This window comes from Pyricularia grisea, assembly GCF_004355905.1.
Source record: "Pyricularia grisea strain NI907 chromosome Unknown Pyricularia_grisea_NI907_Scaffold_1, whole genome shotgun sequence".
NCBI classification, from domain to species: Eukaryota; Fungi; Ascomycota; class Sordariomycetes; order Magnaporthales; family Pyriculariaceae; genus Pyricularia; species Pyricularia grisea.
This window is the reverse complement of record NW_022156716.1, coordinates 5,560,364-5,815,217: the sequence shown is the minus strand read 5'-3', so window position 1 is coordinate 5,815,217 and position 254,854 is coordinate 5,560,364. Positions and strand designations below refer to the sequence as shown.

Here is a 254,854-nt window from a genome sequence, read left to right as displayed (position 1 = left end):
TGCACACAAACAAAACTCCGTTGGAACCGTGGTCCAACCGACTTTGTTTTGCCTTGTGGGAAAGATCCACAACTCTCCCCCAGACTCCTACCGAGATTGTCAAGGTTAATTGCTTACCAGTCAGGCTAGTTCTATTCTTGAGTAGGTAGGTAGGTAAGGTCCCTGATATGAAATTGTTTAGCTTTTTTTTTTCGTTTCTTTTTTCTTTCTTCATCTTTTGCTACTCAAGCATTGAAACCCAGGTACCGTTCATCCCAGGGTCCAATGATGCACCACTTCTGGTTGATGTAGTCGCGTGCGGCACGTTGAGCAACACAACTGTCTGATCTTTCCTCTCGGCTAATATTGGAGTGATTTGCGACGAGATTGCCATGAGTTGATTTCTTACTATAGTGGTTTGGACGCGTGTCGGACGCTTGATTCTCATACTCTGGGATACTCCCTGTAGTAACCTGGATGATAATCTACTGTATTCACCGGCTACTCCATCCGGCCTTGATTCTAGAGTTAATTCGGATGGACCCTCCAAGACTGCCCTGATGTTTATACAGTAATTATATCATGCAAGAATTATTTCCCTGGGGATTGGGGATAGAGTCAAGTAAACAGTGTTTAATCAGCGTGCGACACGAGCTCCAGTTTGATGCTCTCGTTTCTATTATCATTCTCCCCCTTCTCAAATGACACGACACATAATGAGAAGAGAAAAAAAAAAGGAGGCTTGATTCAAGGCCAAAGCTCAACCGTCTCCCAGTCTCCATCCACCTTCTCGCTTCCACCATCCCGGTTCTTCTGCTCATCCCCTACATAACGATAAAGAAACCTTTGAGGATCCTTTGTCAGTATAACCCTGTCGACCTCGTCCGGCACGATAACGCAAACCAAAAAGTTCCCCCGAGCTACGTCGTCCTCCAGATCCTCCACCTTCTGCCCCAAACCCAACCCCGACCCCTCGCCGGGCTCCACCGCCCGAGGCGTCCCGGGCGGCGGGTTCTTGAACGTGCCCCTCATCATCGGGCTCAGGTTCCCAAAGTGGCCCGTGACCTCTCTCTCCCAACTCCACCCTTGCTGCTGCTGCTGCTGCTGCTGTCCCGTCGGGTCCCTCATCCTCCGCTCCAGGGCCGCTCTGGCCTCGTCGCCGACGCGCCGGCCGAGCTGCCACACGACGCCGCGCATCCGCCACTGGGTCTGCGTCTCCTCGACCCACCAGACCGCCTCGGCGCGCCTATCCGCCTCGATCTGCCCCGTCTTTTGCATGCGCGCGTCCGTCGTGAACACGGGCATATCGCTCTCGTAGATGCCCTCCGGGTTGCGCTCCGCTGGGTTGCGGTCGTTGGCGGGCAGCGCACCCCACATGCCGCGGAAGATGCACGTCCGCGCCCGCGGCCCGCCGCCCTCCGCGTCAAGCGTACTCAGGACGAACGACGCCTGCGGCATCTTGGCCACGTGGGACGTGAAGTCGGCGCGCCATGGCGCAGCCGTCGCCTTGCTTGTTGCCGTCGTCGAAGAGGCCATTGTGGTCAGGTGCTGTGCGGTTGCCCGGAGCCGGTTGATCATGTGGTGTATAGCTCCGGGGAGTTGATGTTTTTTTTTTTTTTTTTTTTTTTTGCCCAAAATTGAATGCTTTATATGTGAACGTGTATGGAGTCTCAGTCGGTTTTGTATACGAAAAGGATTGCACGGTAAACTCGGCCTAGGAAAAATTTCCAAAGTTTATAAACCGTTCAGATGTAAATATGCACCATCAACTCGTGGCGTCATTGGTTAGAAACGAGGATCGAGTTAATAATCTTGTCCGATCCGATCTTGCATGAAAGCTTGGACCCTTGCCCTACATTTAATCTTTTCTAGGGGAATATACATACAGATCGCGTACAGGGTAGGTGGGAAGCTGCACCTGGCATTTTACTCGAGGCTTTGCGGTACAAAAGGCGTCATTAATAACCAGTATATCTTTCAGATGTTATTTGTTTTTCTGCGTTCTAACCTTGAAAATAAAATCTCCTTCCGCAAGTAAGCCGAACGCCTCCGTGGTATTCATTCAAAAATCCCCCCCAGAAAAAAACGCCACGCCAAACGCTGATCAACATTAATCCCATGCTATAGGTATTCGCTCAGGACCTGGATTCTTGTCCTGGCAACCTCTGATCCATTCTCGCCATCCCCCATAATCTTCATAATTTCAATCATTCGATCTGTTGTCGCGTCAGTTTTAACGTTACCAGCCAGTCAAGACCTCAGGCTCCTAATGAAGCGTAAAGTTGAAGGGAAAAGAAAAATAACGAAAAAGAAAATATAGAGCAAAACTCACTAATGTCATCTTTGGCCCTTGTGTATATTGGATCCTTGATGCTCCCGTTGTTCGTCCTCCCATCTTCATGCTCGCCGGCCTCAATATTTCGTTCCGCGTCCCGTAAAATCCCTCCGATGCACAGCGCCTCGAGGAACGCCCGATGGTTAAACACCCACCACACCCTGGCGTCGAGCTCAAACACCTGAAAAAGGATGAAAAAAGCCGATATTGCCTGGTGCGCAGCATCCAGTGCACCCTTGGCATTGATGGGTACATCGGGGCTCTCCGAGGCGTGCACCAGCATCAGGTTGTGGAAGTAGTTACTGTTGAGGAACAGAGCCTGTCGCACCACACGCTGGGGCCCATTGACGGCCCCTTGCGCCATTTGAGACAGGACGTCCGCATCCAGGCTGCGGAAGGTGTCTGGAAACGACCGGTAAACGGCCTTGAAGTCCGCGACGAGCTTGCTCTTGTGCCGCGCCGTAGCACATATCGGTATGTCGAGCGAACGCGGACTGCAAATGGCCTCCTGCACCAAGTTGGCCAGTGACCAGGAACTCCTAATGTATGCGTTGTCGAGTGGGTTCGAAGATGCTATGGAAGAATCATCTTCCAAAAAGTCTTCCACATTAACATCCGTGTGGGTAGCTGTCGGTGGCAGCGACAGAAGGACGGTGAGAAACGTGTCCTGCAGCAATACGGCCTGCCAAACTTTCCTCCTTTGCTGCTTTTCAAAAACGGTGGCCTCTGGTGCCACCAGGTTGGGGTCGCGGTGAAGCCCCATCGCATATGCTTGGCGCATGAGCACACCAGCAAAGGCCCATCCGTCAGACGCATGGTTGTCGTTGATGAGAAAGTAAGTTATCAGAACCATGGCTTGAACGGATCTTATTGAGGCCCTGCTGAGGTAGCTGCCTACCCTGAGAGCCTGATTACTGGCAGATGCTAGATACTCTGCCGAGTTCTTCCTCTCGGCCGGCGAGAAAAGATCAGGTAGGAACTGGTTGGCCAGCGCCAGCATGACGCACACAAGGGCCACAAAATCGGCATCGGTCTTGTCTCTATCTTCCTTGCTGAGTGAGAAGAAATGTTCATAGTCGGCGTAAAAGGTCTGCCGGTGGATCATAGGATAGACGGGATCCACGCGGTCAAAGTAGGTCGTCAGCAGTATGTCACACTGAACCTTTTCCGGTATGCAAAAGATGACCTCGGGAAGGCCGCCGTGATAGCTCCATGTGTTCTCAAATGGATGCCTGGTTCCGACCCCAAAAATGTTGGAAGCAGTTGGGTGAGAGTGCGGAATATGGGAAAGTAGTCCAGTCGACAGCGCAACTGATCCGTGGAGAGGGCTTTGACCGGCCGCTGCGAGACGCAAGTCCGATTTTGCAGCCACGGGTGATACAAGGGGCTCTGGCTTCTTCTTTCGAGGAGCCTTCAACATGCGAAGACCATTGCTGCTACTTCGCGTCTCTCTGTCGTTCATAATGTGAGTGAGTCAACCTGAACACAGTTGGGTAGTTGCTTGCATGACAGGGGCGCAATGTATGCTGGGCTTGCTTACTCTATCAAGTTGGCAACATAGGCATACTGACAATCGGTCTGTCGTTTGATGCCTGTCTGGTGATTAGCGCCATGACTAGTCTGGGATATGATGCTCTTGCTTTTATGGACGAGAAGGCTATCGTGGATGTTTGGCAGTGGAGGTGCAACTTACATGCCAAACAAGGTCTGCCTCTGTCGCACTGAGATCGGCGTCAGCAGTCAAGTTTAAACTTTTTCCCCACTCACCAGGCTGGCAACTCTCACGAACCTTTGTTTTCCTCTCGACACATTGCGAACACGAAAGGGTGGGCTTGTTCCGCTTCTGTTTCTTCCTGAGCGGCTCCCCAAGCGCCACAGAGCTATCACTGCTCACCGGGTCCGGCTTGATATCGTCGGCCGGCACCGGAATACCGGAGCCAACCACAGGCAAGCCATAGGCGGTAGAGGTGGCAAGGCCAGAGCCCGAAATGTCCGGGAGGCCTATGCGCTGTGGCAGGCTTGGCGATGGAGACGCGTACACGGTCCCAGAGCCAGAGCTTGGCGTGGCAACAAACAGGGCTGTTGGCCCAGGAGCAGGCTGATGCTGCAGTGGATGGTTGCTCTGATGTTGATGTTGATGCTGGAGCTGAAGTTGGTGCTGCTGTTGTGGGCGAACCGACATGGTCACGTCGGAAGTGGCGGCAATGACCCAAGGCAAGGAGTCCAGGCGCAAAACACAAGCTTTTGGTTTGCCCAGGACGAGCTTTCCCCAGCCCAGTACGAACTGACTAGGTAGGTAGGTACAACGCCCAGCCCAGCAAATGGATGTATCAATCAATCAATCAACGAATCGGCACAACCTGGGGCTCAAAACAGCACGCACCCCTGGGCTGTTAGCCGCGCGGCTCTGGCTGCCCGGCTGCAGGGGATGCGACGAAAAGAAGAAAAAAAAAAAAAGCGATACACGAGTAATATAAAGTTATTTAGTATTAGTGCAACTCGCAATCGCAAAACGAACGTCGTAGGCGATTGTGGTGTCTCGGGAATAACGATGATCGCTTTTGGCGGTAATTGGCAATGGAAATAACGGATGATCCCACAGTTGTTGCCATTTGGGGCGGTATTTCTGGGCCTGGGGAAAACCAAGAAATTCGGGGTTTATGATCGGGAAATAGGAAAAAGGGGGGGTAAAAAAGCAAGAAAGAGAAAAAAAAGGCCCAAAACAGGTTGGTCCAAGACTATGGGTCTAGAACATTGGCCAGACCGGGATTGATCAAGGTACTTCAGGTGCTTTTGTATGGTAGGCAACCGATGACTGAACTAGGGAAAGCGCGCTTAACTCCCCAAAAATTTAGGTAGGTACCTAGGGTAAGGTACACCTATCCTAGGCAGGTAAGCAGCCTCTAGCTTGAAAGCATTGTCAGCTTGAAGTGTATACCCGATGACCTAGACTAGTGAGGTACGGATAGCTAGGAAGCTGAGTTGAAATAAACAAATACCGACAGACCGGGTTGTTCCATCACATCACTACTCTGGGCTGTTACCCAAAAGTCTCATGGCTTCAACCGGTTCGATTGCCGCTGTCAAGACTTGTGGGCTAGGAATCGGGACCATCCCACTAGAGCGGCACTTTCTTTTTTTTTCGAACCAACCTAAGGCCAGGAGCTGGGTCGGCCCGTCCAATCCCTGGCCGACAATGATAACCCTGCAAGCCTGCTAGTCGTACGGAGTACTAGAACTAGAACTAGCATTTGTTGGTGACGGCTAGGTTTCTTTCCCCATTTCGTTCACTTCAGAATACGTTAACCAGCAACTTTTTTCACCATGGCTGATCGGCAAATCGTGGCTGACCGGGCTTCTTTTATCATTGTAAATTACCTCCCTATTCCCACAATGCCTGCCTTAGAACAGCAAATTCAAGTCAGGGGCTGGTGGTATAATTTACTTGAACATCTTAGGTCAAACATTCGCTCTGAAATCCTGCAAAGTTATCGTATATATACAACAACCATCGTCACAATCACATATAGCCTTGCACTCATTCAACAAAGCTGCGACAGACGTTACTCTAGGTCATACGGGCTACAGTTACGGCTTGCATTTCTTTGCTCCATGATTGCAGATTGAGCGCAGTCTTTCCGGTCCCTATAGTCAAAAGAACATTCCCATCGTGGCAACTTACCATCATTTGGTCATGAAATCAGCGAAAGTCAGCTCGTCTTTGTGTGGAGTTGAAGTCAAGGGGGGAAAGAAGGGAGAAGAGAATAGAAAAAAAGAAAAAAGAAAGAAAAACTGGCTAGCAAACACGTATGAACCTGGTATCCTCTTTAACCTTAATCTATACAAATAAATCAGGTATTCGACAATCCTAAAAGCTCATGTACATCCCTCCTCGTGATGTCGCACCATCGTATCGAAATCCCTTGTGGTCTGTTACCAAGGAAAAAACGAGAAATCTGACGGTTAGAACCAATAGGTGCAACGTGTGTCGGCGTCCACCGTATTGACGAGACCTTTGGCGGGACATGGACTTGTACCGCGAACACTTGCGCTTGGAATCTCTGGACTTCCTCTCAGTAAGGTTTCAGCTCCGTCGATGACTGTCTCCTGACGAGTTGCCACCTCCGGGAAGTCTATCTCTTATCCAGCTGAATGGGTCGAATGTACTTCCGCTGCTTGGCTGATTGTTGTCACCACGCCGGCTCCCGTTGCCATCACTGCGGTCCTGATCTCGCTGTTCACGGCTGGATTGTTGGCTTGATTCGTGTGCCTGTTGACGGTATCGCTCACGGTCCCTGTGACCGTCCTGGTCACGGTTTGTGCTAGTGAACCGAGAGCTACTCTGCGAATTGCTCCGATCGCCGTCACGTTCCCGAGTCCGATCCCTAGAAGCACTGGTAAAATCGTGGACAGGGTCGTAAGACAAATTCCAGGGAGCTTGCATGCTTGGGCTAGGTGGAGACAGAGAATTGCGCCGCCGACCTGCAAATGGTGGCGTCGTGGGCCGATCAGAACCTCCATGGCGGTCGCTGTTTGCAAGGTCTCTAATCGCCCGGAGGCGCTCCTCGTTGGTTGATGGACTGCGAAAAAGCTCCCGGCGGTGACTGGTATGACCACTGTCGTTTTGCTGAATGTCTATAGGTGACTGCTGAGAGTTTTGGTTTGAACGTTGTGGCGAGCTATTCGCAAAGGAGCCAGTTCCGCTTCCGGATGACTGGAAAGCCCATGGAAATAGGCCCCTTGGGGGCTCGGGCCTTGCGGCACGAGGCCCTGAATAAGATTGGTTTGGTGGTGCTTGAGTTCTTTCGGCTGAACTCCTCTGCTCAATCGGGGTTCGGCATATGGGGCACGTGTTGTGCTCTTTGAGCCAGATTGTCACGCATTCCCCGTGGAAAAAGTGCTTGCAGGGCAGGACAGTGGCTTCATCCCCAAGACTCAGGTCATCCATGCAAATCGTGCACTCAACCTTGTCGTCAGTGCCCAACATCTTCTCGTCCAGTTTCTTTCGCTCCAGTTTCTCTATGGCAGCATCTGAAGCCGGCGGCGCAGCATTAGACATTGGGTTTGCTTCCATCATTTGGGAGATTATTCTGTCAAACTCCTCCTGTGAAGTCACAACATCACCCCAGTTGCGAGTACCTCCGTATCCCGTCACCAAGGCACCCAGAAGCTGTTGAAAAGCAATTGGAAACCCGTGGGGAGGAAGATCGCTGCCTTCGGCGTTGCTGCTTGTGTCGCCGCCTCTGTGAGGACTGTTGCCAACTGGATTGGTGATATTGCCCATAATGGCACTCAAGATGCTAGCATTACTGTTAGCGCCTCCCGAGTCAAGCATCACTATCACGATGCGGCGCCTGGTCCGGGGATGGGGGTCTGCGTACGCGTCGAACTCGCCTATTGGCGGATTGTTCCCGTCCCTTTGCAATGGGGCGGTCGTGATGGTGAAACTTGAAGACCCCCCTGGGAACATTGTGGTACGAGTGGTGTAGTGGCGTGTACCAGTGTTCTCGCTGGCTCCTTGTCCAGTTGCAGACCTTGTCTCGTCCGAGTTGGAAGCACCAGGAGCAGCCGATGGTCCCATGTCACGATTCATCATTTCATAAAACCGCTCCATGACGGCGTTGCCATCTGAGGGATGGACACGTGAGGCTTCTGTCCCTCCGCCGTGATTGACAGGCATCCGGAAGACTCTCGAGGTGAAGTATACTCCCCCAGGAGCGCGGTGGCTATGCTCTTCAATGTCCTCTTCCTCCGGGTCAGAATCATCGTATCGATCTCGGTGACCTTGCTGCTCCGTGTTGCTACCGTGTGTGTTGGTAGGGCGTGGGTCATTTTCGGGCGTCACCTATGATCAAGTCAGCATCGGCAGTTCAGACATGGCCTTCAGCTCGAGCTTACTATCTCGGTAGCCTCGGAATGGCATTGCGGGCAGACCAGGCCGTGCTGATCCTGGAACCACTCATTTTCGCACGCATGACAATAGACAACATCACGGCCGGCAGAGGCATCCAGGTGTTGCCTGGGTCCAGTACCCGACATCGTTCCCGCTGAGGACCTGCGCCGGACTTGACTACTCTGTGAATCGAGGGCGGCGAGGGCAGCAAGCCCCAGGCCTGCGAGGAGGCCTGCAGTACGGATCGCGCGGAACGCCAGAGTGTCTAGTCTTGGTGGTTCGCGGTGATAGCGGTTGGTCACACTTCAAGCTCCCTGCCCAAAGCGGATGCGGAGGAATTAACCAGATAGCCTTGAGTATAATTTCTTGGCGCGATTCGGTCGATCGGTCAGTCGGGTATACGCAGGAATAGATGGTATATCCGATGTCGTGGCTGGTTGTGAGTAAGCTAGTACTTGGGGTTCCTTTCGGCTCGGTATGTCGATAGATGGAAAAGTGGCCGGAAGATCCGAATTTCTTTCGTATGTTGTTGAGTGTTGGGCTGAGGTAAGGAAGGGATAAAATAACAATCACTTTGACTATGTCAGGCTGAAAATATTAGGTTGCAAAGGGGAGAGTTTAGTAGTAGCAAAGTGGTTGACAGGCAAACTACCTTACCCATGGGAGGTAGGTAAGGTACCGCAGGCAAGGTGTGAAACGAATGTTGAAAGTGGCCTGCCCCAGAAAAAAAAAGAGTAATGACGATTTAGGTTGTTTGTCTTTGGGAACAATCTTTAGAACAAAATGAAGTGACGCGTGCTATACCAGACGCGATTCTGTAAAGATCATGTGAAAGCTGAGTTTGATGGCATCCCTACTCAGTGCTTGAGCATGGCGAGCATGGATCGTCTTTTCGATAACTCCCCTTGTAGTTGAGGTGACACCTTGGAAGCAAGTTTAGGGGGACAAGACCAAAGATGGCGATAAATTATGTAGTTCTGTTGCGTCACAGGTTTGTCGTCGGTGCCTTACTGCGTAAGTAGTAAAAAGAGCGAGGATCTGAGATGCTAACCATCTGATCCCTGCGCTGAGCCCCGCTGCCAAGTTGGGGCGGGGGGTGCTGTACTGCTTTAATTGGCACGTGCACTAGCGTGGCAGGCGATTCACTGTACTGTACAGTACCAAGTATGGCGTTCTGTCTTGCAAATAGATTGCGGGATAAATCGGTTTTTCTTCAACGTATCCGTTATGTAGACCGGACGCCACTTCAAGTCATGGTGTTCGGTACATACATACCATGGTTATGTTTACTATTGGTAATGCATTTTTGACATGCGACTGGTGGTTGATTTCGAGACTGAAATTGAGCGGTAATGTCAAAACTGGCTAGCAAGTCTCAAACTTGCATAGTGTCAAAGAACCTTCCTTTCTCGAGCCTTCCGGATCGATCTTTTGGTTTCCTTTTTGCGCAGCCCACACGCAACCTGTTCTCAATAAATCATGGCGTCCCAGGCCAAATTTTTCCTCACGCAATGTGACACGGCATATCTGGTTGTCAGCGCCAAATACACCTATTGACTTACTTATTGGTACCAGGTGGCTCATTCTGTACAGTATTGTCAACCTCGATCAAAGAAGTGCTTACGTCATAGGCTTTTAGGTACCAGACTGATTCTAGGAGTACAGTACCTGAACAAAAGCAAGTGCAAACATCACTCGCACAAAACGAATCAACTCCACTTCAAAAGCTCACTGATAAGGCCCGCATACATGCAACTACCGCACCTACCTACCCTAGGTAACAAGTTACGTACGTATGGTCCCTACGGTAGGTAGATAGTTATGTTTTGTTAGGCAGACTTTAATAAGGCAAGGTTGCATGCAAAATTTGCACCCTTCGTCACGTATTTTCATGCATTCAGAACACCTCGTTGTCGGGGATACCACCCACCCTTAGCTCACTTCCTCAACCTCGCTATAATTATGTCTCCGGGATTATGTCTCCGCGCGGCTAACGCAGCCGTTGTCACATTCCCCACATGCAACCTGCCGCCCTTGGCGTCGCCGGTATGTTACTCACAGGGCGTGCTTTTTACTATTGTATCAGTCCGTCTTATCCCCCAGGGAAAAGGAGGCTGCCGATTGGTACATCGAGATATTAAGTCTGCCTGGACCGTCACCGTGCAGATTTTGGTATCGGACATGCCAGACCGGGAGCTGAGAATAAATAGGTGCGTAGTGATGTGGTTATTTAATGTAAAGGTCTCTTGTTATTTTAGTGACATCTCAGCTTTTTTTTTACTTTATTTTTTTATATATATTTTGAAAAAAAAAAAAAAAAAATTCACTCATATTCTCACATTACGAATTCAATCTACTTCACACTCTACTCAGCATCAAAACGATGGCCGAGGAAAAAAAGACCTACAGGGGCAACTGCCGCTGTGCTGCTTTCATCTTCGAGGTGACGATCCCAGAGATTAAGGAGGTCGAGATTTGCAAATGCAGCATCTGCTACAAGAAGAACTATGCCTTCCTCTTTGTCGACAAGAAAGATTTTCGTGTCATCAAAGGTAGCATGGACGACTTTACGACCTACACCTTTGGTGATGGCATTATGAAGCACATGTTTTGCCCAAAGTGTTCGATCATGACGGCCTGCACCCATGATAAATTCCCCGATCAATATGTCGTCAATGTAAGCTATCGTCACGGCTTCAGCGTAATATTGTTCAGAATTGCTGATCCAGAGACCGTGCGATGAATAGGCTAGATCACTTCAAGGACCGGTTGATATCTGGAACATGCCCAAGAAAGTGTGCGTAATATGTCAGCTTTCATAATTTTCGCAAAGGCCTCAAGTTACCAATCATTTATCACATTTGTTGGTATTTATTAACACTAAAAAAAACACACAGTGACCCGGGCAAGGAACACAAGCCTGACTATATCCCACCTGACGACTCGGACCTGCCAGAGCCCAAGGCGGAGATAGAAGGCGAAAGCAAAACCTACCATGGCAGCTGTCACTGTGGCGACATTCGGGTCAAGCTCAAGATGGGGCCGGTCGAGAAGTACAAAGGCATGATCGGCGAGTGCAACTGCTCCTTGTGTCACCGCAGTGGCGTCACTTGGATCTATTCGATGCGGCCGCAGCTCACCATCAGCCCGGAGTGGTCCAGCGACAAGTTCTCGATGTACGGAGAGGCCGGAGCGAAGCTTGGAGAACAGTACTTTTGCAAGCGCTGCGGCGTCTACGTGGCCAACAGGGTCAGGGCCGTCGAGTCGGACGAGGAGTTTGCCAAGCTGTCTGAGGAGATACAGGCATTCCTGGCGGATAAGAGGCAGTGGCAGCCGCTCAACCTCAGGATTTTTGATGGCATTGATGTTGATAGCGATCAGGTCGATGTTAAGAGGATAGATGGGTACAACTTGATCAAGCCGGCATATGTCAACCCTTGATAAAAGGGTTGGAGATTACCGCTTTTACATGGGGAACCAAGTAACAGAGGGCTTAGTTGCTTTGGGGTGATGGTGATTAATTAGCATCACTTAAGCCTTTTTCAACGTGACCAAGCTCTGAGAAAACGCGGAATGTTTTGATCTAATTTTATCTATTTAATAACATAACCCGTCTCTCCTCCCCTGATTATGGGCTCGAGCTTTTGGTACCGTACCCTCACAGCTTCCTCTCGCTCTCCCATCTGCGTCCAGCTCTTATTGCTCCTCCAACTCATCCCTCCATGGGATAGAATCCTGTGCACCCTTCCTCTCCACCGTCTTGGCAGCAGCCTTGTTGGCCGTCCTGACGGCAGCCTCGGCATCGAATTCGACGCCCGCCTTGGACGCAGCGACGGCAGCCAACGCATACATGCCAACAAACGTATCCCCCGCCGCGGTGGTATCCACGACGGTGGCCTTGAGCGCCGGCACCAGCGCCGCCTTGCCCGTCCGCCCTTGGAGGAAGTAAACGCCCCTGCCGCCGAGGGTGATGACGACGTTTCGCACGCCCGCCTTGATGAACCCATCCGCCACCGACCGCAGCCCCTCCTCCGTGTCCAAGACCGACTCGGCCACGCGGCCCAGCACCGCGGCCTCGGTCTCGTTGACGACGAGGTGCTCGAGACCCTCAAACGCCGAGGCCGGCAGCTCGACCGCGGGGGCCGGGTTCAGCAGCACGGGGACGCCTGCGGACCGGGCGGCCTGCATGGCCTCGAGGACCACGGGGATGGGAACCTCGAGCTGCATGATGAGCAGGTCGGGCTTGTCCTTGAGCCCGGCCTCGATGGCGACGGCCTTGTCCAGGTCGTGGTTGCTCTCGGGGCTGAGGATGATGCGGTTCTGGCCCGTCGGCTCGTCCACCACGATGATGGCCAGACCCGTCTTTGCCGGATCCGCCCGCACCGCCACGCCCGAGACGTCGACGCCGTGGCCCTCGAGGTTGTTGCGCAGCAGGCTGCCGTACGAGTCGGCGCCGACCGCGCCCACCATGCGCACCTTGGCCGTCGCCGCCGTCTTGTCGCTCTGCGGCCTCGAGAGCTTTGCACATGCGATGGCTTGGTTCGCTCCCTTGCCGCCCGGGGAGACGGCGAAAGAGTTCGCCGTGAGGGTCTCTCCTGGGAGGGGGTGGTGGGGAACATACGACACCAGGTCGATGTTTAGGGAGCCCAGGACGGTGATTAGTGGTGTTTGGGCCATTGTTTTGATGAGGGGCGGTGGTTGGTATTAATTGTTTGTTTTGTTGATTTTCTTGTTGTTTGGGCGGGGTACGTTCGCCCAATGCTGAGTTTAGGTTATATATAACCTAACCTATTAGCCAACCGATAGGTGTTGGTAGGAGATCCAATGGATGCGGGAAGCGACTTTTCCACGCCGATGACAAGGTGAATTTCAACACAACAGATAATTAAACTTGATGATGTTGTATACGTACTGTTTTGGTCAGGTGTGACGAAGAATTTGTTTGATTGTTTCCATGACATCCTCTATTTGCCCCACATGGGCGGCTGATATTCCCCTATCCAGATTCTCAAGTCAAGACTCAGGACAACATCATTTATCCACTATTGACTTGGCTACATAGTTTGTCTCCTGCTACAAGATCCGAGGTAGGATAGCAATGGTTCTACCAAAGGTGTGGTGGGTGCATTAATATTATATCTGAGAGGCTGGATCTCGCTGTTTTTTTTTTTTAAAAAAAAAAAAAAAAAAAAAAAAAAGAAAAGCTCTAATTTCTGTCTTAAGTTTTGTTTTGATATTCAGCAAATATATTCAACTGCTTAATCAATACATTTCTCGTCCCAATACACTCCAGGGTATCCTCTATAATTAAACGACCACCTTACCCACAAAACTGTACCCATATGATAAGCCTTCGTCTCTCGATATCCAACTTCGTCAATATATTAAGCGTGACAACTCTCGGGGTAAGTTTGGAAATGAAAAGGATACACATCCACCCTGATCCTATGAACCAACTCACGCCTGCGTGAAACCCTCAAAACCCAGCAATATGCATATGCGCGAAGCCTGCCGCCTGGGCCTTGATTCACTCAGACATCTTCTTTCTCTTGCTCGGCCTGCGGTTTGGCTCTTCACCCTCGACAAAGTGTCCCTTTTCGATCTGGTGCTGTCTCAAGTTGTCTGGTCGATTCTTGTATGCGCTGTTGCAACCAGGATAGGGGCACTTGTATATCTTAGGGGGTTGCGCCGAATGTTGCAGTTTCATGTGCTTGGCCATGCTCCCTTTGAACCATTGTGGATCCCCCTTGGGCCTATATCCGCACAGCTCGCAACAGCTGTTTGCCTCCGTTTTGCCCTGTGCCGTAGTGCTTCCAGAACTCGATGTCGATGAAGAAGGGGTCGTGGAGCCAGAAAACGATCCGCCAGGTTGAACTGACAATGCCTCCGAGGTCAATGTGAGAGATTTCTCGCAACCGACTGAACCTACGGCCGCCACGTTTGAGGCTTCCCCTGTTAAACTGCTGTAGGGTGGCCCAAGTTCGAGCTTTGAGCTATCCGTAATCACCATTTCCGGGTTGAGCTGCACTGCAATGTTCTCGTCCTCCATCGTTCCCGTCAAACATGGGGTCATGGCGTTTATAAAGTCGTCAAACAAGGCGTCTCCTTCATTGTCGTCACTCAGCGGCGATGTGGGTAGAACGGCATGCGCACCATTACATCCACCTAGTTCACCTATTTTGAGCCCCTCGACTGTCATCTCGAGGAAACCGATATCTAGACCATGGTAGACGGTCCTATTCGCACTGCTTCCGATAAATTGATGATACATTAGGTCGCATGCTTGTCCTGTTGCATTTGTGTACTTTCCAAAATAGGTTCTCGAAGGCAAGCAGTTCTTTCCAGTGTAGAGGAGCTCGATTTCAAGTCTCCGAATACTCGAGATCGAGCCAGAACTGAGTCGTTTGTGTATATCCTGAAGTCCTAGTAGGAGATCTCCATGGCCAGTAAAATTCTTGGCTAGTTGAACAATGACTGTGCGGGCGGCTGTCACAAATGATGTGCTTGATGTCCCTTGGAAGTCAAGCTCCAGTTGCTTAGAATAAATAGTAGAGGTCAGGAGATGAGATGGCTTAGGCGATGGCCTGAGTATTGCCGAGCATTCGAGTTCTGTATACTTGATGATTAACACAACCGCACACGAGGAACAGGGGTGCGACACAATGACCAAACTCACCATCTAAAAAGTCCCTAGCAGTACATAGAAGCGGGTCTTGGTTGTAGGCGACATGGCGCTTTAGATCAATAGGGTACTCCTTGCCCTTTTGACTAGGACTTCTGTGCAATGACTTGTACTTCCTGCGAAGGCCTTGGCTGATCTCGGCAATGGAAAATTTGACTGGCTGCCAGATAGCGGTCATAAGCGCTTCCATTTGCATGTCTTGTAGCATACGAGCGTAGACGAGAGACTCAACATATAGCTCTCGAGAGCGTTGTGAAAGGTGGTCATCGCCATAGACGACTAGAGAAAAAGCGTAGACCACGTGAACAAGACAGAGAACCTTGATTGGACTTGTGGGTGGACAGCCGTCAAGAAGGCTTCTGAGTGCACTAAGCCCATCCCTTGCGATAGTCATTGGGGCCAACGAGCGAAGCTTGTCGGCCAAGGGGTTGTCATTTATGTCTTGAACCTTGGCCTTTGAGCTCGCAATATGCTCCAACAATGTGTCCCAGGTCGGACCTACAAATGCTTCTGTTGCTGACTGGGGCATCTTGACATCTGCCTCGACCGACACGGGGCTGCTGTGAGCTTTGGATTGAGAAGCCATGTCTAGGGGTGGGTCAAAGTTGGCATCTTGCGTTAGAAGTAAGTCTTTGGTACAAGTCGTGTCGACAGGATAGGCGGTAGTATCGAAGCCAAAAAGTAGAGAGTTCGTCGGCAGGTTGATCGAGTCCACGTTTGGTGGTGGGAAATCAGCAGGGAGTTCTGTGAACATGCCATGGAGTAGCTCTGCCGGCGGGCAGATCGAATCAAATATTGATGCCGGTACATCGTGTTGATCAAACTGGCGCTGGTCCAGCACCCGGTCATCCTGGCCCATTAGAACATCCTCAGGGGATGTCAGGTGCTTCGCAAATTCACCATCGGCGAAGGAGGAGTGACTAAATGCCGATATTGGCGACACCAGCGAGCTAACATTACTCGCAGCACTTGTGCAGCTCGTATGACTGACATCGCTGGCGGTACTAGTAGTGCTGTTTGTGGATCGAACGGAAGAGCTTGGCGAAAGGTCCTTGCTTCTACTCGCCGGTGCCGGATTGGGTCTGGGTTTGGGCCGGAACCTGATTGACTGAAGATATTGCTCGATACTGAAGGTGTTGTTGACCTGTAGTGGCGGACGCTCCTCAGGCGACGGAACCTGCTCGGCAAAAATGGGCTGAGGAGCACATGCAATGTTATGTTGCCATTGCATCGATGGATCGGGGGCGACCAACATCCTAGTGTCAACCTCTGGAAGTAAAAGGACTTGAGGGTCGACGACGGCAGGAGTTGGTGGGGATGGCGGCAACGGGGGTGCCACCTCGGTCGAGTCGATCTCGACGATGGCGTTTCCTGAGAGCTCGTAGCCGAACGTCTGGTCTACTTCCAGCATATTGTATCTCGAGGGAGCGGCTGGAAACATGAGGGACTCATCGTCGTCGTCGCCAAAGTCAGTGGGAAGGCCAGTCGCACCATGCTTTCTCCCTTTGTGTCCCAGCGATGAGAAGAAGTTCTTAGCCTTGCAGAGCATGCGGCGACGTTTGGACTTTTGCGTCAAACATCGCTGGCACTTCTTGTCGTCAAACCGCTCAACACGCATGTGACTGTAGCACCAATATTCGCAAGTTCCAAGCTGATCACATCCTGCGAGGTGCCTAAGCATTTCCTCGTGACTCCCGCATCGCCGACGACATCGCAGCAACGGACACTCGAGTTTTTCGCTTGGTGTCATGCCTTGACAAGCATTACGTTTGACGGCCGCCCAGGCAATGAATCTATATCTGCCACAATCTCCGTCTGAAGTATCACGGGACCTGTCGAATGTGTTCAGCAGCTATCCTGTAGCATATCATGGCATAAAAATTTGTCTTGACGGTTTGTATTTGGTTGGACGCTACTAATGAGGAGTAGGAGCACAACATATGAAAACTCAGGAAGTTGTAACTCAAGACAGACATGTCGTAAAAAGGTGATTCTTACACGCATGAGTTTTCTGGGCTCAAGCTGGTATCTTTTGAGCCACATGTCGAGGCACAAGTGCTCGACGCCACTGAAGAAGACGACGATGAAGAAGGCGAGAGTGAAACCCGGTGTAAGCTGAAGCGGCCACTGGGTGCCGGCGACAGAGCCCGAGCGGCGCCGCCCGAGACCTGACGATGATCGTAGCCCGGGTCACCCAGCAGGGAGGGGAACCGTTTTTTGCCGTCCATGGTCTGAAGCTTGTTTGCAAGAACAAAAACAAATAAGAAACTTTCTTGACGTGTCTTTGTTTCTCGTAGATTGGTTGCGGTTGCAGGTGACAAATGCACGCAACAAACGATTAGACTAGACCTAGTCTAAACAGCGGCAGGGAGTGGCGATAGTCGAATGCACTCCATCATCGTTTACCGAATATAGTAGCCATTGAGGAACAGGATATGGTTTTGTTATTTTTGTTATTTTAATCACATGGAATAAGTCCTGGAGGATTGGCGACGAACCGATCGCCGCCAGGAACAGTGGGCAGGTAGGCAAGTAGGTGGCTGTGGTCCCTTTGGTACAGTGCCTGTGAAGTAGGTCAGGTAGGTAGGTTGTAGGCTAGCAATGAGGCTCAGCTCAAGAAATGGACAAAATGTCAGCAGGCGATGAACCCATCTTCGCCCTGCTTCGAACGTCAGCCCCGACCACTGTGGGTAGGACTTTGGAACTCGAAGGTTTGTGTGTGGTAGGACTTTGAGCAAAATGGGAGCTGATAGGCTGGTTGGCTGCCTCTTGGGAAAATGTGGCTGGGCGCGGGCTATTTCCTGTAGAACACTTCGAATGAAGTACGTAAGACCAGGGTTTAGATGCGAACCCCCAGTAGCCTCCACACCCAACAAGCCCGCTCAGGATACCTACGGCGCCCATATTTTTCTGATGTTCTCTAAATTATGCACTGAGGTCGCGACAATGGTTTAATAAAAAAAATGTGTACGAGGTATGGGAATTGATCAACCAATTTGAACACTTATTTATTCATATAAACATTCCATCGTCCTTGATTTAATTGATTGCTCGCCGTCAATACGGTCCTGCAGGGATCTGTCTGTTGAGAGCCCAAGAGGCGTCTGAAGGGACTTGCTATCATACCTACCTACCTTACCTATTCGGAAATCTCCCCATAATCCTTAGGTCAGCCGACCAACCCCGCGCCAAGTGCCGACGAGCAAATCCGGGCCCGGTAGGGGCGCATTGTCCTTGGTCAAAGTGCATAAGTCCTGTCCCCGAATTTTCGGAAACACTGCCACCAATCGAACGGCGCGGGAACCAACGGGTTATCTTTGAATCCCCAACCTGTGTGATTACCACTCACCACCTTTCAATTCCCCTTTCAATTCCAGCCCTACAGTAACAAGAGTGATTGACTAGCTTATCTCCTGGGCGCTCTCGCTGCCAAGAAGTCGCAGGTAAAATAGAGGAAACAATGTCAGAAACCCAAGAAGAGACAAGACAAGTCATGACGATAGTTGTATAGGCCCGAGGTCAGGTTCGATCATTTCTACATTTGTACGATATACCAAACATCTTGTTACATGCCGCCTCTCCAAACATGAAACTTACCTTACCTGGGTGGGTGGATCTTCTACTTTTTATTGGCTGAGCGTGGCTAGTTGCGGACGAAAACATTTTTGAAGGCGCCAACCACTGACGATCGATGGAATTGAATCATGAGGTACCTTGGTGCTTGCATCTATCTGTGACCAGCAGGAGTGCAAGTAGCGGTGCATGCAGTCTTCCAAAGCAGTTTCGCAAACGCTTATCATTGCGCACATCTTCCATGTGCATAGATCGAAAGCTACAATGTACAATGCACTGTGACTTTCAATGAATAGAGAAAAACGATACATGCTGATCGTCAACTCGCCAGTTCAAGTCGGGTTCGCATATTCTGTGTACCAAAAGGCTGTACTGTGGTAGGGTAGCCTGTAGTACAAAGGTCCCGTCGCTTTGTGCTAAGGGCGAACACGTTAACGTCCCATAATCACCTCTCCGTTGCTTTGAATAAACCTTGGCATGACTTGCTTGGCCCACGCGACTTCATGCCCGAAATTAAGATAGGTAATGAAGCAATTTTCCATGACGATTCTTTTCAATTAATTGTTATATGCACCAGTCATTGTGCAATTTGGACGCTTGTGCAACTACAGTACCGACCTAGGTAGGGACCGTGTTCGGCTACTTGCCTGCACATGATATACAGATTAAACCAACCATACATACCTACCTACCTTACCTTACCTTAGGTACTGTAGTAAAGGAACATATACAGTAAGTAAGTACCTTCCTTGCCTACCTACGTAACAACTCCGTAAGCTACCTGCAGGATTTGCATGTTTCAGGATTCCTTTTCCTGGTGGCCAGACTCTCTCTCCTCTCTGTCCGATACCCCCACCCCCATATTCCGACAATCGTTTCTTCTAATGTGGTGCCGTCCCAAAACAGCCTTTACGTGTCTTACGGACGGGTCCAGATGCGGACTATTGTAAATCAGCATTAACATGTTGTCAGAACTAACAGAGTCGCTTGAATAAAGCAGGAAAAAAAAAAATTGCAAAAAAAAAAAAAAACCACGGCTTTATTCTTTGTTGAGGGAAAATGACGTTAATGGTCTCATGAACACCACACCCCTCTCTGGTACATGGAACGTACTGTTATCAGGTTTAGAACTTTACCATGCATCCATCCCGTCTACCTTCAGATAGTCTCGTTCATTCGAGCTGCTTTAGTTTGGTACTTAGGTAGTACGGTAGACGTGATGATACCGGCAGTCTATCAAACCCCGCGAACCACCCACTCATCAGCTGGTGCTGCTTATCTTTGGCAGGTTGTGTTCTTGGATAGGTAGGTAGGTACCTATGTTCAACCTTTTTTTTTTCGACCCGTTCAATGTCCTTCATTCGTCGGTGGCTGGCTCACTTGCATCTTTTCAAACAATGGGGGCAAAGGTTGAAAACGCTAAGCAGCCAATCCTAGGTAGATTTCCATGGACCCCGGGCCCCACACAACCTATCCTACGGAGTAAATACCGTTGCAGCAAGTAATACCCTGCCAGCAAAACGAACAATCTGAAATCACCAACAACGACCGTGCGTGGTACTGATACCTAACCCCCATTTATTAACGGCCTATGGTTGGTTATCCTTGCATCTGTGGGAGGCATGTGGGTGGTCCCTTTAACAGTCCATTTCAACCGTTCAAACGAAAACCTTCTTTTCTGATTGGGGCTTGACGCGTGGGATGATGGACAGACAGACAGTTCCGTGGTGTGTGATCGGTCCAGATCCAATGGTAGGTTGTTTTTTTTTTATCTTTTTCTTTTGTCCTTACCCCCCTCCGTCCTGTTGGCACGTCAGATAGAATGCCAGGCCATCCATGTCACACATGCGAGCTGGCAACCCAGGTATAAACACAAAACTTATCGGAACCTTGAAATTTGCTCATGGCTCACCTGTGTTTTCTATTCTGTTTTTTCAACACGGGAAATATCTAATTCATGGAAACCCCTTCCTGTCATTCCCCGTATTGCCTTGCCACTTGTCAGCTTTATTCGGGGTTTCTTCTGTTTCCCTTCCATTACTTTTCAAAGCGTGTTGCTGCCTTGGTTGTCCAGGATACCACTTCATCCCGTGGTGTGGATTCCCTTCCACATCAAGCATTGTTCTCCATAGGGCCGGTCATTATTACTGTACTACGGCTCGCACACCCCTAGACCCTAGGCCAATATCATAAGAAAAACAACCCTTTGTGCGCCTCTCCCGGGGAACGAAAACTTTTTCCAGAGTTTTTTTTTTTCCTTGCCTTTTATATCATCTTTGATGTCTGCCCACAGGATTCGGTTGCCTGTGTGAAGCATACTTGACCAAGAAATAACCATACTTTGCCGACAAAAATACCTTTGTCCTGGCACAAACACAAGCTTTGGACAACCAAAAAAGCTTGGGACCGGCAAATTTTGTACAAACCCGCAGCAGGTGCATAAGCCCTTCACAACCCCACGTCGCCTGCGACCACCGAATATGGCAACCGTGACTTTCACAGTCACCGAATTCGACTTGTCCAACTGTCGCCCAAAGCCAATAACGGACAGAATTAACGATGTCCCGGGCCTCAAGACCAGCACTGGTAAGAATACTGTTCATTTATATTATGCTTGTAAAAGAAACGAAAACTACCTGAAGGTTTCTACCGTCCCAACGGCTTGGGTACTGTCCCATCCTGCAAATGTGTCTGGTGTCAGTCGCGAGTCAATCGACGCGACCAAATGAGCGTGCTCGACTTACTCCACGCAAATTTCGAATCTTCAAAAAAAAAAAAAAAAAAAAAAAAAAAAAAAGCTAGAGCGCAAAAAGTCCAAGAAGATTGACATGCGCATCCCTATGACCAACAACTAACACATCCCTCTCAACCCCATCAGCTTTCTTCTCCTTCCTCCGCGCGAACCTCGTGCAGACACCTTCGACCATGTCATCCGTGAACACACCCCTCGTCGAGCCGACGGACACGGCACCAGTGCCGCACAACCTGCGCCGCAGCGGCGCCGCAGCCGTTTCCCCAGCGGCCTTGGACGACGACGACGCCATCCCCCCTCTGTCCCTCGAGCTGTTGACGGAGCGCGTCGACCGCGTCCAGGCACTGAAGCTCGTCGCCGACAGCGTCGCCCAGCAGCGCCAGCGGGCCGCCTACTCGCTCATCTTTCACCCGCTGCCGCTCGCCCTGCTGGCTGCGGGACTAGCCCTCGCCTACAAGCAGGCCAGCCACGACCTGGGCACGCTCCTGGCCCTGTCGTCGGGCGTCGTCATGACGTACCTCTTGGCGATCCGGTATGTCACGGCGCCGTACATCCGCCACGCCGAGGAGATGGGCTGGCCGTTCCTGTCGCGCATGGGCGATCCCGAGGCGGACGGCACGGACCTCGCCACGGAGGACATGGTCATCGGGACAAAGTTTGGCGACGAGCTCATCGGCGCGTTGGTCTTGCGCCTGGAGCCGACGAGCCGGCCAGGCTCGTCCGAGGGTGGCAGGCGGCGCAACCGCACGCTCAGCCTCAAGGGTGGCAGGGGAGTCATACGCGCGTGGACCACCAAGCTGCGGTTCAGGTCCAAGGGCGTGGGCGGAGATATGCTCCACGAGGCTGTCCGTCTCACGCGGGAGAGATGCGGACGCGACGCCGAGGTGGGCTTTGCGCTGGAACATGCCAACAGCCTGCGCGTCTTGCCCGACTTGTTCAACGGGCCGTTCAGAAGGGACGAGGTGAGGGCCGCCAAGGCCCTCAAGGCCGTGCTCGCAGAGTGGGAGGGTGGTCGGCGCAAGAGGTGATGGTGCTTGAGAGCACCTTGGCAGCGGTTATTTTTAGTTCTTCTGGTTGTGTTTCGGGGTTACAGGTTTTGAAATAGAGAGAAGGCTAGGTTTGTCAAATGGTTTTATCGGAAGTTCGGTTGGGAAAAATAGTGATACCAAGATACCATTCTTTTATTATAGTGTGTTCCGCAATATCAAATTGTGTTCCACTCAGCCTAGTCACATTATCAATCGCAGATTAATGACTATTTACCATGTTTTTGCCCGCGATGGCATATTTGCCCAGAAACGACGGTCCCGTACATATTCCCGACCTTCATCGTCATGAGAAAAACAAAAAAAAAAAAAAAAAAAGACAGAAACAAAAGGCCAGCCCGCCCTTGCTGTGACGTCCCAAAAGTTGGCCAAGTACAATAACAAATGAACAGTCCCGCAAATGACCAAGACAAAGACACTGTGTAAACTCCCAACGCCATCGCAACCGTCAATCCCAAGCACATCATTCATGATAGGTCAGAAGAACTTGGGCATGGCCGTAGCATTCTGAACCGAATGTTGATCAAGAGTTGGGTGCCGGCGCCTTCTTTGGCGCGGGAAGTGGCGAATCAAATCCATAGACTGGTCTACCAATTCTTTTCAGAGAATGGAGGACCTGGACACGGCCGGCCTGTTAGCACATCCGCACAAACAGAAGCCAAGGGCTCATCGCAGCTAGCAAACGTCGAATATGAAAGATTCATCTCACATCGTGTACGGTTACTGTCTTGGCGCGACAATAATCGCAATAGGCCACACAGTCCCTGAGGATCTATAGTAAAGTTGATTTCAGTCTGATGGCCCTCTCGGGGGAAGATAGAGTCTGGCACCATCGCTTACCCTTTCGAGATATTTCTTCATGGCCTCTCGGGTTTCATCATATATCATCCCCGCCAGGCGCTTCACTCCGCCACGACGGGCAAGACGTCTTTGCAAATAAAACATCAGCCACATAGATCTATTGGTCGCGATATGATAGGAAAAACTCACCTGATATCACCTTTTGCTGTGGGTCATAATTCCAATCGGGTCAGACGTTTTTGCTCGTACACTAGCCGATGAAGGTTTCATGCAGCAAAAGAGGGATATGGAGGTGATCGTACTGATGCCCTGGATTGTGTCTCGCTGAATTTTGCTATTGATGACATGCTTGCTTAGTATTGACGATTCCTTGATGAAGTGAGACTGAAGTGAGAAAAAGCAGATAACATATAAAGTCGAGTACTTACCGATGACGCTTCCCACCTGCACCATGCAGCAGCTTCTTACCACTGACCTTTCCAGCAGTTCCAATGCGAGGGCCCATGTTTGCAGTGGGAGCGGGACCACCCATTGACGACCGCGGGCCGCCACGAGCTGTCGCGGTTGGCATTTTCGCAACTGGTCGATAGTCAAGTCAAATTCAAGGTGATGAGTGGCCGTGGATGAATCGATTCCCCGGATACAAATTCGAAAGATCCAAGTCAATTTCGTACTGAAATCTTAGGGTAAATAGTACAGAAAACAAGCATCCAGTGGTTATGCTTCCCAAAACAGGAAGCTGTTGAGGAAGAAGTTGCGGGGGTGGGTGCTTGAGATCATCCTGGTAAGAACCGTATTCGGGAATTTTTAGACGCGAGGTCACGTGCCGACGCAAAACCTACAGTACACTGTTTGCGGAGTAAGCTTGAACCTGTAACACAAGGTGCAGGGTGTACTGATAGCTGCCACAATCACAATCGACGAGGGAGGGAGAAACATCTGGAACTCAAAGTTAGAATATACATACATGCAAACCAAAGGAAAAGCAACACTTCTTTGACAGTTGCTGCAGTACAAATAATTACCTGTACCTAGGTATGCTGTAGCAGCATATCTGAATTCCTTTCACTTTACGCCTCACCACCAGAAATTAAATCAATCACTGCCATCACTGCCATCACTGCCAAACCCAGGTTTTGAAGAGAGAAAAAAAAGAAAAGAAAAAAAAAAAAAAAAAACATACGCGCACCACTTGGCAGGTCCCAAGTTTGTGCGCTTGCAACCCCAGGATTTCAATTGTCAATTGTCTCAACACATGACGGCTGTCCGTCAGCGAATCTATCACCATGGGTCCTAGTCGAAAACGGTCTCATTCGGCCATTATAGATTTAACTGGCGACGACGACTCGACAACCCCAAATAAACACCCTCGTAACAGACCATCCTCAAGCACAAGCAAGTCTCGTTCTGGCCAGACATCCTCGCAAAATTCATTAGCCACGTCCAGCCAAGCGCCTTCATCAACTCAATTCTATGAGGTTGATGACCCGAACTCACGGGCGCTGAATCAATCCGATAACTCTCCTGAGCTGGAGTTGTATGGCTCACTTGGTAAGTCAAATGCCTTCAATCGTTTGATGAAGTAGTAGAGTGTTTATAAGTACCGCAAACGCTAACTTGCAGGTTTCGGGATTCCAAGACGTCAGAATTGTCGGCTGTAGATACTACAATGGCATAGTGTCGCCCGGTGAGCTTACTATTTGTCGTCGCGAACCGACCAATCCGGTTTGTCAATCCACCTCACTTGAGAGCTAGATGTATAGGGTACCTACTTAGGTAGGTATATATATCCCCGGCCAATAGCTAACAACTCGCAAGTACGATGTAAACGCTATCCGAGTGGACAATGTCCAAGGGGCCCAGATTGGTCATTTCCCCCGCAAGATTGTAGAGAAGCTGGCCCCTTACATCGTAAGTTCAGACCATTTACCACCATCCCCGAGGTAAACCGGCTCCCAAGATTTTAATTTTGAACTGTGTCAATACCACTGACACTGATATCAGGACGCCAATGACATTGTCATTGAAGCCAAAATCATGGGCGAGAAAACCGCTTTCGATTGCCCTGCAAAGATATTCGTTTTCGGGACCAGCGAGCCGCTGGCGAGGGCACAACTTGAAGCCAGACTTAAGAACGACAAACTTATCAAGGCTACGCAGCTCAAGCAGACCAAGCGCGAGTCTGAGCTTCGTCGTCTTCCATTAAAGATCACCGGTACCTCAACCCAGTCACTAAAGAACATGCGACCGGGACAGCAAAATCCTCTTGAAACCATGGAGAACCTTATCGAACAAAGTAAAGTCGTAAAGGCAAGATCCGGTGACGATCTCGTGAAGAGCTTCGCAATGGACGAGGAGGCATTGTCCGCTTTGCCCTGTGCAGATCAACCGCAGGAGCTCAAGTCTCAACTTCTACCTTACCAGCTACAAGGTCTTGCTTGGTTAACCAAGAAAGAGAACCCCGAATTTCCCGATCGTGGCTCAGACAACAACACGCAACTTTGGAAAGTTGATGCTCGAGGTCGCTACAGGAACCTTGCCACTGAATTTACGACTGCTAAGGCCCCTAAGCTCCTAAGCGGCGGCATACTCGCAGACGATATGGGCCTCGGCAAAACGCTACAGATCATCAGTCTTATTCTGACAGGAGGCCCCGGCCCGACCCTTATTGGTAGGATGGCCTATTGTTCTAAATCGGCAAATTGCGACGCATCAAGCTGACTCATTCATATTTTGATAATTATTAGTGGCGCCTATGACAGTGATGTCAAACTGGAGCCAGCAAATCGAGAACCACGTATACGAAGATGAACGACCTAGCGTCTATATTCACCACGGTACTTCTCGAAGCAAGGATCCTGAGGAGGTGGGAAGTTATGGTGTGGTCATCACAACGTATGGCACAATGACCAGTGAGCGTTCTAGCGGCCCTCTGTCCAAGATCCAATGGCGAAGAGTAGTACTGGACGAAGGTCACACGATCCGAAATTCCGCCACACACACTGCGGAAGCTGCTTGCGAGCTCAAAGCCACGTCGAGATGGATCCTCTCAGGCACCCCTATCGTCAACAATATCCGTGACCTTTATTCATCGCTCAAATTTTTGAAAATCACCGGTGGCTTGGAGTCATTGGAAATCTTTCGTTCAGTTATTGAGAGAGGTCTTTCCTTCGGAGACCCCCGGGCAGAGAGCCTTCTTCAAGCTTTGATGGGAGATCTGTGCCTGAGGCGCAACAAGACTATGAAATTCGTAGACCTCAAGCTGCCGCCAAAGACTCACTACGTGCATCGCATTGCCTTCACAGAGGCCGAGAAAAAGAAGTACGATGCACTCTTGTCCGAGGCCAAGGGTGTATTGGACGACATCCGCAATAATCCACAGACTAGTCAGAACGGCGGATTCACCAATGTGCTGGAACGACTTCTACGACTGAGGCAAATGTGTTGCCACTGGACCCTGTGCAAAGAGCGTGTCAAAGACGTCTTGTCATTACTCAAAGAACACGAAGTGGTTGACCTTACACCAGAAAATCGTCAGATCCTCGAGGAGGCCCTCCGTCTACTTGTGGAGAGCCAAGATGACTGTGCAGTATGCCTAGATACGCTTGATGATCCAGTCATTACTCATTGTAAACACGCGTTTTGCAGAAAATGCATTATGCAAGTCGTCGAGGTTCAGCACAAGTGCCCACTGTGCAGGACAGAGCTCAGCGAAGACAAGCTCGTCGAGCCAGCCAAGGAAGATGGCGGCAACTCTGTCCAGGTGGATGAGTTTGATGAGTCTGCCGGCTCATCGAAAACAGATGCACTGCTCAAAATTCTTGATGGGACGCTACTGAAGAATTCTTCATCGAAAGTAATCATATTTTCACAATGGACTTCTTTCCTGAACGTCATACAGCGGCAGCTGGAGCATACCACCTATGGATATACTCGGATTGATGGCACCATGAAGCCAGCAACCCGCGATGATGCCATGAAGAAGCTGGAGACAGATCCGGACACACGTATCCTACTGGCAAGCTTGGGAGTCTGCAGTGTCGGGCTAAACCTCGTGGCGGCAGACACGGTTATTTTGGCAGACTCTTGGTGGGCTCCTGCTATCGAGGACCAAGCTATCGATCGAGTCCACAGACTAGGGCAGACCAGACCGACAACAGTATGGCGACTAGTCATGGAGGGCACTGTGGAGGAGCGTGTGCTTGATATCCAAGGCGAGAAGCGAGACCTCGTCAGCAAAGCCTTTCGGGAAAAAGGGAAGAAGGCCCAAGCCAAGGAAACACGTATGGCGGACATCATGAAGCTTCTCGGCTGAGTGATGGCGTAATGTCATATTTGTGACTATCATTGTGTTTTGACTTACTCGCCTAGTGGACATATACGGAGTATATGGAGGTTGTCAGATATTGCCATGTTAGCTTTCACATGTTGCATATAATTTTGGACCACAGGGTTTGAATTCCGAGGGTAAGGACCAACAACACACGCAAGAGCTGTTTTTCAAAATGTGAGATGGGGGAAGGGTGTGCATATATAAATTGGTGCTACCTCAGTATATTTTGTCTTATTGCTCTTGCCTGAAATGGCAGGGATGACTGAAAAGTCATGAGAAACAAACAAATATTTGCTGCAGGTAACTGACACTCATTGGGAAAGCTAATCTAATTTTATGTGTTTCTTAGGCTTCCTCGTACAAATGAACACCCTGCCAGCCCGATTTGTAGGAGCTGGGAGAGATCGAGAACACATATGCATATCTACTGGGGCATACAAAGCTATGGGTGAATTTTAGTGGGGATCGAAAGTTCTACGTCCGAAGACGGAAGAGATCGAGAACACATACGCATGCATATCTACTTTGGGACCTACAAAGCTGTGGAAGATTTTTTTTAGTGCGGATTGGAAAGTTCTACGTCCAAAGATTGAAGAGACTTTAACCCTAATACCAGTCTAGTCTCTTCAGGGATCGAAGAGTACCCCTGAGCTTATTACCTGCATCTACTGGCTTGAACCCCGAGGACGCGCAAGATAGGGCCGTACCCAATATGGAGTGAAGGATTATACGGGAAAGGCTCCGCGTAGAACATACCCTTTTAGAGGGGGGGGACTGAGATTATAGGGCAACCTTACTGATTCCCGATATGGAACAAAGACATCCGACGACTACGCGTGGGGTTTCAGTAGCTTTTGCATCTTGAGAGACTTTTATTGGAACCAATCCTACGGTGACCTATGGGGTAAAACAAGTAGCAACAGACAATTAGCTTTTGCTGCGAGTCAGGTTCAAAGAAAGTTAAGACGACAGATGAAGTACATGCCTACCTTACCTGACTGGGTAGGGCCATTGTGCTTTCTTTCATCAAATCAATGACACTCTTGGCGACTTCATGTGCCCCGAGATAACTCGAGGGGCTAAATACCTGGCAACATCGTGGCAATGGAGTCAGAGCGGAGGCAGCAGCTTAGGGCAATCGACTTTGCATTTCTTGGCATTGTATGGGTCGTCGTGCCCTTACGGCTCTTTGTTCGACGATTTTTAGTCCACAACGTGGGAATCGATGACTGGCTGATGGCAGCTCTACTTGTGAGGCCTGCGTATACGCATCGAGCCTGGCTTAAGAGCTTTTTTGAGGACCCAATAAAGGAGTTTTGCTGCTAACAAAAAGTCACGCAGATTATATACTCGGGCTACATCATCAACACGGAAATTGACATAGACCTCGGGATTGGACTCCATCGAGCCGAGTTGACCGACTGGCAATGGCACGCAGGCTTAAAGGTAGGTTGTAAGCTCCCAACCCTCAACAAGAACCATACGGCATCAGCCGAGGTGGGAATCGACTCTGGAAGTGGGTTGGCCTGAACCTATGTTGCATCATAGAGGCTGAGATAACCAGAGAATCTGCTGACGCGCGAGCCGAACCACCAGTCTTACTACGCTGGCGAGCTCTTCTATGTTGTTTGCACGTGCTTGGTAAAGATATCTTTCGGCTTCTTCCTCCTGCGTATCGCCACTGAGCCGAAAATCATAGCAGCGATCAAGTTTCTCATGAGCGGGACAGTCTCTTTCAGTTTCGTCTACTTCTGCATGGCCGTCTTTCAGTGTCACCCGGTCAACGCGTGGTGGGACGATAATCCACGCTCCGAGGGACGCTGCTTGACCCCAGACGCCATTGTAAAGACGTCGTACCTGGCCACGGCCATCAACTGCCTTGCTGACTTTACTTATGCCTTTCTGCCCGTGGTGATCGTCTGGCCACTTTCGATGAGCATGACGAGAAAATGTCTCATCGTATTGTTGATGGGGATGGGTGCCGTGTAAGTGGCAACTGTGTTCACGTGGGAAGGAAAAAAAGTATAAAATTTGTAGCAAACAGGGGTTCTCAGATGATTCTGACAGCGTTATTCTGGGGTTGCAGTGGGAGCTCGGTGACCATTGCGCGTGCGAGGTTGGTGCCTGGCCTTTTGGATGGTGATGACTTTCTCTGTATGAAACTCCATCCCCTACCCGCCTCTCACCACTACCGTCCTGACACTGGCCAAAGACACAAACATGGACTTTGCAACATGGAGCACCGTCGAAGTTGGCACGGGGATGACAGCCTCTTCCTTGGCATGCCTCCGGCCGCTCTTCCAAAACATGCGATACGTATGGCGTGGCAGCGGACAAGGACCGTCTAATCGCTGGTGGCAGTTGCGAGCAAACCGCCGCCGCCAGCGCACCCCCCGGGACGTACTGCCTGCTGCTCGGGATGGTATCGAAGCTGGCACGTGGGACTACAACCACGACCCCACGATCAACCCGGCGTCCGCAGGCTCTGCGGAAGCCAGGGGCAGGGGCTCCCGAGGCAACGCCCGTGGGAGCCATGGAGCAGAAAGAGTGTGGTTCCAGAACCTGTTGCAACTTTCAGCGAAAACCACGTCGACAATCTTGACTCTTACACGCCGCGGCAGGGACGGGCAGAATGACGGAAGGGACAGCATGTCACTGGCGGAAAACGGACTAGCTACCACTGCCGGTGTCGAGGAGGATGCTCGTGCTGTCCTGGATGAGGATCCAGGGGTTCGGTCATTGCCTCACATATCCCGACAAGACTCTGGTATCCAAATCCCAATGGAATATTCGGTAAGCCTGCCTTTTTATTCTCAGGGCCTTCAGTGAAACAAGACAACAACAACAAAAAAAAAAGCTGACCCGATGCTTTTGCATGCGGTATGCACATAGGGACTGTACGAGCGTATCGAAAGAAGACCGTCTCAACCGACATCTAGATCTTCAGTCTCGACAAGGGCCAGCACACGGGAAGTGACAAGTGAATATTTGCCGGTCATGGACCCGAGAGCGTTGATAAGTGTCTGGCAAAGCGAATGGCAATGGTGGTGGTGCTTGCTTTTGCCCAGCTTGGGACAGAGGGAGGGGAGTCTGGTTGCACCTAGAGCAAGATAGGCATAGTGGAGGACCTCAGGATGTCGTAGCTCAGCTCAGCGCAGCGAATTTTTGATAATATTGATTGATTAATGATATGTAATACTTCAAACTAAGAATTCATTCCACTCGTGAAGTCAAGGGCTTTGTCACAGCTGCAAGCAAGTGCATCCATATTAACTCATGATCACTGCAGGGTAGGTAGGGTAGGGAAGTGGGTATTTGATGATTTTGATGAAGCCAACTTGATCAAAGCTGAACAGAAAGCGCTCAAAGAGAAGAGAAAGAAAAAGAATCGAAAACTAACTGGTCCATGCCATTTTTGTTTAGTTCAGTTCATACTTTTGTGTTTCCGGAAAACTTTAGAGCAAATTGAATCGGAAAATGCATTCTACAATGTCATTTGTAGATAGTAAAGTAATGTGTTAAATGTCGCAAATCATATTTGGGTGCTGGCAAGCTGTGTCGATTGCAACATCACAACTTCCGCACGCAATTGGTTGCGGCGGCTGTCGGGGGCCGACACCCACACACGTGCAATCACGCAATGGCGCCAGGTGCAATTGCTTCATTATTGGACATGAAACTCTTCGACGTGGACACAACTTTGACTACACTTCATCTTTTCAGTGTCATTTTGATCTTCAGAGACGATTTCATCATCCAAAATCAATTTACGCTACCTATGGCTGTGTTGAAGCCCGACGACTCTTCCGAAATGCACGCTCTGGGTATCAAGACTCGCTTTCACCAGATAGCATACATCTAACCTATATACATTTCATAACGATCATTTCCCACATCCAGCCTCCAGGGCCTCTTCCATACACACCGCCAACCGAAAGTCCGGGTTCGCGACACTGACCCCGAATGCTTTGGTTATTCACTCCAACACAGATCTCTACCTACTCAAGGCGTTTACCATACTCGGAAAAGTTTGGACATTTCTTGATATGGCTACTCTTGCCCGTCGACTCGCTAAAGATGTTGCAGCCGCCCTTGGCGACGTTGGGTGGTGTGTACACTATCTCAAGAGTCAACATCAGAACCGCAAAGAAACCGATTCAAGAGCGAAGTGGTTTCAATCGCCTACGAAAGCAACAAACAGACAATACTTACGGTGCAAGGACACGGCGAAGTCGCTACCCTTGTTCCAGACACGGTGGACGCCAAGCTCGTCTGCCATGTACGCCACCGCGTTCTCCTTATATGTCTTTTCAGATATGACCTTCATCGGCTGCTCGACATTTGGCTCCGGGAATGCATATCGGGTCTCAGTTAATTCGCCCCGGAGGATCTTCATTAGGCAATGAGCATTGCCGTGGTCGTGGATTGGGCTTCCTTTGCCAGGACTCCAGACAAGAACGAGCTGTTCAATGGAGAAGGCGGGGAGACTTATCAGCTCTAGGGCACCATTACATGTGGAAAGACTTGCCAGTTCAACTTACCAAGTTACTTTTCCCATTACCCTCATCGACGAGGTTACGAGTGTAGCCTCTGGATTTATCTCCCATCGCATATTTTTGCCAACCGCACTCATCGGCCTTGTACTCTTCCATCAGCCACTTCAAGTAGTCGACATCGACATCATCGGAAGTCAAGCCAGAGCAAGGTCCAAGACCATCCTTCAGGTCCAATACGAGATTTGCGAATGTGTTAGGTGGGTTGAGTGGTGGGCTGAGTATTGCCTGCGGCACTGTCGCGAGGGCAGGAGCGTGGATAGTTTGGACAGAAGACATTTCGTTGGTTATTCTCGAGTGAGAAACTAGGCGGATGGGTATGCTATGGAACCAAAATGGTACTCAAGATTGATAAAAGGTGCACAAGAGGGTTGGTACGGATAGAGCGGGAGAGGATTATTGACGAGAAATTGGGACCGACTGTTTCTACTAACAATTTGCAATCAGCTCTGTACAGATAGGTTGCAACAAAGTTGCGGTGTCTCGCCTGGACTCGCATGACCTCCCATCGGTCCGTGTTTTGTCAAGTGCGGTGCGAACACGGCGGAACCAGTTTTGGCGGTGGGGCAGGTCCCGTGCAGAGTACAAGGCCTACCTACCTACATACGACGTCTTTCGAAGACACATCCTTGCGACCCAACAAAGGCAGTTTCGCAGCAATCAAAACGCACAACCCGATGCATTTACTCCGGTTTTCGCTTGAAGAACTCAAGCTCTAAGGCATGAACCTGCTCAAGCTTCGTTTGGCACTCTCGAAGAGTTGAATAGCATGCGCATTCTTTCGATTGGGGAATACAGTGTGGAAATACACAAGCAACCTGACAGAACTTGCGACAAAAAAACCCAAATGTCAAAACTGGCAGCATACCTAATGCAAGAGGCTTATCGTCGGCTGCTCGCGGTTACAGACTTCTCATCCCTACGTCTCCCGAGACGTGTCACCAACTAGGTATGCAAATCACCAGGATCAGTACATATGTGTGCAGCTTGAGTCGCAGCGTGCCACGCAGTTTTTTTTCTTTCTTTTAAACCCTTTTCTCCTCAAAAATTCTATTTATGGTGGCTATTGGCATAATCGTTCCTAGGCCTGTACTTGTCAGGTATCTCTTCTCCGACTCTGTCTAAATTGCTGATAACAATCAGCACCCACACTGGTCATAATTCTGCACACGTTGTGCATATGTCAAGAGATAGCTGACTGGCACTGTGGAAACTTGCGCAATAACCGATCATTCGGAGGGCTCAATTGCCAAGTCCACAATCGTTTGATTTAGCGGCAAGCCGTTTGTTTCTTGCATCATCCCAGGCCGCCATTGCAAGTAATTACCTAATATAAATGAGATCCGAGGGCGTATTTTACCGAGATACTTTGGCGTTCAATTATGTATGTTTGGTAGACAATGGGGGCCTAATGGGTTATAGAGGTTCTCGTAATCTTTTTTGGTCCGGGGCGTTGCTTGGTTTTGCCAAATAGGTCGAGTCAGTGCACAATATATAATGTTCAATCTAACCCATAACGTCACTAAACTGTCATGCTCGGGATGCTACAGGTGGATAGCGTCTCAAGGAAACAATGGTCCCAGCACAGTCGTTATCGTGTCATCAAAGTTGCACTTTATTAACCTAGCTAGAGGTTTCTGCGCACCATCTACACATGCAGGATTTTATCCAAGGCATCAATGGGAGAATGAGGTATCCATCCAGACTTGCTTTACTTCGTCTACGTTGAGAAACTGCCAAGTATTTCATTGTCCTCTAAACTAGGTAGAACTATAATATCAACGTGACCATACAAGCCATAGTTCGAACCCAGTCGCAGTACTAACCCCCTCTGTGGACCCCTCTGCGCGGTGCAAAAGCTTACCTACAGACCACAGTACGTATTGCGTGCGGTGCAAAATTGGCCGCGCGATTCAGTGCGGGGTCACAAGTAGTAGCAAGCTCCAACCGGAGTTAAGAAAAGAAAAGAAAAATTAAAAAAAATTATTACAGTTCTTAGTCACATAGGTACTAAGAGTTACCTTGGGTTTGCACATCCTCGTATTATAATCGTTATCTCGAGAGGACTACTGTGCAAGAGGAAATCACGCAGTCAAAAATCTGCTGCGAGATTTTGGCCCCGCCCATTATGTCGCACCCGTTAGGGACGACGAGCTCGCTGGGAGATCTCCCGTCGCGTAAGTGCTCAAGAACCATTGATCATAGGCTTTTCACATTGCTAATCCAATAAAACATACTGTATATGTCTGTATTCGCTCGAGAACAGTTGCCGTTGAGATATGGCATAGTTACAGGATCCAAATCATACTCTCGATCTTTACAACATTGATTCTCCTCCGGTTCTATCTCGAGCACACACAGGGTCGAGACCAAAGCTCTGTGGCATTTGCGAAGAAGTTTGGGGAACAGACTGTTAAGGAAGAACCAACCCCTACGCCAGTCGAAACCCCCAAGACATCTACGACACTCGGAAAAACCAAGCCTAGCGGGCCGCGACGGATCAAAGGCGACGTAAACAAGACCGGCAGGAACGGGACCGCGCAAGCAGATATAACCGCGACTGGACGAGAGATCCTGCCGCTCGTCTTCTTCTCCTCCGTCACAGGCAGGACCGACAAGGTTGCCCGTGAGTATGCAGCAAGATTAGACGAATCCCTGGGCGGCTTGCCTGCTGTGGTAGGATGTTCGTTCCGGGAGTCCAGGATTCTGGATCTGTCCGAGATTGACTACGACGAGTATTTCATCTCGGTGCCCAATATTGAGGCCCAGAAAGAAGGCTCGCGTGTGGAGCTGCTGTACCTCCTGCTTCTACCCAGCTTCAACATCGACACCATCAACGATACTTTCCTCGAGCATCTCCAGGAGACGCACCATGATTTCAGGATAGACACCGCGCCCTTAGCCCCGATTCTGGGCTACTCTGTGTTTGGGTTTGGCGATCGGGAGGGGTGGCCAACTGAGGAGGAAGGCTTCTGCTTCCAGGCCAAGGAGGTTGACAAATGGATGGCAAAGTTGACAGGGCGCAAGCGGGCCTGCCCACTTGGTATGGGAGACTCCAAAACCGATGCATCAGAGCGGCTTTCAGAGTGGCACGACGGTGTCGTTGACGTGCTGAGCCTTCTCGCACAGACGGGGTCGCTGGGTGAAGGTGTGCGCGGTTCAGGTGATGCTGTTGAGAGTGAGGATGAAGGCGGTTCCGACGAGGAAGACGACGAGGTGCTCATCGAGGACAACGAATCGATGGAGAAAAAACCCAAAAAGTCAAAATCGAAAGCACTCGACGACGTGGAAGACATTGGGCGCATGCTAGACACGTCTCGCGCGAATGGTACAGCACCGCCGGTGGCTGTAGATTTCACGACATATGACAAGCCCAAGGGCGGCAGCAAAAAGCAGCCAGCCATCCAGACCGTCAAAGAGATGGTGCCTAAAAGCTCCCCAACCTATGCGGCGCTTACCAAACAAGGCTACGCAATCGTTGGCTCACATTCAGGTGTCAAGATTTGCCGTTGGACAAAGTCGGCTCTGAGAGGACGGGGCAGCTGCTACAAATACTCATTCTACGGCATCAACTCTCACCAGTGCATGGAAGCCACACCTTCACTTTCATGTTCCAACAAATGCGTTTTCTGCTGGCGCCACGGGACTAACCCCGTCGGCACAACCTGGCGTTGGGTTGCTGATCCACCCGACATGATATTCGACGGGATCAGGGCAGGGCACTACCAAAAGATCAAGATGATGCGAGGAGTGCCTGGAGTTAGGGCAGAGCGGTTCGCCGAGGCGATGCGCATTCGTCATTGTGCTCTTTCGCTCGTGGGCGAGCCCATATTTTACCCACATATCAACGAGTTCCTTCGACTCCTGCACGCCGAGCACATATCTTCCTTCTTGGTCTGTAACGCGCAGCATCCTGACCAACTTGCTGCCCTTGGACACGTGACACAGCTCTACGTGTCCATCGACGCCTCGAACAAGGATTCGCTGCGTCGCATCGACAGGCCGCTACATCGCGACTTTTGGGAGCGCCTGCAGCGTTGCTTGGATATCCTACGGGAGAAGAGGTTCCGACAACGCACTGTCTTCAGACTCACTCTCGTCAAGGGCTTCAACGTCGAGGACGAAGTCGAGGGCTATGCCGACATGGTTGAAAAGGCCATGCCGTGCTTTGTGGAGGTCAAGGGCGTCACATACTGTGGCACATCAACTTCTGCAGGCGCCGGTTTGAGCATGTCCAACGTACCCTTCTACCACGAAGTGACGGAATTCGTCACTGCGCTTGAAAAGTCACTACGCAAGAGGGGTCTGGCGTACGGTCTCGCGGCAGAGCACGCACACAGCTGCTGCGTGCTTCTGGCTAGCGAGCGTTTCTTGGTGGATGGCAAATGGCACACCCGTATCGATTACGAAAAGTTTTTCCAGCTTCTGGAGGAGAAGGGACCACATGGAGACTTCAGCCCTGAGGACTACATGGGACCCGAGACGCCTGAGTGGGCTACCTGGGGCAACGGAGGCTTCGATCCCCGTGACCAGAGGGTGGATAGAAAGGGAAGGCCTATAGAAGCCTAGTGCATATGATGACTCTAGTTCTAGTCTATAACACTCTGGACATCTGTGCTTGTCACAAAGTGCAATAAAAAAAAAAGAAAGAAAGAAATTAGCATCATGCCGTTGATCATTAGAGAATTCTGCGCAATATCGCCCCTGATCGCCCAGGGCGATGATGTCTACAGTATATACAAAGTGTTCTACAGAATATGGGAGGGCCCCCCAGGCTAAACGACCTCCTTTTGTTTTTTTTCGGGGGATTCCCTGTATTGTTACAAAAAATTTCAACCCGATCGAGAAACGACTGGGTAAATAGATGGGTGGACACTATAGGTGCCTTTTTCTTTTCTTGCTGTTCGTAACACGCGGTTGCTGGATGGATGTCGAATCGAGGTTTCATCATTTCTTTGGCTGGATCGAGGGTGCAAATGTTCATTTCGGATCGTAAAGACTAGGATGGGTGCCGATGAGATGTCTCGAGTTTGCATCGACATTCGAGCTGTCTCAAGTCTAGTCAAGACCGGCGGCGGGAGGCATGTCATCGACATCGACGTCGACGACGTCATCTAACGGTCCAGCCTTGCCGGCGGCAGCGGCCGGTGCCGAGGCAGCCGTCAACTTCAGCTCCTTGTCGTATGCAATCATCTCGGCCAGGACATCAAGAGTGGGCTATAATGATCACATGTTAGTACAGAAAAAAAAAAAAAAAAAAAAAAAAAAAAAAAAAGAAATGCCTTCAGGCCAACAGTCCCCCGGGGAAATTATGGCTCCGACTCACCTTGGCCACGATGCTGTTGTAAATAGGAATCAGGTCTCCCGGGCTCGGGTAGACCTTGAGGGCGCAGTAGAAGTGCAGCGCACACTCGATGGTTTTTGTGGCTGTTTCCCGGGTCATGCAAAGTCAGCGTCCATCAACGACAAAATGGACATGGGGGAACAGAAAGACACAAAGAGGCTTGTGCAGGGTCACACTCACGATCGTTGGCGAGGGCCTCGCCGATGGTGACCTGCTCGTTGAAGAATTGTTCCTTCTCCTCAACGCCGGTTGGGAAGCCGGCCAGCTTGATCTCGTCGACAGCTTGCCTAATCAACTCGAGGCGTTGGCCCTCGGCAGCCTCGGCGCCGTCCTTCTCAACGCGCGCCTGCTTGCGCTCGTTGCGGCGCAGCTGACGACGGAACTCGGAGGATGTGCGGCGCTGGTGGTCAAAGTACACAGCGTATGCTTAAGGTACGAGAGCGAGCTGAAAGTCAGTTCATATACGGAGAACCAAGCTGTGCTGGAGATCGGAGCTCACCCAAAAGACCAGTCGCGAGAGCTGCGGCCGAGGCCGTCCATATCATGGTGTTTTGCTGCATGTCGAAAGGTAAACGGGAAGACTGCTGGAGAGAGACTGCTGGCGGTCGGGCAAAGATAACCAGATGATCGCGTGGGTACACTGAGTCTGGTAGTTGAGCTGATATCGTACTTGCAGATGGGCTGGTGTGAATGGTTGGATGCAACGGCAGTGTTTGCTTTCAGTCGTTTTTGGTAATCTCCAACCTTTGACCTGGTAGGTACGCAAGCCAAATTTTTACAATCTTATCAGTTAGTTCGCGCTACAAGGTACACACTCTTATGAATTGGGGGCTACAAACTAAGGTACCTACCAGCTATTGGTAGCTCCTCGCGCAGCCCCCGAGCTTTTGCACTCTGGGTGGAGTACATGGGTGCAACCAAAGCCCCACCTGGTCGTGTCAAGCTCCATTGAGTGGTGGACGGCAAGACGGGTTACCGTTAGGTCGCTACACGGTTTGGCATCATCCGAACGTTCGTTAACATTTTGTCACGCATCAATCAAGCCACGGCCTAGAAGGCAGTTTCTAACGAGCTTACTTGTTTCTTGTTGTTCTTTATTCCACGATTTTCTGAGGCATCTCATTCTTGTGACTAGGAAAATCTACACAAAATGAGCGACGAACGGGGCTTGAAGTCCCTCCGGGCAGGGGCTAAGAGGAAAACTGTCCGACCGACTATCAGCAACCCGCGACCCGTCAATGAGCCCAACAAGAACGTCGATGTCCCCAGAGGCAGGGCCGGTCCCCCGGATGGACATATGGCGGCTCGTCAGCGTCCACCTTTGGCAAGTGGGAAAGTAAGTGCCATTGGCCATTACATGTCGATTGACGTGATTGCCTCTGGTCTTGGCCAATACTGACGCGGGTTCCCGATAGACTTCGGATCTCGTAAAACGTCGGTTCTCTACGCGCTTCAATGACCTACCTACCGACGGCTTTGCGCCGCCCATGCCGGCTCTCCCATCATTTGACTCATATGAAGCAGCCAGTAGCAGAGATCGGGAGATGAGAGGTGCACCACCCTCACGAGGTGCCGGCGCTCCCCTCACCATTGACCGTAGGGTTTTGGGTGATCCAAACCTGAGTGCCGAACAGTACGTGGCCAAGATCTTGAGTGATGCCACCGAAGATGAGATTCGTGAGTTTGAAGAGTCGCTGCGAGGGCTGAAGGACGGTACGTCTCAGCGTCTCCAGGCCAACGTGCTCCAAAACCGGACTCAGTTCATCAAGATCAGCAAGGAGGCCGAGAAGCTCAAGGGTGAAATGCGTGCGCTGAAGAGTCTGATGTCGGAGCTCAAGGCTAATACCACCGCGCTCCGATCTGCTTCTTCCGGCAACGGACCCAACGGCGACTCGTCGGACCCCAGTGGTGGCTTCTCTACTGGCCTTAGCAAGCGTGATAAGAGAAGCTCTGTGGCAGACCGTACGGCCCTTTGGAACTCGCAGATGCAGGCATTGTACAAGAACGTTGAGGGATCACAGAAGTTTTTGCCACATTCCTCCACCCGTCATGTATTGCAGAACGCCGGGCCATGGATTGAGCTGGACAATGCAACTTACAAGTCCAGACGGTCCATTCAGATATTTCTTCTGAACGATCACCTTCTGGTTGCATCCAGAAAGAAGCGCAAGGCCGATGTGTCTGGCGACTTTAGGGGTCCCGAGATGAAGCTTGTTGCGGATAGGTGCTGGCCGCTGCTTGATATCGAAGTTGTGGATATGGCTGGGTCAGGTGAGACCTCGAGCGGCCGTAACAAGCTCGCCGAGGCAATCATGGTTAGGGGAGTCGGGCAAGAGACTCTCATCTATCGCACCGAAAAGCCAGATGGACCTGAGAAGGCGTCACTGCTCATGAACATCCGAAAAGCAGTTGAAGAACTGCGAAGGGGGCTTCAGTCGGAAATGGACGCCAACAACAAGGCCAAAGATACCATCAACTACTTTGCATCGCGAGACCCTGGCCTTCTCCAGAAGACTGCTCTCCTGGAGACATTGTCTGACATCAAAGACATGCTCATCGAGGTGGATGGCAAGCAGCAGAATTTACGTTGGGTTGAGAGTCAGATGGATGAGCTCGACATCGACATAGCACTGCAGCGTTTCGACCCAGCCGTGCAGCGTGTGGAGAAGCTCAAGGGTCTTGCTCGAGGGTTGAAGAACAATGCGATCGCACAAGACTTTATTGAGTTCAAGGTGGAGGAAAGGACGGCAAAGCTGGCGGCTATAATCTCGCGGGAGCTGGTTGACTCGCACGATAGCCCGCGCAAGACCAAGCGCAATGTTGCTTGGCTGACGAAACTGGGATTCGAAGACCGCGCCCGCGAAGCGTACTTGGAGGCGCGAAGCAACATCATCCAAAAGCGATCAAGGTGAGTTCAGTAAATCCTTTTCTTGGTACATGTTCCTGGCACCAAGCTCAAAGTCTGACTTGTGATTTTTTTTCCCGGTTACGCGCAGGCAATGTATTTTCCAAGGTGATCTGTGGATGTATATTTGGGAGATATCATTTGTCTACTTCACCGTCATCAAGAATACGGTGGCATGCTTCCAGAGCTGCTTTCCGCCCCCGATGATGAGTGTATGCGTCAAGTGGGCTAAGGAAAAGGTGGACGCCTTCAACGCAATCCTCGCACGGCAGCTCAGCAGCACGGACCGAGACGGCGAGATATGGAGGAAATGCGTGGATCAGGCCAAGAGTCATGCCGACATGTTGTCTGAAGTTGGACTCGACTTTCGAAACCTGGTCGGACGGGTACCAGAACCCGGGGCGACGAAGAAGGCAGCGTCGCAGGCACCGGCGCTTGGCCTCGGCCTCTCTTAGGAGGAAGGAAAAGAGGAGATTGCTTTGGCCATGGATTGCTGGGTCATTTTGGGAAGAATATGACGACGAGAAGAGCATTTGTCGTAGGAAGTTGGTTATTTACACATGGGGAGACCAGCCTAAACGTAAAAGAAAATAATAAAAAAGAGACAAAAAAGAGACAAAAAAGATACATGAGTGTGGCGTTTCTCTGTTCAGAAGTACTGTTAAATTGCAATACGGTGATATCCAAGGCGGTGTTTTCCACTATTTTAATACACCACTTTACAGCAATTTCTAATGCAGATTATCGTCATAGGTACGTATGTTTGGTTATGTCCGGGGTCAAGACACAAGGCATACATGCTGAAGCAGGAGCTACTTAGCATGTTCATGAGCAACAAGCGTGAAGCGGGGCAGCTCATCCCTGACTGACTGACTGACTGGCTGGCTAACTGACTGAATTCTGCCCCTCTTAAGCAAGTAGATCGTTGGTAGGAAGCGATTGACCGCCCTCATAATGCAAAGAAGGTGGCCAAGCACCGAATAAAAACAATGCACTTGCCTGTCTGTTTTTTTTTTTTTTTTGAACCAAGCCAGTCCCCAGATTGATAAGAGGCTGCCCGTTGCAGCTACCCACCCGATTGTACCAGATTCGGTGGTTAACATGTCCATCTATCTACCTTAACCTTAAGTACCTACCTCTTTAGGGGGGACAAGATCACTTCAAAGAAACGCCTACTGAATCCGTCTTATTGTCATTCCTGTATTAAATTATGCCGGAACTCTGAAAGTTGTGATTTGTGCCATAGCAAAATGAGAAAGGAAAATCCAAAACACCCTAGAAATAGTTCCAAAACCTTTGTATGCACCCGAGAATCATTGAAAATTACAAAACAAGCCAATCCATTCCATTCACCAAAAGCCGGGTCAGCTCAGGTCCCCTTTCTTGGGGTCCTCCACTCAAAGAAACCCGCTTTTTAATTACAGGCGCGCACGCACGCACCAGATTAGACAAGACTAGCCCACAGTAAGGTGGGTAGAGTAGAAACCGACCTCCTCCTACCTACGTACTCTACCTACCGCCTAGGTAAGGTAGCTTATTAGACCCCGCAGCAACTGAAAGCAACAATCTGCAAGAGCAGGCAGAGAGCTAGCTCGGAGAACGACTCGCCTCCAGCTGAGTGAAGTGCCTCCCGCCCTCCGACCTGCCAACCAACAAAGTGCCGCCACCCCCCCCCCCCCCCCCCCCCCCCCCCGTTTCGCGCGACGCAAAAACCGCCCGCCCACACTCGACGCAGCAAGCAAAGCAGGTCAAGCATTTCAGCCCAAACCCGACGTCACATTCATTTATCTGCCCGCCCGTAAACGACGACATTGATTGATTGAGACCACAAAAACCTCATCTCACCACGACGCCCTCCCACCGCCCTTGCCTTGGTTAATTTTAGACAAAACCAACCCTGTTCCAACATCACCAACAGGAGACGCAACTCAATCGGTAAAATAGGATTTTCGATCGAGCACCCGACCCTCACCGCCGCAGCAGAGCTAGCCTCTGATAAACCATTCCCAGCGTCAGACGACGACCATCGCACCAAGATGGACACCAACATGGAGGACGTCGGGCGCGTGCCTTCGGAACTTGCCCCTCAACCCTCCTCGGAGCCCACTACGATTCCGACATTGGATGGATGGATTGAGAGCTTGATGGCATGCAAGCAACTGGTTGAGGCCGATGTCCAGAGGTTGTGCGAGAAGGTCCGTCGACGCGTTTGATTCAGCATGATCCAGATGGGAAACCCCCCCACCTCCCTGGGGCGCTCATGTGCACCCTAGTCTTCGACCATGACAAGAGAAAGCGTACAAAGAGATGATGACTGACGCGCTTCATTTGAACCCCTCCCACAGGCGCGCGAAGTCTTGCAGGATGAGTCCAACGTTCAGCCAGTTGTATGTTCTTAATTCTTACCCTCCCCCCTTTTCTGGTGGATGCAGCTGCATACATTTCCAGACGGTGTGAGAGAGACTCACGCTCTCCATGTAGAAATGTCCTGTCACAGTCTGCGGTGATATACACGGCCAGTTCCACGACCTCATGGAGCTTTTCAAGATTGGTGGACCGAACCCCGATACGAACTATCTTTTCATGGGTATGTCTTCTCGCCGCTGGCTTGCCCGATCAACCAACTTACTTCAGCTGCCTGTCGCCAAACGACCCGGTCACAACAAGCTTGACCTAGATTTTTTCTGGTTGGAATACTCCCGCGCCTGCACCACCGCATTGCTGACCGGTCACCCCACACAACAGGCGACTATGTAGACAGAGGCTACTACTCAGTGGAGACGGTCACTCTTCTTGTCGCGCTCAAGATTCGTTACCCGCAACGCATCACCATCCTCCGCGGAAACCACGAGTCGCGCCAGATCACACAGGTGTACGGCTTCTACGACGAGTGTCTTCGCAAATACGGCAACGCCAATGTTTGGAAGTACTTTACCGACTTGTTCGACTACCTGCCTCTCACAGCCCTCATCGACAACCAAATCTTCTGTCTGCACGGAGGTCTGTCGCCCAGCATCGACACCCTCGACAACATCCGTGCTCTCGACAGGATCCAGGAGGTTCCCCATGAGGGACCCATGTGCGACCTGCTCTGGTCGGACCCCGACGATCGCTGCGGTTGGGGAATCTCGCCCCGTGGTGCTGGCTACACGTTCGGCCAGGACATTTCCGAGGCGTTCAACCACAACAATGGCCTAACGCTCATTGCCAGGGCCCATCAGCTGGTTATGGAGGGATATAACTGGTCGCAGGACCGTAATGTGGTTACGATCTTTTCAGGTAAGACCCGTGACATATGAACGTGCTCCTTCTGTCTGCACTTACCCGGTCACTAACGTTGAGGCATTGTAGCCCCGAATTACTGCTACCGCTGTGGTAACCAAGCTGCCATCATGGAGATTGATGAGCACCTCAAATACACATTGTGAGTTGAAAGTCCACTGTTCATCCCCACGGCTTTGAACCTGGCCGTCTCGCATCCGACATTTTCAGGACTAACGACACCAAAAATAGCCTTCAGTTCGACCCCTGCCCACGCGCTGGCGAGCCGCTGGTTTCGAGAAGTAAGTGTCTCCACGAAACCTTTAGCCTCAATTGTAGCTACTGATCTGACATTTTCCCAGGGACACCCGACTACTTCCTATAATGAACTCGCAAGCAAAAAGTCAAAACCTCGTCATCTCGCTTTTAGCAGGATGAGTTTCGGTTCATGCCGTGACTTTGCGCCGGATCAGCCTCCTACAATCAGCATGCTTAAAATTGCTTGAGAGCAAGGGAGTCCATTTGACCGACACGTCCAGGGTTGAACCACGAGATGAGAAACGGAGGGGGAATCTATTGCGATCACTACCAACATCATCCTGAGTAGGGCTTTGGGGCCCTTTTTCTGTCTGTGATTATTGGGTTAGAGCAACGAGTTTCCTCCACGTAGAGGCCGGCAAAAAGCTTTCAGTAATTCTAGATGCCGGGTTGATATGGACCCCTTTTGTCGTCAACAACAGTAGACATTGTCTAGTAAACGCTCTAGAGTGAACACGCCGAATCAAAGAATAGACACCGATGTTTTTGATGACAAATGTGGGCGTTAGATACAAGGATCTGTGTGACTCTGACAGCGTGTTGATGTGATCATATCGACTTTCAAACTTTTAAAACCCTCATTGCTACCTATCTATCCACATCCAACTACCAATTGTTCCCTTGCTAGTATAATCCTAACCCTGCTGGGAACGGAGCGCCATGCAGTGTTACTGGAACACAAAAACGACCCCCATCCGGTCCACGGACACGGTCATGGTGTATGGACTCTCGATGACAGCAACGTCGAGAACGGCATCCAGATGACTCCTCAACAATTGTTGCTGCTGGATCGAGACGACGGTAGACCGCGCCGTCTTGGCCCGACCCTTGCCCTTGCCGCCATCGTCGCCGCCAGCACCGACGCTCTGCCGTGGCAGCCTCTCCGTGTTGAGCGTAAGCGCCGTGGTAGGATGGCTGGCCGTGAAGCTCGGCCGCGGCTCCTCGGGTCCGATGCCGCTGAACACGGTGCTGTTCTCGATGCGAGACAAGTCCCAGAACCGGAGCTTCTTGTCGGAGCCGGCCGTGAGGATGTAGGCATAACGCACGTCACGGCCGCCGCTGCCACCACCGCCGCCATTGTCGACCTCGACGCTGGCACTGCTGCTTCCGACGACCATGGCGCGCACCCCGCGGTCTGAGCCGCCCGTGACGTGGGCCGCCTCCCCTGTCTCGATATCGGTCGCGAACCGGCCCAGCATGCCCTCGGGTTTATCCTCGTCCACCTCCCAGGCGCTGTAGCCGCGCGGGGCTTCCTTGTTACCGCCCACTCGGTAGACCTCGCGGCACGTGGTCTTTTCCAAGTCCCAAACGGTCACCTCGCCCTGTCCGGTGCCCCCCGCGACGCAGACCCACCTCCCGCGGCCCTTAGTAGGGTGCACTGCGAGACGGTAGACGGCACCCTTGCCAGGAACACCCCATGCCTTGAGGCGGACTTTGAAGCGCAGATCCCAGAGGTCGAGCACGCCATGCGAGGTTCCGAGACACAGCCAGTTGCGCTTGCGGTCCAGGCAGAAACACGTTGGTGTTCCATGGTGTACAGGGTTTTCGAGCGCCCAAAGTAGTGTTGTATTGCGCAGGTCAATGGCTTCTACCCGTGACATGTTGGTTGCCAGGATCAACGTCGAGGTCGTCGAGTTGAACCCTGTCGAGCCACCCTCAGTGCTGCCTGGCGAGCCGTTCCCTTGCTGCTTGTAGTGCTCGCACCACACGGCAAATTCACCAGGCCGACTGAGTTGGTACCGACGGATCATCCGCGGCTGTTTGTTGTACCGCGTCACATCTCCAGACATGGAACATTCAACCTTGACTATATGTACACTTCCATCACTTCCGCAACTCACAAAGCAGTGGGTATCCTGGATAAAACACAGAGACAGCACTCTGACACCTGGTGCATGCGAGTAGACTGCTCTTGAGCGGTGCGCAATGTTACGCTCGAGCCGTGCGGTATCCCAAACTCTGACTGTCCCGTCGTCACCACCCGTGATGAAGAAGACGTGATCTGGCGATGGCACTACTCTATTGATGGCTCCGGTATGTTCCGAGAAGGTGGCCACCAGCTTACCCGCCGGCCTCCATCCTTGTTCGGAACCATCGGCCGTAGCTGGTCTGCTGACTCTTCGTCGAGCTATTGGCGCTACCAGCGGTCCAAACTCGGCGACGTCGTGTGGGTAGTTGTCCACGTACATCGAGTCCAGCATCCTGAGGATGTTGGGATCGTTACCTTCATAGCTGTGATTAGCCCTCGACCTGTTCTTCGCAAGCGGATCCTCAGCGGCGTCGGCCGCCAGTGGTTTGGCCTTGGAAGTCTGCGAGGATGGGCCTCCGACCTGGCCAAAGGCGTTTGCTTCAGTCATGCCAGTTTCTGCCCCCGACTTGGCACTGTCCTTGCGGTTGAGGAGGCTAAGCGCACTCGATTGGTGACGCAATGTCCTCTTGGGCCCTTGCCCATTGAACCTGTGCTTTTCCCCGTCCCCAGGTGGTGAAAGAAGCCCTGGCGAGGTGCTCGACGGGGCACCTGCCAGCTCATCGTCCAACGACATGCGCCCTTCGATAGACATTGGTGACAAGCTGTTGCGGCTGCTCAGACGGGTCCTGTGGCTATTGAGTGCTGCACGCCGGCGCCTAGCCACCGGGTCGTCAATACTCATCGATGCGTCCCGCAGTGCGTCCGTGATGGTGCGTGGGGCGCCGTCCAGTTCGCCGCCTCCTTGAGACATGCCCTTTGGCTCCTCGTCGAAGAACACCATTTGTGGCGTCACTCCAAGAGTGCGAAGGGGGATGATATTATTTAGCTGCTTTGAGGTTTTGTCCTCGTCCCTGGTAGCTGCCGAGTCCCGCGTCTTCATCTGGCTCAACCTCCAGATGAACTCCCTCAAGCTCAGAAGCTTGAATTCATCCTCCTGCGACAAGCCCAGATTGCGCAGCCTTGACAACCACTGCTCATCCTCCTCATTGCGTGCAACCTTGCCCAGGTTGGCTGGGTTGTGCTCACTTGAGCCGCGGCCGTTGCCCTTTGCGGCAGAAGAGTTTCCGAGCATGAGCGCCCGTGCCTTTTGTAAAGGCTTCCAAAACAGCCCTCGGTCTGATTTGAGAGCCCACAATAGTGCCTGATCAAACACTGGTCTTGTGAGCGGTCTCCTGAGTGTCCCAAGTAACGCCAGCTCGGAGAACTGCGGCGTGATGCCAGGCTTCAGGTACGGGGCTACTATTGGATACACCATACACCTAATGTCGGCCGCGGTTAAGTACTTGGTGGCCATGGCGATGAACTCAGTCGCAGACTCGCGTATCCATATGTTCGGGTGCATGGTGAAGCGCGCCACAACCTCAACAAGCTCACAAACCCTCGACTTGGACAGTAACCCAAGCTCTGCCAGCTCGGCAAGTGAGTGGAGCGCACCTTGCACCACGTTTTCCTCCGTGTCCATTAGAGCCTGCACCATAAGTGGCAGTATGAACTCGTCCAGACTGGTACTTCCTATAAAGGCAGCGATGCCAACGATGGTGTCGAAAAGAGCACACTTGAGGGTCCAGTCACGGTCGTTCAGATACGTGTTGAGGTGTGCCAGTATGATGTCATTCGAATCTGCTGTTCCGAAGAACATGCAGAGTTCCGGGACTGAGCTGAGGAAAGCTCTCCGGACAAAGGGATCCGGGTCCTCGATCAACAGCTTGACGTGCAACTCAAACTGAATCACCAGTTCATGGCGAGTATGCTCGAACATGCCATCAAATGCAGTGGTGCTCCCTGGCTCGACCTCGGGGTCAGCAACCGTGATTGCCCCCTCGGCTCTTAGAGCACCTGCTATGTCGAGATATCGGCCAGCGGTAGTAGCCAGTGTCCCGAGACAAGATGCATATGTCATTCTCACCAGCGGACTAGGATTCGCCTGTGCACTAGTCAGGGCTACCTGCATCCGTGGCAGAATATACTCGAGGAAGATGGGTGAGTTCACAGGTGTCACAACCTTGACGAGGGCCAGAACCTGCGTGATTGTCCTGATTGCCGTGATCACGACCATGTCGGCTTTGTCATTGAGCAGAGACATTAGATATGGCACAACCCGATCCAACTTTGCTTCATCCGTTATTCTCTCCGAGAAGGCGAGTAGAACATCACAAGCTCGAATCTTGGACGCTGCCCTCGCAGTGTTTCGTATCGACGAACATATCAAAGCCAAAAAAATCAGAGTACCATCGTCTGATGGCGGTTGCCCCTGGCTCGATACATAGTGTTCGTGGTTTGGTATATTAAGCCTGACCGGGAAGTGCCCCAGACCGAGGCGAGGAGGTTTGGGCACAAGGACACCACTGCCTGAGCTCGGGTTATGCTGGTAGCCCAGCGAGTAAGAGATCTTATCGAAATCATAAAAAACTCTATCGATCCTTTCGTCAGCCTCACCAAGGTTCCGTGTTGCCCCTGATATCGGATACTGGCCCGATGACGGATCTGTAATAACCTCCATGTACTGGTGGAGAAAGTCATAGAAGTAATCTGGGAAGACGGTTTTGCGCCAGAAGCGCAGATAATCATCGGCAGAGTATCTCTTTTGAGGATCCAACTGTATCATGTGAATTATCATTTCGCGCAAGTCCTTGTCTGGAATGTGGGAGAGGTGCGAGATAGCAGGGTCGTATTTCCCACTCCGATAGTTGTACAGTTGGCTGAGACTGAATATGGGCGCTTCAGTGAACAGCTCAGCAATGACGCAGCCGGCGCTGAATATATCCATAGCCCAGTTCAGCTTTGTGGGAGAATTCATGGCGTCCCCGGCGGACTGGAACCGTTCGGGCGCAATGTAGCAGGTCCTCCGCCCTGACGTATCAAAAAAGTAAGAGAAGTCGGCCGGGTTGTCATCTGGCAGGATGACGGGCTTGAAGGAGGAGGAAAAGTCTGACAGATACAGCCAGTTCCACGAGGTCACCAGGGTGTTCTCCGTCTTGATGTCGCCATGGTAGATGTCCCTGCTGTGGCAGTCGCGCAGGGCGCAGAGCAACTGGAAGGCAAGCCATTTCTTCTCAATGTCCTCCAAGAACGGCCGAGTGCTGAATCGATCGTAGAGAGAGTTGTAGAGGTACTGTCGCACGAGATATCCGTTGGTGTCGGTCTCGATGACCCGCTGGTAGGCCAAGGCGTTCGGTACGTCGGCTAGGGCTTTGCTTTCACCTACAAGTTTGAGAAGTAGAAAATCTTTGTCAAGAGCTGTTCGGTCCTGGCTTCGGTTCCGCATGCACAGCACAAATAGAGCAGGATCTTACGAATTATCTCTTGCCTATAGTCGTCAAGAGGCATGGGAGTGTACGGCTTGGTAAGAACCTTGACCAGAACAACGCCATCGTGATGTCTAGCGCGGATGCACTTGAGAAAGCGCGCCGTGCCGACCGACTTTTCGTACACAAGATCGCCCAGTTCTGGTATGTCGATACCGGCAGAGCCGGCTGGTGGCGACGTGAGAGAGAATCCCTGACCCATGGTGGAAGCTGGAGCGCGAGGGCGTTTCCGCTAGATGGAAGCTACCGCGGTCCTTTACCAGCTCTACCCGTTAATCATGTTGAAGACATCAATCAAGACGATGACAACACTGGGAAGAAAGTCGTCCGATATCCAGTTGACTTCAATTAGTATAAGGATATATGGTGATCGCCGGCTCGTTATGCTACAGTTTATCGCGGTGTTGTGTTGTACGATTTTCCCCCTTCACCATGTGATGATGATATCTGTGTGTGGGAAGAGTATGTCACGACCGAAGTTAACGTGTGAGCCATCATGCATGGACGTCCAGAATGACGAGCCATGTGGAGCTCTGACCAAGCAAGCCAAGATGGGCTGCTCCCCGCCACAGCTGCCAGTGGTGCTGGGGGGTTATGGCGGCCCCGCAGTAAATGACATACCCCAGATCATAAGATAAGATAGATACCTACAAGACAGGTAGGTAAGGTGTGTGTGTGTATCTTAGTGCAGATGAGGACCCTGCCATTTATCTATCACCTGACCATCTATGATGAACGAAGAAGGTTTTGCGAGCGATTTCAACTACTTACTTGATGGTAGAGACTATACAAGAATATCTAATGAACCTAAAACTAGTCTAGTGTTATTCGCTTTAAAGGTACTTGCAATCTCCCCACCGTATAACGTATTCAGTGCCTTTTAGTTTTTAGAATCACATCACGCACAGTCCATCCCATTTCCCGACTTGCAGCACACTAGGCTGGATAGATCCATCTCACAAAAAGTCTCCGTGCGTGGGCGGGGATCACCTGAAACAGCCACACTCGACGGCGGCCCTGACGACAAAGGCTCTTTTTACAACACCAGAGCTCAGCTGCTTTCCTTCTATACTGCTTGTCGACAAGTGAACAAGGTGACTTGTTTAGACGGAGTTGCCAGCTTGTCAATTTGGTGACAGGTCGGCTCGAAACAACCTAGAACGAAATGGAAATAAACCAGACCTCGTAGCATTGCGCTGGTCTAGTCAGCTCTCGTCACCATTTTTGCGTGGCGTGCCCTCGTCATACTATCCCAATACTCACTTGTTAGAGCCCACTTTAAGATTTCTCAGTCACCTTTGGCAGACAAGATTTGATTCGTATCCACGCTGTTTAGAACTAGACTATTCTGGAATTAGACCTATTACTTTGTCTAATCCGAATCTTGCCCTAGAACAGGCTTTCAAAATTGGATCATGCCCAGAAGCGGACTGGCAAGACCAACGGAGAGAATAATCAGCCAAAGTACATGTGACACATTCAATTGGCGTACATTAACAATAGTGGAGATAATATGCTGACGACGACCAGGTGATCAAGAAAAGGGTACGCAAAATTTTGTCTTGATAGCATTGCCAAATCCAACCCGTCACAGCTGCACAAGATTTATCTGGCTCGACGAGTCGGGCTTTTCTCATCCATTAGACTATACCACCGTGGAAAGCTGCCAACCCCTGATGCGCGCAATGAGATAAAGATTAGATAGCAAAGTACCCTCCCCGACCGCACACTCTTAAAGATAGCAGTTAAAAAGAAGAAGAAGAAAAACCACCGATGGCCTGAAGACCGGGTATAAGTAAGCATCAACAATCGAAACGAAAGGGGAGGGTTTATGCACAGTATTCTGGTGGTTGTTTATTATATTCGGCAATGCCTCACAATAAGTATGAGTGCCTGCAACAGGCGGAATAAATAGATCCCCTGGACAAACGCAAGAACGATGAGGCTGAACAGGTAGCATGGACGAAAAGGAGGTCTATGTCGGTAACTGAGACCATTAAGCGTAACGTCGCAAAAAGAAATATGCATCAGATGATGTCTATGTGCAGGGAAGACGTATGAGGCGCTGAAACTGTTGAACTCGGTGACTGAATACTGAAATATCAAATCTTGCAGGATATCTGCAGATGCTTTTGAGGAGGGAAAAAGGCGCCAAACTCCGGAAATCGAGGAATGATGGGCATAAGAATTCGTAATATCAGACGTTGCAAACGTGTCTTGTTCAGACCGGGTAGCCGCTGGAGCCTGCTTCCGTCGAGCCGTCGCTATCGATCGTCTTCCTCCAGTGCTCAGGTAGGCATACGCAGACGAGCGGGAATGCCTTGATCTCACCACTGGCTGGTGGTGATGATACATCTCGTGACGGCCCTGAGGTGTGGGACACGCCACTATCGCGCTGTTTGTGTCGTCGTGCCTCCCACTCTTCGGCACGATCATCCAGAAGAACACCCGTGGCCCAGCCATCGTCCCAAATACCGACAATCTTGAGCATATCACCTCTCTCCAATGTGAATTCGTCGGCAGCGCGAGGCTGGTAAGCCCAGAGAACAGAGACTTTGTCGCCCGGGTGTATGTCATCTTGGGAGTAGTAATCTTTGAAGAACGGCAATTGCTCCGACTGCTGACTGGCCATACCTGGAGGAGACGAAGACATGCCGCCTGCACTACCTGGAGAATTAGGATCACCTTCCAGAGCCGAACTACTCGACAGTGAGCCGTGCCTCCTAAGCGCTGCAGGCGGCGGTCGAAGTACGCCAATTCGGGGTTCTGGTTCAGGGCTTTCGGCAAAATCGTCAGAAGAACTCTGATTGTCCCCTCCCCTGCTCCTGCCCGCGCCATAGCCGGCTGCCGCGCCAACCGCGGCGGCTCCGAGCGGTAGACCCCGGCCATCATGGCCGCCATACCCGTGGCGGGCTGGGGAGTCACCTGTATGACCTTCGAGTGCTGACATCCTTGCTATCCTACCGCCTGGCAGAACTTCGTAGCCCTGCGGGTTTGGTCCCGAGGGCACGGTGTGCACTTGCGAGGTGGAGGTACCTCCTCTGCGAGCAGGAGATGGCTGGTTAAAGATGCTCCCACTTTGGCTGCCCCGTCGTCTTCTCCTGAGAAGAATGCACACGAAAATCAGAGCTGCGATGAGGGCAAAGCCAATGATGGATCCAATGACAATTCCAGCTATAGCGCCCCCTGAAAGACCGTTTCGTTCGGATGAGGGAGCCGGAGTACTAGTGCTCGTGGGTGTCACAGTCGGAAGTGACACGCTGGGAATGACAGTCGGGAGAACAACGCCAACGCATCTACTCTGAGTATTGGACGTGTAGCAGCATGTGTCGGTGGAATTAATACCGCCTGACGCACAGTACGAGCACAAGCCGATTGTGCTGTTGCCATAGCCACAGTTGTCGGGCTCGTTGGTAATGCCTTGAATGCAGGTTTGAGAAGACAGAGAATTGGCTGGCAGGGCGCAGTTAGTGAAGTCGGCCCTTATCTGCTTCTGAGCATTGCTCCCAGCATTCGAACACAACCTGCTGTCGGACGCGATCAATGCCTCGCTCTGGGCAAATTGGGCCTGTGATTATTTATCAGCATTCGCGTCCAACACAACCTGGTCTTCAAACTCATAAAGCTGGGTCGTCAAAGAACATACGCAAGTCTCGGCGCAGACAGGACGGGATTGGTCTGAACCAAGGCTGCACTTGTCAATCGAGTTTTGCACCAGTGAATTGCATATCGTTGTCGTAGTAAAACGCGCATATTGCTCTGTCGTGTTTGAAAGATTAATTCCGCCACAACCAAGTAGCGTTTGATACCTATCGGGTTACCGTTAGCTAGTTGATCGTGGACCTGGGTCTATTAATTATCAAGCGCGTACTTTTCTTGAACGTAGCTCGTACGGACGTATTCCTTTAACCGGTCGTCAAAATTTTGTGTGTTTGAAACAAACCGCATGAAGGAGCTAAAAGATTAAGTTAGAAAAGCTGTTCAGCTATAACCTACAACCTCGGGTGAAAGGTTACTCACAAGAGCCCGACAATGTAGTCGTCATTTGAGACAGAGGCTGACTGGAATGCAGGACAAGCAGTAGACCCTTGCATCGAAATACACGCAGCCATCGTCACAGGGGCAGACGACAGAAACGTGGAGAGCACCAGGCTTCGTATGCTGGAGACAGGCCGTCCTCTTCTTCGACGTATCCTTTCCTGGCTAGAAGGCTTAGCCATGATGTTCTGCTGGATCGCGTTCCGAGCGCGTACCGACCAGGTCGTCGGGTGGAAGGTGTTGAGTAACCGCGCAAATCGCTGAACTAAATTTCCGATTACTGCTGCGTCATAATCTTCTGGTTACGCGATGACTTTGTATGCGTCTCCAAGAACCGGTCGCAAGAAGCGTCGCGACACCACCTCTTGATGAAGTGTTCTTTTTTATTAAGGTGCCGTCGTGGTGACTGATGCTACTCGATTCAAGTTGCCAATACCCAAAAAGAAAGATGCCGAGCTAAGCGACTGAATACTCGGGTTCCGTAGTGAGTGAGAGGAGTCTGAAGATATGGTCGGAGTCGGGCAGACCAAGGACGGTGTTTTTGCCGAAATGGTGGCTGGGAGGTGCGTAACTTCGGTCCGCCGAGGGCTATCTTCAATAACGATTGACGACAGTTGGAGTGAAGGTACGACGGCGGCGGCTGCGGCAGGAACGTTGCCGAAAACCTAATTCAGGTCGTTGTGCCGAAGGTGGGAAGCTGCTCGCGGTGCTTTACGTCGTTCCTGGAGTTGATGGCAAACGAAGGTGTGTGGAACAAATGTATGCAGATCACTGCAGGCTGTCTGAGAATCGACCTCTGGCGAGCTGTTTTAGTGCCGCGCGGGTCAATGCAAAGCTAGGCGCCGCGGTGCTGCTTTTTCTGAACCAAAAGGGACCGAGGAAAGACTGAATAAGAAACGAATGTGTAGGAAGCCTTGTGAGACCTCACAAAAATAGGCAAGTAAAAAACAATAATAAAAAAAGACAAGTAAGATAAAGAAGCAAACAAACAAGTTAGATGATGAAGACAACAACTGGGGGTCAGATGGTAAAGGTTTATTAAAGCGCAACGAATGAAACACAAAAGAGAGGACGAGATGGGTAGTTTCAAGATCTCGTAGGGACCAGACTGGTTTTGCAGCCTCCCATGAATGATACCTTGAGCAAGCTTTAGGTACCTATCTAGGTGATTGACTGACTGGCTGCACAGAGAGGTCTTTCGCGCGAGTGCGATGCCTTTGCCGACGTGGCGAGCAGAAGTGGTGACAATGTTTCGTTACCCAAAAGACGAGAGATTGTGAGGGTGACTGACTGACTGCGAAAACGACGACCAGCCAGTCAGCTGCGTGGAGCAGCCGGCGGGTCGCCAAACAGCGGGCAACCAGGCACACATTCTGTGGCCGCCAGGGACCCATGGGTGGAGTCCAAGACCCAGTCACGATACAGCAACGGGCGGGGCTCAAATCAAAACGTTGCGGATTCCTCCCGCTTGCTCCTCTCTGCTTTGCTTGTTGCGTGGAGCATTTAGACTAGGATTGAAGGGGCCATACCCAGCTCTTACAGGGGTTGCACAGAGGCTTTGACCCAGAAGGGCAACGGGTAATCTCATTGATTAGCAAGGGTCTCGCTGAAGTTTCCGTGCCCAGGAGATTTTCCCCCTCAAGCTCGGACCAGATAGGCAAACAAAAAAAAAAAAAAAAAACAAGTGGCAGTGGTGCAGGAGCCAGGCCGAGCGCATTGATGGGTGTGAGGGATAGCTTGCGAATCATGAGGAAGCGAGTAAAGGTGCGCCTCTCTTCAACGCCGGTGCCCCTGGCGAAATCAAGGTTTGGCATAGGGTGCATGGCTGAGACGGCTTGACGGCAATAAGATCACCCACTTTCTCAATCACCACAGCCTTATGCGAGGGATCGTGGCTTTAATTTGCATCTCAAAGGGGCGCATAAAGCAGTTTTTGTACCGATAAATCTGCAGACAGTTTACTGTACCGGTAAGTTGTTTTCAGGCTCTAAAACAACGTCCCAGAAGCAAAGGGGTCCACGAGAAAATGAGATGTTATCAAATTATCAAACAAAGTTACCTTGGTATTAGACGACAGGACAGACAGGCTCATCCAATTAAACTAGCGTCGGTGTAAGTGGGGGTTTTCCTTGACATTCTGTCAGATTATCGGTGCTGGGTCAATAAGAAAGGGCCTAACAACAGGCGACGAACCTGACCGTTTGAAGTTCGTCTGTTCTTTCTCTTCCTTCGTACCTTGCCTAGCCGGGCGGTTGGCTCACCCATAGTTCCGTCTCCACCTAAAAACACAGCTTTCAAAATCCTTAAACATCAAATTGAATTGCGCTGCAGGGGTGCAAACAGATGGCACTATCGGTCTCGCCCTTACCAAAGGTACCTACCTAGGTGTGTGTATATCCAGGCTAGTCAGGTACCTAGGAACTTCGCAGGTAGATAAATAAATAACCAAGGTAGGTATCCTGTTAATTAGGTCAACACCAAAAAAAGCTTTTTTTTTCTCTCTTTTTTCTGAGATAGATCTTGTGAAATGATTGACGTCTAGACCATTCTCGAAAAATGGTAATGCAAAATGAAAGAGAGAAAGAAAAAAAAAAATAACGGTTACTTTTAGGGTATGGGATGTGCATCAGATAAACCCGGTCATGTCGCGTGTGTGCAACGCCAAGGTTCAGGGCATTCAGAGAACGCACGTGCTTAAAAGGGAGGGATGTCAATTTTCAGTAACATCCATCGTACCTACTGTACTATTATTACCGAGTACAAATGAGTCTGGCTTTTTACCCCCCTTTGTGTACTATCGAGCCATCCTTGACCACCAGTACCTGTCACTGTCAGCCCGGCGCGGTCACTCAGGCGGGCTGGAAGCTCGAGCACAGCTATCGTCGTCTCCCGTTACGTTGCGTAGCTGCGAGGTGAACAGGCTCGGGGTCTTGGCAACAAACCAATTCTCTCTCCCTTGTTTGTCTGCTTCGCATCAGCCGCATAATCATCACACTGGGAACGAAAAGAAGAGAGAAAAAAGAAAAGAAAAAAAACCCGTCGCGGCACTACGTACATTAGTTACACTACCTGAGGCACACTGCTCCTGCGGCATTCATGGCTCGAAACAAATTGACCATGAGCCCCTCCTACGTTTGGCCTCGCGCGGTACATGTACGGCAGTTATCATTAATCAAATGACCCACGATCTTGATGGCGAGCCGGGGCTTGTAAAAGTTTCCGATGGTCTTTATGCCGCATGATATTTTATCTTCATTGGCTCCGTGTTTAGGATTACGAACATATGTGGCCGTGTGGTTACATGCTGGGTGGCCAGCGAGGAAGTATGGCTCGCAGGAGGCATCAGAAGTCGAGTCTGAAACGGGAAAGCCTCAGCTAACGAAGTACTTGCCAAAGACAGCGCCTTGAGCTATCATCAAAGCTCTTCGAGGGGTTTGGTCATGTATGTATCTGATCATACTAGATAGGAAAGGTATTCCGGAACGATATAGAACAAGTATGCAAAGCATGTCCGAAAGTTTTTGCACCAAACATGCATCGCAGGTACCGAACCACAATCGTCATGTACCGGGTTGATGGCATCTGACCTGACCAATAAATGAAGATCGGGAAGTTAAGAATAAGACCTTGCGGGTTTCTGCCGAGGGGCTTCACACTGTAGGTGGGGAGGACGAAGTAAAATATATTTACTTGTAGATTGAGTGTCACCATTGGAGAGGTTAGCGCCTGGCGAATCGCGCAGGGGTTTTTTTTTCTGGACCATTTCTACAGTACCTACTGCGTACCTACATACGTATGCTGGCAGGGTGCCCAATTGGGGGCCTTTCGATGCAATGCCTGCACTACAACCTGCAAGGAATAGGATGACAGCTTAAGCGCTCGGATGCGCACGATGCCAGACCGCCGGAAAACTCAATTTCAAAAATAAAACGAAAAAGTAATAAATAACAAACACATTCGAATCCTCCTGGGTCCATTGCGGTGGTCAGCGGCTTCTGTGCTTGGTTCCAACCGGACATAAAATCGGCCTATCCGAATATTTTCAAGCACATACCTTACCTAGAGTACAGCGTACCTACGGAGTATCAACGGAGTCCCCAGATACTGTGAGGCTGCACAATATGTACGGAGTCGGGATCTTCCCCGTCAGGAAAATCAGGCCACCTGGCCAAGGCGGGATGGGATGTTCCTTCCATTTGGTGCTTGCGGTGCTACTTAACTTTTGTACACAAAAGGCATCAAATTTCTGGCTCTGAGTCTGCGTCGTAAAACTGACGTGCTCCATACCTACCTTAGGTACCTACCTTACCTAAATATGTAATACAAGGCGAAAGTTTTTCTCTCAGGCGCCGTTTCAGCCTCCAGCTTTCGTTCATCGAATGAATTGAAATTTACCTTTCCATTTCTTAATTGTTCCTTGGGCATATCACCACAGCCACCCTGCTCGAGGCCATCTTACCTACCCGACTCGAGGTCCCTAATGCGGTGATACAGGCTACGCCAGTCTACAAAGTCGAATCAATCTAGCCAGTCGCTACGATTCCCTGTGTGGGAAACATCGAAACATGCATGGTATGGGTATGCTATTCAATCAACAATCTCTCTCACCTACCTACCTAGGTACCTACCGGCCTATTCGAATAACCGGGCTTCCTCACTGGGGTCTCGGCCCTTGGATTGGATACTCGCAACAATGTGCGGCAGGTTAATATCCCTTGTGATTTGTTCTCATTTGCCCTTTGTTTGTTTACTATGGTGTAAATCCCATCTGCTCTGTATGTTTTCCCGAGATATGCCCTTGCGAACCTGGATGCAAGAAAAAAAATTAAATTTTACTTGGTAATTACACCGCCTCGACGACACGGCATTTCCCTTGGTAGTCATTTCACGGATACCTTGCTTCCCTTACATCCGGGGCTGCATGCCGCTGATCGACATACGATTTGGGTCAGCCGCAGATTCCTTGCTGATAGCTGAGAAGCAAATATTATTCGGAGAAAACTTCGCATGATGCTTTTGCAATCTCCACAGCAATTTGGCTGAAGACTCTTTACGCACCACCAGTAAACAGAGGTATCTCCAGATGTACCCCCGCCTTGCCGCCGGCTTTTCGACTGTCTCTCCTGACTAAAAGTTGGGTGTAAAACACCAACCGGAGTGTTCACGGCGACTCGGACTGCCTTTTGCGATGTTGACATCCTGACATCGGGTGTTAGCACCATCAAGACCGACGAGTTGGAGGTAAATTCTCCGTATCTACGGTCCCGTACCTTACCTAGCCCGTATTACTTCGTACTTTAAGCGGTCGGTACCTTGGTAAGCGTGGGGACTTACTTCTAGCAAAAAGCAACCAACCTACTTGGCAGGCACGCACTTGGACATTCGACCAATCGGAGGTTGGTATGGTAACCATCATAATCATCACATCATCTTGTCATCTCAACCACAATCGTCCATTTTCATTGGCGGGTTCGTCGTTTAATTAACATGGCTTCAAAGTGTAAAGGGAGCTCCCTGCATACCCAGGCACACGCAGCTCCAACTTTGAATTGACAGCGGATTGCGCCGTTGTCTCTCAAGACAAGCAAGTGACTTTCTTTGTTTTGCTTTGTTTTGTTTTGTTTCTCTCCAAATACTCCCTCACGTCATCACTTAAAAAAAAAAAAAAAAAAAAATACACATCCGTGGAGAAGAGGGAGAAATTAACTTGGTCGCTTCTACGTCTAGGCAGAACCAGTATGACAATCAAAGCCTACACCTGCTGTTTCTCACCCATCGGCGGTTCTAAGTGCGATCTCTCCGACGCATCCTCCGGACCTCCGGTTATCAGACGCTAGCGCATGCACATGTATATCCGTACAGACATGGGGACGCGAAGTCTATGTCCGTGCATAACGTAACCCAGGTATACGGATAGGCCCAACATCGGGACGGGTATACAGTGCCTTGCATTTCATGTCGGACCAAAGTTTGTGTGGCGCGTTTGTCAAAAAAGCCTGCAAGATTCGCCATGTCCAGGCAAGCGCACAAAGCAACCACACAGACATGTTTTGCTCAAAGAAGAAAGAAGAACGGGAGAAAAAAAAGAGAATTCAACCTGGCATCAAAGCTTCGGTTGGCGAAGTCTAGATGCGTTCAAGGACCGGCAACAGGTGAAAGAGCGGCAATTGACTGGAACGGCTCATGCTCGTGACGAGCCGCTGGAGCGAATTTGATAATCGCCAAAAAAAAAAAAAAAAAAAAAAAAAAAAAAACGTCCTCAACGGCAAGTGGGCTCTCGGCCTCCTTTAACTCGCCGCTATTGTCTGCATACTTTTTCTTCTCTGCCGTCCCTGGTAGCACAAGCCCCTAGTATATGGGGTTCCGATGATCGTTCTCGATTCTGATGTCTCATCCGACTGATTGTGTTAACCATCTGTTCGCCGCTCGACTGTCGTCCTTTATTTTACATCCGTCCCAGCGCTCCTTGGCTGTACAATTCTTCATTCCTCGGACCGTCGCTGTCTTATGCTGTCAGATTCCCTCGGGCTCGTTCGCTAAAGTCCCGGCTACATTCGTGGCCAGCCTCTCTTTCTTGTTGGTTACGCTGTGCCCTCGTACCAGAATACGACAACAGCTAAGAGGGCGGGTGCGAGTGCATTTTTTTCTGCTATTAGTGTTTAATTTTCCATTCCTCTCGCTTGTCCCTCTTTTCTTTGTTTCATCATCAGCCTCTACCACTGCGGTATCAGGGAGCACCACGCCGCGAAAGATATCACCAACATGTCAGACTCACCACCGTCGGGAGGCCCTGGTGGCCCAGGAGGCCCTGGATCCGGCGGTCCACAGGTATGCCCACCTTATGCCGCCCAAGGATCTTCTGCGAGTAGGAATCAGAATGATCGGTTGTTGTTTTGTTTTGGACCAACATATCGGCAGCAGTTGCCAAGTTCGTGGAGATGCTAGGGAGTTCAGGCTACTGACCAAGACTCGGGACACAGCAACCTTCATCGCCGCCGTACCTCCCATCATATGCCATTCTGGGTGGTAACCCTACAGTTCCGGTGGATGTGCCTATATCAACAGTTTTCATGGCAATATTCATTGCTGCAGCAGCTGTTCATATGGGTGTTTTCCGAGCAAATATCAAACGCGACCACAAATTCGTCTTTTCCGCCCTTCTCTTCGTATTCTGTCTCGCCCGAGTTTTCGCCCTCATCACTCGAATTCTGTGGGCCGTATACCCCAACAACTTGAACGTCGCCGTAGCTTCGAACGTGCTCGTGGCGGCCGGCGTTGTTCTCTTGTTCTTGGTGAACCTCATCTTCACCCAGCGAATCGTCCGATCGTACCATCCGTCATTCGGCTGGCACAAGATTACTAACGGAGCCTTCATCGCCACTTTCTCTCTGGTCATTGCGCTCCTGATCATGCTCATCACGGCGACTGTTCACTCATTCTTCACCCTCGATTCCGAAGTTCGAGCTAATGATCGCATCGTGCAACTGGTCGGCGCGACACTGCTAGCTCTGCTGGCATTCTTGCCTTTCCCCATCGTTGTCCTGGCCATCATGTGGCCGTACCGAGAGTCGGGTCCCGAGAAATTCGGTTACGGCAGCCTGCGAGCACAGGTCTTCCTCGTGTTGACCACTTCGTTGTTGTTGACAGTCGGCGCCGGCTTCCGCACGGGCGTTGCCTTCGACCCACGCCCATTAAGGGAGCCCACATGGTTTCTCAGCAAACCGTGCTTCTATGTATTCAATTTTGGCATTGAAGTTATCGTCGTCATAATCTATGCTGCGGCCAGGGTCGACCGCCGTTTCTGGGTTGGAGACGGCAGCAAGGCACCCGGTGACTACATCGCTTCGCGCCGTGCCAGTATGCTCCCGGTCTACCGGGAACAGAACAGGCGCGAGAGCATGCTTCCTGGCATGATGCAGCCGCCACCCGGTATTGCATCGGGACGGGCATCTCGTGCACGGTCTACGTTCGCCGACCACATCCCGGAGCTGGAGGGAATAGGATCGGGGTCGGATGCGCCATTCACCTCGGCTTCGGACGGCCCGTCTGTCCGTTCGCGTGAAATCGAGGTATGTTCATGGTGGCGACGTGAATACCCGCCCCCATCGCTCAGTGGATCCTTCAAAGCCGGGTCCCGATCGTGGTGGGCTTGATGGCTCCGGCAGGTAGCTGTCCGTCCAGTGATTGCGTAACAGGATGAGAAACGCTGACTTTTTTTTTTTTTGCGCGGCATTTTAGTGGGAGAAACGTGCTCAGACTGAGATGGAGAAACGCATCAGCGATGGAGACCTCCAAGCCTCCGGGAGACGTAGCACAGGCGACACTGGGGACGATCTCCCGGAGCGCACGCCAGAGAAAGTACCACGAGACGAGTAGGACAACCCATCTAACCACATACGGCTTAAGGGCTTCAGGGATCCTTGAAGTCCGTGTTGCACTTGGCTAGCTGAGGCGGCCCGGAAAAGTGATATACCTACGTCTAGGTTTTGGTTTTTGTTTCCTTTTTATACCTTTTCTTTTGTCGCATTAAAAAAAAAATCCATAGCGTTGCCTCACAGGGCGAGCGTCAGGGAAGCTCAGGTAGTTGACGCTCGACTTCTCCCTTCTACTTTTTGTAATAGAAAGTCCAGAAGCCAGGCTGAACAGGGGAAAGACCAGTTGTGTCTTGTTCTTTTGCTCTCGGCTCTGGCCTGCTTCATTTTTCGCTGTGTCGTGGACTCAGAAGTAGCTTATAATTAGCCGCCAGTCTCTTGTTATATGAAATTTTCTTTTTGTTCGACTTGTTGTCATTGCACCATCGAAAACCTTCACTTGACCTATGATGACAGAAGCTTTCACCGGCAGTGATGCATATTGAGGGAACCTTGGGGCATATTCTCTGCGATCGGAGGTTATAAAAGTCTGCCGCTACATTCATTATAGCGTCATAACCTGACGAGTTCCGAAAAAGAAACGTCTATGCCTGAACTCATCCTGGTATAAATTACCACCCGTTGTGGCGCCCGTGTACTTCCGTATTCGTAGCATGAGGCCTGTAAGCTTCGATTGGTATCTGAAAGCAAGTACAAATTTCGTCCAAATTATCTATACTCCATCTCAACACCTCCCACCTCGTCACCCATCTCATCCTCCGTTCCGTCAAGAATCTGATCTGTAGAACCCCTGGAATTCCCGCCATATCCGGGCCGTTGAGTAGATCTACTTATCCGGCCTGTTTCGTCAAAATTACTGTTCAATCTTATGCGTCCTCCAGAAGCGAGGGATACCTTGTCCCCCAACCACCACGCTGCGCGCTGTATCAAGGCCCAGATTTTCTCCTGGAATTCATCGTCATCGGTGCGAGATGACGGCCCATGCTCTGCCGCCTCAGCCTTGAATTGATACTTGAGACAGTCCTTGACGGTCACGAGACCGAGGAGTCTGCCGCGGTGCTCAATCAAAATCACCCGTGGCCCGATCTTGCGGAACAGCTCCATCACCGTCTCGAGCGGCAAGCGTGGATGCACCGTAACTGGCGTGGGGTCCACGAATCTGCTGAAGTCGACAGTAAACGCGTCGCCTATAAAGCTTGGCCTCCTGCTCTGCCCTGCAGGCGTGATTGGCGTCACTGCGTTGACATCGCTCGGCATGAAGTTGCATTTGGCCGAGGGGCTTATTTGTCGCTCGCGCCGCGCTCGGTCGACGGCGTATCGCAACTCAGTCCTCCCAATAAATCCTACCAAATTGCGACCGCGACGAGCGTTATTACTGCTCTCCGCTGCGCTGCTGTTCTCTTCGACAATTGGGAAGCCTTGATAGTTATCCTTGGCTAGTAATCGCTCGACCGACTCCATGGTCATGCCCGCGACGGGTATGGTATCCAAATCAGCGGTCATGGCAGCCGATACAGGCAGGCCAAGATTGTGCTCCTCCTTGTTGTCCAAGTAAGGGAAGCCGTTGAACCAGATCATACGGTCGGCAATGCCTCCATGGCCAAGTCGGTCGCTCACCATTTTCGTGATTCCCACAACAATCATTGTGGGCAAGATGTAATCCAGAGCTCCCGTTAGCTCGAACATAATCACCACGACCGAAACCGTAATGTGCATGATGCCGCTGAGCGCAGCGGCAGCACCAAGAAATGCGTATGTTCCGGGGGTGATGCAAGGTACGTCGGGTGCACAACTCGCGAAGAACGAACTGCTCGGGAAGGACTCCTGAAGTGCCTGCACCACGATGCCAATGGTGCGGCCAAACAAGGCACCAATGGCCATTGATGGCACGAAAATACCTGCCGGTACCTTGCATCCATATGAAATGATGACCAGACCGGTGCGTAAGATCAAGGCGATTAACAGTGACGTGATGTTCCACGCTCTGTTCTTTGCCTCGCAAAGGCCATGGTAATCCTCGGCGCCCTCACACTCGAGAAACAAAATCTCCATGCTCTCCGTCATCTCTATCCGTAGAAACGCATTTGGAAAACACAATATGGCTGTGATAAACGCCAACAAGGATGCCTCGGTGATGGGATACTCCTTGAGATACTTCTTGCGGAACGCTGCCACCTTGAGGTTCCACTTGATGACAAAGGCACCATACAAGCCGCCAAAGATACCAAGGATGGCAAAGAAGGCAATCTCGAAGAAGTGCCATGTACGATCGTAATGGACCTGGAACATGACCAACTGCCCAGTGCGAAAGGGGTTCATGGCAGCCAACACTGAAGTGGCCACGAGCGCACAGAAATAGCTGCGCCACAGAGTCTTCAGAGGAAAATAGCTAGACATCTCCTCTAGGGAGAAGAGCACACCGCCGATCGGGCTTCCAAAAGCAACAGCCACGCCAGCTGCTGCACAAGCGCTGAGGATCTCCCGCGTCTTGGATGCGTTGCTCCTGTACTTGGCGAAAAGCCGCGATATAACATTTCCTGTACACACAGCGTAGTGCACGCTAGGTCCTTCCTTGCCGACCGAGAGGCCAGACCCGATAGTCAGGGGCAAGCCGACAGACTTGATCAGAAGCGTCCAGGAACCTAAGAAGCCCTTCATGACAAACCCAGCAATGATGCACTTGATTTCTGAAATTCCAGAACCGGCGGCATATGGAGCGTAAGATTTGACCAGCGTCGCTGCTGTGCAAGCAAAAATGGTCTGGCGCGTAGGACAAAGGATGTGATTAGTACATGACAGCGCAAGCAGCTGCTTGCCGGCTTCAGGTAGCATGGCATGCTGCTGCCCGTGACAGGACGGAAGAAGCGGGCACATACCGCAAATATGATATAAATGATGTAGTTGATGGGACCGAAGCCTGTCCATGGCTGCCAGTCATTGCATCCTGTGCGGCCAAGTTCTAGATCAGTACCATTACTCGTCAAAGCAGTATGTGCGTATATGTCCGATAGAACCCACCGTTATCCTCTCCCCAGCAGCAAAAGTTCTCGTTCAAGTAAAATGCTGTCTTGCAGCGACCCAGCTTTATGTCCGACAGCCACTCGGAGACGATGTTGAGAAAAGCGGCATTCAACCCGATAACAATGCCAATAATTGTCACCACAATCCAGCCCTGGGCAGCCTCATATGACTCAGCGGCCCAGCTCCTCCATCCGACGTAGCTGTTGTCGTACACACTGGCTTGTCGACGCTTCCGTCGTGCCTTTCGCCGTAGCCGCTCCTGAGCGGCATCTTGGACCCAATCTATCGGTCACGCAGCGGTCAGTGAGCTGGGTTCGCTACAGAAATTCGCAGAGGCCAGTAAATTACCTATTGTTGTGAAGTCCTAGGGCGGAGAAGTTAGTTAGTCGGTCAAGTTCGGAGAATGGTGGATGGGGGCAGGGATCGCAGGTGGAGTTGGATAAAGCACACCTCATATCTCTTGATCTCGGCGATCTCCTGCTCAATTTGACTGTCGACAGCAGCGCCTTGTACATCGGCATCTTCGGCTTGATCAGGATTTGAGAGAGACGTCGATAATGTGGCATTTAGGGTAGGACGGCGCGAGGGTTGGCGAGGTACTTGGGACGAGTAAGAAGACGTTCTCGAGGTCATGTTTGCTGCGATATCGTGGGCATGGCAGCCGCAAGCCTGCGCTCGGCCTTTCAATCGAGGTGAGTCGCAAAAATGGGCGGTGTTATCGCATAAACCCACTCAAGAGCCCAGGTCAGTGTTACTTGCCGCGAAGGGGTTGGTATCGACGTTTATTAAATGGAAGATGCGTCTCGATTGAGACCCGTGATGCTACCCCAGAATGTTGCGAGCCAACCGGGTGTCACCTCACTCTAGGTACGTGTCGTTGACAATGATAACGGGGTTAGGGTTATCACATCCCCACTCAAGGATATAGCGTCTTGATCAGGTCTGAGTCGAAAATCTAATAATACTACAGCTGGGTTTCAAATAAAAGCCCTGGAATGGATGTTACTCTAACATCTGGTATCGTATTGGCCCGAGCCATAGATTTAACTTAAATCGTCTGGACTTGATGCCGCCGTCGCTGGCATGAGAGTTTGGCCAAGGGGTATAACATAACCTGAGGGCCGGACATATGTACGTGGTAGGCAAATTGATCGGTGGGGCTAATGGCTTAACACATTGTCGCGTCGAGCGCGTTGTTTCTACACTCTAATTACTGACGTTCTACCTCAGTCCCCACTTGCACCCTCGACTCCTCGAGAGCCCCCGTCGTCTTGACAAACTACCACGTATAGAATCTGAGCCGAAGTTAGACCATTATCAAGAGCAATCAACCATCTTAATAACTGAACCAGGTTTCTTCATCACTGCTAATCTCAACTTGAGGAGGCTTGCTTGTACTCTGACTGCTTGTTCTACTTGACGCGGTAACAGTCCTGGCCGTGAGCCTGATCCACGACCACAAGTGATCAGCCCCTTCAAAATGCCTTACAACACAACAGCGATACCTCCTCGGCGGGACCCAACCGGCCAGACTCAGCTGCCTTGTAAGCTTGAACCGTGGCTCACCAAATAATTCCGAGCCATCATAATCTTATTAATATTCTATACTGACCACGTGACCATCTAGTGACGAGGGTAAAGAAGATCATAGCACAGGACCAAGATGTACAGATGTGCTCAAACAATGCAGCTTTCATCATCACCCTTGCTGCGGTTCGTTTTACCTTACCTCAACAGTCATTAATGAGGCCGCACCTTGCTAAATTACGTATGTAGGAACTGTTTGTTCAGCACCTCGCCACGGAGGCTCACAACATGGCCAAGATGGACCGCAAGCCCAGGCGGAATATCCAGTACAAGGATTTTGGTAAGTTGGAACGAATAGGAATACCCCCTGCATCTTTGGATCGTCTACTAAAACGTCAAATACATCAACAGCCAACGCGGTAGCGCATCAAGAAAGCCTCGAGTTCTTGACAGACGTTGTGCCCAAGACGGTCGCGTTCAAAGACATCAAAGAGCGCGCATCTCACACTCAGGCCCGACTCAGAGGCGAGAAGCCAGCTGCTGATGCCGAGCCGCCTGCGCTGCTTCCCAATGGCAAGAGGCAAAAATCGCTACTGAACGGAGATGAATCGGTCATTAGCAACGGTTTCAGTCACGGAAGGCACAGCATCCTATCCGAAGACGACCCAAGCAGGCAGTTAGAGCTGGAGATGAGGCAGGCTGGTGGTGGCAGGGATCAGGACCAGGACGTCGACATGACTGGCTAGTGACAAGTCCGGTAGATGAGTTCCGGAATGGACTACTTGTAGTTTTGAAGGCAACCAAGATATGAGACACGGAGAGAAATGGAACTCCAGTCAATTCAGTATTGAAGTCAACCAGATGATGTACTTCAACATTGGCTTGATATCAGGCCTTTGATCAAAACCCCACAGCAAAACTTTTGGAAGCTGTATGTGAAAGACACATAGCATTGGCAAGATAAGCCAGTAACTCCTTGTCGATGCGGCAACCGTCGGGTAATATGCAGTTTTCTTCGGAAATATAATTGGGGTTAATTCCATAGTCAGAACTCATTCCTCCATCATGTCGCTCGCGTGGATGCCGGCTGGTAACCTCCCTTCGTTCAGCTCCTTCTCCAACCTCAAAATCTCGTCCAAACTCTTTGCATTCTTGATGCGCTCCTGCAGCCTCTGGCGCTCTTCGTCGGTAAGCTTGATGCGGGAGAGTTTCGAGCCAGCTGTTGACGCGGCGTTGGCCGTCTTGGCAGCTTTGTCCAAGGAGTTGGATTTCGTTCCAATAATCTTGAGAGACGAACTCGTTAGACCGCGACTTGTGGGCATAAAGGTCATGCAAGACCCGGGGGCTATATCGCTGCCTACCTTGAGGGCAAGCTCTGTAGGCTCAGCTTCGGTGCCAAAGATTTCTTTGGCGTGTTCCCGTTCCGCCTGCTTGACTTTTTGAAAGTCTAGAAACCTGACACTAGGGCACCTCCAAAGAACCCAGTAGCGGTAGTTCTATAGCGACAGCAAAAGTTAGAAAACACACGGCGATATCCGCAGCAAACGGAGCACAAAACCCAAGGGCAGCAACAAACCTCCTTCTTCGCTACGGGGTTGTCCATCAGCACCAAGTGCGTCAGCTTCTTGAAACCCTTGAGCGGATCCAGGTCTGCCAGCTCGCTCAAGTTGTTCGAAGTCAGCTGCAGATTCGTCAGGTTCGGTATCGCATTGGCCAGCGTGGGCTGTATGCTGACGATGCGGTTCCTAGCGAGGAGCAGAGTCCGTATGCGGGGCGACAGCGGAAAGTTGCCGAGGGTCAGTATGTCGTTGTCGGTAAAGTCGATGGCATCTTGCGGACCGGCGACACCCAGGTTCTCAATGGCGGGTATTCGATGTCCTAAAGGTTCGGCGGCGGCGCGGAAAGAGAGAAAGAGGCCGAGATATCAATTCTGCCCTCGCACTCGTCAAAGTGTAGCATCTGCTCTTTTCGGGACGCACATACCTCGAAGGTCGAGCTCTCGCTCCTTCAGAGGGTTAAGGTAGGAGAGGGAATGGTTGATGAGGTCTGCATTGAGCCTCATGATGGGCGGTTTTTTTTTTTTTTTTTTTTTTTTATCTTTCTTTCTCCGTCTTTACCTGTGTGAAAAGACTTGAACAGGATGCCTTTTTGCTATCTTTACAAAAAGGTCAATATTCGCCGTTGCCGCCGTTGACGCATGGATTGTCGCGTCCAGGTTTATCTTTAGTACGTCGCGGTGTAATGCGCCGGGCGGTTCAAATGGCGGCGGGATGAAAGCAACTGTCCCGCTCACAAGCCCTGGAAGTAGCGTGGAGAAAGTTGTGGGCGATAAGGCTGCTAGGCACACGATAAGCTGCCCTGTGTAACAAGTCCAGGGTACCTTGGAAAGCTACAAGCATGACTCGGCTCGATTTGAAAATCCAGTGGAGCGACAGTTGGTGATGCAGGGTAAGACTTCTTCCCAATTAATTTGAAATTAGAGATTCAAAGTAGAAGTTCGGACTGGTTTTCGGCAAATATAAATATATGAAGTATCAGTCCGTGTATTCTTCTGAACAGTCGCTTGAACTCTATGATATCAGTGCTTGGGATGAGAGATGAAAACAAAATAGGGCCCTTCCCTTCCCAGTAAACTGCTTCATCTCCAAGCCGGCCTACCTAGGTAGCTTCTTCTCTCGCACCCAAGTCACCAAGCTCTGGGACATCCTCATCCTCTTTATCCTCTGCGGGAACCACCCCGTCGACCTGCGGAACTGCTTCGTACTCAGTCCCAGGACTTGATGCCACAGCTTCTCGCGGGGAACTCTCGTCCTTGCGTCCAATGATGACATTGCCAGCAACTAGCATTGAAGCGCCAAGCCACCAGAGAGGCGGAAGCGATTCGGAAAATATGACCAAACCTAGCAGTGCAGTCAAAACAAAGTTGGACGAGGTGTTCATGATGGACACCTGGGTTGTTGAATTCCCTTTGGCAAGTGCCTGGGTGAAGAGTGTCCACATCTGTCATGATGGAGCAATGTCAGCAGCTTTTTAGTCGATGCCAAGTGAGGTCTCGCATGCTCAGGACTCTAGGAGCGGAAGTTGGCACACCGTTTTCCGAGTGAAACCGTGAACCTTCCTCTTCCAGTACCACTAAGCCCGAGGGGAAGCTCAAAAGCTGTAGAAGATATATAAGAGGGCAAGGTAGCTTACCACACCGTTAAAGACCAGATTCAGGCCAAAGAAGCCCTTGATTGAAAGGTCAGCTTAAGCACACATGCCCATCAATAGTTTTAATCTTGGGCTCGGGCTCATAACCTACCGCTCGTACAACAGCTTCAACTGTGCCTTCAATTGCGGACATGCCAAGCACTCGTGCTATACTTTGAGAGAAGCTCGAAGTGAGTTCGGTTGTAGTTCTGGTCATCGATGTGAGTAAAGCATGCCACGTAAACATTAACACAGATAGACCAAAGCCGGATGGTGATAGTCCGCTGGCCTAACGAGTGCATTTCACACGACGATACCAACAGCAACAGATTCTTTCATTGCCGGACCCACTACATATAAGCAACTATTCAGCAAGAGCAAAAGCCTGTACTCACAACTTGGCCATGACTCCATTCAGTGCAGCGCAAGCGCCGCTCGCGATGGCATAGAGAATCCACTTGTTTCGGCGACTCCATGTCATGGTGGTTGGATGCTGCTCGCCCGACGCGTTGGACTCTGGTCCGCCGCTCGCGAGCAACGGACTTTGTTCCGTAGCAGCAGATTCCATCGCTCTTGTATGGGAGTCGATAAGATCTGCAGCGGCTGTCGTCGCAGCCTGTTGGCGACGACGGAGCATGGGGCTTGGATGTGTGGTATGCGGCAAAGGTCCCAATCAGAAGTCTGAATCTGCCAACGTGCTCCAGCGAATGCGGCTGTGCCTGGTTGAGGTTTGAGCAAGGCGTCACCCACAGAGTGAGTGGGGAAAATCAGGCCCCTGTAACAGCGCTCTGAGAGGTTGTAAACATGGAGGAGAAAAAAAAGGCGCTATAAGCTTTAGTATACTATGTAGTATAACATAGATATCTGGGCTATTTTGCCTGACCTGCCAGCTGGGCTACTACTGTACATGTTTCGAAGCAAGCTCGCCCCTGGAAATCGTGCAAGATCCGGCCGGCTAGTGTACATACGGGATCCCCACTAGGCTGAGTTGCAAGGATCAGCGCTTGTCATTTCAATGGTTCCTGGCATGGAACCATAACACGTCACCGCCGTAAACAGTCAAGCTGGGATCCGTATTCAACGGATATCGCTTTCATAGTCTCAGTGGTGATGAAGGCCCTACAGACACTATGTAGAGGCCTATACCGAAATGATGAGCAGGCTTTTTAAAGTTTCGCAAAACAAATCGAAGCTGATTCATCCCAACTGCACAATTATTTAGCAGGTAACTAGGGAAATGAATTTGAGTCCTTGGAAGTACTTAAAACGCTGTTCTGTGGATTATGACTGGTCACAAACTGGTCATCCAGCCTGTTGATTCTGTAAGTAAATAGGTACGTATGCAAATATCAAGTCCCTAAGGAAAAAAAAAAAAAAGAAAAGGTGAGGTCTGCCCAACTAACGCCATCCTACCGAGCGCCTTCAAAGTGTATGATCCAGAACGCCGTTCGACCCCCCTAGCGGGATCGCAAAATGATGAGCCCAAAAGATAAGCAACCATGTACAGGAACTGCAGAAGCTTTGTAAAAAGCCGCAAGTCCCTTTTCATCCTCCGATCTCTGTATACTGCCGCGGGCGACGTGGTCATTTCACTGGCCAACCTTCGCCGTTCAAGTCTTTAGCGTCGGGAGACTCCTCACGCTTCAAGTGAGCATTGTGATGCAGCGTCGAGGTGGCAGAGTAGGAGCGACGTTCAATCTTGAGGTCAGGCACCTCCTTCTTCACCTTTGCACTACTCTCCGACTTCGATACTCTCTTCGATCTCGCTTCTCGCTTACGTGGCGATTTGACTTGTGGAACAGACGTGTTCTAAGCATCTGTTCCAGGACGTTTGGCATTGCAGCTAACAATCTTGACTTTGTCGGCTTGGATGGTCTGGTTGCCGCCATCCAGCTTAAAGTTGATATTCTTGATCACAAAGGTCCATACGTCGTCGCAAAAGCGGTAGTTGTCGAGAGCTCCCTGTAATTTTGAAAAAAAGGGTTGATGAGTTGACGTGGACGTTGAGACCGGCGCGGCGCATAACAGATTTGCATATATTAGATGAACTGACCTTAAACTGAAGCCTGGCTTTGACTTTCTCTTGTAAAGTCTCGGCCACGACACGATCAAAATTCGCCAAAATTCTCATGGCGAGTTGAGGATTGATACGATCATTCGTGATGAGATCGTCCAGAGCATCTGTGAGACATATGCCCAGACTGTATTCGGAAACGGTCAGGTCAGCAGACTTCTTCAATGTGTAGCATACCCATAGCTGGAAGTTCAGCAGATGGTCTGTCAAATGTACCTAGTACGGCGGTAGAGCTCATAGAAGGTCTCTTCTTTCTTGGTAGCCATGATTGCTGCTATAATCTCAACCGCCGCCGATGTGCTGAGTTTATTTGATAAAGGTGATGATTGTGAGGCGAGCGGTATTTATAGGAATCATGAGGCGAAGCTCGCACCTCACAGCAGGCAGACGTGACAAATATTGATGCCTGAGGCCTAGACTTATGCGATAAGCCTTATCGGGATAGTTTCGAAGGGTGTGATTACAGCATCAGGTATCCACCTTGCCAAACCAAGTGCCTCGAGCCCCAGCCTGGACAAGCGACCGAATCCCGAGATGCAAGCGATGACGGCGTCGCCTTGTTCATACAACAGACTTGCAACGCGAACAACAAAACCGTCAAAATGAGCTTAACTTATGGACTCGGGGGCACTGGGTCTGCCCTCGCTGTGGTAGGAGCATGTAAGTGGATAATTATCCCAAGGGCTCCACGTTGCAGTTGATGCGCATTTGCTAACAGATTCTCACCTGGGCTTCTAGACATGCTCTTCACTGGCAGTGGTGAATCCTTCGACGTACGCGAAACCAACTCGACCCTTCCATCATACACGACGTAACAAACGCTTACTTTGTACCAATTCAAAATAGATCGGGGCTTTCATTGAGGATATATCGCCTTTCGCGTGGGCCAGCTTAGGCATTTCGCTATGCATCGGCTTGTCCGTTGTGGGAGCTGCTTGGTATGTAGCTACTCTTGCTCTCAAAACAAACATTCTGTTAAGCCATGCGCTCCCGCAAGAGAATCACGCATATGAGAGCTTCCCGCTTGGATTAATCCATAACCACAAATAGCGTTCAAAGCTTCCAAACATTAGCTAACAAGAGCTGCGTCGTGACAGGGGCATCTTCATTACAGGCTCCTCCATCCTTGGCGGTGGTGTTAAGGCTCCCCGAATCAGGACCAAGAACTTGATCTCCATTATCTTCTGTGAAGTCGTCGCCATCTACGGAGTGATCATGGCCATTGTCTTCCAGGCCAAGATTAACTCCCTCGACCGTACCGGGTATTATTCTGCCAATGCGTACTATACCGGCTATGCTCTCTTCTGGTCAGGCCTGACCGTTGGCATGTGCAACCTTATTTGCGGCGTTGCTGTTGGAATCAACGGCAGTGGTGCTGCCTTGGCCGATGCCGCGGACCCTACTCTGTATGCATGCCCTTATCAACAGACCTCTCAAGCTTCAAGGACCTTTTGACTGATTATTGATAATTTTGATCATTAGATTCGTCAAAATTCTCGTCATTGAGATTTTCAGCTCTATTCTCGGCCTGTTTGGACTGATTGTTGGTCTGCTCACATCGGGCAAGGCTCTTGACTTTGGAAGCAGCGGATGAACAACACGGATCTCCGTCGAACTACTCGCTGAACCCGCCGTGTCGCTTCTGCAACCTCATGGGCGGGTTTCTCGCAGAGGTGTGTGGCACAGGTGCGTTTATACAACTAGTATCTGCCTTTATGTAAAATAGCAGAATATCATCACATTGAGCGAGCCGCATGATTGTCGGCTTCTGCCTTCAAAGTGGCGCAGGGGAGAAATTGGGTTTTTGCATCAGGATACCTTGCCGGCATAGGAAACACATGGGAAGACATGTTAAAAGTAGACACGATATAGTCTGCACCTGTACAAAATGACGTTATCTATTAGCCGGGCTTCCAGCCGCTTCAGGCGATGATTCATGTGTTTCCGTGAATGGCGCCCATTAACAAGGCAATTACCTGTTCGCCCTTCTTCATCGATCCAGCCCCTTTCGGGAGACACAGGAGCGCGTTGGCGCCCTTCAAGCTTCCGACCTTGGAACTCCTTTGGCCACCAGTACTATTCGCAGAGAGTAAGCCATCAGTCCCGACAGAGACGACAGCACGGTGGTACTCTGAGCGTGCCTTGTCGAGCGGGAAATCGTGCGCCAAGGTCACGGGGATCTTGGGCAATCCAGCTGTTTGCAACCCGGACAGATGGTGAAGTGACGGCAGGACAAATATATGGAAAGTCACCAGAGCCGAGGCAGGGTTCCCCGGAAGCGAAAAGATGACCTTTTGTACCCGCTCGCCCGAGTCGTCCTTGACAGGGACCGTGGCAAATGTGGTAGGTTTCCCAGGCTTCATAGAGACGCGGCCGAAATGAATGGTTCCGCCGAGGGAACGCTCAATAGTCGGCTTGAGCAGATCGAGCTCACCCATGGATACGCCGCCCGTGGTGATGACGACATCGGCATGTCTCAGGGCGCTCCTCAACATCTCCTCGAGGTGGCCGGGCTTGTCCGTTGCAATGCCCATGTCGGTTACCTCGTAGCCCCAGTGCCTGGCAGCCGCGATGAGGGTCGGTCGGTTCGTGTCTCGAACTTCTCCCAACCGTAGCTCTCCCGGCCGGTCATGGTGAACGATCTCATCACCAGTCGACAAGACCGCAATGACTGGACGGCGGAACACTTGCACCTCATCGACTCCAACGGCAGCGAGCGAGCCAATCTCACCCCCAGCGGCTGAGACCTGTTCGTACTTACGTAGTACGATAGTGCCCTGTTCTATGTCGCTCCCAACCTCACGGATATTTTCACCTTGCTTGACACCATCTGCCAGAATTTCTACCTCCTTCTCCTCGTTCCCGTCGTCTGTTTTGGTCTTCAGCACAGTGTCCTCGACCATGATAACCGCCGTCGCTCCTAGCGGCAGGGGCGCTCCGGTCGTGATCCTGGCAATTTCACCCTCCTTGAGAGGAGGCGCTTCACCTGGAGAGGCATGCGAGACCGAGACCACGGGGAAAACGCCACGCATATTGCCATCCTTGGGCACGACGACAGCATACCCGTCGACTATGCTGGCCCTGAAAGCCGGCACGTTCTCTTTTGCTTTCACGTCCTCTGCCAGCACTGCACCCACGAGGTCACTGTTGACCTTGCGCGTCTCAATAGTAGGCGCTGGGGTCTGCGTTTTGATTGCCTCTAGGGCTTCGTCAACCGAAAGCATTGGGTATGGTGATTCGCGATGTCGACGAGTTGGGCCCAAGTTGGGGTCATTCGACATTGGGTTAGAGTCTGGCTTTGTGTGTCGGACTAGGTTCTCGTGACCATGATGATGGTGGTGATGGTGGTGGTGATCATGATGATGGTGTGAAGAGCCTCCTTGCTGGCTTCCAGTGGCCGAAACTCCAGCCTCTTGCTCCAACTTTTTCACTCCTCCAGAATGCAGTTGACGAGAGTTTGCCCCGGAGGCTTGAACACAAGCATGTGGCAGGAGCTTAATAACGGCTTGAAGATTTTCCTTGGCCCCTTTTGGAGAGCCTGGAAGAGTCACGATGATAGTCCCGTTTCGAACTCCGGCCACAGGCCTGGACATCATTGCAACTGTCAGTTGTCAGCAACTATACAACATCAACATATACCAAGTACTAAAAGAAAATGCTTACAGGGTGTAACATTTAGTGACGCTGCGATCATGCCATGGACAAGCCCAGGAGCTTGCTTGTGCAATAGCGGAGCGACAGCCTGTAGACAACAGGATGAAAGTTATTAACTTGGCCATGTAATATTTACCTATACCGGAATTTTCAAAAATAGTGTGTCAAAAATGCCATCTTCAGGGTTACATACCTCGGGCGTATGATCCTCTACAGCAAAGCCCGTGCCTCCAGTGGTGAGAATCAGGTTCACTGCGTCGGCTGCGTCGGTCCATGACATCACTTGGCGCTGGATGTCAGAGATAGAGTCGGTAACGATGCTTGTCTGCACGACGTTCCATTGTCCGGCCCCATCTTTGTCAAAAACATCCTGCAGGATACCAGTGGTCGCGTCGGTTGAAGGATCGCGAGCTGCCGTTGTTGAAACAACCAAGATGGCTGCTTTGAGGGGTAGTTTTGACATTATGACTTGGACGAGATGCGGTAGGTCAACTGAGGCATAAATTAAAACGCCGGTAAATTACTCAACCAAGATAAATTACCGAGTCAGGCTAGGATGGAAATATTATGGTAAAAAGCTTTATCCTCTCTGCAGACAGCCAGTCTACTTACAAAGGTAGGGTGTATGCACATAAGATATGGATGTCAACTTGAGCGAGCCAGCACCTGTCGATAATACCTACCGTAAAACCTCCGTAATGGAACAGTAATAAGGCTGTGAGGGGAAGCTGCTCCCCCAGTTGGGGTAGCTCCAGTATACAACTTAACCCTAACCCAGCAGGAAAATCCCTACATCGACCCAAGTCTCAATCGCGACTCGCAGCTCGCCTCACCAGCCAAACCCAGTAAATATTTTTATCACATCAACTTTGAAATTGCCAAAAAGTCATCGCACTGAAGCCACAAGCACGTCATGGTTCGTATTAAGGAGCGATATTTGCTAGTCAATATACTCTACCCTGACGCGCTCAAGAACGTCAAGCCAAACGAACCGGACCTCGCCGTCCTTCACAAGCCGACAACGAATGACTTGACACCCCAGGCTATCCTAAGAGCAATTCGGGAACAGGTCAGAGTATTGTTTGGAGACTACGGCTCTGGTCTTATCGAGCGAAATCTCCTGGGTGAGTTGCCATGATTTCGGGTGCCATGGCTTGCAGTGGCTTCCGCGAGGGCTTCCTTCATCTGACCTAATTTATAGTCAAATATCTGTCTAATGCTACTTCGACCTTCATCCTTCGCGTTCATCGGGAGCAATATCGCCTCGTGTGGGCGGCCCTGACTTTTATGGATGAGCTTCCCATCAAGAATGGGCAAGCCTGCACCTTTCGTGTTGTCCATGTTGGAGGCACGATGCGTAAAGTCGAGACAGCGGCGATTCGGCGACATAAGGCATTGAAGCTCGCTGTGGAAAAGCAAATGGCTGGCAAAGAATCCGACGTGCTGGACACACTGTTTGGCTCCAGTGACTCTGCCCACCGCATGCAGGGTGTGGTTCTTGACGCTGAAGATGAGGATGACAACGCCGGCGAAGTGGACGAGGAAGAGGAGGACGACGGCTGATCTTCGCTCGTTAAAATCTGTGACTGATTCTAGGTTGCTGTCGCAGCCTTCACTTCTTTGTCCGGGTCACTGTGATACCGCTGTCTGGGAATCGAGCACCCGGGCCCCCCATCAAGTCGTCATCGCCCTCTTCAGCCGCTGCTGCCTCGGCCATGGCCTCTTGGGCCTTGACCTGTTCCTCCCATTCGCGCTGCTCCATCTCATCATAAGCCTCTTTGTTATCAATCCAGCGCTCCTGGATATCTTGGGCACCCATTAGGGAGCCCTCATTGCGCATGGCCACCTGCCAAACGGTATCGTTGGCTCCCTCGGCCCCACCAAACACGTACCCGTTGGCACGATCGAGCACTCGGAGCAAATGCATCATACTTTTCTTATTCTCGACAGCCAAGACCTCGAACCGAACGAGTCCAAAGTCTTCAATCAAGTTTGCGACGGCTCTGTTTAGCTTGGCGAACTTTTCACTGCGCAGTGAGGGATTCTCGGCTTCGAGCTCGGGGAGGAGATATGAAAGGTCTTGGACCTCGGTGTAAAAATCGAGATTAAAGGCGAGTCTGTCATAGGACGAGACCTTGTCAATCTTGGTGAGGACGTTGACATGGGAAAGGTCCATCTGGAGCATGGCGCGCAAGGCAAGGAGGAGATTCGAGATGTACAAGGATGGCTGAGTGAGGCAAATGCTGTCCGAGAGGTGAACAACGACAAGCTACAGCGAGACAATTTGATCTGTCAGCAGTTGTCTTCACAGAACGTCATGCCATCCGCATCCTACGGGGCGAATGTTGCTGGACAAATCACGTACTCTGTAGCCGAGCTTTTGTAACCTGAAGAAGATATTGCGCAATGAATTGTGATGTGTGTACAGCTCGACTTGGCCTGGGCAGTCGAATAGTATATAGTCGTCCCCGAGCTCTCTCAGACCTTCTTCCAACCACTCGAAGTTATGCTCCAGCTCTTCAATAGCGTAGAGGATGCCACCGTTTGGCCCCAAGTTGTCGTCTCCCATGATTTCCTCCAGCGTGACAAGATTTCGTATGTCCAGGGCACATGGATAGCTCGTATGGTCGTTGGCCGGGTCAAGGTTTACTACAGAACAAGCTCTCCCTATTGCGCCTAGAAATTGATGCACTTTGAGGTTGACGCGGTCAGCCTTGTCTTTGATCAGCTAGCTTTCATCGGCGCAGCGAGTGAGGGGTGAACCCGACTTACTGCCATCACAGTAGGTGCTCTTCCCAGCGCCGGGAGACCCCACTACTAGCTGTCCAAAAGGCATGATTGCAAAGTATAGTGTGAGGAGTTACTAAAATCTCATGCAGTCGACAACTTCTTGTGCATTTGCTCCTGGTCCGTCCCATATGATTTTCAAGCTCGGGGAGAATGTTCGATCGCATTCTGACGGGGACAGGAACCCTGAAGAAGTTGCGTCAGCGGCGGGCCCACTGAAGCTTTACCTACCCTGCAGGTACAACCCGCAATTGGCACCGGGGCAACGGGTCCGTTATCACCATGTGACAGCCAAACCAAAGAGAGGCGATAACGACAGCTCAAGCTTCCGTCTCCATTGAGCTCCCCACCCACGGGCCTGTTAACGACGCGGTCTGCAGCATCAGAACAAACGTGACTTGAGTAACTCATCTAATCTCAAGCAACAAAACACCACTTCCTCATTACCATATTCACTTTTATTACTCAACATAATCCTGACTCTTTGGGCAAACTCGGTATTTGCTTTTTAGCAGATCGCCCCATCTCATTGCTACAGAGAAGAATAAACACAATTGAAAATGTTCGAGGCCGAGCCGGCGCCGGGCGACTGCCCAACTGCCATGAAATTTGCGCCTGGCTCTCGCAAACTATTGGTATCATCGATGGACGGCAATGTTTACCTGTATGAGCTGCAGGGCGAAGGGGAGGATGCGAGCGCGCCTCTCATACAGCAAATATCAGTTGGCTGTCCGGTCTTGGACGTCACGTTTGGAAGCGACGACAAGGAAGGATTCTGCACGGGGGCGGATTCTGCAATCAAGAGGTACGGGATCCGAGTTGACAGCAAGGATATGGTTGTTGCACTGATGCTAAAAACTACATTTAGGATTGATCTTGAGTCGGGGGATGTTACAGTTGTTGGAAAGCATGAGAAGCCAGCGAGGTGTATAATATACAGCCCCGAGTATTGTGAGTATCATATTGATGCGTCAATAGTTGTGTACTGAAGCTCCAATACTAACACAATTCAGCAATACTGGCGTCCGGCTCCTGGGACTGCACGCTACAAATATGGAATGCAAAGGACCTTTCCAAAGACCCCATCATCGTACCACTGCCAGTCAAGGTCCACGCCATGGCTGCAAGCAAAACAAAGCTTGTCGTCGGCATGCACAACCGCATGGTGCAAATTTTCGACCTCCCTGACATAGCCAAGCTTCTCGAGTCCGGAGCAAGCGGCAGCGAGAGCGGTTTGAAGCCGTGGCAACAGCGTGAATCGTCCCTCAAGTTCATGACGAGGGCGATCGCTTGTATGCCCAATGACGCCGGCTACGCGACCAGCAGTACAGAGGGACGTGTTGCCGTCGAGTTCTTTGAGAATTCGAAGGAGGTTCAGGACCGCAAGTATGCCTTCAAGTGCCACCGCGGACCGGACCCCAAAGACCCAGACACGGAGCTCATCTACCCGGTAGACTCCCTGGCTTTCCATCCAGAGTACCTGACGTTTGTCTCGGGTGGCGGCGATGGCCAGGTGGCGCTGTGGGATTCGGAGGCCAAGAGGCGTATGAAGATCTACCCGATGAACGGAGGTTTGGCAGCGCGTACGCTAGCATTCTCGGCCGATGGAAGGTTTTTAGCCATCGGCACATGCCCAGGCTTTGAGGACACCATGGAGAACTATAGTGGCAAGGGAGAATCGCACGTCTGGATCCGCGAACTTAGTGAGAAGGAGGTTAAGCCCAAGCCGAAGAAGTCAAAATGAGCCTTTACGGGTGGCTCCATCGGGAGGTTGGGAATTCGAAAAGCTTGCAATCTGATTGACGTACATATAGCGGAGAAAGGCTACTTGTTGGGAAGCTGTGAATAATACCCCTGAGTCGAACTGGTCTCCTGGTGTGTTGGTTTGGTGAAACCACGGCAGATATCGAACAGGACTGGACGATGGTTTCCTACCGGGAATCCAAAATTGGAGGTGTCCGCTCATCGCAAGCTTGATCAAACTGCCTCCGTTGAGTCGGTGGTCAGATCAGCAGGCGCTACTCTCCAGTGCAGCTCAGGCAGACATGTCCCATTGCTGCAGTAGCTCCGATTGGTTTTGCAAGAGCACGTTCCATGGTGACGAACGACGGGCTATCTATCCCATGCACAATATTCATGGCATTACGACGATCGCCACTACGGACCGATTCCACGTTGCAGCATAGACTGTGCACCACAGTGGAAACTCGTATACCCCAAACTAATTAACGATTCCCTATGAATTTGCATAGGAAGTCCCTGGGGAAGATGCCCAGTCGAGTATCAATAGATCTGATCTGTATGGAATGTGGGGGTGGACCACTTTGACAAGAATACACCCAGTTCGCCGAGCTCCTTTCCAGCCTGGAAAGAGGGGTTTTCTCAACCCCAAATTCCTTTCCCCTCATTCCAATTTCACGGTTCGGCAGATGTAAACCCCCCCCCCCCCCCCCCTTTTTTTTTCAGGGGAAGCTTCACTCTGCTCAGGGTCTCGGTTCGGCTTGGCCAATGCTTTTTCACTAAGTGGTAATTAGGCCGGGCTGATTTGCGGTCGATCCCCAAGTTGCTTGGTCCGTCTGCTCAACCGCATGTGTTTTTCCTGACTAGTCTTGAGGTTACCAAATGCCTACCTGTCGTGCCCGAATTCATTCTATTGGTATCTTGCAAGGCGGCCTGATGTAAAGCAGTATAGCGCTTCTCCTTTGACAAAGTAGAAGCGTTCTATTATCAGGGTGCTTAGCAGGAGCAGAAGGGTGCTTAGCAGGAGCAGAAGGGTGCTTAGCAAGAGCTTGCGAAAAGAAAACGGATCATGTCATGCTCAAAATATCAGTTTCATATCAAGTCTTGCTGCTCTTCTCTCTATATATGGGTACACAACTATGAGAAGGGAACAACAGGAATAATAAGTGAACTTGGGTGTTCACCACCAAAATGTACTCGGTGCTCTCCCCTGTTGAGCTCATGCTCTGGGCGAGGACCAGAGAATGAGGTGTACTCGGCTATGCTGGGGAACTGTCCACCAATCTGTGATCAAGATTTCGTGTTAGTGAGAATTCACACAAAACTTCAAAGACCGGTTTGGTGGGCCTCTTGTCCTCAAGAAAAGGTTGCAAAATCACTTACCCTCACGCTAACCTGCTCGCCGGCGTCAAAGTCGGTACCCATGGCCCAGATGCCAATCTCCAGCTTGACGACGGTGCCAGGGTTGATCTTTTCCTGCTTCTCGTGCGGGTGAAAGGGGAACTGGGGATGTATGCTCTTGGAGCTATCGATGGCCCGTTGTGACGCCCTGAGGATTCCCATGGGGCCGAGGTGCAGGTTCAAACTGGCCATGTCTTTTTCGGGAATGTCCTCTATCCGTTCCACAGGCGTGGCCTTGAAGGGCATGTTGAGGTGCATGAGCGGGTTTCCATCCTTGTCCTTTTTGCGGATGATGGCGAAGACGGTAAAGTCGTCACGGGCGTCGCAAGAGACGTAAACGACGGCCTTGGGCAGACCGATCAGGCGAGACTTCTCGGGAAAGACGTAGCTGAACTCTGCGAAGCTCTTGCGGTCCTCCGAGTTGTATGTGACACTGACACTCGAGGCTGTCGTGGTCGTCGCCAGGCCGCCGTTGGGCTGGAAGAACAGCTCCCTGTACTCCGTGTTTGGCACCGGGAAATCCGGGATCACGATGTCGTCGATGGCTTCCCTGTTTCCAAACTGCAATGCCGACCATCGTACCTTGGGCGTCTTCTCTTCCCATTTGTTGTCCATCTCTCTGAGGTAGCGGTCGAAAAAGTCCCGCAGTTCCTCATGAGCATGTTCCTCGCAGTACAGCTCGTACCACTCCTGTTTGCTGCTCCAGTGAATCCATTTTTGGTTTCCTGGAATCTCCATCCAGGCCCTGATGCAGCCCATGGTGTGGATGGAGCTAACGTCGGAGCCGCGGATGTAAGCTGGACACTTGATCTTGGTCAAGTCGACCCGCTTGTCCTTCCAGTATTTGTTTTGCGTCGGTGACCGGCGGTACATTTCAGCAAAGTCCTCAAGACCCGAGTTGGGCTGTCCACGCACAATTGCCTTTGCAATAAGGTCAAAGTTGCTCATGGAGAACCAGCCACCTCGGCAGAACTGCTCACGATACATGTCAGCCATGCCCTCCCAAGGCGCAATGGCCTTAAGGGACGGGGGTTGTTGGGCAGCGATGAACCATTGCGCAATCGCCAATGCAGAGTTGCCAGCCATGCCGATGTTGCCGTTACACCATGGCATTTTGGCAACGGCCTCTACCACGTCGTAACCGTCCTCGGCATCCTGGCTGCCCATGACACAGATCTGACCATCGCTGTTTCCAGTGCCACGGGTGTCGACGCTCACTATGGCGTAGCCCTTGGGGCACCACCAGGCCGGGTCCAGGCCCTCGAACTTCTCGAGTCCGCTGAGCCTGTCCTTGGGAACACAGCAGTGCCAGGTCGTGATGGGCAGCATATCGAGGGCTGAGTATTTTTTGCCGTAGAACGACCAGCTGAGAACAGCTGGGACCTTTTCGGTGGTGCCTGCTGGACGGTACACGTCTATGTAGAGACGAACCCCATCGCGGACAACAACCTCGACATCATGCTCGAGGATGATGTCGCTGTCAAGAGCCTTGGCACCTTGAGATTCGAATGGTCTTGAGCCAGCCTTTAAAGTCTCGACTTTGCCTGGATGGAATCCTGTGTAGCCGTTCTCGCCAACTTTGGGCTCGCCGATGCGCCTTGTGGCGACCTGAACGGGAGGAGGCATAGTAGTTTCCGGGCTTGTATGCAACAAGACTTGTTTTTTAGAGGAGATGTGAGGTAGGGGAAAGAAGTAAGTTTGCCTTCTAAGTCTGGATGGCAACTGAAGCAATAATCTCAATGAGCGCAAAGTGGGCTTGGATAAGGGGGATAAAGGGAACGAACATGAACTGCCACTTTTGTTGAGGGAGATACTATCTCACATTATACTACAGTTTCTGCAAGCCCTGGTGGAGAAGTTGATGCATCTTGTTTGACATTATAACTTCCGTGTTCGGGTATGAAATCTTCCTCGGTATCAAGATGAACCGACCCGGGTGCAAGACCGGTTCCTCCGAGTGCGCGGCTTACATTCCGAAGGGTTGATAGAGGGGTATACGTTGAAACTTGTGTAGTAGGCAAGTTTACATGTGGCTGGGTCCAAGCGATTCAAAAGCTGAACCGAATATTGGGGAGGAAATCCTTGGTTGACGGTTAGTGAACAGCTGATGGATACACGGACAGGATACCGAGTAAATTTGGCAGCGGGCGAATCGGTTGAGTTAGTGGAATTTCAGGGGATGCGGGGTTTTGCGGGGCCCCAGACTGCGTGACATAGTGCGTACAATAGTGGCTCGGCCCCATCCAATTTCGACCGACCCAACCGACGTGGTACAGTACCTATTCCGTCAGTTCAGCATCCCTGAGAACGTGTAAGTGCTGGTTCCATCGGCTCGGCTCGGAAACATCCAACGACATGGACCGTGACCACCGGCGTGGGCCCCCATGATGCCCGGGACGACAAACGTTCTTGACCTGGAATATCTGCCGGGGGACGTCGTTGTAAATGTTTTATTTGCCTATTTATTGCAACATCTTTACCTCCTTTTCTTCAGTCGGTAGAAAAAACTTCTTCATACCAATATTCTTTTCAACCCTGATAGCTCAAAGCCGGAGGCTACACTGACATTTTTCTCAACAACTAAGCCACCTTCATATTGCTTGCTCACTTACCTCTACCATGTCCACTACTACCACTACCACGACAACCACCGCCTTTGCGGTTGACAAAGAGGCAAAAGAGCGGCAGGTTGCCACCAAGTTTGAGACCAAAGACCTCGTGACTTTTGATGAAAACACCGTCTATGGCGACTGGAGAGACGAGTTCCACAAGAACGGCTGCGTCTTGATCAAGGGAGCCATCACCCCTGAGAAGGCCAAATACTATGCCGACAAGCAAATCCAATGGCTGAAGAACTTTGAGCTTGGTTTCGACGAGAATGATCCAAACACATGGACCGCCGAGCACCTGCCCGTCAGCTTCAAGGGTGGCATGTATTTTGCATACGGATCTACCCACGAGAAGATGGCATGGGAAGCTCGCAGCGAACCCGCCATTATTGACATCTTCACCAAGCTCTGGGGCACCAACGAGCTTATCACCTCGTTTGATGGCATGAACATCTCTCTTCCAAACCGCAAAGATCTCAACTGGAGCCCATGGCCTCACTGCGATCAGAACCCTCGCCGCAAGGGGTAAGTTCTGATAATTGCTGCTGCTACGTCTGTAATATAATGCCCTTGCTAATCATCTTCTCTCTTTAGCATGCAAGCCGTCCAGGGTCTGCTCAACTACTCTCCCAACGGCCCCAAGGACGGCGGTCTCATGCTCATGAAGGGCTCTGCCAAGCTTTTCAACGAGTTCTTCTCACACAAGCGCGAGTCGGCCGACCATGAGGACGCCCCGCCTCCTGAGCTCGAGTACATGGACCTCTTCCTCTTTAGCGAAAAGGACCTCAAGTGGTTCGAGGAGCGCGGCTGCGAGATGTTCAAGGTCGACATGGAGCCCGGTGACTTTGTGCTGTGGGACTCGAGGACCATCCACTACGCCCGTCTCCCCGAGGGCAACCAGATCCGCAACGTTCAGTACATCTGCATGACGCCGCGAAAGTTTGCCGAGCCAGAGGCCCTCGAGGCCAAGAAGTACTGCTTTGAGAACTATATCGGCACCACCCATTGGCCGCACTGCAACATCAGGGTCGTGACCGACAAGCCCATGAGGAATGGGGAGGTGTGCCCCAAGTACAGGACGGAACCGTTTGAGAAGCCAGAAATCAACGAAACTGTTCTGAAGCTGGCTGGTGTTAAACCATACAACTAACATGTTGTTGGCCTTGTTTGGTTTTTTTTTGGTTTTTAAGCCTGTACATTTGAAATGCCATCATTTGTTTACCTATATATGTTTGATCCTTTGGTGGTGAGTGCTACAACTAGAAAGGTTATTCAACACCTGAGGAATAATGACGAATATCTTTCTGTTCAGTTTCGGTTGCCTAAGCATCGTCTCGGCATGCGCCCACGAGTATTAATATATCGGCCCTTTGCCCTGTAGCTGCTACTTTATAGCCCTAGCGGATTTAAATAGTTCCAGCTATTATCAGCTACACATCAAACGGTGTATGCTTTTTTAAGCAACAGGTGATGATATTCCTGGAGTGGTTCCATATAATCATTATGCTCCAGTGCCGAGGTACTTGTCCAAATCGACGTTGCTATAAAGTTGCTGGCGCAGGCGCTCAGTCTTCTTCCGGTCCTCCTCCGCTTTTTTGCGAACCTTTCCAGCATCAAGCAGCTTCGGCTTAGGTTCAGATTTCTTCTCCTTCTTACCATCTTCAGACTTGACATCAATCCCCAGGCCTGCGTTATCTTCTCGGACAGTCCCCTTGAGCGGATAAACAATGCCCTGAGCATCGGCGCCTAGGCCTTTACGTGAATCCGGGTCCCATCCGTACGATCTGAGGTAGGTCAGGCCCATGCGAGATCTATCCAGGGCGGAGGGTGGATGTGAGTGCTGGAGGCTGAGCTGGTGCGCCATCGTCGTCTGGTGCTGGCGATGGTCTTGCTCTGTGGTGCCTACCGAAACCTTGCACGTCTCGCAGAATATTTTCGGCGGACCATCGGTTGCATCCCCGTCTTTGGTCTCGGACGCGGGCTGTGTCTTGGCTTTCCCCATGACGATGCTGAGGTATGCATCTGCGGCGGACTGACCGGCCTGGGCCGATGCTAAAGATGGCTCCGATGCGACAGACTGCAGAGCCGACGATGCGGGAACAAATTTGACGGGTTCCATGCGGATGCCGCTGCCAAAGGGCCGCCTTTGGTGGAGGGGCACATCATCTTCATCCTCGTCGTCTCCGACTGCTGCATCCCGGCGCGTTTGAGTCATGGTGACCTTTTTTTGACCTTTTTTTTTTTTTCTCCGTCTAGGCGTGAAAATGAAAGTACTACCTCGGGGAAAACACCATGGTGGAGACTGGGCGCAATAAGGATCTAGGAAGATTGATCGCGATCTAGAGGCGTTAACCTTGTAGCACTATACTACCCAAGTTTTCTAGGGACTCGCCAAAATCTTTCGCATGGAGTACGATAGAACACGAGGAAGAAGTGGGGAAGATGTCCACTTTGTTCGAGAAGCATACTATTTCAGGTACCGCCCTATCATTATCTCTCATTGATCTAGGGATCAAACTGCCAAACAACTACACATATGCTTGCAATCGCAATCAAATCCCAATGCGAATCAGTGGGAGTGAAAAGGAACATCCTTACGTTTCATTAATGCTAAACACAGCGATCTGATAGGATCTAAATTAGAACCGATTTATCCATAAATATAGGACTTAGGAAGAGGGGGGAAAAAAAAGGAAAAATAAGAGACAGAAGGGAGAAAAAAGTACCAAACGCAAGGGTTGGGATGCATTGAACTGTATCGCTCAAAAAGACAAAATTTGCTTGTGTGAGACCCTTCAGTCAGACATTGGTCTCAGGCGGCCTATAGTGACTACACGATAATGGTTCAGTGTCTTTTGCGTGTCAGCCATGTGCACCGCGTTTTACCATATTTTTTTTCTTCTTTGTTCTGCGTGAGTCGAGCTACATTATACTGCTTAGTTGGCTTGTGGCACCAGCACAAGGGGCTACCAAAGTGACACAGCTGTAGTGTATGAGAATTTACTCTGTACTCGCTGATCAGGAGCTGAAGCAACGCTCGGTCGCCTTTGGTGGGGAAGTTTTCGGGACTGGGACTCCCATAGACATAACTGAGTAAGTAATACAAGGTGAACAAACATGCTGCATCGCGTCTATGGGGAGGCTAAATAAGGGGATCCCGTGTGGGGGAGAGCACCCCATCCGGAAGCTTGTACCAAGTAACGCTGTGACGCTTGCAGTATAGGATACTCGGAACTGGAAGTCCAACGCTGATCCATGTGAACAAAGGAAGGACAACTAACTTTCACACGTAAGCGACCGAGTACTAACTGACCGATTGTCATGGTCCACGCATGGGTTGCATGGGTTTGGAGATGGAGGGCTGGCTATTCTCAGTACTGCTGTACTGTACTGTAGGTTTACGCGTCATGAAAATTGCATACAGCACGATTCTATTTACAGTGTTTCCTTCCTTGGGCACTTGAAGAACTCAAAAGCTAAAGTAAGCAAGTAACTAACTAACTTGGATGCTGATTGAACAGGTTGTGTGGACCTTTGTCTGTTTGCATTGGATCTTATCCTGCATGGTAAACCCAGCGAAATACTTGCAGGCGGCAATGCAACCCGATCAACTTTTTTTTTTTTTTTTTTTTTTTTTTTTTTGCACGACAAGGTAGTAAATCTCACGTAGTACACGTACCAACGTAGTAACGGCACAAGTGATTACATACGTGGTAGTAGACACCGGCCTTCCGAAAACCCACAGGGAATAAATGTTGGCCCATTTAGGGACACTTTACAGGCAAAGCCCTGCTGGACTTGTCATTTCATATTCGGATCACAAACTTGTCATAATCTGGTTGGGATCTCGAACCCTGATAGATGAAATGAAATCAATACTCTGTAAAATATCGGACATCTCGCCTGTGAGTCTTGCATTTGTCGGAAAGGAGTGTGGCCTCATGGAAATTTTAGTCTGAGGCCCGCCTGGGGTTTGGGATGCCGAGAAAATTTGGACGTTTCCGCTTCTTCATCCGTGCTATTGATTGCAACTCTGCACCAGTCAGGGCAAGCCACCTTCTTGACTTGATGGGCGGGTCACCCGTCCATCCCTGTTGTGAATGCCGCCCGCACACAAGAATGCGACGCGTTCCCTTCGGAGACTTATATATTGGACAATTGCTTATTAGCTCCGTCTTAGCGGGCTGTCGTCACAACAGAGGTCGTGTCGAGGAGGCTGGCCAGAGCACGGGACGGCAACCTGCCCAGCCCAGCCCCCAGGTGCTTAGAGTGCTTCTACGGTCGGTACGTGGTAGATTCTAGTCGGGCTACCTGTTTTGGTTTTTAGCCCCCGCCGTGCCAAGTAGTGCGCCTGTAGGTAGCATTCATCGCGCCTAACAAATCTCACACCCTCGCTTCCCGGCGGCAGCTAGTGCACAGACAACGTTCTCTTGGCGAGCGACGCCACCCTGCACAGCCGTCCCACCTTGGATTCTAAATGCCTGTCATTGGTCCAAACAACATACCTTTTGGTCGGCTGTGAAGTCAATCGAGTTAATTTTGGCACTTCCAAAAGTGGGAAAAGTGTGGAGGCAAAGCAAGTCGACGCCTCGAACCGCTTACTTTGTACCTACATACAAGCTACCACGTCAAGCACATACTGTAGGTACGATCCGGTGCTGTACGTACAGCGGTCTCGCGCAGGTCCGCTTTCTTTTTGTTCGTTTTTCCCCCTCTCTGCATTGGATCCGTCTCCGATTTGGCACGCCGCAAGCTGCATGCAGGCAGGTGATCATTTCGTTGTCGGTCTAAACTCACATGTGTGGGTTTGCCCGCGGAGAGGGAGTTTGGGCCATCAATCGGAGGGTCTGAGATTGTCAGATTTGTCCATGGTAATTTCGTGTCGTCTTACTCTCTCATCTCACCCGCTCACTCAAACTCCCTAACGTAACCGAAGCGGTTCTTATCCCGTGTTGCACTCGTCTACCATACATTAAACTTTTCATCTTTTCTTTTTGATCTTTGTCGTCATTTCCCAGCATTTTGGTCCGTGTGATTTTCACATCTCCTGGTCTGCTTCTAACCACGGGCGGAGTTGTACTTTACATACTTTTACCCTAGGCATCCTTCAATCCATCATCCATCCATTTCCGGTCTTGGTACGTTTCCCAATTCTGTCACAAAAAGACCTGACCAGGGTCCTTTCTCGAGTCTGGGCGGACCTGGATAAGCCAAGATCCGGGCTGGGCAGGCAGCATCAATCAGCAAGTCCGCTCTCTCGGGGCTTGCAGGCCCGCCTCCACCCACACCCTCCTTTGCCAGGAACCCTTGCGTGCACTGCACCTCGCCCCCCTGGCAGAACTAGCTCATGGGCAGTGATCAGCCCTGCCGCCTTCCCTGCTACTTGGGGCCGGGTGCAATTTAACATATCCACTGCTGCTCACCCTCGCTTCCTACAACATCGTTGCTCTTCCTTTTTTTTTTTGATTCCTTCTTGCATTTCTGTTTCAATTCATACAGTTAATTGCCCAAAACAACCCCCGACAAACATATTCTCCTACAGTCAGTCGATCATTGAATCGACAATCAGAAATTTGTTTTGTTTGTGTAATACAGACATCATCATCACAAGCATAGTTCATATACAAAACCTCCACACAAACATGAGGCGGGACTTCTTCCGGCGCCTGCCGCCGGCGACAGCCCTCCTCATCGTTTCGTCACTGCAGGTTCGCGCTGTAGCCATGCTACCCAGAGCCACACAAACCCTGCCATATCGCGTTCTGGACGTCGTGGCATGGCCGCCGTTGCCAACAGCTCCTGCTGTTTCCAATGCCGATTTTCACGAATTGCTCCGTCGACAAGATTCGCAGACTGTGTGTGGCTACATAAATGGGGACCCAAACTTGGCCGCAACATGCAGTGCCGGCTCTCATTGCGTTCTGGATCAGCAACACAATGTAGTCGGCTGCTGCGCAAACGGTCAGGCCGAGTGCACAGCCGGTGTATACACTGGCTGTGTTGACTACAACAGCGGCCCGCAAACCGTCGTTAACCCCTACGTCTACACGTGCGCCGGAAGCGACGTCTGCTACAAAAATCAGTTTGGCGGCGGCGCATCACAATATGGATGCGGTACTGCAAGCGACCTTGCTGCCACCGTCGATGCAACAGCTTCAGGCATCACAGCCGCCGTATCCATGTCCAGCGTTGATATCAACCTCACCGAGCAGCCTACGACCGTCTCAACCCCAATTACTATTGATCCCAGCACAGGCACGAGACCTTTTACTAGCTCTTCCACTTCGTCGTCATCCTCAACGTCATCCACCTCGACTTCGGCCAGCTCATCGACATCTATTAGTGAATCAACAACCATCCCTCCCACAACAACCGGAACAAGTTCCCCCAGCGAGACTGGCGCGGCTCCCGCTGCAGGTGCCTCTTCTGTGGATAGGACGGGCGCTATCGTGGGTGGAACGATCTCAGGCGTCGCCGTTTTGGTTGCTCTGATAGCAGTCGCGGTCTTTCTCCTGCGTCGGAAAAAGAACAACGTGCGAAAGGGACCCCCAGGTCCTGGGGGAGACACCCAATACATTTCTCCAATGTCAGGAACTCAGGGCTTCCAGCGTTTGCACGACAGTAATGCTGGCTTTGAAACTGGTCTGCCGCCAGGACCCATGGCAGCGGCTGCAATTCCGGCGGGTGCCGCTGCTGGTCAGCCCCAACAGTGGCAGCAGCCGTCTCAGCAGTGGAGCATGGATGGTAACCCTCAGGTTGGTTATGTAGACAACACCGGGACGGTGAGGTATGTTGAGAACAACCCTACAGGTCCTCAGGCCGGTTACGTGGATATGGCGTCACCAGAAGCAGCGCGCAGCACAGGCTTCGTGAGTAACGAAGCCATGATGGCTGCAGCTGCCGCTCGTTACAGTGGTGTCGCTGGTGGTCAGCCCGCAAGTCATGGCACACAAGGGTCCATGGGCAACGCGGCCGATATTGCCAGCCCCGGGCGCAACAGTTCCATCATGCCAACTCCCATACAAGGTTACCACTATCCCGGGCAGTTTCCCGCCGCCTACGCCGCAGCCGCTCTCCCTACAGGGGCTGGAGCTCACAAACGAAACTCAAGCCAGGGTGGCGTCAGCAGCTATTACAACAGCGTTGTCGGCCCTTCTTCGACAGTCACCGGTCCCACAATGAACATGAGGGGAGGTGGCGGGAGTTTCAGGAGTAGTCACCCAATTGCTTCTCAATTCACATATGAGAGCTGGACTACACAACAGCCGCAGCCGCCGCCGCCTGCGGCACATGAAAACCCAGAATTGGACGATTTCTCTCGCGGATACAATGATGCACTCCAGCGAATCGGAGAAGAAGAGCCTCTGCAAACCAGTGGTAACATCAACCCAGCACACCTTGCCAGTCAGGCCGGGACTACCGATGAAGGTCTAGCTCCCCGAGACACTGTCATCTCACGGTCCAGCGCGCACAGTGTTGCGTCGAGTAATGGTGGGCGGCCGTTGTGGCATCAGAATCGGACACAGCCCAACAGGAACCAACTGTGGATGTAAATGTGGCATTGGATACTGGCCACTTAATGACTTGTTTTTTTAGGCGTTTACAGAAAAGGATACACGGGTAGATACCATTATATAAGCATAAAGCACAGGCGCTTTGTAGTTTAGCGAGATAGTAATAGCATTTGCATCCTTGACTCAACATCCAGACCGATCCAAGGTGACAAATAGGTTGTGTGCCCAAGCAATTGCCTGTCTTGTCAAGAGACTTGCTGCATTGGAACTGAACACGATGGAAACATTGATACGCATTGTCTGTCAATCCGCAGACTAGCTTACTAGACACTACAATATTACCTGACCCAGCTGGATTGCACTAATGGGTGGCTTCCAGAACGCAGACGAGCATTGGGATCCCACCATTGAAAGATCGGCATTAACAATTGGGACCTTTAATTAAGCAATTCTTTATTCATTGGTTAGCAGTTATATTTAACCCACACGGATAACTTCTATTAATAATAAATACTTTTTAACAGTTAACAAGTAAATAATAAGTAGGTAAGTAGGTAGGTAGGTAGGTAGGTAGGTAGGTTGGTAGGTAGGTTGGTAGGTAGGTAAGTAGGTAGGTTGGTAGGTAGGTAAATAAATAGGCAGTTGAATAAACATGTAAAATGGATTAAAATGGAAATACTTTTATTTTCGTATATATTAGTAATTATTAAATAAAATCGGTTATTTAAATCTTGGTTTTCGGAAAATTTTGCCATTGCAATATTTTTTCCAACCCATCCCTATTAATAATCCGGGCATTTTTACCCAAAAGTTTTTTCGAAATTTAGCTAAATTTGCAATTTTGCCTTACGGCCAATTAGTGGTTAACGTTAATTATTGGGAATTTTATATAATTTGGTAAATAAAAAACGTATTTTTTTTTAATTAATTAATTTTTACGGCCGAAAATAACCGGTTTTATTTTCCACCAAATTTAAAATAATTTCGCTTATTATTTTGGATAATAAAAACAAAATTTCCGGTATTTTATAAAAAAATAGGGCCTTATTTTCCCCGGTTATTAACACCCTATAAAAAAATAAAATCCCAAAATTTTTATTTATATAAAAATTTTGTCGAAATTATATAAAAAAACCAAACCCAATTTAATAAAAATTAAAAAACGTTAAAAAAAAAAAATCCAAAAGGTTTATAAAATATTAAATCCGCAGGATATTTTAACCGTTTGTATATAAATTTTATTAACCTTTTTGGATTGGAATATTTTAATAATAAATATTTAAATGCTGGTTTATTTGCGTAAATGTAAAAAAAAATTAATCCTTTTCCGTTGGGTTAACCACCATGGTCGGAATTTAATGGTAAAACGGTGGATAATGGCCTATAATCGCCTTTTTCGGGGGTATTAAAGCGTAAATATGGTTTTTATTCCGTTTTTTAAACGGTTGGATTATTTAATATATATATTATTTTATTGGATTAATATATATATATTGAAATATACTTTGGCCGGGCCGAATAACCCAAACCAAAATATAAATTTTATTTACTTTTTCGCCACCAGCGGTAGCCGGCGACGGTATAAAGATTAAAACGGTTAAAAGGGCCGCAAATTTGTTATCGTCCAAATAACAAATTGCGGAAATTTTGCTCGAGTTGGCGGTATGGTGGCGATGGCCGGCGACGGCACAAAAATTGAAACGGCCAAAAGGGCCGCAAACTCGTCGTCGTCCAAGGGGCCGGAAAGCATCCCCGGACCTTTTGATGGCTGGACCATCTCCTCCATAGCTTTAATAAATTGCGGAAATTTGCTCGAGCTGGCGGCATGGTGGCGGTGCCGCAAAAGAAAAGGGGAGAGAGGAAGGTATTAGAGAGAAGAGTTGTTTCCGCAATAAAACAAGGTTAAAATAAGTGAAGTTAAACTAATAAACTGCGTTTATCTTGAAAACAGCCATATCACGAGAAAGGGAGAAGAGAAGAGGGGACGGCAGGATAAGAGAAGTCGAAAACGAGAAAACGAGAGAGGCAGAGAACGAAAAATAATATCCACCATACCATTGTAATTGTGCAACCATATCAGCCCCACTCAAAGGAGCAACAGGTGCTTCTGCCATATTAGGGTGACAGTAATCGCTCCTTCCATACGGGGAGATCGATACCCACTTTTCTGCATGTGGCTCAATCTTTCCCTAAACGGCAAGAGCTCGTTCAAGTTGGTGCAGAACGGGCTGCGAGAATAAGCTCATCGTGAAAGACGTACTGTCCAACATGGAGCCTATTGTCCCTTTTGGCAGGGCCGTCGTTTCAGGGTGCTTGGGCGTTCGGCAGGTCTGTTGGATTCCGGAGGATTATGCATGGCTCTATGGAAGCAGAGATTGAATTTTACATTCAGTTTACAGTACTTTAAATAGGGAGAAAGTTTCGTGCAGCAAATACATTCGTGGTTTTGAGAGATAAATATAAATACAAATATGGGTAAAAGGACAGGCACTTTTAAAAAGAGTACATAATAGGGTAAAGTCGCAGAAAAATGAACAGTACATAGGAAGGTAAATGTACGCAGGAAAACAAAAGTGCATAGGCTGGTAGGAGGTGACTACGTAAGAGACGAGGGTATATACGAGAGTGAATGGTACAAAGGAAAATATGAAGAACATAAGATAATAGCAGCTACGTATGGGAAGAGCCTATATATAGGAGAGGAGTAGGTACATATAAAGTAGTTGCACTTACTTAGGGCAACACTAGACCTATTAGATAGAAAAAACGAGCAGGAATAAAGCAAGAACAAAAATCTGTAATTAAAAACTTTGACATGCTTGGGACTACTTATTGGCTGCGCCGAATTTTCACCACAAGAATGAAGAATGTCGGCAACAAGTCGATAGTGACACCACTACGCCTTTGGGGGGAAACACCTAAGCCCAGTAGAGGATTTTAGGCTTTTCCACCCACTTAGACCATCTTCTTGCTCGACGTTTAATCAGGACGCAGGCCTGGCATGGTTAGTAGGAGGTCTTTTTAATAGCCTTTCCAATCAAGTAATAAAACAAAGAGCGAATCTACCCGTAATCTAGCCGTACGGTATAAGTGCTAAATTGGTTCCCTTAGCTGTTATACAGACCCCGAGCCGTTGAGTAAAAATACCATTTGTGGGTTAAGATATGTTGGAAATCCACAGTGAAGGCAGATTGAAATTTAAATACTTGATGTATTTTTAGACAGGAATTTAACACAGTGGAATGTTGGTTTTCTTCCTACAAATACAAATAAGGTATATTCCGGGATAATAAGTGGACCACATTCACTCCCTTGGGGAAGGAGCAGCCCGGGCACTGAATGGCAACTACCAGAAGTGATAATAAAAATATATTGTTCTATTTTATTTTGGTATTATTTTACATTTTAAATTTTTTTGATAAAAAAATAAGAAAAAATGAAAAGAAGTTGGCGGAAAGAGCATACTGCTAGTACCTTCCCTTGCAGGGCAGAGGCTCCTCCCATTAATGGGCCAAAAAACCCAATTAAGAAACTATCCTTAATTTGAGGGGAGTTTAACTCTTGTTTTTAAATAAAAACAGGGTTGATTATAAGAAAAAGAAATTATCTATCACGCGCTAGTTGCAGATGACACGTGCCAACATAATTTTACCATGACGGCATCCCGTCAACACAAAGTGCTCGATTGGTGTAGTGGATTATCACGTCGTTCTTATATTACAGTGTAACAAACTGTAAATATGGTGAAATGCGAAGGTCACCAGTTCGAACCTGGTATCGAGCATACATTTTTGCCGTTGTTTTCTTTTTTTAAAACATTTTTTTTTGAATGAAAAATTAAAGAAACAAATAAATAAACGGGAACTTTTTATTTTTCTCGCCGCGTCTGAAGTGCAATATATTTTATAAGCTCGGTAAAATATCTGATAATAATAAATTATATGTAGTAACATTTTTTTGGCCTTTTTAAACCACGTGGTCCGGAAATGGACAAGCCCGTAAAGTGGTTACTTTAAGTTTATTTCCAATTTACAATAATAATTCAGCCAATTACTGAACCCAGGTTAAATTTGGCCTGTATATAAAATAAAATAGCAGCTTTTTAACGGTGTAGCTTTTATATTTACACCATTAATATTGGCTGCGTTATTTAGTATAATTAATTTTGTTATTTGTATTTTTTAAAGTCCGAATTAAAACGGTAAAATTTTGAAAGCAGTTGTAATATATGAGCTTTAAATAGCTGGTAATTATATAATGAGGTTTGCTATATTAAAACTTATATTTGTTTTTATATAAATTTTTAAATTTAAATGTAAAAACTTATATTAAAGACTCTTATAAAGTTTAAATGGGGTTTGGCTAATAATTAAAGAAATATATTAAAGTGAAATTAAAATTGTTTATTTTTTTTTTCTTTTAAAAGGATTTCAAGTTAATTCTTCTTAAAATAATATTAAAACTTGTCAATTTAACTTTTATTATTTATTAACAAAGTTAACCCTCGATATTACAGTAATCTTTAAAATTCTAGTGTATTTATTCGAATTTTAAATAATAAAACTAGCGAGTTACAGCTATATCAAATGGCGTGGCCGATATTAGTGGTATAAGCGTAAAAGCTACATTGTTGAAAAGCTGCTATTTCGTTCTATGTACGAACAAGATTTGGCTTGCTTGGATCGGGTAAATGGATGAGCTGTTATTGTAGATTAAAGATAAAAATAAAGTGACCACTTCAGGGGCCTGTCCATTTCCCGACCACGTGGTCTAGTGAAAAGATTACCTTCAATCGTGGAGTGCCGGTCATAGCCGAGCGATTCCATCGCCCCCGTGACTTCCCTCACGAAACGGAATAACAACACTGCCACTCCGTTGTAAAAGATATGCTCGCTATTCTCTGGCTTAGCCTGGTATCCTAAGGAAGAGGAGATATGTGATGTGGGAGACGACGTTCGAATCCATCTGCGAAGAAAAGCACGCTCTTTGCTAAATATAGTGACCAGCATTATTGTGCGGCGTCATTTACACATCCTCTTTTTGATTATCTTAATATTTATTTGGCACTTGATCTTATGAATAGCTTATTTATCTTCGCTCTCACTCGTCATATGATCTCCATCAGATGCTCGCGACATGAGCCGCAAACGGCCAGACCTCCCACCTGATATATCGAAGATAACATACAACAGAACATTGCTGATGGTGCGCATACTGGTTCCGCCGAAGGCTGTCTAGGTCACAAGCTGAATATGGTAGAAGGGCTTACATGGGGCTCGAATCAATCAGATTCCCGAGGTTAATCAGGAGGTTAGTAACTGTATGGCACCGAATGTTTACATTCACAAAAGCCGGTCATCTACGTCAGATTATTAACGTCCACATTTTCCGGCATGTTTCAATTTGCAGCTCACATTAGCTCGATGAGTGACATATAACGTATCTTTCTACTGTCGATGGTATATAAATGTGGAGGTATGGAAAACACCATTATGGCATATATTATTCCCAATCACTCACACCAAATTTCCCAGAAGCTAATCTCACGTGTCTTCAAAGTCGAGTTATTTTGTCCTCAAACAAGCGACTGGTGAAGTTCGGTACCTGAAGCGCACCGGCATTGGTATACAGAAAGGCACAGGCCCAACTCTCGAAATGCATGCCAGGTACTATGCTATTGGACATTCTGGACAGATGTAATACATCAAGGCAATTTAACTCTCATATTTCCAGAGTTGGAGCAAAGATTGGCAGTGAAAATATTCTTTAATCATCTGCTTTAGTCGTCAGCCCCCTTTCTGCATCAATATCAGGATTGGCACCAATGTCGAACGATTGGCCGAGTAGGGCCCGCGAGTTCGACATTTTATAATTAAAGCGAAAAGAATAAATACTCAAATTAGATATACCTACCCTAGAGCCTCCTGTCTCGACTATGTTTTCCACTTTACAGTACGTTTAGAATTTATCTGCTGTAAATTCGATTCAAAGGACGGGCGCTACAGCACTTTCCAACTTCTGGGTCGCCCCTCCACATCCAGTGCCAAATTTCTAGGAGCTGCCAGTCAAGGGGTTGGACTTTATATCAGTGACTTATTGGCAGAGTTGGGCACACGGCCAATATAGGCTGGCTCAGTCAAATCTAGACCACGGACTGATTTCCAAAGCGAAGAGAAAATTTGGGACCCTACCATTGAGTAAGGTACAACATTCTTTATAGAGTGAATACCAGGGACCCTACAGAAGACCCTAAAAAAAAGGTACGTACCTGAATAAACGCGTAAGTACTTTTACGTGGTACTGTGGCAGAGAGCCTTGAACCAGGCGCTGTAATATGGCAATGAAAGTCAAGGCCGACCAAATAATACTTATATAGATATGATGTATCCCTCCCAGACCTGCTCATCTGGCTAGCTTGCACTGATTCATGACCAAGCCAGCTTTTACCATATGCTGGTATTTTAGCATTCATACGCACCGCATCAAATTGGCTGCGCATTCGTTATGAGTTCGTTGTGTCCTGACCTGTTTTCCACCCATCCGAATCAGCATTTGCTACGTACCTACGTACCTACCAAGGTAGGTACGTAGGAGGGAAAGTAGCCCTTGCTCTTTCCGTATGAGAGGGGCGCCTGCCTGTCACCCCCAATCTAGAAAGTGACGCACACTAAGGAACACGTGCAGCCTGAAGTATAGGGTAGGAGAGCCATGTATTGGGTTGAGTAGCGCTATCTAGCCAAAAGAGCGTGGAGACTCTTTTATCCTGCTCCTAACGCCGAATCAGCGCTCGCTGTCATGTGATGACTCGATTTATCGGATTATCTAATGCGACAGAAAGAGTACCTGCCTACCCTCTTGCTCTTCCTGTAGGTGGGGGCACCTACTCTCTCTCCCAACATGGCAAGACCCCACCTTTGTTCCTTCCCAAGAGGGAATTGGTCTGCACGATGGTGGTGGTGTGGTAAATCCTGTTTCGTTATTATTATTTCATCCTGCCGTCCTCTCCTCCTCTCTTTTCTCGTAACAGGACTGTTTTCGAAACAAACGCAGTTTATTAAATTAATTTGATTTATTTTAACCTTATTTTATGTTGAAAACAACTTTTTCCTTTAATACCTTTTTTTCTCCCCTCCCCTTTCGCGGCACCGCCACTATACCGCCAATTCGAGCAAAATTTCCGCAATTTGTTATTTGGACGATAACAAATTTGCGGCCCTTTTGGCCGCTTTAATTTTTATACCGTCGCCGGCCACCGCTAATAGCAAAAAAATAAATAAAATTTATATTTTGGTTTGGGTTGTTCGGCCCGGCTAAAATATATTTCGATGTGCATATATTAATCCAACAAAATAATATATATATTAAATAATCCAACCGTTTAAAAAACGGAATAAAAACCATATTTACGTTTCGGTACCCCCGAAAAAAGCGGTTATAAACCATTATTCACCGCTTTATTATTAAATTCCGGCCATAATGGTTAACCCAACGGGAAAAAATTAATTTTTTTTTATATTTACGCAAATAAATTAACATTTAAATATTTATTATTAAAATATTCCAATCCAAAAAAATTAATAAAATCCACATATAAACGGCCAAAATATTTTGCGGATTTAATATTTTATAAACTTTTTAAATTTTTTTTTTTGGCGTTTTTTAATTTTTATTAAATTAGGCTTGGTTTTTTTATATAATTTCGATAAAATTTTTATACAAATAAAAATTTTGGGATTTTATTTTTTTATAAAATGCCAATAACCGGGAAAAATAAGGCCTTATTTTTTTATAGGGTGCCGGGAATTTTATTTTTATTATCCAAAATAATAGGCGGAATTATTTTAAATTTAATGGAAAATAAAACCGGTTATTTTCGGCCGTAAAAACCAATTAATTAAAAAAAAAGTACGTCCTTTATTTACCAAATTATATAAAATCCCCAATAACCAACGTTAACCATTAATTGGCCGTAAAGCAAAATTGCAAATTTAATTAAATTCCGAAAAGATTTTTGGGTAAAAATACCCGGATTATTAATAAAGATGGGTTGGAAGAAGCATTGCAATGGTAAAATTTTCCGAAAACCAAAATTTAAATAACCGATTTTATTTAATAATTACTAATATATACGAAAATAAAAGTATTTCCATTTTAATCCATTTTACGTGTTTATTCAACTGCCTATTTATTTACCTACCTACCAACCTACCTACCAACCTACCTACCAACCTACCTACCAACCTACCTACCAACCTACCTACCAATTTACCTACCAACCTAACCTTTCAAGCTTTAAATTGTACAGGATTGCTGAATTATTCCTGGACCTCTCCGCAAGGTATATGCTCATACCGTCCTTTTGCTTCACTGCTATTTCCCCATGTCTGCTTCTGGTCTCAACTGCGTCTTTCCTGCCAGGGCCAGAAAGAGATCGTCCTGCTATCAACGGATGACCTATAAAAGAAAGCCAGCGCCATTCGACCAACACTTGGAAGTCGGAGCCATCAAGAGCGCCTTAAACAGTGGCAGACTTTGAAAAAATGGCAGACAGGTTTAGGTAACTAGACAACCTAACGGCCCAAGAGTCTTTTTAAACACGGCACGCTCGTTTGGCTGGGAAAATAGATCAGGTTCCCATCCAAAGCGACAAAAGTGGCTGCTCTTTACCCTCGACATGTTCAGATTCGAAATACAGTCTGGTGCGGCTATGGACTTCTGGCTGTTTCCCGGAGAAACACCGTCGACATGTACAAGGCAGGCTTGTAAGCGCTCAGGTCTAGGTAGTAGTGCCGCTCGTGTTATGAACATGAGATAGTCGATGCCAAGACAGAATGATCTCCTGAACAGTGAAAAAGAGTTAATGGCCTTTATAAGGTGAGGCATACAAAGCGAAACGGGGCTAGCTAACTACCTAGCTACATAAGGTATGACTGGAAGATTGAACCGAACCATAAATTAAGCGGTGACATAAAAGTACCGCTGCTTCTCGAAAACACCAGAGGGAAATGATGGCATGGGCTGGAAACTGCATTGAGGCGTTCGAGGCCCGTCCGCCAAAGTTCAACTCAGTCGTTTATCCTAAGCGACGAGAGCCTGTAGATCAACATAAACATCAGATCCCTGAGTCCTGAGCCCAGGCTAGTCCAAATAGGTGGTAGACAAATGCTGGCTCTATTCTTGGCGATCCATGCTGGCCTGTGCTGTCTTTCCACAAGTTGCACGGCGCCAGGTTGCAGCAAGGTTGTGGGGGCGATGTAAGCGCCCAAGGGCCCCCGCCGCTGGAGCAAGTCCCGCAGTTCCCTGTGGAAATCCCCAAATGATCTCCCACAGCAGCGAGCGCGTGTCAGTTGCCGCCGCTCTTTTGCTCATGGAACCCCCGACCAATGCATTGTGCCGCCACAAAGGAATGCAGGAAGGACGGCTGGCTCAGACTCAACAAGTTGTCAGCCCTGACCTTCATTCAATTTGCCGACCTTGAACGGTACATTCGAGCCGCGCTGCTATCGAACCGAACGAGAGACATCCACTGCCACACATCCGCATCCGCATCCGAATTGTAAGAATCGATTCAAAAGCAAAGTGCCTGTTGCTTTTCCCTTCAGATTCCGTGGCGGCGACGGCGACGACGACGACGAGCGGCTCCGCGCCCCGATCGACCGCCAATTCCTTCGCGTCCGCTCGTCACTTCAGCCTCAGGATCCGACAAGCCTCGCCGCCAGTCCGTCACTTCAATGTGCAACTCGGAACACACACAATCGAATCTCGTCGAGCAACCGCCTGGCATGGAAGGCAACCCGCCGTGTGTCGCATCGCAGGCGACAGAAAGGCGCATTTCGTTTCTTGACCTACCCCAGGAAGTTCAGAAGGACATTGTTGCACAGGTATGCGTGTGACCGCTTTACTATGCCGCCATCTACCTTACCGAGACCTCATGCCTTGCTGACTGACTTTAACCCTCACAGTGTTGTCAGAGCGACCTCATCTGCTTGTCGCTCGTCTCAAAACACTTTCGCGAATTGGCGGCTGCGCAACTCTACCGGAACTTCCACATTGTCTTTCCGGATGAGGATGACCCCGCCTACGATTCCCCCATTGACGGCCTCGCCGGCGGCCTTGACACATTTGTCACCAGCGACTACGACTACGGAAAACACCTCCGCGACTTGTCTCTAGATACCCTCAGCGCCGGCGACAAGGCAGAGACGGCATACAAGCCATACTTGTACAGCGTGAGCTGCGGAAAGTTTATGAATACCCTGTTGCAGTTGACGCTGCGCAAGGCCAAGTCACTTGAGGCCTTCACGTAAGTTGCAAAAGACGGCTTGCGTCTGACCTTGAACTCTGCTAACATCTGGAGCGCACAGATGGAACATACGAGTCGAGCTCAGCCGCCCAGTGTACAAGACTCTCCACTCGATTTCCACACTGAAGGATGTTCACATCCGTCTCCAACTCGGCCCTTCACTATATGACATACCACCGCCGCTTCCTCTCTCATCCTCTCAGATATCTGGCTCACCACCGACTTATGGCCATGCGGGCATGGACGGAATGGGTTTACAGCCATTGCCTCCGCAGGTATCAATATTTGGTGGTGGTCCGCCACCTCCACCGCCGCAACCGGTGTACTACATGAACTCGGTGCCAATGCAAGTCGTTACTGCGTCCGTGCCGCAATCGCACAAGCCTCTTTCCCTTAGGTCAAAGGCCAAGAAGCAGTCCATGGCCAAGGAACCGCCCACGTTTTCGGGATTCAAAAAGCTACGGAGTTTAGCCGTTCTGGATATGGACACTCTGGAGGCTGTTTCAGAGATCAGGACTTGCATTCGTAATTCATCTTCGACACTAACGAAGCTGAAATTGTCGTTTTCGGATCACCTCGCCGCGCAAGCCCGTAAACCCTCTGCAGACTCGGAGCTTGACGATTCGGACCAGGAGGACGAATTTCAGGTCATGCCGGGACACTCGCAGCCTCCAGCACCTGGCCATTATGCTGACAGCAGCCTTAGCATACCTGCACGAGCGTTCAGGGCAGCGGAGGAACGCAAGAGTCAAGAGGCCGTTCTGGGTAGGATATTTGATGTCGAGCCTTATTTGGCTCGGAAATCGCTGAAGCGAGCATCGCCAAAGGCCACCGGAAGCGAAGCGGAAAACAGCCAGGAAGCCGTTGCAGATGCGAGCCTAACTCCCGCCGAGGCTTTTGTCAATTCTTTAAAACTTGCATCGACCAGACTGCATAACAACATCAACAGGTCTTCGGGACAACGGGCAGAGCTGACTGCGGCCCAGCAGGAAATCGTTGATCTCATTGGAGCTGCGGCTAGGAAGTATGTCGCCGAAGTATCACCGGAACCAAAAGATGAAGACCAACCGGCAGTCGAGTCCAGCTCAGGCGCGCCTACGCTCAAAAATGAGGAGTTGGCATCGGCGTCGGCGCTGGCGCCGGCTTTAGGAGAGCCCGGGAGCTCCACAGATGACTTGGAGCCATTCAAAAGGAGTGTGGCTGCCGCCAATGAAACGAAGCCTGAGGACATAAACATCGAGGAGCCCGAAGGCCAGCTGAATCTTGACGGCCAAGACACCCCGATCACTTTGACGGCCTCGGGCACCGATACACCGGTGGACTCATCCAGCCAGCAAGTATCCAAGGGTACAACCGCTTCAACGAGGGAAGTAGAGCGTAACGCAAAAGAGCCTAGGGCTGAAGTGGACAATGCATCGGAAGTGGAAAGGGCGACGACACCCGGAAAACACGAAGAGACATTGAAAAAGGCTTTGGGCAAGCTGGTAGCCCCCGAAGACCAAGACAGGTGCATTAGCGAATACATTCGTTCGACCAGGGGTTTGAGGTTGCAGCAGCTCAGCATCTACCTTATTCCGGTCAAGGCCTCGGTAATTTCCAAGGCGATTGACATACACGTGTTGAGAAAGATCACGCTGCTCAACGTAGGACCGCAACAATCCATCTGGGCTTTGTTCGCAAAGGAGAACAAGTCACGGCCGTTGCCTCTGCGCAAGATATTTACCGACAACGTATCGCCGGCGCTGCTCAACTTTGTCTCTCAACTCGAGGAACTGCATGAATTCTTTATTCTAGAACGAGACCACAAGTACAAGCCCGAAAGCTTTGCAGCGAAAACAGTGACGACCATTGAGCAGATCCGGAAGCTAGTGTTGCGGAAGCATCTGCCGACGCTGAAGAGGCTGATGATCAAAAATATGGATAGTCAGGATTGGGATATCGATGAGCAGACAATGAAGCTGATTTGCCGCAAGGGCAAGCTTCTGGAGGAGCTGGCCGTCAGCATGAACATTCGTGCAATTGTGAGTATTTTCTTATAGCATGCACACGCGCACATCAAAGGCCTTTTATTGAAGCTAACTTGTATCTAGCACACATTCATGCAAAACATGGGTGGCTTGGTCAACCTGATCGCGCTACTAATAATCAGGCTCCGGAACGAAGATACTTGCGTCTGGGTGATGCGTGAGACCAAAAAGTTCTTCCTTGACAACCTCTCGCACCACCCAGAGATGAAGCTCGAGTGGCTATCGATTGACGACGAAGACCAGCTTGAGAAGCTCGTACGCATCACTCACGAGTCCAAGAAGGGCAAGAAGTCCAAGGGCAAGGGCAAAGAGCCGGCCCACGTCTTCCACAGCCACAATGACGACTTGTTCCCGCATCTTTCGGTCGACTCATGGGATAACAAGAGCGACAGCTGCAGCGACGAAGACAGTGATGAAGATGACGATGATGACGACAACGGTAGACCCAAGGTCAAGCTGGAGACGATTGATGGTGTTCATTTTTATGACGTCTGGGGCATCAAGATCTTCCAAAAGGAGATTGTTTCCGGACGTCTGTGATTGCAGCGATTTCCATGGGTATATGGTAGGGATTCGATGATTTCAACGGTTTTCTTTTTGAATCTACAGTCACTGGCCGTGGCCGCCATTGACCAGCGAGGAGGCTCACATGTACTATATATAACTCTCGTCTTTCTTTGACGTGGACTGAACGACGGTTCACCCATTCTTTTATTTTCGGATTATTTCTTGGTCATCTCGGAAGGTTAAGGCAAAATACCCCAAACGGTTCCTCTTTCACACGAGGGCTGGCCTGCGTCAACACAGAATATGGGTTTGGGTTCTATCGGGTATTATTTTTTTGGGGGGGGGTATTCACATTGTAAATTTATTCATCAATGGAAAGTCTGAATAAAATGGACCTGAGCCCTAAGTCATCATTGACACCTTTTCGTAATCCATTCCTTTCATATCAATTTGCTTTCACTCAAACCCCAGCTGGATATCACCCCCAGAACATTATCAAACATGGCTGTTCAGCTGTAAAGCACTTCTTCAGACTACAAGCCACCTAGTCACAAGTTGACAAGACAGCAAATAGCCACCATCCGTACAGCATTCGAGAAGACATCAAGATTGGTCACACAGAGACCTGAGCGGTCGTTTGGGTCTGCAGGGCTTGTTGGTTCTGCATGGCAAGAACCAGATCGGTGAGCTTGTCAATCTTGTTCGAGAGCTCGCTGATTCGGACCTCGACGTCCGTGGGGCCAGCCATACCCGTGTCCTCGACCATGTCGACCCGACTCTGGGATGCCGACTGGAGGACCTGCTGCATGTTGGAATATTCGGCCCCGCTGGTGGTCCTAGGCTGCTGGCGTTGCCACGGGGACGGGTCGTTGAGCGAGCTGCCCGAACGCCGTCCCTGCAGGGCCGGTCGCTTCTGCGTCTTCCTCGGCGAGGCCCCCGCGCTCAGCGAGTCCGGGACCGGGCCTCTGAACTTGTCGGTCGGTCTGAACTTGCCGCGGATGAGTTCGTAGACCTGGATGACACCGACGATCGGCCAGTGGGTCGCCTTGAGGAGGGCGATGCGGGCGGCGCGGAACTTGTGGTCCGACGGCAGGAAGAGGCGCAGGGGACGAAAGATTATCAGGGCTATCAGGTTGAAGGGCGGGTAGAAGTGGGTGAGGCGGTTGCTGGTGGAAGCCTCCAGGACGTATACCGAGTAGACGTAGAGGTACTCCTCGCGGGCGTGGCTGATGACGCGCGAGAAGCTGTTGCTGAGCATACCTGTCAGGGAGCCCATCAGCAGGATGGAGCTCAGCGTGATGAATGTGAGCATCAGAGGTGGCCCAAAGACGGGGTCGATATCACGCATTATGTCAAAGCCGACGTAGCTGCTGCCGAAGAAGATCTTGGTCAGGAACATGGTCATGTTGGCCAGCCCGAAGCGGTGACGTGCCAGCTGGGAGAAGGTGGTGAGGAAGCCGAGGTAGACGATCACGACGAGAACCATGAATTTGACAAAGTCCTTTCCCATCTCCTTGAGACAAGGGATCAACGTGCCCCAGTAGGGACTGAGACTCAATACCGAACAGATGCGTGGCACCATGAACAGGGCTTCGAGAGAGAGTATGTCGAATGCGGTCTCCGTCAGGTGCTGGTCTCCACGATACAGACCCACGACCCTGAGAGACACGAACGCGATCCCGATGAGTAGCATTACCATGTCAAAGAGGTTCCAGACGTCGGTGGCATAAAATATGGAGCCGGCGTCTATCCATTCGCTCAACTCGTCGTAGAAAAAAGCGGCAAACCAGACGTACAGGACCGCCTCCAAGGTCGTGATGTGTGAGCTATCATCACGGTTGTTCAAGACGGCGTAGTACAAGCACAAGAAGGACAAGAAGAAGAGCACCTCGAACGACTTGAGGTACTTGGGGACCCTCAGCCTGGAAAAGGGGTCTGCGGTGTGCGGCTTGTAGAACTTGGGACGCTTGACCGAGTGGATGGTGAGGTCCTCCCAAAAGACGATATCTCCCTCCCAGATGCCGGTGATGATCTTCTGAACAATGGTCTGACTGAGGAATCGTTTGGCATCGGCAACGGCGGCGATCTCGAGTCCATTCAGGGTTTTGAAGGGTGCAGTGGGATCATGCTCCTCGTCTTCGTCGTCGTCTTGCTTGATGCTCATTGTGAGGCTGGAGAGTGACTGCAGAAGCTGGTACCTTTTACGGCTGGCCGGACGGTCGGGGATGATGCGTCCGGAGCCGATAAACCCATTTCCTGACCATCCGTGCGGCAGGAGAGTCGTGTTCTCGTCAATATGGCGGTGGCCGTTCTCCTCGTCACCACCATTTTCGGCCTCAGCGTCACCATCTACATCATCCGGGTCTGGAATCTCGTAAAGACAGTATTCCACTGCCTCTCGTTCAGATAGATGGGTTAAAAACCTCCAGGCGACAATTTCACAAGCGTTTGCTCGAGCCTCGGCAATACCCTTGTCTTCGGTGGAGACACCATAATGCCACTTGAGAGCACTAAGAGTCGTCACAGTTAGTTGACCAAAACAAACAAACACCCTTACAGGCCAGCTGAAAAAGCTCGCTCACTCACAGCAGCGAATTCACTATTGCAGGATTTTTGCAACAGGTGCTCAGATGCTGAACCAGCACAATCAATGCCTCTCCGGCCGCAGTGGTCCGCAGCTGCTCAAAGGTATATGGCAACCGAACCACGGCCGCGATGTAGACCGAGAGCTTCTTGGTCAACTCCCTAAAGCTGTCGCCGTCTTCAATGTCGGGCAACTTGGAGTCGAGATGCCTCCCGATCGGCGATGGACTACGCACACGCGAATTGGCCTGCTGTGCCGCTGGTTTTGACTTGACTCTGAGCGGCATCTTTTGTTTTTGTTAGGAGGCCAGCTGTTTGGTGATGAGCTGAGTGAAGTAAAACTCTTTGGCTTGACAACTTTCTCGCTTCTCAATTCGCGATTGCGATTGGTGAGCGAGAGATGGCTGATTGGCACAAGCCAGGGATTGAGTGAGAGAAAGAAGGGGAAAAAAAGAAAAAAAAAAAGACCGTTAAATGGTAAAGTTCACAACTGCATTGTTTTTATGGAGGACTTTGTTTGGATTTGTGTCAATCATGGTCACGTCGTAGCATCGTCCACAAATAGCGCCAAATATCCGGCAGTCACACCAGGACACTAACTTGACTTGACATTGGGCGGTGCAGTTTCGGCTAGAGCAAAGCTGGATCAGCAATCGCCTGTGCTCCAGGCATGTCCATGTTCCAGTCTTTAATGCATCCAAGGGGGCAAGCGATCTGTGCCACAGTTGGTTAGGTTGGGGTAGCAGTGCCTGCGGGGGCGTCAATCCCGGCATGCCAGATCCCCCTTTCAAGCTTTTATGTTGATAGCTCCTAAGCGACATTCATCGTTGTTTCTTGAGATCCAATCAGTTTTAGCTTCTTCAATACTTGTTTTTTTTTACGAAGCATTGTGGCCACTCGATTGGCCATGTCTGAAGGTCTTGTTTGATGGCAGTGGCGGGCCCCTATAAACGAAGAATGATAACAATGTTCCATGTCTGTGCATGATAGAGACGAATACGAGTGAGTGGCAATATATCTGGCGCAGGAAATACTCTGGATGTTGCTGTATGTGCATTTCAGTTCGGGGACTCAATGCTAAATGAACTCCCTACCAATATATCGCTACCAATTCAATAAATGGCGTTTGCTGAATGGTTAATCAATCAAAATAAATTTGGTGTCAAAATAGAGAGAGAGGTATCGTGTTTTGTTTGTTGGCACTGCATCAGCAATTTGTAGAAAAGACGTATTTACCCAAGGTATTCAAGGTATCCAACTGTAGCCCAAATATCAAACATTCTCCTCTTGATCGATATCTTACAATCCTCACTGAACAAAAAAATGGCAAAATTTGCCTCACAGGTCATCTCCGGCCTCATAAATTCTTCATATGGGTACCGGCCCAACAGAAACCACTTCACGCAATTTGCGCTCATAATCTGACATCCGTTTCTCCCGACGGCGACGTTCTGCATCTATCTCGGCAAACCGGCCCCGCGCACCATGTTTGATTTTCGTGATCATGTCGGTCGCCTTCCCCTTTTTAATGTCGGTCTCCGTCAACGGTTCATGGCTATCTCCCCTAAGGTTGTTGATAAATCGGATCTGACCTGGCGTAGCAGGACCATTGCGCCATCTTTGCCTCCTTGAGATGAAGACGTGAGGGAAATTCTCAGATGCGTATCTGTCACAGCCGTGTACCGCATCAGCAAGCGTCGTTGCCTTGAGGAGCTCGCGAGGTGCTGCAAATGGCGATTTGGACACGCCGGCGGGAAGCGCCCGAACCTCGACGGCCCGAAATTTGGGGGATCCCTCTTCCTCCTCAGTGTCCAACTTTTCGATGCGGAGAAAAGTCCCCGAGGGTCCGGATAATATATAACGATCATTTGCTACTTGAACCCAACAATATTCGCTCAGTGAACGAATGTGTTTCTCCCCTGAGGTGTCTGCTATCAGATCGAGCATAGACTCATATTCTGTGAAAGCCAATGACGATATGTTGCCGCTTTTCTGTTTCATGTGGGAGGAACCCATGTCAATCTCTCTCCTTGTGCTTGTCTCCTCGGCGACCCTTTGTTCTTTCAGATTACGAAGCTCCTCAACGGTAGCGTCGTCCACCAGCTCTCCAGGGTCCAAGCCAAACAAAGTTGGAGTAGTGACGATGCCAGTCTCCAGACTTGACACCATGTCAATTATCTGACAGTTCTTCTTGCCAGGATGTAGTCGCATTCCTCTTCCAATCATCTGGACGAGGAGATTTCTTGACTTTGTGGGACGAGCCAGCACCACGCAGTCGATGTTGGGAATGTCGGTTCCCTCGGTGAAGACGCCACAGTTGACAAGCACAGGAAACTTCCCTGACCTGAACTCTTCTAGACGCTCACTCCTTTCCACCTTGTGCGTTTCTCCCGTGACAAATCGAGCGTCTATCCCAAAGTCTCGAAACTTTTGTGTCAAGCCTTTTACGTGAGCCAAGTCTACACAAAAGACAAGGGTTGACTTTCGACCTTGGGCTTTTGCCATCCAGCTTCTGACTGTGATTTCGTTCACCTCGTTCGTGTTGACCGCGCGTGAAAGCTCAGACGGTAAGAAATCTGCGTTGGCACCCGTCCTCGCTCTGGATATGTCTGCATATGATTCTATCGTCGTGAACGAGACGTCCGAGAGCCACTTGTCTCCAATCATATCTACATAGTCCTTGTGGTAGACTATTTCGTCAATGGCAGAGCCGAGCCTGAGGCCGTCAAACCTAGAAAATGTCGCAGACACTCCAACCAGGTGCGGAGAGGTCTGCTGCTTGGTAGCCAGGCCGAAATGGGCAAGGGTCTTGAGGTACCCAGGAGCCACGATGTGATGAGCCTCATCGACCAGGACAAGCTTGAATCGAGAGGCCTCAAACTTGGCCATACGATCACCCGAGATGATGCTCTGCACGCTAGCGACTGTGATGTCGGCAAGACCAGACGAATGGGTCGAGCCCATTTCTATTTCGACAGTCTTGTCTGGATACGCATTGGTACAGTGCCGAGCAGCCTGCTCGACAAGCTCCCGTCTATGGGCGAGAATTAATGTTTGCGTGGCATCCTTTGATATAGGAGGCACCCTATCTATAAGTTGTGTAAATATGACCTTTATTTGGCCTGGTCAGTAGGGGTGCATCGGGATAGGGCTGCTCTCAACCTTGACTCTACAATTAGAACTAGGAGTGGGTTGCTGCCACATACAGTCTTTCCACTGCCCGTTGCCAGTGACACACCAATACGTTTATGTCCATTCTCCAGGGAAGAGAGAACGGCCTGTATGCACTCTTCCTGATAAGATCGCAGGCTGATTTTGGGGGGTCCCTCGGCGAGTCTGCGTGGCGTAACACGATACAGCTTCTGGCTACAAGCCGAAAAGTCGCGTCTGGGTTGCACCCATCGCCGTCCGCCTACCAACCGTGCTAGGTATTTGAGCATTGCAACAACCTCAGATTGCAACAAGAAATTTACAATACTGGGCTTGTTGGTAGGAGTGTGGGATAAAAGAATGAATGGCTGGCAGGAAATGCTGTCTGTTTGGCTTGTTTGTACAAACAAGTTTGGGCAAGATCAAACAAGCATGCATGCATGGGTGACGAGTAACTGCCTGCCACAAATGTCTGTCCCGTACCCACCAGGAGTGGGACGCATTCAATCGACGAATCAAACAAAAGAAATGCCAGCCCGATCTGGGTCCACCTTGGGGCAATTGGAAACTTCTCACTCACTCAAACCTGCAAATCATTCACGTTTGGATTCATCGACATCAATCATTCAATTTTCACTTTGCCAAGGCACTCTAAAGTCTCTGTCAACCCCGAATATACTTGACGCATATCCCTTTTCAAGGTCGTCAAGTTTGACCTTGATTACCCAAGCTTGTATCGGAGAAGATGCTACTCCATCGACATTTATTCAGTCCGTATTATTTACCAGCGCAAAATCGCCCATCTTTCACTTCACAAACCTGCGTGTTCCCGCACTCTTAACCCCAGTACGGCGACCACATGTAGCTACACGGAATCAGAACCATGGCATCAAGATGGAATCTTCGCGCCCGTAACCCCAGCCAACAAGCCCACAATCAACCAGGGCAGGGCTCGGATCTTCATGATGTTTTTCTCTCAGAGCCTGAGTCCAACAACGACCAGAATGGCTTGTCGTCCTCAGACGAGCATGCGCAGGGAGTTTCAGGCGGTAGCGAGCAAGAACAGTCCGACGAGGACCAGTTTGCTCAACGGATACCGTCGCATAACCCCGAGGACGAATTCTCGTCGCCCCCTGGCTCTGAATTCTCACCGGAGCCTGAAGGCTCCCAGGACGGCTCAGAAGATCTTTTCGGTGCTGAAGAAGCGCTACATCAGCTTGAGTTGAAGGATTTGCCGGGGAAACCATTTAAACGCTCAAAACTCAAGAGAACACGTTCCGAGACTATTCACTCCATCGACGAGCTGGACATTGCTCCCCGCCCTTTCAAACGTGTCAAGGGTGCCATCAACCACCAGTACATTGGCATGTTGAATGCAGATATCCAGGACGCCTGCGACTTCCATGTGCCGCACCTTTGGCCAGCACTTCCCGCATCACAAATCGGACTTACTTTCTGGGACCCGGATGAGAAGCATTTCTTTTTCGAAGCTCTCGGGCGCCTCGGCAAGCATCGGCCTCATCTCATAGCCCAGCGTGTCGGCACCAAGAGTGAGATGGAGGTGCGTCAATACATTGAACTCTTAGAACAGGGCAAGATGCAGCGCAAGAGGGCCGGTCAGCTCGAGGTCTTGGCCGCACACGAGATTCCTGCTGCGGTAGAACTAAGTCAGGAATGCGTAGCAGCGTTGGATCATGCTGCAGACGCTATCTCGCTTCGACAGGAAGCACATGAAGAGACTTCGCAGCACAGACGTCGTCCCGACAGACCGTTTTTAATTACTAGCGAGAACTGTATAGACCTGGTTGAGGAGGCCGAGATGGAGGCCGATGAGGTTGATCCTCTCTATTTTTTCAAAGTCAGAAATTGGCTCGACTTATCGGCTTGCCTCTTTATGAATGCAGCTTACGAGGAGGGCAACTGGCAGAGCATTTCGCACGAACCCCCATCGATTCGCCTGGATACTCTAGGCGATTTTTACTCTCTCGCCAGGGCCATCACACGCAAACTTGTAGCTGAGGCCATCTTCAATGCAAAGGCAAGCAATCGCGGCCGCGCCCGACGGGCCGGACAACTGACTGTGCGGCCCTCACACATTCCTTCTCCGGCTCAGGTTGAAGTCAAGAAACAGCTTGCAGGCCGTGAGCTCTTTTTTGCAGCATGTGCGCGGCGATTACGACTGATGGTTGTGGACGATGACGAGGCAGACATTGGACAGGATGAGACCGGCCCCGAGGCCATGTCCTATGACGAAGTGGAGAGCAAGCTCTCGAGCAAACTTAGAGTTAAACATGAGGGAAAGAAAGATGATACCGAAACAACAACCGATACATGCAGTTCTGATGATGAACTCCCGAATTCTGACGTCAATGAAGGAGACGCAACTCAAGAACCTAACGTTGCCGATGAAGGTCCTTCACCAGCTGCGGATCATGCCAATGGGGACCAGTGGGATGAATCTGACCACTCCATCTCCTCTGTGGATATGGAAGACTCGGACGTGGAGGTGGAAATCGAGGTGGATGAAGTTTTGATCCACTCGGCGTTGGGACTGCCGGCACATACTAGGTCCAAGAATGCCTTGCGCCTTCGAGTTCGCGCGGAGCTGGAGCGCGAGGAGTTGGCAAATGCAGTGGATAGTCGAGCCGGTTATCTCGAGGAGAGACGTATATGGGACGAGGTCTTGGGTCGTAAACCCACCGTTGCTCTGCAAAAGATTCCTGAAGTTACCCTCAGGCCCAAGACTGCCGCTGCCATCCAACGTAGGAAGCTAGCAGTTGAGGATCTCATAACCTTGTGATTTTTTTTTTTTTTTCATTTCGGCTGGAAGTTTTTTTTTTTACATTTGGGTTATATACACAACACTTTTGATACCCGGTCCTGTTGGATCACGCAGAAGAAAGACTTATTTACTAAAGGCACTTGAAGCCTATCATCTAGCCACTGCCAAAAAGCAGATCCGTGCGTGTGCGTCTCTCCCATACCACCACACCATCGTTCTTCCGTTTGAAGTACAGGATTCGATGCTGCGGGATGAACTCCTCGTCAGTCTGTTCACCCTTCCAAGCGTCCAACGCCTTCTCCATGGCGCCTTTGAACCTATCCTCGTATCCCACCACATAATCGCTGCTATCCAACGCAGGGTCCCATCGCAGTCGACTTATGACGTCCGCCGCAGTCCGGAACTTGGCACCTGATTTTGCAACCGGAACCACGCGGCCTTGCTCCCTGGCTCCCTTGCCCTTCTTTCCTTTCTTCTGCTTCTGAGGACGTTGTCCCGATTCTTGGCTATCGCTGGCACTATCCTCCTCTTCCTCATCCTCGTCCTCGTCCTCATCGCCGGCCGTGTAGTTGCCCCAACTTCGCTCGTCAAGCGTCAACTCACCCAAATCCGGGCCTTGGACCACTGATGTGCTCAGCCATTGGCTCTTGGCATCAAAGTACTTTTCGTCGTTGCGAATCATGTCTTTAAAGCGCTGGAGAATCGTCTGCATGGTACCAGCCGCGAGCTTCCTGTCCTCGTCTGTGGCTCCGCTGTCCTCCTCGAGCCCGATGAGGTAGAAGCCTTGATATTCCTGCGTTTCTCCTTGGTTTTCTTCGTCACGACTGGTCTCAGCCTCTTCCGCATCGACATGTTCTACAAACCGCTGCGGCCAGATGCGGAAGGTTAGCTGCGGTAGCCGGCGCGACATGTCGACGAGGAGCAGCGGGCATCGCGATTCCAGCCAACCGACAAATTGCGAGCCCTTGGAAAGCGAAATGCCCCAGTATTGCAGCTCAATCTTTACAAAAGACTTACACGAGTGTAAAAAGTCAGCTGCACCGCGGGCTAGGCGCTGTCCCTTATCTCCTCTCGCCGAAGAACCCCTGAAGAAGGTGTCCCATGTCATACCGTCCTCCCTGAGTAGCTCGTGTGCCCGTGAGAACTCTAGGGCAATAGCCTTCATTGACGGGACCGTAGCAGCCAGGGTGGTGTTGAGTGCCGGAGGGAAAAAGCCGAGAATGGCGAGGGGCTCGCGGGATGAACGCAAGTAATTGAGTTTTGTGTGAAAGAAGGGGTCGAACGCAATCTTGTTCCTCCAGTCGAACGATGCGTAATGAGAAAAGAAAGAATACAGAATATCTGGGACTGAAACCTCCTGGCCGTGATCACGAGCCAACAGCTTGCAAACCCGCGCCAGCAGGATGGAGACCTGAATGCCGCCCAGGTAGCCAAACTTGGCCGAGTAGATGCCCCTGGATTGCGCCCAGGTCTTGATAGCTCGGTGAGCAACGCGGAATTTCGTCAGATCAGGGATAGAGTCTCGGAGATAGTCTAGATCGCGTAGGGCCTTGAGCTTTCCCAGGGTCTGAGCCGGGAGTGCAAAAGTCGGATCGTTGGCTGGTAGCTTCAGGACAGCCGGCCACTGTTCGGCAACCGCTGTGGCGGCGCAGTATTGCAAGTCGGCCCTGACACCCATGACTTCTAGCTCCAACATGACGCCGGAATTAGCCCGCACTCTGCGCAAGAGCTTGAGTTCGATTGCCGACTCCACAGAGGCCTTCTTGATCCTCTGTGTCGTCAGCGCAAAGAACGTGCTGGAGCTCAAGGGCCCAATGCAGAGACAGTCGATATCAGATGACGAGGTGGAAACACCAAGGCCCCAGGAGCCTACTGGTACCATGATCAGTGATGACCTTAGTCGATCATATTCAGAAGCATCGCTGACTCCTTCGACAAGATTCCCTGTCACGATCTGCCTTAGCGCGTCGAAGGCGGCTTGACGACGAGGACCCTCCTCTGGTGCCGGAATGGCCCCCTTACTCTCGAGTATGTCCTTCAGCAGCTGAGGGTCTCGCATTGGCCCGGATGCTCTCGACAACTCGACTGGGACAACCAAGGGGCTAACACCCGTAGATATTGTTGCTGCTTCAGTTGCTTCGTCCGAGAGCTGCAACACGGCTCTGACGCCCCAGTGATCACTACCATACGAAGTCTCATTGGTTGCTGCATGTCCTGCGGGAAAGCCGAACCTGTTGAAGCCTGCGCTCTCAAGGGTTCCCTCACCCCTGAGCATAATCTTGTCGTATCTCTGTGGTCGGCCTCCTGGACCGGTGTCGCTGATTTTGAAGGCAAGCATGTTGTTCAGCGGGTCATATGTTGCGCCGTCCTCGCCGGGGCACAATGAGTCTGCAGAGATCTCATTGATAGAGGTATTTGCACTATGAGAACCCCAAGTATCGACTAAGTCCTCCTGCTCCAACAAACTGTCGAACCTTGAAATTTCTTTCACGGAATGTTGCGATATGTTGCCGCCCTTGAGAGCCTCTTTGATAGTCAATGAAGATGTCGTGGTGTTGAAGTCACCAGCAACTATCCAAGGATGGCCTTGATAGTTCTGGACCAAGTGGTTCAACAACCGTTCGATTTCCGCCGTCCTTGTCAACACAGCCTGGTCGCTCAAGCCATGCGTCAGGTGCACCGATGCAATAACCAAAGGCACAGGCTTTCCATCCTCCCAGCGGCCAAGGTCTCGGAATCTGGCCACCACGGATCCCTTGTGATCTCGAGGGAACTGTACCCATTCCCAATCGAAAACCACCCTGCTCAGGACGACAATGTTAAGATGGCTAGGGAGAGGCTCGATGTCGTCTTGATTTGGGGGTGCGTGCGATACGTAACGGTACGAAGCATGAATATCCTCGTTGGCCAGCAAATAACCGAGAAAGTTGTCCGTCACCTCCTGCAAGACGAGAACGTCTGCAAGCGCGTCCTGAGATAATATGGTGTTAACCAAGATGGGATATCGTTCTTGCGATGGTGGAAAGTCAAACTCGGCCAGGACGTTGTAGCTGGCTACTCGGAGCCTTTTCTGCATCAGCTTTCGGGAAGACAACGTCTTCGAAGGAGTCCAGCGCTTAGTATATTCGTCAAAGGTGTGACAAGACATGACCTCGTTCCGGGGATATGTGGTCTTGTAGGCCGCATCTTCCGGCTGGGTCACGAACATGGAATCTTCGTAGAAGCCCATCAGGTGATCTGACCTAGAAAGCGAGCCGGTACGTAGGTCGATGGTTCCCCAGGACTTCATTACGGTGCCTTGAACGCCATGAACCCTCACCAACACGTGCAATGTATCCACCTGCCACTCGAGTGTTGGCAAAAGGTCTACTTTGCCAAGCCTCGACTTGTGCTGGGTGTCCTTTGCATCTGTTGACTGCGCAACTGTAAGGTGTGGTCGGTAGTTTTGGTCACTTTGGCTCTGGTGGCCAAGGGCACTCGAAACTGCCTTTCTTAAAGCCCTTAATCTCTCAACGCGCGTCTCGTTGCCATCTCTACGGTAGATGGTGTTGTGCTTTCTATGGGGGAAGACTCCAGACGAGTCTAATCTGACAGCTGGATTGCATTCATCATAATGCTGTGTTTGTAGTCTCGCCTCGAGCTCGGATGCGATTGCACCCACTGCATGATCGAGGATTGCCACCTGAACGAATGGATAAACTAGATTTATATGAGGTGGCCATTTCCCAAAGGCGTCGTCGTATAGGGATCTGAGCCGATCGATTGTCGGCCATAGTTGCCTTGGGGGTACGATGCAGAGAGCTGTGTCGTGTGAGGTGGCGGGGATAGCGTGTGAAGCCACTGGGGCCTGAGGTTGAGGGCCCTCCATGAGGTTGTATCTTTGTTGATGATCTCTGCCTGCTTGGCGATTGGGAATTGTGAACAAATATGTAACATGATAATCTGGGTGAAAATGTGCAATTGAGCTCAAAGACGTGCAGTACCCCGACCTTTTATAAACAAACAAACGAACCCGTCGCCTGTTTCAGCCTGGACTTGCACTCATAGGCCGTGTATCAATCAATGTCTTGTCGATTCCCCATGCGTAGCCTCTCAATGCACGGCCCATTGTAAAAATTGTACGTAGCCATGGTTTTCAAGTGGCGCAATAGGCTCAAACATCCGGTTTGGGTAAATAAATCATTCTGAATGAAGTGAGAATGAGTCAGTTTTTTTTTTTTTTTTTTTTTTTTTTTCCGTATGGAGGCAGCCAACGTTTTGCACTGCCCACAGCAAGCTAGCTGGCTACCTTAACTACCTTGGCTATCTCCCCAACCCACTTTGCTGACATGGTCCAAAATGGAGAAAGAAAGGAAGAACAACCATCAAAATATTTTCGGGTAAGAGAGGCATTTAAGTTGTTTCTGTATTACAAAAATAAAAATAAAATTGATTAGATCTAGGTCCAATGGGACATTGCTTGCAGTATATAGCTTAGGTAGGCACAACTGCTTATCAGCCCTTTCCATTATACGAAAAGGCCACTGACAAGTCGACAGAGGCTACTGTACTTGAATATGTCCCTATATAAATACAACATCTGATCGGGAACTGCATCCCCAAATAATGGCAAGATGGCCGAGTTGGTTATGGCGTAGGATTAAGGTGATTAATCCATGTTTCCTATGGAGAAATCCGCGTGGGTTCAAGTCCCACTCTTGTCAAGGTTTACTTCTTTTGCGACCCACCAATCCTATGCAGGTTGATGTATTTTTGTATTTTTGTTATGTTTAGAAGTCCATAAAAGACTCTGTACTACTGCGCAACCGATACTCAAGTGGTAGTCCAAAGATTTAGCTGGCACTGGATAGCATTGGCGATTGGAGCCGAAGCTAAGGTCGAGAGGAGTGTCTTCTCGATGAAAGTAAAGACCTACGCCCTCAAGATTAGAATTTCCAAAGTCAGCCCGAATATTGTGACATAAAGCCACAATACACTGCTGAAATCGTGGGTACTCTATGCCATGTTGCGCCGGTTCTGTTCCTCTATTTGCCGTCTTTTCATGTCTTCATGACCGACTTGTTGATAGTGATGTTGTTATCATTCGTTGCTGGCAGGATTATTTTCTTCTGTTCTCTACTTCTTTAAACTGAAGTACAATCATCCAGTCTTGTATACAAAAATTCCTTGTCTGGCGCTTCCCTACTCCTTTACTACCAGGCCTGCCTCATCACCAGGAGACTCTTGCCAGGCTATATGTACCTGGTCGCAAAAAAAAAGAGATTGTGACCACCAGCTACCGTTGGGCAACAGCATTTAGTCTAGTCTAGTATGAGAAATGTCGAGATGCACTGTTTCCAGGTTGTTTTAGTTCTCCGTTCGTAGGTTACAGGTTAGTCCCTCGCTGGAGGTTTTATTTTTTCATGCTATCTTTTCCCCGAGCATCCTTTCTTATTTCACCTGGCTCCAGATTTTGGTGCATTTTAAATTGACTGGGAGTGATTGTCCTCTTTGAACCAACATAGCAATGCATCGTTTCCTTACTCACATAATATATTACCAACTATAGGATACCCAGTTGCTCCGTATTACAACTTTTTATCGCTTTTCTAGGTATAGGCTCGCTGTCCTGTTAGCCATCTCACTTGGGCTCCCGGGCAGCGATTTTGAAACTCATGCTGGCGGATGTGTAAAGCATAAGAAATACTTCAAGAAATACATTGCACCAATAACAAGATAAAATTAGTTTTTCTTTCTTCTTTGTATAGAGAGCCAAGGGCTTTTATAACTAGTCTTGTATCCTGATTGGATTGCTTTACTATATATGCGCATTCACGTATAACGATAAAATCCCCAACGGCCTTAGGGGTTAGCCTCCTATATCATAAGTGCGTTGCGTAAGTATTCTAATATAATTTTGAGTTTTTAGTTAACACAGATCCTAACTATGGCAAGCCAGGTATCCCTGGGGGTTAGCCGTATGCGTGCAACCTCGCAGTGGTCTGCCTATTATTAGAAAGAAGCAACGATTCAAACCCAGCATAACATAACATCAGCAGTTCGTCCACAACATATATTTTGTTAATTTAGACTTGAAAGATGAACGCATGGGTTTTCATGGCGAGAAAGCCTTGTCAATAAATACCTTTTGCATAACTTTGTCCACATGCAAAGGTCATGGACTTGAGTCGTTAGAAACAAGAAAAGAAAAAATTCCTAACATTAGTAGGCAGATCACCAGCAAGCTTGCGTCGATGGATAGCAGCTACCCTGTCGGAATTTATCGCCGGCCAGGCCGATTTTCAAGCAAATTCTTTTTTTAACATTTATGCGCATCTGGTGTCTTTTAACCTCATGATTTCGCCAACATATAAATATCGGTTTGCTAACCTTGTTTCCTATTTGAACCCTTCGACAGACTCAATTTTACGACATAGAACTCGACACAGTCACTACTCGAGTTGCTTTTTTTCACACAAAAAAGAAAAAAGAAAAAAAAAAGAAAATGAAGTTCTCCGCCATTATTTTCATTTTCGCAACAACCATTGCCGCCGCCTCTGATAACCCAAATGTTGATAATCAAAAGATCTCCGTTGACTATCTCCCCATCCGAGACCCACGCTTCAGGTCGCACACACTACAGCGCTGGAGGTCAGAAGAAGAAAAAATGACCCCTCAACAAATAGCTGATGAAACATTCAAACTTTGCTTTCAAAGCTGCCTACTTGGTCAATGGGCAAGAGAGTACCAGATATACTGTGCCCGGCACTGCGGTGCTCCGCCGAAACTGATGGAGAAGATGTTCGGCTTGTCAGCTTTAGTAAACTGACAAACCGAACCGGCAGCAGTCATGTCCTGAAGATTGAGATCCAATTGTACCTAGGTGGCTTTTTCTCAAGTATAAAAATTATATAGGCAGATAGATCATTACTAGCATTTTGCGCTCTAACGGCCAAGCCAACGAACAACTCGTTGCAATTTATACCTACCTTATCTACTGAAGCTATGTATCTAGGTAGTTGGCCAGCTAGTCTACTTTCGACATAATTTGTGTTTTTGTTATACTCCGTTAGATCCCGTGGGATATCCGTTGCTTCCATCTAATCTAATTCAAGCGGAAAATTGTGCCCGGGCGGAACCGGCTTGGGGCCGGCCTTTTCCCGGGTCGGGTGAAAACCCTCGCCTCGTGATGTGCCATCGGTCAAATGTAGGCCTTGGGTAGAGTTGGCTCCGCGGCTTTTGACATGACTCTTTTCTTCTTTTCTTCTTTTCTTTTTTTTTTTCAGTATGCACATCAGGGCTTTGATACTTGCCTATCTAGGCAATGTAGGCACATAACCAGTTTTGGTCTTTTGTATTAGACACAGCTTCATCGCAAACAAGCATAAAAATACCCGATTGTATAGTTTTTTTTTCTCAAACAAATCAAGCCGTATGCTGATTTTCTCATCTTCTTCCGCAAAATATCAACAGTAAGTTATTTATAAAGAAGCCAAAATTTTGACGTTGTACGCCTATTTGCCTGTTCCTTTACATGTCGCAGAACAGACCTGTTCGGTTGGGGTTAATTGGTATACTGTCGGAACAGGACAACATTTTAACACTCGAGATTATACAGAGTGGCAAGGTCACAAGGTTGAAAACTTTTGGCTAGCTGGACATCAAATGGATACTTCTGTATGAAAAGCAAGACAATACGACCAGTCCAGGTTGTCAACCGTTACCCTGTCCCGTAATACATTGGACTTGATCCTGGCAAGCTTTTGATGTCTAGCATATTGTAACCTGTCACTGTCTTCATGCTCAATGGAGGTAGGGAGATAGACAAGCACATGTATAATGAGCTCGACATGTTTTGTCATGTTGGCTACCAACTATTTCTTGCTTATGCCGTCAACCCTAGGCAGGGCTGGCACCTGTATACTAGTACGGTACTCCAGCCCCAAATAAGCGTCGCTGACAACAATCACGTCCAGTTTCCTGCCTTCCCTCCCAGCAATACTCTGGGGATCCGGATCAGGAAGCCTGATGACGGCTTTAGCAGTAGGCCTCGCTCCCGCCCCTATTCCCGAAGACCCTGATCCCTTACCACCTGCGCCCTTCCCTCCTGACCCCTGACCCCCTGACCAACCGACACGCTTAACGGCCACGACATCATCGGTTGCAATATCGCCAACCAGAACCAACCAGCCCTCAGTCTGTGGCTTGGGATACTTTGGCGCATATACTCTTGCGTCACGGTCCACCAGAGGATTAGCTCGCCGCAGAACCACTGATAAAGATGCAGCCGTGATATCCTCGATTTTAACGGAGAGGTCTGGAAGCATCGATACAGCCTTCTGAAACCTATTCTGTTGGCTGACTGGAACGCCCAAATCCTTGGAAATACTGCCCAATTGTTTGTTTGGCAAGCCTGCCAGCTTTCCCAATGTCGTATTTCCCTTGTTTCCTTTTGTGGCAAGCGATTCGGGTTCAAGCCCAGGTAGGATCGCCAAGGGGGGATCGGTGGGCCAACGAGCCGACTTGATGCACTGAAGCAGCTTGATCATCTCAAGGCAGCTTGACAGGTGCCCGAGCTCCGTCAATACGTCAATCGAGGCCTGAATAATTCGGATTGCTTGATCGAGAACGCTCGTTTGATCACCGACGTAATCCGTGATTGGGAGAGGGATTCGTGACATGTGCGCCTGCAGCAAAAGAAAAGCCTTTACGTGCGGGTCCCACATGGGCAAGCCCCCAAAGAGATCGGCAGGGATAGGCAGTGCCTTGGAAAGCTCAATGTTTATGAGGTCTTCGTTGTGTCTTACGGGCAGCTCGTCATATTCGATAGCGCGGCACATCCACGAGAGGACATCGGCAAATGTAGCACCAGCTTTTGCATGCTTCACGAGGCTCCGGATGGTCTTGTGGGAGAGGTAATAATAACTCATGATCTTGCCGAGCGGCGTAGGATCCACGTCACCGTTGGGGTAGACCTCGACACACTTGGAGGTCGCAAGCTCATCGAGGGAACCATCAATCATAGAGATGATGTAGTCATTGGCAGCCTGTTGTGCTGCTATGCTGGTCTGTTCCTCGGCGGGTATCTCCAGCCCGTAGTAGGATGGATTCTTGTGCAGTCGGCGGAAGAAAAAGGTCCAGGTAAGGTAGTCCAGTGCATCTTGCTTTGTGATTATGGTTTCGGCGGAGATTTCGGCGCACAAGTGATTGTCCAAAACCGTGTGCAAAGAACTCTCGACAGGGAATCCAGTGTGCAGGAAGTGCTTATAAAAGTCCTTCTTGGAGTCCTGGGTAAAGATCCGGGCCACGCCGGAATTATCAAACTGTGGTCGGCCGGCTCGTCCCAGCATCTGGAGGACGTCAGTCAAGTCCATGTCCTTGTAGCCTTCGATCTTGGCGTCGTAAAATTGCGTGCCCTTGACAACGACGAGGTGTGCCGGAAGGTTGACTCCCCACGCCAGCGTGCTGGTGGCTACGAGAATCTGTATCTTGTTGTTGAGGAATAGCTCCTCCGCTAGTTGCCTATCCGACTCCACTAGACCCGCGTGGTGCAGTCCGATGCCGAAGCTGATGGCCTCCTTCAAGGCGTCATCCTTGACCCGCGCCAGGTTCAGCTGCAAGTCATCCTCATCCATGTTGAGAAAGCGCCTAGGGTTGTCTTCCATACCGCACATATTGATGAGATCCTTTGCGGTGAGGCGAGTCTGACGACGAGACGGCACAAAGACGATGACAGGCTTGGTCGGGCTGTGGTTTTTGACCGCAAGAAACGTGGGCCGGTTCATAGACTGCATCAGAGGACAGAAGCCTCGAACCTCGGGGAAACCGTCAATATAGAGCTCCAGCGGCACTGGACGCACAGAATGCCTAAAGTTGAAGAGTCCCTCCTTGACTCCCAGCCAGTTGCCAAGGTCAGTCGCGTTAGCGCAAGCGGTCGACATTCCAAGCAGACGGACCGAGTTCTTGGTTGACGCGGCAATGTAATTCATACGCGAGACAATGATCTCGAGGATAGGACCACGATCACCAGCCAGCAGATGGATCTCGTCAATGATGACCAAGCTGACTTGGCGAACGTAGCCTCTTGTCTGCCAGCTACGCGAGATTCCGTCCCACTTCTCTGGGGTTGTGATGATTACGTCTGCATCCTTGATGGTCCGCGTATCCGGAGTGTTGTCACCCGTCAACTCGACGAGTTTGAGACCCATCGGCTGGGCTAGACGAGCACCCCAGTCTTTGACTCGTTCGCGGACGAGTGCCTTCATGGGTGCGATATAGACTACCTTGGAGCCGGGGCGTTCCCGAAAGGCCCACCACATGGCCAGTTCAGCAGCTACTGTCTTGCCACTGCCGGTCGGTGAACCCAGGAGGACGTTTGCTGGAGTGTGGTATAGTGTGTGGAATATCTGCGTCTGCATCGGGTTGAAGTACTGGAAGCGCTTGGCATAGACATGCTCCAAAATTGGATTCTTCAGAGCACTGATGGGAAGTGGTTGAAGGTTGAGCAGGTCCGTGTAGACGCTCTCGGTGTCAGGTCTAATGAGGTGCTGAAATGAGACCGGAGTTACCGTCTCAGCGCCGAGCCACCTGTCGGAAACTGCGCGGACGTAGATTTGGGTCGGAAGAGGGTCAGATAACGGTATGGTGAAGTTCAGCTCATGGTCGTCGTACAGCTTCCTACGACTGAGGATGAAGAACTCGTGGTGATAGATCTCGGAAGTTTCCGAGTTCTCAACCCAAATGTAATAAGACTCAGAAGTGCCGTGCAATCGATCGTTCCACCGGAAATCAGGCGTGATGAAGAGACGAATACGAAGCACATCTCGATTCAGAGGTGCAATTTCGGCTTCGACGCTCACTGTCGGAAAGTTGCTGATCATGTTGGCCAACTTGGTTCCCGCGCCATGGTTGTGAACCAAGCCGCCTATCTCTGCCGCCTCCATATCCCTCATGGCCTCGACGCTGAGCGAGTCCTTTGAATCGAGCTGATTAAGGATAGGCTTTGGCAGCTCAAACTGGTGTAGAGGGTGTTGGAATGGCCAGACCCGTTTCTCGATGGACTTTGCCAGGGTGAGGAGTACCAGACACTGGTGGCCCCAGCGACGGTTGAGGGCGATCATGAAGATGGCCCTGCAAATACGTCCGGCTTGCTGAGCCACGTAGTTGAGATCATTGCCGAGGGCAAAATCTTCCGGCTGAACCTTGGAAATGTAGGCCTGTAGGAGAATGTTGGTCTTGGCCTGAGGAGTGTCGATACCTCCTGCCACGTCGCAAGGCACGGCCGCCCGGTTGTCTTTCATCCTCGTCAACTCCTTGGCCTCGCTGTCTCTAGATTGAATGTTGTCAAACTCTCCACTCATAGCAATCATCTTGAGCACGTCGGCCTCGGTCGCGTACGGATTCATCATGGTGTTGAAGACTTGGATGCTAGTGTGAAGAATGTAATACTGGCTGGCGATGCGGCCAATATCCTTGCTTCTTAGATCTTCGGTCGTCTCGTTGAAAATCACCATCTGACACTTCTGTAAAGTCCTGGCAGCTTGGATGGCGAGTGTTCTTCTTCTCTGTACAAGCTCGGGGTCTTCCTCAAACTCGGCCCAGCTGATGCCATACGCCATTGGATTCTTTCTCATCCGCACGTACAGGTAGGAATACCCGATCCACTGGACAGCCTCTGGGATCGAAGTCACGGTTCCCAGAGCAATCTCGGCGTTGAGATTGTCGACCAGCTTGGACGAAAAGCGTGATTCGATCGGTAGCTGGTCCGTAACGGCTGTGAGATAGTGAGGGAGCTTGTCGGCTGTTGTGCAAATCATTCCGATGCCGGTATCCTCAAACTGAGGCCGACCAGCACGCCCAAAGATCTGCAAGACGTCCAGGATTCCGAGATCAACAAACTTGCCCTCCTGTGCGCTGTACACTTGGGTTCCTTTGATGACAACTGCAGCCGCCGGCAAGTTCACACCCCAGGCAAGTGTGGCCGTACAGCAAAGAACCTTGAGGACACCCTCTGCAAAGAGTCTTTCCATCAGGTTGCGGTCCGATCGCGTCATGCCGGCATGGTGAATTCCCATTCCTTTTGGCACCAAATCTCGAAGCTCTCTGGCCTTGCAGGTCTTCATGTCGCGTATGGCGGCGTCGTACTTGGGGTGCATGCTCGGATCAAACAGATCAAGGCAAGCTTGGTCGACTGCCCTTTCGTGTAGCATCTTGGCGGTTTGCAACGTATCTCTTCGGGAGTGCACAAACACCATGACCTGGTGGTCCTTTTCTAGCATTTCCCTTACTTTGTCGAATGCAACTTCGTCGAGGTTTTCCCTGGATTGCTTTGTTCCAGCCTTTCCCTTGACCCCGATGAAATGCTGCTCCAAAGGAACCGGACGGAAGGACGCGTCAAAATAAAAGAGCCCCTGCATACGATTGACTTTGAGAAAGTCGGCAACGTCGATAAAGTTGGGAAGTGTAGCGCTCAACCCAACAATGCGGATGAGGGACTGCGTGCTTTCCACTTGCCTTTCCGTCCTGGCCACCAAGGACTCTAGGACGGCACCTCGTTCGTCGTGAAGCATATGTACTTCATCGATAATCAGTAGCCTGACCTTTTGAACAAGTTCTGTGTCCCCCGTCCCCTTTCTCGTTACGACATCCCATTTCTCCGGGGTGGTAACAATAATTTGTGTTTGGACAATCTCGGTCTTGGTGAGGTGCATATCACCAGTATACTCCCGACAGCGTATTCCAAGCCAGGCCAGTCGTTTGCCTAGCTTCTCGGTAATCTCGGCAGCCAAGGCCTTCATGGGGGCTACATATACAATCTTGAAGTCCTCCGTGTGGACTGCAAAGTCCGTTGTGGTAGTATTTTCAAGAGGGTTTGGTGTAACGTATTGGCCGATTGCATGCAATATTGTGAGCATGGCGGCGTCGGTTTTACCCTAAAAATTGTCAGCAGACGACGCCGAGACGATCCGGCATTGGGGCACTTACCGCTCCAGTGGGAGCGCAAACAAGCATGTTCTCGTTTGTCTTGTAGGCGATTGGATATACAAGACTTTGCATACGGTTGAGTGTTTGGTAACCCTTGAAAGTTCGCCTGCATAGACCGTCAAGGTCTGATATCTTGACCAAAGTCTGTCCGGGCCAAAGGCCTCCGGGCTTGCCTGCTGGGATAAAATATTCCTCATACTTAGGAAACTCCAGCCTCTGGCTTCCAACAGGTAGAGCATACCGCTTTCCTGCGTGGTTCAAGGAGTTGCCGGCACTAAAAGCTCTATACACATGTGGATACTGAGGCTCTTTCGATACGCCGGCTGCTAGAGTCGCATTTTTGTGTCTAAAGTCTTGCTGGCGTAAAACATCCTCTCGTTGTGATTTGTTGAGCAGCCGGGTGCCGCCGGGCACTACGAAGGCTGCGTCTGCCGATTTTGAGGCGGCAGCGGCACCGGAGACCTCCTTGCGGTGAGATATGAGATCTATGACAAAATCCAAATCATCGAAACCAATCAAGTCAGTCAATGATGACTGCAGCTCGTCCTCGGATCTGCTCGAGTCCAGAAACGTCAAGATCTGGTCTTGCAGGTGATTTGAAGAGAGCCCGCCTTTTCTAGAGGCAACTTCATCGCACTTTGTCGTCAGCCACCGGAGACCATACGGTGTGTCTGGGAGCCCATTGCCGTTTTGGATGTCATCAAAATAATCGTTGTCATCAAAATCGATCTCATGAAGTTCCTCGTCGGAGATGAAATCCCAAACATCATGGCCATCCATGCCAGAGCTCATTGAGGAAAGGTTGTCCTGGTCATCCTCGCCATAACCATTCGCCAAGACACTGGTGTTTTTCCCTGCGTTATCCGGCAGACCCAGTGCCGCAATAGCAGCCTTCATGGCATCGACTTGATCCCGCCATTGTGTAATCTTATCGCTGATGTGAGCCGGCATGCTGGTTGGGATCGATGTGTTATACCGTAGCAGTTACGCCCGACATGTGCCCAAAATATAGCTGGGGTTGTTTCGACTGACTTGCTGGGATTTTGGATTCTCAATGACAGCGAAGGCTAAGCGTGAAAAGGAACCGACGTCAGGAGCCTGACGTTTTATGGGGTTAAGGGCGCTAGGTTTGATTGATGTTCGATGAATCAACTTGAGTCACCCCCGTAGTTGCAGCTGAATAGCCTCGAAAGCATCAACCTCGACGACACTTATGGCTCAGTTACCTTTGAATGTGATGGATGCCAACTTCAGACTATTGTCATCAAAAATCCAGTTATGGACCTAGTTGCTTAAACTCGGTCTTCACAGCAAGCCATGCTCAAGATCCTCCAATTTGCCCAGGCACATCACAAAGCTTCAACGCCGACCCCGCCAGAATTGAGTGGAGCCACTTCTAACGGCGGCGGCAGGGACAGCGCGCTTCCTCAACCGCCTTTGGAAGCCCAGTGTCCGCCCCCACCACCACTGTAACGATTACGGCCAGTAAATCCATGTGACGCCACCTCGAAAAGGCGATCGCGTTGCGGACTCTGAACACACCCTTTATCTACTGAACCGAACCCCTTTTGCATCCCGAGTCTCCGGTCTGCGACCTCCTTCGAATTCCCAGCTTCGTTTGGATTCATCAACAACTTGGCTTTCCGGAAAAAAAGTGAAGCCGCGAACTTTGTTCACTACTCCAAAACCACTAGCTCGAACGACATCACCCCGCCAAACGTCCGTTGACCGACACTCTCCCACATCGATACCGGCACCATGAAGTTGCACTACATCGGAGTACGTTAATTTGCATTGATCGGGAACCTGGACACGAATTACGGACAAAGCTTCCAAATTCAATTGGAAGTCGGTAGAAGAGGCGGCCTACGGTATCGAGACTAACAAGGCTGTCTCCGGATAGATCTTCCGCAATGACAGCAAGCCGGCCCACGAGATTGTCGCCGAGAAGGAGCTGAGCGCATATTCACGCTTCACTCGCTCCAAGTACGTACAAGCCTCCGCGGAGTAGTTGATCTGGCGCATCGAGAGTTACAAGAGCCAGACGCTGACAAAGATATTCGCGCGCTAGCTATGCTGAGTTTATGACATTTACTTCCAAAACCGTCGCCGAGCGGACCAAGGCAAGTGCGACTATACTATGACCAGAGCCTCGAACGAATGCTGACAGTCTTATCGCTACAGCCAGGACAACGACAGGACGTAGAGGAGAATGGTAATAGCCCAAAGAGCTTTCTGCAACTGCCACCTAGAAACACCATGACCTCGCAACGGACAGCTGACGTCAGAGATAGAGTACACCTTCCACGCATACGGACGGACCGAAGGGATCTGCGGCATCATCATCTCAGACCACGCCTATCCGGCCCTCGTGGCGCATCAGCTACTTTCCAAAGTGGTCGACGAGTTCTTGGCCAAGCACCCGCGTTCTGCCTGGGCGACCGGCAGCCCAAGCTTACCCTTTCCCGAGCTCAAGGAGTACATCACCACGTATCAGGACCCGCACGCTGCCGACAGCATTCTCAAGATCCAAAAGGAGCTCGACGAGACCAAGATTGTGCTGCACAAGACCATCGAGTCAGTGCTTCAGCGTGGAGAGAAGATTGACGACCTTGTTGCCAAGAGCGACGGGTTGAGTGCTCAGAGCAAAATGTTTTACAGTTAGTTTTCCCCAACATTTCGTGGCTAGAGACATGGCCGCTGACATATTTTCTTGTCACCCTTTTAGCGCAAGCAAAGAAGCAGAACTCGTGCTGCATTGTCATGTGAACGGTTATTGGGTACCAGCAATTGTTTAGCTTAATGAGAGACGTGCGTCGGCACATAGTCGGACATGTCCTTGCATTCTTTTCGCAGCGTTTTCGTCTCAAGGTGGCTCAATCGTTTTTTGTCTTTTTCTTGTTTTTGAATCTATGACAATTTATCCCTTTATCGTTCTTTTTCAAAGCCTAGAACCTGTCTTGCTGTGCAGGATTTCATCAGCGTGACTAGTCTGATGCATCGACGAATATCCTTTTGTCTGTAGGCTAGTCAGCGATGGCATTGCACGATAGCCTGCAGGACCGCGATCATTTCGTCAGTATTCTCGGATGATTGAAAAACGCTATTTGTCTGCAGGTGCTCTGGCCCGAATTGATCTTGTCTTGGTTGTAAAAGCCTCCTCAAAGCCCAACGGGCAGGCTGCAGGATTCCAGGCTCACAGCGACCACCACGTCTGATGGGCGACAAGATGAGCAAGGTTGAAAATTTCAGGTAAAAAGAGAGGATTGGGCTTTTCTGGGCCGTGTTGAACTCGGCCACTTTTCTTTTTTCTTTTTTTTTTCTTTTTTTCTTTTCAATCTCGAAGTGCCGGGGCCCATCGTTGCCAAGGTCCATCAGCGTCCTTCCTTGGCATCCCCGTCGTTGCAGAATTGAATGATGAGCCAAGAGTGCTATGTAAATCCCCCGCCAATTCTTTCTACACCCACTTTTGAGATTGTACCTGAATATAGAAAGACAGGGTTGGGCAAGTGTCCTCAATACTATCTATAGTAGTGCCCTCAAGTTTGTGCCTAACCTTGAAACCTTGCTCGTCCAAGGAGAATTCAACCATTCTTTACTGGGGCTTCCCTTGTCTCGTTACCACCCAAGTCATCCGAACACGCAGTATCAAGGGATATACGTAGTACTCCGTAGTACGACGTAATTCCACTACATGTTATGGTTGTTGTAGATGTTGTCGTCTGAGGGTGTATAGTACTCTTTCTCTAGTGCAGCCATACCACCCAGGCCAAGACCTAGTTTGAAGCCTGTTCGCATACTTTGTGCGTCATACCCAACTTTGACAATATATCGTCAGACCCCAGGGTAGATAGAATGAGTGTAAAACCCCAACGAACCAGGTCCCTACGAAGCAGGTGTGTTTTGACTATCGTCAGCCCGTCCAGCTGGACTGTTTATTAAAATATGTACTATGCGGCCAGCCCTTCCACACAAGACGTGGGTTATGGGAGCACTATTTAATATTTACGAACAAAAGTAATATAAAAGAAAAAAATGAAAAGAAAGAGACATATGGTGCCAAACTGAAGGCCGCTTCCCTGAGCGACGTGATGAGACAAAAGAAAAAATAAAATAAAATAAAAATGAACATAAAACCAATGCACCCAACGCGTGTTCACCGCCAGCATGTAAACAGCTCGGGCGGACTGAACCGGAAAATCAACATGAACCTAAGGCCAGCCGTGGTTAAAAGAATGTTTTTTTTTGTGCCATTAGTCCCAAGCGCCCCTTATAAGCCCATCAAACAAAAGCAACGCCAAAAAGATCGCTACCGTTCCAAAAAAAAAAAAAAAAAAAAAAAAAAAAAAAAAAAAAAAAAAAAAAAAAAAAAAAAAAGAAGAAAAAGAGGTAGAAGAAATGTGTGTCGGTCAAACTATGACGGAGACCGGGTATCCAAGGCGGGGTATAGTAGAAAAGTTGCCAAAGGAGTGAAAGAAGTAAGAATATTTGTCCGCCCTGTTGGGTAGAATTATAAGGCCTAGGCAGCCTCCAAAATGACCCGCTCACTCTTCCGGTGCATCATCAACTGCTCAGCCGATAAATGCTGCCTGGGAGGATGAATGAGCGTGGGCGTGGACGACTTTGTCTCTTGCAAACGCTCATTCTTACCCAGCTTGACTGGGCTCACTTTGGCAGGCGAAGGTACCGGCCTGCCAGGCCTGGGACTGGTAGCCGTCATTCCGTTCCGGTCCCGCATGGCACTGGTGTGCAGAGGCCTCAGCATTTGCCGTTGTTGACGCGAGATGCTGATTTGTCTCGCAATTGAAATCTCCACCGCAGCCTTGAGCGCATTGTCAGACTCATCATCGACGGAAGGCCTCGTGACGTTGGTGGCCACTGAGGAGGTTGACGATGGGGATCGCTTGCGAGTGCTGCTGGCGGTGCTCGAAGATGTGGCGGCTGAGCTTGGCGGAGTGACCAACTGCCAGTGCGGCTCTGCTATCGTCGGCTTAAGTTGTTGCACGGTCGTTCGCTGGTCACGCTCATAGTCGGAGACTGGGCTGGTGGGTGATTCCAAATACAAGCTGGACTGGTCCTGTCCAAAGTGCACGGCCCTATCCCTAGCGCTTGGGTGCAGGTACCTTGACGATCCTGCCGAATGGCTGGTTTTGTGTGATGCCTGGCCGATGCTGGGTGCCGCATTTTCGGCTTCAGAACCAGAGCCAAAGCGCGGTCTCGCCGGTGAAGATACCGTCGCAGGTGACGTGTTCGACCGAGCCCTGGGTGACGACGTGAGTCGAGAGGACTCTAATCGAGAGTCCGGAGTAGGTGGGAAGAGCGTAAAGGCCGGCGACTTTGTCGGAATCGGCTGCGGGGATGTAGCGGCACGTTCTATGGGCCTTGTCCTCTCTTCCTCCTCCTTGATAATGCAGTCGTTTATGCTCTTGAGTCGGTCGAGAGTGGCCTGGCGCCTTGCGAGGAGGGATGACGAGCTCTGAGGATTCAACAGGCCACTAAACATTACGCTGTACCTCTCCATCTTGATATCCGGGATTTCCACGTTCAAAAACGGACTGCCTGTGTTAGTGTTGGGGATAGGTGGTGGCGGGTTCACAGGCCTTGAAGTCCCGGGCCTTGAAATATTGGGCCTCGGAATCTCTGGCCTTGAAATCTCTGATAAAACATGAGGCTGGTAAGGATGCTCTGTATCGATCGAGTTGGCGATTGGGATTGGATTACTGATTTTTCGTCGTGGGCTCCTGGGTGTGGAAGTCATGGGCTCGGTGTTGGTTCTGGCGATAAGAGGCTTGTATTTTGAGGCGTTGGTACCGGCCGATGTGTTGCTCCTCATTGGGGTGGATGGTGACCGCTGACTCTGCAGAGAAGAAGCCGATCTGATGTCTGAATAAAAAGAACTCTGTGAAGGTGAAGGCATCGTTGGCTCTTCGACATGCTTTCTCCCAAATAACCCGAATAGCCTTCGCTTTCCAGTCTTGGTTCGCTTGATCGGTGCCGTTACTTCTGGTTCACGTGGTGGTGGCAGCATCGGCTCCGGCTCTGGTTGGACAACCTCCTGCACCTGGGGTACCTGTGGTCGCCAGGTGTTGACAAAGTTTGGTGGCGAGTGGCCCGAGGCCTGTGATGGACTGCCTATAGCCATGCCTATGGGAATTCCTATACCTATCGGGATCTCGGCGGATCGCAACGATTCTGGCGTTTCCCGTCGGCGAAAGGGGGGCGCAAAGTTTGGTGGTGAGGCTCCTCTTGAGCTTATGTCTGGTGTCAAGCGGCCCCTGTTTTGAACGTGAAAGCCTGGCCTCCGGCCAACCAAATATGAGTCGTCCCTCGATATCCTCCTGGGATCAATAGCAGCCCTTCCCGTCGCGGGCCTCAAGAACATGTCGTCCCTCGATATCCTCGACTCCATTGTTGCAAAGTCTGGGCGGAGTGTGGTGGTTGCCTTGCCTGAAGAAATACTCGATAGAGGAGGCATTACAGAGAGCTTGGCTCTTGGTGGTGGTGGGTGAGGGAGTGGACGACTGGCGTAGGCGTGGCGTCCGTCCGAAGAGACAGCGGGGAAGGGCTCATTATGAACAAGACCAAGAATGGTGTTGACCAGGGGAGGACCTGGTTCTAGTTCTACAACGGAGGGGGGAAGACCGTGCGTGGTGGACATGGGTGGCGCCGAGGTGTAGAGGGCCCTTGTCCCGGTACCACCCCTATCCTTGGAACGGTTGACGATTCTCAGCATGACAGGCAGTTTGCAGCCTTTTGCCGGCGCTCCCGATGCAGTGCTGATGACCGACCCTTTGTGCAAAGTGAGGTAAAGCGACAGCGAAAAACAAGGTTTATGTGTAGCAGCTATTATAATCGGTCGGTCGGGTCGTGCGCTGCAGTGACTTATTTTCTGCACGCAGGTTGCTCAATGCACTGCGCCCTGGCCTCTGTTTTCTTCCGAACGTGAACTGCGTCTGCTGATGAGATGCTTATTGTCGCCGTTGCGTGCAGCAGCAGCAGCAGCAGCAGCAGCCAGTGTTCGGACAGAACAAACAGACTGGCTGGAAGGATGGATGCTGGTGCGTGAAGCGAGGGTTTCTGCAGATTTGGTGGGTAGGGATGTTCTCGCTTTCGTCGTTTCAAAAGGTCCCGGGGACTTGCACCACCACTTATTTACTTTGTCCAAGTGAAAAAGAATAATACGGTACGATAGGGTATTTCTCTCAAGCTGATGAGAACATGAGATAATCCCATCCAGGGATAAAGCCAATTCAAGTCGTGAGAGAAAATAAACAGGACAAAATTTATTCTTATATAGTGTTGCAATACATACTATGTATATGTCTTTCTGTAAATAAGATAAAGGGGGCTTGGGCGGCGAGATCTTACGTTACATATTCCTTTATCCTTTGGCCCTTTGATCCATCCGAGCTGTATGTAGTGAACAAGCCACTAGCCGCGTGTGCGATACGTTATTTTGTATTGTCCGCCCGGGCCGAGATGATGTTGAATCTGCACAAAAGCAATTATAGCGTCTTTTCGCCATCCCAGTCCATCGGATTTTGGGGGCGGTAGTGGTTGATTGATCATTTTGCTCGGAGGGGAAAAAAGAAACTACGTAGGACTTTCCTTAATATTTAAAAAAAAAAAAAAAAAAAAGAGAGAGAGAGAGAGAGAGAGAGAGAAAGAAGAGACAGCAAAACCCGCCAAGCACAAGCGGCGTTTCTAACACGCAATGCTGTCTAATGCGAATCATTCCAGGGGTGGGTAATCTTCAGGAACACGCACCCCGATTTTCCCAGTGTTGTCTGTTTGAGATTCGTGGACAGTTGAGCAGACTGATCAGCGTACCATACCGTATTGGCCTGGGGTTATCTAGGTAGTCTGTACTTTTACCGGGGTTCCCACCATAGGAAGGAGCCCCTGCCACTGATGTTCCGGGTGACATGGAATTGAAGTGGTGTCCTTGCCTTGTTGTCCGGGGTACCTGTACTGGCGTACTTCTCAATTGGTTGTGTGAACTGGGAAGGAGAATTCAACTCTCGAGATGTGGGCAACGTGGGACGATGAAGAGGGGCTATCCCGTCCCCCCCGGAAGAAGAAAAAAGAAAAAAATAATATTCGGCAACGACCCTGAGTCTTGAAAAGCCCATGGAGAACGTCATGCCACCATGGGTGAGGAACCGTTTCAGATTTTCACTTCCTAACTAATGTACAATAGCAGAGATGAGCGCCGAGCTACCTTTGCGACTGAATAGTCTATAATTCAAAAACGACTCAATTTCGCTAATTGATTCAACAACTTTTGAGATGCTGCAACTCTCGGGGCCAGATATCTGGCTAGGTTGTCTTCGAGTCCAATGTACCTTAATTTCATCTATTGTACCAAGTTTCGGAGCCTTGCATCAGGCACATGCGAAGAATACCTAGAACTAGTACATACCTTGCAAGGTGCATGTATACCTGGGGTACTATATAAATAGGTACTCAAGGTACCTGGAAATATAAAACTAAGGTGTCCTAACCAAGTTGTCAAGCTAGTCCGAAAGTAGCAGCGTCAAGGTACAGTAATAATACGGATCGTCAGAGGTCCAAAGAAATATTTGGTACGGTGTGAATGACAAGTAAGCCAACGAGTCAATCTACTGTTGTATACATACTTTGTAATTTAGATTCCTTGTAAAAAAAAGCAAGACTTGAACCATGAACCTCGTTCTGTTATATTTACGGACTTCAGGTACACCCAGTTGGATTGCTACGATTCTCCAAAAAGAGCCGCCTGCAATGCTACGTTGGCAAAAATATTTACCACGTAGTGAGTAGGGTGGGTAGCTTGGTAGGTAGGTACAATGTATTATGTAGTATCCTTGGGTAGTTGCCGAGGGAAATTTATTTTGGCGTTTGATGAGATCCAATGCAGATTAATCGTTTGCTGGCAGGGCAACTGGCCAAATCTTAATTCTTGTTTCCTCCTCGCACTCCACATTCCTTTTTGCGGATGAAGGATGGAATTCGAAGGAGCTGTGCTTGCAGTATTTTTGTTTCGTTGTGTTCGCCGGTCGTGCCATCAAGGGACCTTGCCCTTGCCCGCCTTGGTAGCAGGTGGGGAACGGCAAGGAGCACCAGTCGCATCAGATCCAAATCGGTCTCATTAGTTAGCCAAGGCTACCTAGGCTGGTACTTAATACTGGTGAGGTTCCCTTTTTAGGGCTGCTTAACTGTGCACATCACAAACAGCTGCTACGAGTTTTGTTTTGAGCAGGTTGGCAGGTAAGCTGATATCCCCTATCCTTTGTAAGCATAAAATAAAAATCTTTCAAGCAGAGCATCTTATTGTTTCTTTTGTCTCTTTCTCCATTTCATATCGAATCTCTAGAAGAACAACCGAGGGGAACCACATTCGCTACCAAATTCACCATAACCACTCAAGTCTGCATGTGCATGAGGTGGCTAACTTTGTCTCATGGTCAGCCCCTAGGTCATGCGATGGACCTATGTCTCCATCTCGTCAATGTACCGTAGCGTAGTAACAATAAGATGGTCTATACATCAAGTATAAGAAAAAATCGAGGAGCCACTGAGCCGACAGCAGAAACCTTAGGTAATGTAGGTCACAAGAACTCGATGATCGTCCGGCCGTTGAACCGTATCAGCTGTCAAACCATTTTGCGGCCGGGCGAAAGAAGCTATCCCATCTTTACTGGACAAATGCATTATCAGATTTTGGCTGGAAAACGAAGAAGCGATGACATGACAGGGGACCAGCCTGTGCCAATTTTCTGTCAGCATGTTTCATCGTGCTGCGTTGGACCATACAACTATCACTACTGTACAGCGTGGTACAGTACTACCTACCTACCTAGGTACCTAGGGAGGGAGGGGCCCAGGGATTCGGCTGTCTCATCTCAGTGTGGATATTCAGGCACGAATGATTGAGATGCGATGCACCGGTGTCGGCTGATAATCGAACTGACTTCTTTGCTTCAGGATCTTTGCAGTCACGAACTGCTGGCGACAAATTCTGATATATTGTAGCACGAACAACAAGGGTTGCAGTGAAAAATGAACGGTTCCTCATTGTCAGTCAGGCCCGAGCCTTTAACCCCGATTTGAATGCCACGCCGGCTCATACGATACGCGACCAGGTAGAGCCCCACCAACAGGCCGCTCCCGAACCCCTGGCAAAAAAAGAAAAAAAAAAAAAAGCTACTATTACCACGCTTAGGAGATCCGGTCGATTTATGTCTTTGGACTCCCTTGTTCCTTTGTATCCTCGTGGCTTTCGCATGGCTGACTGTATAAAAATGTGCAGAACAATGCGGTGATCACGGCGACGAATCATGTTCCTGGGCACTTCCAAGTTGACTACAAGTATGTTTTTCCGCATTGACAGATGTGGCAGAACCGACCTCGGATTTCTATTTCTTCGAGAAGCATAACCCAGAAATGAAGATCAATTGATTCGGCTTTTTGTCTCGGGAATCCTTGCATGGAATCTTGGTTCGAAACCAGAGAACATTTCTTACCGGCTGTCATAGGACCTGACCAAAGAGGTGAAAATCCCACACAGCGCTTGACTTTGGTTGATTCAATTGCTGTGCCGTGACAAGTCACTTGGAGAACATTTGCCTGGCTGCATTACCACCTATGGATCTGCTATTTCAAAAAATAGTATGACATATCTGACTTGCTGGCAACTGAGCAATTGGAGTTGCATGTCATTGTTCTCAGGGTTGAACAAAACCCGTACCTCTTATCGATCCGAGTGCTTTCGGGAATTGTTTGCTTAGGTACGCTAACGATTGACAAACAAACATAAGGTACCCATTCAATACTTACAGTGCTCACACAACGTTTGGCATTAACTCACCAGGGTCCAAACCATGATCTCTCGATCCCTGGACTAGTCCATAAATGATTCATTATCAAGATACTATTCGTACCTACCGATCAATAGTAGCGGCAGTAACCAGCTTGAGGCACGATCAAAATAAAAGCACTTCACTCTTCTTCGTCACCATCCGTGGACCCCGCTGACGTAATAATCGGCTGACTCATGAGAGCAACTTGACGCGCTTTCGATGGTGGAAAGGAAGTTCGGTTGGAGACCAAAGTGCCCCGCGCCAGCGAGTGAAAGTGTTGACCCACGGCAACTAACCTCGAACTCATACACCTCATCAAAGCTCTTTTTTCCCCCTTGTGCCATAATCAGCTTTGCTTTCCCCAATCCCGGTGACTGGCCTGAGCATACATACATTCTTCCAATTTAAAGGGAAAAAACCTCAAGGCGAAACTTTTGTTTTTCCACCTCTCTCCATTACCACAAACTACCCCTCATTAAAAATGTCGTGGCAAGGTAATGCGAAAGGCGTCGTCCCACAGACCTCATTGCCTCATCCATGCACACCCCTCATATGGAAGTCCATGGAGCTAATCAAGCGCCCGCTCCGCAGGATACGTTGACCAGAGGTATGGTGCAGCCTACCAACACAGCAGACGAGCCGATTCGAATTTATCATGACGGGGTTTGCAGCATGTATTGACTGATATCACCTCGATAACAGCCTCGTCGGCTCGGGCCACATCGACAAGGCGGCCATCATTAGTGCCGCCGGAGACAGCACTTGGGCCACATCGGCCGACTTTACGGTACGCGACACCGGACATGGACCCTGAAGACCCTCGGAAGAAAAACACACGCACACAGAGAGAGAGAGAGAGAGAGAGAGAGAGAGAGAGAGAGATCCGAGCTGACCGCCATGCGCACAGATCGAGCCCGCCGAGATGACGACGATTGCAGACATCCTAAACAACAAAGCCGGCGCGCAGGACAAGGCACATTCTGATGGCATCTACATCGCCAAAGAACGCTACGTCGTTGCCAGGATTGAGGATAACACCATCTACGCCAGACAGGTATGTATTTCCCAAATGGTGCTGCGTGTTTGGGATATAAAGGTCTATACTGATCAAGTACCCCATGTCCGGGACGTCAGGGCCGATCCGGTGTCGCCATCGCAAAGACGGCACAGGCCATCCTTATCGGCTACCACAACGAGACCAAACAGGCCGGAAATGCATCGCAGACTGTCGGCGCCTTGGTGGACTACCTGAAGCCTCTCGGATACTAATCAAATGCGCCTGGGCGATAGATTGGCGATGTTTTAGTTTCAATGGTGTCGATAGTGGCCTCCTAGATACTGGCCAAGAAAACAGGCCTTGAACAAAGACAGCGTCATTGGTACAGGCTCACAATATCCGGGCGGTGAAACCGCCAAGACCAAGGGAAAACTTGCACCTTGTTCAGAGAGGTGATGACAGCCGAGCGCTTAGTCGTATTCTTGTTCATTATGTACTCCCATTTTCGCGCTTGCGCTTTTCGCATGCGATAACGTTTTATGCCCAGTAACTCAATATCTAGAGAGATTTTCAACACATATTTTCCCCCAGAAAATTTACCCAATCCGGTAAGCGAAGATCAAACGAGATGTGGTATATATGATTTGGCCGAGGATTCAAATCGGCCACTGCTGTATTGTCTTCACTCAGCCCCACGTACACGCAATTCAAGCCGATGAAATGAAAAAAAAAAAGACCTAGCGTTATATATGAGCAGATCTGTGAGGATGAATCACGGTGCTGGTGTTACCGTATAGTTCGGGTATTTTGTCGCCTAAAACGCCCCCAGAAAGTTAAACGAGTCTATGTCTCTCCGATGCCCATTCCCAAGCTCCCATAAACGCCTAGTTGCTATTCGGCAGTAATAAGTTCACTAGCAACCTGCCAGCGCACACGAACTGTTCTGGCGCGCACTATTGGGTCGCCTTATACTGGCAGGTCGGCGTTCTGCCTGCCCAGCCCAATCCTGTCGACTACAAGGCCAATGTACGGCCCAATCACGGGAATTCCTCTTGCGAAGCCCGCAATTGTACCGAGGAAGTCTCCAAAGAGTATCACGATGCCGTAAAGCTCAGCACAAAAGCCTATGAGGGGCCACCTCATGAGGATCATGAGGAGCCCTAAGAAGAAGGCAGCCGTACCCTTGGCCTTTTGCTTGCGCGCAAAAAAGAGCAATGTCTTCTGAGGGCCGATGATTATTGTCAGGCCGATGAGGAAGAGTATCTGTTTCAGGGTGGTTCCCGCAGCGTCAGCCTCTCAAATCGATGGGACCGGGACGGGGCGGTGGTGAGGTTCGTACGTTTCCCATGGCAAGCCTGACAAAGGAGAAATATTTGTTAGCCACAGTTAGGACCAGAGGGTGAACAACGGGCGTCTGGAAGACATACATTGCCCGGTCAAAGAACAGCATCACACCTCCGATCAGGAAGAAGCCTCCTGCATAATGCCAAATCGTTCGAGTTAGCTGTTGCACCCGGTTCTGAAGCCTGCCCGGACATGACGACGGGTCAGGCGCGGGTCATCAGGGCATATATGCGTGCATACCGCCAGAACAGAAGGCGACCCCGATCTCTGTGACGAACTGTTAGCAAACCTGGCCCAAGCAAGCTTATGTGCCATGCGAGAGGAGCGGGGATGACGCGGGCGCGGATGCGACTTGCTTTGGGAATCTGTTAACCACATTGACGGCATCTTTGAGATAAGGTTGTGAGGTTTTCCTGTATTGCGCAGTTGGGTCTTTACTGATCTCTCAGGAAAACAGTACGTGGTTTGACTCCTAGTAATCAATGTGGGAAACAGATCGCGGGAAAATGGCCAGCCACCAAAAAGCTTGACTAGGTATCTAAAAACTAGGACAGTTCGAAAGTTTTGGGGAAGCACTTAATCAGTCGTCGCGAGAAAGGACAATGATGCGGCCAGAACACGTCGAAACCCCTGGTTCGTCGCGCAGGGGGGTTCTTTAGTCCAGGCTCATGAGGTACAGGGCACTTCTGGCACTGTGCATGTGGGCCCGGGCCGTTCCTTTGACCAAGTCGTCGCAACGAGGAAAAAAAAAAAAGTAAAAAAATTCTTACACACAACTCAACAAGTCAGCTAGTTTCATTACATCAAGAATATTCTCTTCCAACTCGTACCAACATCGAATCAAGGCCTCACAACGCAAGCTTATGGTCATTATTAAAGTCGACCTGTCTCGACAGTGCCTCAAGCTCGACATCGCGTCGCTGGTCTTGATTCATCTGGTTGTCATCTGATTTCACTAGTTCCCTTCCTCGAACTTGAAGAATCGGGAGAAACTCGTGGGGATCTCGATTTAATTCTGGCATCTAGTGAATGTGCACGTATACGCACGTGGGTAATGTACCTTTTTGCAATCCATCGAGTTGATGGCTTCATACACATTTTGCCGCGGCGGCCTAGCTTTTTAGCTATGGTAACCGAGGGTCGTTTTCTTACAACGCCTCGGTGGTCTGTCTGATACAGGCATAGAACAGAACTTGATCACGATTAAGCCGGAGCGTCAATTTTCATCCTGTCATCGAAAGGTGACAGGTGTATAGCTGAAGCTTGACTTTGTTGGTCGGACAATGCTCTTGTGAGCTCATTTGGTAGATAGATCAAAAGAAGATAAAAATACACATTTTAAGAGGCATCCTTGTGTAATCGACCATGTATGCGCCATAACTCCTAAACACCAAAGCCAAATTTCCGAGTTCCTCTTCACTTGAGCACCGTGTGAGCTCCTCTCGCCTCCAAGAACTGCTCGGCAACTCCCGATGGGAGGCCGCGAATGATGCCAAATACTTCCTTGTTGTGATACCTCAACCTTGTCTTTGGGTCGTTGTACGGCGCTGGTAGCCCCGTGATATCACAGTAGCGCTTCATAGGAGCCATGCTCGGGGCGCTCTCGATATTGGTGTAAGTAGCACTCGGCGCGGAGGGTCCCGGCTGTCCTGAAGCGGCCGATCTAAGATTCTTCTCGAGCACCAGCTTGCTCAGACTCCTCGAAGCCTGAGCGAGGTTTGGCTGCAAGCTGGCACCGTTCGCGGCTGGTGTTGACTGGCCGCTGGTGGAAAGGCCATCGTCGGCGCCAGGCGTGGCCGCGCCGCTATGATCATGTGGGGTGGCGTTGAGGGAGGCTTCCTTTCGAGAGGCATCGCCGAGAATCGTCTTGATGTTCTTGTTCCGGCGCTGATTGGGCTTCCAAGACGGGTTACGGAAGGACTTGTGCACTGAGTGGTTGTCGAGCTGTTCTATGAGGGCCAGGTGCGCTGCCGCCGCCTCGGCATTGGCTTCCTTGTTGGACATGGCGCGCGCGATTTTTTTGTCGTGAAATGTGTGTGAAGGTCGGTTATTATGACGGCAGACAAGGTTTTAGGGGAAGAAGAAGAAGAGATAAAAGTGTATATGGCATCAATCCAGGAGCAGTTGCCCCAAACAGAGCTATCTCGTACCAACACGCAGGGAGCTTACTTCATTACAGACAGGTACAGTATCAGTGAGAAGAACGGCCCAGACCATTGGGGACTGAGCTCCGATAAGCACTTATCTGCCCCACTTCTGTGGTCCCTTGCCGTCATTGCGGGGAGAGAGAGGGACAAACCGACTGGTCTGGTGCATACGCGCGAGAGACGCGACTTGTACACTACTTGCAGAGACGACGTTCGCAAAAAAGACTACCTGTGAGCAAACCGTTTGCTGAGAAACAGAAAGCACTGCGAGAATGGTAGGCTTTTTTTTTTTTTTTTTTTTTTTTTTTTTAAGTTTAGACAGGCTGCGCACCTTGACCAAATGCTGACTTTGAGCCAGGAGAGCCCTCATGAGCACCAGCAAAACCTGCTGTTGTCTCGTATCATCACCAATGTGGTAAGAAGCGCCGATATGGTTTTTATGTACACTCGCTTCAAGTGAAATATTTGTACTCATGGTAAAATTGACTCTGTTGTAGGAGAAACTCAACGAGGCGATAGTTGTGATGAACAAGTCGCTTCAGGAGATCAACATTCAGAACATGAATGTCGAGCTCGTTGCGCAAATGTTCAAAAACTACCAGTCCAATGTTTTATTCCATTTAGAAGGTAAGTAGCTGCCTGTGCTCAATATGGACAGATAGACTTTGCTGACAGATTGGCTATAGCAACTGATAATCTGAAAGAGCCCTCATGAAGCAAAAGCACTCTAGCTAATGGGGCCAAGAGGGGTTCGGTTACTATGCCAATGTCCATTGTCTCTGGGCATTGAAAAGACTGGTAGCATAGTTGAGCAATTCTACTACTTTACTGTCAAGACACCTGATTTGAGGGAACAGAGTCAAGTAAACTCTCGGCCTCCAAAGCACCTTTGGCTTAAAATAAAGAATAGGATGGATATCGAAAGAAAGAATACTCCAGATGCTGCTCTGCTATTAATCGTTGTAAATGTGAACAAGCTACCCTGCACAGGATATGTGGAGCAAAGCAAGACCAAGTGGGCTCCATGAAAGGCAGGGGTCTGACCTCACCAACGAAGCTCTGCGAATTGATCCCGTCAACGAGAACGCGATGCTTTTACTTTGATTGGTACCTACCTACCGACCGACCTTGCCTAGAGTTTAAACCACAAAGAATATGCTGATCGCGAGCTGATCGCGAAATTCTTCAAGAACAATCCCACTGCGTCTGCCAATTTGACTGTGTTACATAACTCCCCCGCGACATTCCAATTGTAAATCCTACTACCACATTTGGCATACAACTTGCGACAGACTGAGGTGCAGTGGCACGACCATGACTGCACAATAGTCCCCCGTCAACCGCCAGCGCTTGTCCTTCCACCATGACGCCCATGGTTCTAGATGACCAACCCTCGGCGGCCGCCCCGCCGCCACCTCTCAGGGAGGCATGGAAGCTACTCCCATCGCCAACCATACATACCGTCAAGGAGGCCCGGTTCGAGAAATACCAACCACCCCAGTCAGATATCCCGGAGCGCACAAAATCCCAGGGTGGCCCGGTGGCCATAGTTATAGACAATGGTGAGTGAGGCTCGGTCGGTGATCTCGAAGCCCAGTTGGACGTGTCACTGACAGTCGCTACAAATCAGGATCCTCCGCCGTCAGAGCCGGATGGTCAACCGAGAATGACCCACGCTTGATCGTTCCGCCAATAATGGCCAAGTATCGCGATAGGAAGCTGGGCAAGACCTTTTCGTTCGCCGGCTGGGACTGTTACTCGGATACGACCGCCAAGGGACACATACGGAATGCATTCGAGGCCGGTACCGACATCGTCAGCAACTGGGATGTTATGGAGCACGTATTGGACTACTTGTTCATCAAGCTTGGCCTGAACGACAAAGGGGACTCGATAGACAGGCCCATTGTGATGACCGAAGCTGTTGCCAACTTGCCATATTCGCGCAAATGTGAGCCTGCCCAACCCTCCAAACACCAAGGGCATATAATTTGAAAGTACACTGACACTGGAAATAACCCATCAGCCATGACCGAAGTTCTATTCGAGTGCTATGGAGTACCATCCGTAGCTTACGGTATAGATTCGCTGTTCTCATACAGGCACAACAAGGGCTCTACCGGCCTGGTTGTCTCATCATCTTACAGCTCCACTCATCTTATACCCGTATATAACCAGAAGGCACTGCTGTCGCAAGCGACCCGTCTCAACTGGGGTGGGTGGCATGCAGCCGAGTATCTACTAAAACTCATAAAGCTCAAATATCGCGATTTTCTGGGCAACGTCAAAATGAACACCTCCCAGACAGAGCACATGCTCCGTGATTTCTGCTACGTGTCCAAGGACTACGACGAGGAGCTTAAGACTTATCTTGATTGGACTGGTTTGGAGGATCGTGAGCGAATAATTCAGTATCCCTTCACAGAAGAGGTAATCGTGCAGAAGACAGAAGAAGAACTGGCCAAAATAGCAGAGAGGAAGAAGGAGAGCGGGCGAAGGTTACAGGAACAAGCTGCCAAGATGAGACTGGATAGGTTGGTGAAAAAGGAACAGGAGCTCGAGTACTATAAAAAAGTCCAGGAAATGTTGGTTGATCAGACCAAGAAAGAGACGAAGCGGATTCTGGACGATGCCGAAGTCAAGGACGAGGCTCACCTTGAACGACTCATAAAGGAACTGGAAAAGACCATCAAGAAGGCACGGACAAAGGACCTGGGCGGGGAGGTAGAGGATGAGGCCGCAGAAGAGCCCGACTTCTCACTGCTCGAGGTGCCAGACGAGCAACTCGACGACGCTGGAATAAAGGCAAAGCGGCAGCAGCGGCTTATGAAGTCCAACCACGAAGCACGCGCACGTGCCAAGGCCGAGAAGGAGGCCGAAAAGGCACGAATAGCCGAGGAGGCGCGACTGGATGAGGAGCGCCGGACCAACAACCTGGAGGAGTGGCTGGCGGAAAAGCGCCGGGCGCACCAGGAGGCGGCGGCGCGGGTCAGAGAGCGCGAGATGTTGTCCAAGGACATGGGCAACAGGAAGACGCTGGCGTCGGTCATGCGCATGAAGAGCATCGCCAACCTGGCCTCGGACACGCCTACGGGCACGGGCACGTCGCGGAAGCGGAGACGCGGTGGAGACGACGATGACTTTGGAGCAAACGACGCAGATTGGGGCGTGTACCGCGACATCGCCGTGAACAAAGAAGACGGCAGCGACGACGAGGATAGCGAGGAGAAGGACGAGGCGCAGCTCACGGCCCTTGAGCAGGAGCTGCTGCAGTACGACCCGCTCTTCACGTACGAGCACACACGCGAGGCCCAGAACGACTGGAGCAAAAAGCTGGAGCATGCATGGACCCGCGGCCCGCGGCCCTTCGACCCGGAGTCGCCGGCCGAGCGTCACCAGATCCACCTCAATGTCGAGCGCATCCGCGTGCCAGAGGTAGTCTTCCAGCCGACGGCTATCGCGGGCATCGACCAGGCCGGCATCGTCGAGATCGCTGGTGACATACTCACGCAACGCCTTGTTGGCCTCGCGGGTATACAGCGGGATGAATTCCTCAAGGACATCTTCCTGACGGGAGGACTCACCCTGTTGGAAAATTTCGACGAGCGTCTCAAGACAGGCCTGCAAGCTCTCTTGCCGGCCGGCGCATTGCTGGCTACCCGCCGAGCAAAGGACCCAGTGTTAGATGCTTGGCGTGGCGCCGCCGGGTGGGCTGGCACTGACGCTTGGAAGTCTGCGGCCATCACAAAGGAAGAGTATCAGGAGCGCGGACCTGAGTACATTAAGGTAATAAGACCATCTATCTACTCGCGGTGTTTTAAGATTTAGTTCCAAACAGCTAACTGACTTGTACTCGCGCTTAGGAGCACGACATGGGCAATGCCTTCTCTTGAACCTAGGGCTAATCACACAGAGAGACCTCTCGCATTCTCCGGGCTCCTAGCGTGCTGCTGAATAATGACAACAAGAACCTTGGGCGCAAAAGATGCGACAGCCAAAACTAGAATATTTCATGTATACTATGAATGTTAAAAACGGACTTGCCTCCAACACATTATCCTTTAAAACGCCTTCCATCATTTAGTGATGTGCTGTAATGTCGCCGAGTTTATGTTGAAGTCGACATATAACAGTTATGAACCTCTGCAAAAGGCCCACTTCCACGCGCCATCAGAAATTCGATTGATCGTAGACATACGGCCTTTTTACATGCTGGCTGTGGGCACCGCCTCTCCGTGTAATTGGCGCGAAAGTTCCTCGGCTGTTCGCGCGTCATCATCGGCAGGTGGAGGCTTGATGTATGCAGGAGTCGGCTCTGGCGGATTCTCTTCAGTTCGTCCTAGGTTGGCAACAGCCTGTGCAACCTGTTCCAGAGCCGTGCCTGCGCCCGGAAGTGGTTCGCTAGGCGGAGCTGCCTCTTGGGGGTTGGGAGACATCATGGGCGCGGGCGGAGCGGCTGCCGGCAAGCTCGGAGGTGGTGGGGCCGCATTGTGGGCCGGTGCTGGGCCTTCTTGCGAATGTTGTTCCAAGGTCAGCCCTGGTGGAGGCGGGGGATAGTCGCCTTGTGTCGTCATAAGATGGGTTTGCAGTTGTACAACATAGCCCCTCAAGAGATAATTTTGTTCTTGCAATGACCTGAGGGTTGCTTCGAAGCCCTCATGCTCTTGGACCTGTTGCTCTAGCTTTTTGATGTAGCCTTCTTTGCGCTGACGGAAAGCTCTCTACAGCTCCGGGGGTGTACAGTCAGTCACTGTCAGACAAGAACCAATAAAACCGTGACTTGAGCGCGCCAATCCGACGATCACGCCCAAGCATCCCGCGACCACTCACTCCAGTGGCAGGACGCCAACGGGCGCGACCCATAGACAGAAACGAAACAATTGCTTCACTAACCTGTGCGGCCCGATTCTGTGCAGCGCGCTTCGATTGGGATAATTCGCGTTTATTGGACTTCCTGGCATCGCCCATGTGATCTCCCATATCCGGAGGAGGACCTGGTAGTAGTTGTGCGCCTCCGCCAGCATGCGGCTGGTGCTGCGCGTTTGATACTGTGCCCGATGGCCCACCATTTGGTGGCGCAGGAACAACAGAAGTCATCATATTCGCAGCTTGAAGGTAGCCCGAAGGAGACCGCAGCTCTGGATGAATTCGCGATTCTGTGCCGTTCTGTGCGTGGGGTGCTAACACAGGGTACTGATTGTATCCATGTGATGCCTGGTGCGGCACTGCAGCTGAGTCCTGAGGAGCACCGTTTGTGACAGACAGAGCTGCAGAGGCCTCTTCAGTTGAATCAGGAAAGTTGTCTCGCTCGACAGGCTCTGCACCTGAAATTTTTGTTAGTGTTTTGCCGATAGTTCTTGGGTATTTTCTTGTGATAACACCGCCAAGCTTTGGTGATCCAGCAACCCAATAAGATATAGAAATGAGGAGAAGAAGGTGAAATGACTCGGATGCCAACCCATAGGACAAACACGGTGTGTCTAGCAACACACCCGGGTACAATGAGCAGCAGCACAGGGTCGTGGGAGAGGGCTATGGACGGTCCTCTTCAAAGCCAATTTGGCTGGATGTGGTAGAGGTCATGACAGAGGGGATAAGAAAACTAAGGTAATCAGGAGCAAGCTCATACACAACGATTCAAGCAGCTTTGCTTTGCCGCCTATTTCGAATTCCGAGCTGAGTATCGATGATGCGACGGCGCTAGATGTAAACGGACTGACAAGAGCAGCCCCGTCTCTTGTGATTTATACAAAGATTGAGGTAAAGCAGAAGGGCGGAATAGGCGGAAGAGTGCTGCTAGCACTGTGGTGATGAAGCCAACGGGATCTGTGGAGGCTTCTCTCTGAATATAGACGCTGGCTTAGTTGCACATATGCTGCTCTTAGACAATCAATGAAGACTCGCTCCAACAATGACTGAATTAAGCAGTTGTATGACAAGATGGAGAGAAAAAAGGATTCAAGTGACAGTCACAATCTCTTCAAGTGAATAATACGGCGATTGTTTTTTTCGAGATAAGTGACCTTTTGAGAAAAGCGAGTGAGAGATGGAAGAGGATGAGCTAAGCCGGTGCTGGGGGGGATGGTCTGGGTGCGGTATTATGTAAGAATGAGCGAGCAGGTGGCTGGGTAAATGGGAGATGGGTTTGGGCTTGAAACCCGATTGAAGGTATGGAAGTAAGGTAAAGTAAAGGTAGGTAGGTTGTTAGGTGACAGGGGGGAGGGGGTATCGGGCCCGGCTTTCTGGCGTGCGCACACCAGACAGGCAGGCGCACAGGCTGCACACCTCTCGAGGTACCTTAGGCTAGTATTTTCGCCAATGAGCCTGAGTGACTGAACTGAATGTCGGGGAGGTTGTGGTGTGGCGTGGTGCTGTCTCCTGCTTGTACTTCCCTGTATCCGGGCCTTGGCCTTGGAGAACTTGATTATTAAGCTGACACGGAAGACGCGCAAGACCATCCATTTTCAACCTCTGACAGGCGACGGATGGACGTGCGACTTGCTTGCCGACATAATCAATCAGGTCCTCGGTCCAGAGCCAAACACCCACACATATGAGCAGTGCGTATGGGCGGGAGGTGGAAGAAGCCGTGCTGGGCGGGAGGGTAACAAAATGACAAGGAAGAACAAAAGGACATTGAGGGACATTTGGTGCAGATGAGGAGAGAGAGAGAGAAAAAAAAAAAAAAAAAAAAAAAAAAAAAGGTTGATCTGTATGGGCGGTACTCAATCCTATTCCCTACATCATGCCTTGGACATCTTGGGATGGTCACTCACCATTGTTGTTAGCGTTGGTGGTGCTTTGCATCTTTGTAATATTTCGCGTTCTGAGTCAGCAAGCACCGGGTCGAGCCTAGGGGCTGAAGTTTGGTCTTGTTCGAGAGAGCAAGATATCGATGAATGTCGTTGGCTTCGGGCGTGGCGGAAACAAGAAGAGCAAAGCGAAATCTAAAGAATTGCACAATTCAAGGGTTGCGCTTGACCCCAGATGTCCTCGACTCCACCAGCGATTAAAATCAGCAATTCACGCTCTGATGCTCCTGAATATTCCAGAGACAGGCTTGACGAGAGGGAGGCCGGATGGGACGGTTGTTGATGATTAATCAATGAATCCCGTTGGGATAAAGTGATGTCCTGTCGATGGTGGGCGGGCGCGAACTTGCTGACAGAGAAATTGGTCGATGGATCGGCCGAACGTTTCTGTGAGTGTGGGGGCATACACGACTACGGAGGAATATGGTTGGCGGATGTAACCAGGTGGGGCGATTATGTCCGACCCTGCCAGTGCAGCCGGGCGGATCATCTGACTGCCTGCGTTGCCTGACTGGAAGCTTTGAAGAATAACTCTTTTATTGGGTATATTCGTGTCTAACAAATCTCACTCAAACAAGAGCTGTTTTCGTCGGCAGTCAACGGCGCCCAGGCATGTAATGTTGTTGGTCGTATTTTGATGTTGGTTCTACTATTTGATTGAACTGGAATCGACAAGGTCCAACCCGAGGATTGCTTGCTTGTATGGGTTTAAAGACGGATATTTGCTGCGAAACAGGAAACGTTGGCTGATTTTACACACCCACACCATCTTTTTCATGTCTCGCTCTCAGAGAAAATCGCCCTCAGAATAAAAGCCAATATGCCCCCTAACATGAGGCTATTTGGCGGTAATTTTCGTCACCTCAACTCAATCATTCCAAACACAAACAGACTGCCAAACAGACCTGCGCGCTTCTTGTACTCGGTCATGTCGCGTCCCAACTTTGCACCTGGATCTGATGTCGCGGCTCTCGAAGCCGCGCTGAGTCCTTTGCTGGCCCCTGGCCGCTGGCAGCTGACCGCAGATGGCGAAGGATTAGAGCGAACCTTCAAATTTAAGAATTTTGCCAAGACTTGGGTACGCAGCTGTCGTAGTGGTAGTTTGGCTACATAAGCATATAATCTTTGCTGACCAGCTGATGATGGATTGCAGGACTTTATGACAGCCGTCTCGCTCCAATGCAAAATCAAGAATCACCACCCCGAGTGGTCAAATGTACGCTGCTTGTCAAAATCTCACCTGTAACAAAATGCCCTACTGACTGGAATAAGGTATATAACACAACGTTCATCCGCTGGACGACGCATAGTCCAAAGGGACTGTCGGCCAAAGATGTCGACTTGGCCGCCATCTGTGATTCGTTGGCAAACGATTTTGGAGAGGTCAAGCAAAGCTCAGACGAGGAGAATTCAACGTGTAAGATGCGGGACCTGACATCAACAGTCACGACGAATTCTGGTGACTGCTGCGTACCAAAGTCAAGCAAGTAGTATTATAGCTACTTGCTCTTCGATAAAATACATCCACTATACTCCGAGGCATGTCCAGCAAGATGACTTCTCAAGTCATAGTATCAATGTATTATTACAAAATCTTAATTTCTGTGGGTTATGCGCTGGGGCGCCACCCAATATGTACTGCTGAAAATAACAAATGCAAAACTCTCCGAGCACCAGGACCTAGAAAGGTCTTCCCCAGGGTCTAATAACCTCTAATCCAGAAATGAGGCGTTCACTGCTCCTGCCAGTCGCGTAAAGGGCAGGGTAGGTCGGGGTGATTGAGTGCTTTAATAAAACGCAATGCCACACCATGACCGTCCGCGAGAAATCAAGCCGACAAAAGTGTCGATTACTGGGCCTTCTTGGCCTTGAGAGCTGCTAGCTTCTTCTCTCGCCTCTTCCTAGCGGGCTCGTCGCCGGCTTCAGTGTCGAAAACCCAGTCCCACCACCTGAAGCTCGATGCGTAGTTGCCGATGAACCGCTCATGGTGCAGATCGTGGAAGTCAGCACCTCCCCAGAACGGCAAGAACTTGCGCAAGCTCCAAGGGAAATCGTAGCCGCTGTGGGCGTCGATAGCTTGGAAGAGCCGGAGAACAATCCATAGGTACATGGTGAACAGGTGCAAGTCACCCGTGATTGATGTCCAAACAATTGGAGTTCCAACAACACCAAAACCGAGAAGCATCACTTCGATTGGAGAAGCGTACTCTGCGGCAAGACCGAAGGGTGCCGAATAGGTGTGGTGTAGCTTGTGGATATTCTTGTATAAAGGACCATAGTGGAGCGCGCGGTGGAACATGTAGTGCCACAGATCCTCAATGACAAAGAAGATGGCAATCTGCATGGCAATCTTCCAGGCCGGAGGGAAGGGGACGCCATGGTCGAGACCAAAGTATGTAGCCAGGGGGTGGAAGACCCAAATCTGGGGCAGCTCAACGGTAAAGTGGCCGAGCAGGACAAGCAAAGTGCAGTCCCATTGTTCCTTGGCCGTCGGGATCTTTTGGTTTTGGATCTTCCATTGTCTGAAGTATGGTATGGCGTCGATGATAATCCAGGGCAGGGACCGGCCGAAATAGACAATCTCGTGCATGGCGAAGCTCATTATGCCTGTGGCGAGAGTGTCGTTCTGCCACCACAGATACCACGCCTGCCAGAAACAAGGACAACCGTTTCGTCAGCTCCAATTCAATTGAGTCAAAAGCAGATGGCAGCCGGTCTACTCACAGCCCAAAGGCGCTCCACGACACTGAGTTGCACATGGTACTTGGAGACCTCCTCGAAAACATCGAAGTAGCCGTGGCTACTGTTCAGGGCGGTAGCCCCCGCCGCGATGGTGGCGTTTTTGCTGTGTACAAGAATCTCGTTAGAACGCTTGCTCTTTGTGAAGTCCACCGGCATGGTTCGAGTAATCAATCGGCTGATGAAGTGCCAAAGGCGTTGGGAAAGAAGACATACAAAGCTTCCATGGTGGCGCCAAATCCCACTCTAGCGAAAAAAAAAAAAAAACAATGTTGTAGATTTCAAGCTCGCACAGATGATTGTTGTTTAGGTCGCAAGGACAGTTGAGTGATGGTTGAATTTGGCAGGTGTTTAGGGGCAGGTAGCGGTGACGGGTTGGTTGAAGGTCTAAGTTAAATGCCGAGTGTTAAATTTCGATTTTTTTTTATCTTCAGATGGATGGCAATCTGCGAACCCCTGGACCTGAGAAAATCGCACCTTTGATGAGCTCGGAATGGGGTGGGCTCATAGTTTCCGAATAAGAGCAGCCAATAATAACAGTTGTTGGCTTATGGGTCGATTTTGGCTTGGCCCTTTCCGACTTCCGGCCCACCCTCCCTTTGACTGCAGCCCACTTTCAACGATGTTGCCAATTGATCCTGACGGAGTGGCGGTACTCGCCGTGTCTGTACTGTGCGTGTACGAGCCAATGCTGCGAAATCCAAGGGGGAATTGGAATGTCGAACTGTGTTTTGTTGCCATCTCAGAGTACTACTGTACGCGTGTCTTAGCTTGCATCCACTATCTCGTGACTTTTGAAAGATCTAAATAGATTGATTGTGTTCAGAGTTTTCAAACCCCCATTTTTATGTAGCAACTCGTCATTAGTAAATAACATATCACTTATTCTCTGTCTATGGCAGTAAAACAGAAAAAAAAAAGATTACAGGGAGGGAGGGGAAAAAGTGTTACCTTGAGTCCAACAGCTGGAGGCTGTCTCAATCCACCAATCTGTCCCCGCCTCAATTCGTCGTACCTTCCGGTAGTTCGGAGCAACCTCGCTAATAAACGGGCGGAAGTGGCCCAGCTGAATCGAAGATCCGCGTGAAATTTTGAGCACCTGGTTTTTATTTTTTTTTTTCTTTCCTCTTTCAGTTCCTTCTTGCCGGCTGCGGAACAATCGCCAAGTACCACGTAGAGACACGACCAGAGGAGCATGGAAGAGTGGTAAATAAAAACTGCTTGTTTGCGCAAAACGTTTGTTTTCAACTGCCTTTGAATTAAAAAAAAAAAAAAAAAAAGTGCATCGCGCAAATTCGCACTTGCTAGCACAACAATTTTCTCATACTATTTATTCTACTTACTTGTCCACCTCAGTCAGCCAGTCTACCCTGCTGCGTTGTTATTACCTACCTACTCTGGACCCAGTCCGAACACGAAAACGAATTGGGCCCCAAGGTTGCGTCCCAATCCCCACGCACGCGATAAATGCATATCGGATAGTGTGTCAGGTCAACACCTCGGTATAATGCACTCAGTCTAGATTCAAAAACATCATGTCTTTTGTTGAAGAGTAAGCGCTTATTTTCTCTCTCTTTCTCTCCCTCTTTTGCAAACCGTCCACATCTCGATGACGTCAGTAATGGCCTGGCGGTGTTTTATAATTTTCTAATAATACCATACCTATCTTTGCCAAAATACAAAACTATACTAACACTGAAGTTCCCGTTCCACGTTTCAGTCGAGTCCGTCTACTTGACAGCCAAATAGACCGCATTTGCTTGTCACCTCTACTTACCCAGGATGGGTTTCTGGATGGTGAAAATGACCCAGACGACGAATCCTACAACAAGACGTTCAATGTCGAAGGATTCTCGTCAGCCGAGGTTACAGAGAAATTATGGATTGTGAAGGCACTGTCCTCGTCCTCGTCTTCTCAAGCTCTCCTCGTTTCCGAGAGAATACAGAGTCTTTTGGTGCAGTCAGGGCTGGTCGATTCTTATGGCCAACCTGACGCTTTCGAAGCCAAAAGTGCTCAGCAGACGGAAATTGAGTGGCTGCTCATCAGCAAGGCCACTCTCCAAGTATATGGTCTCTTGTTCAACACATTGTTGGATCAGATAATACCATTGAGCAACGACATTTGGTATTGGGACTCTGTCTTGAGCTCATATACATACAGCAGTCTATTCACCGTCCAGACAGCACCCCTACGATTCTGGGTCTGGGCCAAGGAGATTGCCGTCGATACTCAGGTTCGACTTCGCCGCCTTCAGATTTCGCCTCTTGGGGTACTTGCAACCGAAGAGCCTCAGGCTTCGTTGTCGCAGCGGTGGGCTAGATTTTATGGAATAGTGCGCGAGAGCATCGTGACACGATCCCTAGCAAATGTTCAACGCAGGGTAATGTCACCTATCGCCTTGTGCCGGACTCATGCCAAGCAAAGACAGGCTCAGCTGAAGAAGCTGCGAGATATGACTGCCAGCGGCCTGGGTGTGCTGATCGACGAGGCTTTAAGTTTCGGGGCCGACGAGGATCTGAAGACCGCCTCCAATGATGCTAATATTGAATGGAAGGGCTTCGTCGAGCGAAGTGTTGCGTTGATGGATCTGATCGTCAGGGAAGTGCTAACCCTGGAAACAGGCGTTAGTGACTTTGAACATCGGGTGTTCCGTGGTGTTGAGGATGACCCTGAATTGTCCATATATGCAGAGGATGTGGCCGGAGCGCAGAAGCCCGCGATTCTTGCCCAGAGACTGATGAGCATCCTGCAGAGCAGCTTGCCAAACCATGTTGCTGCTACGAATGAACTGGTCCAAGAGCACGGACGTCCGCCTCGATTGGTGCGATACTGGCTCCCGGCTACGGCGCTTCTCCTCTCCTCGTCCACGATACTCAAGGTGCTTGTGAACCGACAGGAGGACGTGCTGCAGTGGATCGCGGACCTCGGGGCCACAATGCGAGACTTCTGGTTCAACTGGGTAATTGAACCCACGCGCAAGGTTGTCGGCACCATCAGGCACGACAGCAACAGCGAGATAGCCATTATGAGCCGCGACAGCCTAAGAGCCGACCGAGATAGCCTCGAACGAATGGTGGTAGAGTTTGCACTTGAGAGACCCGAGCTTGCCGGGGCCACTTCGGCCCTGAACGAATCCCAGGTTTCCGACTTGCGGGCCAAGATCCGCGAGGGTGATGTGACGCCAGTGCTCAAAGCCTACGAGAGCGAGCTGAAGCGGCCATTCGTAGGCGCCATTCGCGGAGACCTCCTTCGATCCCTGCTGATACAAGTTCAAAAGACCAAGGTTGACTTGGAAACAGCAATCAGCGGAATCGACGCGCTTCTCAAAAGCCAAGAACTGGTCTTCGGATTTGTCGGGCTGACTCCAGGCATTTTGGTTACCTACTTTGGGTTCCAATACCTTCGTACACTCCTTAGCGGAAGGAAAGGTACTCGACGCGGCGAGCGCGCGGTTCGAGCCGTGAGGGTGCTGCGTAATATTGACCGTATCTTTTCCGATGCGATGTCGAGCCCGTCACAAGACAATCTGCTTCCTTACAAGGACTACGGCTTGCTGGTTTGTGAGGTTCACGTACTGCGAAAGCTAGTGAATGGTGTTCTGCCTGCCGATGTTGAGAGGGAATTCCTGGAAGATCTTGAGGACGTGGTGAATGTCAAAGGTATCACTGCACAAATGCGAGCCTTTGATCGGATTCGCTGGGCCTACAGGAGGTGGCTGTGATCTTGGGCTTTCAGAGACACAGTACTTTTTCTCCGTCAGGATTAATACAAAAGGTGCTTATTTGGGCGAGTGATTTGATATTGCCAGGGAAAGCGCGGCGTCTAGCATATACGGGGTCTTGTAATAGTCTATAGGCGGCCCGAAAAAAAAAAAATTATATCAGGGTTTGATCACGAAAACTTTGTGAGGAGGGTAAAATAAAAGAAAGAAAGAGAAAGCCTCTGGCAATTTTTGTTACAGAGGATACAGGTCAAGTTCGCTTGAATGTAGTTTGGCTAGTACCTAGATCTGGTCTAACTCAGGTAACATTGGTTGGTCACTGACTGACTGCAGGCAGGAAATGATCTCGCAGAGCCCAATTCCAGGTGTCTTATACTTTCTACTACTACAAGATCAACATAATTTTTGTGTTATCGAGTGATAAGCAACAATTCGCATCCATTGTTGTAACCAGTGTCTATTCGTATCTATCGCATTCAAGTTTGTTGCAACTATATAGTTTGTACCTGTCTTTAGTCCAAAGCCTGGTCACTTGATCTTGGGCTTGGCTGGCGTAGGTGGCCGCCAGACTGAAGGAGCCCCAATCTACCGGGAAAACATGACCAACCAGACCTGCCTAGTCTGAATTAGCGCGTCTTCTCCACATGTACCTCCCAATACTTACCTACCAGTTACCTGGACAAGGTACCTACCTGCCCGCAGGGAGTGTCGCAAACCGCCAATGATTTGGCCGATCTAAGCCTAGACGAGCCCAGGAAGCCCAGAGAGCGGCGCCGCCCACCGCCTTCCACCTTTACCTTCAGTTTAGGTTGACCTCATTGCGATTTACTCTCAAGGCTCACAACCATACCAGGTACATACAAGCCCGAGCCATAGCAATCTGTAGGCGACAACTGACAAGACCCTTTATTTCTGCCAGCCCGAGGTCTGAGCAGCAACAAAGTCACACAGCATCCTCGTTCGACAAAACTGTAACAGCAGAGCATCACTTACCTACCTTGCTACGTCCTACGTTAGGTACATTAACTTGTCGGTTATTATTGGCGCTGCCCCGTTTCGACTGAAGTCATCGACAACCGAGTGTGCCACCCCTCGCCATCCCCAGGCCTGTTCGTCTGGTCCATTAAAAAAAAAAAAACACCCTACCACTCCGCCATAATCGACCTCGACGTTCTGACGACCAAAAATCAAATTCAATCCCACGAGCCACCACAAAGTCACAAATACAGAGCCATACGGAGCCATACGATTCAAGCGGGGGAGGGTTTTATTAATTTAAGAAGGCGGAGCTGAGCAAGCTGCTCAAAAACGCAGCAACATGGCCAACAGGAATTACGATGTGCTCGTATGTAACTTGACGTGAAGTGGACGGGGCGCTGCGTGTAGCCCGTATATCTCACCGTGACGAGTTTCGGCTAACAGAGGAAATGCTCCGCAACCAAACAGATCAAGCTACTTCTCATAGGCGACTCGGGCGTAGGTAAATCCTGCTGCCTTCTGCGGTTCAGCGAAGACTCTTTCACGCCATCATTCATCACCACGATCGGCATCGACTTCAAGATTCGCACAATCGAACTCGACGGAAAACGGGTCAAGCTGCAGATATGGGACACTGCCGGCCAGGAACGCTTCCGCACCATCACGACCGCATACTACCGCGGAGCCATGGGAATCCTGCTAGTCTACGACGTCACCGATGAGAGGTCCTTTAACAGTAAGCTCGGTCTCTTACCCGGCTAGTGTCACTTCTTGTGCCTCGCGCCTTGTTCTTTAACTCGTGCTGTCTGTTATTCCGGGCTCTCTTTGCTGACCACTACGACTTTTTCCCACAGACATTCGCACGTGGTTCGCAAACGTCGAGCAGCATGCTAGCGAGGGCGTCAACAAGATCCTGATCGGAAACAAGTGCGACTGGGAGGAGAAGCGGGCCGTATCAACAGAGCAAGGCCAAGCATTGGCGGATGAGCTCGGCATTCCATTCCTGGAAGTCTCGGCTAAGGGCAACATCAACATCGACAAGGCGTTCTACAGCCTAGCATCCGACATCAAGAAGCGCACCATCGATACGCAAAAAGACTTCCAAAACCCCGGTTCCGTCAACGTTAACGCGGGCGCACAAGGCAGTTCCGCGGGCGGCATGGGCGGCAAGTGCTGCTAGAGGAAGGATGGGGAGGCCAGAAATGCAGCAGTGCATCTGCGACGATTCTTGATGACTTTTTTGTTTGCTCATAAGGAAATGCTTGGGAGGGATTTTTGATTCCGATATTGACTCAGCTTTGTCCAAGCATATTCAGCCGGTTGCCGAAACGGCGCATATGTCCATTGGTGAGCTTCCTTGTGGGGAATATTCTCTGAGATATTCAGTCAATGCTTTGACGAAAGCAAAACACAAGGACGGGAGGGAGGCCCTGCTGGCCACGCCAGCTAGAGCTATACACGAATGTGCACCAGAGAGGCAGAGCTGGCGCATTTTCTTTCTACAGCATATATGCAGTGTCGACTCTTTTATTTCCTCTTTGCCGGTTCCACGAGCGCCTTTACTCATTGGCGTCATATGATAGTACGCAATCTGGCTGAGTGCGAGCATTTGTGGATGGGCCGAGTCCTCTGGCGCTCGTGTTTCGTCTTTGCCGTGAGTGCAAGGAGAAGCTAGGTTGGGGTGACTGGTAAAGATTGTTGCAAATATTTGGCCGCGGAGTTTGGGTTGACTTGATAGTTCTTTGCTAGTATTACATTGCCTTTGATTGATTACTATAGAAATCTTCTTTTGTCTCTCTGTCTCTTCTAACTTGTGGTTAACTTATTATAATCTCCAACATGACTCCTTTTGCTATGAGTTATCGGACTCCCGCTGGGACATGACAAGTTCGCAGTGATCCTCGCAATGGTAACACTTCGTCAAAAGCGTAGGCGATCCGGTTGCCAAACACAAAGAATGTGTCTACCAGAGAGCTGTAGCTTTTACAAAATAGACCAATTCTCCTTCGTTGAAGACAAGTTTCCTCGTGTGCCACTCCCTCGCAAAGCGTTTGGCCTCGGCGCTATCCTGAAACGATAAAACGTAACGCATATAGGGCACGTCGTTGTCTGTCTCGTTGCTGGCCTCGACAGCTTGCGCCAGCTCGAGCGCCTGGCGCAGTATGTCGCCGGAGTTGTCGACCCCAGACTCCTTCCTGGCCGCCCGAGCGGTAGGGGACATGTCTATGCGGACCGGCAGGACTGAGGCGCCACCGCGCAGCCGCCAGCGCAGGTTTCGACGCTCGCCGTCGGCGGCTATCAGGCGACCGAAGGCGGACCTCGAGAAGCCGTTGCCGCTGCCGCCCGAGATGACGAACAGGACCTGAGCCACGCGTTCAATGCAAGGAGGTTTATCTTCCGGGTCAGGCCGGAAGGGGCCCCGCAGATCGAGCTCGATGTCGGCAGGAGCAAGCGAAAAGGAACGGGTTTCAGCGGCGAGATCTTTTTGACGTGAAGCTCGCTGTGCCGCTGGCTTTGGCGGTCCCGTTTGCTGCCTGAGAGCTCCCCATGTCAAGGCCGGGGCTGACTGCTGTCCACTGGATGCTTGCGTGCTTCCATCGGCCTCTGAGCTACCGTTGTCTGGCTCTGTCATCGAGTCCAGCGAGTCGATAGCAGCCTGCGCGAGCTTCGATGCCCTCTTCTTTTTGGCTTTGGCTTTCTTTCTTGCCTGTTTTCGTGGCAAGGGCGGATGGGCGAGCAAGGTTTTATGCTCCTGGGATAGTTTGTGGAGGCGAAGGGCCTCGTCGCGGTAGCGCAAGGCGCCGGCCTCTGACTCAAAGTAGAGCCGGTAGTGGTCGACGCTCTCCTGTGTACTTGGGTGACGGGCCTGTGTCACAACCGCCAGGCTGCCCTGCGTGGTCCAGTAATGCACATGGTTGGACTGCGGTGCCAGGCGGTAAAAGTCGGACGGTTGGAGGTTGGCGGATGTGCCTGTTAGCTGGAGCAACCATGGCGACTGCGGCTCCGACGGGAGAGGTACCGGCTCATTGTCTTTTGTGAGAGCCTGGTTTGTTCTAAGATCCTTGAGGAGCTGTCTCCATTCTTCGTCGATGGCTTCGGTTAGAGGCGACCCTCGTTTGAGATCTCCTTGCGACGAGTTGGAGGCAGCAACTACTGGGCTCGGATCTGTGCTTGTGCTATAGGGGCGAAAGGATAACAACCTCCGCGCAATAGTCGGAGGTAGCTTCAGCCGGCCCAACACCATATGGGCGGTTTGACGGGGGCAAAAACGAGAAGCATTAAAGCTGTGAATGATGGTTGCTGGAGAATGGGGTCGGTCGTCGTGAAAAAAAAAAAAAAAAAAAAAGAAAATGAAAAATAAAAGATTGGCGCGCCATTAGCTTTCGAAACGCGTTAAGCAGGCAGGCAGGCATTGACTGGGCCTAAGTTTTAACTGGGTGCCCCGCCTGTCGGCTCCATAAAATATGGATGGCAGCGTACAAGGAAGGTACCAAGCATCAAATGTAGCAAGGCCTGTAGCTAACGAAGCAGGCAAACCCCCACCTACCTCAAGTATATTTTCTCTGCCCGATACGCTCGTCCATTGAGCACCTTGCCTGAGCTAAGGTACCCAGTTAATTTCAACCAATTTTTTCTCTCTTTTTTCTGTTTGAGTTTTGGTTCGGATATTTGTACTACACAAATAATTCAAGAGGGAGTATACTTACTGCCTTTGGGAGTACACGAGACCTGAATATAGAGGCCCTGTCTGGCTGAGAAGCCTCAAAGCCACAAATATTCGGTGGTGGCACACCCGGTCTTTGGTCGGCTGGCTTGGCAGAATTTACGGCCTACAGGGTCTTGTGCCATCCTAGCTCACTCAGTATATCACCATGGCCATCAAAAAGTCTATTGAGGTCAAGCTTCGGCCCACAGTGGCTGGCGGCAAGACTCCTGAACCCTTAAAGGGTGCATCTCGCATTCAGATCAGAAAAGATTCACTGATCGAACTTACGGGGACTGTGGACAACGGCAAAGCTTGCTACATCGAACGGGTTGACCCGGATGCTACTGGCAGTTCTCAGAGGAGAGAGGCTATACTATGGCTCACACCTGATCCGAATCTGGGTCGAGGGGTAGCCAAAGTTAGCCTGCCTTTCCGCGAGGCAGGCGACCTGAACTTGACCGACCAGTATCGGATCGTAGTGGCCGACACACCGTCTGAAGATGCCAGGGAGATTGTATTTGATGATATCACCGAGAGCGAATCTACAGCCCCGATCCAAGAGGTATGGATGCAGGCCTGGTTGGCAATGCTGAAAGCAGAAATTGGTAGGTCATTGAAAGAATAACAGGACGGAGGGGAATTCAAGAATGAGGTGGAACGTATGGCTTACTCTGCAAACTTGGCGACGACAGACTGACAGTGAGCACAATTATCCTTTCACCAGATATCCTTGACTATGTTTTCCCTGGAATAGTTCTCAAAGACCTTGTTTTTGCGAGAGACAAAAGAACCTTTAGAGTCCGTTCAGTGAATGGCTCGGAAACCAACAACTGCCGTATCAAGCCAGGGCTTGCAGAGATCATCATTGCCACAAGCGTGGACGGCAATGAGGGTACAAATGATGATCAGCCTTCAGATCTTCAAATTCCCCAGATCCCTGGGTTGGAGGAGCAGGTCAAGAAGCTCAATGACTTCCTGTTAGTGTCAAGCTCAGATCGGGAATCCAAAATGGGATGGCACGGCCTCGTCCTCCACGGCGGCAGTGGTACTGGAAAGACAATGCTTCTGGACCACGTAGCCAGGACAAAATGGGGCTCGGTCCACCGTGTCAAGGCATCCGACAAGAGCAAGGACATTCAGGATGTGTTCCAGACCGTCACCGGACATGCGCGAAGTATCGTGCTTATAGACGATTTAGACGAGCTCATTGATAAGGAGCGGGCCAACCGGAGCACTGTCATCAATGCGCTTGTCGAAGGTCTCGTCTCAGTCAGACAAGCCATCTGTGACAAGGAGAAGCCTCCAAAAGTGATTGTCCTCGCAGCATGCCGGGATTACATCACTGTGGTCCCGGAGAAGCTCCGGCGTCCCTACCGGCTTCAGCGAGCCATTCTCTTGCCGCCGATGGACATGTCACGGCGTACGGCCGTCATTTCAAGTCTCAACCCACCCTTTCATCCAGACGTTAGGGAACGGATCATATGTGATTTGAGTGATCGGACGCACGCATACAACGGCCTGGATCTTCAGAAGCTCCTCTCGACTATAGATTATCTCGTGTCCGCAAAGCTTCATCACACGCACCCTGAAGCTGTCGGAACGGAACCCGATGCTAGACCAAAGCCACCAGCAGATACGGCATTTTATACCGAGTCACTCGAGGCAGCCCTCCTTGAAATCCGCCCGACAGCGATGCAAGACGTCAACCTGAAGCCTCCGCCAGTGCACTGGGACGACATAAGCGGCCAGGAGAGCGTTAAGCGAGACCTGCGCCTGGCAGTCCACTTCATCACCAGACCCAAGGAAGAGATACAAAAGTTCATCCGTGTCCCTCCCAAGGGGTTCCTGCTTTATGGGCCGCCCGGTTGCTCAAAGACCATGACGGCACAGGCAATGGCCACCGAGTCCGGACTTAACTTTTTTGCCGTCAAGGGCGCCGAGCTGCTCAACATGTACGTCGGCGAATCGGAACGCCAGATCCGCGACCTGTTCAGCCGCGCCAGGGCCGCAGCTCCCAGCATGATCTTCTTTGACGAGATAGACTCCATCGCCGGGTCGCGCAAGGGGTTTGGTGGCGACGGCGGCGGCGCTGCCAGCCAGGGAGGACTCAACGTGCTCACGACCCTCCTGAACGAGATGGACGGCTTCGAGGATCTGCGCGGCGTCTTTGTGCTTGCGGCCACAAACCGCCCGCACGCCCTCGACCCGGCCATCATGCGACCCGGCCGCTTCGATGAGATCATATACGTGCCACCGCCCGACACCGCCGCCCGGGAGGCCATCCTGCGCAAGAACTCGGCCGGCTGCCACCTCGCTCCCGATGTGGACTTTGCCCGCCTGGCCCAGCTCACCGAGGGCAATTCCGGTGCCGAGGTTGCAGGTACCTGCCAGTCGGCGGGCAAGCTGGCCATGAGACGTTCTTTGGATGAACCGGGCTCCGAAGGCGCTATATCCATGGCCGATTTTGAGGCAGCCATTGCTGGACAGAGGAAACAAATCACGAAGCAGATGCTCGATGGATACGCAGAATGGGAAAAGCAGTTCCATTAACCTCTCCTTCGCATTTCCTCTTCATCTGGCATTCCCATTCCGATTTCAGTTCTGGCGTAGAAAGCATGACCCCCATTCGACCGATTCTTTTCTTCATGAACCCGTTTTAGATAGCCCGATGTCAGCCAGGATCAAAATATTAAGACATGTCACCCACGTATATATGTAATAGTAGCAGTGAACAGTGTGTGGTATCTCTTTTAACGCCTCTATACCTCCATAATTGAGCAAACCATGCAATGTCCTCTCCCATGTATCCCCTTTTTGTGTTTTAAATGGCTAGATACCCTTCCAGCATCAAGAAGAACGAGATAATATCCCGCACCTTTAAATAAAAAAAAAACCCCCTCAAATTGCACTCATGATCCCGGTGTACCTATGTAAGACGACGCCTGTAAACACCCATCATCCAGCTTGCTCTCAGCACCGCCAAACCGATGGCCATCTTGATACTGTCGTGGATCAGGTTCATCTTGGAGCCCTCTACCTCGTGCCAGTCGATGGGCACCTCGACCACCTTGATTCCGGGGCTCATGCCGATGACGCTGCCGTCCGCGGCGAGCACGGGAGTTGCCGGGGCCGACTCGGCCAGCATGAGCATCTCAATGTCAAAGATCCAACCCTCAGAGTGCATGTACGGGATTATGTGGGGGAGAGCGGCGCGGCTGAATAGCTTGAAGCCGCACTGGGTGTCTCGAATGCGCGAGGTTGCTGGCGGGGTCAAGATCATGAGCACAAAGTGAAATGACTTCATGAGGAAGTTACGAAGAGCCGAGCGCTGTGTGTGATAACAAGATATGTAAGTCGCGTCTTCAGAGTACTTTGGCAACATTGGGGAGGGAGGGAGATATATATATAGAAAACAGCCAGCTTCCCAAACCAAAGAAAACATACCTTAACTACGGCCTCGCTGCCGACCAAGTGGCCCCTGCTACCAATAGCAACACCGCGGTTCGAACCGTCCACCACATCCTCGCAGCCCTCGACCAGCTTGCCCAGGTCGCTAAACTTGGAGGCGCCATCTGCGTCGGCAAAGACGACGTACTCGCCGCGGGCGTGGCGGAAGCCGTGCGTGACGCCGCCGCCCTTGCCGCGGTTCTTGGCGAGGGTGACGACGCGGACGATATCGTGCAGCCCGCGGTCGCGGGCAAAGTCGAGCGCAACCTGGACGGTGCGGTCGGTACTGCCGTCGTTGACGATGATGATCTCGTAGCCTGTCAGGGGCTCCGGCACGGCCTGGTGCATCTTAAACGCCAGCCGCTTGGGCGTGGTGGGGCTGAGGAGCGCGGTTTGCGTCGGGTTGGCCGGCGGGTCGCGACCGAAGCGCGCGTCGAGGTATTCGACCATCTCCTCGAGCGTGGGGAGTATACGGGCCTCCTCGTTGTAGGCCGGCACCACGACGCTCATGGCCACCTCTGCGGGCTCGATGAGGCCGAGGTCCGGTGCGTCTTGATTGGCCTGGCGCTGCCGTCGCTGCTCGGCGAGCCAGCGGTCATACCAGCACGGTAGCTGAGCCGTCTTTTTGCCTCCACCATTGGGGCTCGATGTGAGATACGTCTTCTCGGACGGCAAGGGAGCTCGTGGTTTGGGCGCAACGAGGTGTAGGACCAAGTAGAGAGTGACGAAGCCAGGAATGAGGAGCACCAGCATGCCAAGCAGGATCATATGAGACGGCGCATGTCTCACTGCGTCGACGGCTGGCCAAAGAAACCTCTCGCAGAGGCTGTCGTGGGTGGACATGTTGTTTGCCGAGTGTGGTTTTCAGGTATCGTAAGCTTGTCGAAAGTGAGAGAGGGGATGGAAAGAGTACGGCGCGTGTGCTCTCCACCTTGCTATGAAAGGCCTAAATGCTCTTGTGGTAGCTTCCACATTGTCTTTCGGGTGAGACAGGTTATTCCTGGGACGATAGCCCAAATAGATGAAGGGGTCGACTCCGTGGCACAAAGACTGATGACTCGGTGATGGAATGGAGTTGAATGATGTGAGTGACAGCTGTAGGTTTAAGTGCGGTCCTCCCCCCCGTGCTCTGATTGACCAATTAACTGAGCGGGTCGCCATGAAACATTTGGCGATCCCTGTCCATCGGTTGTTGGCGGACCCCTGCAGGCGGTTATGGCGCCTTGGGCGCTCGACCGGGCGTTTGCCGTAGTGTGGGGGGGCTTTGGGGGCTCAAAACAGGTGGGGTTTGCGACTGTTGTAGAGATAATTAGGAGGTTTCGTAATGGACGTACAAGTACAAGTACAAGTACGTGTACACAGGTGAAAGTGTAAAGAAAGAAAAGAAAAGAAAAAAAAAAACTTTTCATGTAGTCTCTTCTTTCATTTCTTGTCCTTCTTCCTAGGACCGACTGCAGTGCAGCTAATCAATTGCGGACAAGAAACAAAAGACATTGAAATTTTACAAGGTGCAACTTTTCCAAGTGATGATGAAAACAGCCCTTTTTGTTTTCATGCAACTAGGTATCTAGCTCCCCTATGTGAATCAGGGCAATCAATATCCTGTGTTTCCATATTCTTCTTACAAAAACCAGCCAGCTATTTTAACGCCATAGTGTCTGCTGTCAAAGGAGAACATGCGGCACGAGTAGCGTCACCTGCACAAAATGCCCCGATCAGAACCTATCGAAAGAAATAGACACAAATATCCTATGTATTTCCCTGTCGTCTAATCAGATTAGGCAAATCCGCAAAGAATCCACCAATACAGATATCAGATATAAACAAGTTTGTATATGGACATCGAAAGAAATAAACTGAGGCTGTCAAGCTGCAGGTGACCCGGACTTGCTAAAGGACCACCTCCGAGAGTTTTTGGGAGGCTTCGCAGCCTGCGGCGTCTTTGTCAATTTGCCCTTCCCGACCTTTTGCGGCGCCAAGGGCGGTGGTTGAGGTTTCGGAGCAGGCACCTCTAGAGGTAGCCGAGAAAAGGCTGCCTCATCGAATTCTACCGGGAGAACCCTCGGAGTGGGGCTCGCGTTGGTCACTTCTTTGCCGCGGTTGTAGGCAAGACCCGATGGCTCCATATCCTGCTCAAAATCAAAGCGACTGACACTGGGCGGTTTGTAAGCAAGATACTCAGTCGTACTTCGTTGCTGTGAACCCGACGTAGTTGTGGGGCTTGGCGGTTTGTAAGCAAGGTATTCGGTCGTAGTCCTTTGCTGTGAGCCAGATTTAGCTGTGGGGCTTGGTGTCGCCTCCGATGTCCTCGTCGATGATAATGAGAATAGTCTTGGCTTTGGGGATGATTCAGAATCCGAGCTTGTATATGTGGTGGAAAAATTAAAATCAAACTCCGAGGCTTTTGATGAGGGGCGAGGGATCGCTGGTGACGCAGGACCGAGGATATTGGGGTTGACGGGGGTGGTTGGTGTTAAAAAATCTATATCGCCATCTGTTCTCACAGATGGTCTGCTTGGGCCAGTATATGTCGCAACTGAAGAGGTTGATGATGCCCGGCCGGACGATGAGGAAGCAGCGGAATGAGATACTGGTGGTGTTGCTAGGCTCATTGGCGGCAATGAAGGCACAGGTGGGATGTTGGGAATAGTCGATGTGGATGAGCTTGACGATCTGTGGACGCTTGGTCGAAAGCGTTGGCTCGCGCTGGGCGGGTAATACCGATCTCTAGTATTTGCTGAGGAGTCCACCTGTTTTCGGGTCTTGCTTGGGTGTAGTCGATGTGCATGCTGTGGCTCCGACTTCTGGGGTAGGCTAGCGGTGGAGTCTGTCTCTCTCGTGTTTGGTGTAAGACTGCTGCGGTTGTTTCCAGTTGAAAGCGATTCGGATGCGGCTTGACGACGGCGAGTGGCTTTCATCTCAAGTTCGTCTGAACTTGTGGAGTCGCTGGAGCTGCCAACGACTGAGGGGGCTGTTGGGGGCATGTCAATACGCCAGACTCTGACGCCGCACAAGGCTGTGTTTAACGGGATGTGAAGATAAACCTTTGCTGTTAGTTCGGCTGCCCCGACCTGAGCTGCCTGCCATGACTCTCTCGATGGCCTTTCCTTTGCCAGCATATGCACCTGGCAGATTTCCACCTGGGTTGAAATAGTCGTCTGCTTGAGGCGAGTAGACTACCTCACCGCTGCGATCGCCCCATGGAGGATGAATGCTCCCGTTATAACTGTGAGCCCTCGGCAGGCGCACAACGGGGTTGGCATAGACGGATGGATAAGAGACGTGCGACAGAGTGCTGCTTGTCCGTGTCATTCCCGAGTGCACCGGGTTTTGCCCCAGGGCGTGTACTGGGGTGTCGTGAAGCATGCCGCTCGCCGTCATGGCGCTCCGCCTGCGGTTCTCCTCGACGATGCGGACGCGGTCGTCATCTCTCCAACTCGAGGGTGCCCCGGCCAGGGCGTCAACAGCCGCATGGGTTGGAACGTGACGATAGGCCGGCTTTTGCTCCTCGGCCTTTTGCTTCTCGGCTAACCCGGCCTTGTGTTCCTTGGCTGCCTGGCGGCCTTTCTTGAACCGACCGAATACGGACATGTTCGTGTCTGGCCGCCAAGGCGCAACGGGGGCGCAAGGTCGATGTTGGTTTCGACAGAGGAGTGGGAAACGGACTGCAGCAAAATCAATCCCAATAAGGGTTCCCGAACGAATGGCGTGGTGGGTGCTGTAATATTTATATACCACTTTGGATATGCGGGCAAGCGGGCTGACAGGTGCGGGGACGGCCCAATTTGGGAGGAGGGTGGGAGGTTGAATAGCTCCACGGTGAGGGTGCCGAGCTTTTGCGATGCTACGTGGTAAACCGGAATGTCAGGGGCCGCTTCCAGGGCCAGGGTGATAAGGGAAAAGAGTCGAGCCAAGCCCGTATCCAAAAGTGCAGGACAGGCGAGCTCAAGAATGCAACCGTTTTTTCCGGTACAAAGAGACGGCGATCGATCGCTTTGATACGGTGTGGCGATTGTTAAGATCTTTTCTCGTCCAATCGATCTTGTATAGCGTTATTAGGTTTCCGTGCAAGCAAACCCCTCAGGAGGATCAAAGGTACCAAAATATAGATTGTTGTGAATAACAGTTGATGTAAAGCAGTAAAAACTGGAACTGGTAGGAAGAAGAAGCTAGCCCTAGAACTTGACAGAGACTGTCATCGGCTTTTGACTTCGGTTATAGTATGGTTTTTAATTGGATTGTTGTTTCCCTTTTAATGTTTCAAAGAGTCTCGAGCTGGGCCAGGCCAGCTGACTGAAATGGTTGATCTTTTGACACTTCCAACCTCCGCTGACTTGGGCTGGATGGTACCGATTGGTAGGGGATGTTGATTGAATCCCCGAGCTGTGCAGATAATTCTTGATAGATTGCCCAGGTGGTATTGCGGGCAAGGCAAAGATGCTGAATAGGAAGGAGACCCGCCTATGGTTGGGTCCGTTGGGGGGGGGGGTATGCCGATGCAATCCGGTGATGGTCGTCACACAAATTCAAGCTTGAGACCTAAAAACCGTGGCCCGATGTTGCAGAGAGCAAATCGAGATGGATTCAAAAAATGTATTTTAGAAGAAGTTCGAGCGAGGGCAGTATGATGCACATAAATACAAAAAAAAAAACCCCCCGCCCATACTAATTAGATGTACATACATACAGTGATTACAGCCTGCCCCGGGTGGTGGAGCTATACCCTTTCCCAAAACAAAACGTGATGGTTTCACTGGCCTGTCTGCTTGCATGACTGCTACGATAAAAAAACAATCATTCGCCGACCAAAGAGACCCAACGAAAAGATAGCAGTGCTGATAGAAGCCATTATCACAATATCTCTGCTTGCTGGGTTCGTTGTTGGTTGGCTGGGATTATCATCGTCGTTGCGTCGTGGCCCCTGCTTACCCTGGACAGGCTGCGTCAATTCAGCCCAGGGTACCCAGCTTTTATTTTGAGTCTAAGTCCAGAATAGACTAGCGGCCGCCACTGAGATCAATTAACCACGCAAACCAAGGCAAGGGGAGGACACGGGAGTTTGGGACGAAAAATTTCAATTCCGATTTGCGACAGCAAAGATGCTTGCTTGCTTTATGTTTTGCGTTCCATTGTTTTGTTTACATTGTCACCAACGAATTTATCCAGTCCGACCACACCTTCAATCATCTGTAGTTGACATTGACATCTATCTCTACTTAGAGTAGATACCTAGCTAAGGTAGCTCCCGTCCCTACGAGACTGCTAATATGGCAAGGTCGATAAGAAGAATTGCTACCGAAGCTGTCTGTAGCGACTGAGACCTGCAGTACAGAGTTTAGTTCTTACTACCAAGATCCGGCTGCAGCGGAGCAATGGATCCGCACAGGATTGCGCGCCAACATGCAGGGTTCAGATTCTAATTTTGGCCAGCAATACCCAATAGCCAAGGGCCAGCTGGATATTCGCTGCGTGTTTTCAAAGATTGAAGCTGAAAAAAAGGAAGACGCGAATGGAATAGTTGGAGTGAACAACAGACGTCTATGTGTCAAATGGGTGGGTAGATAAAATCTACTCCCCTTCCTTTGTTGGCCGAGCTGAAAAACCAACCGGGGACATATCCAGCAAGCGGCATGCAGACCCAAGTCAGGACCGTAACATGCAGCTTCCTGCACCCGACTTTCTGCCTCGTTGTCACGGTCGCCGCAGTGCCGCAGCAGGGAGGGGGCATCGGGCATCTCGTATCGTGTGGGTCTACAAGTCTAGGTATCATCGCATCAGTGAGAACTTTACATACCTACCTACCTTACCTTATGTAGATACCTTACCTACAAAGTACGTAGTAATAATGTACGAAGTACCTTAGGCAGACAGCCTGACCAAGATGCATGGGTTACCGGGCCGAGAGCCTGTCTGTTTCCAAGCAGCCGCAATCAGTAGTCTACTCCGTACCTACCTACCTTCTTGCCATGTTTTACCCATTTTTCTAGCCAAGATCTGAATCTCAAGACGAAATTTTCTTGGAATAGCTTAATACCCGAGCCAATCTACCATTGTGTTTGGTACTTAAGGAATTACCTGTCTACCTTAATTACCTACCTACGTTCAAAAAGTTCTTCTTGGCCAATTGGATAGGTGCCTTGAGAATCCTTAGGAAGGCTGTTGGCAAATTTCTCGAGTCGTCGTCGATGGTCAGTTATGCTTGCCTAACAGCCCGTCCTACGAGCGAGCCCGTGTATGCCGTGCAGTCCTTGGCAGGGATCAAGGGCCAGAATATATTTAGCATCGCTAAATCCTGGGAGCGGTGTAGCGTATCCCAACATCTATGTGACGGTAACTAGTGTCTTTTTGCACTCTAGTCAATTTGTTATGATAAGCTCAGGTAATGTGAATGCAAGATAACATGGTCATGCAAACTCGGATCATGGTCTGGTAGGAACCCCGAAAAAAAAAAAAAAAATTGTCGGATGGTCTATTGCAGTCGTGCAAAGGATTTTGTTGACTCAATTGGTCCGATTGACGTTTGTGATATCTCTTCGTATTTCAAACTATAGCAGATGGGGATTTACTGTCATATGTTCCGGGTTATGACTTTAGATGTCGGGTAGATACGTAGGTAAGTATATGGGCAATGAATCCGACGAGATTGCGCATGTGCCTAGAATAAATGGCATTCGCTTTGTCAGGTCATATTTGGACCTTGTGCTTGCTTGAAAAAGAAACCAATTAAAAAAATTGACAGATATCATTGCGACATGTACGGAAGACAGATTTTATAACATTGTTATAGTTCTAATAATTATGATGTCGAGGAGGGAGACGAAGTGTAGCTTCTGGCTAGAGCTTCTTGCTAGTGCTTCAGTCACATTGGATATTTTAAGACTATCGTCAAGAGTTTAAAGTAATAAGACGAAATGAATATAGTACAGAGTAAGGGTCATCACGTGGTATGCTGTCATCTGCAGATTAAGTGGGTAAAAGTCGTGGAGAGTTTATCAATCAACAAATCAATTGGAAAGTGGTACCGGTTTGCGCGAGCGCACAGGCCACTACCGATTGAATTCTTTTGCCTCCAGGGACCGGGCCATATCCTATCTGCCCATCACACACGCGCGCGACTCTCAGTCTGTTACGTGGTAGGGGAGCGGGACTTTGGAGTAGGGCCCACTTTTCCCACAGAACTGCCATCCCGCCCGCGGCCCAAGCCTGCAGCAGCCTATCGCGAGACTTTGACACTCCAGAGTCTTCACCGGCCGGACCCCAGCATCGAATCCTGCACCCAACCCGACCGGCTGAACTGGATGAACAAGCATTTTTTGACCATCGCATCCGACCGCCGTCCAAACAAGTCTTAATATACGCGCAATTACGGATTACTACCGGCCTGTCTCGATGACTTTGTCGTGATCGCTGGATTGCTCCTCCCTCCTGCATTTCGCTGATCTGCCAGGCAGGCGACATTGAGAGCGCCCGAGGGAAGAAACAAAACAAAAAAAAAAAAAAGTTCGCACAGCCGTACATTTCTTTTGCATCCACAAGCGCTCGCTTGACCTTGTGTTCTCCCTCGAACGACGACCAAGTCACCCCTCGACAAAACTGAGCTTGTCAAGCCAGATCGATCGGGCGACCGAGGCGCTCATTGCCCATCAAACTTCGACCTAGTGCGAAACACACGCGTCTGTCCAAGACTTGAATGAATTAATTTGAACACTTATCCTATACCCTTATCGCTACAAACGCGAAGGACTTCAAGGTAGTCTTGTGTCGATTCAGTCGCTCGCACCGAAGGCGAATTTTCCCCGGCCAGATTTCGTGTTATTTTGCGCGGCGCGCGCGCCTTGCCGGGCCCCGTGAAAAGTGGCGACATCCTCCTTGCCCGGTCTAGCGAACGGCCAACTGTCTCTACAGCAGCACCTAGACCTTGCGAACCAGATTGCGCATCATTCCGGAGTCGTCGCCTACGGCAGGCGCGCGCCGGTGTTGACAATGACACAACCTTTACCTCCGCAGCCGACCGATAAGCGGCGCGTCAAAGTCTACGAATTGCGCAATAACGAGTGGTATGACCGTGGAACGGGATTCTGCACGGCAGCATATATTCCTGTACGTCTGGTCGCCTGGCACCTGGAAAGGGAGCTGTATGCGCGCTGCATTTCCGCTTGCGCTGCTGCCCAAATCCCATGATCCGCCGCCGTGCAAGTATGTTTGCCTCGCCTATCTTGGCTAACAAGTGTCGGACTGCTCTGCCATAGATATCCGATTCCCCCGACGAAGATACCCCGAGAGAACCTAGAGTCATTGTCGAGTCAGAGGATCATCCTGACCGGGTGCTGCTCGATGTTCGAATATGCAAAGAGGACGGTTTCCAGCAGCAGCAAGGCATGTACTTCGTCTGATTATCCCATGACAGCAAGTAATTTACTGACTGGTGTGCTCCACATAGACACACTCCTAGTATGGACGGAACCAACCAATGGTGTGGATATGGCTCTGAGTTTTCAGGAAGCCGAGGGCTGTAGATTGATATGGTGCGATTCCGTCCCATAATCCCAGAGGCAGAGCAGGGAGAGGCCCAAAAGGTTCTAGTGTCTTCGGCAGAATTTATCACTGACACGACTTTGGGACTATTTAGGAAGTTTGTGAGCGGGGTCCAGTCGTCTTTCCGTGGACAAATGGCACATGGTAAGCTTGGCATGTTGGCGTCAAACCAAGAAAGGAAATGATGCTAAAGTAACGAACCTACCACCCACCACACAGATGACAGTCTTTCGGATGACCTCGCACTCGATGCTGGGCCTTCATTGCCCCCGCCGGAGCTGGCGTCTTTGCCGGAGCTTGAGCACAGTATGCGGATGATGGCAAGCAGTAATACTGGCCGGGAAGCGCTCACCAAGTGCATCATGAGTGAGGACTACATCGGCCGACTAATACCACTCGTGGAAATGGCGGAGGACCTTGAAAGCTTGGACGATCTCCACCGTCTCTGCAACATCATGAAGACGATACTGCTGCTTAATGACAGTGGTATAATCGAGCATGCTGTCTCGGACGAGTGCATAGAAGGGGTGGTCGGCGCGCTGGAATACGATCCCGACTTTCCCAGCCACAAGGCAAACCACCGGCAATGGCTCAAGCATCGGAGCCGGTATATCGAGGTTGTCAAGCTGCAAGATCCGGCCATATCAAGAAAAGTCCACCAGACCCACCGATTACAATACCTAAAGGATGTGGTGCTGGCTCGGATTTTGGATGACCCGACGTTCTCCGTACTCAACTCGCTGATATTCTTCAACCAGGTTGACATAGTCAACCATCTCGGTCAAGATCCCGAGCTTTTGATGGAGCTGTTTGGAAAATTCACGGATCCGAGCGTCGAACCTATTCGACAAAAGGAGGCTCTCCAGTACATACAACAGTGCTGCGCCATCGCCAAGAACCTACAGCCGCCGATTCGGCAAGTGTTGTATAATAGTTTCCTCACGCACGGTCTCCTGCACGTCATCAACTTTGGACTACGGCAACCAGACGTTACCGCTCGAGTCGGTGCTACCGACATTCTGGTTTCGATGATTGACCACGATCCCCAGATGGTGCGGCAGACAATTTATCGCCAGATCCGCGAGAACCAGCCGCCCCTTACAGATGCCCTCATCGATCTGCTACTGGCCGAGGTGGACTTGGGGATCAAATCACAGATCTCGGATGCTCTCAAAGTGCTTCTCGACCCCAACCCCCCTCCAATGCCACCAGATGCCAGCAAGCCGAATGGCGAACCACTGCCTAGACGACCCCAGGGACCAGACCCTGAGCAGGATGGCTTCCTGCAACACTTTTACGACCATTCTGCGGCCAGGTTGTTCAGACCACTCCTCGAGCTCGAGGGGAAAACCGTTCTCAAGTTCTCCGTGGCAGATGATGGCGTTTTCAACTACTTGAACGACATCCTCTGCTTTTACATACGTCAACACATGCATCGCTGTAAGCTCTTTATACTACAGAACAACATTTCACAGCGCTTCCTGCAACTGCTTGCATGCGACCAGAAGCATGTGCAACTTGGTAAGTGACGTGACGTCTGGTTGAGAGCAAACGGACCAAAGTACCACAGCAAGCGCTAACAGAGTATCCAGTCGCCATAAGGTTCTTCCGTCAGCTGATTGCGCTGAAGGATGAATTTTGGATTCGTCAGATTGCTGAAAAGCAGGTTCTTGGCCCGATCCTGGACGTCCTGATAGGAGTTCTTCCCAGAGACAACCTGTTAGGATCTGCCTGTCTTGACGTCTTTGCATTCATACACCAGGAGTCGATTAAGGACTTGGCCAGGCACCTTGTGGAGACGCACCGAGAGAAAGTGCAGTTTCTCACATCTTTGTCGCTGTTTAGAGATATACTTGACATGTACGATAAGCCTCAGGGCAACTACTCTGCTACTATAGATGGCTACTTTTATGATTCTGAGGAGAGTGTGTTGGTGCCCCGGCCAAACCCGGCCAACACAAGGGGCATGATGGAACACTTGGCTGTGGACCCGGACGAGGAGGCGTTTTGGAACGGATCAGACGAGGAAGAAGAGCTGCAGACAAGGGTCGGTCCACCTCTTCAGGCGTCAGGAAACGGTGCCGTCGGTCCCAAGCCGCTAGTTGACTATGCATCTGATGACGACGTGGACGAGAACGGGGACACGGAGGTGAAACCAACGCCCTCGGTCGAGGTTGATGAAGCCAAAGCTGTGGTTTCGGAAGACGATAGCGAGGGTGCCGTTTGGACACCGACCAGCAGTGTCGGGCCACCACCCGAACGTCTTTCAGAAAAACGCCGACGTGAGGAGGACGAAGAGGACGAGATCGACAAGCTCATGCAAACGAATAAACGGCGGAACAGCGGTTCGGCGACGATGAAACCGGCCACGGGCCTAGCAGCCGGGCCTATTCGTCGCAGCAGGAGTCTCACCGGGCGTGATTCACCGTCCAACGGGAACAAAAAAATCGCCATCAGTATCTCACCGGCGCTGAAGCTCGCCACTACTGGGCAGTCTGGTTCTGAAGACGGAAGCGAATAAAAATGGCAGAGTTTTTCCCGTTCCACATTTGAAGCGATTGCAAGTCTTATACGAAATGATATCCCGTGACCGCTCTCAACAGAAACATGAGAGGCAACGGAATTTTTTTTTGTCTCGACCAGTGTATCTGCGAGCACTTTTTTTTTTTTCTTTCTCTTTCTTCTTATTTCTTTATTTCATTTTGACAATATGGCGTTGGCTTCCGTCTTATTCTGTATCCAACACTGATCGGCCTTGAATTACTTTTTATTCTTTTTTCAGCCGCTGAATAGGAAACGGCGGGGATATTGGGGCGCAAAGAAGGAATATTGGTTTTTGCTCTCCCCAGGAAAACGGGGAGGTGACAAGGTGCTTTTTTTTTTGTCGTAAGAGAGCAGGAGTCGGTACAAAAAGTCCAAAACATCGAGCCTATATACAACCCCACAGTCACAGTGGGATAGATTTGCAAAGCAATGCCATGTCCATGCGATGGTTTGCCAATGTATCACCCTTCCCCAATGGAGATCTCGGTCCACAATTGAAGTAAGTACCTACCTTAGGTATATAACATTTGCGTACCTGCAGCGTACCTGCAGCGTACTCAGCTACCTCGTGCCCATCTCATCACTTTCCGTAAGCCTCCAGCCTCGTGTATGCATGTGTGCTCGTGTTGAAAGGTGAGTGCATAGCTTGTTTCATAAGCCAGAATAAGTACTTTGTCAATAACATACTAGAGTTCTGGAACTAGAATTCCAACAGCACCAAGGGTGTATGAAAAACGTCCATCGTAAAATCGTGGCGAATTTGATTAAAATCTCTAGGCTCTAGGTTCAAGGTATGAGATACGTCATCCCGCTGCCCCCTCGAACGTAGACTCTGTTTTGCAGCTCTATATACATTGTGAACCAAACGATTGTGCGAGAGGAGGAGACGTATACAAGAAATAAAAAAAGAATAAAAGCCAAGTCTGAAAAAATAATTCAAGCTATTACCGCCTACAACAAGGTGGCGAAAACATATAAAGCCAAGGCTACCAACTCCGTCGAAAAAAAAAGAAAAAAAAAGATTGCCGCAGTTATCGTCTTTTAATAGTGGTGATTCCTATCCCACGAGAGATTCGGGTTTAATTTGGCGCAGTCGAGAGGTCACAATGTGGTGGTGGGCGTGACTGGCCATCCCGTGATGCTTTGCAGCTCCAGCTCCGTTTAAGCTCCTGGTGGCACCCAAAGCCAGATAGGATAGGTTGTAGAGCAAAGAAATGACAGAAGGGGTATTATAAACTTAGGGAAGAAGGCCATATCATCATTCTAGCCCAGACACACTTCCCAGCTGAAGGAGATGCTGGGGGTTCCCCTCCTTTGGCATTTTCTCTCTTTCTCTTCTCAAGTCCACTTTTGCAACCAGGTGTTCCTTAGAAAAAAAAAAAGCTCAGAGACCATAATCTTTTGGGTTTGTGCCCGAGAGGAAGAGAGGGGAAAAAAAGCCATTTGTCTATGCGGCCTCCGCCCACATGACAGGTAGGAATACGACACAGGCTTTCCACAAAATCATGACACACTCAATCAAAACCATGGGCAGTTTCCATAACCCCATGGGCGAACCGATCGAGTCGGAAAGATGTAGCCAAAGTGCGACAAAGGCAACGCTGAAGAAGTGGTAGGCGAGCGTGGTGGGGCTCTCGAGAAGACCTGCCAACATGGCACAGGGCTCATCGGTGATTCCACGCTGGAAATATTCAAAGCAGCCACGCCTGAGGGCATCGAGGCGCCAATCGCTCGCGGCAAAGAGGCTGTAAAGCGCCTGGGCGAGTACGTTGATGATCGAGGTTAAGCGCTTGCGACGCCAGTGGAACGTTTTCATGGCGGCGCGGACGGCAGCTGTATCGGCTAGGCTGGGAACAACATCGGGATCTAGAAGTTCTGCAACGAGAAGTGCATCGTTGAATGCAACCGTCATGCCACCTCCTGTCAGGGGGTGCCGCATGTTCATGGCATCTCCGAGGATTAGAACGCCCTCGTGCTGCGTCTGAGGTGTAGGGGGTAACCAGCTATTTGGCATACTCCTTGGGATCTTGCCATCCGAGAGGGCTTTCAAGGCAGAGGGGCGAACAGACTCTGGGAGCGATGGGATGACGACCTTGTGGAGGTAGCCGCGCACGCCCCCGTTTGCCGGCGAGGCAGCGGGAAGGTTCTCGGGAACATCGATGAGGCAACGGGTCTCGTGTGAGCCAATCTGGTACAGTAGGGCCAGATGCTTCTCGCCAATCACAACATGGCCGTAACCGTACGGCGGTAATGGGCAGTCAATCAACTCTAGGGCATAAAACTTGGATCGGACAATGGGCGCGCGGCCGATGTACTGCTTGCGAAATTTGGATGCATAGCCGTCCGCGATGATGGTCAGCTGGCCAAAGAAGCAGTCTGCGTGCTTCTTCCCCGTCGCCTTGTCAGTCGTCCGCGCCTCCACGCCGAGAACCTGGGGAGTGTGGGTTCCCCTAATAGTCGCCGTCACCTCTGTCTCCACCACCGTGATATTCTTGTGCGCAATGCAAGACTTTCTCAGGTTCGTTATCAGTCTTCCGTGATGAAAGGAGCGGCCCTCAGGCTTCGTCGCCATCGGTTCGAGCTTTTCGTATCCGCCGTTGTACAGGTGGCCGTTACCATTGGCATGGCCGTCGGTGTGACCGTTGACGTGATCATCGGTGGGAAGCTGCTTCTGGCTCATGTCGGTAACGATGCAGCCTTCGTCGTCCATGAAGGGGTACGGAATGGCGACCTCATCGCCCTTATGCATGACGTGGTAGCCGTAACAAGGTTGTGCATCGATGCCCTCGAGACAGTGGCCGAGGCCGAGTTTCTTGAGGGAGGCAACGCCGCCGGGCTGTAGCAGCTCGCCGACGATTCGGTCTGGCTCGTGCATCCATCTCTCCAACAGCAGGATGCTCCTGCCCTGGTTTGCTAGCGCGTATGCGATGGCGCATCCAAAGACGCCAGCCCCGACAACTACTACATCTGCCTCATGGTATTTGGACCTGCGGTCCACCTGGACCTGAGGATCCTGCGTTTCGACCTTTGTCGTCATTGGTGGCGGCGTTGAGGCCCGGACCAGCCAAAGGAGCGTTGAGATTTGGGGGGGAGAAAGGGTCGCGTTGAGCCCGAGAGGAGCGGTCGGTCGTTCGTTCGTTCGTTTGTCGAGATCAAGCCAGTAGTGTGTGGCTGGGGAGATTTTGATATTAATAACCGTAGAGTGGGGTTTTATTGTTTGGCTTCTAGGTGTATTGTGGCCCAGCCAGGTGCAGGATGGGACAGAGAGACGGTTGCTTTTTGTCTCCAAGCTGCTCGCAAAAAAGTCGGTACCACTTGAATCGTACACACGCACGCGCAGCGCAGGCGGCGGGGCGTCGATTAAAGAAAGGGGCAGGGCCAAATTGGGGACAAGGGGAGCACTGTCAAAATGGAGACGCAAAGCAATGGATCCCGTCTTAATCGGGAAGGGCAGAAAATTTTGCGTGGGTAGGTAATGATAATAATAAGAGTAAAAAATAATAATAAAAAGTCGATTAAGTCACCGATGCAGAATCGTAAGCTACATGGAAAACGAATGAACGGACGTAAGCAGCATCTGCAAGTGCTCAAGTATGCATTATAAACCCATTGGCGAACCGGAGAAAGTTGAAAAGGTAAGGATCAGACTGGCTCCTACTCTTTCTCGCTCTCCTGCAACCTTGACGAGCGCGCAGGGAACAGCAAGCAATCAGTCGGTAGCGAAAAATACAAAGGAATCAAAAAGTGAGGCGAGGAAACAATGTGAATCTTTCCTTGTTTCGACTTTTCGATGGGCCGAAAATACGATTTGGAAGGGAAATCGTGCCACCTTAGGCGGACCCTGTCAGGTTGCTCTGACCAATCAAGCTGATCGATTCCAGTGGTCTTGAACGATGGCCCAAAATTGGGTTCGATTGCCAATCAACGGCATCCATCATCACATGTGTCGTCCCATTCTTTCTTGCAACCACACCATGAATGTGAATTACAGAACGAGCAAAAACGATAATGGCAGCCACAACGCGCACGCACGGCGTTTTTCTGTTTATTCTCTTTCTGTACGGATATCAGTAGGTTTGGTACGAAAAAAAGTCTTTATCGTATGAGCTTCCGGATTGCTCTTCCGTGCTCTCTTCTGTCTCTCCGTGTCTCTTTTTTTTCCAAGCCTAGGTTGATCCTAGTCCAACGCACGATTTGAATTTCCTGGCCCACCTCCCCTGAAAGAGACAAATCCAGACAGGCAGTTGGACACTGGTAATTGCGCGGTACCCCACTGGCAGGGCGAATTAACCCGTGCTTTAGTCTACAGTAAGCCTCGAAAGTAGGCCGAAAAAAAAGGGAAAAAAAAAAAAAAAAAAAAAAAAAAAAAAAAAAAAAAAAAAAAAAACGGACGTCAGGGGGGTTCGACGGGCCAAGGAAACAACAACAAATGGACAAGGACGAGACTGCTTTGGAATATCCGTAGTGTCAATGTAATATCATCATCTCTCGCTCGATTGTCGATTGATTTCGCTCGATTGTTGATCAATTTCATTCCTCATATCATTTACGGATTTACGACGTAATTATCCACTTTCCCTGCATTCATCACATGCGTTTTTTTTCTTTTCTTTTCTTTTTTTCACGTAAATTGTACCAGATCTAATTAGACTATATGATTTAAGGTTGAGGCTATAGTACAACCTCTGATGAAACATCCTCGTCCTGTCAGGAAGCCATCCCCGGTTACTCGTCCAAGTCTACTAGGTAGTGTTAACGTCTGTTCTCAAGTTGGAACGCACGAGACACGAGGCGATCAACATGTTCACCCGTCAACATTTTGACGTTTGAGCGAGTTTTAAGTAGTATAAGAGAAGTCCCAACAAACTATTCTTCTTACTCAAATGAAGAAACCTAGCTACGGTTCACCCGTTCTGTCGGGATTCGTCCAAGTTTGCTGTTTGATATAAGACGATAAGAATCTAGGCAATAGATCAGTGTTTCGTTTGCTGCACCTCTCGGTCCGGAACTAATAAGGGTCAGTCCTACATGCAAACGTTGCCAGGCATTGGTGTGGTGCCGTGCGGTGCCGTGCGGGACCGCGCGGGAACGCACTTTTACAGCTTGAAATCGAATAACTGTGCACGATCGACAGCTTCTTAGACGTGGTACATATGTCATCTTACATATTTGCATATTGTTTAATTACATCAAATGTACAGCCTGACCACTCGACGCGTCGACTCTTTGTCATGGCGTCAGCTACTCGCTAGTTTCAGCTCCTTCATCCTTGAACTTAATCTAATCTTATCTGTCAAAAACCAGCTTCTGCAATGCCTAAGCTTTATTGTTGGTGCCGCCCATACCCGTCGTCGTTATCACGTCGCCGGGGCGGTCGCCGAGCTTTAGCTCTTCGCGCCCCTGAAACCGGCAGACCGAGTCGTTTTCTGCTTCCAGGGCAGCATGTTTGATAATATCCTGCACCATGCCTTTGAGTTCCCGTTCATCCTCTTCAAACCGCCGTCGGCAACTTTTCAGCTCTGCTATTGCAGTCTCTAGAGGAACAAGAAGAGCCTTCTCCAAGATGGACCCGGGGTTTTCCAGGACAGCCTGCTCAATCCTACTTCGCCAATGCCTCAATCGCTTGAGAATACCAAGGCCTCGCTTGGCGAGCTTTTCCCAGTGGCCCAATGCCGTAGCTGTCTGAACAAGACCTGCAAGCATATCAGGCTGCTGAGTATGAATATAACCGTCAAGTAGGACCGCAAAGTTGGTGACGCAGTAACCCGGCACGAGACCCTGCTCGTCTGCAGCCATCAACGCCAGACCAATCGCCCCTTGATGGTTGCCTGCCTCAGAGTATAGCTTGGCAGCACCGTTGAGAGCTTTCCCTCTAAAGACAAGCTTCGCGGCACGCATCTTTCGCAGCATGTCTTGGACACGACGCTCTAGGTGCTCGTAACCTAGATCGGTGTCGATGTTCTTAATTTGCCAAGCCAGTACGTGAGAAATGGCGCCCCTGGTGTCGACTTTCGATTCCTCTTGCAAGTGTTGTAGATAAGACAGCGTGCCTTCAATGTTTGCCTCCCCGTAATGGGCTAGGGATGCATCTACAAACAGTCGAAGGCACCTCTGACAATGAGGCATTCCATTGCTGGTCGCATGCTTGTACAAATTGATGGCTTTTAGTGGTGTTTTATTCTCAATCGATTTCCCCATCGCAATCGCGACCGTGTGTCGATCAGGGACCGCCTGGCGAGAGGCTGACTTGTGTTTTGTCGACAAAGAAAAGCTAATGGTGCCCTTCCTGTGAACCGAGGGAGACGCAAGTGCTGCCTTGCTCATTATGTTGGCTGTAACTTGGTCTGTAGATTCAGGACCTTGGCGTTGCAAAAGACGATGCACCTGTCGCAGTTCCAGGAAGTGAAATTTCCAGTCTAAGTGGCAACTGCGCAACAGTGCGTTGGTGTAATGTGGCCCTGGTTTCAAGCCCGAGTTGATGCAAAACTTGATCCAGCCTATCAAAGACTTGGTATCACGGACACCTCCATACAGCTTGGCCATGAATGTGAGCATATACGTTGAAGGCTTGACCTGGAAACTTTCCAAGAGATCCCTCAAGAACTCTTCCGTTTGCTTGATCGTATGTTTCTCGCTGAAGGCCTGCAAGATGGGAACGAGACATGCGGCGCGATCGGTCGACTCTGCCCATTGGCTCTTGGATATTTGCTCCAACATTCTGTGCATAGTTGCGAAGTCGCCAGCCTTTGCTCGGGCAAGGGCAAACAGCAAGTTAATCCTTCCATCCGTCTTTTTTGATGGCATCTGGGCGACAAGCTTCTCGAAGAACCGCCGGGCACCGCTCTCATCACCAGCCTCTAGCAGGATTTGAATCATGGCTCGGTAAGGCGCGTCTGCGTAAGAGACGGCTTCGGGAAACCGCTTTTCTTCCAGAGCCTCAAACCCTTTGACCAGCTTTTCTAGCTGGCCATGCTCGCGCCAGTCAAGATAGAGCAGCTGAGTCGCCCATTCCACCTTTATATGATGGCTTTGAGGCCTCACTTGGAGCAAACGCTCCAGTACCGACATGGCCTTATAGCCGCCTAGTTCAGATACACAGCCAAAGACCATGTCACCCATCTCCAAAAAGCAAGACTCGTACTCTAGGCTCAAATCGTCCGTCGATGCTTGGGTGAGGAAGAACTCAACCACACGCACGCGCTCGCCGCTTTCGAATAGCTGGCGGAGGATACGCAACTCGAACTCATGCCCGCCAGGGATGCAGCTGTAACATTTCACTCTTTTCAAGACCTTGTCCACGCGTCTGAAGCTTTGCCGGGATAAAAGCTTGGTAAAAAGTTTCTCTCCCGTCTTCAGAACATCTATTGCAGTGGCCAAGTTGGTTGGCCCGGGCTTTTGGGAGAACTTCGGGGCAAACAAATCTATGGCAAGGTCATATTGCGGGACCTCCTGTGCCATCACGAAATCCGCAAGTGGTAACGGACTATGGGACCAATAAAGCTCCTCATCCATCACGAGACGATGGACCCTGTGTAGACGAAGAATATCACTCATCAACTTTAAGGCGCTTGAAAAGGACTCCGCTTCCTGCAATGCTTTAGAGAGCGTAGCGGTAGATTGTAAAATCTCCTGCAAGTGAGGCTCCAGGTCCGTCATCGGCGCGTCGAATACAGAATCTAGAAGATTCATGGCTCGCACGAGATCTTCCTTATTCCCTGTTGCACAAAGCGAGTCGACCCGAGATGCAGCTGTACTGATGGGGTCGGCTTTGAGCCTCATTGGGCCCAACGCTGCCCGCGGCCGTGTCTTGGCGTTTGAAACAGGCGGCCTGCGTGGCTCGTTCAGTTGTGTGTGATCGACAAACAGGTCCCGTTTATTGATAGATTCTGTGCCTGTGGTATTCATGGTGTGAGCCCCTGTGTTCGCCTGCTCGTCGCCTCGACTGTCCGGTGTTTTGCGTTCGAAATGGTCTCTAGTATTTGAAGTTTTTGGAGGCTCCCTGCCAAGAGACGTTTCTATGGAAAGGTGCTCTCTAGCCTCCCACGGCAGATCGGATTGTGACAATGCCAACCGAGGGTTCTCTTCGGCATAGTGGTTGGGTCGCGAGCTCTGTAGCAGTATCTCCTCTTCGAGGGCGCGGATGGTCGCGTCGGCAGCGTCGGCGCGGTATCTCTCATGCGACTTGATGCGCCGGCCATTGTGTATGGCCGTCTGGACAGTACTGATCCTCCGTCGGCGAGTTTCCAAGACTAGAGCCAGGGAGCATGTGGTGCCGAAGACAAGCCCGCGTAGGGCTCGTATGGCCGCCTTGGACGGCACAGGAACGGGAGTCGTCATGGCTTAGTAGAGACATTTCGCCATTTGTCAATTAAGATTTGTCCTGGTGATTGCTGTGTAAACAATCAGACTACTCCCAGAGGAGCAGGCGGGTCGTTGACGTTAACGTCCAGAAAAAAAAAATAAAAGGTGGAAGTTATTTCAAGAAAATTGGACATGGTCTGACCCCCAAATCCCTGAGGATGCAGCTGCCGTGTACAAGCTCGGAGGCGCGACTAGCAGGGTGGGGCCAGAGCAGCATGTCAGGGTTCGGGTTTGTTTCCAATGAAATGTGCCTCGTCGCTTTTATTACCTTAGGGAGTTAGTAGGTACTTTAGATAATGATCACATCGATTATCAGAACATGTAGCTCACTCGAGAGAGTAAGAAAGAAAAAAAAAAATAGCACCATTCAACGTCTCGGCAATGTACAGCGGTCTTATAATCATACATATATCACAAAGCGAAGATTTTTCTAGCGCGCTGCGTCGGTCTAGTACCCTCTATCCATGAAACGCCTCTCCATATTCTCCACAAAGTTTGCACATTATTTTGTACAGATCAAGAAAACAACATGCTCCGAAGCAATTGTCTCATCTTGACGAACCCCTGCCTTCTCTATGTTGAAGCCAGCTCGGGCTTCTCAATTGGCATATAGGTCTCTAGTTGCCGTAGTACGGCTTGATAAAGGAAAAGCATGCAGCCGCTTTGGACGCTAGTCCAAACAAAGCGAGGTCCGACACCCCTGAACCAGCCTCCGATGCCCTCCGTCCTGTAAATGACCTTCAGGCCGGTCAGGACGGAAGAGGTCTCAAGGGCTGCCGCGCCCGCACGAGGAGTGTGTGTAGATGGTGATGAAGTTGAAATGAGACGTTTTTGTGGTTGTGCGGAAGATCCCGGGCTACCGGCCGGCTCGGATATATGTTTGTTGGGCGGTTCCTTGAGATTGTTCAGCAGCGACTGGGCCGCGAGAGAACTCTCACCCTTAGCCGGAGCGACTGCCTCGGGATGAAGCTGTGTTTGCAACCGTGTTTTGACCACGTCTAGGGGGCATGTAATGGCACCCGCCAGGCCTCCTGCAGCTGCACCAGTTAAAAATTCCAGGTGCGGCCCGATTTCGCGACTCTTCTTCCATTTCCGAGCCCATATTTGGTTTTGCTCGTAAAACATGAACTGCAATGCCGAAAATGGCAGATCTCGGTAAAGTGTCGCCTGGAACCCGTAGAAGAGAGCGGAAAAGCCTTCTTGCCTAACTATAGTCCGGGCTGCATCCACTGTACCCCTGTAGTTGTATCCCGAGTTGAAGTAGGGATTTTGGTATCGTCCTTGAAGTTGTAGCCGCGTCTTCAATACTTCGGATGGTACATAGACGACGCAAGCAGCGAGATCGCCGAAAAAGCCTACCCAGTAAACTTGCGATCAGTATTTCATTCATTATAACCGAGGGAAAATTCACAGCAACAAAGATTGGGGCTTTGCTCACCACTTGCGAGGTAGGCAATGTGCGACTGGACACCCCAGTCCAGCATGTGTCTCTTGCTGAATTCATAGGTACCAAAGAAAAGTACCGTCCCCGGAAAGGAGCCACAGAGGGCGGGCAGCCAGCCCCCGTACAGACCTCGCCGTATTCCTTCTTGCCGAAAGATGGTATAGTAAGACGAGCCTAGGGAAGTGTACTTGGGCGGTATATGGGGATCACCCTGCTGCCGCGTCTTGACAGTATCCAGGGAGTGCATCAGCATATCACCACATGTTCCACCCAGGCCACCAGCCAGCATGGACTGCAGGATCATATCGAAATGTGTTAGCTTTAGGCTTGGTACGTGACGGCGCATATCGGCTCATCAACAGTCGGGATGAATACGCACGTGCAGATACGGCGGTCGCGCCTCAAACTCGCCATTTTTAGGGCTCATATTATGGTTGCTTCCAAAAGTTGTGTCCGCCGAATAATTCGATACTGTCCTGGGTCTTGCATGGTCGGGCGAAGCTGGCGAGAAAGGATGGGTTTGCGCAGATTCGGAGCCGGGAACGGTGGCGCCGAGGGACATGTCCCTGTAAAACGGCTCGATGGGTGCCGTCTGCGCGCGGCCGGGACCAACAAGCTGTTGGTGGTAGAAGAAAAAAAAAAGTCGACAGGACTTCAGTAAGGAGAGAGAACTGAAGCCTGGAGAGAACAATCACTGTTTGTGAAATGGGAAGGCCCAAGACACAAGACGATTTTAAAGGACCTGGAAAAGTGATGATATTCCACGAGCTCCGGACAGGATCTCGACGTGCCCGCGACTTTCCAACAGAGGCCGCCAAAAATTTCTTGGTGATTGGCCCGTGCGTTTGAGTGACGCACTGTCAAGTCGTGTCTTGATCCATAAGGGGCGATTTTGTTGCGCATACATCTCTACCATACATAAGTAAGGTACTGACAGGGGTCCACAGCTGTTCGCTAGCTGTTTGATAACGACAAACGCAGGAACAGATACTTTGATGTTGCCAAGCTTTAGCGCCTGGATTACTCGTAGGCACTGCAGTCATCGTGAGTGGGAAACTACGGTAATAACGAACTTATGGGACTGTTTTAATCTAGACCGGACAATTTATTCAAACAGGGGTTGCTGAGGCCTCTACTAGCGATTACGAAATGGATGCACATTCAAGCGCAGGAGCACGTGGATATGATGCCAACATCGGCTCAAGTATGAGCTCAGAAGACTCAAATGTAATCTCTCTCTTACAGCCAGTGACCTTCCTGGCTACCTGTCCAACTGTTAAAGTTTTGTTTATTCCCTTTGAAGCCAGAAACATGACAGCTGGCCACTTACAATAACAGGTGCGAAATCACCTCTTGAGTTTTGATTACTCTAGGGTTCTCCGGGTGGTCCTGCCAGGTAATACTACCCGCCCGGTGGAATGGGAACAAAATGCGCGTCAAGCGCCCGATGATGAGCCGCGCTGAGATGGGACCGTAGTAGTTGCTGTCGCGAGAATCGCGGGATCCAGCGTCCCCCTCTACCCAAATGTGACCAACGGGTACTCTAACCCAGACGTCGGAGTCACGATTCCTGACAATGTCCCCTTCCAAGCCCACTATCCTCTTCACGCTTCTTGACTCCGGTTTTAGAGGGTTCCTGAGGAAGAAACACATTGTTAATTGCATTGGAGAAAAATGCGGCCCCGGCTGAGGGCAACCCGTCGAGAGACGCACCAGAAAACAACAATCATGCCCCGTTGAAGGTCATCCTGCGCGTTCCACTTCCAGTTCATACACCAGTCTTGAAGTCGAGTCTCATTTCTCTCCTTGTTAAAGAAAGGGTACATGGAGGGGCCGGCAATTTTATAAGGTTCCGCGACGTTGGATGTAAAAACAATTGCGACCGGCAGCCATGTGAGATATCGTAACAATGAGATTGAGAAGTTTTGTGCAAAAGTGAAGCCAGGACGGGCTGCCCATGCCCTCGCCCTCGCGCGCGCCCACGCAAATCCAAGCGCCATGGGCGTTGAAATCAAAGAATCGTTGAGGGCCGTAAAGTCACGAAGACTTTTCAAATGAAATGGGAGAAATACAATTTTTTTTTCTTTGCTGAGTGACAGGTATTGAACCAAGGCTTACGCAGGTACTGTACCTAATAAGTAAGGATTTTAGCTTATTACCAGTAACTAACTCGCTCAATTAAAAGCGGGCTTTCTCCAGCAGGGGCCAACGTACACATGGGAATTCAAACATTCAGACTCACAATGTTGCCCATTATCCATTCTATAACGGCCGCAAGATTTTTTTTGTTTCCCCCAAGATATTACTTTCTCAGCAATGGCGAAAGCGCTGTGAACATCTAACTCATTCACTTCGCCTCTTCGTTGAAATCCAATGCCTCGACCTCAACAATTGCCGCAAGCTCAACCACACCTGATTCGCTTGAGGGAGTTTCAGCCTAGGAAAGTTTATGACCAATTCGACATGCCTTGATGGGGATTTGTGCTCATAATGTTCATTGCCCCTTAAAAACACATCAACGCTTTTGAAAACCCCCGATATGCATCAAGTACGCAGTCTACAAAAATAGAGAGAAAAAAAAAGTCTACCATTCCATTGCGTTCCTCATATTCCTTGAAGAGCTTCACTAGTAGCCCTCCTGCGATAATTTGGGACCAGCCATGTGACCAAAAGCGTCCCGTACATCAGAGTTCCGTTGGCTGCATTCCAGAGGGTCACTTTGCACCTGACCTGACCTGACCCTACCTTCATGCCAGTTGCTGCATTTTACATCGTCTCTGGCATGTTGTCGTCACTGTCGCTGACGCTCTCATCACCACTGACCTCAGCATTCTCGCGCTCGCGCTTCTCCATGAGTGCTTGCAGCTCGGCGTCGTCGGATTCGGTGACGGCCTTGGGCTCCATCTTGACGATCAACTTGCCTCCAGCTGACTCAATGCTGGTCCTAATATCAACGATCGCCTCTTCCAATCGCGCAATTCCCAAGCTCTTGTCCAAGCATGTGCTGGTAAGAACGTAAAGTGGAGGAGAGACGAGCTTGACCTTGACCTGGTTGTCTTGTGTGTTGCGCGCCTCGGCCGTCCTCAAAGCTGTCTTGATGGCGTCGATGCCGTCGTAGGCGAAGCAGGTGACTTCAACATCGGCTCGCACCTTGGTCGGTTGCGGCGTCAACCGCTTGCTGATATATGACTTGAGCTCCTCCGCAACTGCCTCACTCGGGAAAGTGGTGTCTTCCCACACCTCGGGATTCCTAATGAATTCCTTGTCAGTATATGCGGCTACAACAAGGCAGTGTGCCCAACTTTGCGACCATGTTGCCTTACGTTATTGAGAGCTTGAAAGCATCAATGGCATGGCCATATTTGCGGTTCAACGGCCAGGCGATCGCCTCGTACAGGCTCTCGATGGGGACGAGAGTCTTCTCGGCAACGTGCCGCATGATCGAGTGTACCATCTTGCTTTTGTTGTACCTCTCCTCGCATTTGACGATATCCTCCTGCGATACTCTACGCTTCGACAGATCGATGTATCCCTTCTCCTTGTCGACACGCAGCACCACGACAACCTCATTGCGACCAACCCGAATCAGTTTCTGGATACTTCGGATACGACGCCTCGAAAGCTCGGAAAGTAGGATCATGCCGTCAATCCCATCATACTCAAGCAGCTTGACATAAGCGCCCATGTCGGCAATCTAAATGTCCGCATCATTAAGGTCAGTTCTATGTTGTGGGTCACGAGTCGGTCTTGACAAGGCCCCCGCGCGTGGAAGAAAAAACGAACCTGCTTGACTACAAACGTGGCGTTGGTTAGTATCGCAATATATCTGCAAAAACGAAAAAGTTGCGCCCGCACTCACCATTGACCATGACAAAGCTGTCAATCTCCGGATACTTCTCCTCATAGAAGCGGCAGTTTGTTAACGACATCTTGGCGGTCTTGTATGCTGAACTGCCTAAGTGTAATAATTTAAATGTTTCAAATGAATGTATATGCAGCCACCGCCGCGAGAGCCTGGATCCTCAATAGGTGGTTTGCGCCGCCGGAAATTTGCCGATAGCCTAATATGATGCTGGATGACTGGGTATGGTCAGTGAAGGTATCGTATAGGACGTCGTCGGCGCGCTTTTTTCGTTGACTCACGGAGGAGAATTTTTGAGCGGCCCGAGAATAAGTTGTGATCTCGACCTCTATGGTGGGGTTAACCTTGGTGACAAGTGTGTGTGCGTGTTGTGTGCTTGCGACAAGGGTGGTCCGAGTGGTGGCGGCTTGGATAGCTCCTAACCCATAGGCAGCACCGACGGGATCGAATGCAAGCGCGGGGTTAGGTGCTAACAGCTGCCTAATTGCATTTCGATAACGAAGGAGGAAAAAAAAAGAGGAGACACCAAGCTGGAGCTTTCAGGTTGATTGCTACGTGGGTAGCCCCTGCCTTACCCTATCCGGCCTGCTATTTTTTCTTCTCATTTTTTTCGACTGATCTTTTCCAGCGCCTTCCACAAACACAAATTCCTCAGGTTCCTTACCAAGGGAAAAGGCCACCGCACTAGCCAAAATTCCCAAATTTATCCAGACGCAGACTCAATAACTGTATTCATGGCTTACTGCACACCTCGATTCTGCCACCGATACGCATCTTCGGCGCATGGTGGCAGGATCCCAAGCTTCGGTTGAATTACCTACCGAAGAGCTATACTAAAGAGGGCGGTATTTTTCTACCTAGACTAACGTCCAAGCTCCAAGAGGTCAGGGAACCGCCATGTTTGGCCTGTGACTTCGGCTGCCGGTTCAAATTTTGTACCGTTCACAACGCCCGCCACAACCGCATATCCGGCCACATCCGGGCGCACCCGCACTTCATTTAACCTCACTGCAAAGGCTACTCCGATAATATTGTGACGCACGGTCGCCGTCGATATGGATAGCTCAGCAGCGGCTCTGGCTACGGCTTCAGCTAAGCTGGACGCCGTAGCCCACCACGGCTCCGGCTCATGGATTGGCTTCTTCGCCAACATTATCCTTGGCATCATATCGCTGCTGTACTCTATACTGTACTCGGTGCTGAAGCTCACCACATTCTCGATCCCCTCTCTGTTGTACACTCTGTTCTCCACGAGCTTGACTGTTACCATGAATGCAACAACACTGTAAGTATGCAATCTGGATCACAACCAACACCTTCTTTTTACCGAAAATAAACTAACAAGTTGATTCCTCAGCATGCTCATCATTGCACTTGTTTTCTCCCTGGTCAGCTGGTTTGTGAGGTATCGTTACCTCAACATGTATTCACGTCTTCCGCCTGAGCCGCAGAGAAAAGAACCAGATGTGGATCTTTTCCCCGACACACACCCAGGTGGATCGAAGCCCGGTCTTTCGAACTACCTTGACGAGTTTCTGAGTGCAATCAAGATCTTTGGGTATCTGGAGCGTCCTGTCTTTCATGAGCTCACGAGGAGCATGCAAACCCGGAAGCTGATCGCAGGAGAAACCTTTAATCTGGAGGAAGAAAAGGGCTTCTGCATGGTGGTTGATGGGCTCGTTGAGATATTTGTTAAGTCGGCTCGGACGGGACAGCATCCCGTGGGTGAGAGTTGCTCTATTGATTCTGATGGAAGCGATGAGCATGAGGAATACCAGGCCGGAAATCAACGCTACCAACTATTGACCGAAGTTCACAACGGCGCCCCCATGTCGTCGCTGTTTTCCATCATGTCTTTGTTCACAGAAGACATTAAGCTCAGGCATGGCGGAGACGAAGGAGGAGAACCAACATCGGCGACTGAGACTTATACAAGTTCCCGATATGGCTTGGGAAACGACTTCCCCGAGCAGCGCGAGTCTACAGTTTCGGTGCCTACTACACCGCAGCTTGAGAGATCCAATTCACACGGCCCAAACCTGCACGATGGTGAGGCAAACATCTCAATGGGAGGAGGACGAGTCCCTGCAAGCATACCTCCCATGTCACTGGACCCGCCTCCTCAGAGTCGACCAAAGCGCCCGACTACTTCACGTCACACAACAACATCAGTACACCCGGATATCATTGCACGGGCGACAGTGGATACCACGATTGCAATCATTCCTGCCAGTGCGTTCAGGCGCCTGATCCAGATATATCCAAAGTACACGGCCCATATTGTGCATGTGATTCTATCTCGCTTTCAACGAGTAACCCTGGCAACAGCATACAACTACCTAGGCCTCACCAGCGAAGTTTTGCACATTGAAAAGAGCATGATAGACAATGCAACCTGTCAGCTTCCCAACTTTTTGCGAGGCGACGCCCTGACGCGGCTCAAGGAGAAGTTCAACCATGAGCGCGAGCGCATCGGTGAAAAGGATTGCACCAAAGGTATCGCATTACATAATTCTTCGACTGGGGGCCGGCGCAAGTCCACTGCTTCACTTCGAAAAGAGGCGGCTCTGCAGGCCATCACACATGGTCAAAGACCAAGCTCGGTGACGGCTTCCCCGCCAATGCCGTCACGAGAGAGTGGAAGCAAGCATACTCCCAACTCCGGCGACCTCTTGATGAATATTCAGCTTTCACGAAATGGCGGGCGTCGCTCAACAAGCAACATGGAGCCTCTTACCAGACAGTCGACGATATTAGGCTCGCTTGAAACCGATGTAGTCTCTCCATTATCACAACGTACATCCAATCCATTCGAGACGCGGCGTCATGCTCATATTTCTCTCAACAAGCGAGAAACGCGTGATGAAGATGGATTATTCAGAGAGTCCATCTTGGAGTGCATGTTCAAGGCTATTGGTCTAACATCAAATGGCACCGGGGCTCGCGAACCCGACTCTGCTGATGCATCGCCGCGACTGACCTCTTACGATCAGATTCGCCGGGGTGGCTACTCATCCCACAACGCATTCGGGTTCATTGACCCATACGGTGGATCTGTCGACGGAGATGCAGATTCGATTACATCTGGTGGAACGGGTCCCGGTCTTCCTGTCAACCCCCATGCTCTAGCTCATGACATGAGAGACGAGGTCGAGATTGTGTTCTTTCCCAGCGGCTCCATTTTGGTGGAGCAGGGCGAGCGCAACCCTGGTCTCTACTACGTTGTTGACGGCTTCCTTGACGTTTGCATGTCAGCCGCGGACGAATCATCAGGCGATATATTGAAGGCCTCCAAGAACGAATCATCCTTCAACGTTAGGTCGTCAACCCACACTGAACCAGGAAACCATGGAGGCTCGGCTGGCAGAAACCCCTTTATGGACGCCAACTTGGGGCGGAGCAGCGGCCGCAAGAGAGCAAGTAATGTCCGTCGCAACGTCGCCCTAATCAAACCTGGCGGCCTAGCTGGATATGTTGGCAGCATCTCCTCGCATCGTTCGTTCATCGACGTCGTTGCAAAGACGGATGTTTACGTTGGCTTTCTTCCCCGTCAGTCCTTGGAGAGGATTGTTGATCGTTATCCCATTGTCCTACTTACGATGGCAAAACGTTTGACAAACCTGCTACCTAAGTTGATTCTTCACATAGACTTCGCCCTCGAGTGGCTTCAAGTCAATGCTGGCGAAGTCATCTTCCACGGTGGCGAAGAGAGCGAAGCCATTTATATTGTTCTCAACGGTCGCCTCCGTCTTGTCGAGGACCGCCAGGAAGGTGGCGTTGACGTACGCGGCGAGTTTGGACAAGGGGAGAGTATCGGTGAGCTTGAGGTCCTGACTGAGTCGGCCCGATCTGGAACTCTTCATGCAATCAGAAACACAGAGCTGGTCAAGTTCCCACGCACACTGTTCAACAGCCTCGCACAGGAGCATCCCAACATTACCATCAAGATATCAAAGATAATAGCGTCAAGGATGAGAAAGGTCGTCGACGATCCTTCGACCTTTGTGGGCAAGGAAGGTGCACTGAAAGCCTCGCTGAACAAAAGCTCGTCGACCTTGAACCTTCGAACCGTCGCAATCCTACCTGTTACGTCCGGAGTTCCCGTCGTCGAGTTTGGAAACCGCCTGATGGCTGCTCTCACTCAGGTAGGCACGCCCAATGGTGCTACATCGCTGAGCCAGTCCGCAATTCTCAATCACCTAGGTCGGCACGCCTTCAATAAGATGGGGAAACTCAAACTTTCTCAATACCTGGCCGACCTGGAAGAGAAATACGGACTGGTGATGTATGTTGCCGGTAAGTCTTTTTTCTTTCTTTCTGGATTTCATACCTACAACAAATATGGCAACTACCACCAAGTGCATATGATGAGACATTAAAAACCTCGAAGGCTGCCAGCCGATGATGGCCAAAATAAACTCTAATTTTTTCCTGATTTGCACTCCAATCCCCATATTGATCCTCTGACCCAGCAATGGGCCTACCTCTTATTCTTCCACGAGAAAAAAAAAAAGTTCTAATGCAGTTTCTGAACACAGATACCAACGTCAATTCCCCCTGGACGCAGACTTGCATCACTCAGGCCGATTGTATCCTCCTTGTTGGCCTCGCCGAAGGCTCGCCCGAGATAGGAGAGTACGAGCGATTTATGCTGGGAATGAAGTCGACAGCTCGGAAGGTTTTGGTACTACTTCATGCTGACCGATATACCGAGCCTGGACTCACCAGGTCGTGGCTGCGGAACCGCATGTGGATTAACGGAGGCCACCACCACGTTCAAATGGCTTTCCGCACACAATCTGTACCGATCAACCCCACAGCCAAGAGGACGGGCCCGAGCCTGAAAGAAAGGGTGCAGATTTTACAGGCCGAAATCCAGAAGTATACGTCCAGGAAGGTTCGACATAGCCCTTTCTATTCACCGGATGCGCCGTTCAAGGGAGACTTCCATCGATTGGCCAGGCGTCTCTGTGGCAAGTCTGTTGGCCTTGTCCTCGGTGGGGGTGGCGCAAGAGGCCTAGCGCACATTGGAATCATCAGGGCCATGGAGGAAAGCGGAATCCCCATCGATATCGTCGGCGGTACATCTATCGGATCGTTTGTGGGAGCGCTTTATGCAAGACATGCCGATGTGGTCCCTATATTCGGCTTGACCAAGAAGTTTGCCGGTCGAATGGCAAGCGTGTGGCGTTTTGCTCTCGACTTGACATATCCCTCGGCGTCGTATACCACTGGCCATGAGTTTAACCGCGGCATCTTCAAGACCTTTGGCAAGGCTCAGATGGAGGACTTTTGGCTCGAGTTTTACTGCAATACGACAAACATCAGCAAGAGCAGGCAGGAAATTCACACCAGCGGATATGCGTGGCGCTATGTTCGAGCGTCCATGTCACTGGCTGGTTTGCTACCTCCCCTCTGCGACGAAGGCAGCATGCTTTTGGATGGAGGATACATCGACAACTTGACTGTGTCACACATGAAATCTCTCGGGGTCGATATTATCTTCGCTGTGGATGTTGGATCACTGGATGATGACGTGCCACAAGCATACGGAGACACGCTTTCGGGCTTGTGGGCCTTCGTCAATCGCTGGAATCCTCTCTCGTCAACGCCCAACCCCCCAACCTTGGCTGAGATTCAGGCCCGGCTTGCCTACGTCTCGAGCGTAGACGCACTGGAGCGTGCCAAGATGACTCCTGGCTGTGTCTATATGCGGCCCCCGATAGACGAGTACGGCACATTGGAGTTTGGCAGGTTTGATGAGATTGTTCAAGTGGGTTACAAATATGGTCTAGAATTTTTGCAGAAACTCCGAGACGAGGGTGCACTCCCAGTAGTGGAGGAGACAGAGGCCAAGAAGGCGCTACGCCGGACCATGGCGCCTCGCAGGGCAAGCATTTGAGCATAGCGGTGTTTGATTTTGATTCAAGAAAACGATAACGACGTATTTCTCATTCGCATTAGCAAGCAATCGAGTAAAGTGACCTGCGTTGATTCAAAAACTCGCGCGTTACCTCCCGTCCCGATGAAGCCTCGCATATTTTGGTGTCTGATTTCCTTGCATGCCAACCAATCCTAATTGTACCTTTGCTGCCGCAAAGGGCCTCTACTAAGATGGATCTGCAATATTTCAAAGACAACCCTTGTTTGCTGACCGGTAGTTTGAATATACAAAAAAAGCCTGTTTGGATCATATTGCTTCTGATGACGTCAGGTTTGGGCCTGGTCAAGATTCTTGTGCATCTCGAATGAAACTCTAGGTCTAGCACCAATGTGGGCGGCCCTGCTCATTGATGGCCAGGTAAGTGGAGATATTTAACCCTGATCAGCCTTGGGCCTCGAGAAAGTACCCTACACCTGTGGCTAGATGGCAAGATTGTGACAACGTGGCGTCCGTAAACCGATCGTGGCCACCTCCGTATTGGCTTGCCTCGTTGGGGGCTAGATCGGGACACCGAGCCTGTTGTGAAAGCAAAAGATAAGTAAAGTGGCCCGCTTTGTACAAGTTCTCCTGATGGCGACCAGAAGCCCATGTATAACAAATCAAGAAATGAAAACCGCTCTCGTTTATTGCTGCTCGATATCAAACACTCAAGAGTCTGGGTTGTATGATGGCTCATCCGAGTCCAGGCCCATTAACCCATAAAAACATCAATACAAATATACTCTTTCAAAAGCCATAGCGAAAAAAAAAGAGACAACAAACAGAACAAAGAAAAAAGAGAGATGGGTAGACTTCTCCCGCTCGACCCTCGGCCATCCAGAGCCGACCCCGAGGCCCGGTCCGCGCGCAAGGAGATTGAAAAGTCCAGCACGGGCTTCAGCTGGACGACGGCGGCGATCCTGGGTGTGCTCGGCGTCACGATGCTCATCAACGTCGAGAAGGGCGTCGAGAGGTGCGAGAAGCGGCACCAGCGCAAGGGGGATTGGGACAGGTGCCGAAACGGCCGAGACAGGGGCAGTGGCGGCGATGCTGGGGATCGGGGCCGAGATCGAGGCCGTGATCGGACTCGGGCCAGCACCGAGACGCCCACCAGGAGGACCTGGATTTCGAGTCCCAGACGTGATAGGAGCTACAGTCGACGCAGGTCCAAGTCCGCCGTCTTTGATGAATCGTCCGAATCTGGACCCAAGCAGAAGCTGCGCCGCGATGGTCGAGACGGTTCGCCAACTCGGGAAAGGGGAAGGAGCAGCACCCGAGGGGGTGACAAGAGCAGTCAAGGTCGGTCGTCTCGGCGATCAGAGAGCTGACTACTGTAGCTTGAATTTTTTTGGCAGCTTAAGTTCAAGATTTCTATTCCTGTTTTGTCATGAATGTCTATGAAAGTGTGCATTTTCATAACTGAAAGTTTGGCACAAAGCAGTCAATATGATAGATAGTTCAGATACACTTGATTCAAGTGCACATGTATCAAAACGGAAATAAGCCACATCAGAAACTCCCACACTGCTTCTCCTTTTCTGCGTGAACACGATATAAATTTTGTAGCACCGGTGTTGTGATGATCAAGGATCATGTATCTCTCTATTCATCCGCACACATGAGCACGGTACTTCGTCCTATGTGTCTATTTTGGTTTCGTCGGGCATCCCAAGAAAACCTTGGCCTGGCCGTTCGCCAGCGTCTCGCATCGTCTCCGCCCCCAAACCATACCCATTCGACCGAACAGGCAGGCTCCTGTCTAAACACTATAAATAACGCTGCAATATCAAATATGTCCCAAAAGTTCGTGGTAAGAGAAGGTAAAAATGGATTTCGTCCAAAGTCACTCGAGGTACCGGTTCCTCGGTATTCCAAAATGAATCGAATCACTCCCAATTTTTCAGAGTACCCAAAGCCCAAAAGGAAAGACGGTAAAGCTAAACATACACCGCGAGGTGTGCCATGCGATCAGTCGTGGGACAGACGCAAATATTGGTATCAATAGTGCCCAAGAACGCCTGGAAAAAGAGAAAGCCGTGAAGAAAAAGAAAGAACACGAGAAAAAGAGAGAAAAAAGAGCTGTTCCCTTCCGCATTGGCTAATCATATGCGAAAGAGACGCCTTTAACCGCCTACATAACAAAAGTGTATGAAGAGACAGCAGCTAGAAGAAAAAAGGAATATAAAAAAAAAGGAAAGTAGATCATATCGGTCGTTGCAGTTGAGCTTTTGGTGCTGTGATCCGTGATTCGTGTGTTGATGATTATTTGATGGTGTTGACATCCACTGCACCTACAAGACTTGAATGGTGGCAGTGCTGAGATTAGGAGTGAGTTTGAGTTCGTGGGGGCGACCAAAGCTATCTGTTGTTTGTTGAGCATGTTCATCTGCCCGAGGCGTGCGAGGCTCTCCCATAAACTCTTCATCAATCGAGCTGGCGTCGTTCATGCAAGACGCCTTGGGCGTGGTTGGGTCGACCTGGGTGGGGAAGCACACCGAGGACGAGTTTCGTTTATGAGACCTGGGAGGAGTGCTGAGGTGCAAGGTTGACTTGGGTGTTTGGTCGGCCTCCGTATTGTCAAATGAAGATCGAGCTGGACTCTGGGGGTAGGCTACGTTCACATCAAGGCCATTCTGGCTAGCATGGGATGATCGTGCCGGATTCCTGGCTGGCAAGCTAGGCACATGACGCTTGGGAATGGTGACCAAGGCTCCCTTTGCCGAAACAACCTGCGCGGCCTGCCTCGCCATTATCACGGCGCGAGTCGGCTGGGCAGTTGTGGCTACTTCATATATGATGGGTTCTTCATCGTCCGACTCGTCGTCTTCGTCATCCGCGTCGCCGTCCCTTTCCTCCTCGTCCTCGGGCAGCTTAATCGAGGCGGCGTCCTCCACTATATCATTAGAGTTTTTGGATTTGGGCGGCTGCTCTGCTTGGACGACTGGCGTGGGTGCAGACGGCTCAGATAGCTGTCCGTAGCGGAAACTAAAGCTTTCCAGAGGGCTCATGTCGATCTTGGTATAGTCGATCTCCTCTGGCTCCTCGGCCACAGATGGCGGCTTTGGTGAGCTATGTTTCTTCAAATCGCTATGGCTGGGGCTGGGCGACGTCCTGGCTGACTCTCCCAGATCCGTCTGCGTAAAGGCATCCGTCATTGACGTAGCCTGGGTCCTGCTCGACATGTAGCTTCCCCTGTTGCTCCGGCTCACAAAGGTATCCGTACTCTGGCGTTGGGAAATGCTGGAGATCAGGCTCGCCGGACTGGGGCAATAGTCCAAGTTTGTGCTAGCTGGGCGATTCCTGGCCCCGGCCTCCCGAATCTCGAGTCCGGCCATTTCCAAGGCGATTATACCAAAAGGATCCGGGTCATCGACGTCAGGAAGACCAAAATTTGGCTTTATAGGGGATATCGGCGTGCCTGCTGGCGTTTCGATTGTGGCATCACCAGGCGCTGGCTGTTGGGACAAAGCCTGCATGATGCGCAAGTCATAGTCGGTTCGGCCCTCGGCAGCCTTGATAGCCTCGAAGAGAGGTGAGATCTCAGGGATCTCTTTCCTGACGTTTCCTGCCAGGATGTCTGGGATCTCGACGCCGGCACCGTAGAATTTCTCGTTCTCGTTGCTCCGCTCAGTCACCAGGGAGCCGTCGAGCTGCACCGCACGGTGCTGGCCTCTAGCCTTCAAATAGGTTAACACACTATTGTCAAGTTCCTTCCATCTGGTATCGTTCTCCAGCAGGCCGACTGGGACGACGGGGCCAACGGTAAGACCCAGATCGGCTCCCAGCATAACCTTGGAGCGGGTGAACATCTCCAGGGCGGCGAAGCTGTTGATGACCAGAACGCAGTCGTAGATATCGACACCAACGACGAAGCCCAAAGCTGCCGTGTGGAGAAGGATGCCCGAAGGAGGTGACCAGGTGCCGTCGGCTTTGCGTGCAATCAAGATTCCGGACCCTCCGGAACCAGACATCCATAGACCCGACCGCATGCATGAGAAAATGGCCAGGCCAGCAGCTTTCTGTATGATCCTTGGCGGCACTTTCTTCATTATCTGGACTTGACTTGTGGAACTCGACGATTCTGGTGTTGGTAAAGGCAACGGGTTTGCCAGTTCGGCGCCGGCGTCGGACTCGTATGAGAGAAACCCATCGGCTATGTGGCGGGGGAGGCGTTCTGGTTAGCTCCAAAGCCCCCGTACTATGCCTTTGGCTGCGCGGCCGTTGAACTACGCCAGGGAGACGCGGGCGAAAGCCATCAAGGAGATCGACTTACTGCAGAAAGATTTCAATATGAGGGCGGCCTTCTCGCACTCCCTCTCAAGGCTACTCGGCCAATAGGTCTCCTTTCCATACTTGGACACGACAGTTTGTGTTGTTGCTGTCGCCGCGGCCGTTGGTGATGCAGTAGATTGTGCAGCGCTGCTACCCGATATGCGAGAGGGGGCGATTCTATCAGCCCAGCCAAAGACCCTTCCGAAGGCGCCCGAGTTACTGCTTTGGCTGTTTTTGGGAGAAGAAGATGTGCCAGTACTGCTGCTGCTCCTATTCCTGCCGTCAACCGACCTGGTGCGCTCCCAGGTCGGTAGCAATGAGGATACTCGTTGCATGATGGTCTCTGACAGTGTGAGAGCACTGCGAGCTACTGCTCTCAGCCGTATTTACGGCATGCGCAGAAGTGATAGTCGGGTGGTTCGTTCGTTCGCTCGCTCGTTCGCTCGCTCGTATGTGAGTTGTAAAGGGCAGTCAGGACGGTGGCGCAAAGGGCGTCGTCAGTCAGGAAGCCCTAAACCGTAGCCTTGGTGTTGGGCGTCTTTTTAGGTCTTTTTTCTTTATCTTTTTTTGGGGATTCCTGCAAACGCCCTAATTCGTTACTAAACAGCAGAGCGCTGCCTGTGACGAAAACTGCCTGCACACCAAGTAGGTACCTAGGTACCTTTGCTAGATTGGTGGAGGCGGGATTCCCAAACAAGACAACAAAGAGAGAGAGAAGAGAGAGAAGAAAAAATGACGAAAAGAGACAGAAAAAAAAAACTAGGAATGGTGGGAGTGAACCAAACAGAAGATCTAACAAAAGATCAAGATGTTGGAAGCTCGCCGGCCCCGTGCAAGGTAGGTTTAGGTACCTTTGCTGACAATCGAGCAAAACAATTCATTCAATTCCAGGATGGCCCCTGGCGGAGTCCTGGTGACGTGGGTGATGACCGCACTGCCGAGTGAGCAGCACCGAACCATGCAAGTTTAATGGGAGCAGGTAAGGACAACCCGTAGCAGTGGGTGGAGCTCAAGCAACTGAATCTGATTAGAGTGGTATTATGTGGACCTGTTGGTGGGGTCGAGGCGCGTCGGTGGATTGCACTTTCACTTGCAGCCGACGATGGTGGACCGAGCGGACTTTTTTTTTGCTCATGCACTGCAGCCAGTCAGTTGTGGGTTGGCTTTGGGGGCTTTGTGGATGGGGGGTCCCGCTGACCTACACCAGAGTTACTGCATGTAGTAATACAAGACAGCAGAGCCGGTCTCACGGCCTTGTCAGTCGGACGTAACGACCAAGTTTGTGCAGCAAACGAGCGTTGACAAAATTGGGTGTTGTTTTTGGGGATTGTCAAGTCACTCGGGAGCGTCAGTGCCAATGCGAGTGTGACACGAGATTAATGAGTGACCTTGCTTGCTTGTTTGCGGAGATATTTTTTGTTTGTTTGTTTTTGTCGTTCCCAACCAAGGGAAGGAGGCCTAGATTGACGTGTTTTTTGCACCTTGCTGATGTTGTTGTGATGCTGATGTGGAAGACAACGACGGTTGGTCTTGGCAACCCAAGGTAAGGTACCAACGGCAATGTAACCCCCACCCAAAAAAAATAAAGGAGATGCAGTACAGCGTGCGTCTGGCTGACTGCCTTTCCACGTCGTTATGGGCAAATCAATTATTATAAACGCGGCCGAATGTGCTTGCGCCCTGCAGTCTGCGGACAGTATGCAGCCAATGGAATCGATCAACAAAATCAACCAGCGCGGGCGGGACTGGCTAGTGGACAATTCCTTGGAGGTCGGGCTGGGATAATTGTAGGCGGACAAATCGGGGGTTTTGTTGCGTTGACGTTCGGGCTGAGGCGTCGTGGTCGAGTCAGGGTTGGCTGTTCGGATATGTGCTAGTTGTGTAAGTAGTTGTTGGGTGCCCAGCGGTTATTGGTATTCGTTAGGCCGTCCTCGTTTGTTAGTGACCCTCGGGTTTTGTTTTGTTTTCTGTTTCCTTGGTTGGATCTGATCGTTCGTTGACGCCAGCGTCGCTAGTGCAGAGCGAGTCAAAGAGAAGAAGAAAAAACAAAGAATTATACCGTGCCAGAGTTGGTCGAGTCCTTTTTTGCCCAACAAGGGATTTAGTTCTGGGGGAAAGGGACAGAGAACAAAGAAGGGAACGCGGGATTGGGATTTCTGCCAGCAAACGGCGCTCTGTTAATATTACGAGTCACAAGGCGCACAATGTACAAGGTAAAAAATTGGCCGGCAAGAAGCAAGCCGTAATTCAGGCAAGGCGTCAGGGGATAAAAGCAAATAGACTCCAGGCCGAGCTTTGATCGGCCAATAGTTGCGGAATCAAATATCTTGTATGAGATGATTCGAACAGCTCCAAAAGCAAAGCATTCGTCTGGAATGATGCTGTTACTGGCCAGCTGTGGCATTCCAGTCTCAAAGTCGCCTCGCCTCACACAGGCTGGTGTCTGGGAGGGCAGGCTGGTACGGGTTGATTTCTCCCTCTTTTTTTTCTTTTCTGATACTTTCTTCTGCATGTCGCTATTCCACTTGCCCACCTCCTCCTACTCCTTGGCCACACCCTCAGTTTTGTCTCTCCATCTCATCTATGGCAGGGGGTGATAATCAAACAAATCTTGAGGCGGAGTTCTTGCAGGCCGCGTACGAAGTGAAGTACCTACCTACCTATCTGAACCCATCCCATCCCCTATTCATCTCTTATTTCTTTAGCTTGCTAGCTGGCCATGGTTCCCAGCTTGGCCGACGCGGATGACTCTGCGAGGCGACGTTTGAAAGGCAAAGGCCGATCATTGGTGTTTCTCCCATGTCCCGTCGCCATGTTTTCTTGTCACGAACAAAGTAAATTAATTACCTAAAGATTCGGGCAGAAAAGTTGACCACCTGTGATTGGCGGTCATGATGATCAATTTTCGCATGGATGCGCACGTACGGGTTCCTGCTTTTTTGTGACAATCTTGAAGCGATGGCGTTTTTTTTTTTTTTTTTCCTCTTTCTTTTCTTTGTTCTGATTCGATTACGGTAGTGCTGACTGCTCAGACATTGGAAAGTCCCTCCCTCTTGCCTGTTCCCCTCGGTAGTGCTTCGGTTTCTTTTGCTTCGAAGCCAGTCTAAGATTTGAGTGGGGGCCACAGAAGCCTACGTTACAGTACCCTGCATCCACTTGGTAATGTGTGCCTTGTGGAGCTGGCGGGAGTCAGCCCCAAGCTTGCTTTTAGGGTGGCTATATTGGCGAATGGAAACATTATCAACCATGCCTGGGTACGTCGGCTTTTTGCACAGCAACATGACTATCTGCACCATGTTGATGATCAGTGTTCTCAATGTTAAGTTAAATCTGCTGCAGATCATATTACTATAAGCAGTAGCATTACTAGACTTTCCACCTTCCCTGAATATGTCACAGGAGATGCATCCACCAGGCGCCCAGATATTGAATTCTGGACCAGGTACTGCTGTCGAGTGGCTTGGGTGGATGAGTCCAAATAGTTTCGCCCATCAGCATTTTCCTTGTCGGGGGTAGATCGGGGATTCGCGAGAAGGGCATTCATCCTTGGGTCCCACACAAACACCACACCACCAACCCAAACCCAACTGCCTGATTGATGTTCGGAACACCCTCCCTGCCTTAGTCCATCCCGTCGGAGCGGACAAATTCCCGGCAACCGAGAGAGAACAAGGCGGGAGATGGGTAAGGAAACCCCTGAGGATCGGGAAGCATGCTAGGTCATTTTTGCTGGTAGCGAAGTGAAAAAACAGGAAACATCCAGGCGCAGAAAAAGGAAAAAACATTTTGCACTTGTCGTCATGGAGGAATTTAATCAGCCCCCTGCATCGATACGAAGTCAATGGTCAATTCAGCAACACAAAAGGGGCCTAAAGGGAAACGGCAGAAGCGAAAAGGGAAACGGCAGAACCAAAAAGGAAAAGGAGATGGAAGAAAAAGTAATGGTGAAAAGCAAAATCGCAAACGCAAACTCTGCAAGATTTCCCGTGTCATTATCGTCTACGTACCTTAGGTAGGTAAGGAACCAAGCTTACCTGTCTAAGGTAGGTAGGTAAGGTAGGCAGCAAGCACTTTACTCCGTGGACCGTCCGCGTTTTGGTTGCCATCCATACCGAAACCCTCCGAACCCAGAGGAGTACTGTGCACGTACACACGCGCACCAATAATTGCGTACCTGATTATGAAACTGGACAAACGCTGTAAATCTACAGACCGGAGCCGCGTTTAATCAAAACATTACTTTGAGTAACGAACTCTCAGGGTCTACGCCCCGCTAAGAAACACTTTTGGCTTTTTACTTTCCTGGGTCGCATCTTGGCTAGTGCTCCCCCCGAAAATCCTTTTTCGACTCAAGCCAACAGAGGCTGTGGTGCTTGTGCTGCCCCCAAAAAAGCATGGCGGACCCACGGTTGTATCCGCACTTTATCCAGCGAACATGGTATCGAATTAAGAGCATGCCGCCCGTCGGGACCCAATCACATCCGTCGGTTCGCAGGCCAATAGTGAAAGCGGAGAAGTAAAGGGTCAAGAATGGAGAACCAAAGGCCCAGGCTTCCTACGAGTTTGCACTCATCATTAACCAGGTTGTTGGAAAAAGGCCTAGAACTTTGTCCAGTCAAGCCAGTTACTACAGTAGCACTTGTCATGTCTTTTTTTTTTTTTTTTTTTTTTTTTTTGGTACACCGTACTAATTCATGTCCTCTGGTTTTAATTTGCACGTGGGTTTTCTGTACGGGGAGGGCGGAAGCAACATTCCTCTCGGGCGATTAACAAACAAAAATTCTCCTGTCCCCGTTATCACGCCCCCTTGACGCTGCATGAATAAAATTACACAAAAAACTACGAAATATCATACCCTCCCCGATTCATGATCATCCGACATTAAATGAATCCATTCGATGTAAAGTTCCGACCGAACCCTGAGGTAGGTTCATCCGTCCCCGCCTGTTCTGTACAACCTCATACAACCGCACCATTCCGTGAGTTGAGCTGGCACCGGTCACTCCAAACCAATCCCCGACTCCACGCCTCAACTGTTGCGCTACTTTGACCTGCCGCGTGTGATGACCTCTTTGATCGTTGTGGCGCTGTTACAAGTCTGTGTGTCTTGCCACCCCTTCAATGGCTTTTTTTTTCAGACTATCGGCATGATTTTTTACCCCCCGTCTTCGTTTTGCGGGTTTTATGCTTTATTCATTTTTCCGCCTTCAAAAGCCCTTCTTGAGACCACCGATGGCGCCCACACCAGCCTCGACTTGATCGGCTTGCTGCACCCCGGCCAGCTGAGAGTCGACAAAGTCCTGCCCCGCCTTCATGCCCTGTGCTTGTAGTCTTTTCTTCTCGGCCATTGCCTTTGCCTTGAACAGGTATGTGCTGCGAATAAAGACAAAAGGAGGAAGAGTGAACCCCCCGCAATGGATTAGTATATTGGTTTCTTTCTTACTTTCAAGAACAATTAATGCAATCACCAAATGGGTGATCATGTAAGAGTCACACTCTCTTCCATGTACAACTTACCCAATCTGCTCGATATAAGGGTCCAGATGACCTTGCTCGTAAGCGTAGTAGAGGGTCGCCACGGCGATGATAAAGAGCAAGCAAACGACAAGTGCCTCGATCATTTTGCAGGGACTTTTCAGAACGTATGATTCAGTGGCTGTGTTTTTTTCGAGTGTGGATGTAGGTAATAGAAATATGCCGATTATAGTCAAGTTAGGGGACCGAGGTGTATCTTCTTGCGGGGGCGTTTGATGGTTTCAATCTATGTTGATTTGTCTCTGCCGATCGACTATTTGCTTTTCATTAGACTTATTATATACTTTTTTGAGTGTAAAGTTTGGTATCTTTATACGTCACATTGCAGTCAAAAAATCCCTGATATTCTGCAGTGACATTCTTTCTTTTCTCCTCCCCTCAAAACGCCAATTAGCGAGCCTTACGTTGTATGAATGAAGTAACGAAAGAGATCTGCAACACCACGGTGACGTCGAACTCCTCAATTCACCCACGCCAACACCCCTTCAACTCCGCATCAACAATTGCCACCACCCAGCTTTTTAGGGGTCGATATCAGGTTTCTCGGTTCCAAAGAAATAAACAAAGTGGCACACATTATGACAGATGTTGCAAGAAGCACCATTCGCTGCAAAATTCCCGAATATCGATACCATTTTTCTACATTTCTTTACAAACAAGAACCCCCAAGTGTTTGTCCTGTCAACCTGTGTGTCATCGCGTTCCGGTAAACCGACAATACGACCTCCAGTTTTCTTGGCATCCCGCCAGGTTTTTTTTTTGTTTCGCTTGCCCAAAGATGCAGCCCTGCGATGGAGACGAAATGCAGGGAAACGGAGTCAAAGAACATGCTCCCCGTCATCATGGAGCTGATCGGAAAATGCACAGCTGTGATGTAACACGCCCGCCCAAAAAAAGGCATATACCGATACTTTCCAGTTTGATTCACATACAATCTTTTCTTAAAACAAATTCCAATCATCAATCATTCGTATATTCATGCGCCAAAGCAAGCCCAGGGAAACAAAAAGACACTTTAATCCTAAAAGAAAGAAACCACAGAACAAACAACCGGAAAAGGCAGAGAAACCAACACCGGGGCATCGTTGCCCACCAAATAATGCTTATGTACTGCGTGAGCAGCTTTGCGAGGTATTCTCTAGGCAATGTGTAAAAAGAAATATCACGGTAGGAGACTGACTGCACCTACCGGAGGAGGTCTCATCCAATGTTGTCTAAAGTGTAGTAGTCGTAAAGGTCGTTAACAAGGCCAGCCGAGCAGCTACAATATAGCCCATGGCAAGTCGGGTATGTGTGTGTGTGTGTGTGTGTGTGTGTTTTTTTTTTTTTGTTAAGCCTTGGCATAGCTGTGTTGTATACCATGTGTGCTCTGTTCCCCTACACACACGGCTGTGGTGACAGTCAAGACAGCGCACGTGGACAAGGGTCCAAGTTCAGCTCAGCAGGAACCATGCATGTGCATTAGGCGCTCTGTGGGCTGGGGGAGCGCGCTGGAGTTCCAGGGTACTCTCCGCCACGCAGGAGATACCTCTCAAACTCTAGACCATCATCTGCACTATTGTATAGTGTTCGGCCACGCTCCTCATCAGAGCCGTCTTCAACGTCGTCCCTCAGGATGGGGTTGAAAATGTACTTCTCGTGCGAGTTAGGGTCGAGCATGCCGCATTCAAAATGTCCACTAAGATGCACTCTTTCAAGGTGTGGAAGTCGGTTCTGAAGGGAGGTAAACAGTGATCGGAAAGTGCCCCGACCAAGTTGAATGCCACCCACCACAGGTCCACCGGGTTTGACAGCCCAGTCACCACCAAGGCGAAGGCGCTTCAAAGTAGGACCATGCCGCTCCAGGAACCTGCGGAGATCGCTCTCGTCGCAAGACAGTCCCTCAAGCTTAAGGTCGGTCAGTTTCTTGAAAGCAAAGCTACTGCCAACCAACTCTTGAAACCAGATGGCAAACTTGTGGTGGGGGCTGGCAAAGTTGTGAAATCCCAAGCTGAGTTGCTCCAAATTGGTCGCAAATTGCAAAAAGTGTCCGAAACCATTGATGGCGCGAAACTTGGCAGACGGTAGCATCACCTCGGAAGGATCGACTATGACATCGAGGCGAGTGAGATTGGTGAGAACTGCGGGAGAGTTCCTGAACCAATGTTGACGGTGTTGAGGAACCTTGAAGAGCTCCATAGGTAGTCGGTCGATCTCGAGTGACGATATGTGGGCCTGGGACGCCGCCGAAATCAACGCATTGAGGTTTGAGCAAGCCTGTTTGCGATCAAGCTTGCGGTTGATGGGAAGTCCCAAGGCTCGGCTCAGAAGCTCAGTATCTGGTGTGGTTTTATTGAAAGTGACTCTGACATACTCGAGGTTGGGCAACCTCGAGAAAGCCTCACTCAGTAGATCCACTTGCGAGTCGAAAGGAGGCACATTCTTTCGGAGAGCCTCAATCTGGCGGTATCGTTCCCATGCACCCTGCAAGCTAGTATCGGGTTCGTCGTGGCCTGCAGCAGCTTCAAGGAAGGAAGCATGGCAATCGCTAATTTCGAAAGGATGAGAAAAATCAATCAAGACTTCTCGGATGGCGCCTCTGAGCCGGTCGTGGCCTGAAATGGCATGGATGCGTTTAACATCATCCCGCCATGATAAAGAGTGGAAAACGGGGGGCACGAGGTATTCGTAGCCAAGCTCCGCTAGTTTGGCGGAGCATTCGCGAAGAGCCTTGACGGCATCGGGGTCGCAAAGCTGGAAAATGAGCCTTACAAGCTCCACGGGGAGAGAGTCCATGCCGAATTGTAGAGCATTGGGACAGAAGAAATTTGACGACGAAGCAGACAGAAGGCCAAATCGGTGGGAATGAGGCCGTTTAAGAGAAGCTCCCCAGCCAGCAAAAAGGCGGACTTGAAGAAGTTTAGAGAAATTCAGTGTGATTGGCCAGGACAAGGGGCTGACAGGAGGTTGGCGGAGTTTAGTCTGTTAACTGGCAAAAGGGTTCAAAGCAGCCGATCCACGTTTACCCCTGCGCACCCGCCAATCCAGTCCAGTAGCAAGCAGTCAGGGCAGATAGATGGAGAGGGGAGGGGACTAAATTCACGAACCGCCCCTACGGATACGGACCAGTCATGTCTGGCGCCTCAAGAGATACCTTTGAGACTTTTTTTTTTGTTCTCCCCTTTGCAAGGTAAAAAGGACATTTTTCTCATGGGCATTGATTTTGGTTGGTTTGTTCAAACGTTGTCTGCCGTCTCTTGGGTCTCGTCGCATGCATCATGGTAGTCACCGAAAGTCGGGACGAACTGTCGGTGAGCGAGCAACCATGTTCACGCGGAGGCATGCCGCGGGTGGACCCTTGTCGCTTTTTTTTTTTTTTTTTTTTTTTTTTTTTTTCTCTCCGTCTTCTGGATCTCCTGCTCTGAGTGGTATGACAGGGCCAAAGACCCTCCCTCCCTGCCAATCACCAACAGAATGGGTAAGGCGGGCTGGTGGGTTAAGGTAGACGCCACCCACAGTCAGGCACCGTGCTTTTTTTTTTTTTTCTCCCTTTCACTCAAAAGTCCCGCGCAGAGTGAGAGAGTGCGTGCGAGACGGGGCAAACTCTGACTGAGAGCTGATAAATTGAGAGAGAAAAAAAGGCACAGTACAATAAGGCTTGGAGGGGAGGAAAGAAATATCTAGAAAAAGCAAAACTAAACTGTCTGCACCGCGGAATTGAGCCCTGGTCTTCCGTTGAATGAGACAAGAGAAAAATGCTACCATGTGGTTCAGGCTATGAAACCCAATCAACATGGCGCTTCCTTACCTATTGCAGAATACTATGTACCTACCTACAGTACTAAGCCTTGTGCACCACGGTGTGTGTATGTCTGTCTGGTCTTCTCTTCTATCACTGCCAGCAGAAGGCGGGTGGGGGAAGCATAAGGTACGCTTGGTACTGTAGGTAGAGATGTAGCCAAGCAACCAAGGCTTGCAAGGTAACAACAAACATGCCATGTGTTAAACTCCAGCCCAATATGGGTAATACTGTAGAATTTGGACAGGCAAAGGGAGCGGGAAACACCTAGACCGCCAGTCTGGTCCTCAAAGTTCCAGATCCAGATTTTCTTCTCGAACAAGTGGACGCGAGTGGGCGATCCATGCGACATGTGCATGTACGGATACCTACCTTACGCAGCAGGTAAGGTACAGTACAGTACGGCAGTAAAAACAAAATAGAAAAATAGAAAAAATAACAAATAATAAATAAATGAAAGATTACGTAGATCAGGCACGGGCATCGCGTCGGTCAGCAAACCCGCCAGCTGGGTCGGAGTCGGCTTCATCGCTGAGAAATGAAAGGGAGCGACGGAGACATTTGGCCTGCGCATCATTGAAGGCTTACGTGCGAACGTCCCTCTTCGAAAGTCTGTGGCACACACACACATACAAGTATTGTGCGGCTGATGAACGCTGGTTACTGCGCTGCCATGGCGGCGTTTGATTTTGTGTAGCAGCCGTCAGCAATTACTGTAAGGTGATGAATCAACAAGACGGTGAGCACAGCAGCTATTGCTGGTATGGAGATGGGGTTGAATTTGCTGGTGACCGATCACGAGATTTGCAAAGTGCTGTATTCAGCGGGGCAAAGCAGTCAGGAGTTGATGCCTGATGGAGTTCCATGTTAGCAAATGGCGGTAATAGCCCAAGATTGTCAAGGGTTGTTTGTTTACGTGGTAATTTTTTTTTTTCTCCCTTCCTGTTTGTATTCAGCCTTCTTTACCGACTTATCGTGCCAGGACACTATGTCCACATGCCTCTTCAATCAAACCCAAGCGTCGGTCGGGATCACAGCAAGTGCAATAGGCTGGACTTGGGCTGGCGGGTAAGGGCCTGCGCTAAAGAGACAACCTAGCCCCAGAGTCAAGGCGTTACATGTCAGGCAGGCAAGGGGTGGCGATGGATGACAGGCGGGCCTAAAAGATCAATCCACTCCCAAAAATACATAGTGTTGTAGTACGCTCCATCACAAATCAATCGCCGTTGGCTTTAATCTCCTGTTGCAACTTAGGTCGAATACGTGAACAGAGCCGCAGTACTGTATAAGTAAGTATACAGATACCAGGCGTTCGGAATATTGATATGAGTGACCTAGAAAAGCCCCTAGTTGTGTTGTAAGTAAGATTTCGTAAAGCGTATCCCGTTTGTGTGAAAGGTTCGTTCCCCGCTTGATCCCCGCACTCGAATGAATGTGCAACCTAAACTACCGAGGGCGGGAGTGAAGCTTCGCGTGACGGTGTTTTTGCCCACCTTTTGTTTCACTCTCGTTATCCATACTCTTCATCTCGTCCCGCGTAGCACGTCTACGAGTCACCCAAACTGAAACTTTGGCTCTGGCAATCGACGCAAAGAAACAAGTCATCAGCCTCTATGAGGATACTTTAAAAAAAAAAAAAAGGGTCTCGTGGATGAAGAGAGAGAGAGAGAAAGAGAGAGAGAAAAAAAAAAGTGGGAAGGAGATACCCAAGAGACCAAACAAAACAAAGAATCCATCGCAAGCCCTCGCAGCCACCGAACTCTGTCTGAGATCGAGCAATGAAGAAAGAAGACTAAACTGCACAAGAGAAAAGTGATGCCAAGTCTGGTCCCCTTTGCGTCCTCAGCAGCAGCAGCAGCAGCATGAGCCCTTATGTTTTGGCCACACCGATCCCAAAATGGTGTTCGCATCACTTTTGCCATCCTCGAAATTTGGATCGCGGGCAAGAGCTGGCTCTGTTCAAAGGCCTAGGCTGACGTCGCCGCGCCCAAGCTCCACAAAGACTGCGTCTGCCTCGACCGCCTCCACGTCTACACCGACAAGTTCAGCCCCTGCCGCCCACGGCCATGAGTTTATCCTTGACGAAGTCCAACTGCCCTCGATACCCGACGAGCGACCCGATCTCCGAGAACTGAACAACTGCCTCGTGGCACTCGCCGTCGTCTTCCCAGACATCCAGCTCGATGTATTCCGAGAGATGCTCACCAGCTTCGACTGCGAGTCACGTCTCGCTGTGGTCGCCGATGCACTTGTCAAAAATCGTGTGGCCTGGGTGAAGGGCCGGTGGAGGTTACCCGACGATGCCAACAATACCCCAACCTCATCAGTAGCAGCAGCAACGCCGCCGACAAATGCTGAATCGTTACAGGCCCGCGGTGCGCCACGGAGGAAGCAAGATGGCCCAGTACCGATCAAGGAACAATTCAGGAGTGTCGAATACAAGGAAGCGGTCAAGTCATTGGCTCTTTACGAGTTCAAAGGTCTTTCACGTTCTGCCGTGACGGCAGTCTTGGCAGAACACAACTACTCATACCTTGAGGCGCGAAATACTCTGATAGAGGTGTCCTCCAAATCATGGCGTTTCACTATGGCGAACCTGTTCTCAAGAAAGAAAGCCGCTGTCCCGGTGACGGTTGCTGGGGCAGTAGACAGCCACCCGCTTGTCATCTGGAAATCCTCTGGAAAGGGCTCTATCTTGCCTATGATCCGGTCCACGGGTAATGCAGAGCTAGACCATGAACTTTACTATGAGCTGGTTGCCCCGCTAAAGGTCAAGGCTAAAGCAGAACAGGAACACAAGGACCGTGTTCTAGCCGTTGTTCTCAACATGGAGGAGGCAGAGGCTGCTGATGCCACGCACGAATGCGCTTGCTGCTTTACCACTGCAACCTTTGAGGAGATTACGGTCTGCAATGCAAACGGTCATGTACTCTGCTTCCGTTGCATACAACACTCTATACACGAGGCTGTCTTTGGCCAAGGCTGGCAACGGAGTATCAACAAGGAGCTGGGCACGCTTCGGTGCCCCGCAGTAGACTCAGATGAGTGCAGCGGCTGTATCCCAGCGGATCAGATGCACCGAGCAATGCTCGAGGAAAAGAATGGGCCTGAAGTCCTGCACCGACTGGATCAGCGTCTAGCCGATCATGGCCTCATATCAAGCGGTCTGCCGCTTGTTCGCTGCCCATTTTGCAATTATGCCGAGGTTGATGAGTTATACACTCCTTCCCAGGAGCAACAGCTACGTCTCCGTGCGGCTAGTCTCCTTAAGGTCGCTTTCTTATGTCTTTGTCTGATAACTGTTCCGTTCCTGCTACCTCTCATGGTCTTGACCTCTATCGTATGCCTTCTCTTCACCTCTCAGCAAGGTTTGGGCGATCGCCTAAGGAGTGAGTTTGGGAATGCGTTGACAAGACATCGTCGACGCCGACGTGGGCTCAAATTCACATGCCAATCGCCGTCTTGCAACAAGACTTCTTGTCTGTCTTGTAGCAAGGCATGGACCGACATACACGTTTGTCACGAGTCCGCCCTTGTGGCGTTGCGAACCCAGGTCGAACAGGCCATGAGCATGGCCATTAAACGCGTGTGCCCTCGCTGCAACACATCATTCGTCAAGAACGCGGGCTGCAACAAGCTTACGTGTCCATGCGGCTACAAGATGTGTTATGTCTGCCGCAAGGATATTGGCGGCAGCGGCGACGGTGACGATGTTGGTTACCGACACTTTTGTGACCACTTCAGGCCAGAGGGCGATCCGAGGCCCTGCGACCAGTGCAACAAGTGCAATTTGTGGGAAACAGAAAACACAGACGCCGTATTACAAGAAGCTAGAGATGAGGCAGAACGTAAATGGCTCGAGGCCGAGGGTCATGGGCTGAACGGCGCCGAAAAGAAATTCCTCGAGACCGGCATTCCTTCGGGACTCTCATCCTCCCGAGCCAGGATGAACGGATTCAGGATTTGGCCAGAACTTTTCAGCAAGGCGAAATGGCCAAGTCTATCAACAGTCTGTGACGCTATTGTTGAAGGTCTTTTTGTATGAGATATTATTTTCCGGATTATGGTATTCTTTGCACTTAACGCTATTTCTCTCTCTTAGCTTGCGCGTAACTGCAACGTGCCAGTTGATACCCACTCCTTTCTTTTTTTTTTTTTTCAGTTCCTTACTCGTCTTTTATCTATTCTATTTTAATTATGCTTTGCTTTTCTATTACTACATGTATTTCAACTTGTCTGTGACAGCTTGTTTTACCAGAAGAGGGGAGGAAAAGCACAAGGGGTGTGGCAGTCTGCATTAGTTGCGTCTGGCGTTGTTTGATGATTTAATCGTCACTAGCTCTGCTCCTCTCTTTTGGCTTGCACACTGTTCCCGTTCAAACGGTGAATTAACATAAGACAATCAGTCGATATACCCTGGATATGAAAGAAAATATGTATTCACAAGACTTAAAAGTTCGTTCCCTCCAAAGTAGCAAAAAAAAAAAAAAAAAAAAAAAAAAAAAAAAAAAAAAAAAAAAAAAAAAAAGGTTCATCATGTTGTTGAGCAGGAAGAGGTAAAATGAACATGAGAATCATTCAGTTATTTCAGTTTACAGATCCTACAATCACATTACAAAACAAGATCGTGATGAAAAAAAAAACCATCGCATTTAACACTTTTCTCCTATCCCGAAACACTCAGTATAGCTCCGCCGCGGCACCACCAATAGCCAACTTGCCCGTCTCCTTGACCTTGGTCTGGAAGATGATCTTGTTACCCTCCTTCCACATCTCGGTCACGAGAGTCTGACCGGGCATGACGACACCAGCGAAGCGGACCTTGATGTTCTTGATCTTGCCAAACTGCTGGTAGACGGCCTTGCCAGAGATGCCAAAGAAGCAGAGGCCGTGCAGGATTGGCTGGGGGAAGCCGCCCATCTTGGCGAACTGCGGGTCGACGTGGAGCGGGTTGTAGTCGCCGCTCAGGCGGTAGACGCAGGCCTGCTCCTCGTTGGTCTTCTCCTCGACGACCACGTCGGGCGAGCGCTTGGGCGGCACGTTGGCGGCCGTGCTGGCGCCACGGTCCTGAGCCTTCTTCTGTCCACCGAAGCCGCCGCAGCCTCTCAGGAAGATGCTGCCCTCGTTGTAGAAGATCTCCTCGCCCGTATCGGCGATCACCGTCGTCACACCGTTGCGGAGGATGGCCGCGTTGCCCTTATCGACCACCTCGAGGAGCTTGCCGTACGACTTGAGCTTGGCAGAGGTGGGGATGGGGTACTTCTTGATTTCAAGATATTGCTCTCCGTGAAGCAGCATCATGGGGTTGAAGTTGGGCACAACCTCGTCCATGCTGAAGGGCATGTCGGCGTTGAACTGGGGGATGACACCAAATGTTGGCAAAACCTGGAAGTCCTCAGCTCCCTCACTGTTGAGTAGGAAGGGTTTTAGTGTAAGCACGCGAGCAAATATCAAGAGGAGGGCTTGCTTCGAGACAAGAGCAAAAAGAAACCTACAAGACATAGTTGAGGTCTGTCCTCTTGGCGCCGATGCCCAGGTTGTACAGGATTGAGTCTTTCTCAGTGTAGACAAACTCGGTACCCTCAGTTTTGGTGTCCTTAGCCTTCTGGATGGCTTCGAGATACTGGTTGCTACCGGATTCCGAGCCGCTCTAGAGTCGGGAATGAAGAGTCAATCATTATCGTTCTCATTTTTGTTGAAAGGCTAAGCTAAGTAGATACATAGAAGCCGCAAAAAAAAAAAGACATGATATCATTCACAATAGCAGGCGCGTAAAAGAAAGATAAATGTGATATCCAAGGTTAATAAAAGCTTTAGATAAGAAAGCGTCTTCATACCTTGCTGCCTGCCTTGTTGTCCATGTTCTCCATGATCTTGGCAACGCTGTCCTGCGACTTGGACGGGTGGTCTGCCCTGCCGTCGTCAAAGTTGACAATGCGAGCCCAATTCTTGGCCACCTCCTCAGGAGTCAGTGGCACGTCAACTGGGAAGCCGTGGCCACCGCTGCGCTGCCATCTGGTGGCACCTTGCCAGCCGCTTCCGACCTCGTAAAGACCTCCAGTGGGGTCCTCGGGGACCTTGTCACTGCAGAGGGCCAGAACCAGAGGTGCAATGTAGTCTGGCTTGAACGCCTGCACGAGCTCCTCAGGAAGAATGGTCTTGGTCATGGCAGTGCCGGCGTTGGGAGCAATGGTGTTGACGAAGATGTTGTACTTGGCACCCTCAAGAGCAAGGGCTCGCGAGAATCCAAGAATGGCACATTTCTATGAAAAATTCTTTGTTAGTGCTCGGACACAAAACTGGAGCTAATGCGAGAGAGAGAAAGAGAGAGAGAGAGAGTTTCTTTTTTACTTACAGCAGCCGAGTAGTTGGCCTGGCCAAAGTTACCATAGATACCGCTTGTGGACGTTGTGTTCACAATGCGGCCGTACTTCTGCTTGAGGAGATAAGGCCAGGCAGCCTTGGTGATCTTGTAGGTTCCACGGGCATGCACGTTCATGACGGGGTCCCAAAGGTTGTCGTCCATGTTGGTGAAGGCCTTGTCCCTCAGGATACCAGCGTTGTTGATGATGATGTCAATACGGCCGAAGGCGTCAATTGCAGCCTTGACCACAGCGTCACCGTCCTCTGCTGAGGCCTTGACGCCAATTGCTTTGCCGCCCATCTGCTTAATCTCGTTGACAACTCCGTCAGGGTTGGCGAGATCGTTCACGACAACAGAAGCACCGCCCCTGGCGAAGGCCAAACAGTAGGCACGGCCAATGCCGGCACCTCCGCCAGTGACAAGGGCAACACGACCCTTGAAGTCGACGGGCTCTCCCTTGTCGTTAGGGCCCAGCTGCGTCGACTGCTCGAGCAAACCGAGGAAATCGTTGGGGCCGGTGGGGTACTGGGGGTTTGAGAAGTCGACGACCTGGTTCCACTTCTTGATGATGGCTCCAGGTGTATAGGTCTCGTCACACTTAAGCAGAAGACCACTGGAGCGCTCCCATCTGAGCTTGGCGCAGTGGCCACCTCCAACTTCAAAGATTCCACCGGTCTCATTTGTGTTGTTCTTGTGGACCAGGACGGCAACGAGGGGCACAACCCACTCGGGCTTCATCAAAGCCAACAAGTCAGGAGGCATGACAGTCTCGGTCATGCGACTTGCGGCAATCGGAGCAATGACGTTGGCGAGGATGTTGTACTTGACGCCCTCCTTGGCGAGCGTCTCGGTGAAACCAACCATGGCCAGCTTGGCAGCCGAGTAGTTGCACTGACCGAAGTTACCGAACAGGCCGGCGGCTGATGCAGTGTTGATAACACGGCCGTACTTCTGTTTCCTAAAGTGAGGCCATGCTGCTCGTGCACACTTGTAGGCGCCCTTGACGTGAACCTTGAAGATCAAGTCCCAGTCCTGGTCCGACATGTTCTTGAAGCTGATATCACGGAGGATACCGGCATTGTTAATTAAGATATCGATGCGGCCGAATGCCTGGATTGCTGTGTCGATGATCTTGTCACCGTTCTCGACCGAGTCGTAGTTGGCTACAGCCTTGCCGCCCGCGGCCTTGATCTCATTTACAACGACATCGGCAGCCTGTTTTTTTTAGGAGTCAAATGAGGTTGGGGTCAGCAATTGAATCGAGCAAAATAAACCATTGGAAGGGTCGACGACGAGATTTACGCCCACTAACCTTGCTAGAGGTACCCTCTCCCTTGAAGGAGCCGCCCAGGTCGTTGACGACAACGCTGGCTCCCCTGCTGCCAAAGAAGGTAGCATATGCCTTGCCGAGACCACCGCCAGCACCGGTGACAACGACGACCTGGCCGTCGAAGCGCAGCTCTGAAGCCATGATTGAGGGGTTATGTGATAAGGGGGTATACGCGGTAATGTAATCAGTTGATGGTGCAAGAAGTAGGTCTCTCTCTCTCTCCTTAGTCTCTAATTGAAATACACCACGACCTGGAAGGTGAGAGAAAGGTAATAAGAAATTTGGATGGTGATAATGATTAGGAAGGACTTTGATGCTGTAAAAGTCGGATAGCAGGTAGAGTTTTGAATTTGTGTAAATCCGTCACAAACAAGACAGGCGACCGATAAATCGGCAAATCGGACAGCTCTTGAATGATTGAGCCGAGGCTTCCCCAGACAACGGGCGTCACTCTTTGCCGCGGTCGATAATGCGGGGACGCTAGGCCTTGTTCAGTATGTGGGGGGTAAACCGATGATGAACCAGGGCCCTGTGGCCCGGTATTTCACATGTTAGGAAGCCCGCTGGGGGACATTAGTCTGTTCCGCACCGTACTATGATAAAGTAAGCTGAGGTCACCTGCCCCCAATTGCGGAAGCTGTGACATGAGGCAAGCAATCCCTTGCATAAGCATACCAAGAGAAGCTACAGTACCTGAGGTGGGTACCTAGGTAGGTATCTAGGTATTCTTTTGATTTCTCTTGGCGTCAGATTCATATGAATGAGTGAAGATTGTTACTGCGTATGTCCAATCCGGTGTATCCGTTTCGCTCTGCTCAAACTCTTAAGATTGTTCATTGTTCGGCAGCTTCCACTGTAACCGCACGAGACTTTATTACCCTGCACTACAACAGTACTAACATAACACTAGGGACAATAAATAGTTCAAACTGCGCACGACTACCACGAAAACTCAACCACATCAACGAAACCAAATAAATAGTCGCACTGAATTTATGGGAATAAAACAAAAAAACATTTAATTTTTTTTTCATACGCGCGCGAATTGAATCGTTATACCAGTTGTTTGATGTACTGCAGTTGGGTTCTAGTTCGAGTATAAACCTACCGGTATACAGTACGGACAAAGAGCATCCCAGTATTTCGAACAGTAGAAATTACTGCCGTTGAAGATCCCACCGGCTTTTGCATGGAAGCGCCGGGGAAAACTTTCACCGTTAGTTTTCCCCGGCCATTCGTTCTTTGCCTGCAGCCGAATTGCAAACTCAAAATTCCCGGCGCCGGGACCTACATTTATCCCAAGGATATTACTCCTTAAAATGTACTTTGTAGGAATTCAGCAAGTTCAGGGTGTTCAGCATATTAAATTGTAGCCCTCAGGCGAAGATCATTTTTGACCCAAGGATTTATATTTCCCCTCACAAATCCATGCAAAGACGTATGTCCCTCTCAGATTGATCAGCAGGAAATGGGCTAGGAATGGCATGGACTACAGTTCATATCTTTATTATGATTCCGCTCTGTACATTACTGTAGTTTGTTGGTTGGATTGGGCCCCGCACTTTCTTTTTTTTTTTTTTTTTTTTTTTTTTTCAGCAGCGGTCGCACCACCGTCATTCGTCATTGAAGCTTAGGTGGTAGACCGGCTTGCCTGTATTGGTAGCTACCTCGGTAGGTAAGCTTGCCAAGATAGAGTACCTACCTAGTTATGGAAGCTATTCGGAATCCAGGCCTATACTAGGATAGACTTCACAATAAACACATCAATCACAACTGGGTTTTAGTTCAAGCTGCTGCTTACCCCAATTAGGTTGCATTTTGCTTAGAGATAAAAGAAGGGTTACAACCTCCTCCAGCCATAATGGCCGCCGTCATATCGTCAGCCACCCCGGACGCCCCCCTGCAGTCCCGCATAGTCGACGACAAGTCCCCAATATGCATACCTTTCATATTGGAGCGCCTGTCCGTCTGGAGGAAAGCACGGGAGGAGAATGACAGACGGCCGTTCTTCATCGGCCTGAATGGTGTCCAGGGTGTCGGCAAGACGACCCTCGTCCGCGCCCTGGCCGAGACGCTACAGCAGCGCGAGATGCTCGAGACCATCGTCGTGAGCATCGACGACTTTTACCTCGGTCACCAGACTCAGCTCGCTCTTGCCGAGTCACAACCAGACAATTCTTTGATTCAGTATCGGGGAGAGCCTGGTAAGCGCTAGGATACGGTGGTGGTCTCTCGGGATATAAGACCAAACCTGCATAGAATTGTTACTGACAAGCCACAATCCATTCACCCCCACCCCCCCAAAAGGTACACATGACATCGAGTTGATGCAGTCATTCTTTACCGCCGTCATCAATGGTCAGCCTACCAAGATTCCCCAATACGACAAGGGGGCGTACTCGGGCCTCGGCGATCGTGCACCCGAGTCCACCTGGCCCAGCATAAACGGCCCGGACCAACGCCCCGTCCAGGTCGTCTTGGTAGAGGGTTGGTGCGTCGGGTTCCGCGCCCTCAAGCCCGAGGCCGTCGTCGAAAAGTGGCGCAGCCCCGACACCCGGACGCTCAGGAACCACAGGACGGAGCATCTTCTGTTCGTCAACGAGAAGCTCGGAGCCTACGATGACGTGCTCACGAATAACTTTGATGCATTCGTCCATATTGATGCCCAGCAGCTCGAGTATGTCTACGATTGGAGGCAGGAGCAAGAGGCGCAGTTGAGGAATGAAAGGGGAACTGGAATGTCTGATGAGCAGGTGGTTCGCTTTGTTGACGCTTACTATCCTGCGTATGAGCTGTACTCTGATGGAGTGCGTGCCGGCGTGTTGCTACCGGAACGGCCCGGCTGTCAGTTGACTTTGATCGTGGATAGACATCGTCGTGTCGTGGAGCACTTTGTTCTGTAAAGACTCATACATCACTTCCTCGTCACAAGTGGAAAATAGCAAGCAAGAAAAGTCGACATTTTCAGTAATACATGGTAAAAGCAAATGAGGGCAAACATCTAAAGTACCGCTCTGGCCCTTCTAACACAGTTCTTCTCGGGACATGACGAATCTCGCTCCTCTCCGCATTTCTTGCTCTGTGGTCATAGCTCATCAATCATATACGTTCATAAACAGATAAATACCCCAGCTAAGCGAACTTCCTCCAATGTCAAGAAGAGTAAAGGGATGACATCCGACTCACGACGCGCCGGTCATAATGGCAACAGAAATTGCCCTTATTGTCACATAGCGACAGCTTGTGAACCTTTCTCATCACCACATCATCGATGCTTTGTAACAGCTCATTATGTCATCTCATATGTTGATGTCCTTCCCTTTCATCATACCTTCGCCCTCATGTTTCAGACTCGTCAAGGCTTGCTCGATCTTTTCTGTCCTGTTTCGCACAGCTTGCTCTCTGGCGGAGATCTGGCCCTCAAAATGACTGACGATTTCGCGCTTCTCTCGCCGGGCTGCTTTGATCTCGCCCACGAGTTCGCCAAACCTGCCCAGGAACCAGTCGCCACATTCATCCCACTCGCTCACTGAAAGCCGGGTAAAGAAGTGATGCTGTGAGTTCTCATCCTGATTCTGATAGTGAGATAGCTTCTGAACCAGTGTGTCTCCCGACGATGGTGTGTTGGTTCTTTGGATCGCGGAGCGAGCCGGGTCATGATCGAAAGATTCGTTTCGAAGCTCGGTATAATCCATCCTGGATAGTGCCTGATCGTCGTAGTCCAAACTAAGGCGACGCTTTTTTTGATGGGTCACAGTGAGCTGCTCGCGGTTGCTATTCACGCGTGGACCGGCGGTCTGGCGAGAGCCGTTGGCTGCCGATGGAGGAAAGCTGTGCTGCCTAGTGGCGGTGAGGGAGACTGGAGGCACGGAAGTTACGCCGTTTGTCTGAGGCCAATTGTTTGTCAAAGGCGGGGGGTAGCCAGCAATTGCGTCTCTTCCAAGACCAAGAGATGCTTTGCTCTTGCTCGGGCGTGGTGTTCGCTGTTCTGCTAGAGCCTCGTCTTCTTGAGACGCCGCGTCACTTTGATCTTCTGGAGGCACAGGTGTCTGCTGTGCAGTTTCCAGATCAAAGAACTGCGTGGATCTGTGATGATGGCTCATATCTCGCGAGCGACGATCGGCGTGGGCCCTGGTGGGTTTATCACGTCCGTTCTGGTGATGCTCTGGGGAGACAGACGGAAACGCCTCTTGGCGAGAAAATATCGGTGCCTCCACGTAGGACCGTCTTCGGCCAGCGTCTTGGTAGCTCTGAGCGACGTCTCTAGCGTCACGAATTGCGATCTTACTGTGCTTGAGTTGCTTCCTGGGCGTTGACTCTGCGTCGGATCTATCGGCAAAGGGTTCGTCTAGAATTGTGTTTGCCTCGATGCGCTTGCCGTTTTGCAGGCTACCGTGGACGAGTGCTGTGCTGCCTCCCTTGGAATGATCAACACTTCTGATATAGCCGTTTTCGTTCAGGATGAAGGGACCGTGTTCTCCGCTGTGAGTTGATACGGGTAGAAAATTACGCTCATGCTGAAACGATGGCGGTTGTGTCCGAGGCGCATGTGCCCGAGGTTGAGGCGCTGGGTCTACTCGAGGTTCATAGGGAACCATCCGCTGTTGATCGCGCTCCGATTGCCTTTCACTATCAAGTAGAGACCCTATGGTAGAGTCCTCCCAAGTATCGTGATGGGGTCGGCCAGACGGAGGAGGTCCACGGACACCATCCGAGTTTGCACGTATGTGCTGAGAAGTCTGGGCTTGAGCTAGACCTGAAGACGGAGCCCTTGGTAAGCTTGAAGCCGTCGGCTGGCTTGCTGCCTGACGTAGACCAAACTTTGGGACCGGTAGTTTGTGGGCATCTGCCAGCTGCTGATGTGACCCCTGTCGCTGATGATGCACTTGGGTACGTGGTGGCGTTTGTTCCTGCTGCTGCGGCGGCTTTTGCGGTTGCTGCAGCTGTTGATGGAAATGCTCCTGAAGCTGTTGGTTCTGGAAGAGTTGTACGGGCTGCTGCCTTTGATGATTCTGTTTTTGCTGCTGCGTCTGTGATGCTGGTTCAGGCCCTCCACTTTGGGTTCCAGTTTGGGCACCACCATCTTTGGGATGGCGGATGAAGGAAAGCATCCTGTTTGGGATACCAGGCATCTTATTCGACACACTGGGCAATTTCAGTGTTGTCGTCAGGCAGGAACAGCGCGACGTGGCTAACCGTGTTGCCTCCACTCACAGGCAGAGGGTTTGTTTGTGTGCCTGTCCTGATTCGAGTCGCAACGACGCGTTCTGAAACCTGTTTCCAGCTTGACACGAGAGTATGTACCGATAAATGAGCCAGTGAGTGACATGTGTACATACAGACACCTCAGGCGGGAATTGGTTTTGGCGACGTTCCCTCTTATGTATGGCCAGAATTCTGCAGCCTCTGGTTCAGATCGCCAACCAAAGTGGTTTACCGCCTTGGGTGTAGGTACTCTGGGTAAGGCACCCAGATAGAGCCCGTCTAGGTTTTGTCAAGGCGATTGGGTGGCAATGCTGAACAAAGAGTTGATGGTTTTTTTCCCCATAGCCTTGAAAAGTAACAGAGATAGCAGGTTGATTGGCCAGTACGCCTGTGCATACACTACCCTCCCCGACGTGGTTCAAGTGAAGCGAACCGGAGCGACTTGCAGGTGTCGAGAAGCCCGTCGCGATAGGCTCCACAACAGTTTGGTCGACTTTCCACACGAAGTCAGGTGAGATGCAGCAGGGATCGCCAATTCACAGTGGGTCTTCCCCTGCAGAGCCACTCAAATTGCATCAAAGACGGCTGGGGCCTAGGCTTGTTCGTCTACACTACAGTACCTACCCAAGCAAGCCAAGCTACCTAAGGTACATATGGACTGGCATTAAGCGGCTCGACACCCATTCAAAGTTGAGCACCTCATTGAATCGAGAGTGTATAAGGTAGTTTCTAGATCGAATGGCCCTTGTTAACCACTCCCTCTTTATGCAGGTCGCCTCGCTATTTCTGCCGAATCCTTTGGAAGGCGTGAAAGTGCCCAATGAAAGCAGGCATTCTGGTTAAAGACGCTGCACTGTAACCCAAGCTGTAGTGCTCTACTGTCGAGCTTGCAGGACGCGGCTTGACAGCGCGCCTCTTTGTACGTACCGATATCGCTTCAGATGTACGACGAGGTTGGGCCGTGATACATATACTACTCTAGGGACTAAAGTGCATTGCACGCACTGCCGAGAATAAATCCCAGATGCATAGGTAGGTAGGTAGATAGGTATATTGATGTCCGTTTTGGAAGAATTCACATGGCCGAGATCTAAGGAAACACCTTCTATGATACATAAGGTACCTAAGGTAGATGATACCTATGTGTTTTGGTTCAAACATATGACCCCGAACAAGGCGGACCATGGTAAGCCATTCAAGCGCGTTCCGTCTGCCTCCAGAGATTTGCCAGGTTTTCAGGGTACACCTTACTTGACCGGCTACCGAGCAGTGTCAAAGTTTTCTTCTTTTCTAATTGTCTAATGCTTATTGGTAAGCTAGCTACTTTCTGGATACCTCAGGTACCTCTCTGGTACTTGACATCGAACCCATGAACAGCCTGAGATGGTGCAGGGTAGGTTGTCTAGGATGGGTTTATGGAAGGAGGACCCGCCCCCGCGCAGAAGGGGCGAAATCGGCCATCTTTTTGTCTTGGCAATTTGTCGCATGGGTGGGAAACGTCACATCCCATTTGTATTTCCAATCACCGCGTAATGTTCCTAAACTAGACGCTACTCAACTTTGAGCTTGATCGTGCCTTTATCAGTATCACTGTTAACTTACAGCAACCTAGCGGGGCCGAAAAACACAACATCCATCTCGAAATACTACTCAGAAGTTTCAATCATGGCACCGAGCCTCGAGGAACCCGAACCCGTTCAAGAGGTGATAAACAATCCACTGAAAGCGAAACCACAGCTCGTCGCCCCCGAACCAGAGCACTGTCCGGGACCCGAATCCGAACGCGCTGGCACCGCGGACTCTTGCGCAGGCTGTCCCAACCAAAAGATATGCGCATCGGCACCAAAAGGGCCAGACCCGGACATTCCCCTGATTTCAGCACGGCTAGCAGGCGTTAAGCATAAGATATTAGTGCTTAGTGGCAAAGGCGGGGTGGGAAAGTCGACATTTACAAGTCTGCTGGCCCATGCTTTCGCAACGAACCCAGAGAGCTCTGTGGGGATCATGGATACGGATATCTGCGGACCGAGCATACCAAAGATGATGGGCGCCGAGGCCGAGACGATTCACATCAGCGGAGCGGGCTGGTCGCCGGTCTATGTTATGGACAACTTGGGAGTTATGAGTATCCAATTTATGCTTCCCAACAGAGACGATGCAATCATTTGGAGGGGTCCCAAGAAGAATGGCCTGATCAAACAGTTCCTCAAGGACGTCGAGTGGGGAGATCTTGATTTTCTCCTGGTAGATACGCCACCGGGAACGAGCGACGAGCATCTAAGTGTCAACACTTATTTGAGAGAAAGCGGTATAGACGGTGCTGTGGTCGTCACGACGCCCCAGGAGGTCTCTCTCCTGGATGTGCGGAAAGAGATAGACTTTTGTCACAAGGCCGGCATCCGGGTCTTAGGGCTTGTTGAGAATATGAGTGGGTTTGTTTGCCCCGGGTGCAAGCATACAAGTCAAATTTTCCGTCCGACCACGGGCGGTGGCAGGGCGCTTGCAAAAGAGATGGGTATTAGATTCCTTGGGTCTGTGCCATTGGACCCTAATATCGGTATGGCTTGTGACTATGGCGAGAGCTTCTTCGACAGCTTCCCTGATAGTCCAACCTGTGCTTCGGTCGAGAATGTGGTGCGGGAGCTTGCCGAAGAGTTAGGGCTTGCTGCCGATAGTGTACTTCCTCCGAAAGAATGAGGAAATTCGGTATAAGTTGATGGTCGCAAAAGCCTCTTCACCATCTTAGTCAACAATATTCAGGCAACCCCTCCGACCATAAACAGAGCCGATTACCGAAACTTTCGAGGCCCGAGAGTTGGAGCAGTTTCACGGCGCAGCACCCAGCTTCTCCGGAATGTCCTCCAGGTCGTCGGTTGATTCTATGTCTATGATCCTGCCGACCTCACTCGTGTTTCTCATCAATTCCTTGGCGCCAGCGTAAAGCATCCTCAGCTCGCTGTTACAGGTGATGGGAAGGTAGTAAAGCATGACATAGGGGACGGACATCCGCCCGGATGGCTGTGGCGTGTATTAGCTAGGGCGTGTGCCATGGCAAAAGGATTGTACTGTCAAGACAACGGTACAACTTTTCAGATCTTACCAGTGTCAGGGGGTAGCTAAGTAGCACAAAACGTGGCGAGTGGTCTGGGAGGTCATCGCTCAGCTCGTCCAAGCTTTTGTATACTGTCTTGTCTTCGTCCTGGCGAATCTCGTGTGTACTCTTGTCGATCATGTCTGGGCTTTAGGTTAGCCTGGATCCATCTCCTGAGAATAGTGAACCATTCAGCCGGCCAAGGGCTATCCAGACGGTTGTCCTGAAGTAAATACGATATGTTATGAAAACAGATGAGCCTACAAAACGCACTTACAAATGACAGCTTGAGGGTCATTCGCCCTTGATGTACCCAATCTGAACTTGCGCAAGTGATCTTTGGTCTCTTGCGAGAACGTATACAGTCTTGACTCGGAGCTCTAAGTGACGGGTCAACATGAATTAATGATTTAATTCATCTCACAGAGTGTTGACTGGAGGAAACGGATGACGTCTAACCATTTTGACTGTAGGTGAGCGGTTAAGGCTCGAATGCAAGAAACCTGAGTGTCAAGACGATGATAGGGGAAAGGGGATATCAGATATTTTTGAGACAAACCCCGGTATCGCTCCGGATTTGTTCTTTAGTAGACTCAGGCCTGACAACCTGAAATATTAATAGACGCTGCGTTCTTTCTGACCCGTCGTCGCCATCTGTGGCCAACCTCGCTCGATTCGCGTACGGCATCAAGCGCGGGGAATTATTACGTGATGGTACGAACAAACATACCCCGCTGCCCCACACGTGATGAGCTCATTACATAGGTCAGGTCGGGTACTTGCGTGCCATGCTCCGAGGTACCTTCCGAGCCTTCCATGATCTCTATCTGGAAAGCCGGGGGGGTTTTTTTTTTTTTTTTTTAAGAAATTCAATTCCAGGAAGAAAGACCTGCAAACTACAACAAGTCAACAGCCCAAAACTGTGATGTACTCTCGCCTGTCACTCATAGCCAGACATATTTCCAGGCCTTTACCCAGCCTTTCCCAACGTACACCGATCGTCAAATCTCGTCTTGTCAACTTCGTCATGGCTTCGGCGGATGAGCGCAACTCGCGCACCATCCACACGGCAGCCTGCCTCATCATTGGTGATGAAGTTCTCGGCGGCAAGGTGAGCTAGACAATCGTTGAGTAACTGGGTTTCCACCCAACAAATAAATGTACCAGGTCAAGTTGACGCTAACAATTTTCCATACTATTCGCTACTACTCTGTCAACACGAAATAAACAGACCGTCGATGTAAGTCCTTAGGGTTTGCAGTTGTCTGCTTCTGGTCAATGTCTCCGATAAATAGTTGTACTAATTCAAAGCTAGACCAATTCCAACACAGTTGCAAAGTGGTGCTTCGACCTGGGCATCAATTTGAAGAGGATCGAGGTCATAGAAGATGACGAGTCTGAAATTATAGAGGCGGTGCGCCGGATGAGTGATCGCTACGACTTTGTCGTGACGAGGTACGGTGCTGCTATAATCAACTGTAATTGGACAATCTATATCATGTGAAACCACTCAGCTAACTTTCCTTAACCATCTATGAAGCGGCGGCATAGGTCCGACGTGAGTTGTGCCCCATTACACTCTACTTACTCTGTACGGGCGTGGGCGTGAGCCGCTCTCATATGCAATACGAGAACTGACAAGTATGACAGGCACGACGACATCACCTATCAATCTATAGCCAAGGCATTTGGGCTGCCGCTCAAGTTGCACAATGATGCATATGAGCGGATGAAGAAGCTTTCAAGGCCGCATCCTTCGCAGCCCAAGTTCAACTGGGATGAAGACTCGCCAGCGAAGCGTGCCAAGCTGAGAATGGTAGAACTGCCCACGGACGAGAGCCGTGATATGGATAAACAATTTTTGTTCCCCCAAGAGGAACTTTGGGTTCCTGTGTGTGTCGTCAACGGCAACGTGCATATCCTTCCGGGAGTTCCCAGGCTCTGTAAGTCGATGCTCTGTCAAGCGAGAACAGACGTGTCACCACATAGGTCCTTTTTTGTGTTTCCGAGCTTAGCACGGGTTACTGAAAATAAACTAACACTTGCAAAGTCGTCTCTCTCTTGGAGGGTCTGAAGCCCTACATTGTACCACGACTAGTCGATCCGGAAGGAAAGGGTATCTGTCGAGTTATGATCTCGACGCCCTTGGCTGAAAGCGCCATGGCTGAGTACCTGACTGAGCTGGCGGCCAAGGTTGAACCACAGGGTGTCAAGGTGGGCAGCTACCCAAGGTGGAACAAGAAGCGGAATACAGTAACGTTGGTTGGCAAGTAAGTAACCATTTATTTATCCAACAACATTGCATACTGCGATTCGTACCAACCGTTTAAATGCTGACGTCACTTTACAGGGACAAAGCATTTATCGAAAGTCTCATCCCAGAGGTCACCAAGAACGTCCAAGGCCAGGTGATCACTGTCGAGGGGGAAGACGACGACCCGAAAGACAAGGACCAGGCTGTCTCGCAGTAAAAGTGTTCTAGAAACACGGTAGAAAGTTATAGACTCCGCTGTGCATGCTCGATGCCAAGAGCAGACAGTCCTGTCAAAGGAACTTGGAGATCTGTGCCTTTCAGACGACTGCTTATTTTTGAATGTGGGCAATGACTCTGGCATCTTCTCGACCGTTTGAGCGATCTCGGTGGGGTATGCACTTGTAAGTGGTAATAGGACTGGATAAAATCTGCGCCCCTGAACTAAACATGCCAGAGCAAATGAAATACTACCTATCGAGCTATATTCATGTCTCATAAATCTTCAACAAGATTGGGGAGTAACGATCGGAATATGCAATCCGAAAAAGAAAGCTCCATGCCAAGGCAGTAAGACGTTGAGCTCAAGGATTATGGTTCCAATAGGAAGGACTTTGGTCAGGGGTAAATGAATAATGGAGGGTGGGCCATAAGTGACCATGATTGTGATTATTGTGGTTGGATATGGTTTTGTGTGTTACTACTACTACCTGTATTTGCTGCAGTACTGAGCTACGTACGCTACAGATCGCGTGTCTCTGTAACCTCAGGGAGTAAGCCCACGACAGCCAGGGTACATAGAATCCGGAACATGCCACAATAAAAGAGGAAGCTCCAGGTGTAATTAGAATGAGACTGGGCCTGTGTGGGTTCATCGTGATTCTTCGGCGCAATATCTGCTTGTGGAACAGGGGTGATTCTCTGTCAACTGTCAAGAGTCAAATTCCATTTGCGAGCGACCCACGCCGCAATTCATGGGGATGGAGATTGGCCCACAGGCTCCATTCCCACGTCGAAACGAAATACCAAGGTAGTACGAAAAGTACGTACAGTAAGAAAAAAAAAAGGGTCGCCAAAGACGGCAGTGATCCGAGAGCCCGCCGCCCCTCCGTGGACCTGGCTGATATCGATCTTGCGTCGGCATACCTTACAGACGAACTCCTCAAAAGATCAGGGGGAAAGAGGGAGGGGGAGGGTGATGGAGGTACACATGGCACTAACTTCAGTAATACTGTAATACAATTGACAAGCTTCCAACGTGCCGGACGACGGTGGCGCGGCTTAGGGGGTTTCAGCCTATTCGTTTCTTCTCGTTAACTAGGTGGATTAGCACAAACAAATCAGCACTTGGGGAGAGTACCAATTTACGCCAAAACAACGCCCATGCCGCATTGGCAGAGGGTATTGTGAAATTATAGCAAGCCAATGTGATTAGCTAGACTGGGTAGCTTGCGAGGCGAGTGCAACCACGCCTCACCGCGTGGATGAAGAAGGGCGTTTTTATTTTCTTTATTTTTTTCTCTCTTCCTTTCCTTTCTGTCTTTTTCTCCTTCCTCCCTTGCCTCATCTTGTGCTTCGCTTTATCACTCCAAGGCCCAATCCAGTGTCGCTGGTCCTAAGGTATAGAAATACCATGTACATACATGTAGTTGTAATTGACACGCACGATCCACCTGTGCTTCTTTTCATTGACCCATAGTCAGTCAAGGCAATAAAAATCTAGTCGGGTTCAGACATTCGGTTATCTATCTCCCATGATAAATCACTAAAGCTACCTATCTCTGGACAGACAGGTAAGGTACCTACCAAGGTACTTTGTAATTACATGGAGAATCACCTGTACTTTGGTATCCACAATATTGGTACACCTTAGTGGTACTACACAAATTCGACCCTGTGTGGTGTGGGTACCAGAAACTCATACAACATTACAGGCAAATTGGCCAAGTACGCCGCTCATCAGCTAGCGATTCGTTACAGCATGAGAAGCCCTGGCATGTTTAATTTATCTACACCTGCGGCGTGACTGTGTTGCGATTCAACAAAGAGTAGTGATGAGGTGGATGACAGGTCGCAAAAAAGGTTTTTTTTGCTGGAACGGACCGTACCATCTCATACCTGCATATATGCGTAAATGTATGTGATGATGAATTGATACGGCGTCTTTAGTCACCATATATTCAGTTTGCTACCTTTGACGAGTACGATTTGAGTCTTGGCAATCGGGGGGCATCAGCTTAAGTCTTAGTCGGTTCGTATTTTATCATCACATATCATCAGCCCGATTGTGGGATGTGTATGTGTGTGTGTGTGTGTGTGTGTGTGAGACTTTTTTTTGTGGGCTGATGTATGGTACCTTCTGTTTATAGCATTTTGCATTGCCTGCACGAAATCTTATCAGTCACCAAAGGTAAAAGAAAAGAAAGAAGAAAAAGCCAACAAAAATATCAAAACCAAGAGGATCTTCGGTTTCAACCCCAGAAACATGTTGCGACTGGCTCCAATATCCAATTGTTTGCCGCTACAGCAGAGTGACTGAGGGTTGTTCTGGTACCCAATGCCGTTGGATGCTGGATACCAACCTAATCATTTAAGTTTGATACTTCAACGTCTGGATGTCCTCGGCGAAACTTGTAGGTACGTACCTCGCCCCTCGTAGGCGATAAAATGTATTAAATTACTTCCCTACCTGGTACCTAGATGTACTCGGTAATGCGCGAAGTACTTGCTTACCTAGGCGCCCTATCCATCTACTACGTAGATCAGATGGCTTGAGGTGGGCCTCAAGAGTACTTCGTAGAAACGAGCGACAGGGGTAGGCAATCAGGAAGCAAGACTAGCAAGCGCCCGGACCACTCTGCAGCATTGAGGAGGTCCGATGGCCCAATCGTGAGCCCCTGCGTACTGCCCCTCCCTTCCAGGTGGGCCTTTCTTTCGGCTCACGTTCTGGAAGCAGACATCTTTTCATTCCAAATTGCTTCATCAATCAATCAATCAATTGATCCCACTCGAGCCATTGGGTTGGATCTGGTCGACCAGGGGAGAAAAAGGGGTTCACCTTCTGAACGTGGGATAGCCGAGCTGTTAGATAGAAAAGAAAGAGCAAAAAAAAAAAAAAAAAAAAAAAAAAAAAAAAAGAAAAGGCTACAGTGGGTGATGCGGTCACGTTATGCCGTTTGTTATACGTCTGCTTGGGTCTATTACTATTAACCTTTGATTTCTTGGTACGAGGTTGTGTGGTTTAGATTGGATCGCCAGTCTTAACAGTGGAGATAAATTTGTGCGAACCCATTAATAGAGCTCTTTTTCACGTTTGCCGTGCAGGCATCAAGCCGTGCAGTGCAGTGATGAATGCATGAGGATATGTGGGTGTGTATGCAACCTCTTACATGGCCATTTTTATATTTGTATTCATCATGCGCCTGCGCATATATATCTCAGCTACTAAAAGAGCTCGACCAAATACGGCGGGAATAAAGAAGGAGAGAAATCCAAAAAGGAACACCGAGTGTTAATCAATATTATCCACGCAACATCCTAGTACTACTTGAATGCTTCTCATCGTGCTCATGCCTCATCGTTGCGCCGCGTTTTGTTTTTGTCTTGCCTGGCCCAATTCCCCAATCTGACCAGTGCCGACTTAACCTAAAATTGCCTGGACCCAGGACCGACCAAGACCCATAATTATTTCTCGCGGAGGAGCGCCTGGGCCACCCAAGCAATCAGACCAAGCCAAACGCAGCCAGAATAAACCAGACCAGACCAAAAAAAGACCATAGGATAATCTTCGACTGAGCCGAGGAAGGTCGATACTTCACTCGCTCATCGCAACAGAATCTACCTATCTAGTTACTTACTGATTGTCAGCCCCCGACTCTATTCTTTTCCGGGAAAATTACAACCGATTAACTAGGGAGGATATTGCTACCTACCTACCTACCCACCCCCGGTTTACCTACCTACCTACAAGGTACTTACTTACCTTAGCTGGGTACCTTACCTTAGGTACCTCGATGTACTTGACATATGTGACTGGCTGAGTGACAAAAGAACGCTATACAGTAAATTCATCACAGTACTGCTGCTGCTGCTGCTGCTTCTGCTGCTTTGACTTTCTGCTGCGCCTTTGTTGTTCGCTTTCACCCCAATCTTACCATCATCATCTCGTGTTGGTATTTGGCTGCTTATTGTGTTGATTCTGATTTTATAATTCTTTGTTATTTTTCTTATTTTGCTTTACTGTACATTCTATTCCCACCTGTCCACCCGCTCGCTCCATCTACGATCTTCGTCCAACGTCCGCCTGCCAGGGATTGGCCTCCCACGCCCCCTTTGCCCAATCAAGGCGACCCATAGCTTGTCCTTGCGACTCCGTTCGGCCTGGCGGCCTAACCCAAAACCCCCCCAGTCCCGAACCTTTCTTGTTCCCTGTCCACCAGTCCCCAGCCAACCAACCGCACGCAGGCAGGCAGGCTCAGGGAAGAAAAAAAAGGCGGTTGCTAAGGAAGGGACGTACCTCTCAATCAACCCTCTTGCCCGTCTCTTGTTTTCCCCCCATTCCCAAGTTTCAGGTCCTATCTTGAAGCTTCACCCGCACGACCTCATCCCCAGACTTTTGGAATTTGCCTCCGACCGCATTTCCAACCCGCGGTTGGTTAACGTTTTTTTTTTCTTTCTTTAATTTGACGACCGGTATCTTTCCCCTGGGGAGAAGCGATCGAATTCCACATTCAATAGACAAAATGGCTCAGTCAAAGGTTCGTCGGTCGTCCATCATTTACGCCCCCTCGACTACTTGTTATGCTACGCTCTATGCCATCTCAGCAAAATATCCTCACTTACGCGCGGCGATCCCGGAAGCCTTATCGCCCGTTGCTTCTCGCGCTTCCTTCTCTTGCTAACTCTATCTCAATTCACCGCAATTGCAGTTTCTGCGCGAGTACAAGCTGGTAGTGGTCGGCGGCGGTGGTGTCGGTAAATCATGCTTGACCATACAGCTTATCCAGAGCCATTTCGTCGACGAGTACGACCCAACCATCGAAGGTCCGTTCCCTTTCCGTTTTCGATGATGGAGAAAAAATCGCGCCGCCGAAGAAAACTTACACGCGAGCGATTTGAGACTAAATACCGCGCGTCCTTTGTACAGATTCATACCGCAAGCAGTGTGTTATCGACGATGAGGTTGCCTTGCTCGACGTTCTTGACACGGCGGGTCAAGAAGAATACTCGGCGATGCGTGAACAATACATGAGAACAGGCGAAGGGTTCTTGCTAGTATATTCTATCACGTCGCGACAAAGCTTCGAGGAGATCACGACCTTCCAGCAGCAAATCCTGAGAGTGAAGGACAAGGACTACTTCCCCATGGTCGTCGTCGGTAACAAGTGCGATCTGGAGGGTGAGCGTGAGGTTACAAGGCAAGGTGCGTCACCACGATATAATATCGAAAACTACTTGATATCTACCCTGGGTGGCAACATGTCAAACTGACAGTCCATGTGTCCCTTGAAACAGAGGGTGAGGCGCTTGCGAGGTCGTTCAACTGCAAGTTTATCGAGACGTCGGCAAAGTCAAGAATCAACGTTGATAAGGCTTTCTACGACATTGTACGCGAGATCAGGCGCTACAACCGGGAGATGCAAGGCTACTCAACGGGTAGCGGAGGCTCCAACGCAGGCGGCCCATCCAACAAGATGGAGGTCAACGATAGCGATGCCGAGGCTGGGTGCTGCGCCAAGTGTGTCTTGATGTAGATCAAGTCTCATCTTGGAGGCGTCGGGGGGGAACAGAGATAAAGAGGCTGTGGTGCGTGTGCGAGAAGAGCAGCGCCATTGGATGTGGCAACAAGACTCTGGCATTGGAGCAGAAGGCGCAAGCCAAGCAAGGCGCCCTCCTTCACATTATGAGGGTAGCGACCGGTGATGTTACAAGACGCGACAAAAAAATGTTTGGCGTTCGGAGGGCGGGCTCTGTCGACAACACGATGGCATGATAGGGCACCAATTATCCTGGCCCATAGAGGCCCAAGGCCTCATGATACCTTGCGACAGGGTACAGGACTTATTCTTTTTTTGCATGGATCCTGGAGTCGTTTCCTTTCATTCTTCAGCGCTCTATCCAGTATACTAGGGATCGGCCTGGACGCAAGGTCAAGGCTCACCCATTCCTGGGATGGTTAATGGATCGATCGACGAAAGAAGCCCTCGGCTTCCAGGGGTTTCGTGATCATGGACGAGTGCTAATGGAAATATTCCCCCAGCTGTCACTTTAGCATTTGCGCTTTTCCACTACTATCCTCTTGTTTGGCTTTTGTGCAATTCTTGCTACCGGGTCGGGACCGTTTCTATATTGAGTCTACCTGAACTGCTACTAACATTTACTGTTTTTTTTTTTTTTTTTTTCTTTTTCTTTTCTTCTTTAGTATCGGACCGTTCATGTGTTCCTTATTGGCTCTTCTTCTTTCTCTACCCTTCGCATTATATATTTAAACAGCCCCGTCCGGTAGCGTATTTCCATGTCTCTTTTCTCTTGGTCATAGACAGTTCATTACTCTCTCATTTCTATGCGGGCTTGTCTTCATTCTGGTGATCCATGTGATAATCTCCATTTTATCCGTGGACCTTGACTACGGCACGTGGCATATATGAAATTTCCGGGTTACCATCTTCAACAAGATAGCGACGTGTTCGGGATCTGGCTCTTGTGGGTTCACGTATTGCCCTTACGATCGACCTTATTTGATGGTATGCCGTGACAGCACCCTCAGGCCACCTCGGGACGGTCTTCCTTGGGACCCAACTCTTATGGTGAATATCTAGTCTCTAGGCGCCAATGAATATATACGGACTATCTGCTTGAGACCTGGGTTTCCCCTCCAGGCATATAAACTTGTCATTGCGGGAATGTCACTTCCGTCGCTGGCAAAACATGACAAGGAGACATGTGATGTCAGCAGAAGTGATCGACTACAAGGAAGTTGATATCGGCAGGTTTGAAGACCCGCCTGAAAACCTAACTCTGTCTCGGTTGAGAGCCTGCCATGGGGCTAAACAGCTAGCGGATATGTTGTTGACATGAAGCGATGAAGATAGGAAAAAGGGGTGAACGGTGTGGTGCGTGGATATTGCCGAGCATTTCGAAAGGATATAAGTACCGGCCAAGTCATCTTGGATAAGGAGCATAATTTCCTTTCTGATTTAACGTGCTAGCAAAGACAGACCACTAAATGGCGTCGCGTTGAGCAGGCAACAATTATAATAAAGTGTTTGGTTATCGAATGGTCATCTATCGTTAAACCAGTTTGCCTTTGCAATACTGAAGTTGGTATATATATATATGAACAACGGGGGCTCATCGCGATAGGAACAGGCTGTCCCGCCATGAAGCATTTAAAGAGTGATGAGAAATAGGGTATCGTCCTCCCAAACCATTTGCTATAACTTGGATCAAACTTGTCCAATTTCAGTCCTTCCTGAAGTCAAACTCCAAGATCCAACGGCTGCTTCTATAACCTATGAAGGAATGTATTCGTACTGGGATATAGCCCAAGAGAGTAAGTATATCGGGAATAGAGAAAGAAAATACGACCCATAGGGCTGAGACATGCTCATATCTCAACCTTGTTTCAGGTTTAAAATTATTAAGACCGGATTACATATTAGTAGAGCAGAGGGAAGGACTAAGAAAACAAAATACCTCAAGCTCAAACAGAGTGAATACACTGGCAGGCTCAAGTTTGACCAATCATGACTACAAGCAGCGTCAACAAAAGGGCAGTGACTGGATTGCTCCTCAAGAAGACTGCCCCAGCAGTCGGTACAGTCGGTGGCGATGACGTGGTAGACACCACCGGAACGGATGGTGTGGTCCGAGGTGTTGCCGTGGTCGACGGTGGACCGGAGCCCGTTGATGTCGGGCCAGGGCTAGTCGTTGGCGGCGTAGTAGTGGCTGAAGTCGAGGATGAAGACGAGGCCGAAGACGAGGCCGAAGAAGAGTCTGAAGCCGAGCCTGAAGTCGAGGTCGAGGTTGAACTGATCGGAATGGGCGCTCCGCTCGTGATAGCTCCGCCTTGAGAAGCCGATGTGAGACCTGGTTCTGTTGATACGATACTCTGCGGACCCGATGGCGGGGTTGTGCCGTCGTTGACATCGCAGTACGCGAGATATTCTTCGAACTGGTCTCCAACGTATTCCCTGACGCTACCCGTCTGTGTTTCATTCCTCCACAGGTCAAGGCATTCCCAGCAGCCATTCACGCTGTTCTGGTACGAGGAGCCTTCCACGCAAAGTCGTGGACGCAAACCTATGTCTTGGGCTTCAAGGAAAGCCGTGTTGCATGGCTGGAAACAGAGGGCCATTCTTTCGGGGAGGCGCGCCCCGTTCTGCCGCCGATAAAATCTCTTTGCACGCTTCATGACATTCCTCAGGTTCTTCCAAGACAAGATCTTGCGTGGGCCAATGAGCTTGTCCTCGCGCTTCCTGGTTTTGTACGTATGCAAGGCTGGGCTGCCTGGAGCGGCTGTGGCTTGGGCCACGGAGGCATGGGGAGTCCAGTCGCCGGTGGTCACTGTTGTTGTCTGTCCTTCAACCACCTGGATTACCTCGTACTTCTCAAAGATGGAGCCCGTGAGTCCAAACTTTGTGGGATCCAAATTGAAGTAAGAGGGATTGGGAGGCATCCAGCCGGTCTCGTTGTCGCTTGTCTCAGGGGCTAGCTGAGGCCGCGGAGCAGGCAGGCAATACTGTGGCTCGCAAACGTACTCCTTTGGAGGACAACTGCCCCAAGCGTTGCAGCCGTCTGGCTTGGGAGGACTGCAGACGTAGCCGGGCTCACATCCCCACTTCAGAGTGGAATTTCTAGATCGAGGGGCCGCGAGAGCTGCTGCTGTAGGTGCCGGGCAGGCAGATACTGGCGAAGGTGTTGTTGTGGCCAGGATGATTGTCTCTGGAGCTAGAGTGATGGTTTGGATTATCTCTACAGTCTCAACGCGTGTCATAGTGCTTGCTGAAATGGTGCTGAAAACTGTTGACCCCGAGAGAGTCATGGTAACCGTCATGGGCGGGAACGTTGTTAGCACAGTTGACAGGCTCGTTGTGGTTGCTGTCGTGGTCAGCCGTGTGGTTTGTCGCGCTGTCTCCGTGGCGGTTGCAGTCTCTGTTGCCGTCTTTGTTGCTGTGAAAGATGCAGTGACAGTGTCTGTGACCAAAACAATCGATTGAACAGTTGAAGTTTTCGTTACAGTTGAAATCGCAGTTGCAATCAAGGTCTCAGTTGTAGTCGACGTCTTAGTTACAGTTGCCGTATCTGTGAACAAAGACCTAGTTGCTCACCACATAATCAGAAATTGCTTGAGTGCCTGGTATAAAAATGGGGTACAAGATGAGTGAGTATACTCACGTTACAGTCGATATTATGGTCTTGGACGGCACCTCCTTGCTCTCAAAGTATGCAGCACAGCTTCCCTGGCCGCCTTCAAAGCAATGATCGAAGCAGAGGTAGCCTTCTTTGTGCTTGCAGTGAAGTAATATTCCTGCCTCGATCTCAGACGTCACATTGCGACTTTGGAGGGACTGCCCCTCGGCGCCAGAAACGAATCGACTGAGCGCCAGGGCTGCAGTAGCCCATGACTGCCATGCTAGGACCATGTTTTCGCGTTATAGGAGGCAATCTTGACCCTGTAGATATCACTTGAGCTTCTCCAGCGATTCACGCGTGTCAAGCCTGAACTGACTTGCGTGCAGCAGGTACGGGTTACAGACGCCTACAACTACAAGACTGAGCATCAGATTAGCAGAGGGTTTGGGAGAGGTAATTGGAAATATGGAAACTCATACCTATAGTGAAGAGTAGGTAGCTGGCACCCAAGTTGTGAGTTGTGTAGTTACTATGCCGTAGTGGTTGCTCGTAGACAGTAGGTCTAACGGCTTTTCGAGTGCCCACAAACTGCTGTGCGACTACGGAAACGCCAATCCAGGCCCGGCCAAGCTTGCTGTAAAAGACCGACTGCTTCCGCCCTTGGAGAAAGGGGCTGGCAAAGAACAAGAAGAGACTGACCTGCAGCTAGGTAGCAGTGGAGGGCAGCAGCTTGCCAAATACATATCAGCAAGCGGCGAGATGAGCCGCGCCGTCACCAGTGCAGCATGGCCTGGGTTTCCCAGCCATCACATAATAACACCTGAGAGAAGGGTTGCCGGAAGAGGAATCCCATCATACTCCTCGGCGGAACCCAAGTCAAGCTCCCAAGGGAAAAAGAGAGAGCTCCAGATGCAAGTGCCATGAAATACGCCACATCGTCCAGTGAATGCAACGCAAAGTGGCATGGGGGCAAGCAGTGGTACCATAGAGCAACCATGTCTGATCCCTGCCGCTATCGCTGTGCTCGTACAGGGGTAGGTACCTCACCCCCGGGCGGTGCACTCGGTCGGAAGGCGATATGATGGGGGTGTGTTGAGAGGAGAAATATCTACGGTACTTGGGGTTCGCACCAGGCCTGGCGTCATCAGTCATCAATAGTCGTGGTAAAGGCTCCCCGCTTCATGCTCCGGCTCACTACTACCACATGTTTTGCTTGGCAGCATGGGCGCGCTGACATGCGATAAAAAGACAATTGCCCAGCCAGTCCGCCGATGCATAGTATCCAAAGGACAGTGAATGGCGCTTCTAATGCTTGGGAACCTGGGCTGATTCGGATCGTTGGCTACACAAATATGTCAAATTTACTGTAGTTCCCATCACAGACAGGGTTTTCTGCTTCTGCCTCTACTTCTGTACCTTGAATGACAGAAGTAAGGGGGTATGGACCGAGTAATGAATGGTTATAGCCTAAAGAAACACCGAGTAAAAGACACGATGGGTTCCTGCAGGGTTGACGGGGAGTACGGCTAATGGATGGTGGGTGGGATGCAGTTTTTGTCAGAAACTAGACTGATGCTAGACTAGTGCTAGTCTTTCCACCCAAGCTGTAGAAGATATGGTACTTTAGAGGGATAGGAATGGCAGCCAGTAACCAAGGAATGCAGAGCACTAGGTAGAAGGCGAGTGTAAGTCAACGACGAGAAGGATGCGAAGCTCGAGACAAGAAATCTCGGGAACAAGAAGCGGGGGAGCAGAGCCGGTTGTGGCAAGTGATGGGTGGTGGGTCGGGGGGTTGAGCAGAAGGACAAGTCCAGATTCAGCAATCAAAATACCGTGTTATACGACGGCTGAAGAAAAACTTAGGTGGGAAAGGCAAAGTGTCTAGGCAGGGAGATGGTGTTCAGTTCAAGACGTGGTCCGGATGCGGGCAGGGGCGTTGTTGGTGGTGTTCTGTCGCCTTGGCATGGGCCGATAAAGGCCGGACAAAAGTTGTTGTGATGGACTGGGATTTAATAATAGCCAACCCGACCAACAAAAGAGAACGATGTCCAATATAAGGTAGATATAGTACCATACCACACACCCGTATCCGTATGTGGTCCAGATCTCCACCTGCCTAGTGAGGACGAAGAAAAAGACCTCATGCACAGGCAGACATGTATGTGGTAGCGGTCCGAATCTTCGTTGTCAGGCAAGGCTGCAAGTTACAGGTGACGTGAGCTATTGCGGGGTTGGTTAAGATACATACATAGGTAGGTACCTACCTAGCTACCCATTCGCACGTCAGCCCGGGCTATCAGTTCTTGCGAAGGATTGAAGACTGAATTGGTGAAAATCAGCGCGCAGTGAATTCGATCAACTTGACTATTTCCCCACTGGCTGCACCAGGCCATGTGTTCTATGAAGTAGCACGCACAATAAGATCGTCGAGAGCTGTTGTTGCCTTGCCAAGACGACTGGGCCTTGTTCGTCGGTCAACTTCTGCGGTTACCCAGAATCCAACCAGTCGATATTGATAGTGAGTACTTCGCTTGCGTGCTTACACGGATTGCTTACCGATTCTCGCCACTTTCTGGTACAGACAAAAAAAATGATGTACAGCGTGTGGAGATTGTGGGTAAGACCAAATCGTCTGTTAGAAGTAGTAGTTCTAGTAGCACATACAAAAGCATGAGGAGCCTTTTTCCCTTTTTTTCGGTTATTGGGGAAATTTAACCTCAGTCTGGGTACCTAGGCAAGGTAGGTCGGCACTATTAACGTGGAAGCTGACAGAGTTCAATCTGGAAGACAGGGCGGGCAGTCAATCCATGCCTTTGCGTCTTTGCTAAAAAGACTTTTTAAGGATAGAACTGTTGCAACGCAGGTCTACGGCGAAGGTGCAGATTGAACCTCAGGTGGCTCTCATCTCCAACCAATCATGAGTCGAATATGATCAATAAAAGCTGCCGGGTTGTGGGGAATACCACATCTGGAATGGCTAACGTAGATGCCGAAAACGTTAGCACCTTGGACGATCTCATCTACACCTTCTCTGTACCTACGTTAGTTGCAGGACTGCAAATCCTGCTTGGCCTTTGACGCGACTCTCAGCCAGACCTATGCGTTATATATTTTTTTCTTCTTTTCTTTTTCTTTCAAAACCCCATAGTAGCCATGATCGTCGACTTCTGGACTTGCCGGTGACAACCATTTGGCTGGCATGGTTGCATGGCAACGCAATTTTTCAATTCATCGGGGCTCTCCGGAATGTAAATGACAATAGATCATCACACCTGCCGAGCGAATTAAAGACGAAACAAATGTGGAATGAAGACCTTGGGGTCGCCCGGCGACCGTGATTGACTTTCATACTTTTTAATTCATCTCCGAAGGGAGGACTCTGGACTCTCAGTGGTAAGAAGAAACTCACAACAATGTAATCCCCCCACCATTTATTTGTACTCCCTTGCTTGCCTTTCTTCCAGTTGTAGCCAGACTCTCCAACAAAGAGAGGCAAAAGGAAGGCGACATATCATCCCCACCACTTCCGTTCCCAATGCGCTTACAGCCGGAAGCAAGTCTGACAGATTTGAGCCCTACATGTCAGCCTGGCCTTGGCTACCTACGCTTCAACGAAGATCGTGGATCAGGTGCATAGGCTTACCTACCTACCTATACATTGCCTACTTCGTTGGCTAGACACCACAGATGCTGTAGCTGTGTAAGGTAGGTATCTACCATCTAGATACCTTACCTATCCACATTGTATAGGTATTGAAACCGGAGTTATATGGAGAGTAGCAAGGCTGAGAATTATCCACTCAGTAAGCAAGAGCTGGCAAGCTGGGTAAGCCCTAGCTCCAGTTTCTTCCTATTCATCCAGAATGCAACCCTCTACTAACCCTCCTCAAACTCTGCCCAATAACAGACTACGCCAAGCTACCAAGCCAGGCATGTACCTTATGAGCCTGCAGAAGGTGTGCAGACATTTTCTGCTCGGGCGTGGCTCGAGTGAGCCCGTTTCCTTTGTCTGGAATGCGGCATAATGACTTCTCCCACATCAATACCTACAGTCTCTGGATTCGGTACACTCCCTCCAGTGAACTTTGCCACTCTTCTTGTTGGCCCGGGATGCTTGCAGATAGGGGCGGTTACTATTCAAACCGGCCATACTTGGCTCGAAGTAGGAAGCATTTTTGGAATCGAACCAATAGCTGGTCGACTTTGCGCCTCGCCCGCCACAAGATTCATATTTTGATCTTTATCTTTTTTGTGTTTCTCTACCAACTTATACTGGCCTCAAAGGGGCATTTCAACCATTATACCGGTACACTGTCCCAACTGGATTGTTCCCTCTTTTAACCACGGTTGGGGGCGCTGTCTGACCCTGTCTGACGACGAAAGAGCCAGTCCCTCCTTGCATCTGGGACCAGCTCCGACTCTTGATCCCGTCCTAAAGTCCGATTCGATTCCCTGTTTGTCCCCTTCTTTTGGACAAAGGAAAAAACTCGCCATCGATGCGAGCACATGAGTAAATTTCTTGCCGCATTCGTGACTTTGAGCCTTCTCGGCACTCTTTGAGTTAGGGTTGCTGATGACCAAAACCTGCTCTCTTAATCTCCAATAGCATTCCACCCCGTTGTCCATCCATCAAAGTCTCTGTTTGTCTGTTTATGGTGATGTCTCGCCTGTAATTTCTTGCTGTGTGGTCAAGTCAACGCAAGGTGCCAGACAAAACCTGCTTCTCCCACCACAAAACCAATTTTCTCGGACTACCCAGCACCTTTTTCCGCTTTTTTTTTAAATTTTTTTTTAAAACAATACTACCCTGTCGGTGACGAAGAAATCCCGCTGAACGAGGACCGCAGTGTCCTTCTGCAAAGCCTCGCGTTATGTCCAGATCAAGACATGCCCTGATGGGCAAGGTCTTGGTTGCAGCAATGGCCCTGTGGTCAACTGCTGTTGCACAGGAAGCAGGCTGGATGGAGAACCAGATCAACTCCACGATGTGCACATGGGAAGCACTTCGAGGTGAGTCCTGCTGTGTGGCCTGTGAAAGAGTACCATTAAACTATCGCTAACTCAGACTGCCTCCAAAAAGCCATCCAAGTGAGGGACACTCTTTACTTGGACGGAGGCCACCTTGCATGGGCTCCAGGACTTGCCGATGGGTCGTACGGGCCTTATATTGTGGACGGTACGTGGCCACTCGGTCGATGTTTACCAGTCCCTGTTTCACTTATAGAGTATCTAACATGACACTCTAGACAATCCCTTGGGGTACATGTACAGTCTCAACTTCGGCAAATCCTTCAATACGTCGGCCAATATAAGTTCCATTCTGGGGACTATAACCAAGGGTGGCGCCAGCTTTGCGCCGAATTATGTGGATGGTGGGTTAATAGGCAACGACAATGAGTTCTACTTCTATGGTGGCATGACACGGCGCAGGGACAGCGTGGAGGCGCCCCGTGCAGACGACGTTCTCAGTTACAAGGCATCGGGGTCGGGAGCCAGCTTCCGACGGGGATTTGAAATCGCGCGCTTGCCTCAAGACAAAGACATAACCCGCTATGTGGCCTACGGCGGCGCTGTAAGCGCGCCATCGGAAAACAAGGCCTTTTACTTCGGAGGTTTGCGATCTCCGTCACATGGCGAGATCTTTCAACCCCAGAGCCAGAGCACGATCCCGGTCACTCCAGTCAACGTCTCAAATACATTGATCAGTGTGGACCTCAGTCAAGATGCCGAAAAACGGTGGAATAACATTACACTTCCTGACTACATCAAAGGTCGGGCTAATCCAGAGTTGGTATGGGTTCCTTACGGCAAGCAGGGCCTTCTGCTTGCTATCGGGGGTGTGACATATCCAGAATACGCTACTGTTACCCGTCGATCATCCAATCAAGCTCAGGCAGTAAGTCCGCACCTGTGCATACTACTTCCACAACCTGCCCCGATTGTCAATGTGGCGAGTCTGAACGCTAAATAATGAGGATTACAGGACTCTGATGGTCGTGACTTTATGAACACCATTGACGTATACGACATCGCCAACGACAAATGGTATCAACAGCCCACCAACGGACAGCCGCCGGGAACCATGGCCCGAGGTTGTACTGTGGTGGCCCCCGCGCAAGACATGTCTAGCGTCAGCATATACTGGTATGGAGGATACAACGGACTCGACCCGCTCAAGGATTTCAGCGACGACGTCTATCTCCTCTCGCTCCCTTCGTTCCATTGGATGAAGGTATACTCTGGAAAGCCCAGTCGCGCTCGTGCAGGTCACAAATGTGTGATGCCTTACCCGGATCAGATGATGGTAATTGGAGGGTATACCCCTTTAACGGGCGCGAGGTCCTCCTGTGTGGAAGGAAGTGTGATACAGGTCTTCAACCTGACCTCACTGAAGTGGCTGGATGCGTACGATCCCGCAAAGTACAGCAAGTACGGCGTCCCTTTGATGATAAACGCCATGATCGGTGGCGATGAGCACGGCGGCGCTACTTTGAAGTCACCCGACCCTACAGGATGGAAGAGTTCAGAGCTTGGAAGCGTCTTCGCAGAGAGTTATCCAACTTCGAAAATCGCCACCTACTACCCATACGCCTCTACCGCCAGTGAGGGCTCACAAGCCAATGGCGGTGGCAATAGCGGCGGCCCTCCCAGCTTTACGTGGCCCCTTGTTGGTTCTCTGGTTGGCATCCTTGTCATTGCCATCATCGCCCTTGCCGTTATATGCTTGAGGCGCCGCCGTCGCCGTCAAGCTCAAGGCGATGGCGAGGTGACTGAGGAGAGGGATGAGAATGGCAACAAGATTATTTCTTGGATGCGTGGCCATCCCAGCGAAAGCAAGGCGCCGACAGTGACGGCAACAGAGGATACCTATTTCACTCCTGACATGGAAACTGGCACGCCGATCACTCCTGGAATGGTTCAGCCAGTGCCTTCTGTCACACCTGTTCATAAGCCGGCCCCGCCACCAGCAGAGATGATGGATACTCAGGTAGCTGAACTGATGGGTACGTGAAGAATCTGCGAGTTGATCCCCCTTGACCTTTCAAGACCAATCCAGCTAACGTCTAGTCAACCAGACACATCTCCTCGCATTGAGCTACAAGACACAGGTCTCACGCCCGTAGAGATCATCAACAAACACTCCCACCTACATCAGAACCATGGGGGATCCATCCACAGCTCGAACCTATACTCGTCAATAACCCAGACCGACCATGCCTCGGGCATCTCGAGAGTTTCGGGGCCGAGCGAAGGTGGCTTCCGCAGTGACGACGCTATCCCAGGCGTTCGTCCCGATTCGCCAGCCCTTGGCTCGGTAGGCGGATACGGCGGCGTCGGGGCAGGGGTCGGGATGGCCGCTACTCAAAACTACCAGCCGGATCGCCAGCAGAGCCCATCTCCTCGCAACGAGTCGGGTGTCTCGGGAATCAGCGACCATGAGCGCCGACACTTGCGACACTTGTCCGATGATACGGTGTCCTCAGTCCATAGCGGGACTGCCATCGGCTCTCCTGGGCGCGGCCCCCTCTCGCAATATATGAACGCCGACGGGTCAAGTAACTACACCGCCGACATATCCTCAGCCCAAGCAAACAACATCATCAGCCCCGCGAGCAGTGGGCCCACCGCGCCAGGCGGCGACCATCCTCTAGTAGGAACACCGCCTCTGGTGTCGCCGCCCACGGCCGACGACGAGCCCCAGGATTATCTGGGCGTGCGGCCGCAGCAGCAGACTCGAACCATCAATGCGCAGCATGGAAGCCCACTGAGGAGAAGTGTTTTCCGTGAAAGCGAAGATGATTTAGGCGGACGTATGTGAGCAGCTGACATGGTCACTCTTCTTGTTCAATGATTCAACGCAGGATAGATAGGTTGTTCTGTCATTGGCGTCGGGGCGTTTCTTATTTGGTTTCTTTTTTATTCTCCTTTGTCGACTATTTGGAGTTCCTCTTGGCCATTTCTTGGAAATAATCTTTTATATGAGCTTTATTGCATCCATTTGTGTCTTTCTCTCTTTCTCTCTCCTATCAACTTTAGAAGATACAACAGCCTTGGACAAGGTCTGGTGACATTACTCGATGTAGTCATTGAAATTACAATGTAAATCGAGCCCTTCGCTTTTCGTTCAGATGCGACAATGTGAAGTACAGGTCAAGTTAAAATCATGACCGGAAAGAAATGCACAAGAGCTTCGTATATGACGCATGTATATATGAACCAGCCCCTGATCGGGATCGACCAGCTATTGTGCCTCTAATCTATTTATAAGCATGTAAGTACCAAGTGGACCAGACGCCATGCATTTTTAAACTATTCAAGAATCAAGATAAGAAAGAAAAAAAGGACTCCACGTAAACAAATGACTGCGTGCCTCGTTCTTTTGTACATCAGCTAGCGTGAAAACGCATGCGCAAAACCCTCAAAACTCCGAACAACGCCTCTTTAGATTTATCATTTTCTTCAAGCTGATTTCTCCTTGCGAACCTGATCCGCCGTGGCCCTCAACTCCTCCATGACGACCCTGTTGAACTCATCGGCGTTGTCGATGTACAGATGGTGACCGGCCTTGGGGATCGACACGACCCTCGCCCTGCCGTTCTCTTTCCTCTTCTCCTCCTCGGTGCCGTGCAACAGCGCCTGCCTAGACCTGGCCTTGAGCTTCTCCTCCGCCGCATAGCCGCCGTTTATATCCATCCAGTCCTGCTCGCCGTACATGAAAACGACTGGAATGCCCGTCTCGCGAGTCTGGGAGCCGTCTTCCTTCTTGAAGACCTGCCGACCGACCTCATGGATCCGGTTGATCATGGGACTGCGGGCAAAGGCGCCAGGCGCGAGCAGGTACGCCAGGGCGTACTCGCCGCTCCCGCGTTGGCGGAAGAGCGAATACGAGTAGTCGTGTAGGGCCTGCGACTCGGCCAGGGGGAGATGGCTGAAGCGCCGGCTCGTCCAACCGGAGACAAGACGTGGACCGAAAGGCCCGGAGAGCCGCACGAGGCTGAAGGGCGAGACGTTGGCGTCCCAGAGCCAGACGAACCACTTGTTGATCGGCCTTTTCGGCGGCTCCTTGTCGTTCGCAGACCTAGCCTCTGCTTTTGTCCGTGCGTTGAGAAAGTTGTTTTTGTCTTTTACGGGCTCCGTCGCCTTGACAATGTCCTCTTTTTGGTCTTGCGTAAACTCGTTTGCTATGGTTGAGGAGCTCGGCTCCGGCATTTCCGCGTTGACGGCATATGGATCCTCGGGAATACCAACAGGAGAGGCTAGAATGAGTTTGTTGAGATGTCCAGGGTACTTGATAGCGTATGATATCGCCAAATAGCCACCCAGAGAATGCCCAAGCAGCGTGAATTTTTCGATTTTCCGGATGCGACGCCACTCCTCGAGCGCATCGACAAACCAATCCTCGGCCTCCCTGATCTTGGCCTTCTGTTCCTTGGCGTGCACCTTGAAGGGGGGCCGTGATGAGTTGCCCATGCCAAGCAGGTCTAGTGAGTGCAGCCTCCAGCCAGGGTCGCGGCTGAGAGGCTCAAAGTTCTTGTAGAAGAAACCAAGCCCAGCGCCGTAGCCGTGCAGTACGACTAGCGTGTTGTCAACCTCCTCGCCTTCCCTCTCGATAGTGAACTCATTTATGGCTCTGTCCTTCCCAGAGAGCTGCACCAGGCTGGTGCGCCACGTCCGTCGGCCATAGGGATCAGATTGGGTGATAGAATCAGGCTTGTGAATAGCTGTTGCTGCGGCTGCACCCAGCGAGGCTTTGATGTAGGGGATGTATGAGAGGAGGTTTTGCTGTGCTATTGGCGGTGTTACGCTTGTCCACTGGCGATTTGATGTTAGTAACTACGCAGGCAGAGAAAAGACTATAAAAAAGAATTGAAAGAAAACTTACCCATTGGTATGCAGCCTCCTTGTAACCAAGTGGAAAGTAAGCCGACATTGTGCGCAGAGCGGGGGGTTCGGGATACTGAGGCTCTGGAGTTGCGACTTGCGGGGAGGTCGGTGGCTGCTGTCTAGACGTGGAGGTTGTCCTTGCGAGCCTAGTCTTTGCCGACGAGGGAATACTCTCGCCACTCGACAGGGATATTGTTGCGCTTGTGCTGTTGCTTTTGTTGTTGCCGACGCTGACGCTTACGCTTGTGTTGTTGGCGTTGTTGCTGTTGTTGTTGTTGTTGTTGCAGCTGGTAGTAGAGGAAGTGTTGGGAAAACGCGGCGCGACTGAAGAGAGCGAGGCAGCTGCTAACACGACTCGAGTATTGTTGATCATGCCGGGTGCTACGGGCGTCGACGCACGGCGCCCGGCTGATTCTTATATGACGAATTCACCGGGGATTCGGAATGTGAACGATAGAGGCGCTCCGGACTTAAACCAGGCGCCTAGGGTAGGTGGATAGGTAATTACGGTACACGTAAGGCCGGTATGTGTGTGGCACCCACCGAGTTGTTGGGGGCTGAGCTGCGCGAAACAACCATGCACATGGATACCTTACCTTACCTTACCTACCTAGGCAAGCAAGGCAGGGTGGATATCCGTACCTACCTCCAGTTAAGCTTTACAGAAATTACATGCAGTACTTGTTCAGTTCAGGTACAACCTACTGCAGACAGTAGTCTCAGTGCTCAGACTAGACCCCCTGCGTTGCAGGGTGGACCGGGCGCTCCATGTACCTTTTAGCCACACGGCTTTTCGACCAATCAAATTGGCCGAAAAGATCGCGCCCGTTCTAGTCTGAGGACATGTTGTTGATTTTCGTCGCAAGCGACAGAATTGCACAGTATACGCACTGTATATACACTGTACGTCATTATATGCGTAACGGCGATACAGTTTTTTAACTGTGTATTTTCTATTTACGAATATTTAATTAAATAAAAATGGTAAAAATATGGTAAAAATATCGTTATAATGTTTAAAATTAGGGCTTTTTAACGGTAAAAACCTTATATTTATATATCTTACATAAAAATTAAAATAAAAATAAATAATAATATTACTATTTTTAACGCCCTATTTAAAAATTTATATATAAATAATAATATATATAAGTTTTTTATTTTAAAATAATGATAAATATAATTATATTAGCACCCACGTACAGATATTTTATCGAAATTATCGTTCGTGAATTTTTTATTTATATAAATATACGTTAAATTTAATATTTTATATAAATATTTAATAATTAATATATTTATTAATAAAAGGTTTTATAATTAAAAATTTCGATATAATAAATTTTATTATTAATTATATATAATAATAAAATAACGTTTATTTTTTTATTTAATTTAAAATAAATATAAAATAAAATTTAAAAATATGCAAATTTTATTAAATTTAAATATAAAATACGCAAATTTAATAATATTTAAACTTTTTTTAACGTGGACGTTTGTTTATACCGGTTATTTAATCGTTAAAATTTTGGTTTTAATATCGTTAAAATTGGTAAAAATATAAACCCATTTCGATTGCAAAATTTATTAAAAATATTTGATATTTAACCTATTCGAATATTTAACACCTTATATTACGTAATATATTAGCCAAGTTTTATATATATAATATATACGTATATATTACTTTCCACGTACAAAAAGTTTTAAATTATATCGAAAAATAAAAATATAATCAAAAAAAATCGAAAAATTCCAATATTTATTACAAAACCAACCTCCACTTAAAAATCAAGGGCACCCATATCCCAATTCGACCAATATAACCATTAAAAATACAAAATAAATTGTTGTCAATTATTTCGTTAATTGCTATATCCAACGTATAAACCGTTTATTTTTGCGATTTTTATTTAATTAATTATAACGGAATATCGGTCGCCGAATTGACGAAATTACCTCCACTTAAGCCCAAAATAAACAAATTATCCTCAAACCTAAACCAAAGTAATCTTTGGTTGGACCCACAGGTACAAGCAAAACCACGAATTAAGCCACGGCTCAATTAATGGAGTTTGCGTTTAGGGATAAGCCCTGAGATTATATAGATAGGTAATAAATTAACTCCCTATATAGTCTTAGTGCTTAAACTAGACCACCCTTGCTTCGCAATGGTGGACCGGGCGCTCCATGTACCTTTTAGCCACATGGCTTTTCGGCCAATCAAATCGGCCGAAAAAATCGCGCCCGTTTTAGTTTGAGGATATATTGTCGATTTTTGTCGCAAGCGATAAAATTGCACAATATACGCATTATATATACATTATATACGCAATAACGATATAATAAAAACATTGTATATTTTTTATTTACGAATATTTAATTAAATAAAGATGGGATAAATATAGTAAAAATATTGGTATAAGGCCTGAAATTAGGGCTTTTTAATGGGTAAAACCTTATATTTATATACGTTATAAACAAATTAAAATAAAATTAAATAATAATATTATTATTTTTAACGCCTTATTTAAAAATTTATATATAAATAATAATATATATAAATTTTTTATTTTTAAATAATAATTGGTATAATTATATTAACCCCTACGTATAGTTTTTTTTTCCAAATTATCGTTCGTTATTTTTTTATTTATATAAATATACGTTAAATTTAATATTTTATATAAATATTTAATAATTAATATATTTATTAATAAACGGTTTTATAATAAAAAATTTCGATATAATAAATTTTTATATTAATTATATATAATAATAAAAACAACGTTTATTTTTTTATTTAATTTAAAATAAATATATAATAAAATTTAAAAATATATAAATTATATTAAATTTATATATAAAATACGCAATTTAAATAATATTTAAAAAATTTTTTAACGTAAACGTTTATTTATACCGGGTATATAATTGTTAAAAATTTGGTTTTAATATCGTTAAAATTGGTAAAAATATAAACCCGTTTCAACTGCAAAATTTATTAAAAATATTTAATATTTTACCTATTCGAATATTAAATACCTTATATTACGTAAAATATTAACCAAATATTAAATATATAATATATACGTATATACCACCCCCCACGTGCAAACATTTTTAAATTTTATTCAGAAATAAAAATATAATTAAAAAAAATCAAAAAAATCAAAAATTTATTAAAAATCCAACCTCCATTTGAAAATTAAAGGTACCTATATCCCAATTCGACCAATATAACGATTAAAAATATAAATTAAATCGTTGTTAATTATTTCGTTAATTCCTATATCCAACGTATAAACCGTTTATTTTTGCGATTTTTATTTAATTAATTATAACGGAGTGTCGGTCGCCGAATTGCCGAAATTACCTCCACTTAAACCCAAAATAAACAAATTATCCTTAAACCTAAACCAGAGTAATCTTTGGTTGGACCCACAGGTACAAGCAAAGCCACGATTAAGCCACGTTTAATTGTGGAGCTCGCGTTTAGGGATGAGCCCTAAGACTATTCCCTATGACTAAACCGGGCGGGCCTAAAGTGGTCAGGGCCCTAAAGTGGTCATTTCTCTTTTGCTCTTATAACCTTTATAATAATCCAACCGAATGCCCGATACAGGCCAAATTTGGTACGTATATAAAACCAAAAAACCGCTTTTCAATGGTATAATATATATATTTTTAACGTTAATAATAATCGAAATATTAAAAATAATATATATTTGTTATTTTTATTGTTTAAAATTCGAATTTAAATGTAATAAATATAAGGTAAAATCCATTAAATAAATTAAAATTTAAATTATATTTAAAATTTTAATTTGGATGTATAATATATTCGGTTAATTTTATACGATTTTTTAAAGTAAAAACCATAAAAACGTATATATTACGATTAAGGTATCGGGGTAACCTATTTTTATAATAAAATACAATAGGTTAAAACAACTAAACGTTTTAACTGGATAACTGGGGATTTTCAATAACTGGGGTAAAATTATAATCGGTCTTAAATAAATATTAAAGTTAATTAAAATTTAATTATTACTAAACAATCCTAAAATCGAATTTATTTATATAATAATAAACGTATTTTATATAAACTATATTCCAAATATAATTACTCTTATATAAATAATTATAATTATTTTAAAATAATTACCGTTAGTCCAATTATTTTTTTAACAATAATTATAATTATTTTAATCCCGGTAATCGGATTAAAGTTTTTTATTTTATTATTACGTAACCTTATATTCCTTTTTTTTTATTTTTAATCCGCAATTCCTAATAATTTTGGCTTAGGTTCCCGATATTCTCTTCGTTTTTACCCAATTATATCGGTCCTAACCTTGGTCGTAATATTAAATCTTTTTTCCCAAAACCAAATCCCGTGGCCGTATAAATAGGTCGCTCCCTTATTCTTTTTCCGAAATTCCTTTCGTTTTTTTTTACTAACCGCGATATTATCCCGAATTAAAAAACGGTCGCAGCCTATCCGCCTTATTTCCGCGTCCTCCGTTCGCCGTAAACGTCTAGCCGAAACTATCGTTTTCGAAAGTTTCGAAATTATACCGTATTTTTTTTGTAAAACCCGTGGCCATTCGTATCGTATAATCTTATCGATTTTTCGATATAATAAATATATCCGTCGTAATCGGAAATATAATACCATTTTTATCCCTATTACCAATTATAGGTAATTTTCCTTTCGCGTAAAAGTTTTTTTTTTATTTTACAATTTAACCCGTTCTTCCAATAGGTCGATTAAATTAAAAAAAAAAAAGTTGGAATTGTAGGAATCTGAAGTTAAAAACGATATTTTCCGTATACAGCAGGAAATTGCGCGTCTCCAGCGAAAATCGTCCGAAAAATTCAACCGGTTATTACGATTACGCAAATAAAAACGCCTCCTTTAATTTCGTAATAAAATTAAAACTATCCGCTTAAATGCTAAATTGTCGGTAAAAAATACTATAAAAAAAGATTGTTTGGGGGTCGACAAATTGTTAACAGGAGCCGATTTTATAAGGCTACCCTGTACCCAAAATAAATAAATAAACAAAATAAATAAATAAAACGCATGCACGCACAAAGCTTTAAATATTACGTCTTTTTTACAATAAAGCAAATAAGACAAATAAGTAATATAGCTTAGTGGTATAATTCATATAATAAATATAACAATAATATAAAGTGCATGAGTTCGATTCCCAGTATTGTCGCATTTTCTTATAAGTGCAATAAGTGCAATAAGTGATCCAGGTGAACGGTTCCAGCCAGCCCTGCGTGGCAGAACCGGTCACGTGGTTCTACCCCGCACTTCCGGCAATCCGGATCGAAGAGATCATGCCATAGAATTGGTACACGTATCCAATTCTAATACTCTACATAACAACGAACATAATAACGATCTTACAATCAATTGTGCAATCAACTATACAAACAATACAAATTTCTACTATCCGCTAGCAGACGGTTATCTGCCATTCTACGGTTTAATTATCCCTACAAGTGATCTCCAACCTTAAAACCTTAAAGCTACCTCGTAACCTCCTTCAGACAAATTACCTTTCGATAATCTTTCCGAATCGGGTCTGGTCCCGGAACTACGCTCCCTGGGTTATATCGATATCGTCGACTGGTCCTCGGTATTAGGTACTAATTTACAAAACTGGGTATTTGCAAATTTAATTCCTAAAAATGGTAGGTAATACTCTCTTTGGCCGTCCTCTCTTCTTTGGCTAACTTGTTCGCAATTCCAATTCCTAATAATACTGGCGGAATGGTTTTTGGTAATCCTGGAAGTGGTTAAAAAGTTCCCAAATGTTTTCTTTATATTTATAATTTTCCCACTTAATTCTAAGGGAGGTTACAAGGTAACTTTAAGGTTTTAAGGTTGGAAATTATTTGTAGGGATAATTAAACCGTAGAATGGCAGATAACCGTCTACTAACGGATAGTAAAAATTTTATATTATTTGTATAATTAATTGTACAATTAATTATAAAATCGTTATTATATTCGTTATTATATAAAGTATTGGAATTGGATACGTATACCGATTCCATGGTATAATTTCTTCGATCCGGATTGCCGGAAGTGCGGGGTAAAACCACGTAACCGGTTTTGGCCACGCAGGGCTGGTTGGAACCGTTTACCTGGATTATTTATTGCATTTATTACATTTATAAAAAAATGCGATAATATTGGGAATCGAATTTATACACTTTATATTATTATTATATTTATTATTATATAAATTATACCATTAAACTATATTATTTATTTGTTTTATTTGCTTTATTGTAAAAAAAACGTAATATTTAAATTTTGTACGTGTATGCGTTTTATTTATTTATTTTGTTTATTTATTTAATTTGGGTATAAGGTAGCTTTATAAAATCGGCTCCTGTTAATATACCCCCGTAATTTATTTTTTATATTTATTAAAACAAATTAGCTCGTGGATACGTTATTTATTTATTTATTTATTTATTTATTTTATTTATTTATATATATAATTATATTATATATATATTATTTATTTATGGGTTTTTACTATTATTTATATTCGCATGCTTTATAAATTTTTTATATAAAGGTCCAGGCACTGATTTTGTTAAAAAATCAGCTATATTTAGTTTTGTTGGTATATATTTTATTTCCATTTATTTATTATTTACCGCTTCGCGGTTAAAATGGTATATAATATCGATATATTTGGACCTTTTATAAAATTCCGGGTTTTCGGCTAATTTTATAATCGACGTATTATCCACTAAAATTACAGATATTTTTATATTAAACCCTAATTTTATATTATTATTAATATAAGTGAGCATATTATTTAAATAAATAGCTTTTTTAACGGCGTCCCGTAAAACCATATATTTAGTTTTAATTAACGATAATACCACTGTTTTTTGTAGCTGCGAAGCCCAACTTATAATATTTTTATTATTTATATTATTATTATTGGATAAACTAAATATATATCCAGTAGTGGAGCGTTTTTTATACAAATCATTAGCCTAATTTGCGTCTATATATTCTTTTATAAATAATATTGGTTTATTTTGGCTTTTGTCACGGCCAGGCATACATTGGAGAACCTCAGTGTATTAGGCGCTATCGACGAAAATTCTAAACTGAAGAGAAGAGAGAAATTACAATCGACGACGCGCTCAAGAGACGCGCTTAAATCCGGAGGTAGTGGATCCTTGTCCGATCCCTGGCTCGGTGTGGAGCCGAGTCGTGATTCTGAGGGTAGGTCTAGGGGCCTGATCCTCACATTACCCCCCTCTAAGGCCTGATCGACGTAGGCGGTCAGAGTCTTGAGTTTGTCACGTGTGTCTCCTCGGGGCCTTCCTCCGCTCTCGTGTCTTTTTCGCATCGTGCTCGGCAACATTGTCCTCGGGTCCGTCCTCCGCAAAAACATCCTCTGCTGCGCTCCTGATCCACTGTTGCAAATTTACCGGAGGTCCTGCTGCGTCGGGGTACTCCCTGTGAAAGGTATCCAGCAGTACTGGTGAGTTTTTCAAGTCGCGGGCCTCATACCATGTCTCATCAGGGTCGAGTCCGACCCACGATACCTGATATTGCAACGTCTTCTTTCGTCCGAATAGACGTGAGGCCAACACTTGCTCCACCTCCCACTCCGGTTCTCCGTTAATTTCGACCGGTGGTTCCAGCTTTTGATACTGCTGAGGTAATGGATCCGTTGCTGCCTTGCGCAGTCGGCTGGCGTGGAACAGCTTACTACCTTTATACCAGGCAGGGGTGTCGAGAATGAAGCTGTGACCCTTTTCCTCGAGAATCGTCCATGGTCCTGCATTTTGCGAGTCCAACTTGGTCGTAGGAGCTTCTGTGGAAAACCCCTTTTTGCTAACGTAAACCGCATCTCCCACCGTAAAGTCGACCGGTCGCCGTTTCTTGTTAGCCTGCCTCTGTTGCTCTATTTGCGCCCCGAGTCCGTTGTTGCGGGCCAGTTCCTGAGCTTGCCGGGCTTGGCGGACCATTTCCAGCGCCTTTTGTTGCTGACCGATCTCCAGGTCTTTTTCGGGTAAAGGTAGAGAGAGCGGGTCTCTAGGGCGAGCTCCTGTTTCTGCTTCGATCGGTGCCATGCCGATAGAGGCGTGAACGGACGAGTTGTGGCCGAAGTCGAAGGCGGGAATATGCCGTCGCCAATTCGTTTGGTATTTGTCTACATAAAAGCGCATTTTCTGATCCAATTTAGCGTTGGTAATTTCGACGCTGCCCTGACTTTGAGGGTGGCGGGCGCTTCCATGTTTATGCTTTGTTCCTGTCAACTCGTTTAAAGTGTTTAGGAACTCGGATATAAACGGTCCGGCGTTGTCGGAAAGCCATAAGTCGGGGACGCCTTTCCAACGGTACACGGTCTGATAATACCGCATGGCCAAGGTCTCCGCGGTGTCCGTCTTCTTTCCCGGTAGGGTGGCCAAAAGTTTGGTTAGTCGGCAGATAAAAACCCAGACGTAATCGTAGCCTTCTTTATCCTTGGGCATAGCTTTGCCGTCTACCATCACGTGCTGCCAACACCGTCTAGGGATCTCCAGTGGGTGCAGCAGCCCAGGCGTCTTATCATGTCGTACCTTGTTGCGTTGACATTCGCGACAATTCTTAATGTAGCGTTTGACGTCTCGATTTCGGTCGGGCCACCAGTAATCTCTTTTCAGGCGGCTCAGGGTTTTGTTCTGGCCTCCATGGCCGAAGATCTTGGGCTCATGAGCTTCGCGGATGAGAGCCGTTCTTAAGGAGATCTTGCCATCCTGGGTAGTCTCGGGTACCGTTAACAGACTGTCATGGCGACCTAGGTTCTGTTTTAGGTTCTCTTCCAGGATAAGGGCCACTAGGTCAGCTCCTTGAGGTGCGGAGGGTTCCAAGTTGTTAATGGTTGGAAGAGGTTCGCCGGGTCGGGAGTCGATCTTTTCTGGAGGGATTAGTGCAATGGTGCGGTCTAACACAGCTCGGGCCTTGACCGTAGGGCTGTCGATGGTTTTGCGCGAAAGGGCATCGGCTGCCACATTATCCTTGCCGGGACGGTATTTAAAGGTGATGTCGAAATTGGCCAGGTAATCTGCCCATCGTATCTGGCGCGCGGACAAAAGTTTCTTGGTTGACCAATAAATCAGGGCCTGGTGATCGGTAAAAACACAAAACTTGGTACCTAACAGGGCTGGTTCGAAGTCCTTCAGCGTATTGATTACAGCCAATAGTTCCTGATCCTGAATCGGATAGTTTTGTTCAGCAGGGGACATGATTTTGGACGAATAGCCGATTGGCTTCCAGCTGCCATCGTCCTGTTGCTGCCACACGACACCGGCGGTGGCCCTGCCACTGGCGTCGGTGTCCATCCGGACAGGCATACCGGGTTTAAAGAAACTCATCACGGGGGCGGTGACCACCAGTTCTTTCAAAGCTTCAAAAGCGGCCTTCTGCTCGGGGCCTTTTTCGAACGGGACTCCCTTTCTCAATAATCGGGTCAGAGGTTCTGCTTGTTCGCTGGCGTGATGGCAGAACGTCCGGACGAAATTACATAAGCCTAGGAAGGATCGTACGGCGGAAACGGAGGTGACGTCGTCCCATTGCCAGCTGGTGATGGCTTCGACCTTTTTGGGGTCGATGCGGATACCTTTACCGATCTCTAGAAGTAAACCTAGGTATTCGATTTCGAAAACGCCGAAACTTGACTTTTTAATATCGCCTTGGAGTCCGGCTTTGTGCAGCCTGTAAATAACCTCCTCGGTTTGCTCAAAGTGGACTTGCTCCGATTTATCCTCGGTATAAATCAACACGTCGTCTGCGTAGGCGCTCGCGAAAGCGTCCAGCAGTTCATTAAGCTGAGCGTTGATAAAAGCTTGGAACCAGGCGGGTCCGACCTTCAGTCCAAAGGGTAGGACCTTCCACTGAAATGTGCCTTGTCGGGTTTTGAACGCCGTTAAATACCGTGACTTCGGATCCATTAGCAATCTGTTAAAAGCTCGAATAATGTCGATCTTGGTCATCCTCCGGGCTTTTCCACACTTGCTCAACGTCCCGGCCACGTCGGGGGCAAGTACTTGTCGTCCTTTGATGAATTTGTTTACCCATCGGTAATCCACACAAAAACGTTGCTCCTTCGATTGCGGTTTAGGAACGAACAAAGTTGAAGCTGCGGTCTCCTCCATTGTCCGTTCAATAAAATCAATCCTCAGAAGTTCGTCGATGGTTTCCTTTTCCAACTCCATCATCGCGAAAGGGGTCGAATAGCGGGCTGGCCTCCCCTCCAAAGGTTTCTCGAGTTCCAAAACCACGTCGAAACCGGGTCGGCTAGGCGGGAGAATCGTCGACGCCTTTTTGGAAAAGAAACCCTCAAGGTGGGCAAGTGCTTTGGGTAATTTGGCTCGTACTTGCGCGATGTGCTCCGGGTCTTCGTCTGCAGGGAATGGAATGGGACGTCCATCGTGAGTCTTGTTCCACTGCAGGGCTGATACCGCATTCAGGCTGGTCGTAGGCGTGTCGTTTACTGGTACCAACGGTATAGGCTCCGTGGGTAACGGGGATCGTTTCCATCGATCTTGACGAGGGTCGTTAAGGAGGGCACAAATATTAGCTGGCAGGCCTTTGTTGGAAACGGTCTTTGGGATGGTCGGGAAGGCGCTAATTTCTGCGATTTGAGCCTGGTTTCCGTTTTGGCGTTTAGGGCCTTGAAGTATCTTGCGGACCTGGATGCGACGGTCTTCTTGTTCCATCTTGCGGTCCCGGCGGACTGCGTCAGCTTGGGCCTCGAGGTCCAGAGGCGGATTTGAACGTCGTACAACGATTGCGGGTGAGTATTGGGCCATGGCGGGCAGGTCGTTGGGCCAAACGAAGCTGCGGGTAGCTGGGAATAAGCCTACTCGATATTTCGTCCACCATTCTTGTCCGATAAACACATCGTGTGCCGTTTCGAGGAGGATGAATTTCTGCCGTGGGAATTGTCGTCCGTCGATTTGCAAAGTGAGCCGAAGGTATTCGGTGGCTCTTGCGGTGACCTTCCGGTTAAAATCTCCAAAATCCAAAGGTTTTGGGAGCTTTTTGATAGGT

At 49.7% G+C, this 254,854-nt stretch overlaps 78 protein-coding genes across 79 annotated transcripts; 35 read left to right on the top strand and 43 right to left on the bottom strand.

Moving 5' to 3' along the window:
- Positions 1–726: 726 nt before the first annotated feature.
- Positions 727–1,515, bottom strand: PgNI_01788 (uncharacterized protein; the record flags this gene model as incomplete). Its single annotated transcript, XM_031121860.1, has 1 exon — positions 727–1,515. The coding sequence occupies one exon, from the start codon at positions 1,513–1,515 to the stop codon at positions 727–729; it is 789 nt and encodes a 262-aa protein (XP_030987214.1).
- Positions 1,516–1,801: 286 nt separating this feature from the next.
- Positions 1,802–4,873, bottom strand: PgNI_01787 (uncharacterized protein). The gene is made up of 4 exons (XM_031121859.1): positions 4,104–4,873; positions 4,008–4,027; positions 2,312–3,765; positions 1,802–2,195 (listed from the first exon to the last, which is right to left on the bottom strand). The coding sequence occupies exons 1-4, from the start codon at positions 4,494–4,496 to the stop codon at positions 2,101–2,103; spliced, it is 1,962 nt and encodes a 653-aa protein (XP_030987205.1). The 5' UTR covers positions 4,497–4,873; the 3' UTR covers positions 1,802–2,100.
- A 1,008-nt stretch (positions 4,874–5,881) lies between these two features.
- PgNI_01786 (uncharacterized protein) lies at positions 5,882–8,353 on the bottom strand (the record flags this gene model as incomplete). The annotated part of the gene is made up of 2 exons (XM_031121858.1): positions 5,882–8,159; positions 8,213–8,353. The coding sequence occupies 2 exons, from the start codon at positions 8,351–8,353 to the stop codon at positions 6,399–6,401; spliced, it is 1,902 nt and encodes a 633-aa protein (XP_030987206.1). The 3' UTR covers positions 5,882–6,398.
- A 2,119-nt stretch (positions 8,354–10,472) lies between these two features.
- PgNI_01785 (uncharacterized protein) lies at positions 10,473–12,161 on the top strand. The gene is made up of 3 exons (XM_031121857.1): positions 10,473–10,884; positions 10,955–11,004; positions 11,105–12,161. The coding sequence occupies exons 1-3, from the start codon at positions 10,591–10,593 to the stop codon at positions 11,646–11,648; spliced, it is 888 nt and encodes a 295-aa protein (XP_030987207.1). The 5' UTR covers positions 10,473–10,590; the 3' UTR covers positions 11,649–12,161.
- PgNI_01784 (uncharacterized protein) lies at positions 11,904–12,884 on the bottom strand (the record flags this gene model as incomplete). Its single annotated transcript, XM_031121856.1, has 1 exon — positions 11,904–12,884. The coding sequence occupies one exon, from the start codon at positions 12,882–12,884 to the stop codon at positions 11,904–11,906; it is 981 nt and encodes a 326-aa protein (XP_030987208.1).
- Positions 12,885–13,410: 526 nt separating this feature from the next.
- On the bottom strand, positions 13,411–17,468 carry PgNI_01783 (uncharacterized protein). Its single transcript, XM_031121855.1, has 3 exons — positions 16,888–17,468; positions 14,884–16,721; positions 13,411–14,816 (listed from the first exon to the last, which is right to left on the bottom strand). Exons 1-3 carry the CDS (start codon positions 17,115–17,117, stop codon positions 13,735–13,737), a joined length of 3,150 nt encoding a protein of 1,049 aa, XP_030987209.1. The 5' UTR covers positions 17,118–17,468; the 3' UTR covers positions 13,411–13,734.
- A 2,823-nt stretch (positions 17,469–20,291) lies between these two features.
- Positions 20,292–22,585, top strand: PgNI_01782 (uncharacterized protein). The gene is made up of 2 exons (XM_031121854.1): positions 20,292–21,048; positions 21,341–22,585. The coding sequence occupies exons 1-2, from the start codon at positions 20,943–20,945 to the stop codon at positions 22,240–22,242; spliced, it is 1,008 nt and encodes a 335-aa protein (XP_030987210.1). The 5' UTR covers positions 20,292–20,942; the 3' UTR covers positions 22,243–22,585.
- On the bottom strand, positions 22,545–23,768 carry PgNI_01781 (uncharacterized protein). The gene is made up of 6 exons (XM_031121853.1): positions 23,490–23,768; positions 23,364–23,395; positions 23,251–23,266; positions 23,101–23,188; positions 22,970–23,032; positions 22,545–22,876 (listed from the first exon to the last, which is right to left on the bottom strand). The coding sequence occupies exons 1-6, from the start codon at positions 23,630–23,632 to the stop codon at positions 22,784–22,786; spliced, it is 435 nt and encodes a 144-aa protein (XP_030987211.1). The 5' UTR covers positions 23,633–23,768; the 3' UTR covers positions 22,545–22,783.
- A 377-nt stretch (positions 23,769–24,145) lies between these two features.
- Positions 24,146–28,527, top strand: PgNI_01780 (uncharacterized protein). Its single transcript, XM_031121852.1, has 6 exons — positions 24,146–24,612; positions 24,701–24,786; positions 24,865–24,972; positions 25,066–25,732; positions 25,809–27,528; positions 27,651–28,527. Exons 1-5 carry the CDS (start codon positions 24,348–24,350, stop codon positions 27,374–27,376), a joined length of 2,694 nt encoding a protein of 897 aa, XP_030987212.1. The 5' UTR covers positions 24,146–24,347; the 3' UTR covers positions 27,377–27,528; positions 27,651–28,527.
- Positions 28,528–28,821: 294 nt separating this feature from the next.
- PgNI_01779 (uncharacterized protein) lies at positions 28,822–29,383 on the top strand (the record flags this gene model as incomplete). Its single annotated transcript, XM_031121851.1, has 2 exons — positions 28,822–28,840; positions 28,959–29,383. 2 exons carry the CDS (start codon positions 28,822–28,824, stop codon positions 29,381–29,383), a joined length of 444 nt encoding a protein of 147 aa, XP_030987871.1.
- Positions 29,384–29,614: 231 nt separating this feature from the next.
- On the top strand, positions 29,615–30,378 carry PgNI_01778 (uncharacterized protein; the record flags this gene model as incomplete). Its single annotated transcript, XM_031121850.1, has 2 exons — positions 29,615–30,187; positions 30,334–30,378. The coding sequence occupies 2 exons, from the start codon at positions 29,615–29,617 to the stop codon at positions 30,376–30,378; spliced, it is 618 nt and encodes a 205-aa protein (XP_030987870.1).
- Positions 30,379–31,118: 740 nt separating this feature from the next.
- Positions 31,119–33,393, bottom strand: PgNI_01777 (uncharacterized protein). Its single transcript, XM_031121849.1, has 3 exons — positions 31,936–33,393; positions 31,607–31,856; positions 31,119–31,511 (listed from the first exon to the last, which is right to left on the bottom strand). The coding sequence occupies exons 1-3, from the start codon at positions 32,224–32,226 to the stop codon at positions 31,393–31,395; spliced, it is 660 nt and encodes a 219-aa protein (XP_030987538.1). The 5' UTR covers positions 32,227–33,393; the 3' UTR covers positions 31,119–31,392.
- A 564-nt stretch (positions 33,394–33,957) lies between these two features.
- PgNI_01776 (uncharacterized protein) lies at positions 33,958–36,516 on the top strand (the record flags this gene model as incomplete). The annotated part of the gene is made up of 2 exons (XM_031121848.1): positions 33,958–34,124; positions 34,214–36,516. The coding sequence occupies exons 1-2, from the start codon at positions 34,076–34,078 to the stop codon at positions 36,514–36,516; spliced, it is 2,352 nt and encodes a 783-aa protein (XP_030987537.1). The 5' UTR covers positions 33,958–34,075.
- On the bottom strand, positions 35,955–38,045 carry PgNI_01775 (uncharacterized protein). Its single transcript, XM_031121847.1, has 4 exons — positions 37,791–38,045; positions 37,472–37,717; positions 37,274–37,374; positions 35,955–37,164 (listed from the first exon to the last, which is right to left on the bottom strand). Exons 1-4 carry the CDS (start codon positions 37,849–37,851, stop codon positions 37,006–37,008), a joined length of 567 nt encoding a protein of 188 aa, XP_030987547.1. The 5' UTR covers positions 37,852–38,045; the 3' UTR covers positions 35,955–37,005.
- Positions 38,046–38,341: 296 nt separating this feature from the next.
- On the top strand, positions 38,342–40,875 carry PgNI_01774 (uncharacterized protein). Its single transcript, XM_031121846.1, has 3 exons — positions 38,342–38,627; positions 38,707–40,199; positions 40,288–40,875. Exons 1-3 carry the CDS (start codon positions 38,442–38,444, stop codon positions 40,649–40,651), a joined length of 2,043 nt encoding a protein of 680 aa, XP_030987544.1. The 5' UTR covers positions 38,342–38,441; the 3' UTR covers positions 40,652–40,875.
- Positions 40,876–41,920: 1,045 nt separating this feature from the next.
- Positions 41,921–44,270, top strand: PgNI_01773 (uncharacterized protein). The gene is made up of 7 exons (XM_031121845.1): positions 41,921–42,391; positions 42,542–42,583; positions 42,678–42,783; positions 42,942–43,475; positions 43,548–43,620; positions 43,710–43,759; positions 43,820–44,270. The coding sequence occupies exons 1-7, from the start codon at positions 42,233–42,235 to the stop codon at positions 43,840–43,842; spliced, it is 987 nt and encodes a 328-aa protein (XP_030987875.1). The 5' UTR covers positions 41,921–42,232; the 3' UTR covers positions 43,843–44,270.
- Positions 44,271–44,443: 173 nt separating this feature from the next.
- Positions 44,444–49,464, bottom strand: PgNI_01772 (uncharacterized protein; the record flags this gene model as incomplete). The annotated part of the gene is made up of 2 exons (XM_031121844.1): positions 49,038–49,464; positions 44,444–48,945 (listed from the first exon to the last, which is right to left on the bottom strand). The coding sequence occupies exons 1-2, from the start codon at positions 49,249–49,251 to the stop codon at positions 44,444–44,446; spliced, it is 4,716 nt and encodes a 1,571-aa protein (XP_030987533.1). The 5' UTR covers positions 49,252–49,464.
- A 1,043-nt stretch (positions 49,465–50,507) lies between these two features.
- On the bottom strand, positions 50,508–54,368 carry PgNI_01771 (uncharacterized protein). Its single transcript, XM_031121843.1, has 4 exons — positions 53,070–54,368; positions 52,921–53,004; positions 52,696–52,858; positions 50,508–52,617 (listed from the first exon to the last, which is right to left on the bottom strand). The coding sequence occupies exons 1-4, from the start codon at positions 53,267–53,269 to the stop codon at positions 51,271–51,273; spliced, it is 1,794 nt and encodes a 597-aa protein (XP_030987536.1). The 5' UTR covers positions 53,270–54,368; the 3' UTR covers positions 50,508–51,270.
- A 5,017-nt stretch (positions 54,369–59,385) lies between these two features.
- PgNI_01770 (uncharacterized protein) lies at positions 59,386–61,827 on the top strand. The gene is made up of 3 exons (XM_031121842.1): positions 59,386–59,915; positions 60,068–61,156; positions 61,326–61,827. Exons 1-3 carry the CDS (start codon positions 59,850–59,852, stop codon positions 61,461–61,463), a joined length of 1,293 nt encoding a protein of 430 aa, XP_030987535.1. The 5' UTR covers positions 59,386–59,849; the 3' UTR covers positions 61,464–61,827.
- A 144-nt stretch (positions 61,828–61,971) lies between these two features.
- PgNI_01769 (uncharacterized protein) lies at positions 61,972–65,275 on the bottom strand. Its single transcript, XM_031121841.1, has 5 exons — positions 64,931–65,275; positions 64,829–64,844; positions 64,478–64,762; positions 64,336–64,403; positions 61,972–64,219 (listed from the first exon to the last, which is right to left on the bottom strand). Exons 1-5 carry the CDS (start codon positions 65,111–65,113, stop codon positions 62,168–62,170), a joined length of 2,604 nt encoding a protein of 867 aa, XP_030986564.1. The 5' UTR covers positions 65,114–65,275; the 3' UTR covers positions 61,972–62,167.
- Positions 65,276–65,960: 685 nt separating this feature from the next.
- On the top strand, positions 65,961–66,753 carry PgNI_01768 (uncharacterized protein; the record flags this gene model as incomplete). Its single annotated transcript, XM_031121840.1, has 4 exons — positions 65,961–66,024; positions 66,108–66,193; positions 66,257–66,347; positions 66,419–66,753. 4 exons carry the CDS (start codon positions 65,961–65,963, stop codon positions 66,751–66,753), a joined length of 576 nt encoding a protein of 191 aa, XP_030986565.1.
- A 306-nt stretch (positions 66,754–67,059) lies between these two features.
- On the bottom strand, positions 67,060–68,069 carry PgNI_01767 (uncharacterized protein; the record flags this gene model as incomplete). The annotated part of the gene is made up of 3 exons (XM_031121839.1): positions 67,060–67,503; positions 67,584–67,885; positions 67,991–68,069. 3 exons carry the CDS (start codon positions 68,067–68,069, stop codon positions 67,060–67,062), a joined length of 825 nt encoding a protein of 274 aa, XP_030987854.1.
- Positions 68,070–68,120: 51 nt separating this feature from the next.
- On the bottom strand, positions 68,121–70,077 carry PgNI_01766 (uncharacterized protein; the record flags this gene model as incomplete). Its single annotated transcript, XM_031121838.1, has 5 exons — positions 69,592–70,077; positions 69,309–69,405; positions 69,200–69,235; positions 68,689–69,007; positions 68,121–68,365 (listed from the first exon to the last, which is right to left on the bottom strand). The coding sequence occupies exons 1-5, from the start codon at positions 69,831–69,833 to the stop codon at positions 68,121–68,123; spliced, it is 939 nt and encodes a 312-aa protein (XP_030987855.1). The 5' UTR covers positions 69,834–70,077.
- Positions 70,078–70,208: 131 nt separating this feature from the next.
- On the bottom strand, positions 70,209–71,601 carry PgNI_01765 (uncharacterized protein). The gene is made up of 3 exons (XM_031121837.1): positions 71,487–71,601; positions 71,250–71,397; positions 70,209–71,158 (listed from the first exon to the last, which is right to left on the bottom strand). The coding sequence occupies exons 1-3, from the start codon at positions 71,534–71,536 to the stop codon at positions 71,006–71,008; spliced, it is 351 nt and encodes a 116-aa protein (XP_030986572.1). The 5' UTR covers positions 71,537–71,601; the 3' UTR covers positions 70,209–71,005.
- Positions 71,602–71,768: 167 nt separating this feature from the next.
- PgNI_01764 (uncharacterized protein) lies at positions 71,769–75,273 on the top strand. The gene is made up of 7 exons (XM_031121836.1): positions 71,769–71,930; positions 72,009–72,043; positions 72,117–72,208; positions 72,368–72,676; positions 72,753–74,873; positions 74,936–75,014; positions 75,120–75,273. The coding sequence occupies exons 1-5, from the start codon at positions 71,873–71,875 to the stop codon at positions 72,862–72,864; spliced, it is 606 nt and encodes a 201-aa protein (XP_030986573.1). The 5' UTR covers positions 71,769–71,872; the 3' UTR covers positions 72,865–74,873; positions 74,936–75,014; positions 75,120–75,273.
- On the bottom strand, positions 72,811–75,387 carry PgNI_01763 (uncharacterized protein; the record flags this gene model as incomplete). Its single annotated transcript, XM_031121835.1, has 3 exons — positions 72,811–74,871; positions 74,934–75,012; positions 75,118–75,387. The coding sequence occupies 3 exons, from the start codon at positions 75,385–75,387 to the stop codon at positions 73,205–73,207; spliced, it is 2,016 nt and encodes a 671-aa protein (XP_030987850.1). The 3' UTR covers positions 72,811–73,204.
- A 387-nt stretch (positions 75,388–75,774) lies between these two features.
- Positions 75,775–77,832, bottom strand: PgNI_01761 (uncharacterized protein). The gene is made up of 4 exons (XM_031121833.1): positions 77,697–77,832; positions 77,290–77,615; positions 76,115–77,193; positions 75,775–76,044 (listed from the first exon to the last, which is right to left on the bottom strand). Exons 1-3 carry the CDS (start codon positions 77,758–77,760, stop codon positions 76,537–76,539), a joined length of 1,047 nt encoding a protein of 348 aa, XP_030986568.1. The 5' UTR covers positions 77,761–77,832; the 3' UTR covers positions 75,775–76,044; positions 76,115–76,536.
- Positions 75,838–76,487, top strand: PgNI_01762 (uncharacterized protein; the record flags this gene model as incomplete). Its single annotated transcript, XM_031121834.1, has 2 exons — positions 75,838–76,048; positions 76,126–76,487. The coding sequence occupies 2 exons, from the start codon at positions 75,838–75,840 to the stop codon at positions 76,485–76,487; spliced, it is 573 nt and encodes a 190-aa protein (XP_030986571.1).
- A 255-nt stretch (positions 77,833–78,087) lies between the features above and the next one.
- PgNI_01760 (uncharacterized protein) lies at positions 78,088–80,023 on the top strand. The gene is made up of 3 exons (XM_031121832.1): positions 78,088–78,516; positions 78,580–78,662; positions 78,725–80,023. Exons 1-3 carry the CDS (start codon positions 78,272–78,274, stop codon positions 79,453–79,455), a joined length of 1,059 nt encoding a protein of 352 aa, XP_030986569.1. The 5' UTR covers positions 78,088–78,271; the 3' UTR covers positions 79,456–80,023.
- A 506-nt stretch (positions 80,024–80,529) lies between these two features.
- Positions 80,530–82,944, bottom strand: PgNI_01759 (uncharacterized protein). Its single transcript, XM_031121831.1, has 2 exons — positions 80,835–82,944; positions 80,530–80,735 (listed from the first exon to the last, which is right to left on the bottom strand). The coding sequence occupies exons 1-2, from the start codon at positions 82,476–82,478 to the stop codon at positions 80,589–80,591; spliced, it is 1,791 nt and encodes a 596-aa protein (XP_030987949.1). The 5' UTR covers positions 82,479–82,944; the 3' UTR covers positions 80,530–80,588.
- Positions 82,945–83,142: 198 nt separating this feature from the next.
- Positions 83,143–85,794, top strand: PgNI_01757 (uncharacterized protein). The gene is made up of 2 exons (XM_031121829.1): positions 83,143–83,986; positions 84,056–85,794. Exons 1-2 carry the CDS (start codon positions 83,472–83,474, stop codon positions 84,609–84,611), a joined length of 1,071 nt encoding a protein of 356 aa, XP_030987955.1. The 5' UTR covers positions 83,143–83,471; the 3' UTR covers positions 84,612–85,794.
- Positions 84,963–85,676, bottom strand: PgNI_01758 (uncharacterized protein; the record flags this gene model as incomplete). The annotated part of the gene is made up of 1 exon (XM_031121830.1): positions 84,963–85,676. One exon carries the CDS (start codon positions 85,674–85,676, stop codon positions 84,963–84,965), a length of 714 nt encoding a protein of 237 aa, XP_030987948.1.
- A 2,040-nt stretch (positions 85,795–87,834) lies between the features above and the next one.
- Positions 87,835–88,565, bottom strand: PgNI_01756 (uncharacterized protein; the record flags this gene model as incomplete). The annotated part of the gene is made up of 3 exons (XM_031121828.1): positions 87,835–87,934; positions 88,102–88,214; positions 88,551–88,565. 3 exons carry the CDS (start codon positions 88,563–88,565, stop codon positions 87,835–87,837), a joined length of 228 nt encoding a protein of 75 aa, XP_030988109.1.
- A 538-nt stretch (positions 88,566–89,103) lies between these two features.
- On the top strand, positions 89,104–91,014 carry PgNI_01755 (uncharacterized protein; the record flags this gene model as incomplete). The annotated part of the gene is made up of 1 exon (XM_031121827.1): positions 89,104–91,014. The coding sequence occupies one exon, from the start codon at positions 89,104–89,106 to the stop codon at positions 91,012–91,014; it is 1,911 nt and encodes a 636-aa protein (XP_030987953.1).
- Positions 91,015–100,358: 9,344 nt separating this feature from the next.
- PgNI_01754 (uncharacterized protein) lies at positions 100,359–104,136 on the top strand (the record flags this gene model as incomplete). Its single annotated transcript, XM_031121826.1, has 5 exons — positions 100,359–100,531; positions 100,556–100,856; positions 100,938–101,278; positions 101,340–103,299; positions 103,369–104,136. The coding sequence occupies 5 exons, from the start codon at positions 100,359–100,361 to the stop codon at positions 103,843–103,845; spliced, it is 3,252 nt and encodes a 1,083-aa protein (XP_030987952.1). The 3' UTR covers positions 103,846–104,136.
- Positions 104,137–104,184: 48 nt separating this feature from the next.
- On the bottom strand, positions 104,185–106,682 carry PgNI_01753 (uncharacterized protein; the record flags this gene model as incomplete). Its single annotated transcript, XM_031121825.1, has 2 exons — positions 104,185–106,322; positions 106,399–106,682. The coding sequence occupies 2 exons, from the start codon at positions 106,680–106,682 to the stop codon at positions 104,426–104,428; spliced, it is 2,181 nt and encodes a 726-aa protein (XP_030987959.1). The 3' UTR covers positions 104,185–104,425.
- A 1,081-nt stretch (positions 106,683–107,763) lies between these two features.
- Positions 107,764–109,867, bottom strand: PgNI_01752 (uncharacterized protein; the record flags this gene model as incomplete). The annotated part of the gene is made up of 2 exons (XM_031121824.1): positions 109,602–109,867; positions 107,764–109,506 (listed from the first exon to the last, which is right to left on the bottom strand). The coding sequence occupies exons 1-2, from the start codon at positions 109,833–109,835 to the stop codon at positions 107,764–107,766; spliced, it is 1,977 nt and encodes a 658-aa protein (XP_030987958.1). The 5' UTR covers positions 109,836–109,867.
- Positions 109,868–110,428: 561 nt separating this feature from the next.
- Positions 110,429–112,345, top strand: PgNI_01751 (uncharacterized protein; the record flags this gene model as incomplete). The annotated part of the gene is made up of 1 exon (XM_031121823.1): positions 110,429–112,345. One exon carries the CDS (start codon positions 110,429–110,431, stop codon positions 112,343–112,345), a length of 1,917 nt encoding a protein of 638 aa, XP_030987957.1.
- A 136-nt stretch (positions 112,346–112,481) lies between these two features.
- On the bottom strand, positions 112,482–116,195 carry PgNI_01750 (uncharacterized protein; the record flags this gene model as incomplete). Its single annotated transcript, XM_031121822.1, has 1 exon — positions 112,482–116,195. One exon carries the CDS (start codon positions 116,193–116,195, stop codon positions 112,482–112,484), a length of 3,714 nt encoding a protein of 1,237 aa, XP_030987956.1.
- A 3,985-nt stretch (positions 116,196–120,180) lies between these two features.
- Positions 120,181–126,241, bottom strand: PgNI_01749 (uncharacterized protein; the record flags this gene model as incomplete). The annotated part of the gene is made up of 2 exons (XM_031121821.1): positions 120,181–125,238; positions 125,291–126,241. The coding sequence occupies 2 exons, from the start codon at positions 126,239–126,241 to the stop codon at positions 120,181–120,183; spliced, it is 6,009 nt and encodes a 2,002-aa protein (XP_030986677.1).
- A 518-nt stretch (positions 126,242–126,759) lies between these two features.
- On the top strand, positions 126,760–128,435 carry PgNI_01748 (uncharacterized protein). The gene is made up of 6 exons (XM_031121820.1): positions 126,760–127,069; positions 127,194–127,276; positions 127,362–127,417; positions 127,479–127,505; positions 127,585–127,950; positions 128,019–128,435. The coding sequence occupies exons 1-6, from the start codon at positions 127,049–127,051 to the stop codon at positions 128,057–128,059; spliced, it is 594 nt and encodes a 197-aa protein (XP_030986678.1). The 5' UTR covers positions 126,760–127,048; the 3' UTR covers positions 128,060–128,435.
- Positions 128,436–129,809: 1,374 nt separating this feature from the next.
- PgNI_01747 (uncharacterized protein) lies at positions 129,810–132,023 on the bottom strand (the record flags this gene model as incomplete). The annotated part of the gene is made up of 1 exon (XM_031121819.1): positions 129,810–132,023. The coding sequence occupies one exon, from the start codon at positions 132,021–132,023 to the stop codon at positions 129,810–129,812; it is 2,214 nt and encodes a 737-aa protein (XP_030988331.1).
- Positions 132,024–135,050: 3,027 nt separating this feature from the next.
- PgNI_01746 (uncharacterized protein) lies at positions 135,051–137,719 on the top strand. The gene is made up of 7 exons (XM_031121818.1): positions 135,051–135,414; positions 135,582–135,640; positions 136,090–136,625; positions 136,723–136,738; positions 136,834–136,918; positions 137,039–137,185; positions 137,266–137,719. The coding sequence occupies exons 3-7, from the start codon at positions 136,613–136,615 to the stop codon at positions 137,398–137,400; spliced, it is 396 nt and encodes a 131-aa protein (XP_030988332.1). The 5' UTR covers positions 135,051–135,414; positions 135,582–135,640; positions 136,090–136,612; the 3' UTR covers positions 137,401–137,719.
- Positions 137,720–137,740: 21 nt separating this feature from the next.
- On the bottom strand, positions 137,741–138,666 carry PgNI_01745 (uncharacterized protein; the record flags this gene model as incomplete). Its single annotated transcript, XM_031121817.1, has 4 exons — positions 137,741–138,391; positions 138,468–138,483; positions 138,556–138,604; positions 138,642–138,666. The coding sequence occupies 4 exons, from the start codon at positions 138,664–138,666 to the stop codon at positions 138,095–138,097; spliced, it is 387 nt and encodes a 128-aa protein (XP_030988333.1). The 3' UTR covers positions 137,741–138,094.
- A 1,222-nt stretch (positions 138,667–139,888) lies between these two features.
- On the bottom strand, positions 139,889–140,476 carry PgNI_01744 (uncharacterized protein; the record flags this gene model as incomplete). The annotated part of the gene is made up of 1 exon (XM_031121816.1): positions 139,889–140,476. One exon carries the CDS (start codon positions 140,474–140,476, stop codon positions 139,889–139,891), a length of 588 nt encoding a protein of 195 aa, XP_030987182.1.
- A 483-nt stretch (positions 140,477–140,959) lies between these two features.
- On the top strand, positions 140,960–141,683 carry PgNI_01743 (uncharacterized protein; the record flags this gene model as incomplete). The annotated part of the gene is made up of 3 exons (XM_031121815.1): positions 140,960–141,034; positions 141,117–141,246; positions 141,306–141,683. The coding sequence occupies 3 exons, from the start codon at positions 140,960–140,962 to the stop codon at positions 141,332–141,334; spliced, it is 234 nt and encodes a 77-aa protein (XP_030986102.1). The 3' UTR covers positions 141,335–141,683.
- Positions 141,684–141,730: 47 nt separating this feature from the next.
- Positions 141,731–147,700, top strand: PgNI_01741 (uncharacterized protein). Its single transcript, XM_031121813.1, has 5 exons — positions 141,731–142,181; positions 142,250–142,570; positions 142,646–144,405; positions 144,483–145,346; positions 145,516–147,700. The coding sequence occupies exons 1-4, from the start codon at positions 141,983–141,985 to the stop codon at positions 144,510–144,512; spliced, it is 2,310 nt and encodes a 769-aa protein (XP_030986105.1). The 5' UTR covers positions 141,731–141,982; the 3' UTR covers positions 144,513–145,346; positions 145,516–147,700.
- On the bottom strand, positions 144,825–147,426 carry PgNI_01742 (uncharacterized protein; the record flags this gene model as incomplete). Its single annotated transcript, XM_031121814.1, has 3 exons — positions 144,825–145,340; positions 145,513–145,943; positions 147,396–147,426. The coding sequence occupies 3 exons, from the start codon at positions 147,424–147,426 to the stop codon at positions 144,825–144,827; spliced, it is 978 nt and encodes a 325-aa protein (XP_030986104.1).
- A 551-nt stretch (positions 147,701–148,251) lies between the features above and the next one.
- Positions 148,252–148,922, top strand: PgNI_01740 (uncharacterized protein; the record flags this gene model as incomplete). Its single annotated transcript, XM_031121812.1, has 3 exons — positions 148,252–148,509; positions 148,585–148,647; positions 148,704–148,922. The coding sequence occupies 3 exons, from the start codon at positions 148,252–148,254 to the stop codon at positions 148,920–148,922; spliced, it is 540 nt and encodes a 179-aa protein (XP_030986106.1).
- A 358-nt stretch (positions 148,923–149,280) lies between these two features.
- On the bottom strand, positions 149,281–150,329 carry PgNI_01739 (uncharacterized protein; the record flags this gene model as incomplete). The annotated part of the gene is made up of 2 exons (XM_031121811.1): positions 149,281–150,078; positions 150,156–150,329. 2 exons carry the CDS (start codon positions 150,327–150,329, stop codon positions 149,281–149,283), a joined length of 972 nt encoding a protein of 323 aa, XP_030988045.1.
- A 723-nt stretch (positions 150,330–151,052) lies between these two features.
- Positions 151,053–151,367, bottom strand: PgNI_01738 (uncharacterized protein; the record flags this gene model as incomplete). The annotated part of the gene is made up of 1 exon (XM_031121810.1): positions 151,053–151,367. One exon carries the CDS (start codon positions 151,365–151,367, stop codon positions 151,053–151,055), a length of 315 nt encoding a protein of 104 aa, XP_030988044.1.
- Positions 151,368–151,478: 111 nt separating this feature from the next.
- Positions 151,479–154,226, top strand: PgNI_01737 (uncharacterized protein). The gene is made up of 2 exons (XM_031121809.1): positions 151,479–151,722; positions 151,891–154,226. The coding sequence occupies exons 1-2, from the start codon at positions 151,706–151,708 to the stop codon at positions 153,890–153,892; spliced, it is 2,019 nt and encodes a 672-aa protein (XP_030988035.1). The 5' UTR covers positions 151,479–151,705; the 3' UTR covers positions 153,893–154,226.
- Positions 154,227–155,017: 791 nt separating this feature from the next.
- PgNI_01735 (uncharacterized protein) lies at positions 155,018–158,236 on the top strand. The gene is made up of 3 exons (XM_031121807.1): positions 155,018–155,237; positions 155,339–155,606; positions 155,725–158,236. The coding sequence occupies exons 1-3, from the start codon at positions 155,211–155,213 to the stop codon at positions 156,048–156,050; spliced, it is 621 nt and encodes a 206-aa protein (XP_030985977.1). The 5' UTR covers positions 155,018–155,210; the 3' UTR covers positions 156,051–158,236.
- Positions 156,834–158,114, bottom strand: PgNI_01736 (uncharacterized protein; the record flags this gene model as incomplete). Its single annotated transcript, XM_031121808.1, has 1 exon — positions 156,834–158,114. The coding sequence occupies one exon, from the start codon at positions 158,112–158,114 to the stop codon at positions 156,834–156,836; it is 1,281 nt and encodes a 426-aa protein (XP_030988034.1).
- Positions 158,237–158,742: 506 nt separating the features above from the next.
- Positions 158,743–161,126, top strand: PgNI_01734 (uncharacterized protein; the record flags this gene model as incomplete). The annotated part of the gene is made up of 2 exons (XM_031121806.1): positions 158,743–159,181; positions 159,301–161,126. 2 exons carry the CDS (start codon positions 158,743–158,745, stop codon positions 161,124–161,126), a joined length of 2,265 nt encoding a protein of 754 aa, XP_030988036.1.
- Positions 161,127–161,301: 175 nt separating this feature from the next.
- Positions 161,302–163,060, bottom strand: PgNI_01733 (uncharacterized protein). The gene is made up of 2 exons (XM_031121805.1): positions 162,021–163,060; positions 161,302–161,904 (listed from the first exon to the last, which is right to left on the bottom strand). The coding sequence occupies exons 1-2, from the start codon at positions 162,864–162,866 to the stop codon at positions 161,503–161,505; spliced, it is 1,248 nt and encodes a 415-aa protein (XP_030985979.1). The 5' UTR covers positions 162,867–163,060; the 3' UTR covers positions 161,302–161,502.
- Positions 163,061–163,493: 433 nt separating this feature from the next.
- Positions 163,494–166,602, bottom strand: PgNI_01732 (uncharacterized protein). The gene is made up of 2 exons (XM_031121804.1): positions 165,068–166,602; positions 163,494–164,994 (listed from the first exon to the last, which is right to left on the bottom strand). The coding sequence occupies exons 1-2, from the start codon at positions 165,612–165,614 to the stop codon at positions 163,889–163,891; spliced, it is 1,653 nt and encodes a 550-aa protein (XP_030988038.1). The 5' UTR covers positions 165,615–166,602; the 3' UTR covers positions 163,494–163,888.
- Positions 166,603–169,502: 2,900 nt separating this feature from the next.
- PgNI_01731 (uncharacterized protein) lies at positions 169,503–173,532 on the top strand. Its single transcript, XM_031121803.1, has 6 exons — positions 169,503–170,123; positions 170,273–170,403; positions 170,464–170,474; positions 170,574–170,702; positions 170,778–172,079; positions 172,151–173,532. The coding sequence occupies exons 1-6, from the start codon at positions 170,007–170,009 to the stop codon at positions 173,077–173,079; spliced, it is 2,619 nt and encodes an 872-aa protein (XP_030988041.1). The 5' UTR covers positions 169,503–170,006; the 3' UTR covers positions 173,080–173,532.
- Positions 173,533–174,549: 1,017 nt separating this feature from the next.
- On the bottom strand, positions 174,550–176,139 carry PgNI_01730 (uncharacterized protein; the record flags this gene model as incomplete). Its single annotated transcript, XM_031121802.1, has 1 exon — positions 174,550–176,139. The coding sequence occupies one exon, from the start codon at positions 176,137–176,139 to the stop codon at positions 174,550–174,552; it is 1,590 nt and encodes a 529-aa protein (XP_030988040.1).
- A 2,279-nt stretch (positions 176,140–178,418) lies between these two features.
- PgNI_01729 (uncharacterized protein) lies at positions 178,419–181,439 on the bottom strand (the record flags this gene model as incomplete). The annotated part of the gene is made up of 1 exon (XM_031121801.1): positions 178,419–181,439. One exon carries the CDS (start codon positions 181,437–181,439, stop codon positions 178,419–178,421), a length of 3,021 nt encoding a protein of 1,006 aa, XP_030986744.1.
- Positions 181,440–181,823: 384 nt separating this feature from the next.
- PgNI_01728 (uncharacterized protein) lies at positions 181,824–187,205 on the bottom strand. The gene is made up of 10 exons (XM_031121800.1): positions 187,051–187,205; positions 186,767–186,987; positions 186,231–186,609; positions 185,122–186,157; positions 184,621–185,032; positions 184,238–184,543; positions 183,766–183,778; positions 183,287–183,523; positions 182,902–183,199; positions 181,824–182,818 (listed from the first exon to the last, which is right to left on the bottom strand). Exons 5-10 carry the CDS (start codon positions 184,905–184,907, stop codon positions 182,037–182,039), a joined length of 1,923 nt encoding a protein of 640 aa, XP_030986745.1. The 5' UTR covers positions 184,908–185,032; positions 185,122–186,157; positions 186,231–186,609; positions 186,767–186,987; positions 187,051–187,205; the 3' UTR covers positions 181,824–182,036.
- A 246-nt stretch (positions 187,206–187,451) lies between these two features.
- On the top strand, positions 187,452–192,893 carry PgNI_01727 (uncharacterized protein). Its single transcript, XM_031121799.1, has 3 exons — positions 187,452–188,054; positions 188,127–191,065; positions 191,308–192,893. The coding sequence occupies exons 1-3, from the start codon at positions 187,825–187,827 to the stop codon at positions 192,669–192,671; spliced, it is 4,533 nt and encodes a 1,510-aa protein (XP_030986738.1). The 5' UTR covers positions 187,452–187,824; the 3' UTR covers positions 192,672–192,893.
- Positions 192,894–193,495: 602 nt separating this feature from the next.
- On the top strand, positions 193,496–194,020 carry PgNI_01726 (uncharacterized protein; the record flags this gene model as incomplete). The annotated part of the gene is made up of 1 exon (XM_031121798.1): positions 193,496–194,020. The coding sequence occupies one exon, from the start codon at positions 193,496–193,498 to the stop codon at positions 194,018–194,020; it is 525 nt and encodes a 174-aa protein (XP_030986739.1).
- A 294-nt stretch (positions 194,021–194,314) lies between these two features.
- PgNI_01725 (uncharacterized protein) lies at positions 194,315–197,812 on the bottom strand. The gene is made up of 2 exons (XM_031121797.1): positions 196,966–197,812; positions 194,315–196,845 (listed from the first exon to the last, which is right to left on the bottom strand). The coding sequence occupies exons 1-2, from the start codon at positions 197,297–197,299 to the stop codon at positions 194,984–194,986; spliced, it is 2,196 nt and encodes a 731-aa protein (XP_030986737.1). The 5' UTR covers positions 197,300–197,812; the 3' UTR covers positions 194,315–194,983.
- A 3,942-nt stretch (positions 197,813–201,754) lies between these two features.
- Positions 201,755–202,804, bottom strand: PgNI_01723 (uncharacterized protein). Its single transcript, XM_031121796.1, has 2 exons — positions 202,482–202,804; positions 201,755–202,337 (listed from the first exon to the last, which is right to left on the bottom strand). The coding sequence occupies exons 1-2, from the start codon at positions 202,583–202,585 to the stop codon at positions 202,172–202,174; spliced, it is 270 nt and encodes an 89-aa protein (XP_030986742.1). The 5' UTR covers positions 202,586–202,804; the 3' UTR covers positions 201,755–202,171.
- Positions 202,805–203,960: 1,156 nt separating this feature from the next.
- PgNI_01722 (uncharacterized protein) lies at positions 203,961–205,274 on the bottom strand (the record flags this gene model as incomplete). Its single annotated transcript, XM_031121795.1, has 1 exon — positions 203,961–205,274. One exon carries the CDS (start codon positions 205,272–205,274, stop codon positions 203,961–203,963), a length of 1,314 nt encoding a protein of 437 aa, XP_030986743.1.
- Positions 205,275–208,174: 2,900 nt separating this feature from the next.
- On the top strand, positions 208,175–210,322 carry PgNI_01721 (uncharacterized protein; the record flags this gene model as incomplete). Its single annotated transcript, XM_031121794.1, has 1 exon — positions 208,175–210,322. One exon carries the CDS (start codon positions 208,175–208,177, stop codon positions 210,320–210,322), a length of 2,148 nt encoding a protein of 715 aa, XP_030986740.1.
- Positions 210,323–210,418: 96 nt separating this feature from the next.
- Positions 210,419–214,319, bottom strand: PgNI_01720 (uncharacterized protein). The gene is made up of 6 exons (XM_031121793.1): positions 213,954–214,319; positions 212,633–213,856; positions 212,115–212,540; positions 211,773–211,927; positions 210,807–211,684; positions 210,419–210,781 (listed from the first exon to the last, which is right to left on the bottom strand). The coding sequence occupies exons 1-5, from the start codon at positions 214,110–214,112 to the stop codon at positions 210,958–210,960; spliced, it is 2,691 nt and encodes an 896-aa protein (XP_030986741.1). The 5' UTR covers positions 214,113–214,319; the 3' UTR covers positions 210,419–210,781; positions 210,807–210,957.
- A 1,339-nt stretch (positions 214,320–215,658) lies between these two features.
- On the top strand, positions 215,659–219,604 carry PgNI_01718 (uncharacterized protein). The gene is made up of 2 exons (XM_031121791.1): positions 215,659–216,175; positions 216,279–219,604. The coding sequence occupies exons 1-2, from the start codon at positions 215,833–215,835 to the stop codon at positions 216,872–216,874; spliced, it is 939 nt and encodes a 312-aa protein (XP_030988113.1). The 5' UTR covers positions 215,659–215,832; the 3' UTR covers positions 216,875–219,604.
- PgNI_01719 (uncharacterized protein) lies at positions 217,271–219,103 on the bottom strand (the record flags this gene model as incomplete). Its single annotated transcript, XM_031121792.1, has 1 exon — positions 217,271–219,103. The coding sequence occupies one exon, from the start codon at positions 219,101–219,103 to the stop codon at positions 217,271–217,273; it is 1,833 nt and encodes a 610-aa protein (XP_030988114.1).
- Positions 219,605–220,734: 1,130 nt separating the features above from the next.
- Positions 220,735–222,927, bottom strand: PgNI_01716 (uncharacterized protein). Its single transcript, XM_031121789.1, has 4 exons — positions 222,727–222,927; positions 222,545–222,647; positions 222,277–222,410; positions 220,735–222,194 (listed from the first exon to the last, which is right to left on the bottom strand). Exons 1-4 carry the CDS (start codon positions 222,727–222,729, stop codon positions 222,003–222,005), a joined length of 432 nt encoding a protein of 143 aa, XP_030986602.1. The 5' UTR covers positions 222,730–222,927; the 3' UTR covers positions 220,735–222,002.
- On the top strand, positions 220,842–221,873 carry PgNI_01717 (uncharacterized protein; the record flags this gene model as incomplete). The annotated part of the gene is made up of 1 exon (XM_031121790.1): positions 220,842–221,873. The coding sequence occupies one exon, from the start codon at positions 220,842–220,844 to the stop codon at positions 221,871–221,873; it is 1,032 nt and encodes a 343-aa protein (XP_030986603.1).
- A 179-nt stretch (positions 222,928–223,106) lies between the features above and the next one.
- Positions 223,107–225,351, top strand: PgNI_01715 (uncharacterized protein). The gene is made up of 7 exons (XM_031121788.1): positions 223,107–223,378; positions 223,499–223,507; positions 223,583–223,722; positions 223,808–223,825; positions 223,918–224,210; positions 224,318–224,537; positions 224,618–225,351. Exons 1-7 carry the CDS (start codon positions 223,193–223,195, stop codon positions 224,736–224,738), a joined length of 987 nt encoding a protein of 328 aa, XP_030987561.1. The 5' UTR covers positions 223,107–223,192; the 3' UTR covers positions 224,739–225,351.
- A 3,909-nt stretch (positions 225,352–229,260) lies between these two features.
- On the top strand, positions 229,261–230,271 carry PgNI_01714 (uncharacterized protein; the record flags this gene model as incomplete). Its single annotated transcript, XM_031121787.1, has 4 exons — positions 229,261–229,275; positions 229,447–229,561; positions 229,665–229,940; positions 230,033–230,271. The coding sequence occupies 4 exons, from the start codon at positions 229,261–229,263 to the stop codon at positions 230,269–230,271; spliced, it is 645 nt and encodes a 214-aa protein (XP_030987560.1).
- A 580-nt stretch (positions 230,272–230,851) lies between these two features.
- PgNI_01713 (uncharacterized protein) lies at positions 230,852–234,925 on the bottom strand. Its single transcript, XM_031121786.1, has 3 exons — positions 234,352–234,925; positions 233,915–234,284; positions 230,852–233,835 (listed from the first exon to the last, which is right to left on the bottom strand). Exons 2-3 carry the CDS (start codon positions 234,160–234,162, stop codon positions 232,248–232,250), a joined length of 1,836 nt encoding a protein of 611 aa, XP_030987559.1. The 5' UTR covers positions 234,163–234,284; positions 234,352–234,925; the 3' UTR covers positions 230,852–232,247.
- A 2,003-nt stretch (positions 234,926–236,928) lies between these two features.
- On the top strand, positions 236,929–237,982 carry PgNI_01712 (uncharacterized protein; the record flags this gene model as incomplete). Of its 2 annotated transcripts, none has more annotated exons than XM_031121785.1 (2): positions 236,929–237,265; positions 237,459–237,662. In XM_031121785.1, the coding sequence occupies exon 1, from the start codon at positions 236,971–236,973 to the stop codon at positions 237,208–237,210; it is 240 nt and encodes a 79-aa protein (XP_030988119.1). In that variant the 5' UTR covers positions 236,929–236,970. The 2 variants fall into 2 exon arrangements, with proteins under 2 accessions (XP_030988119.1, XP_030988120.1); XM_031121784.1 differs by lacking the exon at positions 236,929–237,265 and adding an exon at positions 237,780–237,982 and having other exon boundaries at positions 237,662–237,675.
- A 600-nt stretch (positions 237,983–238,582) lies between these two features.
- On the top strand, positions 238,583–241,987 carry PgNI_01711 (uncharacterized protein). Its single transcript, XM_031121783.1, has 5 exons — positions 238,583–238,882; positions 238,953–239,048; positions 239,119–239,768; positions 239,856–240,876; positions 240,949–241,987. Exons 1-5 carry the CDS (start codon positions 238,744–238,746, stop codon positions 241,689–241,691), a joined length of 2,649 nt encoding a protein of 882 aa, XP_030986600.1. The 5' UTR covers positions 238,583–238,743; the 3' UTR covers positions 241,692–241,987.
- A 103-nt stretch (positions 241,988–242,090) lies between these two features.
- On the bottom strand, positions 242,091–244,130 carry PgNI_01710 (uncharacterized protein; the record flags this gene model as incomplete). The annotated part of the gene is made up of 2 exons (XM_031121782.1): positions 242,091–243,685; positions 243,756–244,130. 2 exons carry the CDS (start codon positions 244,128–244,130, stop codon positions 242,333–242,335), a joined length of 1,728 nt encoding a protein of 575 aa, XP_030988117.1. The 3' UTR covers positions 242,091–242,332.
- Positions 244,131–254,854: the final 10,724 nt, after the last annotated feature.

Excerpts from the sequence above, each read along its gene's own strand:
- PgNI_01727 (XM_031121799.1), top strand. The coding sequence starts at position 187,825 with ATGGATAGCTCAGCAGCGGCTCTGGCTACGGCTTCAGCTAAGCTGGAC. Across the intron at positions 188,055-188,126 it reads ACCATGAATGCAACAACACT|CATGCTCATCATTGCACTTG; the intron begins GTAAGTATGCAA and ends TTGATTCCTCAG. Across the intron at positions 191,066-191,307 it reads ACTGGTGATGTATGTTGCCG|ATACCAACGTCAATTCCCCC; the intron begins GTAAGTCTTTTT and ends TTCTGAACACAG.
- PgNI_01715 (XM_031121788.1), top strand. The coding sequence starts at position 223,193 with ATGTACTCTCGCCTGTCACTCATAGCCAGACATATTTCCAGGCCTTTA. Across the intron at positions 224,211-224,317 it reads TCCGGGAGTTCCCAGGCTCT|TCGTCTCTCTCTTGGAGGGT; the intron begins GTAAGTCGATGC and ends ACACTTGCAAAG. Across the intron at positions 224,538-224,617 it reads ACAGTAACGTTGGTTGGCAA|GGACAAAGCATTTATCGAAA; the intron begins GTAAGTAACCAT and ends GTCACTTTACAG.
- PgNI_01765 (XM_031121837.1), bottom strand. The coding sequence starts at position 71,536 with ATGGCTACCAAGAAAGAAGAGACCTTCTATGAGCTCTACCGCCGTACT. Across the intron at positions 71,398-71,486 it reads GAGCTCTACCGCCGTACTAG|TCTGGGCATATGTCTCACAG; the intron begins GTACATTTGACA and ends TTCCGAATACAG. Across the intron at positions 71,159-71,249 it reads AAGCCAGGCTTCAGTTTAAG|GGAGCTCTCGACAACTACCG; the intron begins GTCAGTTCATCT and ends TCAAAATTACAG.
- PgNI_01775 (XM_031121847.1), bottom strand. The coding sequence starts at position 37,851 with ATGCAGCAAAACACCATGATATGGACGGCCTCGGCCGCAGCTCTCGCG. Across the intron at positions 37,718-37,790 it reads TCTCGCGACTGGTCTTTTGG|CATACGCTGTGTACTTTGAC; the intron begins GTGAGCTCCGAT and ends TCGTACCTTAAG. Across the intron at positions 37,375-37,471 it reads CGAGGCCCTCGCCAACGATC|CCACAAAAACCATCGAGTGT; the intron begins GTGAGTGTGACC and ends CCCGGGAAACAG.
- PgNI_01725 (XM_031121797.1), bottom strand. The coding sequence starts at position 197,299 with ATGCAACGAGTATCCTCATTGCTACCGACCTGGGAGCGCACCAGGTCG. Across the intron at positions 196,846-196,965 it reads CATATTGAAATCTTTCTGCA|CCGATGGGTTTCTCTCATAC; the intron begins GTAAGTCGATCT and ends CCCGCCACATAG.
- PgNI_01777 (XM_031121849.1), bottom strand. The coding sequence starts at position 32,226 with ATGTCTTCTGTCCAAACTATCCACGCTCCTGCCCTCGCGACAGTGCCG. Across the intron at positions 31,857-31,935 it reads GTAATGGGAAAAGTAACTTG|CTCGTTCTTGTCTGGAGTCC; the intron begins GTAAGTTGAACT and ends TCCATTGAACAG. Across the intron at positions 31,512-31,606 it reads CTTCGCCGTGTCCTTGCACC|TGTACACACCACCCAACGTC; the intron begins GTAAGTATTGTC and ends CTCTTGAGATAG.
- PgNI_01782 (XM_031121854.1), top strand. The coding sequence starts at position 20,943 with ATGGCAACCGTGACTTTCACAGTCACCGAATTCGACTTGTCCAACTGT. Across the intron at positions 21,049-21,340 it reads GGGCCTCAAGACCAGCACTG|CTTTCTTCTCCTTCCTCCGC; the intron begins GTAAGAATACTG and ends CAACCCCATCAG.
- PgNI_01711 (XM_031121783.1), top strand. The coding sequence starts at position 238,744 with ATGTCCAGATCAAGACATGCCCTGATGGGCAAGGTCTTGGTTGCAGCA. Across the intron at positions 238,883-238,952 it reads CACATGGGAAGCACTTCGAG|CCATCCAAGTGAGGGACACT; the intron begins GTGAGTCCTGCT and ends GCCTCCAAAAAG. Across the intron at positions 240,877-240,948 it reads TCAGGTAGCTGAACTGATGG|ACACATCTCCTCGCATTGAG; the intron begins GTACGTGAAGAA and ends CTAGTCAACCAG.
- PgNI_01781 (XM_031121853.1), bottom strand. The coding sequence starts at position 23,632 with ATGCCAACCGCGACAGCTCGTGGCGGCCCGCGGTCGTCAATGGGTGGT. Across the intron at positions 23,396-23,489 it reads GCAGGTGGGAAGCGTCATCG|CAAAATTCAGCGAGACACAA; the intron begins GTAAGTACTCGA and ends TGTCATCAATAG. Across the intron at positions 22,877-22,969 it reads AGACAGTAACCGTACACGAT|GTCCTCCATTCTCTGAAAAG; the intron begins GTGAGATGAATC and ends GGCCGTGTCCAG.
- PgNI_01783 (XM_031121855.1), bottom strand. The coding sequence starts at position 17,117 with ATGGACGGCAAAAAACGGTTCCCCTCCCTGCTGGGTGACCCGGGCTAC. Across the intron at positions 16,722-16,887 it reads AGCCCAGAAAACTCATGCGT|GTCCCGTGATACTTCAGACG; the intron begins GTAAGAATCACC and ends CACATTCGACAG. Across the intron at positions 14,817-14,883 it reads TGCTAGGGACTTTTTAGATG|AACTCGAATGCTCGGCAATA; the intron begins GTGAGTTTGGTC and ends TCAAGTATACAG.
- PgNI_01741 (XM_031121813.1), top strand. The coding sequence starts at position 141,983 with ATGACGCCCATGGTTCTAGATGACCAACCCTCGGCGGCCGCCCCGCCG. Across the intron at positions 142,571-142,645 it reads CTTGCCATATTCGCGCAAAT|CCATGACCGAAGTTCTATTC; the intron begins GTGAGCCTGCCC and ends ATAACCCATCAG. Across the intron at positions 144,406-144,482 it reads GCGGACCTGAGTACATTAAG|GAGCACGACATGGGCAATGC; the intron begins GTAATAAGACCA and ends ACTCGCGCTTAG.
- PgNI_01761 (XM_031121833.1), bottom strand. The coding sequence starts at position 77,760 with ATGCCTTTTGGACAGCTAGTAGTGGGGTCTCCCGGCGCTGGGAAGAGC. Across the intron at positions 77,616-77,696 it reads GAGCACCTACTGTGATGGCA|TGCATCAATTTCTAGGCGCA; the intron begins GTAAGTCGGGTT and ends TCAACCTCAAAG. Across the intron at positions 77,194-77,289 it reads TACAAAAGCTCGGCTACAGA|CTTGTCGTTGTTCACCTCTC; the intron begins GTACGTGATTTG and ends GTCTCGCTGTAG.
- PgNI_01764 (XM_031121836.1), top strand. The coding sequence starts at position 71,873 with ATGAGCTTAACTTATGGACTCGGGGGCACTGGGTCTGCCCTCGCTGTG. Across the intron at positions 71,931-72,008 it reads CCTCGCTGTGGTAGGAGCAT|ACATGCTCTTCACTGGCAGT; the intron begins GTAAGTGGATAA and ends CTGGGCTTCTAG. Across the intron at positions 72,677-72,752 it reads GATGCCGCGGACCCTACTCT|ATTCGTCAAAATTCTCGTCA; the intron begins GTATGCATGCCC and ends TTTGATCATTAG.
- PgNI_01713 (XM_031121786.1), bottom strand. The coding sequence starts at position 234,162 with ATGGTCCTAGCATGGCAGTCATGGGCTACTGCAGCCCTGGCGCTCAGT. Across the intron at positions 233,836-233,914 it reads ACCATAATATCGACTGTAAC|GTCTTTGTTCACAGATACGG; the intron begins GTGAGTATACTC and ends GTGAGCAACTAG.
- PgNI_01757 (XM_031121829.1), top strand. The coding sequence starts at position 83,472 with ATGTCCACTACTACCACTACCACGACAACCACCGCCTTTGCGGTTGAC. Across the intron at positions 83,987-84,055 it reads CAGAACCCTCGCCGCAAGGG|CATGCAAGCCGTCCAGGGTC; the intron begins GTAAGTTCTGAT and ends TTCTCTCTTTAG.
- PgNI_01780 (XM_031121852.1), top strand. The coding sequence starts at position 24,348 with ATGGGTCCTAGTCGAAAACGGTCTCATTCGGCCATTATAGATTTAACT. Across the intron at positions 24,613-24,700 it reads GGAGTTGTATGGCTCACTTG|ACGTCAGAATTGTCGGCTGT; the intron begins GTAAGTCAAATG and ends CGGGATTCCAAG. Across the intron at positions 25,733-25,808 it reads CCCCGGCCCGACCCTTATTG|TGGCGCCTATGACAGTGATG; the intron begins GTAGGATGGCCT and ends GATAATTATTAG.
- PgNI_01733 (XM_031121805.1), bottom strand. The coding sequence starts at position 162,866 with ATGTCCACCCACGACAGCCTCTGCGAGAGGTTTCTTTGGCCAGCCGTC. Across the intron at positions 161,905-162,020 it reads GCAGCGAGGCCGTAGTTAAG|CGCTCGGCTCTTCGTAACTT; the intron begins GTATGTTTTCTT and ends TATCACACACAG.
- PgNI_01759 (XM_031121831.1), bottom strand. The coding sequence starts at position 82,478 with ATGCCTCCTCCCGTTCAGGTCGCCACAAGGCGCATCGGCGAGCCCAAA. Across the intron at positions 80,736-80,834 it reads GCGAGCAGGTTAGCGTGAGG|ATTGGTGGACAGTTCCCCAG; the intron begins GTAAGTGATTTT and ends TCTTGATCACAG.
- PgNI_01748 (XM_031121820.1), top strand. The coding sequence starts at position 127,049 with ATGAAGTTGCACTACATCGGA. Across the intron at positions 127,277-127,361 it reads TCACGCTTCACTCGCTCCAA|CTATGCTGAGTTTATGACAT; the intron begins GTACGTACAAGC and ends TTCGCGCGCTAG. Across the intron at positions 127,506-127,584 it reads ACAGGACGTAGAGGAGAATG|AGTACACCTTCCACGCATAC; the intron begins GTAATAGCCCAA and ends CGTCAGAGATAG.
- PgNI_01731 (XM_031121803.1), top strand. The coding sequence starts at position 170,007 with ATGACACAACCTTTACCTCCGCAGCCGACCGATAAGCGGCGCGTCAAA. Across the intron at positions 170,124-170,272 it reads GCACGGCAGCATATATTCCT|ATATCCGATTCCCCCGACGA; the intron begins GTACGTCTGGTC and ends GCTCTGCCATAG. Across the intron at positions 172,080-172,150 it reads CCAGAAGCATGTGCAACTTG|TCGCCATAAGGTTCTTCCGT; the intron begins GTAAGTGACGTG and ends CAGAGTATCCAG.
- PgNI_01785 (XM_031121857.1), top strand. The coding sequence starts at position 10,591 with ATGGCCGAGGAAAAAAAGACCTACAGGGGCAACTGCCGCTGTGCTGCT. Across the intron at positions 10,885-10,954 it reads CCGATCAATATGTCGTCAAT|GCTAGATCACTTCAAGGACC; the intron begins GTAAGCTATCGT and ends TGCGATGAATAG. Across the intron at positions 11,005-11,104 it reads TGGAACATGCCCAAGAAAGT|TGACCCGGGCAAGGAACACA; the intron begins GTGCGTAATATG and ends AAAAACACACAG.
- PgNI_01771 (XM_031121843.1), bottom strand. The coding sequence starts at position 53,269 with ATGGCTAAGCCTTCTAGCCAGGAAAGGATACGTCGAAGAAGAGGACGG. Across the intron at positions 52,859-52,920 it reads ACGAGCTACGTTCAAGAAAA|GTATCAAACGCTACTTGGTT; the intron begins GTACGCGCTTGA and ends GTAACCCGATAG. Across the intron at positions 52,618-52,695 it reads CTGTCTGCGCCGAGACTTGC|GCCCAATTTGCCCAGAGCGA; the intron begins GTATGTTCTTTG and ends AAATAATCACAG.
- PgNI_01723 (XM_031121796.1), bottom strand. The coding sequence starts at position 202,585 with ATGATCGAGGCACTTGTCGTTTGCTTGCTCTTTATCATCGCCGTGGCG. Across the intron at positions 202,338-202,481 it reads CCTTATATCGAGCAGATTGG|CACATACCTGTTCAAGGCAA; the intron begins GTAAGTTGTACA and ends CTTTATTCGCAG.
- PgNI_01735 (XM_031121807.1), top strand. The coding sequence starts at position 155,211 with ATGGCCAACAGGAATTACGATGTGCTC. Across the intron at positions 155,238-155,338 it reads ACAGGAATTACGATGTGCTC|ATCAAGCTACTTCTCATAGG; the intron begins GTATGTAACTTG and ends GCAACCAAACAG. Across the intron at positions 155,607-155,724 it reads CGATGAGAGGTCCTTTAACA|ACATTCGCACGTGGTTCGCA; the intron begins GTAAGCTCGGTC and ends TTTTTCCCACAG.
- PgNI_01774 (XM_031121846.1), top strand. The coding sequence starts at position 38,442 with ATGAGCGACGAACGGGGCTTGAAGTCCCTCCGGGCAGGGGCTAAGAGG. Across the intron at positions 38,628-38,706 it reads CACCTTTGGCAAGTGGGAAA|ACTTCGGATCTCGTAAAACG; the intron begins GTAAGTGCCATT and ends GGTTCCCGATAG. Across the intron at positions 40,200-40,287 it reads ATCATCCAAAAGCGATCAAG|GCAATGTATTTTCCAAGGTG; the intron begins GTGAGTTCAGTA and ends GGTTACGCGCAG.
- PgNI_01746 (XM_031121818.1), top strand. Across the intron at positions 136,919-137,038 it reads CCACATCGGCCGACTTTACG|ATCGAGCCCGCCGAGATGAC; the intron begins GTACGCGACACC and ends CCATGCGCACAG. Across the intron at positions 137,186-137,265 it reads ACACCATCTACGCCAGACAG|GGCCGATCCGGTGTCGCCAT; the intron begins GTATGTATTTCC and ends CCGGGACGTCAG.
- PgNI_01716 (XM_031121789.1), bottom strand. Across the intron at positions 222,411-222,544 it reads TGACCCTCAAGCTGTCATTT|ACATGATCGACAAGAGTACA; the intron begins GTAAGTGCGTTT and ends CCTAAAGCCCAG. Across the intron at positions 222,195-222,276 it reads TTAGCTACCCCCTGACACTG|CCATCCGGGCGGATGTCCGT; the intron begins GTAAGATCTGAA and ends TACACGCCACAG.
- PgNI_01770 (XM_031121842.1), top strand. The coding sequence starts at position 59,850 with ATGTCAGACTCACCACCGTCGGGAGGCCCTGGTGGCCCAGGAGGCCCT. Across the intron at positions 59,916-60,067 it reads CTGGATCCGGCGGTCCACAG|CAACCTTCATCGCCGCCGTA; the intron begins GTATGCCCACCT and ends CTCGGGACACAG. Across the intron at positions 61,157-61,325 it reads TCCGTTCGCGTGAAATCGAG|TGGGAGAAACGTGCTCAGAC; the intron begins GTATGTTCATGG and ends GCGGCATTTTAG.
- PgNI_01728 (XM_031121800.1), bottom strand. The coding sequence starts at position 184,907 with ATGGCGCTTGGATTTGCGTGGGCGCGCGCGAGGGCGAGGGCATGGGCA. Across the intron at positions 184,544-184,620 it reads GGCATGATTGTTGTTTTCTG|GAACCCTCTAAAACCGGAGT; the intron begins GTGCGTCTCTCG and ends TTTCTTCCTCAG. Across the intron at positions 183,200-183,286 it reads CGCGACCGCCGTATCTGCAC|TCCATGCTGGCTGGTGGCCT; the intron begins GTGCGTATTCAT and ends ATGATCCTGCAG.
- PgNI_01732 (XM_031121804.1), bottom strand. The coding sequence starts at position 165,614 with ATGTCCGTATTCGGTCGGTTCAAGAAAGGCCGCCAGGCAGCCAAGGAA. Across the intron at positions 164,995-165,067 it reads CAGCCGAACTAACAGCAAAG|CCCCCTCAGTCGTTGGCAGC; the intron begins GTTTATCTTCAC and ends TGCCCCCAACAG.
- PgNI_01760 (XM_031121832.1), top strand. The coding sequence starts at position 78,272 with ATGTTCGAGGCCGAGCCGGCGCCGGGCGACTGCCCAACTGCCATGAAA. Across the intron at positions 78,517-78,579 it reads GCGGATTCTGCAATCAAGAG|GATTGATCTTGAGTCGGGGG; the intron begins GTACGGGATCCG and ends AACTACATTTAG. Across the intron at positions 78,663-78,724 it reads AATATACAGCCCCGAGTATT|CAATACTGGCGTCCGGCTCC; the intron begins GTGAGTATCATA and ends AACACAATTCAG.
- PgNI_01769 (XM_031121841.1), bottom strand. The coding sequence starts at position 65,113 with ATGACCTCGAGAACGTCTTCTTACTCGTCCCAAGTACCTCGCCAACCC. Across the intron at positions 64,404-64,477 it reads CTGCTGGGGAGAGGATAACG|GATGCAATGACTGGCAGCCA; the intron begins GTGGGTTCTATC and ends TTGGCCGCACAG. Across the intron at positions 64,220-64,335 it reads TCATTTATATCATATTTGCG|ACCATTTTTGCTTGCACAGC; the intron begins GTATGTGCCCGC and ends CCTACGCGCCAG.
- PgNI_01787 (XM_031121859.1), bottom strand. The coding sequence starts at position 4,496 with ATGTCGGTTCGCCCACAACAGCAGCACCAACTTCAGCTCCAGCATCAA. Across the intron at positions 4,028-4,103 it reads GTGTCGAGAGGAAAACAAAG|AGGCAGACCTTGTTTGGCAT; the intron begins GTTCGTGAGAGT and ends TCAGTGCGACAG. Across the intron at positions 2,196-2,311 it reads AAGGGCCAAAGATGACATTA|ATCGAATGATTGAAATTATG; the intron begins GTGAGTTTTGCT and ends ACGCGACAACAG.
- PgNI_01720 (XM_031121793.1), bottom strand. The coding sequence starts at position 214,112 with ATGGCTTCAGAGCTGCGCTTCGACGGCCAGGTCGTCGTTGTCACCGGT. Across the intron at positions 212,541-212,632 it reads AGGCCAACTACTCGGCTGCT|AAATGTGCCATTCTTGGATT; the intron begins GTAAGTAAAAAA and ends AATTTTTCATAG. Across the intron at positions 211,928-212,114 it reads ACAACAAGGCAGGCAGCAAG|AGCGGCTCGGAATCCGGTAG; the intron begins GTATGAAGACGC and ends TCCCGACTCTAG.
- PgNI_01773 (XM_031121845.1), top strand. The coding sequence starts at position 42,233 with ATGGACACCAACATGGAGGACGTCGGGCGCGTGCCTTCGGAACTTGCC. Across the intron at positions 42,784-42,941 it reads TACGAACTATCTTTTCATGG|GCGACTATGTAGACAGAGGC; the intron begins GTATGTCTTCTC and ends CCCACACAACAG. Across the intron at positions 43,621-43,709 it reads GAGCACCTCAAATACACATT|CCTTCAGTTCGACCCCTGCC; the intron begins GTGAGTTGAAAG and ends CACCAAAAATAG.
- PgNI_01718 (XM_031121791.1), top strand. The coding sequence starts at position 215,833 with ATGGCCGCCGTCATATCGTCAGCCACCCCGGACGCCCCCCTGCAGTCC. Across the intron at positions 216,176-216,278 it reads TCAGTATCGGGGAGAGCCTG|GTACACATGACATCGAGTTG; the intron begins GTAAGCGCTAGG and ends CCCCCCCAAAAG.